This window comes from Bombyx mori, chromosome 1 (genome assembly GCF_030269925.1).
Source record: "Bombyx mori chromosome 1, ASM3026992v2".
In the NCBI taxonomy this organism is placed as follows: domain Eukaryota; kingdom Metazoa; phylum Arthropoda; class Insecta; order Lepidoptera; family Bombycidae; genus Bombyx; species Bombyx mori.
Window position 1 is genome coordinate 5,739,617 of NC_085107.1, and position 263,825 is coordinate 6,003,441.

The following is a 263,825-nucleotide window of genomic DNA, read 5'->3' on the forward strand; positions in this document are numbered from 1 at the left end:
AAAGGCTTGCTTCGAACTATCTTGTGAGACGATGAGTTTAGATGGGATAAAAAATGACCCAGAAGTGGCTTAGCGGGGAAATTAATGTAATTCTAAGTCATTCACTCCATTTCATGACAAAAAGAGCATGACCCATTTACGAAGCCTTCAATAGTCTCTTACACTATATGATGTAATGGAAAAGCTTGTAAGGCCATACCAACAATGAAGCATTTTCTATCTTTAAATGCGCGATTGTATCAGAGTCTATTAACTGCTATCAGTGAGCTTTTTATTTTTTGAACTAGTCTATGGGCCAATATGTGCTGGCGACCAGCAGATTCTTAGTAAAAACGTGTCAATGTCATTCTGCAACGATTAGGGAAGATACGTGAATACGGTAGTAGTACCCTAGCCAGTTTTTTGCTGAAGATGATATATAGTGGGAAAGAGAGAGCCCTACTATCTCTATACCGATCTGATGTTACTTAAAGAGAAGGCATACATTTTGTAATAATTTTTTTTCAGTTTAAGCATTTAATAAATAATAAAATAAGTTTTCAAAAAGTTCAAGTATCCAATAGGTTCAATTAAATTGAAAACAGTAATCACGTCAGTGAGAGCTTTGGGAAAATTAAACATAATTGCATTGGGTTTTTAAAAAAATGCATTGAACTGTTTACAAATGCCCACCACGTTGTTGAGAGTTAATTAATTTAATTTTATCCAACTATTGCTCTGATGTCTTATGTCATATAATTTCAGTCCATTTAAAATTTCACATAACAGACACGCCTTCCGTCCTTTTTACAAAAAAATATCTATGGGCTCTGTTTTCTTTGCCTTTCTACAGAACAAATCAAACAAACAACAATCTGTTTTGTCAACTGTCATTTTTGATGAGTAATTTTGAGCAAGCAGTAACTGCAGTCCTATGATCAGCTCTAAACTTATCTGTAGTAAATGAGTAGCATATTCTGCGTTTGATTGTTTTCTATCATAGCTCTGTAGTGTATGGGAAGAAGAATACAAACCATTATTTTAATTAACATAAAACTATACATACTCACCATCTCTTTCAATTTATAGTGGGTAGGTACATGATTAATAACACTATATTTTCACGTTTACTTTCATTGTATATCGATTATTTATTGTTTATTTCGTAGTGAAAATGGAGGCGTCTTATCAAGGAGGTGTGTCATACGATGAGAATGGAGATAACTTTCAACGACTTTCTCAAACTATCGCCAGTAATATTAAGAAAATATCCCAAAATGGTAAGTGTTATTTTGAATGCTGAAATGTGAGATTAACGTATGTGAATCTAAGCCTAATATTAGAGAGATACAAAATTACTAGGAAAAATCAAATCAATTAGAAATTTTACTGATTAGAATCGTTCTTACTAAAGTTTTTCTAACATGTGTTTCAATATTTAATGTTTTAAGTTCTAAGTTAGACTACAAAACCCATAGATAGCACTGAGAATGCTGCCACCTTCAGGCTCCTGGAGTCTCAAGTGTTTTGAATAATGTTGGCTGTCTCACCATTCACTCTGGAACTTGAGACTACTTTGAGGCTAAAAGAGACAGGATCTTTCTATCATGCTTTTTTTCTAAAATGTTGAATTCGCTCATCGCCAAGTGATCTCCTTGCTATCATTATATGCCCCACTCTTACTTTATTATACCAATTTTATTTGAGCTGTCAATATTCATCTGAAATAATAATAATAATAAGGATTAACTTTGTACAACTGACGACCGCCAGTCTGGCGTAGGATCTTTCTATCATGCTTTTTTTCTAAAATGTTGAATTCGCTCATCGCCAAGTGATCTCCTTGCTATCATTATATGCCCCACTCTTACTTTATTATACCAATTTTATTTGAGCTGTCAATATTCATCTGTAATAATAATAATAATAAGGATTAACTTTGTACAACTGACGACCGCCAGTCTGGCGTCCCGAGGGGGAGGGTGATGGGAGAGATGTGCTCCGCACTAAACGCTTCACTTTCCCCCCTTTGCCTTGTCATGAGTTCTGTCTCATGCGAGGTTTGGACATTGGTTGTTGAGCGACAGGAGGTTTTAGTCAGTTCGACTCTGACATACCCTGCTCAGTATCCCCAGAAAATGGTGGAAGTCTGGTGATTTCCTGCTGACCAAAAAAAAAAAATGTTTTGTTTAGATTTATTGACTAAATGGTGTCTTAAAATTATTTAACTTGAATAATGCATATACAGTCAAAACCGTTTACTGCGACATCGTTTAATACGACATGCCAGTTATAATAACCAAGAACAAAGGTCCCGGCTGAATGCCATATGACCGCCTTATTAAAAATATTGCTTTCTACGACATTGCTTATAACGACATACCTCATAAAACGACCACATTTAACTAATATTTCGGAGAATTAGATCTGTTAGAACGACCGACTAAGCTGTATTGTAAACAATTTGAATAGGTATCCACATTTGTCTTCAATGGCTATTAAAATCAGGAAAGAAAACAATAGGATTTAGTTTAGTGTAGGGTCTTTTCTAATTCTTAGAAACAAAACACGTGCATGCAGTAGAGTCAAAGCCCGCTTCTTCATATCGCTTCAGTTAGTTTGTTACTTATCTATACACAAGACGCACCAAAACTTTGTGGAGTTATTCGTGAAACTTTCAAAATGTCGCAAAGAAAAAGAAAACAAATTAATATTGAAGAAAAATCGCGTATTATGTAAATATATTTTTCCAATAATTCCCTATCGATTTGTTTGTACTTTCACGATACACATTATATACATCACCGGTTGTTACGACTATCGGTTTTTACGACTTAATATGAGCAGTCCCTTCGATGTCGTTATAACAGATTTTGACTGTAGTTGCTATTTGTAAGTAAACAAATATAAATATTAAGAAAAAAGTTTTATGAAGTTAGATAAAATATATTAAAATTAGGATAATGTTTGTCCTTAAACATATGCAAAGAAAAAATCAGTCTACATCAAAAGTAAAGTATGCTTTATTGTACACCAATATCTGAACTTTTACTACATACATAATTGTTATGTATGTAGCTATATGTAATAATAAAAATAAAATAACACATGCACATGTGTACCAATCATATAAAATAAATAAAGATACAAAACGTTAAACAAAAGAACAGTGGTGAAATCACAAAGAGAGGCCTCTTGAAAATAGCCAATATGTGAGCAAGAATTTTTGAATGAAAGGAATTTACTGAGGTGTACTTATCAAATAAAAAAGAAAAACAGAATAGTATTTTAGTATTTACAAAATTCATCATTAAAAATGCATTTTGATAGTTATGTTTATACCAAAGCATTTGAAGTCTTATGTTAGAGCACAGCATATGCCAGTTTGATTTGAACAATTCTTTATGCATTTTTTTTTCTACCTATGCTGATAGCCTTGAGAGGCTATTTCAGCTTCACCCTAACGTTTGTAGGTGAGCTCGCGGGGCTCAACCGGAGAGTTGCTAACACTGACCCTAGCAAGAGCAGTGCTTCGCAGAATCTACCACCGGATCGGAAACGCGACCCACTGAGAAGATCCAGCGAGAAACTCAGTGGGCTGTGTCTATGGGTTTTTTGCATTTTGTCATTCAGTTATTTATGAAGAATCTTAAATAATTAATAACTAACATAAGTACTTTTAATAAATTTCAATATATAAAATAATAAAGCCTTTTGTTCAGACAACAGATTTACAATTATCTTTCTTATACTACTGCACTTTTATGTATTTAACACAATTAAAATTATTCACATATTTGGTGCTTCTTTACTTTCTGTAAATCCATAGGCTGTTGGCAAAGGCCTCCTCCAACCTACTTTATACTGATCTCTTTTGATCTTGTGTAATTGTTTTAAAAATTTTGCAATTGTTTTCTTATGTGGTTGGAGGATTGTGCTCCTTTTCTCCTGCAAGGACTTGTGGCTTGCAGGAAATTGTGTTATTTCTTTTGTTTGGTTTTCATAATTTGGTTGGATTATCCGTTTGGCGGCTGTTATTGGTTTTTATGTGTGAGGATATGAGTGGGAGGGTTTGATCGGATTCTCATCAAATCGAAGGCGTTTGTCCTGTGTGTTGTGGTAGCAAAGGCTTTCTCTTTTATGTAACTTCCTAAGCTACCAATATATAGATTCATTTTAAGCTCTGTATATTTAGTTTACTTCCATAAATAAATTAAGGTCTCTTTTAAAGTACTCTTTAACAGTTTGAAATAGTTCTAACATGGATTTTTCGAAATTGTTAATATGAATTATGGCAATGACTTTGGGAAATTACTCTTTTAATACTCATGTACATAATATAATATATAATATAATATAACTACTTTAGTTGTAGACGTAGTAGTAAAGAACTAGAAACAATATTACAGTGGTCTCCACAAATAAACAAAACCCATAAAAACTTGCTAGAATGTGCTATTTTGCAATGTGAAATTTAATTAACAATAAATTGGCTTTAGAATAACATTACAAATTAAATTTTATTTATATTTTAATCCTAAGAAGTATATCGTATTTCACAATTCTTAATTTAGTAGTATATATAATATACGTATACATACATTAGAAAATGAAATAAATTGATTGTATAAGGAAAAAGCAAATGAGAAAAATAGCTAAAACTTTTCACTTACTACCTATATAATTACTGTTGTACATTTTCCTTGTACATAAATCATGTTTTTATGTAGTTGAACTTCATTAGTGCTTATCAGGACTGTTAATATGATGGCTCTGTTAATTGAAATGATTATAATAATGATAAGAAACATTAAAATTTAAAATTAAAATTTGCTAAGCTTTAAGTTTTTCAGTAATTTTCAAAACTAAAAATGTTCCCTGAAATCTGAACTATTATTTTATATAATACTAGCGACCCGCCCTCGCTTCGCTTCGGAAACATTAAAACACACATGAAACCTAAAAAAAAAAAAAAAATTAAAAAAGTAGCCTATGTTCATCAGGGACAATGTCGGCTTCTAATGGAAAAATAATTTTTCAAATCGGTCCAGTAGTTTCGGAGCCTATTCGAAACAAACAAACAAACCAATCTTTCCTCTTTATAATATTAGTATAGATTATATTTCTACTATCTAGTAAACAAAGGCAATCGTTTAAATACATTATCCATAAAATACATTATTCATAGGTAGATGAGCCCAGAAATCCAAAGGAATGCCACCATTCACAATAGGGCATAGTGTGGATCTCTCAATTATATTGTATAAAAGTTAACCCTTCAAACAGGATTAAATTGTGGCAGAAATAGGAACTCATTATAATGTATCATTAGTAATTAACCCTTTTTTTTCTGATTTTCATTTATACCTAGATTGTATTTCTTCATGGTTGTACATGCTCTTTTTTATTTAAGTTGGTGAATGAACTTACAAAGCTGTTACTGAAACCTATTGAGCAATATGAATGCTGTCATCCACTTTGAATCATTAGGTTCACATCTCAATTGTATTGCACAATGGCTGTTCAACCTTTCCATACTGTAACACATAAGTTTAACTGGCAGAAATAAGCAAGAGGGTAGCACCTACCCATGCAAGCTCACAATATTCCTTCAATATTTAATTTAGATATACCTCAAGTCTCGAGTGAAGTGTGTGGGATAATAATATGGTAATCATTAAATATTAGGTGGGTTTTGAGTTTCTTTATCTCTCTATACAATAAAAATAATCATAGAAATCATTCAATAATATCTGATCTATATTGGAATTTACCAAAGGATCTGATGATACTATCCAATGGTAAAAGTACTTGGGGTATTGTTACATAAGTTTCAAAGTAAGCAGTATTATCGAAATACCCTTGCACCTAAACTGTAAACTTATCAATTATATTGATGGATCATAATTAAAAATGAAAGTATCACTGGTTAATACAGTAGGATGCAACCATTAAGTTGTAACATTATACCACCTACTACATTTTTAATTAACAATTAGGAGATGTTAATCAATATTTTGTTGTACTCATCCCAGAACCATAATTCTTTTCAGTATCCTCAATGTCAAAGATGGTCAATCAGTTACAAACACCTCAAGACTCCCAAGAGCTTAGGGCTCAGTTGTAAGTTTTACTTTCATACTCTGCATTTTATTTCTTTTGTGTTTAATTTAATTAAAAACATTGGCATATTAATTTGCCTTGTTTATTTCACATTAAGCAGTATCATCAGCTTAGAAATTATAACTGCAATATACTTGATAGAGATTTAGCATATTGTTTTCTAAACATATCTTAACTTAAGAATAACTTTTTCATGACAGACGCCAAATACAAAATTACACTCAGAAGCTGGCAAAGGACACTTCCTCTTTGTTAATGGAGTTGATGAGAATGCCTAAAGATAACGCTGCCAACAAACTTACCAGAGAACGACTCAGTGATGAGTATATTGCCACTCTTAATAGTTTCCAGGTGTGTGCTTAATTTATTAAATATCGTTATTGTGACATTAATATATTGTTAACTAACCCGCCCTCACTTCGCTTCGGAAACATTAAATTTTATTATTGATAGCCGAGTCCCGCGATGTTACCCGCGGTTATTGTCGTATCGCGGGTGACACCGCGGGGCGAAGCTAGTTATACATATAAACATTCCTCTTCAATCACTCTGTTTATTTGTTTATTATTATCTAAAAAACCGCATCAAAATCCGTCGCGTAGCTTTAAAGATTTAAGCATACATAGGGATATAGAAAGTTAAATAGCGCATAATAGTATACAAAAAAATTGTATATTAAAAAAGAAAACAAAGTATAACTCATGTTAAGTAGGTAATAGGGAGTAAAATAGTAATAGCTTGGAAGACTAGTTCATTCAAGTATTTCTTAAGAAAATGAGAAGATAAAATTATAAGCATTAGGTAATTGGCCAGTTCTGTCTATAAGTAATCTTAGCGATGAGTGATGCAGAATTTCGTATTTTTCAGAAATTCAGAAGTTTTAATGTTTACGCAAACGTTAGGAGTAAAATTAAAAAATTAAATTAATATTAATATTCAATAATTTACAAACATTATGTATCGCCAAATAATAATATATTATCTATCTATCTATTACAAATGATAATATATAAAACGGCTAGACGCGTCTCTAAAATAGTGCACAGTCAAGAGTTTGTTATTCATTGAATTTTATGGTTAAAAAAATTCTTTTACTATTTATTTTAATCTAATCGTCTAAAACATAATATAAATTTGTTTTGAATTTATTTGTCCTGCAGTATTTTTTTCATTAGCATAACTGTATAGCAACCCTTTATTAAGTCCAAACATATTATAATATGGGAATGTGTACTTGCTGGTATTTGTAACATTCTATTATATGTACAATCTTTATTTTTTAGACTAGAAAATATATTTTTTATTTATTTTTTCAGGCAACACAACGACTCGTTGCGCAAAAGACAAAAGAAGATGTGAAAAAAGCAAAGGCTCAGTCTATAAATATTGGGGATCCTTTCGCTATGGGGAGTAAGTATAAACTTTTTCTCACATTACTAAAAAGTACTAAAAGTACTAAAGTAAAAAAAGTATGTACTAAAAAGTAAAAGTCATATATCTATTACAAAATAGAAAAGAGATTACAATACAACGTGAACTGTTCCATCAGACAGAGGTAGTAGTAGAACTGGCGATCCCTAGCACGACATGAAAGAATAAGTCACGTTTGAGAAATTAAATTTCACCATTCCTTTTTTTTGTATTGCTCGCAATTTAATACAATTCAAAATAACTAAGGCTCGGGGTCAACTTTCTAGAGGGAACGAACACGAAATATAAATCTAACAAAAACGAGTGTGTGTATGCGTGTGTGTGTGTGTAAACAAGTATGTTTGTGCAATAGTTCAGTAATTAATAATCTTATGCTTCGACTCCTGGGATCTTTTGCAAATAGTCTGTAGTCTATTATTCGTCTACAAATCAAGTCCACGTGTGACCTGAAATAGCGTTTGGATTAGACCAGCAGTACATCAGGCTATTAGAAAATTTTAGTTTTCTCTTCGGAAATGGTCTCCTAAAAATTTGAATTAATAACGAATTAAATTTACTGGTGGTAGGACATCTTTTACTGGTGGTAGGACCTCTTGTGTGTCCGCGCGGGTAGGCACCACCACCCTGCCTATTTCTGCCGTGAAGCAGTAATGCGTTTCGGCTTGAAGTGTGGGGCAGCCGTTGTAACTATACTTGAGACCTTAGAACTTATATCTCGCGGTGGGTGGCGCATTTACGTTGTAGATGTCTATGGGCTCCAGTAACCTTAACACCAGGTGGGCTGTGAGCTCGTCCACCCATCTAAGCAATAAAAAAAAATCATAGAATTTCAACATACGGAAAATTTGACCTATTTACATAATTATGATGTTGTTTGTGTAGACAGTAACAAAGATTTGGTAGAGATGACCGAGACAGATGTCCGTAAGCAGGAGCAAATGAATATGCAAGCTGAACGTTCTCTCGTCGAATTGGAGGAACGCGAAAGAGATATTCGGCAACTTGAGGTATATATATTTCATAATTTAACTAAACTCCAAAAGAAATATCATAATCATATCTATTAAATTTTATTATTCGCCCAGTATCGATCATGATAAAAAGAGGTTTTTTTTTAAATAAAACAAAAAATTAATTTAATGAATTTGAATTCTAAAATGAATGCCTGTAATGTCTTATATTAATGTCAAATGGAGAATAGATTAATATTGTTTGTCTTTAATACATACTACTTATTTATAGTGTAGGTACCCTTGGCGAAATCTGTGGTTATAGAAGTAAAGTTCATTGACAATAGAACCATCATAATGTTAAAACTTATAATTTAAATTAGCTTTTCCCAAAATGGGCGATAACGCCGCTTTGTGGGCGTTGCAGGCCTAAAGGGGGGCGGTAAGAGACCCAGAAAAAAATGGGGGCGTTGTGTAGAGGCTTGGGAGGCGATTTGTAATTTCATCTAGGAAGACTCTTAGACACCGGCTGAGCTCTCGCTATAGTGGTTTTGAAGTAGTTGAAAAAATGGGGGCGCTAAAAATAATTTATTCTCAAAGTGGGCAGTAGACAAAATAAGTTTGGTAACCCCTGATTTAAATTAATAATTATAGTCGAATTTCGACTACTGGGCGGCCACTAGTTAAAGTAATTGTATTTAAGGAATATCAAATCTGACCGTTTGTTTTAGAGTGACATACTAACCGTTAACGACATCTTCAAAGAGCTGAGTACAATGATACACGCTCAAGGCGAAGTTGTGGACTCCATCGAGTCTAGTGTTGAATACACGGCACAGAACGTCGAGAGCGCCACACAGCAACTCCGGGAGGCTGGGAATTACAAAGTAAATATTATATTAATACTTTATTTTAACAGTAACCTACATTACACAAAAAGAAAAACATACATCAGACATATGTATTATAATACTAGCTGACTCGGCAGACTTCGTAGTGCCTCAACCGATAAATAAAAGACCTAAACTTTTGTATAAAATAAATTGTTTTTTTTTTTTAATTTAATTCCGAGCATTTTCATATTTATCTACCTTTTAAAACTTCTCTGGACTTCCACAAATTTCTCTAGTTTTAGCGAGACTAACGAACAGCTATTGATTTTTATATATATATAGACTAGCGGACCCGACAGACGTTGTCCTGAAACAATCATTTAAGTCGGTCCAGCCATTTAGTTGTAATATAGATAAATAGTCTAGATACCGACTGCAGCGCCATCTACCGGGCTGATTTGTGAATCTAAACCATCCAGGGCGCCACCCAAGCGCATACAAAAAAATTATTCAAATCGGTCCAGCCGTTTAGGAGGAGGAGTTCAGTGACAAACACACGCATAGAAGAAATATAGTCTTTTCGCATTAAAAGTACAATTTCCAAAAATATTCGAAATTGAGTTAATATGCGGAATCATTTGGTATGACCAGTATTTTTCTCATAAATACTGTCCAAAGAGCGTATTTTAGTTTTTTTTTTTTTTTTACTTTACCTATGTTTTGACTACTATTAACAAAATTAATACATAATTTTATCTTACTTTAAAAGACACATAGTGTAGCTGGTAAAAAATAAAATAAAAAAATGTTGCAAAGATGATTAATATTAAAAATATCACATGTTATAGACCTTTAAAACACTCTCCTGTAAAATTAGTAAGTTTTGATATTATACAGCTTTAATGCGAGAATACTATATATCAATAAAGATAAAAATATTAATTATTGAAAACTTGTGGTACGTTTTTGTTGTTTACGTGTATTAACTTTTTTTTCCAGAACAAACTGAGGAAGAAGAAAGTCTACTTGGCGATAATATTGATCATTGTGGTGTCAATAATCTTGATCGTTTTGTTCCACAACTAAACACAGCTTCGAGATGATATCGTTGCTTTTGAAAAACGTAAATGTCTTTTAAAATAAATAAATATACGTGGATTAAAATAAATAATGACATGTTTTGTACTATTTTCTAATATACAGTTGTAATGTGAATTGTGATACACAATAGAAAATACAGAATTATTCGCAATCCATCATGTAGAAGGATTGACACTAAGTAAGAACACAAAACAATTCCGTAGGTTTAGTTTATAATTTGTTTTCGATGTGTCGTATATGTAATACCTTTTTTTTTTAATGACCAATAATGTGTAGACTATATTAAAAAAATTCGGACTGTTCCTTTAACGTTTGCTACAACAAAAATGAATTTGCAAAAAATACTACGTACAAAAAACTTATGTTCGTTAATATACACAAGGGATTATTAATTGCTTTTTATTATAATAAATAAATAGCAAAACTGGTAGCAGCGTTTTGAAGACATCTCGATATAGAAAGTATAATATCATGTAAAATAGATATTTACGTCATTTGAAAGCAGCTTCGATTTTTGTACATTATTTAGCCACCAGCGTTCTGCTGTTATTGTATATATACGATCATTTAGTCATAAACTTTATTAATATATTATTATCACTTACGTAACATGCATAGCATATTCATTACGTGGCTGCAGTTAAACTCAGGTCTTTTCTAAGGTGCGTAATGACCGTGACCAAAAGGGGGGGGGGGACTATACGCGAAACTTTGTAGATGAGGATGATGATCATGATCTAACGACTGGACCTTGTTTACGATATGCTTTATACGTATACGGAGAAAAGTTTCAATAGCATCAAAACGGCAAACATGACCATTTAACAAATAACCATATAATGTCCATATTTTAATGCCATTTTCCGTTATGAGGTTTTCACTAGTCGTAGAATGGAACACTTTCCACCTACTAAGCAGACAGACGTGATCACGAGAGTTATAAAGTTTTCCGAATAGATTGTAACTTGGTATGTTTACTCAGAATTGAGGGTTTTAAGAAAATCCAATTTCTTTCGTTATTGTAGATCACTAGCTTGTTGGTTTTTTTTCCTACGTATTCTGGTAACTTCGAGGGGTTATACTATAGATTCTACGAAATTAGTAGGTGAGCTCACGGAGCTCTAACCTGACGACGTTGCTAACACTAACCCCTTACAAGAGCAGTGCTTCACAGAATCTACCACCGGATCGAAATCGCGATCCACTAAGAAGATTCGACGAGAAACTCAGTGGGCTGGTGTTCTATTCTACATTGAGAAATACATGTTGTTTTTGACAACGCCATTTGGCTCATCGTATCCCCCCTGGATACACACCCCTGGAAAGACCTCAGTTTAGCTGTAAGACTGAAGTTAATATTAGTTCTAAGCAGTTTACTCTTAAGGTGCTTCTGCAAAGATTGGATTGTGTTAGGATCGGTCCCGTTTTCAAAATATCCTAAGCGAATAGAAAATAACAGGAGGATATATATAACGCTTCAAAATAAATATAATATCAGTGTGATTCATAAAACAAAAACAAAAAATGACTTTGATTTGAAGAATTTAAAGTACAAGTTTTGTTTTTAGAATTTATATTATTCTTAAATTGGCTGGGTTATAATAATATAATATCTATTGTTTATGGAACGAGGTTAAGCCGAGCCAGTGGCCGACGATTTATCATCGTAATTATATTATTATTATTTGAATAAAATGTTAAATAAATAATATATGATTGATCTAAATAAAGACGTGGAAGCATCTCAAGATGATTGATTGATTATAATTTAAAATTAATTGAGAAATTGTAAAATTAATAATGAATTGTTCATCACGTAATAATATCTTTGCTGTGGTGCATTAAAAATATTTAAACTAGTGAATTGTTTATATTGTTTTGCCATTAAAATGGTTTTCAAGCGTCGCATTTGTCGTCAGCTACCTAAACATGAATATTTAAAATAATTTTTTCTGTATATTTTGTTCGGACATGGATATTATATAAATATACCTAAAAAAAATTAAGCTACCTAGTAATTTGTAAGTCATGAGAATAAAATAAGATTTAATCATAGTAAAACAGATTGGTGGCGATTTCATGATCACAAACACCCGATGGACACTTGTAAAGTTGACAACAATAAAACATAGGTAGGTACAGAGAATAAAGGTTAGGGCTGCTATTGCGAAGACATTAAAATATGTATGTACGTCTTCACTGAAGGATATTCACGAAAGAGCATCATATTACGAAGCGAGGTCATTAAACTATTTTAATATAATTTATTGAATTCTTGATTTACGTATTGAATTTCCGGATATATAAATTTATATACATACACCATTGCATACCAATTTTGTGTCCGGTGACAGACCCCGCAGCGTGTCCTATCCGCCTTTGATTAGAGTCCTCCATCGGCTGCATAAGTGAGACGTTTGCTTACAAGATGTAACAAGAGAGAGTGAGAAAGAAAGAGAGACAACATCAAAGAGAAGTTCCATACATTTGACAATATTTACTCGAGTCAGATTTTTAAGAAATGTTTCTAATATGTATATCGCTACGGGTAAATTCGTTTGGCTATTAACAATATTAGTCATGGCTGATCCACTTTCTTGATCTTATCCCTGCACTTAACCAAATCTTGAATGTACATCGTAATAGTTTCCTTTCAAGTTCCTACATCATTATGACTTTATATTTCCTATTTTCTCTCTTCGGTTTGAAAAATCATATTTTACGAAACGTTAGCAATGATGTTCTTTATAAATTGTACGATTATCATACGAAGATTATCATTATCATACGAAGTATTCATATTATGTAATAAATTGGTTTTTTTTTTTTAGTTATAGTTTATATATTTAGTTATATGTATATTGAATGTTATTTAAACATTTTATTCATGCAGACAAAAAAAACTTATATTGCGGTATGAAAATCGTTATATTAATATAATTATAATATAAAAAAGGTTTTTGACTATTTGTGTGTTCTGTTTCGTTTTGATGGTTGTTGTGTTGATTATAGATATGTGTCGTTCGCGAACGAACGAGTCAAACGACCCGGGTCTCAAATTCCGCGCGAACGATAGGGTAACTTTAAAAAATATGAGTCGTTCACTAAATCGACTCGTTTAACACAAAACCTACGAATCAGAAGAAAAGAACCATACGAGTACGACGGTCATTCGGGTCATTTCGGGTTGCCGCGTCTCGCCCCGCGCCCGTCTCGCTTAGTCGTTCGTTTGACTGAACGGGTCGTACGAACCGGATCATTTTGTCAACAGGTCAGTACTGATCTGAATCTCTAAAATTGAACGATCGACACATATCTAGTTGATTATGAAGACGAAATAATTGTTGTACTCTAAATCAATTAACTATTGGGACCGGAAATTGATAACTTAATAATGACTATACACTATTCAAGACCGTTTGCTTCTAAAATTGTAGACAGAGTAAGAGTAAAGTCGAGCTTCTGATATTGTGCAAATATGCCTTGATTCTTGAAAATTCGGATATTATATCAGTGATATTACAAAGCCACTATTTACAAATGGTTGATTTCCTTAACTATATCTTCGATAGTTCTGTTGGATCGGTTGCGAAATGTAATTACGGAAATTGTCACTTCGTCTGGCTTCGCAATTTATTTCGTCAATGTTCAGTTGGAACAATTGGAATAACAGACTGCTGAGATTTGAAAATATGCATCTCGACTTGGTATTCATTATTTGAATTTCAATCAAATTAAACTAAATGAACACTATACTATGTTAAATATAGCTTGATAGGCGGTATCGTTGGCAGTTTGCTGTATTTCTAAACTTAGGTTAGGTTCTGTTCGAATTTTGGAAAAAATATGAAAATTATATTTTTTCATTAATCTGTATTTAAATTAAATCTTTAAAATTATTTTATAAAAGTTGTATTTACTGAATAAGAAACCAAAATTTTCTCATTTTTTGTAATGGCCACTCAAACTTTACCACATGATTAAAGTTCCTTCCTGTGACATCATCTAGGGCCAAAGTGACGACCTCACGAAATTATGTGTTCCATGCCGTATCGTATTAAAAGCATCTCAAGCATATAATATACTCTAAATAACGATAACCAACAAATGACAACATTCGTGTGATTGATATTATAAATTTAATAGAATTAATAGGTTAAGTTTAATGTTATAAATCATAAATTTTACACAAAAACATACCTAGATCCGATGATCGCTTAAATTTGATTAACATTATTTATAATTTTGACTTTGTTTTTTTGTAATTGTGTTTGTATATTGAAGTTCTACATATATACAAGTTATCGTGGGACCTATTTTCTATATAATCGTTACTATTTTTTTATTAATAAGCGTTATCCAAAATAAGAAAAAAACATACATGTACACTTGTTTGATATATGAGTCTACTATTATCAAAGCCGGCAATGTGACTTTTGGACAATGATTGGTAAATCAGAAAAACGAATTATTGACTTTGTATTCCATTGGCAGTCACAAAACTCTTCTGAACGACATCTTAGATAAATAACAGGTTAAGTTAATACTTTATTTAATGCAGGTTTTGAACCGTATTCTTTGAAGGAGACGATTATATTCAAATCAATCTGTATCGCCATATCAATAACATTTGATAATAGACGACTCATATAACAGTGAAATGTTCAACGTTTAGTTAAGTTTTTTATTGTTTCTTATTGAACTAAGTCGAGCTTTCCTTCGATGTTCATTTGGCTTCCTCGTTTTGTTCATTTTTGTTCTGAACATTAACCAAATATTTTTTTCTTGAAGTACCCTTTGGCATCACGTAGTTCTTTTGTTCAACGAAACGCTTATAAATAATAAAGGTTTGAATTATGGAAATTAAAAGTATTAATGAATCCAGTGCCAGGAAGCTGTTGGATCGTGACCCTTGTATTGATGTCGTCCATTATTATCATTAACTACGAAAGTTCACTTCGACCACGGAATTCTACAGTGAGCTTAGTGCGAGTTTTTTAACGTTCTCGATAGCGTAAAAGTTAGCTCATATTTGTATGGAATGGGATCGTTTGTCTACGTTCGCCGCTAGGGGCGCTGTTCCAACTGCACACAAAATTGGGTTAACTTTTACGCTATCGTGAACGTTAAAAAACTCGCACTAAGCGCACTGTTCAAACCGGGCCTTCTTTTCTAGCTGATCTTTGACCCGATCGCTACCAAACTTCACAGGGTCACCGATTGGGTTGTGAAGATTTACTGAAATTTTCATATAAATTCGGTCCGGTCTTTTTAGAGTTATATACGGAACGTACATACATCGATTTTTATACATATCGACGCTTGAAAGGCAAACGTGACTAAGTGACAATAACTGGTTTGTACATAAATGATAGGCAATAACCATATTCAATGCGCAAAAAATATATATTTCTAGGTCTATTAAAATCATTTCAATCCTACAGCTAGATTCGTTGAAATAAATTTTGTTTTCAGGTATTTCAACTTTAAATTGGTCTACTGTAAAGCTCACGCATTGTCGCTTAGTCACGTTTGCCTTTCAAGCGTCGATATAGAGATGTGATGGCGAAGTATCTATATTCCGGGTCTTTATTCGTTGGCATTATGTTTGAAGCTTTCAATTCAAATAAAAAATAAAATTAGATTCTGGAAATTCTTAGAAAAACTTAATTTGATGCTGTATTCATTTTTTTACATAATATCGTTTGTGTATTTTTCTTGTGATGTCAACATATATTCCTAGTTAAATAAACTGGATTCATTGTTATTAAACACGTAAGTAGATGTTTATTTAAACGTTAGGGTTATAATTCATCATCCATTATAGGTTAATGTTCGTTACATAGGTAACAATGTTTAACGTTTTGCATTTTAAGGTGGATATACACGCACAGCCTGAAGCAGCGGCAGTCGACTGCATTGTTGTTGTGTTTGCTGATTCAGTCTGAGTGCTCAAGCTGCCCGTGTATGTCCGCCCTTAGCTAGCGATTGAAATAGTACACCTACAACACCCAGTATTATTATGCGTTACGGGTATAAACACACACACTAACACATGTATGTATAGTATTTACTTCCGTTTACAGGTTCAAATTTTAATGTTCGACAAAATAAATCGACAGATGAAAGGCTGTTTGATTTAAGCGACATTTTAGCAACTTTACAGGAGAGCCATTTAAAGTTAAAAAATTGGAATAAATAAATAAATAATAATCATAACAAAAAAAAACGTCTTCAGCTATTTGAATGCAGTAAACTTAATTGAAGTTCAATTAAAAACATGGAATTGTTGATACTAATCTATACTAATATATAAATCTACAGTGGTTTTTACGGATGTTCCGTTATAACTACTGAACCATGCATCCGATTGACATGAAACTTGGTATCCACGTAGAAAATACATGCACTTAATGGATAGGCTAATATTTATATGAGTGTTGGACTCTCTAATAATAATGACAATAAATAATAATGTTAATTTTAAATGTCAAGCGAAGCCGGCGAGTACGGATAGTATCAAATAAAACGGACCTTTAATTGTAAAGATAAAAGAATTGTCGCTTAAACCAAATAGCCTTTCACCTCTCGAAATGTTTATGATTTGTGATTAGTCGGAAAACGAATACGGTTTTAAGAAAAGAAATAGTAAACGCGGCATATTTCTAAGTAGTGTTTGTGATCGTTCGCTTGAGCCAATCATATATACTGTGTTACTGTAATTTGTTTAAGTAATAAAGAAATAATAAAGTAACAATCCAAATATTATTAGCTGGTTTGTCTACTATCATTTGAGCAACATTGATTGCTGAAACTCTCGGTGATCTCGTCGGGACCATCAATTTCATGCTAAGTATTCCCAATGTTTTCCTTTTCAAGTATCTGTGTGCTTAGTGCGAGATTTTTAACGTTCTCGATAGCGACAAAGTTAACTCAACTTTGTATGCAGTTGGAACAGCGCCCCTAGCGGCAAACGTAGGCAAACGATCCCATTTCATACAAATATGAGCTAACTTTTACGCTATCGAGAACGTTAAAAAACTCGCAGTAAGCACACTGTATGTGAAATGCAATTCCATTTTATTATAGAATTGCATCATTTAATGTATTGTGTCAGAAATTTATACGGAGAATTTTGTAAATTAAGTTTACAGTTTCATTTTAGTTCATTTTGATTTCAAGGAATGGAAATATGTTGTAAAATAAAAACCAAAATACAAAACCTGGAAAAAATAGAACTGGTTAGGTGTTCGATTTTCCAAAAATTTAAATTCAGATTATAACGAAAAAAAAATTGTGTTTAGTACTAAACGTATTATTTATTTATTTCTTAAAATGTAGTTTTGTATTTTTTTTTTATTATTCTATGTACTAATTACGTTAAGCCATTTTTTTCTTTCTTAATTCGGTAAATTAATCTGATGGAGATAAAAAAACGACCGTAAAAAAATGAAAAGCTTACAAAATTGTTGATTATAACGATGTATTTTACAAGTTCGCCATTTTGTACTTGAAATTCAATGTTAATTATAATGTGTATTAAGGACTTAATTATGTAAACATTCGATCGGTGTCTGTAGAATCGATATATAATAAACAATTACAGGCTATAGTGTTTATTTATTTTCAGTTATGTATATTATGTAACCACATATTTGATCATCTACGTTGACTATGACATCTAAATTATAGACTCTGTAGAGTAATTGTGCTGATTGTTTGTAGGTGAGTATCGAAAATTGTTTTTATGATCTATTTATAATTAAGTGCTTCTTTAAACAGCAAATTGAAGCCTTTATGTATTGGAATAGTACTATTTTTTGTTCATATTTGGAGATTGACATTTTAAAAGGAATATTGTTGTGCCCGATTGTAGGTGTGTGTACCTACAGCCACTTGTAGCGTTTTCACTCACTCATTGATTTAGTCTAAATCTATCTAGTAAAAAGCCCGCGAAACCAACGTAAAATTACACTCATCTAATTCTAAAATGTTTAATAGTTCTAATTCTCTATCTCTAATCTAACATTTCTAATCTAATTCTAAAATGTTGTTACATACTTAGTCTGGCCATAAATACTGTTACAATTAAAAATAAACAAAACATTACATTTGAATTTGGAATCTGTCATTTTTATATGATTGCTCATTGAGTTTTCTCATTGTCGCGCCAATACATTGTACAATATTTTGCGATGTTAAAATGGAGTGGGGTAATAAAGAGAACCGAATCGCTGTGATTGCATTACACAAAGTAGGTATGGAGCCAAATGCAATTTTTAAACCTCTCCATAAATCGTCGTGGCCTAAAAGATAAGACGTCCGGTGCATTCGTGTTGAGCGACGCACCGGTGTTCTAATCTCAGGTGGGTACCAATTTTTCTAATGAAATATGTACTCAACAAATGTTCACGATTAACTTCCACGGTGAAGGAATAACTTCGTGTAATAAAAATCAAACCCGCAAAATTATAATTTGCGTAATTACTGGTGGTAGGACCTCTTGAGAGTCCGTGCGGGTAGGTACCACCGCACTGCCTATTTCTGCCGTGAAGCAGTAATGCGTTTCGGTTTGAAGGTTGGGGCAGCCGTTGTAACTATACTGACTACTGAGACCTCAGAACTTTGTATCTCAAGGTGGGTGGCGCATTTACGTTGTAGATGTCTGTGGGCTCCAGTAACCACTTAACACCAGGTGGGCTGTGAGCTCGTCCATCCAGCTAAGCAATAAAAAAAAAAGTTGAGTTCTATTTTTATTATTATCACTAACACTTTTATCGGTCGTAGTAATGAAGATTTTTAAATATCCGACAGATGAGTGATCGTCTTTTTACATTTATTTACGTTTTAAATAAACCATATATGCTTCTGATTTCTATCAGCTGCGGGTTGCTTCCACTCGCGATTAAATTATTTTTTCCATACACACCCATTTAATTGTCTATTAAAATTTATGGAGCGTATTTAACAGGAGAAAGGGAAAATAAATTAGATACCATTTTAATACACACCAATATAATGTTGAGAGAACAGGTTAAATGTTAGAATATAGTACTAATATGAATAAACATTGAATACTAAATATATGCAAAAGTTATGAAGCAAAAATAACTACTAAGATCAATTAGATTTCAATCAAATCTATTCTACATTATCACTTTAGTTTTTAATCCCAATGAAAATATCAATGGTACATGTAATCCGTTTCCTGAATATAATCCCACATCCATATCTTAATGCCTAATATTATTATGAGTTCAATATGAAACTAATCTACAAGGTTATTAAGCTTAATGAATTTAAGTCGAAGTAGAATTAATGGAGACTTGCACCGCAAAACTGGAACTTTTATGTATTGGCTGGATTCGCCTAAGATGTAGGTCGGTGACTGGTACGATGGTTCCAGTGCGTCTCCGCCAGAGCCTCGTTCGCTAATCGGCAGGGTGCACCGCGTGCAGGAGAGGTTGGCTTTGGCTCAAAAGGTCTAGGTAGAGCCACTTACACCCCAAACTAAAGGAACTTAATCTATAATAAAATAAAACCTAACTAGGCAGACGATTTTAACAAAGGTACATCGAATCATAACCTAAAATCAGACAATTAAACAAAATGTAAGTATTTGAAAATAGAAAGAGATACAATAAACAACAAGGTGCAGAGGAGGGGGGGTGTACAGATATTTCTCATCCGATTGAATCCGGTCTGAATCCACAGGGAACCCCGTGGGGCTCCACCTCCCAACCTGGCTCTAACGATATTCATCTAAGAGCACTACGAGTCACACAACTCGCAATCCGGGTAGGACTATTATGTCAGTAGTAAATACAAAACGATATGCGTAATTCCAAATACATAAACGGTATCGAGAGAGAGTTCCGAATTAATACATATAAAGATATATATAAATACTACAATTCTAAATTATACACTAAAGTTATTACAAAAACATTGTAGCCCAACTGGAGTCGAAAAATCCACCGAATGGTCTTGATTTCCCCCCTTTAGGATCATTAGTCACCTTTTACGACACCCATAGATAGCTAAAGGTCGGTACTATTCGTCAATACCGGTAACCGCACGGACATCAATTTTAAATTACTGCATAAAGTATCTAATCATGAATAGCTGTTAGTTTTGCATTGTTTTATCTGCGGACGAATGAACCATCGGTAAAAACAGTCAACGTCAGCTACATTTTAATGTAGATACACTCGTTGGGAATTTTTATTTTCATTTTTATTGAAATAGGAGCACTAAGAGTGTCTGCTTTGTCATTGAAAGGAACTTCAGGTCCCGTTATAAACCCCGATCATGTCTGAAAATAAGGACATATTGTGGATTAATTGAATTTAAAAGACGGTTTAAAACTTGGAGATATAGGTAGGTAGTTAGGTATCGACTCACTTAAATATATGGTTGTATATTTATTCAAAATAGCGTGGGTAGTAAATAATTGAACTTAATTTCTTCAATCATGTATGAGTCTACAAAAATAATAAAGATGGCTTATTTTGAAGCTAAATGTCTGAATATTATCTATTTTTATGTGATTATTTTCGCCTACTATTAATTGAGACTTGGTTTTATTATTGTCTCGGTAGTCGGTTTCACATTGTGATCTATAGAGGTACCGGTATGCACTTAACACCAAGAGAGCCGAGAGCTCGTCTTCTAATGCAGCACTAGGTAAGATGTATTTAATGTGTACATCGTAGTACAAGTGTATTTAAAAGCTTAAAATTATACTTACTAATATGATCACATCTTCTTTGATTTTAACGATCAGAATTTTTGAGATTCGCAACTTGAACCCGTGGTGAGGCTTCCACAGTCTGGTTGACTAGAATAAAAAAATATTCTTATTAGTAGGTATTTACGAACTTAATATGACACTAATTGATTTTGTAAAAATTGTGTCTTCATCAGTTTTTAAGAAGATTTGTAATGGCTAATAGCAAAAACATGAAAGATTAAAAACAAAGATACTGTACCTAACGTTATAAAGTTTGAGATACCAGTGATAGAAGTGGTGCGGGTGACGGGTCTTATAAATACTAGGTACACCCAGGAGGGTTAGGGGACGAATGGCTTCTAGAACATTCCAGTCGCGCATGCGTGTCTGTCGTCCCGGTAAGTCTAGAACCTTTTCAGACCTAATCGATATAGGGTTCAATTTGAGCGCCAGACGGTGGAGGCGCACACCCCCTTTCCCAGCCCCCTTGTCCAGTGCCCAGATACAACTACTTTTAGATGTACCTTTGTTGTTTAACGCAAACAACGCAACGCAACAAATAAAAACAATCCTTACTATGTTATTATAAAATTTACAAAGTCCTTTAAAAGTTAATTAGTTAATTTTATATGGTTGATGTATTATGTCCTAAAATATATCCTGTATTCGTATCAGGAACTATGCCAGTATTCAAATTACGCAAGCAGATACCAATTTTTGGAAGGAAAAACCCATCGCCTACCTGATGTTAAGTAGTTCTTATAGACATCGCCGATCGCTGTGGATGCCAATATTTGTATTGCTATCTTGTGTTTTGATATTGATCACCTGGTTTTAAGTAATGTAGCAGTAGAACGCAGATTGGCGGTGTCCCTGGCATTGCTGAAGGCTACGAGCAATGATAACTGCTTACCATTAGGTACCATATAATTTGTCTGCTACTAAGAAAAGTTACCAGAGTCCATAGATGTCACAACGTGAATTCCACTTCCCCATTGGAATGTGAGTTTGAATTCTCAGTTATATTGTGTAGCGACTTCTCTACCTTGGACACTGAATCAAATTATTTCTTCATGGTCAAAATAGACAGGATCACAATCTGGTACACGTGTGAACTTAGACTATAAGTATTGAAGATAGAAACTTTCTAGAGTTAGTAGTTAAGAATATAGGTGAGGATACGTCTACAACGCATGGGTGATAAGCCAGTAGTATAACAGATCACAGCCTAACTAACTGATCATATACTAATAGACGTATCTTTTGTTTCATACTCGTATCAAGCAACCCGACTGCAGGCAGGTACCTATTTTTCAAAGGAAATACGCACATTTTTTTGGTCAGGAGGAAATCGCCGAATAATGTGTTATAATATAAGTCAAAGCTGCAAAATTTATAAATTTGCGTAATACCTACTGGTGGCCAATTTAAAATTCGCACTGGTATATAAGTGCCACAATCCTGTCTATTTCTGTAACTTCCGCATATTATATTATTTTTAAGTTCTTTTTACTATTAAATTGTAATTCAGAATAAGTAACATGAACTAAGTTTCAGCAGTGGTGGTGGGGTGCCAGCTTAATTAATTTCTACTGCCAAAAAAAATTAACTGTTTTGGATTATGAAAGACATTATAAAACACAATTGAGACGTTGACCATGTAGGACCGTTTTAAACAGTTCGAGGCCTTAGTCCCTTTTCAGATAATCAAGGACTTGTAGAACTGTGATCTACGACAATCGACTTTATGGCTAACAATTTTCTCACGTAGCAGTCGATGATAGTAGATCATAGCTTGATAATCTGGCAGGAACTAGGGAGCCACACCTAAGGGTCATAAGGTGGTGGGCTCGTGCCCAGAGCAGCTACCTTCACATAAGTCACAAGCAAATTAGTCTTGGGACTCACAGTTGAGCAGTAACAGTTCTTGAGATGGAGACATAAACTTTTATCTAGTTTAACGATTTTACAGAAAAAGTCACAATGGTTTTGGTCAAAAGCAACACGACAGAATTTTGTTAATACGCGTCGCTTTGAACTTATAATCACCTAGTAGCCGTGTCTTTCAAAGTTTTGCTGCGCACATATTTATGTCTATATTAAAATATGATTACCACGTAGTCCACCGCGATGAGTCCGACGATGGCGCAACTTGACTGCGATTTCAGTCATGGACCTCATATCTTTGGGTACCTACAGTAAATAAACGAACCAACCAAAATGCCGTGTAATAAATATTGATAACCAATGATATATCATTTTGAAAGATATCAAAAGACTCACGATTAATTAGTAATGAATTACTATTCTATCAAAACCTTAATTTAAGTTGTAGGAATAAGTTAATTTGTGCCTTAAAGTACTAAATAATAAAACAAAATATGGTTGCGACACCTCAGTTTAATCATTCTACTAGTAAAACCCACAATGAGATACGATAATTAGTAAATATGAATGGAATATAATATTAGTTTGATTAAATATATTATGTAATTCTAATATAACAAAATGTGCGTGTGATTGTTTAAAAATGTCTTATTACTATAGATTATGATGTTATAATGCTTAATTCCACATTAAAAGCCGTCTCGAACTACTTATTACTTGTTAATTGAAATGCTTAATTACGAGAATTACTTGACTAAAGTTGCTCTATTATTAATAAGAATATGAGATTAATAGACATAGACATAAAATGTAATACATCATTGAAGTATTATTGATCGCTCGCATGACCTGGACAGACCTAACCGATCCATCAAAAATAAATAATAAACTAGAGACGCGATGGTGCAATCGGCTTGTTGTTATTGTTGGAGCACGAGTGACACGCGGAACTGAGTCTCCGCCGCGTCTCCGCCAGAGCCTCGTTCGCTAGTCGGCAGGGTGCACCGCGGGCAGGAGAGGTTGACTTTGGCTCAAGAGGTCCAGGATGAGCCACTTACACCCCTAACTAATTGAAGTTTACATACAACCTATCAATACATGTACATAGGCAGCATTGTAACAACTACTCGAGCGGGATCAAATTGATCCTTGACGTTTTTATTTTTATTTAAATAACAAAATTTTATTTTCTTCTTTCAAAATATCTTTTTGTTCAGGATCCAGACCGGGCCGAAACATGAATTCGGTAACGTATTGAATCATATTTCTTGATCGATAATCTATATTGGCCACTGTGATCAGAAGCAGTCTTAGTATCATCCGGGTAGACATTGGTCCTGTAATTTCAGAGTAAGATAGTATTAAAATATTAATCGATCCACGAAAACTCGTAACTGACTAAATAAATAAGTTAAGAAAAAGGAGAAAAAGGCACTGAACTGTTTAGTTTTTGTCAACTTATAAAGTATTTATTTACTAAACTATGTACTCGGGTCTAGATTCTGTTCGTTATTTAGTTTATTTGTTTTATATTATGTACGGAGTAGAAATATGGATATTTCTTGTTCATTATCATTATCATATCTGCTAACAGCAATGATAGTTTCAGGAACAGTTCCCTTACACTCATTATATTTAATTGAATATTTAAGACAATTGCAAAAAAGTAATATAAACTCATTATGAAAGAAATAAGTAAACAATTTACTAACGTATTATATTTTGTTGAGGTCCATACTGTACGCCATATTGTGTGTTCGAAAGGTTGTCTGCAATCATTGTAGCTTCAGAGGATGGGCATCGTCAGGCAGCACAGCAGTTATTGTTTTCTGTAAAATAATCAGCGTAAAGTTAATTTTCAATTGTTCTTAATTTAATTATTTAATGGCTTAAGAAGCACTAGGTACCTTCCATAAGAGCGGTCCGATTGAAACTAAAGGGGCATATCAGTGGACCGTTCTTAGTATGGCGACGGATCAATAGCCACACCCTGGAGGATTCACAAAAGTCGTTTGACACATGCGCATTCCGAATTTTCAACATGTAACAACTTTTCGAGAGTTCTGTTTTGAAATTTTTCAAACAAACAATAGCGTTATGCCTAACTATCTAAATAAATGCTACAGCAAATCGATAAAAGAGTTTCAGTTATCAGACTTTCACAAATCAAAGAAATCAAAATAAAAAAACAAATACGGCTTGATCATGTCTTTTTATGGAACATCTAGTTACTAGCACAAATTAGAAGAGAACTTATCAATAAAACAAATTCACCTGTTTTAGTTTTAATAGAATACCTGCTGGTCTTGAATAATTCAGAATTTGGAAAGCTCAATTTTTTTTCTAAGCGCTGTTTTCTGATTAACTCAGAACAACGCCATCTAGGGACATTTTCCATAAAATTCTTCAAATTGAAAAATACTGGCCACTTTTGAAATATTTTGGTAGAAGCCTATTTAATTTTCTTCTTATCCTTTTTATTTTATGAATATGGTAATCGGATTAATATGATGCTACCAGTGTAATGTTAATAAATATATTATATTTAGTTAAATAAAATACATGTCTACATATTATGATATATAAAAAATTAAATTTATACCTATCGGAATAAGGTGTTGTTGATTTATTTGGGATTATAATCAAATGGGATAAAATTAAACGAATATATATAACATGAGATGAAATGAAATAGTCTCAGTAAAATAGTGGAAATTTCCTTAGACTTCAGTGAGCTTTTAGGAAGAACCTGAGAAATCACATAGCGACTTACTTTAATTTTCTCACATTTGTCCTCTTTCATATATACTAAACGGTTACGGCACCGATGACACTATTCAATGAAAGAGGAAATTTCAACGACACTAGGCATACCTACTCCAAGCTGTATCTACTCAACAGAATAGCTGAGTGATATCAAGGTTATTATTACCCAGACAGGTCTCTTCTGACCACCAAACAACAAGACCAATTGTTGCGAATTCCAGTTAAAAGGCTCCAGTAAGAGCATCAGTTGCTTGTAAGTAACCAAACCGCGGGAAGAAGACTGCACGAAGATAACTTTCATGCTCGTAGACCGCTTGCTTGAGCTCCAGTGAGAAAATTGTGTTATTGAGATTATGGGCGAATATTACAGTGAGCTTGTGAATATTTGCTCTGGGAAGAAAACACTAATCTGTAGTCCTGTTTACTGATGAGCTCCAATTTAGGGTCCATTTTTTTTATTGCCTAGATGAGTGGACGATCCACAGCCCACCTGATGTTAAGTGGTTACTGGAGCCCATAGACATCTACAACGTAATCATGCTTTACGAAGAGCATATTGAGGTCTTAGTCGCGAGAGTCACCTGAAATGCCCTCAGGAAGTCCATTCATAGCACGGTGGGACAAATACAGCTTTGGTGCGAAATCGGGCTTGTCGTAACACAGTTAGAGTCAGAAAGACCACGACTTCTGAAAGATATCGTAACTAGATGCCTAGTACCCCCCTCCATCTAACTAATCTATCCCATTCTACTTCATAGACTTATTGTTTTTCTTCATAATGACAGCTTGCACGTTGTTAAACGCGTTGGTCGATCACCAAACTAGCTCTGACGGACTCGAACTGTATACAGAAGCTGGCAGAATTGCCGGCGCCTGTCTCCTATACTGGATATCGGATCAATGGATTAGTACAAGTCGATTGTCTTCTGTCCATATCTATCAGCCATCGTTGACATAACGGTTGGAATTGACAGTCCGGTTCTGTCAGATTACTCAGATTATAGAAATCCCTTGTACTCTGCTTTACAGACCTAATTTTTTTTCTATTCTTTCAGCCCCCAGACGTCCACTGCTGGACAAAGGCCTACCTCAAACCTCGCCACATATAATATAATATAATTTTAATGTGAATATTTGAGCTTTGAACGTCCTTTCTTGTAGATATTTTTAAGGCCGGCACCAAATTGTAAGTTCCCGTCGCTTTGATCTTAAGATTTGTTTTACAATATTAGGACTGCGGTTTTTTTTTTTTTATTTTTTTTTTTTTTATTGCTTTGGTGGTTGAAAAGACTGAAATCCACTTTAAGCTAAGGAGTCAGTAATAAAACACAACATTACTACTACGACACCTCAGTTTACTTGTTTTAAGATTAAATACACACAAAGATATTGAATAAAATTTATAAGATGAATTAATTTAATTGATTGGAATATAATACTAGAACGATTAAATATGTCATTATATTGTAACTAAATGTACGTGTGACACTGTAATTGAAAACGGTTTACAACTAGAGATTATGGAATAATTCACACCAATAGCAGTATTACGCTAATTTTACCAAAGTACATATTAAATTCTTAATCCTGAGACCTACATGACTAACGTAGCTGCTCCAATATATTATAATTAAATAAGAGATTATAAGACTTAAAACTACGAAGTATCATTGAAGTATTATTCGTCGTTCGCATGACCTGGACAGACCTAACCGATACATAAAAAATAACTAATAAACTAGAGACGTGATCGCGCACTCGGCTTGCTGTTATTGTTGGAGCCCGAGTGACGCGCGGAGCTGAGTCCGCCGCGTCTCCGCCAGAGCCTCGTTCGCTAGTCGGCAGGGTGCGCCGCGGGCAGGAGAGGTTGACTTTGGCTCAGGAGGTCTAGGAAGAGCCACTTACACCCCTAACTAAACGAAGTTCATATAAAAATCTACAAGTAAGTATGCATTATTTTGAAACATTGAGTTGGTCATAAAACTATGCCACTAGTACCGCAAATTATTTAGGACGGATATTTTGGCAACGATTCCTACGGTGACAAATAAAAAGCCAGCACCGGTTCACTTGTAGTAGAACGTCTAGTGAGCCCGTACGGGTAGGATGTGTTCAGATTCGAAGGTCGGGACAGCCTCAGACATCATGTCTCAGGGTGGATAGCGGAAGACGAGAGGGCTCCTGTACCCGTTTAGTACTAGAAGGGTACTAGAAGGGTATGCAATGAAAAATCTGGTGTTAGAGTGACCAAAGGATGAAACGTATTTTTTTAAACCGATAGTTGACAGCTAAAAATCTACGGAATGGAATGTTGGTAGACGTAGATAAGCAAAAGATTCGATCTAAAGTGAAAAACGTCATTCAAAACCGGTGTGTTGCTACAACGGCCTAAATGCACGTACTAATTAACATTAGGGAATCGTTGCTTTTGGTAATTCATGTTTTTCTTGATTTCGGCCACCGGTCCTGCAGATTGGACAAGGATTTGAATCTGGGATAATTTTTTTTCATTTCAAATCACAATTTATCATGACACCCATCTGCCGGTCATGAAACCTGTGAAAAAAAACTTAATAAAAATAATGCCATTGTATACTTAATACTCGCGTATATAGTTAGTTATACAATGACGTGTATTCATTGTAGACAGTATCTTACCTATACGTAACTGGACATTAGAACGGACCTCACAAAATCTGCAACAGAAAAATTGGACAATTGATAGCTGAAAAATCGTTGAATATTCTTTAATAAATATTTAAGTGTAATTAATTTAGAGACACTCCCGTGCCGCCGTGAAACAGTAATGCGCTTCGGCTTGAAGGGCGGGGCAGCCGTTGTACTGTAAAAATTGAGACCTTCGAACTATTATCTCAAGGCAGCATTTACGTTGTAGATGTCTATGGACTCCGATAATCACTTTAAACTGTTTTTTTTCCATGGTGCTCGGTTTCAATAAAATCTGAAGAGTGGAATTTGGAATGAGAGAAAACAACCGGCCTATTCTGATTTTAGATCTAATACAGTAATTTCTTTGACAAAACAAAACAAAAGGAACATTAAATGTAAATAAATTTAAAACTTAAAAAAAATATAAATCTCATGGTCGAACTTCAATTATTGGGCGAAAACTAGTTATTAAAAATACACTCACTTCTTTTGTATACATCCATCGTAGGAGCTGAAAACATTGTCTGCAATACTTTTGTCTTCAGAATGCAAGAATGTCGACTAAGCGTCGATAAAACTCGGTCGGTAGGCGAGACTCGTAATTTTCTGCTACTTCTTTGCTTGTAATTTTATTACTGTAATTACAATATATAAAAAAAAAATAGTATTAGCTTATTGCCTTGTTTATAAATAAAATACTGCACCTTTTCTAAGAGCTATAAAATTGAAACTGAAGTACGTGTCGGTGAGCGCCATGGATCAATAATAAACTTGCCACACCCTAGAAAATTTATAAAAAGTCATTGACGCATGCGCACAAGTAACTTTGACTTTGTAAGCAAAATAAATGTATATAATTGAGAGATTATATATTTTAATTCATTTTTAATAAGTATGTAGCAATATTATTTTTTATTAAACAAAATATCCAGCTTCAATCTCAAACCTAGGTACTTATAATTCAAAAAATGGTAACACTGTTTATATAAAACGACTAGCGCGCCACCTATTGTAGTACCAACTATGACTGCTCAAGGTTTTCGCTCAATCGAAGAAAAATTCTGGAATGTATATAACACTTTAAAAAAATAGATTATGTGGAAATATTGCATGTATGTAGAGTGGGTATAAACCTATTAGTTTTAAGCAGCATTTAAATCCGCATTGTTGGACTGTGAATACAAGTACCCCGGCAACCCCAATGAGAAGTCAAAATTTTCAACCAATTTTAAGTAAAAAACAAACAACGGATGATGATGGGTATTATTTAGGATACCCAGTCTCGATCTATTTAAGACATAGTTTAGACATTTTTTAGCTATCAGACGAGAAAAGATAGGATTTTTATCGTCGTTCATAAATAAAGGCAATATTAGATATCGCTGATAATGTTTTAATAAGAGTGTTCAATAAAAAGTGATAATGTGTATGACGCAATGTTATTTTATTTTTCGACGTATATCCACTTTGTATATATTTTTTCTAAATCTAAAAATCCCTCTAAAAAAAATCTTCCTGATTCCTTAAAAAACGTGTACCGCGGCGACTACTGCGTCATCTGCAAATTTCAGGCCCCTGAGATGTTCCTTTTACTGCGGAAATAGTAGCTAGGGGCGTAATCTTGGTAAAACAAAACAACTTTAATGAGTTTGCCACCCCGTTGCTTTAGTAGTATTTCCTCATGCAACTTTCTTATTTGTCCTACATACAAAGTCCCCATAATAGTGGCTTCATGACAAAGTTATTCTATCATTGCCACCCTTTGTCTGTCCTGGGAAAAACTGCCCATGATTTTACTTATTCGAATCCTTATATTTATATACCTAATATAAGGCCTTATATTTCTTCGGAGTTGGAGATGACAGTCTCTTCCAAGTCATGGGGTGATTTTTCGTATCTGGGTCATAATGGCGACGACATTTTTGTCCTTAGTTATGAATCTAGCAAATCAGTCAATTTAAGAACACGTTCCGACACGACGCTAACATCATCATCATCATCAAGAGCCCACAGTCGTCCACTGCCGGACACAGGCCTCTCCCAATCCACCCTACTGAGCCCGGTCTATGGCTCTCCTCATTCATTTTTTGCCGGCCACCGTTCGGAGGTCATCGCACCACTCAGCCAGGGGGAGTCCCACGTTACGTCTTCCGCTGCGTGGTCTCCACTCGAGAACCCGTCTGCTCCAGCGATGGGCAGTGCCCCTTTAGCTTGCTGACTCTTTGAGCTATGTTGATTGATGACTTTAGTTCTCTGTCGAACAACCACATGCCGGATTTTATCCTTCAGAGAAACTCCGAGCATGGCTCTTTGCATGGCTCGCATTATCCCTATTTACTAAATACCCCTCGTAGGTAGATGTTTAGGTGCACTTCCTTCTGGAGTGTCTTCGTTAAAGCAGATGATACTAAGCCTCACATCCATTTTCTTTGAAATTGGAGACAACCGACCAAAATAGCTTGGAACGTCGAAATTGTTCCGGGAGGAAATTTTGCAGAATTGAGCGTTCCCATTTCCATATGAACTAGGTGCATAGCCGGCGAGTACTGTTCAAAATCGAGTTTAGTTTTATAAAGCCTAAACGCTATCTCTTGGTGGGTGTTTAACATGTATTTATTTAACGCATGTATAAGTACTTAATTAAACTTTTTTATTTCAGTATCTGGTTTCAAACTCTAGTTTCGGATCAGATGATCAGATTGTCACGTGATCTATTTTATTATTTATGTTAATGAGTAATGAATAAAGCCTTGACAAAATTAAAGTTGTATTAAAAAAAGCGTCAAAGTCGCCTTGTTCATCTCCTTCGATCTTCACGCAGGACTGACAAATCTCTAATCTTGAAAATATAACGTAGGCGTTCATATACAGATACATAAAACAAACAAAAAAAGCTATTTCTGAGTTTTAGTATAGTGATTGGTTAATTAATTATTTTTAAATTTACCACGCTATTCTATTTATTTGCAAAGTCAAGTGACCTAAGATGGCATCACCGTAGATAACTCCTGAATCTATAAAGTTCAAATAAAATTGGTTATTTTATATTATACTTTCATTTATTTTAGTAAATACATAAAAGCTGTGATAGCGACTTGGCTATGTTCGTGCCATTGCTGATTTGTGGTCAGCATCAGCGACTACACAACATCCATCATTATGCTATCCTCTTACTTTCTTCAAAGTTAATAAAATCATTAATTTATTGAGAAAAATATTATGAATATATTGAATATATTTCAGACCACGTATTCCTCACCAAAGGGTAAAATTAGAGTAGATACGAGTGCAATCGCTCAATACTTGCAACGGGCAATGACCTAAAGCGTGTCTGGATTCTGCGCACTAACTTTTTACTATTTACGAAGTATTCTAGATATAACGTATATCTCATAGATGGGTTTAACTCTAGGCTACCCAGCTTCAGGGAACATGACGCCATTTTGTGTTTTCATACAAAATGGCGTCTGCCGCCGATGTCATCGATTATTATCTATTCCAGACTTTTCTAGAATTTTAGTTTGGTTACATGTTCTTAATTACCCATTCACGATAGTTAAAATAGGAATATTGTACTTTATATTATTTTATTGTTAATTTTTACCCACTCTTTCACTTGGGTAAATGTAGAAAAAATTCATACCTTTTTTTTCTGGATAAAGAATTTTCTTTTCTGGTCTACTAAAACGCGTATGCTAAATTTCATAATAATCCATGACTACCATTAAAACGTGAAAGCGTAACAAACAAACAAAGTTATTTTCGCCATACAGTATTGTAATAAGTCTTAGCAATGTGAGATATCTACTATAATTCTTATATTGATTATTATTTTTTATATTATGACATTATAATTGTAATTCGGTTGTTTTTCATTATTGCCAAAGAGAAAACGAAATTTCAGCTTTCGTTAATTATAACATGCACGCGTGTAACAAAAGTAACTAGATGTGCCGGTCAATTGTTTCGTGCTTTGCTAGGGTATAGTGTGGGCGGTGTAGCGAACGAGAGGAGCGAGCTTAAGGCCTACAAGTATTGTTGATCGAAGCTGACAAGATTTTAAATGTTAGAGTCAATCCAAAAACAATCTTAGCAATGAATTCGAAGGCTGAATCATATAGTTAGTATAACAGCCGCATTGTGAATAAAGAACTATTTATTTATTTAAGTTTTCCAACAAAATAAATTATTAAACACAATACAATTATTTTTATTACTGAAATGGTTCTTAGCCCTCAATTACAGGAAAACACAGAATTATAATCTTCTTCTTTGTCTCCACCTTATCCCACTAGGTGGGTTCGGCACAGCGATTTTTTCTATTCCATTCTCCTCTATTAGCCGTCATCTCAACACAGAATTATAATGATCAGAACGTAATACGTAAATATTAATATTTTAAGTTAAGCTTTGTCAATTATTTAGTCGTGTGTTTAGAAGTTAGTTATCGTTTAGAAGTCATCATGGCCTAAAGTATAAGACGCCCGCTGCAATCGTATCAAGTGATGCATCGGTGTTCTTTTTTCCCCTCTAGCTATTCGCAGTAGTCTAAGAGGCTATTCCAGCTACGCCCGGACGGGTAGGTGAGCTCACGGGCTCAACCTGAGAGAATTTGCTAACATTAGCCCTAGCAAGAGCAGTGCTTCGCGGAATCTACTACCGGATCGGAATCGCGATCCACTGAGAAGATCAGGCGAGAAACTCAGTGGGCTGTGTTAGCTGTGGTCTGGGTTAGTTCGCTCGTCGAACTATTCGTCGTAATCGACGAGTTCGACGAGGACAGTGACTAGTGCTTGAGAGGCCTAAAAGCACCGAGAGTGAATCCAGGGGATTCGGTGCCGCTTTGTCTTTGTCGCGTTCAGACGCTTAAAGAAGCGCCAGAACGCTACTTCGATACTTACGTATCGGTACTTGATTTAGGTCGTCGTGAAGATCTACATTCACATAACACGGTGTTCCGACGGCTATCCGCAGAAACGGGATAGGATGACCTGGAGACAGTTAATTTGTGTACGTATACAAGTTTTGTAGAGTGCCACCTTGTTATGAAGGGACAATTTACTTCGCTTGCAGATCATGGGGTAGAGTTGACCGAGTAGGAACGCGACTCGGTGGCGTATTGACTTAATGTGGGGCCAGAATGACATCTCCCTGTCGAGGGTGTCGAGATCCGCCTAAGCACTTAGTCTTCGAAGCCCACGGTAACGGCTGGCCAAAGATTTTTATGGAGTTACCGCACCTAATTGGTGACGAGACACTAGCAGTAGTATCGAAAGGGCAATTGGTGTTCGAACCCCGCATGCAGGTACCAATTTTTCTGATGAAATTCGTTCTTGTTAATTTTTCACGATTGAAGGAATAACATCGTGTAATAAAAATGAAACCCGCAAAAATATAATTTGTGTAATTACTGGTGACATCGTGTGACTTGTGAGTCCGCACGGGTAGGTTACCCACACGGGTAAGCTTCGGTTTGAAAGGGTGGGCACCCGTTTTACTGTAAAAACGGAGACCTAAGAACTCATGTCTCGAGGTGGGTTGCGGCATTTACGTCGTAGATGTCTATTAGCTCCGGTAACCACTTAACACCAGATGGGCCGTGAGGTTGTCCACCCACATGACCCAAAATTTCAGTAATGTCAAGTTCGGAGCCTACGGAGGTATATAATTCTACATAAAATTTAGTTTAAACCTTGAAATCAGATAAGACTACCATACCTCACTTTCTTATCCGAGATGGAGACATGAGTCACGGCCACCGCATTATCCATAAACAATATAAAGCAACTGCCGCACAAACCTTGGGACTACACTTGAGGCTATTCCTTCAAAATGGGAGACACGAGGATTATGCGGCAGCATCAGTCAAGTTGTTTCTACCACCAGCATTCACAAAGTTCCTATGAGCGAAAACTGTCATTGTAAGCTGACAGAATTTAGACATTCTAGATTTTACCTTCGTGTAAGTTTTTATTCCCGTAACGAGCGCTAGGAAAGTTTTAAACTTATTTAATTATCATATTTCTGTGTTCGTATCTTCGAGAGAGATTGGAATTCTAATGTTAGTAATGTGGTTTTTGCGCATGGTTTCTGCCCTTATCATTTTGTAAGAGACCCGTGTATTGATCCGTTGTAACGCGTAAGCTACCAACTTACTTTTAGGGATTCACGTCAGAACAGTGTAGATCCCCCTCGTTTTAAGTTGCCACCGTGGTATACGTACTGATTGTGAGTATTTTTTTTTATTTTTTTTATTCTAAGCTTACATAAAAATATATATTTTGTGAAAGCTTTATCTGTGCGATACGGAATGCATTTTTTGCTTATTAAGCTATTGAATTATATTGAATTATGATAACGGGTATGCATATACTCACTCGCTGGCGATTTTTATTGTTAATAATTTTTAACACGGAAGCGCATCGTAGCGTATGCGTAGCGTGCCATGGATTTTTTAATTAATGCTATAGGTGCTATAACTAATACGTGTGCGAATATAAAACGTGCGAAGCTCAAACCAAGCCCTAGCCAGACGAAAATATCGATCGAAAGGAAGGAACGTCCTGCGATTGCAAATTTGCGAAGTGCATTAAGTTTTCCTAGCTAAGCGTTTTCAGCTTTATCATATAATATTAAGAGCTGTTTTCGCTCGTCAACCTTAGTCTGACAAACATGAAAAGATTTAAATTTGCAGATGTAATAAACATTTTGTTTTTTCGTAATATAAGCGCTATTATTGTGGTGTCCATATCATTTAGCGCTGAAAGTAAGACATGAGTATCGATAATAAGTAAGCTATGAATTTACTTTCAAGAATTTATACCAGAACTCTATTAGTAATCGAAACTTTGGCTTGGTAATTATTATGTATGAATAATTTCTCACTGCATTCGGGTCCGCATCTTGCGATTTTTTTATATATTTATTACAACCTCGAAAAGACCTCCTTAGACAGTACCACGCTTATAATTAATAATAATTATTAATAACAACTATTCTAGACATATATCATGGCGCGGCATATTAAATAAATTCATCAATTTTTACATAAAATGTTGTGACTATGCGCAAAATCCAAGTAGACCCAGACTAAAATATCGAGCGGCTGCTCGCCACCCCTTTGCAACCGCCGCCATCACGCCATCGCTTGGTGAACAAATATTTTAGATGTAGTGTAGTATTTATCTATATTATTATGTACATTGTATATGGCGTATTAATAATATAAATACATTTTGAAGAAAAAAACTTGTACATATCATTGCATGTAAATAAATTTATTTAGTGCAATTTGCAAATTATCTCGTTTATTTTTACACTTAATTGAAATAGTTCAGATATCGGTTAAAAAGTAATAGCATAGTGATTTATAATTTACCTAACTAAATATGCTAAGCCCTTTCTATAAGTTATATTTTATTATGTTGTTTGAAACTGAAGTAATCTTTTAAATGATATATGCGAAATTTTTGTACGGAATCAACTTCTTTCCATTACATTTGGCATAGTAGACTATTTTATACTACACAATATAATATGCGTATAATATAATATGTGATACATGTGAAACGAATGACGCACAATTTAATATTTCCTAAGCGCATCGGCCGTTAATGCGATTTCCAGTAATTTCTCTGAACTTTTACACTAAATAAAAGAATATTCATAAATTGCGAACAAGTTCTGCATAGCGCTTGTGTTTCTTAAAATTACTTGTAAATTATTCACGTCTGATTATTTAAAAGATACAAGCAAATTTAAATTCGGTTTTGATTCAGTGACTATGTGATAGATCATTCGAAATCCAGTAGGTATATAAATAATAATTATTATTAGTTAGTGAATATTGTATATAAGTATATTGTAAGGCCATGCAAGCAATCCCTGACGGACCCGTTTCGCTTGTTTTACAGATCAACAGCTGCATCAAACAGGAATAATAATGTAATAATAATAGGAATTGTCAGTAAATGCAGATACAAAAGCAATATACTGGTCATGTCCCTTATATTTCCGAAGGGATTTTAAGTAGAGGTATGTTTTTTCTTTATATTATTTTTTCCATAGTCGTGGGAATGAGCTCATGGCCTGCCTGATGTGTTATGGTTAGCGGCACCTATAGACGTGACAATATGATTGCCGTACCTATCTTGAGGTCTAATGAATATGAGATCCAAGTAGAAAATGTAAACATTGTCCGTAGTACCATGCAATAAACTATTACGGCGCAAATGAATTCTCAAAAATTATATCCTCACAAAAACTTCATAAAAATGTACGTTTCTATGAGTTTACGACCGACACACAATATATTGGTCGTCTAAATCGAGGAAATAATATTAGGTACATTTTACGATAAAGCCTGTCACTTCAGCTGTAAATTAGATTTTTTACATTTAGTCTATAACTAATATGTGGCTCCTCGCTTCCCGGCTATTTATTTAATATTATCTGAATGCAAAATTAATTGTACGTACAAAGGATGTTTAATTGTGGCGCAAGAAATATTTAAACGTAATAGAACTGATGATAAATGGGATCGTGACCCTCAGAAGAAAATATTGCTGTCTTATATTTATTGAAGGAAATGCTGTGAATTTTTGTATTTGGCTATTATAAATTGTGATTTTTTCAATCACGAAAATTGCGATCACAAAATGGCGTCTAATACTCGAAACCCGTCCCACGTACAAGTATTGATTATGTCTGGAACGCTCCAGAACCCCCTAAGTTTACAACTACGCATGCGTCTACAGAACTTTCTGGAAAATTTCCGTTCCCCTTGCCCTAGGGGGTGAGTATAGTTTATAAGCGTCGTCTGCGGGACCGCTTCTTTCACTGCTAGCTCAGCTGTCATTCTGTAAGATTTAGTTATTTTAATTTCGATTTTAATTTAAGTAGACAATTTTATTTTTCATCTTTTTCATCGGTTAGAACATGAATTCGAAGGTAAATTTCAAATTTCAACTTTCTCGTCATCTATGAAAATGAAAGACTTATGAAAATGTATTTTATAATTACTAATGCATTTTTTTCTTTTACAGAGATCCAGCCTGCAAAACCGACACTTATCTCCTTTTGAAAATAAGATGGTCTGTCCGAGTCGACGACATTTCAAATGTAAGTAGGTATCATGTTTTTATTTGAGGGCTAATTATTTTCGTTGAAAAAAACCCAATGCATTTGGATAAAACAAAATAATGGCGTTACATTATAATACAACATGGCCATTTTTTACAGATGGACATTGTTTTAACAATGAACTGAAACACGGCTGCTTGCACAGATCAACTGTAGAATGTTAAAAAATGAGGTGTATTTACGACTAGATCTTTCTTTCTTGACTGAGAGCAGAAAATATCCAGACGGCTGAGTTATTTGATAATAACCCTCTTCACCATGATTAGAATTTAGAAGTCAAGAGTCATGTTTGAATACTCAGGGTTTTAAACGGTAACATGGCCGTGCGGTCTCCGGCTGAATAGAATAGAACCGACCCTCTACTGTCTAAGGGTGTCGTAAAAGGCGACTAATGACTTTGCGGGGGAAACCAACATCGCATCGGTGGATTCGTACGACTCGGATTGGGGTATAATGTTTTCATAATGATTTTTAAACTATCATTTTGTATTTTCATTTACTGTTAAATTAAAAGTTCTATCGTCGTGTTAGCTTTATGTGGGATTACTCGCTTACTTTGAAGTTGATTTTATCATTATAATCCTATCCGGACTGCGAGTGCAATCTCGCATGTCTGCGATGAACCCGAATCTACATTTGTGCCCAAGGCGAGGACGGAGTCCGGTCGGGTGACTCTAATAAAAATAGTTAGTTCATGCCACTGTATGTAGGTCGAGCCTCTCGGGGTTCCCTCAAGACTCTTCCGGACTTGAAAGCTATCTGTATCCCCCTACTAGGCGTCTACAGCCTAGGTCACATTCCTTCGACTCTCCTGGTTATAGAGGATTGAGACAGGAGTGTGATAGCTACCAATGTGCAACATTTATCACATTGCATATTCGTTGTGTATTTAGTTCGTCTGCTGTTCACGGGCGCAGTGTGCTTTCTGGCTCATGTGCTCGTAACAGCCACGTCATTATTGAAAGTTAAAACGATAAACACAATGTTAAAATATGAATGAGGAATGTTGCACCTCACGAAGTAGGTACGCATGAACGTCGCCAGCACGGCATCTCATAGATGACAATGTTATGTACGTTGACTATATTTTCTCTAAATCAGGCCGGTATACCTTCTTGACGTTTATTATCATTTTCGAATATGTTCTTTTTACATTTTCATCTATGAGGGATTTTTATTCAGTATGCTAGACAGTCGGCGGTGTGTACCTGCTACGTGACTTCGTTAATGTTTGCAAGGGATTTAATGGTGTTGATGTTACATAATTATGAGAGTACAATGTTAAGTTTAACGTTGCTATGTACCTCGTTAGTTATTGTATGTACTGTGATTTAAGATCTTTCTCCGATTTTTGTCTTTATTGTATATTTAGATTCGTTTCGTTTTGTAAGTTTTTACTGATTTGCAATTTTCGTTAGTTAATGTTCGTATTTTAAGTTCTTTTAGTTCGGGGTGTAAGTGGCTCTACCTAGACCTTTTGAGTCAAAGCCAACCTCTCCTGCACGCGGCGCACCCTGCCGACCAACGAACGAGGCTCTGGCGGAGGCGTGGTCGCACAAGAACCGACAACTCAGGTTCCATTGACCGCAAGCAACAAACATCATCGAGCGCGCGACCACGCAACTTTTTTTTTTCTTTTCGATACGCATTTGGCAAGTGTTTTTGTAACAGTTTTGTACACTTCCTTAATGCGTATTTTTAATAATAATAATATATCGTAGATTTATGTGTAAGATTAATAATAATATTGCTGTCATTTTATGTACTCGCCCATAAATATTAAAGTGGGGTTTTAAAATGATGCACTTTGCAAATATTATAGGTTCTCAAGGCCGATTTAGATGTAAGTTTTCAATATCTTTGTCATTTTTAATATAATCTAAGAATCCATTATTATAATGTGGATACCTAGCTATCTGTAGGCCGATTTACATTAAGATTTTGATATTTGTGTCATTAATAATTATTATGATTAGTATGTATCCATGTTTCTGAAATGGAGTTTAGTATTTGGAACAATACTTATGGGTAAATGTGAACGGCTTTTGGTATACAACTCGTTCTTTACTTCTTCATATTTATATTATAACTACATATCTAATCAATTTGTCTGAACAATTTACTTAATCTCACGTATTTACTGATTTCTTTAAAAACGTATTTGTGTATCTTAATCGTAGAATTAAATTGGTGTGTAGTGAAAACCGATGTTTTATTGAATACCCTCGAAGTTTTGAAAAATCGTCATTAAATTTTATTTATAAAAGAAAAATAACTAAATAATCGAAGTTGTGCTTCTTCTGTTTACGTTTATCCATATAAACATTGTCAGCTTACTTCTTATTAAGGCGAGTCAGACCTTCCTTTGGCGTTTGGCCATTGTGCTTCGATACCATTCGATCCTTCGATACTTCATAAAAATCCTAGCAGCCTCATGTTGAATGCGTTGAGGCATGGTTTGGCACCCTCTGGCGGCGTGCTATGCCCAGAAAGAGATTAATAGTAGAGTAGTACGATGTGTGGCGACAGAGTGATAACTCACATCATCACTATTAGTCAAAACGTATCCTCTTCTAGCAATAGTGGCCTAGACTATACCAGAATTTTTTTTTATTGCTTAGGTCGGTGGACGAGCTCACAGCCCACCTGCTCTTAAGTGGTTACTGGAGCCCATAGACATCTACAACGTAAATGCGCCACCCACCTTGAGATATAAGTTCTAAGGTCTCAAGTATAGTTACAACGGCTGCTCCCACCCTTCAAACCGAAACGCTATACTGCGTCACGGCAGAAATAGGCAGGGTGGTGGTACCTACCCCGCGCGGACTCACAAGAGGTCCTACCACCAGTAAAAACAAAGTCTCTTTATTGCTTTTCTAGGTCGACAAATGGAGCAGCAGACTACTTTACAGATATGTACGAGAAAGGTCTTGTCATAACGCTCGGAAAAAAAAAAGAGACAAAAACAGTATCTCGCAATGCTCGATGGCAAAATAGAATTGTTGGAGATGGTCCTATCCTCTCAAACAACTCTTCAGAACCTCCCTATGGAACATCCGATACAAAATACAGAGAGTAGTCCTTCCTTAGTCCCAGCTGTCCCAGAAGATCCGTGAGAACAGGATCATCGACATTTCGAACGTTCTTTTTCTGTATAGAGTCAAATGGAACTAGTTAGTAGCTTTACTTTCCTATTGACACGTATACTGAACGCTGTTTGAAATATCAATGATTGGAATTTTTGATCGTGAAATTGTCAAGAAACCCAATACTCTTGGACAGTTACAGGGATACTCCACGGAATCACGGTGTTGTGACAGAGGAGTCCTTCTTCCCAGTGACCGCACAAGTCTTCAAAAGTTTGAATAGAACTAAATTGGTACGCGGGGAATTTATGACGATCTAGATGTTATTATATGAAGGCAGCGTTAGAACGCTTCTTATGGCTAGATAGTTCCCTTATTGTAATCATATTTGACTACAACCTAGACTCTGCATACGCAGCAGCTAACTACCATTCTTCACTTAAATATATCCTGAGGGATCCACCCGAACTACTCTCGGTGCAATTGGATGCTACTAGTTTTAGCGCAAGCAGCAAAACCAAGTTACGCGTACACATAAAATTCCTTGATGAATTCCATCTAACACGTAGCCCATAATATCAGCGTGATCTCATTGAATCTTCTTAGTCGATCGCAATTCCGATCCGATGACAGTAGCATTCACTAAGTATTGGCAGTTCCTAAAAATTTTTACTTACAAGCACAAATTGTGAAGTCGAGGGCTACCCACTGAGTTTCTCGCCCGATTTTCTTAGTGGGTCGCGTTTCCGATCCGGTGGTAGCTTCTGCGAAGCACTGCTCTTGCTAGGGCCACACAACAAGCAAGGCTAGCAACACTTCCGGTTTGGGCCTCGTGAGCTCACCTACCTGTCAAGGCGAAGCTAAAATAGCCACTCAAAACTATCAGCATAGGTAAGTAAAAAAAAAGTGTAGTCAGGAAGGCCTCCGGGCCACAAGCGAATCCTCTGACTAGGTAACAATAAAGCACGTCTGTTTGTTAAGTCACAGAGCTAACGACAACGCTGTTATATACCGTAGTAAACAACAGTATGTTGTGAGGCCACGTTGAATCACCACTGTAGCAATAACCTTTGAGGAAAACAAATTTGGGACCTGTTCCAAGACACTTTAGATACAGATTTAGGTGGTAGGGTGTATTTTAGCTAAGAGCAGGTAGGTTCAACCATTCTGCATTGGGCATGTGTTCAGGCTTGAAGGGTGGGGCAACTGTAATGTAATTGCAATATAATTGGAGCTTCGACCTCATGATATATTCATGGTGGCATTCAGGTTATGGTGTCTATGTTCTACGGCAATTAATCTATAACAATGTCGGGTAATCCGGGAACTTCAACATACCCCATTATAAAAAAAATAGGATGTTTTTTTATAGGATTTTATGACCTGGTAACTAAGACCTTTAAGTCATGTCTTATTTTAATTTATATTCTTATTTTTATGAAAAATTATAATATGGAGTGAAATGAAATGAAATGAAGATGATTAATTTGAGATCAATTCGGATGAAATTAAATAAAATGAGATGAGATGCTATGGGTTGAAATATAATCTCAGTAAAATGGTGGTTATTTACTGAAAATTTTCAGTGGACTTTTTGGAGCATCCCGAGAAGCTACGTCCAGTGGCTTTGTTTCATTTTTCCCACATATGTGCATTTTCACAGATATTAAACAGTGAATAAACCACCGTTATTCACATTTAAACCTGAAGAAACACTAAATAGACAAAATAAAATAAATCACATAACTTCACTTCTCGCGTTCCCGCCAAAAAATCCAACTACGATAGTTGCAAGCTCTACGGTGTTGCCAATAAATGAAAAAAAACCAACGTATATCGTGACTTTTAGATTTTCATTTTAACTGGTTGTATAAACCGAAATAAAATTACTTTAAAATTATGTTCAATAATCAGTAGCAACTGTCATGGAAATTAACAAAACTTGTAAGAGCAAGTATATTTGTTAACAAAATACAATGTTTGATTGAACTATTACTATTATAATCTACAACTTATTTTAGATAGGTGATTCAAGGTATATCTAGTTAATATTTATATTACATTCCATGTGAAAAAATCATATTAATATGACGAATGAAACCAAAAATTCTCTTTTTTTTATTTCTTAGATGGGTGGACGAGCTCAGAGCCCACCTGGTGTTAAGTGGTTACTGGAGCCCATAGACATTTACAAGTTCTAAGGTCTCAGTATGGTTACAACGGCTCCCCCACCCTTCAAACCGAAACGCCATTAGTGCTTCACGACAGAAATAGGCAGGGTGGTGGTACCTATCCGCGCGGACTCATAAGAGGTCCTACTACCTGCGAAAAATATACTCTAGCTCTGGCATACTTTGATGGATCGTAATGCACTTGCGTCAAATGAATTTGTTGAAAGCTAGGGTGTGGCGAGTAAGCATGGGTACGTCGAGTAGCAAGAGTAAAACCGCTCTTTTATAAGGTACATTTTTTAGCTATTCAATAATTCATTAAGCATAATCTGTTTCTTAAAATTGTATTAATGTTATGCATTTTACAGGAAACAAAAAAAAACAGCTACCAATTGTTGCTGTTCCTAGAGATGTCTACATTCAGACTCAAATATTATAGAAGATTGAAATCCAAGATAAAAGTGAGTTATTTTTGTTATTTGGACAGTTACTAAAAAACGAATAAATTCAGTACTTAGCGACAAAAATATTTTTTTTAAATGTTTTAAATTTTCTACTATTATGTTAAAAACTTCATTGTTTTTGTTCAAAAAATTTTGATACATTTTCAGGTACTTTATGCTCTTCAAGAATCACTTGGGAGCGGCGTGTAGATAAAGTATTCAAGCTGAAATTAGATGACAAGAAAGAAGAATTGCGAATAATTAAATATAATTAATTATTAAAAATTTAATATTTAATTATATTTAATCTATATTTAATTAAAATAATAACGATTCAGGGAAACAAGAAACATTCTGTAGATCGTGCGAAACCTAAATTCATTAGTAGGTACATGATTTAGATTCATTAGAACATGATACTAAATTCATTAGAACATTGTTTAGTATAATATCATGTATTATAATTTTTGTAATATCTTTTTTAATGTCACCTGTAATACGTGCATACAAATAGAATGTAAGTAGCAATCTGTATAGAACTTCATTTGGTTTATGTTAAGATTAGGTTTGATTAGACGTTAGAATGATTTATTGTTAAGTGATGCACGTTTAATTACGTCTATAGTTTTATGAAAAATTGTTTTTAGTTAGGGGTGTAAGTGGCTCTTCCTGGACCTCCTGAGCCAAAGTCAACCTCTCCTGCCCGCGGCGCACCCTGCCGACTAGCGAACGAGGCTCTGGCGGAGACGCGGCGGACTCAGCTCCGCGTGTCACTCGTGCTCCAACAATAACAACAAGCCGAGTGCACCATCACGTCTCTAGTTTATTAGTTATTTTTTATGTATTGGTTAGGTCTGTCCAGGTCATGCGAACGACGAATAATACTTCAATGATACTTCTTAGTTTTAAGTCTTATAATCTCTTATTTAATTATATTATATTGGAGCAGCTACGTTAGTCATGTAGGTCTCAGGATTAAGAATATATGTACTTTGGTGAAATTAGCGTAATACTGTTATTGGTGTGAATTATTCCATAATCTCTAGTTGTAAACCGTTTTCAATTACAGTGTCACATGCACATTTAGTTACAATATAATTACGTATTTAATCGTTCTAGTATTATATTCCAATCAATTAAATTAATTCATCTTATAAATTTTATTCAATATTTTTGTGTGTATTTAATCTTAGAACAAGTAAACTGAGGTGTCGTAGTAGTAATGTTGTGTTTTATTACTGAATCCTTAGCTTAAAGTGGACGGATAAGCTGCAAGACTCGGTTTTTGCACTTGTTCCCGCTGGTTACATGGTATCGCTAGAATCCTCGTGGAAATTTGTGGGATTGTTCGAATTCTTTCAGCGGGACTACAATTTTCGCACATGTCATTTTCTTCTCTTCTTTTGCCAGTGTGGTCCTCGTTCAAGATTCCACTTGAGTTTCATAGAAATTGTTAAAATATATTTATCACAGAATTCAGAATACAGCCGTCACATGGGCTTTGAAGACATTGGCAAAGTACCCAAGATGACGAAAATTCTAGCCTGGGTTCGCTGGCTACATAAATGAGTTCTCGCTTGAACCTTCTTCCTTTAACCACCACAATAGGTGGAGGAAAGGTCGATGTTCTTCTTTTCGGCGCGTTCTATAATTCCAATTCTGCGCATGTTCATTTTCAAGTTGTACTCCGTATTATCGCCCTTTCAAGGCTTCCTTTAAATACACTACAAAATATTGATTAATCTCTAAGATCTTTATAAAACATATCTACCTAGTCAGGTCATAAATTCTGTCACATGTTTAATGTAAAATAATTGAAACAAGTTTATTCATTATGTAACCATTCATATACCAAAATGAACTTAACAAAACATAGATTCTTATGACACTAAAGTTTATTCAAAATGACCTCCGTGATTTTGAATACAGGCCTTCAATCTGCGCGGCCAGTCGTCTATCGCAGCACGAACGAGGTCCATGTCAATATCGGCGGCTGCCTTAATCAAGGATGTCTTGAGTGACTCCAAATTGGGATGAGACTTTGAGCACGCCTTTTCCTCCAAGTGTTGCCATATCTTGTAATCTAACGGGTTCAAATCTGGACTGGAGGAGGGCCAGTCTTCGTGCCGGGTGAAGTCAATTTCACGCGCCGCCAGCCAGTCTTGTGTGCTCTTCGCTCTATGAGCTGACGCCGAATCTTGTTGGAATACCCAGTGCCTGTTATTGAACATGGTATGAGAAACAGGTTCCACAAGGTTCGTCAGGACTGTATTTTGATACACAACTGCATTCGTTTATACACCTTTCTCACAAAAATGTACCTCTGTTAAGCCCCAATAAGAAACTCCCAACCATACCATGAGCGAGGATGGAAAATGACCTCGTTGGACATGCGGAATACGGTTGCTCGCTTCTTCACTACTGAGTGCGTACACCTTATCATTTTGTTTGTTGTAGCTCTCTTCTACCGTAAAAATTTTTTCATCCGAAAAAAGAATTTCCCGATGTCCTGTTTTTCTTCGATATGCCTGAAGCCCTAAGTCTTCATTTAACACCCTTTTCACAGTGGTTCTACTTAACCCCATCTGAAGGGCCAACAGTTTCTGCTTACGTTTGGGATTTCTTTGAATTCGCGCTTTCACAGCTTTTATTACTGCTGGAGTCCTAACAGACCGAGGGCGACCACTTCTTGACCTTTCATCTACACTAGAGTCTTCATTGTATCGTTTGATGGTACGATAAACGAATCTTTTGGTTATATTCAAAATTTTCATTATGTTAAAAATTTGAATTGGCGTGTAACCGCAACGATGCGACGCAATAACTGCAACACGGTCTTCTTTAAGCGTCCACTCCATAATTGAAAATGAGTAAAATTCTAAAAGTATACATTTTTATTTTCATGAACAATTCGAAATTCGAATTCAATAAACTTTTTTGTGGCCAGCATTCTAAAAGAAAAGTTTTTACTGTGTGAAAATACTTATGACCTGACTAGGTATATGTATATTCATATGCAAGTAGTAAGAAGCGGTTATTTCAATATTACAAACAGACACTCCAATTTTATTTGTATGTATAGATAATTAGTTACGTTACAAAAAATGCCTAGCGCAACATTTTAATATTTTAGGGTCCCTGATTTAATTTTTATGTATGCATCCAGCTTCTGGCACTTGATTTACACCTTTATTGATTATGTCTGAGAAGATTCTAGACTAAAAGGGGGTAGGGGAGGTGGACGGTGTTACTCTGACGGAAACGCGCATGTGCAGTTCGAACATTCTGGAATCTACCTCCTAGGGGTTTCCAGTGTTTATAAGCATTTTCACCCGCACCACTTCCCTCATTGGGATGTTAACTTTTCTAAGGTTACGTAGGTTATTTTTATGTTCCGTTGCAAATTAATTACAAATACATATATATTATTATAAAATATAGTTATCCCAAAATCATAATAAACTAATATTACAGACTTTGTTTGTTTCAGCCAGCAATTCACATTCATAATTCATTATGGGCACAGAGGAATTGTTATCATGATAAACGAAAAAGTTGAGTGTAATTTTAGATCATTTGGAGTTTTATTTTAAACGATAAACCATGATAGTCATTAGCATTAAATTTGATCAACGATGAATTATCTCATGCTATGATTTGAAGTCGATCGTACGAACAAAACAAACCACTATAAAATTAATTATAAAGAGAGTTTCAAAAAATACATCTATCTATACAAGACGTCCACGCAAATCACTCTACAGCCTGGACTATTACCTCCACTGGAGAGCAAAGTAAGTTCTATGTAATTACTCGTAGATTTAATTCCTGGTCGGAAAGCGTACTGCCCGACTACCTACATGGATAGGTACGGCCTATCTACCTATTTCTGCTGCAAAGCGGTCTTGCGTCGAAACATACTTCGGAAAGTTCTTCCGCTTTAAAACTGTAACTTTACGGGTGAAAGGGTCTTTTATTAAACAATTAATACTGCGACATCATAATCTATCTTCTCGAGTATAATTCACTTTATGATATTTATTAGCTCCGGTAACCACAAAAAACTCGGCGGCTATAGGTAGGCACTGAATGGAATAAAAAAAAGGTTATTTATTTTCTAATTTCAGAAAACATCATGGCCACGAGAAATACATCAAGTTCTTTCAATAGCTTAATGGGAAAACGTAAATACGTTTGTAAAATAAATACATTTTTCATCATAATATTAAACATAATTGAAATAACCAATAAAGGAATCTGACGAGTTAATGACGTTGAACCAAGAATGACAGCAACAGACACGAAGAATGACGTACAATTTCAATTTAATACCCGAAATAATCAGTGTAAATCTAAACTTACAGAAAGTATATAGCAAAAGATATATAACGATTGCTACTTCATATACTCGTACAATGTGACAACCAAACATTCTAGATCGATCTAGAACGGTCGAATTCACACAGACTTTCTTCTGTGCTATGAACAATGGAAACACGAGTGCGAGACAAAAAAAAAAAAACTAAGTTACTAACACCGACAGGAATCCGGATACCGTGATACTAGTAAGAATTACAAAATTAGCGAAGTGATTAATAATAAAACAGCCCATGGATTGTATATTTAAAGCTATCTTCTACTAGGATTCGTATTGACAGTCGTGCAATTGTCGTCAACGATATTCTACAAATAAACTAGCGGACCTGACAGAAGTTGTCCTGTACACACGCCTTAAATATACGAGTAATATATGAGTCGTCTATTATCAAAGGTGGCAATCTGTGCATTTGGACAAAAAAATGCTATTGATATGTCAATACAGATTGATTTGAATATAATCGTCTCCTTCAAAGAATACGGTGCAAAACCTGCATTAAATAAAGGTTAATACTTAACCTGTTATTTATCTAAGATGTCGTTCAGAAGAGTTTTGTGACTACCAATGGAATACAAAGTCAATAATTCGTTTTTCTGATTTACCAATAATTGTCCAAAAGTCACATTGCCGGCTTTGATAATAGTCGACTCATATATAGGACCTCTTGTGAGTCCGCACGGGTAGGTATTTTATTCGAGCCGCCGGCGCCGTTGTAGCTATAACTGGGACCTTAGAACTTATATCTGAAGGTGGGTGGCGCATTTACGTTGTAGATGTCTATGGGCTCCAGTAACCACTTAACACCAGGTGGGCTGTGAGCTCGTCCACCCGTCTAAGCAATAAAAAAAAGAATAATAATAATATAGTTGACCGAGTTGTGAATCTAAACCATTCTAGAATCTACACCAACACACACACAAAAATTCATTAAAATCGGTCCATGCGTTTATGAGGAGTTCAGTAACATACACACGAACAGAAGAATCTTAAATATAATATTAAGATACGATTATTTAATGATTTTCAGAAGGAACCAGTCTTTCGGTAGATTAATGCGATTCGAATTACTCTCTAGTACCTTCTTAATAGTCTTACTAATCTAATCTAGTTGTTTCGTATATTTTAATTGTATTAATGGAGTATGACATTATTTCCACGAAGATTATTTATTTTATAAGAATTTTCTGCAAATTGGATTCTTATTCCAGTTACATTAGTGCCTATAATCTCGAATGCCATGTTAATTTAGTTATGGTTATGTAAATCTGTTATGCTTAAAATGTTACAAATGTTACAATTGTTTTGTTTATTACTGTATAACACCTATTATTTATTCCAGCTCTTTCTGTTTTATAATGCTGATATATTTTATATTGGCCATCAACGTTGTAATGTGTAATTTCTATATCACAAATTAGCCGTCGTTCATATTTAATAGCTTTCTTAATTATGTATGTGTATATTACGGTCACTCATAGACGTCAGCAATGCCAGGGCCATAGCCAAGTCGCTGCTTACCGACTTATTTTAAACAGTTAAAAAACCACTGTCATTACATATTTAAACCTGAAGAAACACTAATTAGACAAAATAAAACAAATCACACAACTACATAACACTTCTCGGGATCCCGCCCAAAAATCAGACGGGATCGATTTTTTAAAGGGAATTTATGACCTGGTAATTAAGACCTTTAAGTCATGTCTTATTTTAATTTATGTTGTTTTTTTTGTGAAAAATGATGAAATGAAATGAAATGAAGATGATTAATTTGAGACATGAACTGGGATGAAATCAAATGAAATGAGATGAGATGATATGGGATGAAATATAATCTCAGTCAAATGGTGGTGATTTACTGAAATTTTTTCAATGGATTTTTTGGAGGATCCCGAGAAGTAATGTCCAGCGGCTTTGTTTCATTTTCCCACATTTGTGCACTTTCACAGATACTAAACTGTTAATAAATCACTGTTATGACACATTTAAACCTGAAGAAACAATAAATAGACAAAATAAAGACAAATCACACAACTTCACTTCTGGCGTTCCCGCCAAAAAGTCAGACGTGGTCGATATTTTTTTTAATTTTAAGACCTGGCAACATAGACCTTTAGTCAAGACCTTAGGTCGAATATCGACAAGATTGCGTAGTTCCAACACTGAACATTGGCAGCATCTGGATTGCGACTATTCGCGACCATGTTACAAACTGCTTACAGACAATATTGTCTATGCTTTTTTGTTTTTGTCTTATTAGAATTAACTTTTTTTTGGCATTTAATCTCGTAACGACATAATATAAAAGTAATTTTATCGATTAAGGTGTATTCAGGATTTCATAATAATATTGTTGTACTTGCTTTTTGAAAAGAATATCTAGAGTACCTACGTAGTTTAAGATTGATATGTGTAGATAGATAGCATTTGATAGGTTCTTCTTAGCTGTTAGAACCTTTAAAGTTAATCTACCTATATCTATATCTATATAATAAATAATTAAAGTTAATCAAACTTATATTTCCTTCATATAGCTATATACTTAATTTATTTATTGAAATATTTACAAATTATATATTTTGTAACTAATTATTCTATTAAATGTATGTGTGATTGTTGTTTTATTGGCACTTCATGAATTTATCCTTGATCTGGAACAAGATATTTCATATAGGTATACTGAGCTAACATATACTATATATATATATATACTGTTCCATTAAAAAATCATTTGGAATGGGAACCTTTCGTTCTCATACAATTATGTTTTTTATATTTTTGCGTTCATCTATATTATTTTAAAATAGAGTCGAAGGGAAGCGTATTGCTGTGATAGCTTACTTATAGCTCAAAACCCTCCATCCGCTATGTATAGAAATATTGACCCAGGTTTATCAAAATACGAATATTGAGATTGATTGACTTAATATCATGCTTGCATAAAAGATGGTCTTTTCACCAAGTCACAGTATCAGGTATAAAGCTCGATCTACACAAGCATAACTGGAAAATAAAGTTTTAGGCTTCATAAGAACTAGCTACCGTTTGTTTAGTCTTTAAAATGATCCGCTTGATTGTTTATTTTTATTACCTTTATTAGTTCTATTATTAGTTTGGTCAGATCTAAACCCCATGTATATAATATATACCCCTATGGGGATAGTGCCATAAGATTGATGTTGTCAAAATTTCCTTGGAGAAAGTGCACACTTCAAACGTTAAATTGATCATAAATATTCGTCGTTCTTAACCAAAATATTGTATTTAAAATATTTAAGATTCTTTTGAATGAACTTCTGACTAAACATTTATTTTAAAATGTACAAACTAATTCATACTACACTAACAAATGCTCTCCATAATAGAAGAAAAAAAACCCACGAAAATTACCTTGTAACTATAGTTGCGGAAAATGTATATAACCCTCAGACATAGCCCACTGAGTTTCTCGCCGGATCTTCTCAATAGGTTGCGTTTCCGATCCGGTGGTAGACTCTGCGAAGCACGGCTCTTGCTAGGGTTCGTGTCAGCAACGTCATCAGGTTTGAGCCCCGTGAACTCACCTACTAGTTTAGGTTACGCTGAAATAGCCTCTCCAGGCTCTCAGCTACAAAAACCTACTTCAATATGTCAGCTTTCGATTGCTATTCTATTTTTTATATTTATAAAAGTGACTTCAAAATGTGACACCACAAGGTTAAGATTATTTAGGTAGGTAAATAAAATACAAAATATATACGACACCTCAGTTTTTATTTTATTTACTACGAGACACAAAAACTAGAAAGAATCCTTAATATTAAATTGTTGTAAATGACTTGTGAAGTTTATTCCATTACATAACATTAGTTCCACTAAATATGTAACTTATTCTATTACGAGTATAACGTAATGTGCGTGTGATGCAGGGATTAAGTACATCTTAAAAATTACGAGTAGATTATGACATAGTTCACATCAAGAGCCGTATCAAGATGTCTACTTTAATAATATACTATAATCTCAAAATTGAGAAAAAACCTACACTAACATTGATACACAATGCTTATTTTAGTATCTAATAAATATGAGATTATATATGACTTAAAACTAGTAAGTATAATTGAAGTATTATTCGTCGTTCGTATGATCTGGATATAAACTTAACCTATAAAAAATAACTAATAAACTAGAGACGCGATGGTGCACTCGGCTTGTTGTTATTGTTGAGCACGAGTGACACGCGGAGCTGAGTCCGCCGCGTCTCCGCCAGAGCCTCGTTCGCTAGTCGGCAGGGTGCGCCGCGGGCAGGAGAGGTTGACTTTGGCTCAAGAGGTCCAGGAAGAGCCACTTACACCCCTAACTAAAAACAATTTTTCATAAAACTATAGACGTACCTAATTAAGCGTGCGTCATTTAACAACAATACATTCTAACATCTAATCAAACCTAATCTTAACATAAACCAAATGAAGTTCTATACATATTGCTACTTACATTCTATTTGTATGCACGTATTATAGGTGACATTAAAAATATATATTACAAAAATTACAATACATGTTATTATACTAAATGAAAAAGTACTTGTACTAATAAATTTTGTTTCGTACCTAAAGTAGTTCCCTAACTACTTGAAGATTACATAAAAATCTACACGTAAGTAACATGCATCAATTGCAAACCGCAATTAATAAAAAGTATTTTATTATTATAATATAACGTTAACCATTGATAATATTAACATTAATCAACTCTATTTCTATATTAGCTAGCTTATACATTACTTCCTTAATTTTTCCATGTTGCTCTGCACCAAAGTAACTGAAAATAAAATTAAAAGTACATGTTTAATTATACGAGTGTGAAGAGTTTACTTCTCGATATTTATCTTAGTGTGGAGATTTAATGAACGTTAAATACCTTGTCGTACTTTTCGATCTGGATGGAAAGCTTGGTTGCTTCTGTGGCCCCATAAAAGCTTGTAAAGTGCCCTAAAAACAAAACAGAAAACATTGAGAAGCAGCGTTTTATATAATGAAATAATATTTCAATTTAGCACTCCTCTGAGATAGCCCTACGACTTTTGATTAATATACAATTGATGGACTCGATATGTTTTTGTGAAAAGTCTATAGTGGTGGTGGGGCGCCTTGTGATTCCGCACACGGGCTGGTACGCGTTTCAATTTGAAGGGTTGGGTTGCTGTTGTACTATAAAACTGAGAATTAGAACACCTATCTCCAGGTGAATGGCGGCATTTACGTTGTTGATGCCTATAGACTCCGGTAAGCACCTAACATGAGATAGGCCGTGAGCTCGTCCACCTACATAAGCAACAAAAAAAAAATGTAGGTAGTCAATTGATGATATATAATAACTTATTAAAAGATAAAATATACTCACTTTCCTGTGATCTTTTTATTCATAGCTAGAACCATCTTTGCAGAACGAATGGCTTCAGGATGTGAACTCCTTTGGGGAGCACGGCAACCGGCGAATTAATTTCTTGTTTTCTGTAAAATATAAATAATGGTTAATACAGTTCTGAGAAACGTTATAGTATTTTTTAAATCTTAACAAAATCTGCACCTTATCGTAGAAGCGAATCGTCTGGAAATGAGCAAACGCTTGGGCGAATGAAACGCATGGCGTCGAATCAATACTAAACGCGCCACACCCTGGACCGTACTTAGGCAAAAAAATCATTTCGCGCATGCGCATTACACATCACAGCGTGTGTACTATGTCATGAGCTATTTGACTCCTTTTTCCCTAATTATCCTAGTAGCTTAGGGGGGTTATACCAGCATCACCGAACGGGTAGGTGAGCACACGGGGCTCAGCGTGGTGAAATTGCTGACCCTAGCAAGCGCAATGCTTCACAGAATTTCACAAAAACATATTTGATGATTTTTCCGGCCAGAAAGGCGGTATCTGTACACAGACCCGAAAATTTTTCGCTGGATTACCGGATGGATCAACGGAAACAGTCACTTCTTTTTCCGATATATTTTTTTTCGTGGGGTAGTTTGCGAAAAAGTTGTGTCACTGTTCATTTTGCTAGAATGTTCTTCTCGGGCTCACCTGTTGTGGGGTCTTCTGCGTGAGTCTTGGTTAAGGTGATAATGGTTTTAAGTCCGTTAGTGTTATGTCCAATTCACACACAGCATTACATTATAATAATAGTTTTATTTTAATGATCAGAAGGTGAAGAGCAACAAATAGAAGCACACGTAGATAGTTAAAGGCAAAAATTAAAAGAAAGTCTAGGCACAGAGTAAGCTTTAAGCTACTTACATTAAATATTAAAAATGAACTTGAGCGATCCAGACAGGCGTAGGTATGTGCGTCAATGTGATATGAGCTTCGCAGTCAGAGGTCTGTGGACGACTGGCCCGGGAACCTGCGGCAGCGCACCTCGCTCTGTTCACACTTGCAAAGCAACCATGTGTGTAAAGCGCTCTATACACGTTCCATCTTGCTGTACGTCCCGCCAAGGCCATGCACGATATACGATGCAAAAGTACCATGAATAGGCTTGACGTAACGTAACGATTAATAATAATTATCGACAAATTATTATTAATTGTTTGCTGGATTTGCACGACCAATTTTGCATCCAGCGAGTGCCCCCACCACCGCGTACGTCATGCAGATAGACAGTGAATAACGCGGACGTACGTCAGAGCGATCCTGCGTCGTGCGTGATTAATCGTGAATAGACTTGCTGTACAGCAGATTTAACACTTTCAAGATTTACTGAATGATATAAGTTCCACTTATTCTCTCCACGCTTGATGCGCGCACGATAGTCTGTATGCTGCATCCAGCACTGCGGCCTTGAGCTGACGTACAGCCGTGATGGATTGTGAATAAAGCGCTTAACGCGGACGTACGTTAGAGCGGTCCTGCGTCATGTGTGCTTGATCGTGTATAGACTTGCTGTACAGCAGATTTAACACTTTCAAGATTTACTGAATGATATAAGTTCCACACATGTTTGTGGAATGTCTCAAGCGCAAACTATGAATAAACAAAAAAGAATAAACGCATTAGATTTTTAGGCTCATTTTAGGGAAAGCTGCAACGATTGATAGCGTGCGTAAAAAATGATATTATTTATTTGAGTATACTCTGTATGTTTATGATAAAAAAAAATCATCCAAAGCCTTGTTATTTTTTTCTTCTTCTGCTGCTGCTGACAATATCAGAAATCCAATTTTTTGGCGTTTTGATAAAACAACTGGCATTTTCAATAAATTAGAACAAGTCCTCTCATTTAAAAAAGGTATTGAGAAAAATACTAGGACCAGTTCGGAAAGAAGACGGTTCTTGGCACGTCCGAAAAAATAAGGATGTGGAGAGGCTTTTTGATGAGCCAAATATTCTGGGGGAGATGAAGGCACGGAGGCTCGGATGGCTCGGACATGTAGTACGTATGGAGCAGGATCGGGCTGTGAAACGGGTGTACACGGGTGTACCGGAGGGACGCCGCCCCGTAGGGAGGCCCAAGTACCGCTGGTGTGACGCTGTAGAAGGAAATTTACGGGAGCTCCAAGTGTCGGACTGGCAAGGTGTTGCGCAGCGCCGGGATGAATGGCAAAGTTTATTGTCGGAGGCCAAGACCCACTTCGGGGTCATAGCGCCAGCTCAGTAGTAGTAGTAGTAGTAAGTCCTCTCATTTAATTCGTTCGATTTATTCTCTCCTCGCTTGATGCGCGCACGATAGTCTGTAAGCTACATCCAGCACCGCGTCCATGAGCTGACGGACAGCCGTGATAGATCGTGAATAAAGCGCTTAAGTCACCACACCAATACAAGCATATACCTTTAAATATACAATATTAAATCGTATATGTAGTACGTATTTATCATTAAATTAAATTAATGAATGCCTACTATGTATATTAAAGTTGAAGTAACATTTCGTGGATATTCTTCCGTTTTTATTCCGAAACTAGCTGGGCCCGCGACTAAGTCCGCGTGGAATAGCGACTTTGGGTAGCAGTTTTAGGACATCTTTTGGTTTATAAATACCGTCATTCGGGTAATTAGAAAAATCTAATTTAAAGTATTGCTTTTCTATACACGACGTTAGACGTATAGCCATCGGGGATCAAAGCATACAGGTTGCTAGGATTGCTAGCACGTGACAAAGCTACATAGCCGTGTGACACCCACTACTTTTAGCAGCTGACCTTGGGCTTTATTTATTATCATCACGAAACATAGGCTCACGGGAAACGCGATCGGCAGTGAGTCGTGCTTCCCGTTCTTCTAGTGTTTCCTGAGACCGGGCATTTGCTGTCCGAGCCCTCTGAGAGCTCAGACGGATTTTCCTATCAGTAAAGGTCTCAGACTCAAGCGATAGTGCATGAGCCTCGCGATTGGCAGTAAGACGTGCTTCTCGTTCTTCAAGTGTCTCCTGAGACCGGGCATTTGCTGTCCGAACCCTCTGAGAGCTCAGACGGATTTTCCTATCACTAAAGGTCTCAAACTCAAGCGATAGTGCATGAGCCTCGCGATCGGCAGTGAGACGTGTTTCTCGTTCTTCAAGTGTCTTCTGAGACCGGGCATTTGCTATCCAAGCCCTCTGAGGAGCTCAGGCGGGATTCCTTATCGGTGGAAGACTCAGACTCACGCGATACTGCATTTGGCTCGCGATCGGCAGTGTGACGTGCTTCTCATTCTGCAAGTGTCTCCTGAGACCGGGCATTTGCTATCCAAAACCTCTGAGGAGCTCAGGCGGGATTCCCTGTCAGTGAAAGTCTCAGATTCACGCGATAGTGGATAAGATTCACGATCGATGGACAAACGTGCGTCACGCTGTTCCCTGTTCACCCTAATTCGGGTGGCCATTATTTGAGAACGATGTGAACTCAATCGAGATTCTCGCTGAGCCGAAGTTTCTGTAATTAGTAACACGAAACCTCGCCTGACGTTCCTGTGATGTAGTGAGTCTTGCCTCATGATTTTCTTCAGATTCCTGTGATCGAACTAATCTCATCCTTTTAGCATTCCTGCTTCACTGGGAGAGGTTGGATCTTTTTCGAGGCATTCTTATAATAAGTAGTACCTACTAACACAACGTTGTTTGGTAAACACGTACTTATCATAAAACTAATTTATAAATACTTACAGATTATTATACAGTATAACTTAATTACAGTTTAAAAACTACTAATGACGTGTCTACCTAATCTTTTAACTATAGGAAACAACCGTGCCTATGGGTAAATTTACTCATCGAGCCCTTCGTCGCAAGCGACGGGTTCGGCAAGGAAGCAGCGGCACTTTTTTTTTTTCCTACCTATGCTGATAGCCTTGAGAGGCTATTTCAGCTTCGCCCTAACGTTTGTAGGTGAGCTCGCGGGGCTCAGACCGGAGAGTTGCTAACACTGACCCTAGCAAGAGCAGCGCTTCGCAGAATCTACCACCGGATCGGAAACGCGACCCACTGAGAAGATCCGGCGAGAAACTCAGTGGGCTGTGTCTGTGGGTTAATTCACTCGGCGAGCCCTTCGTCGCAAGCGACGGGTTCGACGAGGACGGTGACCGGTGCTTGTGGTGCCTAAAAGCACCGTTAATGGATCAGGAGGATCCGTAATGACGTGCTTTGGGCGACATCGACGGTTTACCATTCGGTCTACTGGGTCGGGTATGTAGTTTCCAGCGGCTACGATGAGAGGGTTCTCATGTCGTGCCGCCTTCTCAAAATGGCGCAGCGATGCCGACTGTAGATACTTACTAACTGAGTCGAGCTCCAAGTCATCGTGGAGATAACAGCGGCGCGGCTCTCAGCGCTCTTTATATACCCGCGCGGCCGCACAGGTGTAAACCATCTACAAACGCCCAGCTACGTGATTCTTTAAATAGGCATAACATTTTCATTTCTGAACCGATTGACACGAAACAAACACTAAATGTTAAGTAAAGCTTACCACAATAAATGAGTGAAAACCACATCTAAATCGGATAAGCTGTTTCTGAGATTAGCGTGCACAAACGCACAGACAAACAGACAAAAATTCTAGAAATCATTATTTTGGGTTCTATTGCGTTCATAAAGCCCCCAATAACAGTTTTCCTGAGATATCTTCCATGTACAGACAGCGACCAGTTACGATTTTATTATATGTATTGATGAAGATATTGATGATGATGATGATAATGACGATGTCTGACCATTTTGTTTATTAAGCTTCATCACCGTGTTTTGCTTTACTAATACAATGTATTTATTTACATATATCTGAAAGGAGCTGAAATATGTGTACACATAAACGGATTAGAAAATAAACAAGAAAATGCTTTAGTATTCCAGAGATTCCTATCCAGAGAGAAAATAGGTATGTAGGTACTGTGTAAATTTTAATATTTAAGGTAAATACCGGTAAGTTTATTCTTAGTCTCTTTGGTCCACAAAATATGTATAAAATTCGCGTTTCTTGAAATTGAACAGCTATGAATTAAATACTAATGCATCCGAGTAATATCAAATTTGGGTGCTGAAGTTGGAGTGGTATCTTCAGAGTCTGGTGGTAAAATTAAATCATCGATTAGGTCTACGAAGGTTCTAGACTTGTGACGGCGGAGACGGGCATGCGCGTTTCGAATATTCTGGAAGCCGCCAATCCCTTTAACCCCCCCCCCCGTGTATCTGTCATTTATAAGATCCATCACTCGCACCACTTCTTTCACTGGCACTCCAACTTAGCTGAGATCAAGTAGGTATTGCATGCAAAATTTATTTCTATATTATTTGTTGTGACATGTTGCGATTATTTTCTACAAATGAAATACTACTAATTACTCTCAATTGTTTTTCAGTATCCTAACACTGGACGGCCGCAACTTATTTTCAACAGGGAACACTTAAGTACGGACTATGATTTGAAACATATCAGGTGAAAGAAGTAAGTGTGATTGGTTTTAAACTTGTACTGTTTATTTCAAAAGTACTTTAACACATAGGTACATTATGTGGACTGTATTGTTATGTTGGGTGGGGCAGCCGTTGTAACTATACTGAGACCTTAGAACTTATATCTCAAGGTGGGTGGCGCATTTACGTTGTGGATGTCTATGGGCTCCAGTAACCCCTTAACACCAGGTGGGCTGTGAGCTCGTCCATCCATTTAAGCAATAAAAAAATAAATAAAGAAACTAAAGATTGACTAGTAATATTACACACAGTTTCAGATAATGTTGGATATTCCACGACTTTCGGACTTCTAAGTTCAGAAAGGTAGGAAAAAATTATTCACTGGACAGACTGTCGACACCAGAGGAAACGTGAGCGAACACAGTGGATTTTAATATTATTGTTTTTTTTAAAAAGCGTAACTAACCTAATATTCTTTTATTACAGAGTAAATTATTTTGTACTTCAAGATAGAAAACATGAGTTTCGTTGTATTATTTAATCCGAAAATTTGATGAAGCTCCCGTTGGTTTACTGTCATAACAAAATAAGTTCTCATCCAACAAATGAATGTATGGAACTCAATTAGTATCGACGTTGACCAGAGAATATTGACGGAATACTTGAATCATAAATGATTAACAGACATTCAACCTTGACGGCAAGATGTTCACAGTGAATGTTGTTTTGTCGTTCCTTCCTAAGACACTAGCACGAAAACGCAAAACAGGTGGGGAATACTTAATTTTATAGTTATTTAAAATTGTGTATGTTAATCAATTAATTAATCCAGTATTAAAGAATAAGACCGATTTTTAACTGTATATTAGCCTTATAAAAGATGACGAATTCAGATCCTTCCGGACTTGTGAAATATCGCTCTGTGAATGAGAAATGTTAGTTTGTGTATGTACTTTTTTGTTTATTTCTTTCTATTTACCAACCATTTGGTTCCTAATAATCTTAATGAATAAATAAACAAAATATGTTTCAAATTAACATAATATTATAATCGTTAACCGCACTGTTAATCTATTGTGTGATTTACATATCTCTTTTAGATTAAGTTCCTTTATTTAGGGGTGTAAGTGGCTCTACCACGACCTTCTGAGCCAAAGCCAACCTCTCCTGCCCGCGGCGCACCCTGCCAATCAACGAACGAGGCTCTGGCGGAGACGTGGTCGCAAAAGAACCAAAAACACAGCCCTCAGGTTCGATCGACCGCAACCTTACCAGTACGCGATGACGTCTCTTTGTTAATGTTACATTCGATTCACGTATACTTTAAATAATTCATTCGGCTATTTAACTTTCATTAATTCTCAACGTGTCAGCCTGTTTTTAATGATTCTTACTATGTAACCACGATTTACTAAATTTATTTTCACATGTAATAAATATTGGTCTATGGTTGAGCTATTGTAGTTTGACGACTTGTAACTTAATGTTAGATTGTAGGTTTTAAGTGTATGAATATTTAATCTCTCAATGTCATAGCTGTGCTTTTTAATGTAATCTAATATATGGCTATTAGAATAATTATGAAACAGACACACGCACACACACACAATCGAATATTAGAAAAACGTATTTAACGACATTAGTATTAATTAAATTCTCTAACTTAATATTTCATTAAATACATTATTATCGCTCATGAGTGTATCTTAATCTTTATATTAAATTGATGTGTAGTAGAAAAGTTACTGTTTTATTGAACAGTTAGTTCCCTTGCCCTTACAACGTTCTTGTGATTCTTGGTCGGAAAGTATCGCATTAAAAGGCCGTATCCAAACCAAAACCTTATCAGGGTCTCTTGGAACTGTATGTATATAACGTGGAGTGCGTCCAGTATTTTTGTTGCTAAGCGCTCCTGTTTGAAATCTACGATAGTCATAAAATTTGCTTAATCGATACTACAAGACTTTGTTGGCATCGAATTTTCGACGTGGGCAACAGTGCTCAAGTGGATTTGTTTCGGTGTTTATAATGGCCCAAAGGTGATCATCTCGTCTGGGCCAACTAAAAAAACCTGAAAATGTCTTGTGATGCAGAGTTAACCTTTTTTTTATTGCTTAGATGGGTGGACGAGCTCACAGCCCACCTGGTGTTAAGTGGTTACTGGAGCCCATAGACGTCTACAACGTAAATGCCGCCACCTACCTTGAGATATAAGTTCTAAGGTCTCAGTATAGTTACAACGGCTGCCTCACCCTTCAAACCGAAACGCATTACTGCTTCACGGCAGAAATAGGCGGGGTGGTGGTACCTACCCGTGTGGACTCACAAGAGGTCCTACTACCAGTAACTGTTTCGATGTTTATGATGGCCCAAAGGTGATCATCTCGTCTGGGTCAACCAAAAAATCCTGCAAAAGACAAGGCCTAAAAGTGGGCCAACTTTTTTAGTTTATTTTTGTTCAATTCAGTATTTATATATTGTAATAATAATTATTACTTAAAACCATGAATTATTTAATATTTTTAGACATTAATGATTCCATTATACTTCGTACCACGAGTCCTGTCCCGCGGCCGAAAATGGAATTAATTATTTTGGTCAGCCATGTTGTTTGTTGTTGTTCTCGAATATATTAAGTGTATAATCTATGGTTGTTGCCATAGATTATACACTTAATATATTCGTGTTACTGTCAAATGCTGTTACTGTGTTCGGTTGTTGTCAAGATTTTTATTTATTTCCCTGATGGATCTGTAAATTTGGCCCCCCATTTGTTAATTATCGGATTTTTTTATTTTTAGTTATTTGTGCGTCGTTTGTTCGTCTTTTATTTATTTATAATTAATTAAACAAATGATCACCGTTAAGTGGGCCCCCTTACTAGATATATTATATTGTTGTTGTTGTTTTTAAATTCGCCAATAAGCAGGCAAAGAGCGTAGCCTATACAGCCTAGTCTGTCGTAGTTATATTTTTTCTTTTTCAATAAAAAGCTGGTGTATCTCTTTTTATTGCTTTTTGGGAGTTTTGACGTCAACTCGATGAATAGCATATTGAGTGAGCGTGAATTTCCGCAGACCGTTTATCTTGAAAAAAAAAACAGTCACTGCTATGTTAGCCACAGTTTTATTCCAATGCCTCAATAATCGTGAACAACGATTATTGACGTTTAATACATAAAACAACACCCAATTTATATATTATACATTACATTAAAAAAACATTAAAATAAAACTTCAAGTGACGCTTCACTCGGGTTGCTGCCAAAACTCTCTAATCATATATAATAAGAATAGAGTAATTAATGGTAGACCATTGATATTTTTACTAATGGAATCAACAATATCTAAAAATATTAAATAATTCATGGTTTTAAGTAATAATTATTATTACAAAATATAAATAATGAATTGAACAAAAAAATAATTCTTAGAAGGACTCGCGCCCTCCCAAAGGTCTTACTACCACTTAGCTCGTACTCTCAAATCGGATACGGTAGTAACTATGCCCCCCCTCGTAGGCCCCTCAGGCCGACTCGCGGCGTTCGATGATGACGAAAAAGCAGAGCTGCTGGCCGATACATTGCAAACCCAGTGCACGCCCAGCACTCAATCCGTGGACCCTGTTCATGTAGAATTAGTAGAAAGTGAGGTAGAACGCAGAGCCTCCTTGCCACCCTCGGATGCGTTACCACCCGTCACCCCGATGGAAGTTAAAGAATTGATCAAAGACCTACGTCCTCGCAAGGCTCCCGTTTCCGACGGTATATCCAACCGCGTTATTAAGCTTCTACCCGTCCAACTCATCGTGATGTTGGCATCTATTTTCAATGCCGCTATGGCGAACTGTATCTTTCCAGCGGTGTGGAAAGAAGCGGACGTTATCGGCATACATAAACCCGGTAAACCAAAAAATCATCCGACGAGCTACCGCCCGATTAGCCTCCTCATGTCTCTAGGCAAACTGTATGAGCGTTTGCTTTACAAACGCCTCAGAGACTTCGTCTCATCGAAGGGCGTTCTCATCGATGAACAATTCGGATTTCGTACAAATCACTCATGCGTTCAACAGGTGCACCGCCTCACGGAGCACATTCTTGTGGGGCTTAATCGACCAAAACCGTTATACACGGGAGCTCTCTTCTTCGACGTCGCAAAAGCGTTCGACAAAGTCTGGCACAACGGTTTGATTTTCAAACTATTCAACATGGGCGTGCCGGATAGTCTTGTGCTCATCATACGGGATTTCTTGTCGAACCGCTCTTTTCGATATCGAGTCGAGGGAACCCGCTCCTCCCCGCGACCCCTCACAGCTGGAGTCCCGCAAGGCTCTGTTCTCTCACCCCCCCTGTTTAGCTTATTCGTCAACGATATTCCCCGGTCGCCGCCGACCCAGTTAGCTTTATTCGCCGACGACACGACTGTTTACTATTCCAGTAGAAACAAGTCCCTAATCGCGAAGAAGCTTCAGAGCGCAGCCCTAGCCCTAGGACAGTGGTTCCAAAAATGGCGCATAGACATCAACCCAGCGAAAAGTACTGCGGTGCTATTTCAGAGGGGAAGCTCCACACGGATTTCCTCCCGGATTAGGAGGAGGAATCTCACACCCCCAATTACTCTCTTTAGACAACCCATACCCTGGGCCAGGAAGGTCAAGTACCTGGGCGTTACCCTGGATGCATCGATGACATTCCGCCCGCATATAAAATCAGTCCGTGACCGTGCCGCGTTTATTCTCGGTAGACTCTACCTCATGATCTGTAAGCGAAGTAAAATGTCCCTTCGGAACAAGGTGACACTTTACAAAACTTGCATAAGGCCCGTTATGACTTACGCGAGTGTGGTGTTCGCTCACGCGGCCCGCACACACATAGACACCCTCCAATCTCTACAATCCCGCTTTTGCAGGTTAGCCGTCGGAGCTCCGTGGTTCGTGAGGAACGTTGACCTACACGACGACCTGGGCCTCGAATCTATTCAGAAATACATGAAATCAGCGTCGGAACGGTACTTCGATAATGCATCATGATAATCGCCTTATCGTTGCCGCCGCTGACTACTCCCCGAATCCTGATCACGCAGGAGCCAGTCACCGTCGATGCCCTAGACACGTCTTTACGGATCCATCAGATCCTATAACCTTTACATTAGACGCCTTCAGCTCTAACACTAGGAGCAGGCTTAGGGACCTCGGTAACCGTACTCGTCGAACTCGACAAAGAGTTCGCCGTGCAACCTAACCCATGAATCAGCTCGCTGAGTTTCTCGCCGGATCTTCTCAGCGGGTCGCGATTCCGATCCGGTAGTAGATTCATTCGCGAAGCAGCTGCTCTTGAGCTGTTAGGTCTCCTTCAGAGGCGCTCGGGTAGCTGTTAGCAAATCCCACCCCTCCTGGCTGAGCCTTTGCTCGCCCACCTGTCCTGGTGAAACTGGAAAGGCCTCCGGGCCACCAGTAAATATTCAATCATAAAAAAATAAAAAAAACTTGTCACCTTGTCACACTAGAGAGGTCGCGAACTCGTTGGAACTGGATGGACCAGAGGAAAAACAGTGGTCGTTGTTCCAATTGTGTATAACATCACAAATTCACAGGGTTATGTTTTCGTTGTATTCCTCAAGGAAAAGGAATTATTAGCGTAAATTAAATTATTTTTTTTAGGATTTAAGGATTACTGGTGTCCCAGAGGTCTATCCAATTTCACCAGGACAGCAAAATTAATTAATCGTACAGCCAAAACTATGCACTCTATAAGTTGCGGTCAAAAAAAAATATTTTAAATAAAACAACATTTATGACTACTACACACCAATTTTATTTCAAGATTAAGATAGGACACAAGACACACATATAAAAAATGTAAGTAAATGGAATATAATACTAAGTTGATTAAACACGTAATCGTACTTCGAGAGCAAATATCTCAATGAGAAATACGTCCGATTACATTGCATAAACTGTTTAGCTTATGTAAATGACGGAAAGTCATTTGAATGCTAACGCTGAGTTATGTGCTAATTGAAAGTGCTTTACCACTGAGGTCTTTTTGAAATACTGCGAATGGTATAGGGTTTTTGACGTATCGAGTATTAAGTCCTATACATTCAACCTTAATCTAACTTACAGCTACGAGTTATCGAATGAGTCGCCTCATCAAAATCCACGTTTATCATGGAATCGCACCCACAATAACGAAACGGTTTAAAAGTACTGTGCTTAAATCAATTATAATAATCATAATTGATAACGATTCGCGTATCGCCGGTGTTCTTTGGAGAAACGTTGACACCAGAGACCTGAGACAATAACCTAGATTAATTAATGTATCGCTGCCGTATTTTGGAGATACATTTACACATATAATGACGATTAGAATAAAATCTACACCTAAAGCCTTAGACAGTAACCCATATTACTGGAAGTGCTTTACTAGTCTAATATAGAAATGAAATGGGGTAAGTATGACTGCGAAGTCTTACATTAGTAAATACGACACTGAATGTTAGAGACGTAGTCGTTATTCAAAGTGTCGTCGTTGGAAATTTATGGTCGGAGCCAGAGTCGTCTACGATGTAGGCGACGGTGGTTCCGTGACGACCACGCCTCGCCAGAGCCTCGTTTGTTGGTCGGCAGGGTGCGCCGCGTGCAGGAGAGGTTGGCTTTGGCTCAGAAGGTCTAGGTAGAACCACTTACACCCCGAACTAAAAGAACTTAAAATACGAACTTGAAATTATCATACATAACTTGGAAAGTCCAAAGTAAACGTTATAATTTGAAAATTATATCGAATCAAAATTAATATTAAACCATCCCTTAAATTACAAACGCAATTAGATGAATACGTATTCGAGAATAAAACAAAATACAATAAACAACGAAGGAAATAGTATGTAACATCAAACGTAACATGCATCCATTTGTAACATCAACACCATTAAAATTATGCAAACATTAACAAAATCACGTCAAGAGTACACATCGCGGCCTCTCGGATAGTTCAAATACTCCTTACAGATGAAAACGAAATCAAACAGTGAGACTAAATTATATAACGGGGTCAAAATGTAACTGAACGATTAGGAATAGGGTTTTCATAGAAAACAATGAGTTAAAGTTAGTAAAACACAACTAACATTTTCGTCTATAAGGTATCGAATCTATCACATCCACGGGTACTCACTTCGTGACGAGTAACAGTAACATTCCACATTACGGTCGTCAATGTGCAGGATGTTGTTTATCTCTGCACAAGACAAGTGTAAATATAAGCCCGCGAATTCAGAGATCATTCAGAGCGCCCTTGAATAGCAAACAGATAGCACACAAACCGTATCGTTGTGGAACATTTCATAACGCATTCTACCACACTTCTGTCTCAATCCTCTGCCAGTCAAAAGGAGAGTCAAAGAAATGTGGCCCAGGCTCATATACGCCTAGTAAAAGGGAGATACAGATAGCTTTCAAGTCCAGAAGAGTCGCGAGGGAGCCCCGCGGGGCTCGTCCTACGTACAGTGGCATGAACTAACTATTTGCGTTAGAATCACCCAACTGGACCCTGTCCTCGCCTTGAGCGTAAATGTAGATTCGGCTTCATCGCAGACATGCGAGTGAGCGCTCGCAATTCGGACAGGGTTATAATGGTTAAAACATAAGAAATTAAACACTTAATTCGAAACAATATAATATCGAGATAGGGCTTCTAATAGAATTATAAGTACTTAATAATACAAACTGAAGATTTAAAAATCAACACGGAAACATTATACCCCAATCCGCGTCGCACGAATTCACCGATTCGATGTTGGTTTCCCCCTTAAAGTCATTAGTCGCCTTTTACGACACCCTTAGACAGTGTAGGGTCGGTTCTATTCTTATCCGAAACCGCACGGAGATCCTAGATGTTGTATCGGATCTGGTTTTTCCTTTAGTCGCCTTTTACGACACCCAAGGAATGAGACGGGGCTGGTCTATTCTGTAAGCCGGATACAGCACGGCCTATAATTTATCGGTATCAACGTGTTAGGTAATCGTCGTCAATAGCGTAGTTCAATGACTAGTAATGCGACTATCCTAACCTGTTCAAATCCACATCAACTGGTGAAATCTTTAATGCACGACGCATGTTTAGAAATTGTATGTAGATAATGGTTAACGTTGTGGTAACTGAAAAATGCCGCTATTACCACGGCGGTAGTTCCCCACATACCCAGCATGCTAACGGGTGGCCATTCGAGAGTAACATAACATTCGATCTCACCTTAGGTCTTAAAATCGTGACTGGCAAGGTTGACAAGATCTGAATCCTGTATCGATACCGCAATCCGCGTTACGCGAATTGGTGGATGAGATGTTGTTTTCCACTTAGTCATTAGTCGCCTTTTACGACACCCTGACAACAATAAAGGGTCGGTTCTATTCTCATCCGAAACCGCACGGAGATCCTAGATGTTGATATCGGATCTGGTTTGTTATCCTTAGTCGCCTTTTACGACACCCACGGAACGAAATGGGTCTGTTCTATTCTTTAAAGCCGGAGACAGCACGGCTCCTAACACTTTGCCTATAGAAATTATGAGCGTTATGTAAGGTAAGTTATCCACGATATATGAAATAAACGAGAATTCATAAAAACTACCGTACTAATGGAAGCGATAACAGATAACTTTTTAAGTATGCTATTTGTTCACGGTAAGGATTACTTCGAAAAAAAATTTTTGAACGAGGCCGTTTGAATCTATTATAATAGTATACTGTTGTACAAGACATCCAGTAAGCGAGTGTCTGTGCTACATCCGAATATTAGTTGGGATCTAGTATGTTTAGTAAATGATAAATTTCTTGAAATAGTAATTGAAGATTTCTGTAGATTTGTTCTATTCGCTGACAGACAGAACACAGACAGACATGTACTGCAGGGTTTAATTTCAAACAGTCTGTGTACGATGTTCAACTACACTCATATTTTGAGTGAATAAAATTATGGTAAAGTATAAATAAATAGGATTTTTGTCAGGTAGATGTAAACGTTTGTAACGGGAAGTGAAGTAAGGCCAAGAGAAAACTCTTCTTCAAGCTTCTTTCCATCCTTCCAAGCTCCTTTCAATCTTTCCGTTGTTAATCTGGAACAAAGTATTTGGTTTCAATAAATCAGTTATTTTTATTGCTCTCTTAGTCCGACGAGGTCGTTGATTCGTTACAGAGCGTTGAAATCGATTTTTTGCCTTTTTAGACAGACGAGCATATGGTCCATTTGATGGTAAGTAGTCACTGTCGTTCATGCACATCAACAATGCCAAGGCCCCAGCCAAGCCCCTGCCTACTAAAATTGTTAAATATCTATTCACAAGTTCTTGTATATACTTACACGTTTATTTAATTAATCAATTTTGTTCCAACAGTGAGTACTCGTGATCATTCATTTCTTTTGATTAATATTGTTGCTGATCTTGATTATTTATATAAATATTTCAGGTATTCACTTATACCCATAATCTTGAAATAGCTAATATCTCTTTTGAAGCCACGCTGGAATTTAAAGTGATGAGTGGAGCGAAGTGCAGTCATGTTGAATGTCCTCAAATTCAGTTACCTGTGACACAATAAAACATCACTATAAGTTTAAAATTCCAATAATTGACTTGAAATAAATGCATTTACTACACTTCTTTATTTCTAAAATCAGTGTTCAAAGGGATAACCCTCTTATAATCTACTCCTTGCTACACCCTATCCCTCAGCACACCCCACCCCTCGCTACAAGGGTGAGGTCTACTGCGATCGATCAATACTTCGGGCGAGGCATCTGGATTCTGCGCAATATGTAGGTTTCAGGAAACTAGGCGCCATTTTGTAGATGCTGCATCAGAGAACTAGACGCCATTTTGTGGATTGCGCAGAATGTCTGGATTTAAAAAAGTAGACGCCATTTTGTAGCATATGCTTCAGATAACTAGACGCCATTTTGTTGATTCTGCGCAATCCGTATGCCTCAGAGAACCGGACGCCATTTTGTGGATTCTGCATCCGAGAACGAGACGCCATTTTGTAGATTCTGCGCAATCCGAAGTTCACATAGAATCAGACGCCATTTTGTAGATTCTGCGCAATCCTAAGTCGACAGAGAACCAGACGTCATTTTGTAGATTCTGCGCAATCCGAAGTCGACAGAGAACCAGACGCCATTTTGTAGAATATGCTTCAGATAACTAGACGCCATTTTGTTAATTTTGCGCAATCCGTATGTCACAGAGAACCAGACGCCATTTTGTGGATTTTGCATCAGAGAACGAGACGCTATTTCATTCTGCATCAGAGAACTAAACGCCATTTTGTTATTTCAGCAGAATGTGTAGGTTTCAGAGAATTAGAAGCTATTATAATATTAACAACGGGCAATACCCAGAAAGTATTGATAGTTCGAAAAATAGAGATTTTGAAATAAGCTAGGAATCTCGTACCTCTTTTCGAACACAATAGTACGGATAAATTTGAATGTTGAATAACCACTGCTTAACATGAACGTCTCCCATGCGGTACACCTACAAAATCACATTTGCAGTGGGAGGTCCCTTTAATGCAGTAGAGTATCGAGCAGGGAAAGTTGACGGGACATTCTGAGTAGCATTTTATCTGCACCCTTGATTTCGATCACGACCACACTGTCAAGAGTATCACGGCTAAGAAGAAGACGAACCAAAAAAACATAACATTTATAAACTGAACGAAATATGCAATTACAAAAAATTAATAATCTAGACAATAAAAGGGAAAAACTACTTACAGTAACGATGACGACGTGCGTATTTGATGTTAATATTAATTATATTATGGAATAATCTTAAACAATCTGAAAAATTTTTCACTTTATGAGACTATATGTTAACACGTCTGCACAGCTTCAGAGCTCGAGTGAGAATAATGGACCAGAGAAGCCCTCGTCACTTTATAAAGCACGGTGCGCAGTGTGAGTTCGCGTCTCCGCACTGCGGCATTTGTATTGATTAAACTGCGTCTGGCAGAGAGCGATGCGAGGGGGACTTGGCTGGATCTTGATACTATGCAAAAATGAACTCTATTTTACAATTATTTTGTGATATTTATTTTGTCCGTTATGCATTGAATAGATTCAAAGCTTTATGAATATGAAATGTAATTAATATGAAGTACGGAATCATGCATAAACCTAACATATTTGTATTACGCGAGCAATTCTCTTGTATTTGTATTAATTTCTTGTATTTCGGAAATTGGACTCAAGATATGGTACCAAACTTGTGTTGTAAAGATTGCTTTTTAAAAAATTTACAATAGGGCATCTTCCTCTTGAAAATTTATTATTATATACTAACATCTTTTTTTTTTTGAAATTCGTAATTTTCTATAACCAAAATCGGAATTGCATAACAGCTGGAGGGCCGTGAACGCCTACATTGGCCAATAAAAATATATAAAGAATGTATTACTGTATTAAAAAAAAATGATATCATAATTTTACATGTCATACACAGGGTTTTAAGTCTAAATATTAGATACATAGATATTAATATATATAACATTTTAAATTTAAAGATGCTTCAATTTAGGTCATGAATCGATAGATCCGAGCGAAGCTCCGTCTCCCAGGTACTGTGTGTTTAGTGCGAGTTTTTTAACGTTCTCGATAGCGTAAAAGTTAACTCAAATTGGAAACAGGAAATTGCAGTTGGTACAGCGCCTCTAGCGGCAAACGTAAACAAACTTTATTCGTAACGTTACTTATAGTAATATAAAAGTCATTATTTTGTGTTTGATTGAAAAATAAAAAATATAAATAGAATCAAATTATTTAATACCAAAATAAATATTTCCGTTCATTCCAATAGATAAAGGAATAATTCGTATTTTTTTCTATATTATCTATGCATTGTATTAAACAGATAACGTAAAGACAAAGTATATCTTTCTAGTACCGGTAAAATGGGGCGATTAGGGACAAATTCCAACTTTATGACCAATTTTAAGGTAGTTGTTGATGTATATAATGCTATATCAGGATCAAAATGATTGAGTCTTGGGGGCATCTTTGTTGTCCAATTTAAAGCTATGCAACTAGCATTCCAGTTTAAGCAAAAAAAGCAAAAAGAGGTGTAATCCCTATTTACCCGGAAATTGCGGTTAATTGGGACGAAATGCGAAATTTGCTAGGGTGGGCACTACTTGGTTTTAATTTATTTAGTTTCACCAACAAAGTGATCATCAATAAAAAACATTGAAAAACTGACACTCTGAACAAATATTAAATATTTTATTATGTATTACTTAGACATTTTTGTCCACCTTGAGATTTAATTGTTCTTATTACATGTCTGTGCAAAATTGACTTACTTATATTAAATTGCTTAACTATTTCAACTAAAGACTTATTCCCAATTAGGCAATTTCCCAATTGCTGTTTTTAATATTAAGGGATAATATCTCGTATAAGGCATTGCACTCTTTGATACGTACACGCGAGGCATATCTAAAAATAGAAAACAATACGTAACTGATAATATAAATATTTACCAAACAATAAAATAACACATTGATAATTTTGAATAAAAGTTCTAGACAAAAACATCATGAATAAACCAGATTTTTACCAACAAATTTAAAGAATATTTTTATAACTACATAGACAACCCTAGAAACCTGTACCTATTTATACTTAGGTCGTTTCCATTTCACGTATTCTCATACCAATTGACCCCTTTTTCGTTGTTATTTGTACCTAAGACGTCCCCAATATCCCCAAAAACAACAGATGTTACATGTATTTTTATTTTATCAAATACATTAAAACCAATAACAACTGAGACTTACCTTTAATATACATGATGGTTCAAACACTAAATAACGTTTATAAATCACAGTCGTCTTCTATTATTATCAAATAAATAAAAGAGAGCAAAGTTTCTAGCACTAAAATAATTACCACCACAGAAAGTTAATTTGAAACGCGATTTTTTATAAGTTAGCAGCTATTATCATGCATATTCAGAGTTGTTTTGTAAACTTTCAACATTCTACTATTAAACTACTAAAAATGGAAGATTTTGCAACGAATTTATAACTAAAATTGAATGTCGAAAGATTTTCCCGGTTTTTTCCCGATTCGCCTCTCAATCCCTAATCGCCCCATTTTACGGTACCGAACGAACTTGGAATGAGTTCGTACACTATTAAGTTGTATTATCTATGCCGTACACTATGACCCGGCTATCCGAGACTTTTTGGCGCGAACGCGAGGAGAGAAGTTGTGTGATTTGTTTTATTTTGTCTATTCAGTGTTTCTTCAGGTTTAAATGTGTAATTAAGGTTTAAAGACTTGTAAATTATTCCAAAATCGATTTCGGGATCTAGCTCCGTAACACTGCATTTAGTACACTCACCAAATTTAAAATCGATATTGCAGTTGAAAATAAGTTAAAATCGACTATCAACTTTTTACTTATAATCATAAATCCATCTATTAAAAACACGATAATAAATTGTTCAGTTTGACTGCTATGACTGGTGGTAGGACCTCTTGTGAGTCCGCACGGGTAGGTACCACCGCCCCGCCTATTTCTGCCGTGAAGCAATGCGTTTCGGTTTGAAGGGTGGGGCAGCCGTTGTAACTATACTGAGATCTTAGAACTTATATCTCAAGGTGTGTGGCGCATTTACGCTGTAGATGTCTATGGGCTCCAGTAACCACTTAACACCAGGTGGGCTGTGAGCTCGTCCACACATCTAAGCAATAAAAAAAAAAAAAAAAAAATGAATAGTGGTAAAGTGATAATAAGCGTACGTAGTTTTTTGTTTTCTAAAGCTCTCTGGAACTCTCCATTAGCCAGTTAACACACAGAGATCCACCAAAAAGACATGGTCTAAACTCTTATTTTTCTTACTCTTATTCCATCACGTAGGTTCGGCACAGCATGTCCTCTTTTTCCATAAGCAGATAGTACAGACATGACATATGACAATATCATGCCTGTGAATACACCCATCTCTCGAATATCCTCTTTTAGATAGAACGTTCAAGTATGTTTTCTTTTTGTCAAATGCTCCAAAATTATTCGATTTAAAAAAATACAGAAATGTAGTTAGAGCATTTGGCATGAAATGTGAATGAAAAGATATAATTTTAATACACCAAAAATTTGTTGTTTAACATGTTCATGCAAACAATGTCATTCTCTTTTACGTTCAGTGTTATTTCCTCGGCATCGTTCTTTTCATTCAATTATGATTTAGGGTAACGCAAGCTTACTGTTCTTGAAAAACCGTCATTAATGTTACTCCTACAAGAATCCAAAATTTAGGGTATTATAGTATTTTTAGGTTTAAGATTTTTTTGTTGCTTAGGTGGGGATGAGCTTTTGGTCCACCTGATGCTAAGTGGTTACCGGAGCCCATAGACATCTTCAACGAAAATGCTGCCACCTACCTTGAGATATAAGTTCTAAGGTCTCAATTTTTACAGTACAACGGCTGTCCCACCCTTAAACCGATATGCATTACTGCTTCAAGGCAGGGGCAATTTATAATTTTTGCTGGTTTGATTTTTATTACACGATTTTATTCCTTCACCGTGGAAGTCAATCGTGAACATTCGTTAAGTACGTATTTCATTAGAAAAATTGATACCCGCATGCGGGATTCGAACACCGGTGCCTCGAAAGATACAAATGCACTGGACGTAAATTAATTAATTAATGAATTCCTTTAAGCCACGACGACTTTATATTGTTAATCCATAAAGTGGTTTCAGAACTACTAGTCTTTATAGGGATAGACAGGACAGATATAATCCGAAACGGTTTTAATTTATTTTACGGCTGTTGTAGACGGAGGAACCTACTACTTATCCAAAGGCGAGTGAAAACAACCACCCTTGGATATCCCTGGACACAATAGTATTTCCAAGTAAGTGTATAACTCTTCTAAATCAATAGACATGCTTATCTCAATTAAAGTTTTCAAAATAGATTTTGTCTGTATTTATCTGTATTTTATTGTAATGTAGAAGTCAATTCTAGTATCGGACATGTCCCCATATGGAGGGAATGATTGCCACAATGACCACGCTTGGGATGCTGATTGGTGATCGCAAAGACCTGTTTTAATATTCGGAGAACGCCGCCGCCTATTCTTTGGAGAGTCCCTTAGTCGAAGTAACTCTTATGGGAGCAGATGGGCACGTGTTATTGGTTCTCAAGACTAACACCACACAAGGATTGCGAGGTTGAAGTGGCAGTGGTCAGGGCATATTGATCGTTTCACAGATGCTACTGGGGCCTACAAGTTCTCTATTGGCGACCGCGTACTGGAAAACGTAGCACAAGCCTGCCGCACAGCCCGCTGAGTTTCTCGTCGGATCTTTTCAGCAGGTCGCGATTCCGATCCGGTAGTAGATACATCCGCGAAGCAGCTGCTCTCGAGTTGTTAGGTCTCCTTCGGAGGCGCTCGGGCAGATGTTAGCTAATCCCACCCGCCTCCTGGCTGAGCCTTTGCTCGCCCACCTGTCCTGGTGAAACTGGAAAGGCCCCAGGGCCACGAGTAATCCTTCAATCATGAAAAAAGGCCTACCCCCTCCCACAATTTGGGTTCATGACCTGCCGAATGTTGCAGGAATCTCCTGAATGCAGGCAGCGCACGACCGGTCGTGGCGGCAAGCTTTGGAGAGTCTAAGCAGCTTGAGGCCAGCAGTGGACATCTGTTGGCTGAAATATAGATATAACAATTTTTTGTTATAACCTCATTCAGAAGGTTCACGCAGAACAATTAATACCAGGAAATTTTTGGGGATAACCGTAAAGGATTACCAGTTTCTATAATAAAACCCATCAACCACTACACATCATTTTTATTAGTATTAGATTAAAACACACGCGCACATCGAATTCAATTCAAGATAACTTGAATAGATTTGAGAATGTTTCACTGAATATATTAATTCCTAATTCTATGAAATACTACTTCAATACCAAGATTAAATACGTTCGATTAAATTTATAAGCGGTAATATTCATGAATACTTAGCAACTATTGAGTATTTGAAACGCACACTTTTCTAATATATCTGTGCCTATAATTGAAATCCTTAATACACCTTGATCGATTAAATTACTTTTGCATGTCGTTACGAGATTAAATGCAGAAGAAAATGTTAATTTTAAATAGAGGGAAACAAACAAAAAACATAGACAATATTGTGTGTAAACAGTTTGTAACATGGTCGCGATCCAGATGTTGCCAATGTTGGAATTACATAATCTTGTCGGCTTATATCTGTCTAGCATCTGTGCTCGTACCAACACGCGACCACGTCTCCGCCAGAGCCTCGTTCGTTGATCGGCAGGGTGCGCCGCGAGCAGGAGAGGTTGACTTTGACTCAGAAGATCTAGGTAGAGCCACTTACACCCCTAACTAAAGGAGCTTAAAATACAAACACGAAGTAACATTTGTAATGTAGAAAGTCCAAATCAAACGACAACGCTTGAGAAAAAAAAAATTAAGTCGGATACAGACCGAAGGAAAGAGCGTTGTAAATTTAAAATAGTATGAATAATATCAAGAAGAACACAGTAACATCAAAGCTAACGTAATGTTTTCATTTGTAACATCAACACCATTAAAATTACGTAAACATTAACAATGTCACGCCGTGAGTACATTTCGCGTTCTCCTTGAATTGTACGAATAGTGATTCAGATACTCGTAGAGGCTAAAACGAAATCAAACTTCACTAAAATTATATAACGCGCGCGTCATATAACTAAACAACTAAAATCGGAAATTTGCAAGGAAAATAATTTTGTTAAACTATTTGAAACCGACAACAATATTCTTTCACAAATAATACATAGTAACAATCTACATACATTGACCTCATACTAAACACGGGCAGATTTTCGTTCTTGGTACAACATCTGAGATTTGTTACATTGTGAATGGTTCTCGGAGAATGCTTCTTCATAGTGCCCGTGAAAAAAATACCAATGTGCGTCATTCCATTGCGTCTGCAACCACGTCTACAATTCAATCGTCTCAAGGCTAAGATACAAAGAATTATGACCTAGGCTCTTGTACGTCCAGTGAGACATACAATAATTATAGTTTTCAAGTCATTAACTGTATATTGTGCTTAGGTTGTGGATTTTAGGATCGAATCTGGCTTAAATTCCTCAGTCGCTTTTTACGACGCCCGCGGAATGAGTTGGGGCTGTTTTATTCTTTGTAGCCGGACACAGCGCAGCACTCAATTATTTGCATTATTTCCATCCAGTTTTCCACTCAGTTTCGTCCAAAGACGTCCAGGTACACGCTCCTTTACATATTACTGTTAAGAAAGCGCGTCCAATGGTATCTTATTTGCTTTACCATTACTGCACCCATGAAAGTAATTCAATTTTAAGCCAAAACTGGCACAGCACTATAAAGTTTCAATTTCATAATACTAGAAAACAGTAAGGGTAAATAAAAAAATCGTAGTTCGCTTCAGTGTTTTGTTGGCATTTTCTATTCAGTTGCTCTCCCAATGCTCAAGAGGATAATCAGCCGGCATTGTATTCACATTATGCGACACCTGAAAATTACAAAAAACTTATATTAATTTTGTGTGTTTGTTATCATCTCACCAACGCTACTTTCTAATTTAAGTGCGGCAGGTTCATCGTAACTGTTATTGACTTTAACTCTGAAAATTAACTTAAATTAGTCCTGTTATTGACTATTAGCTTTCCATCTCCTTTCAAAACGAATACCTAAAAAACACATAAAAAACAACTAAATAACTGAAGGGAAAATATATAAAATAATTTATAAAAATTACCTTTGTGATTTTTCTTTCACGGTTCATCACGATTCATCTGTGAATCTGAAACATTGGTTCAGTTTAATAAAATATGACAGGAAAAGAACCTAGGTATTTAAACTTACAATTTGTCATTCGGTTCGTAGTGCTTATGAGCTACGGTAATCATTTTAAGCCCGATGGGCCGTGAGCATCGTCTGCTTATTCCGTAGGATAAAATAAATAGTAGGTACTCTTTTTAAAATTATTACTTACTTTACGACATTGGTTTGTGCGCTTTTAAATACATTTAATGAGGTCATCATCTTCAAGACACGAGGCTGTAACAAGAGTTTAACAAAATCAATTCCATTTTTAAAACATTTCTATTTCGAATCTAAGTATGTGCACTCAAAACGAACATAGGTACCTTGTTTAACAAAGACTGAGAGTTTCATAAAGGCAGACTAATATATAAATAGAGTTTGTATCGTTTTGCAACTTCAAACTAATCAATGACTGCGAGAAGTAATGGTGACGTCGTCGGATGCTGCGCATGACTGAAAATATTCTAGAACTAGACTCTCGTGGCAATCTGGAAGCCATTTTGTTATGCACGGTACTGTTTACAGAGAACGCATGCGCGAACTCGATGCGAGTGCATAGTATGTGTATGTATTTTTTGCACTGCAGACATATTATTATTATCCGTATTTTGTAAGAACCGTAATCTGTAAGAAGTTTTAAGTATTTAGTCACGATGGTTTTTTTTTATTGCTTTCAATCTCAATCAGTTATTTGAGTTACAGCCGTAAAAGTCAGAACGCAACGAATTGTATGCTTGTGACGATTCACGAAGTAAAATGATTGCGAAGGATTGTAAATGCATTAATGTATTTTCCCTATAGACTCCAAAAGGGCCGGACAGATTTCGATGAAATATTCAAGGTGATTGTGTTTGGTAACGATCGGATCAAAGTCAAGCAATCAATATAGCAATAAAGATCCAACAATCAAAAGCATCTAAAGCGGGCCTGGTTTGGTTACTCCTGATATAATCATTGGATCAATAATTACGACGCACCGGCGTACCAAGTCTCGATATTTCGCAGAAACCTAGTTTAACTAGACCTCTAAATAGGAACTTATACTTGAACAAATATATTTATTAAAACACTGAAGTTAAATTATATATTTTTTTAAATAACGTAACTAATAATTGCAATAATGCACCAAATAACGGTGGCAACAATGACGGGTTTTGTAAAACAATACGGCAACCAAAACAAAAATAGAATTCCAAAATGGAACGTTTACCTTAAAGTAAAACAATACGGCAACCAAAACAAAAATAGAATTCCAAAATGGAACGTTTACCTTAAAGTAAAACAATACGGCAACCAAAACAAAAATAGAATTCCAAAATGGAACGCTTACCTTAAATCTTCATATTATATTCAGGCTGCAGTGGCGTCACGCTCTGCGTCCAGGATCGAAAAGGCTGAAACCATGATGCGCTTCTACTCATTTTAGATAAAATCAATATCAGAGGTGCGCGTCCCGAGCTGCGCATAGCAAACACTGTGGTGTATGAAGATTTACTTATCTGTATAACTCTTGATACCAGAACCATATGGTCGCGTCTGTTTTTTGTAAAAACCGCTTTTGTCCAAATCGGATGTCATGTTTCCTCAAGACTACAATAAATTAGCATTTAATCCACATTTAATTATTTAAAGTATATGATTTCTTTACATGTTACTAAATGTGGTCGCTAGATGTCCCTTATACGAATTCCATTTTAAGGAATTTAATTCGAAGCGCGCCAATCATAAATATCCGTTTTTTTAGAATCATTCTTGTTTTTTTATTGCAGTTGACCAATCTCATACGAATTCTTTAGTGGCCTTTTACTAATTCGACATTAACTTAGGAAATATCCCTGTCTGTTAACTGCACTCTAGTACTATTCTAAAATTTTTAAAGCTCAACTACTGAAATTATGTTATTATTATTATTATATTATAACACTAAATCAAAATCTTTGTTACTCAACCTAATCATTGGTAGCCCGAGGGACTATTCCAACTGCGCACAGTTTGGTAGGCTCAACCTGGGAGGACTCGCTAATACTATTCCTAGCAAGGGCAATGCTTCGTTGAATCTATCACTGCATCGGAATCGCGACACTCAGAGAAGATCCGGCAAGAAACTCAGTGGGTTGTGTCTATGGGCTAAGTTGCACCCCGAACGCTTAGTCGTATTCGACGAGAATAGTGGCCGGTGTTTGGTGTGTCTAAAAACACCGAGTGTATCGAGATGAACTCATAGGATGTTTTTAGGGCGACAGCGGCTTTGCGATGCCCCGCCGTCTTAGCCGGGCTTATACATATAACCATTAATTAGGCGGCCACGATATGGCCTATCGTTTTTTGTTAGATGGTTCGATAGATTATGGTGTTGCGCCGCTTTTTCGAATAAGCGTTCTGACGCTGTCTTCAGGTACTTATGTAATGTCAAGATCTCGACGTCAAGATCATCGTGAAGATCTACATTCTTCAAAGACCACGGCGCTCCAACGGGTAAAACATCTATATATATAAAATCCAGAATATTAGATAATATAGTAACAAAAGCTTGCATAATGTTATGAAAGCCATTCCGATATGGTGGTGCTAGATACAGCGAAACACTGCTCTGGCTTGGGCGGATCTTAGGAAAGTCTCTTCGGCTGAGACCCGTGAGCTCGTCTACCTGTTCAGTGAAGTTAGTATAACCAGGTATGAAGGCACGAATATCTAATGGAATAAAACACTGATAGATTAAATCATAATTTTATTTGATTATCAGATCAGATTTTGAAACGCAATCAGGTCACAAACGGATTTCGAGTAGATCTTCTAAAAACTTCTAATTCTACTAAGCATTATCCTTGCCCGTCACACATACCGAGATAAACATAAAACTACTACATCATTCGTATGTGTGATGGTTGTTAAATCTACATACATCAAATCGTATTACACTAAAGTGAAGTCAATCACTCTTACAACACACTTGGATATATACGACGATACAAAGAAAAGCAGACACGTAATTAATGTTGGTTCATCGACCGGAAATCGATGCCGTATCAATCTCGCTAACATGGGCACACTCTAATAGTACACGGGCGACGAACATACTCGCCACAATAACAGCAAATAGTCTACATGATCAATAATAATAATAACATGTCAAAATAACAAACGGCAAGTTTACTTACGAAATAAAAATGTACAATTCACAAACTAGATTCAACTGAATTCGAATAAGTAAAAAAAAAAACAAATTGTATATAATATGTAAAAATGAATTAACATGTATTAAAAATATCAGATCGTTCGTACGCAACGTAACTTAGTTTAGTTTTTAAAATTTTTTAATGTAACTGAAATAATAAAAGAAACGATAAATCATCGTTATCTTTCAATAAACATACATACAGTCTAAAATAAAGTGAATACCTTAAAAAGATTTTGAAAATCCATTCTTGGTCACAGCGTAGCACCCAGCAACTTCATTTAGTCTGTACGCATGCCACTACTGCACTTGAATATTCTGCACATTGTTCTTGTATAAAAACAATGTACGTATTTATTAAATAATTTGAATCGTGCATAAGTACTCTGTGGACGCGTACAGACCGCGCAGCTCATGTATCACTTATCCCTAATGTTAATTTCCTTACAGATGGGTAAATTAGTAGCTACATCAGTGTGCTTAGTGCGATTTTTTTAACGTTATCGATAGCGTAAAAGTTAACTCGAATTTGCATGGAGTTGGAACGTTTGCTTACGTTTGCCGCTAGGGGCGCTGTTCTAACAAATTTTAGTTAACTTTTACGCTATCGAGAACGTTAAAAAACTCGCACTAAGCACACGGATTTCATCACGGCTTTTACCACATACAATCTGAATTGTACTTAAGAGAATACTATTTTAAGTCATATTTACCTCTGTAAGAAATTTAGCTTGCCACAACTCAACTGGCTCGCGATTCTCATACCTAATACGTAACCACAACCCTAAAAGGCATGTTTTACACAACGGTTTGCTCTTTTCGTGAACTACGTATACAGTGAATTATTTTTCTATAAACGCAATCGTGTAAAACATGCACTATCCCCTCTCATTCGTTAATATAATAGTGCAATTTAGACATAGCTTAAAGCTATTAGAGTCTTGTTTCTGCAGTCACGACATCACGGGTAAACGACCAGTAGCTTTCACAGAAAACAGTTCGTTAATTACTTCTGTGACGTAATAATTTTGAATCCGATGATTTTAGAGGGTTGATGTATGAGGTTCTGAATAATACTGCACTTATTACATTAACACATCTCTTGAAGATATGTACATAAATCTTCAAACTGATACTTGATGTGTATTCGCAATCGTCTCAACTATGGGGGCTTCGATTCGCGATGTTTTAACGCGGATTTCTTAACATTCAAATTGCTATGAAAAAACGTTTTAAGTCAATCGTTAATATTCTTTACTTCTTTACGACATTCACACTGGGTCTGCTTTTTATCTAATTATCAATGAGGAAACGTTAATTCTGAACATTCGTAAAGAAACATGACAGTATTATAATATCAAAAACAAAAATCACCATACATATTAAAATATTCCAATACGAAATAATAATACTGAAAATAATCTCATAAAACAATTATTGATAGAACAGATCTTAAAACAATGGACTTGTAATTAAACTAAACTGCTATAATTAAATGGAGAATTCCAGATGCCATTTATTTGTGTCTTCATTTCAAATTTACCAACAATACTTCAGTTTTAAACGTTTGCCTAACGAACGTTCTTCGTAAGTACATTTACTGGAATTCTCAATCCAGGTATAGCCCATATGAAAGCGAAGCCTTAGCAAGTAGAAGTGAGGGTGTAAGATGCGCGAGCCCCCCGCGAGCCCAAGTCCCTGCGAGGATTCCTAACAGACGACCGCCTCCGAGATAGGGTTCTCGGTGATGCGAATCACAGAGGAGTGGCGGCACGGACGACGCCGCTCTGCGTCCGACAGCCGACGGAATGCAACGATCTTAGTCGGCGAGAGAGGCGCCACTACAAGATAACAATGTACATTAAAATTAACGAACTTACACTGCGACTTACCATGCTTCATTCAACATAAACGTTTAGGCTCCTAGGTTGGAGTCGGCTTCAATTCAAATTATGAGACGATGTTGGTGTGTTCGACCCGTTTGAGAATCTTCCGGCAATTTAATTAATTAAATTTTATTAATCAATTTAATTAATTAAATTAATTTAAGGAAATTTAAAAAATTTTTTTTTTAATTAATTTAAGTACCAAGTTAAGGGAATTCGAACGAAATTTCACAATAATATTGATACATTATGTGTTAATCTTAGTTTAAAATAAGGCACTTAAATATATCTCCGAATAAAAGATCATTATTTTAATGAATTACGCTCACGTGGTTGAACTTTTATTGTAACAATTTTTAATTTACTTTGAACCCATATAACGTTTGGTCAAGAATTTAAATAGCTCTATACATTTGCAATGAGCTTATTCATAAAATTATGTAATTAAAGTTATGCTTAAGCTTGAATGCTTTTTTTTTGTTTCAGTTACGCCCGGCTCAGTACAGGTACAAAAAGCAAAAAGATAAGAAGAACACTCTGAAGCAATTCCATACCAGCGTATTTGTGGAAATGAGAATTCTTAATTAGAACAGAATCCTACAAGAATAAATGTTCAAATTTGTAATTTGTTGTAACAGTAATTGTAGATCTAATATATACGACTATTGCGAGTAACACAAACGATGGGTATCTGTTTAATAAATTAATTTAAAATTATAGTCGAAAGAAAAATAAAATAACACGAATCCGCATTAAAGTCATTTTAGTAAAAAAGAGGTGCCTTATTCCTTTTAGGTAAATAGAGTGGCAATTATTCGTCCTTAATATATTTCGATAATAAAATCGAAGTTTTAACGGCACTGGAATGATGACAATGAGAACAAGTCGCTTCGTTTCTCATTTCTTCAGTTTCCGTCAGCCATACACGTAAGTAATTTAAACTATTTATTTGGTTTCATATCGAGTTAATAACTTTTATTATATTATTTCCAACATTTCAAATACTTGGCACTTTTCGTGGGCACGAGCAACTAAGATGTGTATCGTTGGTCGAAAATTTAATATTTGTAGCTGTAAATTTGTAAGTGTAGTCTAATAATAAAAATCACATTATAGAATAAAAAATAATAAACAAGAGAATAAGCCGCTTATTAAATATTAAGCACGTTTTTATTTTTTAAATATCATTAACAATCGATACCTTTTTTTTTTAAATTAACACAGTAACTCGATTATTGACGAAACAAATATTAACATCACCCAGTGTGTGTACGGACCAAAATCGTTAATAAAATATATTGCGTATGTGATTTTTAGTATTTGTATGTGATGTTACACCTCGCGTTCATTGATTCTATGTTAAAAGAACTGACGCTTACGGTGACGATGTTACACGATTAAACTCTGTTGTCTCTGTCAAACAATTTATAATAAAAAAATGTTTAAAAAAACAAAATACTAGTCTAAATACTCGTACTGGGTGTTAGGAGACCCGCTTCCAAAAACGAAGACAGACGATAGTACTAATGACACCTTTCATGATGGGAGGGGAAAAAACCGATCGTGATTTAAAAAAAAAATCTTATTTTTAAAACATTTAATTAGCATGATTTACGCTCCATCGTGTTAGTATAGCTAAATGAAACGATAGTTTCATAAAAAAATACATTACAAAAAAAAACCAGCAATGAAGCACAAAATCAAAAACAGCTGATGCTCGGATCAACGAACGCACGGGTGCGGCGCGGCGCGGCGTGGCGTAGACTCGCGCGATCAGACAAATACTTATTTACACAAAAACAACTCCATCATCAAAAGTATCATTAGTACTCGGAAGCAGTCTCCTAACACCCAGTATAATCAAAATGAAAGCGATATACTATCTAAGAGGCATCACATAACATAAAATCATTCAATAGCACAGTATAAAAGTACAAAATACTTAAAAAAAAATACTTACTTCGACGTATCAGTTGACATTGGCTATTCTACGCGACGATCGAAGGTGGTGGAGTAATACTACTACTGCGGGGTGAGTTAACTTTTTGCAGTGCTAAAACAGCTATAAGATGGAATGAAACAAAACAACTAAATGAAACATTCTAGATACTAGTAAACACAATGAGGAAGCGACTTCACTACCTAGTATTCGTGTACCTGGTATGTGAACCATATTAATTAGAAGTGCTATAAAAACGTTTTTTTTTTACTTATGAAACCAAAATAACAATAGATAAAACATAGCTTATTTTTATGTCCGCACTGGGATATTTTTATTTTTCCTGTATGATAAATTACACCAGTAACATATCCGTTTTTTTTTTCGTTCAATGGCACAGGTCTACATTTTTAGGAAACGTTACGATGGGGTTTTTTCAACATTGCTCGAAAACTATCAATCCAAACGTTGATAACGATAGTAATATTAAAGTTACAACCTTAATACGTATTCTGAGGTATCATATTATATCACAACCTTAAACAAGCGTCCCGATATTATGACACAAAGCGACAGCGTCACTAAAAATTATTTATGGGTGCTAATACAACATGATTTAAAGAAGAAAAATAAATTTTAATAGTTATTCCCAAATTAATTAACGGAAAATTCTGTGGGATACTCATTTTCAAAGATGTCTCATGCCATGCTCATTGCCGTTAATTTATGCCTGATTATTGGTAATTGACACGCTCAACAAAACTGTTTCAGCTGTCTTTTATCAAAACTTGACATGAGATTGACTCGCTCCTCAAGGCTGCTGGCCGCATCATGCTATGTTGTTTTATAGCATTCGGTAAACCCAGAAAAAATTAAAATGAAAGCCGAAGTCGCCCCTCGTCATGTTAACTCTTTACTTAAAACGTGCATATAAAGCAGCTCTACAGACTAGAGATGGCATTCGTTTTTGTTTTGTTATTTTACCAAATATGAAAACACTGAAAAGATTACGAATTTTCGTTAACCGAATATAAAGTCAGCAGCAGCGTATCTTGATAAAATTAAAAGGATACCTTTATTTTTACATTAACTTTAATTCAAAATTTAAAATACTTCATATAGAACGTTTAACTTGCTTCGATTCTAAACATATTTGCCATCTCTACTTCAAACATATCGCCTTTGCTAGTGGTGTCGAAACATATGAATAAAAAAACGTTAAAATCAGCTTTGTTTTTTTAAAAACTGAAAATACTGTATCATATTTATACTCTATGTTTAGCAAACGATTTTGTCAATACACTATCTACATAAAACACGTCATTCAAATTTAATTTCGATCAAAGCGATCTTTTTTCTAATACATACCGCATGCCAAAGTTGTGCAACACTATCTCATTTGGGCGCTCAGTAAGCAAGTTAAATCAGAGATACGCGTTTTGAAATAAATCTTAAAGCTCGTTCCAATTAAGCTAGAAAACGAACGAAGCAGATACACCAAATTACTATAGTCAGTAATCTGATATTTCCATTCAAATAAATACAAAACAAGATAAAGTTATTCACATTATTAATGGAAAAAAGTACTTCTGTTAAGAGCACACGACACACTCGTCAATCATAATTTTTTGAAAAGAAACTTCTTTAGGCACTTTGAGGGTAAAATTTAATTTGCGACAGATTCGTTACGGCTAAAGAGAACAGATACAATTTAGTAAGAGCGAGAATGAGAAAATAGACAGAGCGTCTCGCGAACCGTGGAGAGGGGGAAAGGATAAAGCAAGCTAGGTCGTTTTTCTTATACACAGCATTTCCTATTATTACAAGAGAAATTTTATTTAAAGATGAAACGTGAAGAAAACCATAAAACTATACACCGCAAAAGAAGTTTCACTTCTTTCACGTCCATCAAGTTGCACACGCACATTTTTTTTTAAGATTTTTCATATTTCATTAATTATGTTAACTAGAATGTAACCAAGAAGAAAATGTTACGTTTTTTTTACTATAAAGTTTATATATCTCCACACATTATTGAAGTATGAACTCGTATATTAATTTTTATAATTTCCTAGCAAAGCGTGTCGTAAGCTCTTTTGAAAATGTATTTTTACTCAACATATTATGACACATATAATTACAAGTGGATGCATGTAACATAAACATTAATTGAAGATTTAAGTATAGGTAATTTTCGTTCTGTTAAAAAAGCGTTAGATTTAAAAGATAAGAATAAATTAAAAAACCTCAAACCTCGAGAAAAAAGCATCAAAAAGTTTGAAGTTAAAAATGTTTTTCGTTTTTATATTAATCTCATATTTAAATATACATCGTAATTAATAATACTTAATCTGTTGAGGTAAAGTAGTGGTAATATATTTTTTGTGATTGAAGCTTGTAAATTACAAATTCTTACCATAGCCCTCGCCCTGTAAGAAGAGGCGGAATGCCTCCGAAATCTTGCTTGGCTGCTCTTCAAGCACCATTGCGCAGTCGGAGATCTGTTTGCGAATATTATTACTTTTACTAGTGGTCCCTCTGTAGTTGAAATTCGACTATAATTAATTGAAATTATGCATAGCTTTGAACATTATTAAGGTTCTATTGTCAAATACTATCTATCATACTTCTTTAATCACAGATTTCGCCAAAACTACAATATAGACAAATATTAAAGATATTATATACAATATTAATCTATTTCAATTTGACCACAGACTTTAATGCAATGACAAAAGTTTGACAGTAAGCAAAGGGTATATTATATGTGTGCGTAATGTTGTTTTTATTGAATTAATGTATTATTAATACATAATAAATAAAATAAATAAAATATTAGCATTCTGCACTCCTTCTTTATATTCTCTATAAGTGTAGGAAATTTCATACTCCTCCAATTGCAATTTGTGTAAAAAGGGGTACAAAGTTTTTGCTTTACATATTAATTACTTTTATACCGATCATGAATGTTTTAGACGCATTTACTATTTCGAGGGGTGAAAAACTATTTGGTTTAAGCCGAATTTTTTCCAAGGGGAAAGCCATATTTCTAGTTTAAATTTTATAAAAAATATCATAACCAAAAAACTTCTTCAACAATTTGAATGGAGTACACTTAATTGAAGTTCCAGTACCAAATAAAACGGACCTTTAATTATTAAAATGCCAAATAGCCAAATCACTCATCGCGTTAATTTTTAAAGCTTTATGGTATTATTGCGCCATCTGATGGTCCTTATACGAACATGTAACTGGAGTGTTGTAGGGCTCTCGCCCAGACAACATTTCGCTAGATTTCAATTGATTATCAGCTCACTCAACAGATGGCGGACTCTGCAGTAGATTATAAATGCTATTTCGGTTTTAAGCTTTCAATTCTTCGAAATATTCGGAGAGCCCGCAAGAGGTAATTCTAAACCTAGATATTATTTAACCCTGGTTGCCAATTTAAATTTAAATATAAAATTAAAACGAAACAATTATTTCAGAGAATTTAACGTCGTAATTAAATATTAAAGATTTAGATATTACGACACGATCGAAAACTATACTTTTCGTGCAATTTATTGTATAGCCCTTTTTTTTATTGCTTTGATGGAAGGTCGAGCTCACAGCCCACCTGGTGTTAAGTGGTTACTGGAGCCCATAGACATCTACAACGTAAATGCGCCACACACCTTGAGATTGAGAAATAGGCAGGGTGGTGGTACCTTCCCGTGCGAACTTACAATAGGTCCTACCAATAGTAAAAAGCATACATATAAACTTACTTATACGGATATAGACGATGTCAATAAAAAATAAAAAACAGCTATTTGTTATCAGTAATGTGTTTTTTAACGGTGGTAGGACTTCTTTTGAGTTCGCGAGGGTAGGTAACCACCACCCTGCCTATTTCTGCCGTGAAGCAGTAATGCGTTTCGGTTCGAAGGGTGAGGCAGTCGTTGTAACTATACCTGAGACCTTAGAACTTATATCTCAAGGTGGGTGGCGCATTTACGTCGTAGATATCTATGGGCTCCAGTAACCACTTAACATCAGGTGGGCTGTGAGCTCGTCCGCCCATCTAAGCAATCAATAAACAAAAATCAGTAATCACCTTCATCCAAGTCGAATTGTTCGGGTTGAGACGTCCGTTGAAGGTCACCGTGTCGTCTACGTGAGGTGACAGAGCACCCGTGATGTTCAACACCGGCACCTTGATGGTGTCGGCGTTACGGCATATACCCAGGTCGGAGCGCCGCACGTACGCCTCAATGAACATCGACAGGTTGCTGGGGTTCACGTTACGTGTGAAATAGTTCTTGTACATCTGGGTCAGATCGTGGTTGCGGTCTTCGGGGAACTGTGGAAGATAATAATAACAATTTTGATTTCATTTATTTCAAAAAGTTAAAAAAAAAATTTTTTTGTTGCCTTTGTAGGCAGACGAGCTTACGACCCACCTGATGGTAAGTGGTTACCGTCGCCCATGGACTTCAGCAATGCCAGGAGCAGAGCCAAGCCGCTGCCTACCGCTTAATACTCTCCACAAGCCTCGTTTGAAATTTAAACGATAATTCGCAGTTGGGTACTTTCGCAATGGAATAAATCGAACGCAATTCATTCTTAGAATACGCTGTAAAAACCGAACTCATATCTCAAGGTGGATGGCGGTATTTACGTTGTGGATATCTATAGGCTATAACCACATAACACCGGGTGGTCCGTGAGTTCTTCCACCCATCTAAGCAATAAAACTGAGTATTACACCAGCGTACTGCTATTGCCTGCTGTTATTTTCTTATAATATTTTAAGTTCGCACAAGTAGAACTCCTGTTTATTTCAGCGGAGAAGCAGCAATGCGTTCCAGTTTGAATGATAGAACAGCCGTCATACAGTACGTTTGAGACTATGACCTCATGTCTCAAGATGGGAGGCGGTGATCACGTTGTTGTCTATGGGCGCCGTCGACCACTATGCACCAGATATCTACGTTACTACTACGATAAAACATATCTGTATATTGTATATGTACATAATATGTAGACCATCGAATTATTGATTTCCTCATTTCCGTATGTCTTTCTTAATTTATCAGGAACGTGTTGTATTTATTTTCAAAATAGTTTAATATAGATTCAAAATTTGCATGATATACGGATGCTAAATCATGTTAAATTTGTATTAATCACTATTACTCGTAGAAGTTCAAAGAAGACGGACCGGGTACAAAACAATTGCCAATTCTTTATAAGCCTTGTGCGAAGGGGCAGTGAATTGATTTTGCCTCGATATCGGCATACCGTGTTTATTCGTTTTCATGCGTATAAAGCAAACATTTCCTCGTATAAATACGTCGTAAAGAACCGGTCATGGTCGCGTTGTTCGCTCCACGTGGGACCTTGAAATTTCGCACTGAACAGTCGCACAGCAATGGGTAGTAAAATCCGCAGAGCTTCGGAAATATGAACGTACAATTAGGTTTTTGTGTCGTAAAATCGGAACAGAACCAAAGGGCGTATCGAATATTTTACTGCCCGACATACATACGTAACTTATTGGAATATTTCAACCGGGGCATAAGGCTACCTACCGGCGATACAATAAGGCTGCTGTACTTTTTCTTAACGTTTGTGGAGGATCTGATTATTTAAATTTAAAGAAAACAGCCAAGCCAATGCAGATGCCAATCAGCGATGTTTGTTGAGTACCTCTATTTCAAACCGATAATTTTAAAAACAATATTCATGGACATTTAAACCAGTATACTTTTAAATGATGATTATGCTGAATTGACTTATATTATTATAGTATTCGATCCAAAATCAGCCAAAACCAATTTACAGCGGTAAAAAATCAATTTCCTGCTGTGTTCATGTTTTTAGGTCATACAGTATCGGAAACATTCCAAGAACTATAGGAACTTGGAAATTGAGGAAGCCATAGGTATGTATATTATAGGTTCGATTAATTATTAAAATTTAATGGGGATAGATGCGCAATGCTAATTAAAGTAATGTTCACTGATGTGTAAGTATTTTTGTATATTATTAGAAAATTCTAAAATAAATATGTTCTTACATTGAAAATACCAATGAGACCAAATCAAACGACTCATCAATACCCACCGATTGTTAGATATACCTGCATTTATTTATTTATTTTTGTGTTCTCGTTAATGTACTCGTTCATCGAATCAATATAGCCTTATTATAACTTTAATTAGTAATATGCAGTCAGGCGTCAAGGAGATTAGAGGAGTATTAAATCTGATATGTATTTAAAACATCGACCTCCTTACATTAAATCGTGTATCTTAAGAAACCATTTGTCAATTTGAGTTTATTATGGTAATGTTTAAAGTATAGTTGCATACGGAGTTCAAGAAGTAAAATGGAAAATCGTATTTTCCAACAATCCTAAGTGAGTCGACTATTATCAAAGCCGGCAATGTGACTTTTGGACAATTATTGGTAAATCAGAAAAACGAATTATTGACTTTGTATTCCATTGGCAGTCACAAAACTCTTCTGATCGACATCTTAGATAAATAACAGGTTAAGTATTAACCTTCATTTAATGCAGGTTTTGAACCGTATTCTTTGAAGGAGACGATTATATTCAAATCAATCTGTATTGACATATCAATAACATTTTTTTGTCCAAATGCACAGATTGCCACCTTTGATAATAGACGACTCAAGTGTCGAATGTAAGCTTAGCTGTCGTTTCAAGTACATACATTCAAAATTTAAATAAGATTCAATGTTCTTCTTACTTTCTTCGTTTATCGTAATTGTAGCGACTGGACTAATTTGAAATATCATTTCAGTATAATAATAAGCTATAATATAGAACAGTTCGTGAATAACAGTTTTATTTTATTTGATAAAACAATTATTTAAGATGGGATATTATTATAAAAAATACATATTCAATTATCTATATATTGTAAGACTGAAATATATTATTAGTAAAGATCTTCAAAGTATAGAAATAACTCCAAACCAAACTTCCGCGGTCAAGACTAAAAGTGATCATACAAAATGTTGCTGAGTATTATTTAAACACTAAGCTTGAATTTTACGAAATTTTATAAGGTTTCAACCAAAACTTATTTAATTTCTTCTTCTTACTGTTCTAAAAACAAAATACCCTATACGTTTTGTTATAATACGTTATAGTTGTTATAGTTACGAATCTTGGTGAGCCTAGTAAAATTCTAGAAACTCAACACTTTCATTAAGACTGCAAAATAGACTAATATACATTTTTTCGGTTCATTGAGTATATATAATATATCATATCAAACCAGCCTTTTCTGTGAGTTTCAGTGTAACTATGTGGGAAAAAATGTATTTAGGACAGTGTGTTTATTGTTTTAGGTGAAATTAAATTAGAATGAAATTAATACTGTTAGTTTTTACAAAAATATTTTAAATTACGTGTTCCGAAACGAAAATTCGCTTAGCATTGACACTATTATGTAAAACTGAAATAAACAAAGAACGTCAAAAATATGCATTACCTGTACAATATTAACAAATCACTAGTAGAATTATTTTATTATGATTCTGTTGCAAGTATTGTGATTTTGTTAAAACATGATCTAACTGAAAAAATTAAATGATTGATGGCACTTCTATGTTTATTATCGCCTATGTCGACTAGGTACTTACACGTCCGAAATGATGCCACAAAAGGTAGTCCAGCACGCCCTGGGTCATGCCACGGGAACGAAGGGACCGAGTGTTCATCTTCTGGTAAGCCCACTCGATCCATCCGGCCTGGTTCGATGTGCAGTTGATCAATGTCAGCGCATCTACCTGGAATCCATGAACATTTAATTTGTATCATCGTAAATTTTTACTGGTGGTAGGACCTCTTGTGAGTCCGCGCGGATAGGTACCACCACCCTGTCTATTTCTGCCGTGAAGCAGTAATGCGTTTCTGTTTGAAGGGCGAGGCAGCCGCTTTAAATATACTGAGACCTTAGAGTTGATATCTTAAGGTGGGTGGCGCATTAACGTCGTAGATGTCTATGAGCTCCAGTAAAATAAAGTGAGCTCGTCCACCCATATAAGCAATAAAAAAAAGCATACGCATACTAAATCTTTCGAGTACTCAAAAAGCAGTTTTCTTTACTATATTGAATTATTTTGAAGTTGAATTTCATTTAAATTATGCCAGATTGCGTCATCAGACCAAAAACTGCAATTAATTTTAGTTGTAGCTTTGTTTTTTTCTCTCTCTCTCTCTCTCTCTCTCATATCGTCACTATACTTAAGATAAGTCAAATTATATTAACAATAACCGATATATTAGGATTATGACAAGATAATAATACATCTATTAAATAAATTATAGGTTGGTAAATTGAGTTTTGAAACACTACAAACTACACAGAATAGAATAAGACTCCGGATACGATTAATAAACAAACAAACAAACCTAATAATAATAATAATAATTAAAATAAGGCTTTATAATACTTAGCTGAAGTCGACAATTTTGCTCGATGCTAAAATGTAATCGCACGAAACGCATCGCGTGGATCCCAGCTATTAATCTTACAAACCAAACTCAGCCTTGCTATTTCATTATAATTTCAGACATATACGTCCACTTCATCCATTATGATTGGCATACAATGCAAATGAGGGATCGAAAATAAGTAGGTAAAACTAGGTAGGTGGGTAGGTAGAAATTTAAAATTACAAATATACATTTCTATTTTAGTTATAAAGTATATTTATGAGGATGAAGGTAGGCCTTTATATTAGAATTAAAAATAGCAGCACCAATAACATTCCGAGTGACGATAAACCAAATAAGATATATTTAACTATATAGCTTGTAACAGTTTTTTTATTTTTCGATAATTTTTTTTTTATGGCTTAGATGGATGGACCAGCTCACAGCTCACCTGGTGTTAAGTGGTTACTGGAGCCCATAGACATCTACAACGTAAATGCGCCACCCACCTCGAGATACAAGTTCTAAGGTCTCAGTGTAGTTACAACGGCTACCCCACCCTTCGAACCGAAACGCATTACTGCTTCACGGCGGAAATAGGTGGGGTGGTGGTACCTACCCGTGCGGACACTCCCAAGAGGTCCTACCACCAGTGATTAATAATTAAATAATTAATTTTTCGACTGCAGACTAATAACAATAACGAGAATAAAAAAATCTTTTTTTTTTTTACCATATTCTTATTAGATAATAATAATAATAATTTAAGTAAAGCTACTAACTATTGTAACTATACTTGAGACCTTAGAACTTATATCTCAAGGTGGGTGGCACATTTACGTTGTGGATGTCTATGGGCTCCAGTAACCACTTAACACCAGGTGGGCTGTGAGCTCGTCCACCCACCTAAGCAATAAAAAATTTTTTAGTAAATCCGATGGTGACTCGTTCATTGATTAATTCAGTACCAGCCCCATTTACCTTCTTAGGGTGGATAAGAGCGAATCTAGCAAGCACGTTCGCTCCAGCGCCCACGCCGAATCCTATAAAGGTCTTGATGCCGAAGTGGCCCATGACGTAGTTCAGTTGATTCGCCAACTCGTCCATCGATGGATACATATAGCTGAAATGAATTAAATTCTGACTTATGTTCTATAATACATAGATCACGTTTAACGGTTTAGCGGTAGGCAGCGGCTTGGCTCCTGGCCCTGGCATTGCTGAAGTCCATGGGCGACGGTAGCCACTCACCATCAAGTGGACCGTATGCTCGTATGCCTACAAGGGCAATAAAAAAAATTACTGATCCGATAAATGCGACAGATAAAAAACGGGCTTTAGGTTAGTTCATCGCTTCACTGATCCTTGTGATTAGTGAGTAATATATATACTGGATCCGGGAACGGCTCTCGCTCTTTTTTTAGGAAAATATGAATTCGATTTCTGAGTCGTTCTTGTCTCGCACCTTTGTACCAGAAAGGTACACGTAACACAGAAAAAAGGACCTATTTTCGAGCCGACTGATGTAGAAAGTAATTCTTGTTATACGAATTTCAAATAGATTATATTAATGTCAAATTAAAATATTGTTAGCGCATGTATATAGAGCGTAGAGTGGACTTAAGACCTTACTGAAGCCAATAGAGACCAGATGTACTTAGATTGGATTATCACCCATGTGAAATTCTCAGACTAGCTATCCACTTAACCAATTAAATTGAGGTTGATTTTGAAGAATTCACTTGAAACTTACATTTTGCAGCACACTTTTGTTGGTGATTACATATTTAAAAATCATTATAATTCGACCAATAATTAATATTTGAAAAGTTTATGACTACGAACTGACAGCTCTGCGAAGTAACTGGTGGTAGGAGCTCTTGCATTTCGGTTTGAATGGTGGAGCAGCCGTTGTAACTTAGATCTCATATCTCAAAGTGGGTGGTGGCATTTACGTTGTAGATGTCTATGGGCTCCAGTAACCACTTAACATCAGGTGGGCTGTCAGCTCGTCCACCCATTAAAGCAATAATACAAAAAATAACACAGTATAACTTGACATATTTTGTATAACGCATGATGATTTTTTTGACTTAAATATACATATAACTCAAGGGCACGCGTATATCAAAAGAAACTATTATTGTAGCATTTCCTAAAAAAAAATTAGTGAACTTTTTTTTGTACAAATGATATGATTCTGCATGACACTATTTAACGAAAGTGATAAAAAACATATCAGATTATGTTTTACTAAAAACCAAGCCCGTAGCCGCTGCAAACATGCCGTTATGCCTTGATTTAATTCTCAGAGAAATTTCTTCTAAATTACAATATTATGTAACTCGTCGAACCAAAATTTACACTCAATGGCATCGGCCCGATTGGTTGAATATCAGAGTTCCATAGACATTACAATGTGAGTGCTGCCACCCACCACGAGATATTGGCTTGAAGTCTGAATCGTATTACGTAATGGTAGTCACACTCTAAACGGGAACGCACGAACAATTCGCGGCAGAACTCCCGACGTGCCATTACCAAAGGTAAATGCCGGTCGGGGATGGCAGTATCCTGGTATATCCTTAGAAAACTTTGCCGACCACTAGATTCCTTTAGACATTTTTAACGATACCCACGGGAAAAGATTTGTAGACGCTATTTTAGGCCACCACAAAACATATCCAACCCTACTATACAATCAAAACTTCGACCAAATATCTTCAGTTGAGTGGCGGTAATCGCGTACGACTGCTAATGCTAATAAAAAAAAATTGAACAGCTGTTTCTATAATAAAGGAGATTAACTATCGAACCGTACTTTAATTACGTTATCTCGTGTTCAGCTACGCGAAACATTATTTATTGAATAACGTAAAACAAAATCCTGCTCGTTTCGTCGAATGAATCCGTATATGAGTCGACTATTATCAAAGCCGGCAATGTGACTTTTGGACAATTATTGGTAAATCAGAAAAACGAATTATTGACTCTGTATTCCATTGGCAGTCACAAAACTCTTCTGAACGACATCTTAGATAAATAACAGGTTAAGTATTAACCTTTATTTAATGCAGGTTTTGAACCGTATTCTTTGAAGGAGACGATTATATTCAAATCAATCTGTATTGACATATCAATAACATTTTTTTGTCCAAATGCACAGATTGCCACCTTTGATAATAGACGACTCATATAGAGGGACGGAAAATTTTCCCATAATATGGCCAACCAAAATTCCAGTGAGTTATTCCAAAAGCCCGTGGGGTATAATATCGTGTGACCAGACGACGACGTTACCAGCCAACGCGCCGTCGTGTACTTGTAGTACAAGTCAGTAAAGTCTATATCGAGCGGCGGACTGTTACATAACACTGCGGTACGAGACCCGCCGCCGATACTATCCACTCTTATAAATAAAAAAGAAGGTTCGCGACTCGAGGATCAATGACCTTCTCACCTGATATTCAATATTCCAAGAACGTTCCACATTTCTTTGTACTGATTAACGAAAAAAAAAACATTTTGTTTCCATTACAGTCTGAACAAGATAGGCACTGCGAGTATACAATAAAATAACTGATTAGGAAGACGGGAAATACTTAAAACGAACAAGTATTAAAACAAGTAATTGCGTTGATTATTAAAAGATAGAAACGAACAATTACTGTTTAAAATATTAAGATAAGATGAATTAAAAACTACATTATATCAATTAACATTATATCAATTAACATTATATTCTAGCTTCGGTGGAACATTTGAAATAAGATTATATCTTCTTGATCTTAGTATCGAATGGATATGAAAGAAAAAGCCACAATTAGCTCCCTATTACTCCCAAATATTATAACGCCGCATCTATTTTCTAATCTGTGGATTTACTATCTATGTATTTTTCTGTGTATTTTTTTTTCTAATAGTCTCAGACAGACAATCAGGCAACCCTCGCGATAAAGAGATTAGATTACCGCTGCCCATGGACATCTCATCGCAACTCTGCGTTACAAACTATTACTAGGCTGTCTGTTCCAAATACTCTACTTAAGCCATATACTTTTTTTGTTTTCTACGAACTTTCTGTTACCTCGTGTCAGGTTTGATGCAGTGTTGTTTGACATGCGCGTTTTGGGCGCCAAAATGTCGCGACGTTGCCCTATTATTGCAGTTTATTCACCTTCCCTCAAAACGGGAAAACGGAGTTAATTGTATTATCGTGATCCAGCTCGACTTGTGGATCGATTCGTGTTTCTATAACAATGTTAACAACTTTCGTACTGTCTGTTACCTGAGTGAATATTAATATTATTGTACATTGTTAGGCTTCACACTAATTATATTACAAAAAAAAAAAACATGATGTTTTCGTTTAAATTAACATATTATATATAAATGAGAAGGATGAAAACCATTATCTACACTAATATTATAAAGAGGAAAGATTTGTTTGTTTGTATTGAATAGGCTCCGAAACTATTTAAAAAATTTAAAAAACTCTTTCACTGCTTGGAAGCTGCACTATTCCCGAGTGACATAGGCTATATAACATATAACATATATATATACATATAACCTTTTTTGAAAAAAAAAAAAAACTAGGGATCTTTACTAAAACTCCAATAATATAACCCGAGGTGTAAAAAAATTACCTAAAATATTCTTTACATCGCGTGCCCTGCGAAAACTATGGATGATAGAATAAAATAATGTACTACGGACTTTGTAGAACACATTATTATTTACAAAAAGTGTCGCGACAGCATATGTCTAACTATTATAGTTATGAAGCAATAAGTGTCCTTTTGTTTAAAAAATAAAACAACGTCAAATATCGTTGAGATTTTTGTTAAAGACACGAGCGGAGCCGGAGCGGTTCGCTAGTGTACTATATAAAGGCTTTTTTTCATTCCATATTCGAATGAAAAATCTCAGTTATTCAGTGGGTACCGGAGCCTATCAACATCATAATGTAAGTGCCGACACCTACCTTGGAATATGAAGTCTAGGTCTTAATTCTTTAGTATAAGGGTTGCTCCACCCTTCAAACCCGAACTCATTACTGCTTCGCGTTAGAAATAGGCAGGATGGTGGGATGTAGACGTGTGGGTTCACAAACACCCTACTATCAGTAAAACCTTTGCCATGCGGAATTTTCAGAAGTGAAAAATTTTAATCATATCCCTGCATATGGCGCAATATTCACGTTTTTGAATTTGATATTATAAATAAAAAACAACAATATTATTCGTTCGTGGTCACGGAAAGTAAACATTATTCGAGCAGCCATAAGATGTAAAAAAAAAGTTCAGTCGTAAAATGTAAAAAATGTAAAAAAAAATCACAACGTAAAATGTAAAAAAAATTACAACAGTAAGTGATCGATTTGATTGTTTTGGATATCTGTTGATTTGAAAGCCAATGGATACGAACGTATATGGTCTTATACCATCTGGCATATCGCAATCCAGATGAGTTTACTCGTATCGAATTCCTACCTTTTATCTAATGTCTTTTTATTATAATCAAATTATTAGTTTAAAAAAATACGACATAACCAGTACATAGAGCGTGATTGCTTTTAATTTTTTAAAGCCACACATTATTAATAAAAGTTATCGGTTCAGTGAAATTTTCAGTAGATAACTGCGAAATTACAAAGAATTCAAATTAAAATCCCCAATGGGCTGTTCTGACAGGAATTTTCAATAGACTTCAACTGTGAAGTATTCGTTCTTAGATAGGCTATATGCAATGCTTATGCAGTGATTTTATTACACGCGAGAAAATTAGACTTAACATTCTCAACGATTCGATAAAGAGTGCAATATAAGTCAATACCAACAAATGACACATATTATTTTGATCAGCCAGCCCCTTTCGAATTTCAGGTCTACACCGGTTCACACCGGTTAAGCCGGACTTATTGATTTCAAAACGACGGTTGTTTTTTCCGCTTTGCGATATAAAAAAGGAAGGCTCCGTTCCGTTGGTACTACTGCATTGGTATATTGGTAGTGGTTTCCCCCTCAGACACGGCCCACTGAGTTTCTCGCCGGATCTTCTCAGTGGGTCGCGTTTCCGATCCGGTGGTAGATTCTGCGAAGCACGGCTCTTGCTAGGGTTCGTGTTAGCAAAGACGTCAGGTTTGAGCTCCGAGAGCTCACCTACTAGTTAAGGTTACGCTGAAATAGCCTCTCAAGGCTCTCAGCTTAGGTAGGAAAAAAAAGTGATTTCCTAAAGTGATTTGATTGAGTGATGTTGATTGTGTAGTTGTAGTAAATGACGAGATAGGTTCTGGCATCCACATCATGGTGTTCATGAGCTCCGGCAAGCATTAAACATCAAGTGAACCATAAGCTCTTGTGTCCACTGAATCAAATAAAAATGCATGAGAAATTCCAGACCAAAAATCATGCCTAACATATAATTTGAAAGTTGAATATTAAAAATCTTGTTATACCTGCCGTCGGCATCGTACAAATTCAAAGAGAAAATGAACAACAAACATTCAGAAAACAAACAGAAACAGTTTTTACTTTTTGCAAATTAGTTAAACGTCATTCTCTTTTAATTTCCTTGGCTGTACTCACAGTAAATGTTTTAACTGAGTACAAAGGCTTTAACGACATTCTATTATTTTTATACTTCAATTATATGCATAATGAATACATATATACATAAATAACGATATATGGTTTTGTTTGACGGCAAACCGCCTTATTCGGTTGCTTGGAGACGCGGTATACACAACATTGCATGGATCGAGCCGCAATATACTTGGTAAATTAACTCCATATTTCTGACAGCTTTATGCATAAAATATGCATAGGTTTCAAACTACATTATTAGGGCTCTTTCAGAAAGCGCCAACCCGAGACCGTCGTCACTTTGTCTTCACTTGGTTTTCCATTATCGGTTCTGTACGGTTAAGTTTGTACGTGTGTTGTACGGTTGACGTGTTTGTAAGTGAATATTGTTTTCAGTTTATTTTAAGTTAGTGGCACATTGTAGTTTCAGGACCAGACTCTTTATATTCTGTATACGATATGCCTATTGAAAATGAACCGGTAGCGGCGGCAAGACAATGCCTTCACGGCCAGTATACACGAACCCTTAATGACCTGCCGATGAAAAATCAAATTTATTATTAATGTTATGTAAGACAGATGTCATTATAAATTCTTATAATCTATACTAATATACCTAGGCGGCACTGAAAATTTCGGGAATTAACGAAGTGACACAACAGTACTATTTAAAAATGTATTTATTGCTTTTCGAAGTATTCTCCGCGAAATTTGACACATTTTTCCATACGATGGAACCAATCATTGAAGCAACCATTCCATTCGGAAGTTGGGGTCTCCAAAATGGCCGTTTTGTAGGCGTCCACAGCTTCTTCAGGTGATGAAAAGTTCTGTCCACGCAATTTATTCTTTATTTTAGGGAAAGTATAGAAATCATTAGGGCTTAGGTCGGGGCTGTACGGCGGATGGTCTAATAATTCTATGTTTTCTTGCTCTAAAAACTCTTTTGTTCTGTGCGCGGTGTGAGAACTCGCATTGTCGTGATGGAGGATGATGCGGCGGTTGTAGTTCTCTTTACGGAGTTCAGAAACGACCTGTGGCAAACAAATGCTAGCATACCATTCTGCATTAACCGTTCTTTGTCCCTCAAGAGGAATAGTCGTAACATGGCCGGTTTTGGAGACAAACGTGGCCGTCATTTTTTTTGCAACACTCCGTGAACGAAGAATTTTTGTTGGCTTTATCTCATTTTCGAACACCCAAACTCGTGACTGGTTTTTTGTTTCGGGTTCGTACGCGTATATCCAGGATTCGTCACCTGATACAATGTTGTATACAGCATTTGAGGATCCTGCGTGGAATCTTTCGAGAGTTCTGACGCACCAAGTAACGCGAGCCGCTTTTTGCTCTTCACAGAGCGAATGCGGTATCCATCGGGAAAACGACTTTTTTACACCTAATTGTTCATGCAAGATTATTTGTATTTGACTCATGCCAATGTCTAAAGTTGCCTGAATTTCGCGGTATGTCACATGTCGATCTTCCTCAATCAGCTTACGCACAGCATCAACGTTTTCTTGGGTGACTGCAGTTTTTGGACGACCTTTACTGATGATCCCCATCACTGAGCTTGACACGTCCACGTTGAAACTCAGCAAACCAGCAATAAATTGTGGTTTTGGATGGAGCTTCATCACCAAATGCAGAAATCATCCGGTCAACACACTGTTTTTGTGTTAAACCACTTCGAAAGTCATAATAAATCATCGCTCTTGAATTTTCTCGAGTCAATTCCATTTTCTCAACGACTAAACAAGTTTGACAAAACCTCATGACAAGACCGAGAATCTTTTTTTAAATAAATAAATGGTATTCGATTTTTAAAACCAAGGAGTTTTCAATTAAAAAGATTTTAATATGACAGGAACAGTGGAAATATTCTATTCCCGATACTTTTAGTGCAGCCCTCGTATAAATCTACAGTGGTTTTTACGGATGTTCTGTTATAACTACTGAACCATGAATCCGATTGACTTGTAACTTGGTATCCATGTAGAAAATACAAGTACTTAATATGGGCTAATATATAGGCTAGGCTAATATTGATATGAGTGTTGGACTCCCTAATAATAATGACAATAAATAATAATCGTAATTTTAAAGCGGGCGAGTACGGCTAGTAAAGTATAAAAGTATGAGTTATTTTTACGAGTATAGTTTAATCCTTACTTTGGCGTTAGTTATCGTATCGTATCACATAGTTAGCGTTCGTATAGCTAAAAGCAATCGTCTATCTCCGGATAATTATTAAAAATACAGTATAAAGCTTATCACAGATATCTTGCAACTTACAATAACATGAATATTACTATGTTTCAACTCTACAAAAATAAAAACGTGCGGCACTCGGGGACTGCTGCGGTAATGCTATTGCATAGCATTTTTTATCAACTTATGCAATTATAATTAGAAAATAATAACTTAATATTAAAACAATAATAAAATAAGACCACGCTATATTTATAAACATTAACAAAAGCAAAACTGTCCCCTTCACACTCATAAGCTAGACCGTGCGAGAGAGAGATGGGCAGACTTTTCATAATGCGCATGCAGTGTGACGTCACGCAGCGCGCTTATTCACAAACACCACACAAGCGCAACGTGTGAATGCGTTGAACGTGAGCTACATACATGGTAGGCGGAATGGGGGTGTTAGGCTTTATTTTCGTTACAAAATTTTGTGATTCGGTCGCCGCCCTCAAAGCCCGCGATAAAAGCTATGCAATAGCTTAAAAACACATGTTAAATTCATGGCTTCTATAATATAAGTAATTCAAATATATAATTAACACATACACCGCACAACTAACCATTATAGACACATCTAACGTTTATATTTTTATAGGTTCAAGAATTTTAAAGAACGAACTACTTAATTGGAAACATTTGAAATAGAAACCAATAAATGTACTCAACAATTATTTTAAATCTCTGGGCGTATTATTTGCCAGTGCCAGACTGTTAACATGCGAATACTTTTACCAACAATAGCATAATAATAAATTATTTGTTGCCTTCGTTTTAAAAAGCTACGTTGTTTCAAACAAAGCACTATTTACCAGTCGTCTGCGACAGACACTGAAGTGACCGCTTTTGAAAACGAAATATTAAATCGCATTGTATTTAATTATTTGAACAAGAGATGTTTTCAGTTCTCGAATTTACGTTCAAATATAATTTAAATGCAATCAAAACTGAACGGGTGGGTCTCTTTGTTGATGACAAAAACTGAATGTTTATTTGATCTCAACTGGATATCCAGTGGGCTCAGAGAACAATAGGAAAAACTATTTGATGAAAAGTCTCGTGATAAAATAAATTATTCATTTCAAGACTATGAATTCAAAAACAATAATAAAGGGATGTCACTACGTTTAAGTTTGTAACATTTATTATTTAAGTTGTTGATGTAAGTGATGTTAAGTTTTCTTTACGATGCTAACTCCATATCAGCTTTATGTGTTTTTGGAAAAGTAAAATAATGTGGTATTGGTCTAGAATAGAACCACCCGAACCCTTCGCGTGGGTGTCGTAAAAAATACTAAGTGAATCACCATATAATGGGCAGCTGCCACCTCACCAGCTTAATGCGATCGCCAATTAGTATTTACTGGTGGTAGGGTGTATTGTGAGCTCCCACGTGGGGTACCGGTGTGGGGAAGCAATCATACATTACGACTGGAACAGCTGTTATTTAATATTACAGAGATTTAGACCTCAAAGTGAAAGATGCCTTAATGTGGAGGCGGCACTTATGTGATGTTTATGGGCATCGGCAATCACTTAACGTCAGCGCAGCCGTGAGCTCATTCACGTATCTGTGAAAACAAATAATAGAAATGCAGTAGTAGCAGTTAAAAATAATGGAGCATCGAACTGTGAATCCTTTGTTTTATTATATAACGACCGTCTGGTGTAGTGGTAAGTGACACGGTCACTACACAAGGGGGTCGCGGGTTCGAATCCCGCAAAGGGAAGATATTTGTATGATAAATATAAATGTCTTTTCCAGGGTTATGAATGTATATTAAATATATGTATGTGTATAATAAAAATCTTACATTTATTTCCGTTATCTGGTACCTGTAACACAAGTTCTTTACGAACTTATCACGGGACTAGTTAACGTGGCGTGATTGTTAGTAAATATTTATATTTATATTTATATTGTAGAGTTCAGCCCTGGATTTGAGGATAATACTAAAAACCCTGTCCACACCGCAAATGAAGATTAAGTGCACAAAATGTTATATAAAAACCGGACATAATGTCAGAAGAAACTATAAGAATTAGATGTTTATCGATCGCGCTCACCGGTAGACCTCCAATATGCGAGGAGCGCAAAGTAATTGTGGTGTTATCCCTAAGGAAATATCTCTTAAGTATACCATTCTCATTTCATCAAATTATTCAGTAAAGGAATCAGCGTCCTTTCAAAATCGATACTTCTACTTGCCTTATTTCTATTTTCCGTATTATTTAATTTATTAACAACGTTATGGTTGATTGGAGCATTAACTGGTCTTAGATTAGATGAGTACACATGGTTAGTACCCCAACTATCCTGCCTATGCACGCTGTGAAGCAATCGTATTTTATAGAGCATGTTAACCGTTGTGCCTTACAAAAAAACTTCAAGCTCATGTCTCAAGGTGGATGGTGACATTCACGTTGTGATGTTTGTACATATATGGGCTCTAATGATCGCTTGATGCCACGCGTCCGCTCATCTAGAGCGATAAAAACGTTCACGAGTAAAACTAATTTTAATATATTGCACAAATTTTAAACGGTAAAATAGTTTATCCGGCTTATATCTGCTTTTCCGGGAGCTGGGTCGGTACCGTCCTGTTAATACCGTTAGGATTAGCCCGGAGGTACACAAGTGAATGATTGATTTAGTCGCGTCGGATAATAATCAGCTTTAATGCTTTACGAGTATAAATCTCTGCATATTATAAACTAGCTTTTGCCCGCAACTTCGTTCGCGCAGAAATAGTTCACAAATAACGCTTTTTTTAAAAAAAAATTGGTTAGCATAAAAACGTTATAGTGAGCCAACCTAACATATAGACACAGGCTGTCGCGGACTTTTTTTTAGATCTTTTAAAGGGGAACAATTCTGTCATACATTATTTTAGCAAAACTTTAATCGTTTCTGCAGCGCACGCAGCGGAAGCTCTCAAAAGGTAAAAAAAAAACGATTTTGAAACATAATTTATTGGTGCTCCGCTTGTATTGGTCTTAGCGTGATGTTATATAGCCTATATATAGCCTTCCTCGATAAATGGGCTATCTAACTGAAAGAATTGTTCAAATCGGACCAGTAGTTCCTGAGATTAGCGCGTTCAAACAAACGAACTCCTCAGCTTTATAATATTAATAAGTATAGATTCATAGAGTTCCAAATGAAACGTAATGACTTTCAAAACAGTTGGCTAGTATTTATTTCCGGGGCATTTTTTACTTTACAAACGATCTAACATACGAACCTGATTATAATTATCATCCTAAGCAGTAGTTTTTTTTTTTTTAAAACAGTATAGTGATAAATTCAGTTTAATTTAACTCGATAAATTTTAATTTAATTATATAGTATAAGCATGGTGAAAAGTAAATTCAATCAAATTTATTTCAACTCAGATTCATATAGAAGCATAAACAATATCTGCTTTCGCAAACATCAGAGTTAGGATAGCTTTATTGATTTACTGTACAGAGAAAGCAAAGTTTCCGCATTGTCAAACATGTCTGCAGAACGTGGTCAACAGATATCAAAGTACAGTGTTTGTTTTAAGAAAAAACAAATGCTGAATATATCGGGTTTTATTGAAAGAACGACAGGCACTGATAATATCATACTTCAAAGGTATACCTTTGCTTAAATGGTATATGTTATTTTGTCTTTATATAATATACGGCATCATCTTTATCGTGTTCAGTTTCTTCAGACATGTGTCCTTTCTTGTCAATCTAATTTGAAATCGAGCGAATTGAATCTCCTACGAGTATAAATTTTGATAAATTATCAAGTAAAAGGGCGTATAAGCTCTCGATACTATCGTGTTGTTCATCAAAGCAACAACACTTATAAGAATATAACTCCCCAGGACCCGACCGTAACTAATGGCTACTCATTACCAGACTAAGAATCGTAGCGCCCGTAAGGAAGAGGATTCACCATTTTCGTCGAAACCTGTAGATTTTGAAAGCGACGAAAAACGATTGATTGTTAGTTGTGAATGTGTATTCACGTCGTTCAGAACTAACATCGCCATTGATTCCATTTATGAAGATAGTCGGTGTTTTCAAATATATTTTTAAGCTCAATACACTCAAGCTACAATCGTATTTAACAGGTTTTTTGGAGTTTACTCCTTAAGAATCGATTTACATATATAGGCCCGGAGTATGAAAATTATGGGGACCAAAATCGTACTAGAGAGTATAGCATGTCACACGAAATGCGTTATGCGCCTGATTGGCTCCTGATTGGCCAATCAGGAGCCAACGCGCGGCCGCGTTATCGCAGGTGACGCCGGGCTGCTGCGCCGGCAGTCCGCCACAAAGCCTCGTACTGATCGCGCGTTTCTCTCATTATTGTATTTTCATATATTTGTTAGTCGTTTGTTTTGTGTCTCGTTAATTTGTTAATAATCTGTAGTGTATCGTGTTGTCGTAATATAGAACTATTTCTCGTATTGTTTCGTTTAATTTACCGACATCGTTTTGCTTGTGGCCGGACGCCGTTCGGGTTCGATTCCTGAACGTATCAACTGTTAGTGGGTTGATACCCGAATATAACCCGCTACAAATCATTTATTAATAAAGCTTATTAAATATAAACAATTCCTTCTATCAGTGAATGGACAACTTATATATTAATTGTAAAAGTGAATTATATAGACTTACTTAATTACCGCATCCACGTGTTCCGCAACTCCCGGATCATTCTCACTAGAATACGTAACTTCCATATTTTACTGTATTCAACTGACACAAATTTATATTTATATCCAGTAAACTCCAGTCGTGCGTCGGAGCGGACACACACACTTTTTTTTTAAACTAGGACAATAAAACAAAATCCGTGCACGCAAAGAGTACCAATAAAAGCCAATATGGATACCAATATGGATTTTTCAATATACCGGATTTATGACTGAAACATTTTAGCGTTATTATTATGCACGATATTTCTATAGCCATATTCTGAGTTATCATGTACTAATAAAATACAGTTTACATGTGCTTTAAGCATTCAATTTTACGGTCATTAATCTCTTTGCATCATAAATATTGAGGCAATATTTTTTCACTCCGCAGACTACATTCAATTAAACCATGAACAAATTTCATGAATATAAAATTTTATGCATAAATTAACATAGTTTATTGAGACGGTAGAGAACCATAGTTAGTTGAAGTAAACTGAAACCCCTCATAATATTACGTTTTAGGTATTCAGAGCGGAAACTATGATATGGCTCTACGAGTTTCGCTTCTTAATACTTGCTTCTGTTTGCTCGCTAACATAGTGGAGGTATCTGAACAACGCCGCAGGGCTGTCAACTGTTATTATAATAATTAGAACAATAAACTTCTGCTAGGCTTTGTTTTAGTTTCGGAAGGGACGGCACCTCTGTAATCTGTCTACGAGACTATGAACAATGTACATGAGTGTGCGGAATGTGACCCGGCTTAGAGCTTTACATCATGCTACGTAAATTCGTGTCTTTAACTATGAAAGGTTACATTCATTATGTGAACGACTTGAACACACGCAGAGATACTAATTACAAATGCGATATTTCAGCTAAGTTTCCGCTCTGAAACATTGTGTTGAATAGTTTGCATAGCCTTAACGTCCAAAAGTATTTGATTACTAAGATCTTAATGAAAATGGTCTTACTTCTTGTTTAGGGGTAGGTTTGATAAAAACATATTTACATCTTAGTGATTTTATAAAAGTTGAAAAATGCAAATGAAGCAAGTGTTTTACTTCAAAATATCTGCCCTCAAATCTTTCTTAGTGCATAATCTAAACCAATAAATAAAAAAAATAAAAAAACAAAAAAAAATATTATTTAGACGGGTGGACGAACTCACTGCCCACCTGGTGTTATGTGGTTACTGGAGCCCATAGACATCTACAGCGCATATGCATCACCCACCTTGAGATATGAGTTCTAAGGTCTCAAGTATAGTTACAACGGCTGCCCCACCCTTCAAACCGAAACGCATTACTGCTTCACGGCAGAAATAGGCAGGGTGGTGGTACCTACCCGCGCGGACTCACAAGAGGTCCTACCACCAGTGAAGTATCAAATATTTTATAGAGACACATCGAAACGCCTGCATGGCACCGCAAACTCTCAACTTGCGTTTGAACATGTGACGCACCTGCACAATATTTTGTGAGCCCCTATAACCATACCCTATTCTAATAATTTCAGAACATTACGTTATTTCAATATTTTAATGGGCTAAGGTTATAATGATAATGATAATAATAATGATATATGTATGTACATACTTATATATACATACTGTACATAGAAAATAAGGACACAGACAAAGATAAAACAAACCTGTTCATCATACGAATGTTTGCCCGATCTGGGAATCGAACCCTCGACCCTCGACGCAACACTCAGGGGCGCTAACTATTGCACCACCGATTCAGTCAGTAGGTTCGATGGTATTTATATACGTAAGCGGTAAGACCGAGCTCTCAAATAGCGTTTCAATTAATAGAACAATATTGAGTGCCCGTATTAGGTTTCTTCATTGTACGAGTCACGAGTACCTACCTACGTAGCCTTACGAAGATATATTTTACGGTTTCCGCGGCTAAGTTATCTACGTTGCAACCATAAAAATGTTAGAAAATGTTTCCATTGCAACCAGCGTGCGCCCTCAGTTACCCTGGGGTGTAGCAACAACTTTATATTAAATATTCCTCACGTTGCTGCTATAAATTTTACACTCATTTTATTTTTAAAGAAAAAATATGTTTGTGGTAAACCCTGAAACATTTTACTCAATTTTATTATTGGTTTGTCTTGTAACTTACTAAAGGTAAAAACGGCAAAAATATAGAGTAAATACTACACTAGAGTAGTGGTAACTCTAATTATGATGATATACTTCAGTAAAGGATTCGCCGTACTTCTATGTGGACGAATGAAACAGGTATTGAATTCGTTACGAAAATAGGCGTTGCCTTAATTATCCGAAAGTTTCGTTACTGCAAAGTGACTGACCCCTGAGTTAAAGGGGTGTGAAACCACTGCAAATACTTTCCGATGACTGTTGAATCTACGAAGAAGTTAGATCGATTAGATTTGGTGTGAAATCTGTGCTGAGAGGAATGGGTAATTTATTTGAATTCTGTGAGGAATTATCGCCTCTTATGTACTTTTAGACCCCGCGGCCGATCACCTAGCCGCTGGTGTGATTAAATAACCACCCTAACTGGGCTGCCAGTCGCAACCGCCCTACGAGAAGCTGAGGACTGGACGAGGTGGAAACAGCTCACTAGACAAGCCACGATCAAGTTACAGGGACACGACCTTCAGTAATGAAGAAAGCGACGAAGAAGAATGTACTTTTAGGCATTAAATAATTAGGTAAATCCTCAACAGTGTTAAGTAATACTTTCTCTATGTGGGATTATCGAAGATTTCATAGTCTTTAATGATAACGCCAAGCCTCAGCCCCCCAGAGACTTCTAGTTTACTTTTATGAAGTCAACATAATTATTCTTTATGAAGCCCTTAGTGCACTAGGGAAATACGAGTACACTAAGCTATTTATTTAGAATTGAATTTATGGATTAGCTTTATTAATTTGGACTTATAGCAAGTTTTGGGGATTGGATAAATCGATATAGATATCTTCGTGTCTAAAATTAGGCAAAAGTTAAGGCGCAAACTTTAAAGTAACGAAGATAAAAGGAAATCCATTCGAGAAAAATATGGCCTAATTTAGATGTCTTTGTGAAAAGCTAATTCCTCCCCCGTGGTGTTCTGAATACTAAATTAACAGTACAATATCGACAGTGTCGACGCGAATTGATGGGAATCTTAAAAATTATTATACATAGTTAGATTGAGAATTCACTTTAATCGGTTTTTATGCTAATTATACATTGCTCTTTTGTACAAATATACGTTCTATGACATTATGTATCGTAATATTTAAAATAAATAATAGTTTCAAAAAACTAACAAAATACGCTTTTATAGAAAATCTAACTCCGTTACAAACATACATACGTCTGAAGCTAATAAAAGCGTATTAACTAAAGGAATGTTTCGCTTTATTGGGGAATAAGAAAGGAAAATGTACTTATACTACAATAATATTTGTATAATAATTCGTCTTTTATACATTTGATGTTCGTTATATTAATTCTTAATCTAAATTAATCTAAATAAAAATCTATCATCTAAATCTAATTTCCTAGAAAAAATATTATTAATAAATCTATCGTTTTAAACTAATTTAAAATGACAATTTCAGCGCGGCAATTGAACTAAGCTAATACTGACTATAATTATAGATCAAAACAACTGTGATAGTTTCTTGTATGTATGTATTATTTTATGTGGCGAAATATTCAGAGCAAGCTTATATAAACACGTACATATAAAAGAATCGAACCAAAACTTGTGAATTCATGAGTATCAATTATCAGAACCTTTTAGATAGGTTGGAGGTAGGTTTACGTAGATCGGTACATTGAAAGGGCACGTGCCTGATGACAAATCATTTTCGAAATCATTCAATCTCCATCTTCACCGACTATAATTCATTTCGATGGGCTACATTCATTACAATCCAGATTTAACATCCTTTTTAATACGCCTTTATTAGCTTCAGACGTATATATGTTTGTAACGGAATCTTTGAACATGATTTTGACCCCCTTCGAAACGTCGAATTAACTCGAAATTTGGTATACTTATTAAGAAGCGATGACAATTTAATATTAAAAAAAATTGAAAAAAAAACGAAAATTTGAAAAAATTTATATTCAACTAAAAAATTAAAAATAAATAACAGTTTAAAAAACGCTTTTTTACAATAAAATCATTTTTTCTTACACTATTTTTAATTTAAATTTATTTTGTATTCCATTTATTCCGAATTTATGGTAATTTTTAAAAAAGATTGTTCATACATATCGATTTCTTTTTCCTTCTATTAAATAAAAAAATACTGTATGAAATTATATGCGTGCCGTGTCAGAAAAGTTTTGATTCTTTCCGGATGATGTATGACCACCGAATCCGCTTTAAAATTGTCGTATAATTTAATGACCAGTACACCTCTTGCAAGCTGCAAGACCTAAGTCATAAAATACGCGACACGGTTGTAGGTGCTACATTCATAAAACATTTTAGCTTTCCGACGGACTACTGCAAACTCTTGCTTTGATAGTCTTTTTAGTACGCATGCAATCGATATCGGATCGGTCAGATCTTTTTCAGTCACAAACAGGGTTAGTTTCGTTATACCTCTCAATAGCCCACTACACAAATATTTGATTAATAACAAGTTGATAACTTTAAAAATTGCAACTGGCTCCATACTTCACTGATGGCAGGACCTCTTGTGAGTCCGCGCGGGTAGGTACCACCACCCTGCCTATTTCTGCCGTGAAGCAATAATGCATTTCGGTTTGAAGGGTGGGGCAGCCGTTGTTACTATACTTGAGACCTTAGAACTTATATCTCAAGGAGGGTGGCGCATTTACATCGTAGATGTCTATGGGCTCCAGTAATCGCTTCACATCAGGTGGGCTGTGAGCTCGTCCACCCATCTAAGCAATAAAAAATTAAAAATACTTTCTTTGTGTATACATGCTATCACGGTAACCCAGTTTTCTTTAACACTTACGTTTCCATAACAAAAATTGGTACGATAATTAGAAAACACAATGAATGAGAATAACACAATCCAAATATAAATGTTCGTGTTTTTTTTTTGTTTGGTAATGATATTTATGACCTGACTAAGGTAATGTATGTATATGAAGTCGTCAATGTTATTAAAAAAAAGTAAAAGTGAAGTAAGCTGTTCCGATCTATCATCTCCAGTTTTGTGCGCTGATGTTGCTTGATCAACATTACTATTAAAAAATAACATTGATTAATTATGATTTGAAGCTACTAGCAGTTACTTCAATGAAATTGAGACTACGTCGAGCTCATACTTCAAGGTCCCCTCCTGGCTGAGCCTTTGCTCGCCCACCTGTCCTGGTGGAAATAGAGAGTCCTCCATGCCACCAGTAATCCCTCATTCATAAAAAGGTGTGCAGGCTAATAATCAACATCGCTATGGACGCCGGCAATAACTGGGTCATAAGTTGGTCTGCCCATAATTAGGCATAATACACAACTATTTTTTAGAAGCAGAAAAAGTTTTTTGTTTTGTTTTAAAACCTGTCGTTTTTCCATGATTGCTATAATTTTGGAAATTTTAAAATTATTGTTGTTTCCACAATTGTCAGTCAACCCACCTATTCTGTTTCAGACTGCGGCGCACGAGTGAATTTTATTCGATACACAGTTGTATACTTCAAACATTTACAACAATTAAAACAAACAAAAAACAGCAAAGGTTAACATTTGCAATTCTATTAGAATTCATTACAACAGTAAAATTTCTATCCAAATAATTTATTTTCGCTACACCAGTCCAAGGCATATAGATTAGTAATATTATTAAATTAGTAAAATCGTGCGTTAAAGTTAGGTAACACTTATACCTTAGGTAAGGTGGCATTATTCAAATGGTATTACTTGGACGTGGCAGGAGGCGCGTGCCGTTCAAAAAAATCAATACAACCCGCACGCCCCGACTCGCTCGCTCGCAAGGACACCGGATAAACGGTTAACTAGCTGAATGTAACAAAAACTTACGTCACAGAACAAGTTGGACAAGTGCTTCCATTGTTGGGTTCGAAACTATTTCCCCGAGTCAGGTCAAAACTGTTTTACTTTATGTTGAACCAAAAACGCCTACGAAAACTATTTTTTAGTTTGCTCTCGGAGCTGCTGTACATTCTAAAATACTATTGTTTTATTTGCGTTCTCTTAAACACACTGAAAGTCAGTCACGGTCAAAAAATAAACGGAACACTCGCCTGCAGTTTGAGGTCTATGTAATATTTAAAAAAAAAATTGGAATATAATTCAAAATATTCTCCATTCTGTATGAATCGAAAAGTTTATAAGAATTGTAGTAAATATTTAACAGTGGTATGTTATAGGCCGAAAGCGAATTAAAACAAATAAATAGAAATCTTATTTATAAGCCTACTTTCGATTTCGCGACTTGTTAATATAGTTGACAGTTTAGACAGGCGTAATAATCTATATATTAATACGTGAAGCAAAACTTTGTATCCCTTTTTACGAAAATTGCGCGGACTGAGGAGTATGAAATTTTCCACACTTATAGAGAATATAGAGAAGGAGTGCGCAATGCTAATATTTTTTAAAAACAATGCTTAAAAGATAAATTAAATCAATTAAAGAAAACATTACACACACTACCATGTATTTGACGCACACACGCATGATACTATTTATTTATTGTCAAATTTTTGTTCTTGACGTCTGTGGTCAAATTGTCTTTATTAATATTTTTTTATAGTGTAGTCTTGGTGAAATTTGTTATTATAGAAGTATAAAATACAATCATAATAGTGTACAAAATTACAATTCCAATTAATTATAGTCGAATTTCGACTACTGCGGGACCTCTAGTATTTCTAAATTTACAAAGATATCATTTTTATAAACAACAGGAAAATGTCCTTCAAAGCGAGCGGATCTCGTTGCACGGAACGATGTCACAGAGAAAATAATGCTGAGGAAAGCTAATGTTACAAGAAAATTACTACGGACTACAACGTTATCTTCTCTAACAAAGATACGGTATAATTTATATTTTTCCCCCTACCTATTCGCTGGTAGCCTATTAGAGCCTGGTAGAGAAAATTCCAACTACGTCGGGACGGGTAGGTGAGCTCACGGCCTGAGAAAATTTGCTAACACTAACCCTAACAAGAGCCGTGCTTCGCAGAATCTACCACCGGATCGGATTCGCGACACACTGAGAAGATCCGGCGAGAAACTCAGTGGACTATACAATTACTAATTAAATTTCTTTGCATTCTTTAAATTTTTAATCATTCGATTTTTCGGCGTAACGAACACGATTAATAGCTGTAAGAAACGCACACTTCATTGATACATGAGAAATATTATATAAAAACAAACAAAACACAAACTCATTACGAAATCTACTGCAGTGTTAACAAAAACTGTATTATTTACGTTATGTTATATTGGGTCGTATACCTGCCTACAAGGACCAAAAAGTTAAAGTTTAACTTCGAGTGGGGTGTGAGGACACTCGCATATTTAGACAGTTAAAAACTAAAAAAAACGTATCATCAACAACTGTAACCGTGTGCATTCGTTGCTTAACCGATGGGCTAATCCCCTTTAAGTGCTAACGCGTTCATCAATTGAGTTCACTCGGATTCAAGCAAACACAAACTAAGGCGCGTTACGTGATCTAAAATGTAGTAATATGTATGCTGAAGCCACCTTAAGCGCCGATCCCGCAAGTTCTCAGACAGCTAGTGCAAGTGAACTTAAAAAGTTTTAACATTGTATAAACCAGGTACTCTTTGTTTCTCGAGTTCCCAACTAGGTACGTGATTAGTTAAGTTAACGGTTATGTTTAAAACAAACTTATCGAGCATTAATTAACATTCAGATAGCCTGTTGTTCTTGGGAAAGTTGTTAGATGGTCGGTTTCAAAAGTTTTAAAATAACACTATATAATTAAAAGGTAATATTTTTTTAACTATTCTAACTTTTTCAAAGTGTTTTTATAAGTTATTTTGGAAGGAGCTTTAATTCAGCTAACTAAAAAAAATATTTTTTACTTTATCCATCTCTTGCTCTAATAACACCATAAAATTTGAGAAAATATATACATCCCAACATTGAATAACCGCAAAGAATTGAGCATAATTTATTAGGCACACTGATTTAAATACAGGTACCAATGTGCTTTATGTAAAATTATTATTACGTACTACTGCCCCATGAACATAAGTCAACGGAGCATCAATCGCGTTTGAGTGGCAACAGCTTGGCAGGAGAAGACCTGATCACCCGGTACATACTTGGCGACGCACCATGGAGAGTGAGATGAGGACTGCCAACGTGACCTGGAGTAATGTCAAGGAGCAAGCGCAAGACAGGGTCAAATGGAGACAGCTTGTGAGGACCCTATGTACCAACGGGATACTCTAAGACTACAACAACAACTGCCCCATGGAATATTGTATCCAGCAATCTATGTAGGTTACAATTTACTGTAAAACGCATTTTAGTATTAAATTAATAAAAATCAGTATTTATCAAAATGCTTTCGGTCTGAGAGGTTTTACCATACGGGTCACATAGGTAGATAAAAGATAGTCTTTTAAATTATTTAAAATTTGTCCATGACATCATTTCAACATAATCTATATATTAATAGGTGAAGCAAAAACTTTGTATCCCTTTTTACGAAAATTGCGCGGACGGAGGAGTATGAAATTTTCTAATATTTTTTTTAAATAATGCATAAAAGATACATTAAATCAATAAAGAAAACATTACACATACTACATACCATGTATTTGACGCACACACGCATGCATACTATTTATTGTCAAACTTTTGTTCTTGACGTCTGTTGTAAAATTGAGAATAGATTAAATATTGTTTGTCTTTGTTAATATTTTTTATAGTGTAGTTTTGGTGAAATTTGTGATTATAGAAGTATAAAATACAATCATAATAGTGTACAAACTTACAATTCCAATTAATTATAGTCGAATTTCGACTACTGCGGGACCTCTAGTACTATTTAAATAGCGAAATACTCTGAACAAGATATTTGACAAAAAAGATAAATAATATTTTGGCAGTAAAAGGATGATCGTAATACTCGTATCTGTCAATAAAAATCTCGAAACAATTGAAGTCACATCAATAGACATTTTTCATCAGAAAAGATGTCGCTAATACATAAAATAAATTCAGAAATAATTTTTACAAAGAAATCAGATATGGATATCCTATTCAGTTTGTATACTAAATAAGTCTTATTCGTGAACATCAAATTGACTGGCTAGCTGACAACGATAAATTACTATCACGTGCATATGAAATATTCATGTAATGTACGTATAACAAATCTGATGTTTATTCAAAAAGTAACATTACTAGCGTGTAACACCGTATTGATTACAAATTGAAATTGACGATTAATTTACTTTTTCAATAAAATGAACTGTATAAAAAACATTATTTGAAACAATTTCTAAGCATGGACTATTTGTTAAATATGCATAATATTATTGCATTGTGAGTTCTTTTTTTGCTCTAATAGTGTTATTCTTTGCTAATCGAAGTTCCCCATTCTATTAGAATTAGTCCCTGTATCTTGTCCCCATCATTTAGAGATAATATGACTCCCTTAAATACGTTCATCAAGATTACCAAAACATACTAGTTGAAGTGGGTACAATGAATATAAATAAATAAAACATTATTTGGTGATAGCATATAGGTACGCTTAGACTTCAACGGTAAAATCATTGTAATAACTGAGCCTTATGCATATATCATCATATCATATATATATATATATATATATATATATATATATATATATATATATATATATATATATATATATATATATATATATATATGTATATATATTTTTAGGAAAAGCTTAACTTTTATTTTATTTCGGTAAATGACGATGATACGTTGAAGCGTCCAGTAGGTAAATTGGTGGTAGGACCACTTGTGAGTCCGCGCGGTTAGGTACCACCGCCCGCCTATTTGAGCCGTGAAACAGTAATGCGTTTCGGTTTGAAGGGTGGGACAGCCTTTGTATGTATAGTTGAGACCTTAGAACTTATATCTCAAGGTGGGCGGCGCATTTGTTGTAGATGTCTATGGGCTCCAGTAACCTCTTAACACCAAGTGGGCCGTGAGCTCGTCCACACATATAAGCAATAAAAAAAAATTGTTAAGATTAATAAGCGACCCAAAAGAAAACAGAAGAGTGTTTTTACGTATTATGTTACACTTAAGAATCCGGTTAGCGAATTGGCCTCTGTTGTTGAAAGCATCCGTCCTGACAATAGAGTAGACACCAGCAAGCCAGTAACTGTAAATGGCCTAGATTCTCGACCGGTTTAAAGTTATTGCGTTCCGCACTGTTCATTACAAACTTCCAGTAGGAAGCAAGGGTTGAAGCAATATTAAACTTCGTAAAAGACAAATGAAGATAGATCGTCACAGAAAATCTAAAATTCGAAGGTTTAAGCAATTCAGTTTTTAATACAGATTTGTTCGTGATCTAAAAAAATAAGCTTTTAATGTTCTCAAGCGAAACTCTTAGCAGTATTCGGTTGGACTATTTCAAGATTCATAAAGAAAAACTTTATAAGCCACTGTTACAAAAGTAAGACGGATTACATATAACAAAGACCCTGTTTGCTTCGAAGCTACGGGGTATTATAAAAGTCTCCTTAATACCGAGTACCGCTTTAATACCGAGTAAATTTAACTTGTTTAAGGGCTGGCCGCAACAATGACGGCAGCAATGATATTGAATATCCCGACATATCAAAGTAATCAAGAAATATTTATGCAATAGGAAAATTTTGCTGTAAAATTATATTATGCTGCAAATTATATGTTTTGTATAAGTTAACAGGAGTTTTCAGAGACAAAACCTTTGCAGTTAAACCATGTCGGTTCGGCATGAATCAATCATCGATTCCATTAAGACAAGCACACTTGGTTACAAATATAAAAGTTATACATTCCCAATATGTGGATAGAGGTATCAACAAATTGCGCCATTCGAAAGCCTTTGGTGGTCGGTTTTGAGATTTCTACCACGGTATATGATGATGCCAATTTGGGAGTTTAAACCATGGATAAAATTTTTGGTCTAAACAAAAAAAAATATCCAATATTGTTTAAAAAATGGTAGGCACAATACTATGTTTTTATTTCGACTCTGAACGATACCAAAACTCGTATTTTATATTCCTTATCTTCCTCCATGTTTTTTTAATTTAATATCTAAGGATTTGACATAGTCGTGGTATTTCATTTCCATAATATTTTTTTTAAGTTAGATTGATGAACATTCAAACGGATAGTATCGATTTGCTTCGGCAAAATCATGTTAACTAACATCATTTAGTGTCAGTTACTTATTATCGTAAAAATATATTAATAAAAATGTACATATTATATAAAATGCATACTATAATGTTATGTGATAGTTTGGTTCACAATAAACAATACTTTATCTAATTTGTTTTAGAAACTCAAACATACACATACATTCACAAAACTGGCACAAATTGTTACATCGTGTCGGCTAGCCACGTTCTTAATTTGATAGTTTATCTTGTTACCAACAGAGTAGTAGGAAAATTTCTAAATTCGTGTAATGACTGGTCTGCCGCGTAGGCGTGATGCAATTCGGTTTGAAGGGCAGGGCAGCCAATATTACTATTAAGACTTCGTCGTCCTATCTCAAGGTTATCTAGAGAACGAAGAATTCATGTTATTGTTTTTAGGAACGAGTAACCAGTATTAATACGAAATCTGTTGTTGTAAATAAGATTAAAAATAATGTTGTGTTTAATGAAATGCTATACATTATTGCTTTAAGTCATTAGAAAAAAAGGTTATTCTTTTTGATTTTACTAGTAATAAAGCAGCATGCGGAAAGATTTGTATGGTACTACAAAATGATCTCACAAGGAAACTTAGAGATTCGGTGATGCAATTAGAGCTAAGGCCTTATATGGATCAGTTCTTAGCGAAAAAACATCGTCAAAGGTGAACCGTAAAGGAGGTTGCATGAAGTGGTTGTTGAGGCTCACGGACCGTTTCGTGTTCCAGCTCTACGCTCTAGAAATAGCTAAATGAAGCTTGTCCGGGCTCACAAGCGTTTAATAAGAAACAAGGGGCAATATACATAAGTTCAGTCACATTTTGAGCTTTTATTCACTTTTTTTATTGCTTAGGTGGGTGGACGAGCTCACGGCCCACCTGATATTAAGTTGTTACGGAGCCCATAGACATCTAAAACGTACGTGCCGCCACCCACCTTGAGATATAAGTTCTAAGGTTTTAGTACAGTTACCACGGCTGCTCCACCCTTCGAACCGAAACGCATTACTGCTTCACGGCAGAAATACGCAGGGTGGTGATAGCTACCCGTGCGGAGTCACAAGGTGTTCTACCACCAATAAAAAATAGATAATATGTTTTTCGGCACCTCCTTGAACTGGTTTTTTTTTATTGCTTAGAGGGGTGGACGAGCTCACAGCCCACCTGGTGTTAAGTGGTTACTGGAGCCCATAGACATCCACAACGTAAATGCGCCACCCTCCTTGAGATATAAGTTGTAAGGTCTCAAATATAGTTACAACGGCTGCCCCACCCTTCAAACCGAAATGCATTACTGTTTTTGTTCTTCTGAACTTCTTTCTTTTGAACTTCACAAATTCAAAGTGACACCTACGAATAAATCCACGTTTAAAAAGACAAATAGCTTAAGGAAATTACAGGATTTACAGACAACTTAATATTCAGTATGAATAGTCGATGTAATACTAATCAAGATCGGGTACAAATATATCCAATATAATGTATAGCACACCAGAATTTTATTGGAACGCAAATTTTATAAAATAATTTTAATCTTGTTTGAATGAAGCGTCTAGTTGATCTCCATATTCGGAAGAAGACAGCCCGTAATCAAGATCGAAAAATAATGACCAAGAACATAGTTTGTTGCCATTTTTCATTCTTTCAGTTCACACCCTATGCACATTTATTTTGTTACTAGCGGTCCGCTCCGGCTCCGCTCGGGTCTTTAACAAAAATTTCAACGACAATTGACGTTGTTTTATTTTTAAAATAAAAGAACACTTATTGCGGTATAACTATAATAGTAAATAATGTGTTCTACAAAGTCGTAGTACATTATTTTATTCTATCATAAATAGTTTTCGCAGGACACGCGATGTAAAGAATATTTTAGGTATTTTTTTTACACCTTGGGTTACATTATTAGTAAGTATTCTTAATTTTTTTCAAAAAAGATTAGAGCCTATATCACTCAGGAATAGTGTAGCTTCCAAACAGTGAAAGAATTTTTCAAATCCGTTCAGTAGTTTCGGAGCCTATTCAATACAAACAAACAAACAAATCTTACCTCTTTATAATATTATAAGTAGTATAGATTCATTTAGTATCTCCAATCTAATTTAACTAACCATTAAATTACATCGTCATAATAACAATATATTATGTATATTTCACCGCTAACAATAACATTATAGGTGAATAGACGATAGAAAAAATAGACGCTCTGGAGATATGGTACTGGAGATGAATGCTTGGAAATTCGTGGATCGAGTTTCGTACAAACATCTCGGTACTTCAAGAACTCGGCATCAAGCAACGTCTGTTTGCTATAGTACAGTCTCGAATGGTGGATTTCTTCCGACACGGCCTGTCCTTAGAACGCCTTGTTCTACAGGGAAGGGTAGATAGTACAAGATAGCGCGGGAGGTCGCCAATGCGGTGGACTGACCAAATTAAAACTACAGTGGGAGGTCCCCTCAATGCTTGCAGTAGAATGGTCTCGAGCAGAGATGGCGGGACATCGTGAGACACATTAAGTTTGCCCCCTCCAACACTAAATGACGATCACGACCACTCTGTCAAGAGTGACACGATAGAGAAGAAGAATACGCATTATCGACACGTCTCTGATGTTGAGAAAGACAAGTCGACTGAACTGGATGATTGAAAATTTCCCAAATCGAATGTTCGAGAACAGGTCATTTGGAATTGAAATCTAAAAAACACTACAATTTTGTAACAAATCTTAAGTGGATTAAATGCACTCTCCATTACTCAGTCATCGAACGAACTAGTTACCAAAATACACCAAATTAACTTACCTTGAACATTGTACTCAATATGTTTTAAGAAAAACATCACAGAAAAATACAAGCTTACATTGAGCATTCTTCTGAAAATGTTTTGAGAACTACATCATAAAATAATTGTAAGAACTTAAAGATCAGGTTACAAGTCAGAATTTAAAGCTGTCTTAATTAAGACTGTCTTCAACGCAACACAAAAAGGCCGAGTAAAACTACAATTTTATTATAGTTTGTTTTTTTGCGAAAGAATACTAAAGTAATTTATTGGAGTCACCGCTACCCCGCTTCACTGTCAAGAGATAAGAATACAATAAAGACGATCATTTGTAAGAAGTCCGGATCAGACTAGAGCTCAATTATCTTCAACTAATCGCATCGAAGTGTAATCCCTTTTTCATCTTCAACTTTTAACTTTTCTTTATTTAAAATCGAATTTTAGATTATATTGAGAACAATTCGTCTATTTATCTATACACGTTTCTAGTGATCATCCTGTAGAGATAATACTAAATCTGTATAGTTTAATTAGTCAAAATTAGTTGTTACTTATATTTAAATAACATTTATAAGGTCATATTTACAACATACTAGTGAAGCCCTCACGCTTCACTATATCAATTGTTAGGTGTGTGAAACACACCCATTCTTTAAAAAGACTCACACTTCAATTAAAACTCAATAGTACATACTTTGAGAAAACCTTCGCTGAACTGATAATGACTACCAATTTTCAACACATTGACAATGTACTTCTATTTATTTTTTATTGCTTAGGTGTGTGGACGAGCTTACGTCCCATCTGGTGTTAAGTGGTTACGGGAGCCCATAGACATCTATGACGTAAATGCCGCTACGTATCTCGAGACATAAGTTCTAAGGTCTCAGTTTTTACAGTACAATGGCTGGCCCATCCTCCAAACCGAAACGCATGACTGCTTCACGTCAAAAATAGGCAGGGCGGTGGTACCTCACAAGACGGCCTACCTATCGATTTAAGGTACACAACGATTACATTACAATATATCAATACCCGATTATAAAAGGACCAGACTAGTAAAACGAAAAAAAAAAACCTTCAGCTGTGATTTATGTCATCGTCTAAAATGAAAAGCTTTTGTTTGTTCGTGTAAGTCGGACGCCTTAACTGTGACGTGTTTGAGGTAGCTTCGCGATGTGTGCGGTTTCAACGAGTGTGTAAAACGGCATGACGATACACTTAAATACGTCGGACTACAAGCGAGGTAACGTTAAGTACATTTTTTGAAGATAGAAAAGGAGAACAAAGTTATACTTGGACTAGAGTCTTAAGAAATACTATTTTGTATTTTTTTTTTATTGCCTTTGTAGGCAGACGGGCATACGGCCCACCTGATGGTGAAGAGAAGAAGGTGAAGATGGTATCGTGAAGAGGTGGTTTAAGCTAGAAAAGCTCGTGACGTAACACTTCTAACGGCATACGAAGTAGGTTTCTTTAATTCAATTAAAATAAAATTAAATAAAGGCAATAACCAATTATTTTGGGTCTGCTGTTTAACAGAAGATTGCAAAGTTCTCGAAAAACGACTAAACGTTTTTGATTAAATTAAATTGAATTAAATCTTAAATTGTTTATCTTGCTTTTCCTAGATTTTCCCATTTACCATTAGAAATTAAAATGTCACAAACTTTTTAATTTAATAAAATGACCGATGCATAAACACTATCTTTTAGAACTTCTCTGTTATGGGAGCCATGCAGGAGGAAATCGTCGGACTTCCGCCCTTCTCTGGGGATGGCGGGCGGGGTATATCAGAGTCGAACTGACTAAAACCTCCTGTCGCTCAACAACCAACGTATAGCCATGCAGTATAGCATTATTCTAATAATAAAAAAAAAAATATTTTTTGAACGAGCATTTTCTAAACATTACGTACATTAAATGGCGACTTAATACACATACTTGCCGCATTGCTCTTTCATAATTAAAGTAGCCGTCGACTGAAACGAGTACAATATACGGACAAGCTATAGTTATTTCGGTACTATAAGTCTAAAAACCGATGCGAATACTTAAACGATTTGAATGTTCAATATATTATGTTTTCAGACAAAGCAATAAAGCGCTTGATACGAAACTCAGCAATTTTCCATTAATATGATTTCTGGAGGAGGAAATTTCAGTATCCCGATTGATCACAAGGAGAGAATTTGCAAACCTTGCAACTACAAAGCTTACGGTTATCATATTTCGCAGACCCCCGATGTTTGTAGTTAATATAGTGATTAGTTTTACAATACCAAGGCGTTCAATGTTTGCAATCAAATTTTCATTTACGTGACAAGACTATTTTGAAATTTGCTTTAGATATGTGAGAATCTGAGAAACCTTTTAGAAACTGATAGATTAGATTTAGTGAGAATTAATATAAAAGAGAGAAAGAAATTAATTTAAATTAAGAGCATTTAATCTTTTGAGTATTCATCGTGTGCATTATTGCTGAACACCATTATCGTAGTAAAATAAATTTTAATTTAAACGCGTAAGTCACTTACTGTATTTTATAGTGGTAAGTTTTATGGCATCGTCTTTAGTTACTTTGAAACTTTATTCTAGAACGCTTCATTATTCTACCCTCTTTATTACATTCTCCGTGACATTAAATCGTAACACGGAACTAGCGGAAGTGCATATTATGAAGAACAATTTATCGCTTAATTACGTCCAACAAAGCCGCCCTTCCCGCCATGTGGTACGGAAGACATAATATTCTATTGTGCAATGAATAAGAATAAACATTTTATAATATTATTCAAAGGTTACGGAAATATCGTTTTACGAATCCGTTTTGTTATTTGATACAAATGTTTATGATTTTTCTATAAATGTCTAAGTATTTATAATACATAAGCCGTCACAATTCTTGCTGATTTCTATTTTACTTTTTGAAGTGAAACTTCCTTATCGGCGTTGGAAAAAAATTTACCGTCACATTTTTCGGTTACGCGTCACTTTTTTCCGTTACGCGCCATCTGTTTTGTATTCATGTCTATGATAATAAAATCCTTTTGTTTAAACTTTATCTAATTTAACTTTTTTGTATTCATGTCTATGATAATAAAATCCTTTTGTTTAAACTTTATCTAATTTAACTTTATTTAACCAATTTCTAGAAAGTTGCATGTAGATCATTTTTCGAAAAATAAGGCCATAAACAAGTTTCACTTCTTACGTGTGTACACTAGTACACGCACACATTTTTTTATTTATTTTAACAACACGATTAGTGGTCTTGAAGGTAATAGCGAACTGCAAATTTATTCTAAGTAGAGTGCATATTTGTATCTTCCTTTTATTAAAACAGTCTTAGTACATACTAATTTCGTAATATAGTATAATGTAATATATTGACATAGAAGGTACTTACACCGGTATCTAATTAAATTTGATAATTTACGTGAAAGAACGGCGCAAAAGAATAAGTAAAACTGATTCTGTTGGTCTAAGTCCGGAATCATTGCTGACATTGCTGTTTATATAGAAGGTTTACATTATTCGTAGATGATATTTTTTATTTTGCTCCATTAAAAATATTTACCTTTCAATTAATATTTTTAAATGAATATTTTAAAATGTTATATGTATTATATTACACTTTTTGTCGTATTTTTTTAATAACCTTATTTTTTAAAGTAACAATGTATTATCTCCCGTATACATTGAAATAATTCTATTCAATTTGATTGATATTTAAAATCTATATTGATGATAAATTATCCTAGTTTTCGGGTGAGCAAAAAAAATTAATAGCAGCGGTTGACCGCTATATTCCCGGTAAAATCCCGCAATGTGGAAGACAATTTGATTACAAACATATAATCCGAATCTGAAGTTTTTTTCATATAATTTTATTAAATGTGCTCCAATACGCTACAGACAAGATATTACCTCGCTCTCATAATAGTATTTATAACGTGATTTAAGAATTATTTCCACTTCACTAAATTTCGATATGAACACCACTATTTAAGTTATAACAACATACGTAAAAAAATACGTGGAAACAAAAAGCTTTGAAGCTATTTCAAAAAAGATATTTTTACAATTTCCAACGAATTCCATTCTTAAATCTCTTAATTGGACGTTATGTTTGATATTCGATAAAATTTCAGCTTTATAGGTCAAGCGTTTCGCCCTAACCGTTAATGAATCAGTCGACCAGAACACGTAATTTTAATATTATGTAGATTAAACATACACAAACATTGTTAGTGTGGGCAGTTAACGTGCCAATATGAATATATCCAGATATATATTCATATTGGCACCACCCGCCACCGGAGTAGAGTTCATCCATACTACCTGGAGCCACTGCGGTCATCCACAGTGCGTTTCCAGAGGTCTTTTTTGCCACGTACCATCCGGCTATGGAATGAGCTCCCCTCCACGGTGTTTCCCGAGCGCTATGACATGTCCTTCTTCAAACGAGGCTTGTGAAGAGTATTAAGCAGTAGGCAGCGGCTTGGCTCTGCTCCTGGCATTGCTGAAGTCCATGGGCGACGGTAACCACTTACCATCAGGTGGGCCGTACGCTCGTCTGCCTACAAAGGCAATAAAAAAAAAAGAAGATATACCTAGTCAGGTCATAAATTCTGTCACATGTTTAATGTAAAATAATTGAAACAAGTTTATTCATTATGTAACCATTCATATACCAAAATGAACTTAACAAAACATAGATTCTTATGACACTAAAGTTTATTCAAAATGACCTCCGTGATTTTGAATACAGGCCTTCAATCTGCGCGGCCAGTCGTCTATCGCAGCACGAACGAGGTCCATGTCAATATCGGCGGCTGCCTTAATCAAGGATGTCTTGAGTGACTCCAAATTGGGATGAGGCTTTGAGCACGCCTTTTCCTCCAAGTGTTGCCATATCTTGTAATCTAACGGATTCAAATCTGGACTGGAGGAGGGCCAGTCTTCGTGCCGGATGAAGTCGATTTCACGCGCCGCCAGCCAGTCTTGTGTGCTCTTCGCTCTATGAGCTGGCGCCGAATCTTGTTGGAATACCCAGTGCCTGTTATTGAACTTGGTATGAGAAACAGGTTCCACAAGGTTCGTCAGGACTGTATTTTGATACACAACTGCATTCGTTTTTACACCTTTCTCACAAAAATATACCTCTGTTAAGCCCCAATAAGAAACTCCCAACCATACCATGAGCGAGGATGGAAAATGACCTCGTTGGACTCGCGGAATACGGTTGCTCGCTTCTTCACTACTGTGTGCGTACACCTTATCATTTTGTTTGTTGTAGCTCTCTTCTACGGTAAAAATTTTTTCATCCGAAAAAAGAATTTCCCGATATTTTTATCCCGCGTACCGCTTCAACAAAGCGCAGCATCTCTTCAGTCTCAGGTCCATTAGACGAGCATTCAAACGATGTCCTGTTTTTCTTCGATATGCCCGAAGCCCTAAGTCTTCATTTAACACCCTTTTAACCGTGGTTCTGCTTAACCCCATCTGAAGGGCCAACAGTTTCTGCTTACGTTTGGGATTTCTTTGAATTCGCGCCTTCACAGCTTTTATCACTGCTGGAGTCCTAACAGACCGAGGGCGACTACTTCTTGACCTGTCATCTACACTAGAGTCTTCATTGTATCGTTTGATGGTACGATAAACGAATCTTTTGGTTATATTCAAATTTTTCAGTATGTTAAAAATTTGAAATGGCGCGTAACCGCAACGATGCAACGCAATAACTGCAACACGGTCTTCTTTAAGCGTCCACTCCATATTTAAAAATGAGTAAAATTCTAAAAGTATACATTTTTATTTTCATGAACAATTCGAAATTCGAATTCAATAAACTTTTTTGTGGCCAGAATTCTAAAAGAAAAGTTTTTACTGTGTGACAATACTTATGACCTGACTAGTTATATTTACTTTTAGATTCCTTGTTAATAACATCACATTCGCATCAGACAAACGTAAGCTATGTACACTTCTTCACTTTGCATTATTGGATTGGTCCCGTTCAATACGAGACTCGATATGTTTGCGGAGTAAACTTGCAACTTATCACTAGAACATGTAAAAGGTAGATCTGAAACTATGTAGTATATCATTTATTTATTCTGCTGTTACTGTTATGATTCTATTCGTTTCTTAAGTAATTAATTTTCAATTGTTTGAAATTGGATTGTTTGCGTAACGTACAATAGAATATGAAAATGAATTTCAATTCATGTTCGCTTCGTTCTAACGAACGTTGAACTGTAACAAACTGTATTGTTTTTAATTGTAACTTTCAATCATTAAATTTAATGTAATCTCGACGGTGGAGGCGTCAGATCAATAAACATATCGTATGCGATTTCCGATTCCGAAACGTCTATGAAGTCGTCGTGGCTTAAAGGATAAGACGTCCGGTGCATTCGTATCTAGCGATGCAACGGTGTTCGAATCTCGCAGGCGGGTACCAATTTTTCTAATGAAATACGTATTTAACAATTGTTCACGATTGACTTCCGCGGTGAAGGAATAACATCGTGTAATAAAAATCAAACCCGCAAAATTATAATTTGCGTAATTACTGGTGGTAGGACCTCTTGTGAGTCCGCACGGGTAGGTACCACCGCCCCGCTTATTTCTGCCGTGAAGCAGTAATGGCGGGGCAGCCGTTGTAACTATACTGAGACCTTAGAACTTATATCTCGAGGTGTGTGGCGCATTTACGTTGTAGATGTCTATGGGTTCCAGTAACCACTTAACACCAGGTGGGCTGTGAGCTCGTCCACATATCTAGGCAATAAAAATAAAAAAATCTACCAATGACAACAATATGAAAGGGATCGCAAGTTTTATAGCACAAAAGTATTTTGTGTCTGATCAAATTGCACGTGGATGGCAAAGAATATCAAAATAAAACAAACAGATGTGCGCAAATCATATACCTTTAAACGAGAAATTCTTGTATATTAATACATATATATGTATATAATCTGAATCTCGGAAACGGCTCCAACGATTTTCATAAAATTTAGTATACAGGGGAATTCGGGGACGATAAATCGATATACGATTTGTGTTCAGAAAATGTTGTTTTATTCGTGTTTTCAATAATCAACTCTTCCCGACATCTATTGGCGAATAATAATACTATTTTTCTTAATTGAGGGCAACTAACCGCTTTAAAGACACAACAAGATGGCGTTATCAAAAAAAAAACCGAACGAAGCTCGGTCATCATCTAGTAGTAATAATGCACTTATGTACTCCGGAGAAAAACGGTATCTTGTATCATGATGTTGATTAAGTCTAACTTTAAGAAAATTACCTTTACGAATACACAAACAACACAAGTTGAAATGAAATATTATCAAAAAAATAAAATTTATATTCAATAATCTTCTTCATAATATTTTAAACTAACGTTACTAATTTAACTCTCAACTAATCAAGAACGAAATATAACCCATTATTGATTTACTAGAAAAAGAAAATAAAAAAAAATTACTAAATTTCCAATAACATAACATAATAATATTAATATGGGACACCATAGTGACTTTGTTGTATATTTTTTTATAACATCGTGGAGTTTTGAGAAGTAGGAGGTATTTAAGACCGAAGTATAATTCCAGCGGATATTCATTCCAAGTTCTATAAATCCATCAAATAATCAGATCACTATGTCTATATATTAAACCCCTAAAAATCATCTCTGTAGATAGTAGTTTCAACAAAAGTTATTTGTTGGATTATGGTTTGCAGCGATACATATTAGGCCAACCTAGTTATAGTCAACTAACATCAATTAGCTATGCAATTAGCAATGATCTTTTTTTTTTTTTCCACAGGAGAAAATCGCCGGATCCCCACCCGCGCGGCAGGTGGGGTATGTGGGAGTTGAACCCACTAAAAACTCCTGCCGCTCACAACCGGCGCCCTACCTCGGACCGGGCCGGAGCCCAGTTGGGGCTATTGAAACGGCGGGACAGGGTTGACGCAGAGCACATTACATCCATCCCACCGTCCCACGGACGCCGGACCGGTGGCCGCCAGCGACACGACCACCGGTTCCCTCGTTCAGCGGGCCGAGAGCCCGCTTTGATGGCGCCGCGTTACACCTTCCCCCAGAGCGGTCGGGGGAACGCGGTCTACCATCACCCGGCTTCCTATTGCGGGTGAGCGTGCCAAGCACGCCACCCCACGTCTGGGTCTCTCCCCGCACAAAACGGGTGGGACCCCTAGCTCTTAGGGGGCCAGGTCACGGATACGACCCCGGTCCCGACCCCCTGCTCGGCGGCGGCGGGTTTCTGCGTAGTGAGGAGAGCTTTCCCTCACTCGCCCCGCCGCCTCCTTCTGCGAGATGGTGTACTCGCAGAAGTCGAGCATAGCCTTCCATGACTCATCGCTGCCAAGCATCGACGCCACGACGCCAGGCAACGACAAGTCAGGTCCTATCTTTGCGACCAGGACACGGCGCTGCATCTCCCACGCGGGGCAGACAGCGAGCGTATGCTCCGCCGTGTCCAGGTCGTGTCCACAATGGTGACACCTCGTCGTCGGCTCAGCCCCTATCCGGCGCAGGTACTTCCCGAAGCATCCGTGCCCGGTCAGCACCTGCACCAGACGAAAGGTGAGACGTCCTTCGCCACGATTCACCCAGTCATCAAAGACCGGGTAAACCGCCTCGACGGTCCGTAGCCCCCACGTGGGGTTGGCCAATCGCCTCGACCACGACTCGAGCAGGGACCGCCGAGAATGGGCCTTCCGCGCCCGCAGCTCACTTTCGGGGAGACGCGCCACGCCCCGAGCACGAAGCTCGCTGCGCCACCGATAGTCGGCAGCGAGCGACTCCGCCTCCAGTTCCCATGGCGGCGTCCCCGCCAAAACACACGCCGCCTCGAAGGAGACGGAATTAGCAATGATCTAGTCATATTTCAAGATTTTGTTGTAAATTTCAGCATACTGACTAAAGGCATTATTTGTGAATACATCTTCAAATCATCTAATTTGATAGATTGTTTTCACTAAAACATAAACAACCAAACAGTATAAAATACAAATATTGTGTTATTTGTAAAGAAGATGGGTGTAATAATATGGTACAAATGGGTACAATCGTCCCGTCCAGAATCATTGAGCACGGAGCCTTCCGTATAATAATTAGAGCAGTTGCTGTTATAAACAGTGTATTTTATATAATCATTAGTGTCGACAAAAGAAGAGAAATTCAATTTAATTATACGAGAAACTAAAATATTTTTCCAAGGCAAACAATTTCCCTGAGTGAAAAGCTTTTAAATCCAAACGTCCGGTGTTGAAGATCTCTCGGAAATGCAGCAAGTAATGAGTTCTCGTTCGCAAAGCTAATCTTTACTCAAAACGTGCTTGAAAATCTAAGCGTCACTCTAGAGTGCAAAGTAATTTAGATTTTAACTGACTAGGACGAACCAAATTAAATTTTCGTAAAACTATCTACAGTTTTGTTGTGTTCGAGGGCTAAAGTATTTCTGATAGTGAGTGGTCACCGATGCTCATGGTCATTCGCAATGTCAGGTCTATAGACAAACCGCCTGCAACGAGGAATCTCTTCAACCTTTGTTTGAAAAAGAATACGTCACACAATTGGAGATGTACCGTATTGGAAAATCTATTGAGGTAAGTGACAAAAATAATCTATGAAACCGAACAATGGATGAACGAAGTGGTTATAGGAGTAAAATTTACTCTGATAGTGGGTAGTAATAATAATTATTATTATTATTCAAATCACTACCCTATGGATAAATCGGAACAAATAAAGTCTCTCCGTAAACCCAAAGGTTTCAGATAACCTGTATGTTGTATGATATATTATGTTTTTATTATTTGTATTTTAATAATATAAGATGGTTTAGATTAAACACAAGAATAACTTACGTTATTACAACCCAAGGAATAGATTTTAAACCATCACACTAAAGAAATAAAAAATATCTGTTTGTTTTTGTTTAAATATTTTTTTTAAACACATTTAACTGCACACATATAACTGTCATGTAACTTAGAAATACAGTTGAAAGATAGAGTAGAAAAACTTTTTACTTAAGTATTGCTACAATTTTAATTCAAATAAAAAAAATATGTTAATATGGAATAATGGTCAGTAATTGTCATATAAGCCTCATTATTAACACGGCGTGTATCATAAGTAGGTTTCTTACCTTGGAGCCTTAACCAATCCTAGCTTGATTTATAATTAGCATAACTTTAAAAAAATGTTAAAAATCTTATTCTTCTATTTTTTTATATATTTTTTATATTCTTATAGTTTTGTTTGTATATAATAAATAGACTGTCTAAATTTGTTTTAATGACAAGCAAATGAAACTTGTATAACGGAAGATGACTTGAGACCTATTATTACAATAGTATTTTCTTCGGTTTCCTACGATTAGACGACTAACTGTCATAAGTACCCTTCTTTTCTTACGTATGCTGATAGCTTTGAGAGGCTATTTTAGCTTCACTCTAACGTGTGTAGGTGAGCTCACGGGGCTCAAACCAGAGTGTTGCTAACACTGACCCTAGCAAGAGCAGCGCTTCGCAGAATCTACCATCGGATCGGAAACGCGACCCACTGAGAAGATCCGGCGAGAAACTCAGTGGGCTTACTAATCGTCCGTCACCACGAAAACTGTAAAGCATTTGAAACGTCGTAAATAATGCAATCATGATAAAAAAACGCGAGTATAATCCTTAAAAGTTTTGACTGTATTATTGTCATATTATTTGCAATGTCAAACATTCTCATCGGGTTGCGAACCGTCACACACGTTACATAAAAAGTTCTTAATTTTTTTTTGTCCCTCGGGTGTCCAAACTTTCCAGAACAATTTGTTATTTATTAACAAACGAAAAACGACAGCTGAGACTTTCGACAAAATTAGCCCGGCGCGGAATCCGAAACCGTCGAAACAATTCCGTTCACTTATTCAAGACTTTTTACGCATCTCATTACGCTATGAGTTCAACTTTGACCTCTGTATTATGCCTGTGCCAGGGAAAATCAGCTAAGAAAATATTGCTCAAGTTTGATCCAGTTAGAGGTATAACGTACGCTTGGAGCTAATAAAGTAAAAACAGGATTTCGTGTTCTTCTTGTTCAATATGAATATTTGAATTAAAAGTCTAACATTTTGGAAATTACTTTAGCAATGTGATTAAATTTTGTTATGCATAGGCTTATACTGAGATTACATGGCATAGCCGCAACTATCAATGTTTTGCTACAATTTCTTATGATTTTTTTATTGCTTTGAAAGGTGGACGAGCTCACAGCCCACCTGGTGTTAAGTGGTTACTGGAGCCTATAGACATCTACGACGTAAATGCGCCACCCACCACAACGGTTACGTAATCAGATACGATTTATACCCGACAGCAAAGGAGGGTATATAACCTTTTTTTCCCAATTCGCTGGTTGCCTAAGTGGCTATTCTAACAAGGCGCGGATAGATAGGTGAACTGACGGGCTCAACCTTAGAGAATATGTTAACACTAGCTCCAGAAAGAGCACTGCTTCGCAGAATCTACCACAGGATCGATATCGCTATCCCCTGAGATCCGGCGAGAAATTCAGTGTTCTGTGTCAGTTTTGGTCATGGTTTTGGGCAACGACGGCTTTGCGTTGCCCCTGGCCTGGGTCGGATATGTAATTAGCGGCGGCCACAATAAGCGGATTATCGTGTCGCACCTCCTTCTCGAAGTAGCGTTCTGACGCTACCATAAGATAATTACGTATCAGTTTAAAATTTAAATCGTCGTGAAGATCTAAATTCTTCACATACCACGGGGCTTCGAAGGCTATCTTATTAAAACGATTTCGGATGACTTAGACAGAGTTTATGTGCATGCGGGCCGCTTGAGCGAACACTAGACTTGCATAGATTATGACGGAACGTATACAAGTTTTATAGAGTGCCTCCTTGTTACGAAGGGATAATTTACATCGCTGTAGATCATCGGGTAGAGTCGACCGAGTAGGAATGTGTAGGAATGCGATAAGATGTGCTTCGTTAGGCGGTGCACTTGCTGAATACAGGAGAGTTTCACGCGGAACCCGAAGTGTTCGTTGATCAGTATGCCTTTTGAGGTGAAAAACCCACGAGGGTTTTACGTAAGAGCCTTTCGCATAATTTTCTCAACGTTGAGAGTAGGTTGATCAGGCGGTAGATCGCGGATTCCCTTTTAGGTTTTTCAAGTTTGCTTATGCCGAATGAATTGATTGCTGTACGCTCAAATACCCACCCTCATGTTTCTGGGGAAAAAGTAATAACGTGAGATCACATAAGCTGTAAACTATCTTATTTTAACAATATCGCACAAAGTTTGGTAACACAAACTTTGGTAGTTTTAATTTTAAATAACTTTCCATGTTCAGTCAAGTGGTATGAACATATGATGCGTAGAGAGAAGATGCATGTGACTAGATGTATGGAAATGGTAGTGCAAGTTAGAGGGAGAAGAGGTCGACCGAAGCAGACATGGATGGAGTGTATGAATGACAAAGGGAGATATGAGGGAGAGAGAGAGAGAGAGAGGAGTGAATGTTGAGATGACGGCTGATAGAGAAGAGAATGGAAGAGAAAAATTAGCTGTGCCGACTCCACTTAGTGGGATAAGGTGGAGAAGAAGGAGAAAGAAGAAGTTCCATGTTCAGTCAATGTCAGTTTAAGTTTAGAACTGAAAAGCGATACATATAATTTGAAAATCAACAAGGCTAGTGATCATCACTTGATTACTATCCTAAAATAACCTATTTGATTACGCCTCACATCGCATCCCCTTGGGTTTGTCGTTGCGTTTCCGACTACACAATTGCAAACAAGACAGACATATGTACTGTCATGCGCCTGTCACTCACGTACACGCTAGTCCAACGGATTAAACCAAAACCGCCTGCGTTATGACTGGCCTGTCTGAATCCCGAGTGGTTTTGACTGAAACTAAACGGGAATGGTTGTCATTTTACTGCACTAGCTTTTGATTGGAATTTAGGGTTCATATTTTATACTAACAGCAAATGTATAATGTGAAACATCGATGTGCTTACTTTGAAATATTCAATATTTTAATGTAGAAAAAAAAACAACTAACAAACAAATTTCTACAATTGACAAAACTCACGAACAGTGAATTAGTATTTTATCGTTAGGATTATCAAATTGATGTTGAAGCGTATTTCCAAATACCATAAGCCAATTTTTATTTTATTTCTCGATCAATATTGATGTGAAAAACGTGCGTTGCTACCGTCCTGATAGAGGACAAACCTTTTATTTTCATTGTAGATTTTCACAAATTAACATCGTGATGTTGTAGTTCCTGAGGATCGAATTCTAAATTGATTACGCAATTGTTTGCCTGAAAACGCCTGCATAGTACAACAAACACAAGCCTATCTTCACTGAAGGCGTGGTAAGGTCAAATGAAATTTGCCGAAAAATCACTATTGACATCGGATTGGAAACCAGCGAAGTCATCTTGATCGGGGCTATGTTTGCCGTCTCTAACTAAATATGATAGGATATTTTTTTGTTAATATTTTATTGTAAATTTTAAATTAAAATTTTAAAACAAAATACATAGTTATATTACACGAATAAATTTATGTTAAACTTGAGAAATACATTAAAAATGATGCCGTACAAAAAAACCTAACACGAACCTTATTCTTGAAAAAATCTAACTACTCACTCTTCCGGCAAGCTCGGGGCGCCTTCCTCTTGGCCTGGAGCGTTGACATGGTACACGCAAAAGTTTTCGAGCAGAGCCCTCATATCGACGTATCCGAAGAACGGTTGAAATGACGCGTCTGTGAAATAAATAGATATTCTAATAAATTCAAATAAAACACACGTTGTCCTACTTATATCTTATCTTATACCTTTAAACGAGCAATTCTTGGCTCCAACGATTTTTATAAAATTTAGTATACAGGGGATTTCGGGGGCGATAAATCGATCTAGCTACAATTTATTTTCAGAAAATGTTGTTTTAATCGTGTTTTCAAAAATCGACTTTATCGATAATCAACCTTATGACTCTTCCCGACATCTATTGGCGAATAACAATACTATTTTTTTTATAATTGGGAGCGACTAACTGCTTTAAAGACACAATAACACTAAAGCTATTTCAACAGAAGGTGTTGTTAAACCACTCGAAAAATACAACTTATAAAAAAAAAACGAGCAAAGCTCGATCATCGTCTGGTGTAATTAAATCGAGTTTTGCCTGCGACACTGTTTCTATGTCCTTTAAGTTATTAGTTAAATCACGTAAATTTGTATGATAAAGAATAACAGTTGAAGCTTAACTCAATATTTACGAATGAAACCACATCCAAATTGGCCATTGCGGAGATTGACGAGCATAAATAATGAATTATTTCGGATAAATACCATCTATCAGTCAGGTGTTGCTCGACAATACGGTTATGGTCGATCACGAAATGGCATAGTAATAATATATACTGTTTTGTGTCAATTGTAAATATATAAAAATATTTTTTTGAAAAATATAAACTAGTTAAGTACTTTTATAAAATATTAAATTAAAATATTCTGTGTGCATTAAAATACAATTTTACCTTTGTAGATTAGTTTGTATGATAAAAAATTAGCGGAATTCATATGTGAAATCGTCAACCCAAACCCTAGACTAAAATTCTCATAAACAATTGTCTCATTATCGAGGTTAATATAAATAAATCATGATGGACTATTGCAAGACACGTTCGCTATTATTCTGCATAATATGCTGTTATGGTTACGATCATAATGCGGAAAACGTTACGTAGGCAGACCTTCAAACGGCAAAAATAAACATTTTATTTCAAACAAGCACAAAAATAATTTAACAGTACGGATTTCCGGAAAAATCAGTTATAGTCGTATTGGAATATTCATTGTATACTAAAATATAACAGAAGTATTATGTAAAACTAGACAATCCTAATTTTTTTTTATTCGTCGTGTCCTAGAAATATTTATTTTTTCTATAGAGGCACGAGGTTAAAGCAATGAAGAAACGTATTAAGGATTGTATTACATGTCATTCAAATAAAATGCATTAACAATGTAAAGTAACTAAAAATTATGTTAGTCGTTCTTTGGTAAATTTGTCGCAACTTAGCGTCGTCTTAAATCATTAGCATTTAAGGATTCGTTTACATTAAGAATGAATGCACAATAATCTTACAGTTCATGATTATTTGCATATTTTATTATTATTATTATTATTTTTATTCTAGTCTGTCGCGTCACTGTCAATCTTCGAAGCGAAGAAAGAAAAAGTCTAAAAGAGGAACACTGAGAGCCGATAGATCGTCTTCGTCCTGTATTAGCCTAATTAAGGGCAGGGAACTGTAATATCCCCTTAATTGGCCGACAGTAAGTGGATGTTTCATGTCTGTTTTCCTTAGGCCTGTAACTAGCTGAATAGTTTACTGACATTTATTGCTTCCCGTTTCAACACTGTGTTCTTTACGTCGTCTTAAAAGCCGCGTCTAAAATTAGATCCGCAAATGATATATTAAATATCAATTAATCATAAAACTATGAATGACTATACTACTTATTAATGGTGAAAACAAAACGAATTTCTACATTGTCGACTTAAATTTTTATTAGATTCAGGATCAGAATTTAGGTGCCAATTTAATGAAGATCAAAATTATGTCTAAAATAACTTGATGTTGCGAGAATAGTTCACGAAATATGTAATTTCATAAAAAAACATGACGGGACATTCTGTAACATGGACGAAATGATTACGGGCTGCTTTCTTTTTTTTTACTTTTCAAACAATTGCGTTGTTGTGAGAAGATAAAAAGTAGTTTTACGAAGTGTTGAAAAGAAAACAAACCCTCAGACACCGCCCATCGAGTTTCTCGCCGGATCTTCTCAGTAGATCGCGATTCCGATCCGGTGGTAGATTCCGCGAAGCACTGCTCTTACTAGGGCTAGTGTTAGCAACGTTACCAAGTTAGAGCCCCGTGAGCTCACCTACTCGCCCGGTTACGCTGGCATAACCCCTCGAGGTTACCAGAAAAAACAGGGGAAAAAAAAACACGATACATACATCGATTTCGACATTTCTATTTAGGTATTTACAGACTGAACTATAGTTATCTCTTTCGTACTCTATTCCGTGAGATTTCAAAGTGAAAAGAACAACACAATGTTTTAAAACAAGTTCTTTAAACATGCGGCCGGCATAAAAAAAGTTAGGTATAGATTTTATATTTCGTGCACCATATTCGCATTACCGCGTTGCTCAACCCATTTTACTGATGGTAGGACCTCATGTGAGTCCGCACAGGTAGGTACCACCACCACCCCGCCTATTTCTGCCGTGAAGCAGTAATGCGTTCGGCTTGAAGGGTGGGGCAGCCGTTGTAACTATACTGAGACCTAAGAACTTATATCTCAAGGCGGGTGGCGCATTTGCGTTGTAAATGTCTAAGGGCTCCAGTAACCACTTAACACCAGGTGAGCTATGAGCTCGTCCAACCATCAAAGCAACAAAAATAAAAAAAAATTATAACTCATATCGGACGCAAACGCGTCGTAACGACTCTAAATATTTTAATTACTGGCACTTAAAACATACATTAACTTTAAATGTTTATATTTCAGATTGAAATATTAATGTACATCTATTAAAAACACTTTGACGTTGGTTAACAAATTTCGTTCTGTGTTTACAGTAAGTAACGAATTCATTAGTATTTTTAAAGTTTATGTACCAAATACTATACCGCCATTTAAGTATGACAATTTTCAGAAGTTTAAAAATTTTATTCTTTGAAAGGTTATATGTATAATATTATGTGCAGATACACAATAATAATAATAAATAAGCGCTATGACACGTCCTTCTTCAAACGAGGCTTGTGGAGAGTATTAAGCGGTAGGCAGCGGCTTGGCTCTGCCCCTGGCATTGCTGAAGTCCATGGGCGACGGTAACCACTCACCATCAGGTGGGCCGTATGCTCGTCTGCCTACAAGCGCAATAAAAAAATAAAAAACGCAAACTGGTCATGATATTCTTACAATTGATAGAAAAACAACATTATATTTGAATTTAGCCAATATTTGTTAGGTAAATATTCTAATGATATTTTAATAGAGTAAAGACAACCGAACTATTGCGATAGCATCAAAAGAAGTGTCTGGAGCCAAATGCAATTTCTGAGATTTCATCTGCTTCGAATTAGACGAATGATCGTATACCGGGCTATTGACAATAATAAATTTTCTCTGTATGTTACAGAGGGAGATTGGCTCTCCACGTACTGCGACTCTTTAAATCTATACCAATATATAAATCTACAGTGGTTTTTACGGATTTTCCGTTAAAACTACTGAACCATGCATCCGATTGACTTGAAACTTGGTATCCATGTAGAAAATACAAGTAATTAATGGATAGACTAATATTTATGTGAGTGTTGCACTCCCAAATAATAATGTTATTATAATTTTAAATTCCCAGCGAAGCGGGCAATTACGACTAGTATTCCATAAGATTGGCAGTGACCAGTTTTCCCATAAACATAAAGCTATTTCAATCGGATAACTCACCACAGCGTTTAAAGAATTGAATTAAGGTCAATAGGTTCAGTGAGCATTATATGTTAAGAGTAGTAATATTTAGGTATAAAGTCAGTAACAAATGTTCTGCGATAGAAATAATAAGGTTTTTTGAGGTAAAATAATTGGATGAAAGTCAAAGTTTAATTATGATAGGAAACATCTGTTATGAAAAGCTGCCAGAGAATACCTTTTTATGTTTTCATACTACGGAACCATAAACCGTTTAAAAGTAGTTTAGTGGTTATATTATAATATCACCTACCTACCATTATTCTAATGTATTAATTAACGAAACCTTCGAAGCAACCGAAAATAAATTCTTGATAACATAAACAAGTCATTTGGCAAACTAATTTACATTTCAGTATGTCAACCGTAAAACAGTTTCTTTGCTGACCGTTACAAACCGTCGCCATGTTTAACTTTCCAGTCCAAAGGCTGTTTTTGCAAAGGGAAAATTAGAGACCGAGAGAAACATTTCGTATTTCGAACGAGACGTTTTATTTACTTCAGAGTTTATTTTGTGTGCCATACAGCTACGAATAAATCCTTGCTTGTAGAATCGTTGGACGGTCAGTAAATATGATGAAATTGATATAATGTCAACCGCTCGTTCTCCCGGAGGATTAGATTACAACGGAACAACTCGGTCTGTTCAAACAACTGGTTCATTTTTATTTATAATAACGCTCTGAACGATTACGGTGGGTATAAAGTGTTACGTTTAAAAAAATGAATTTAAATTATATTTACGATTAGCTGACCCGGCAGACTTCGTAGTGCCTCAATCGATAAATAAAAGACCTAAACTTTCGTATAAAATAAACTTAAAACAAACAAAAGGAGTCCGTCCGACAGTTGACATATCAAAGAAAAAACAAAATCGTTATTTTCATTTAATTCCGAGCATTTTCATATTTATCTACCTTTTAAACCTTCTCTGGACTTCCACAAATAATTCAAGACCAAAATTAGCGAAATCGGTCTCGCCGTTCTCGATTTTTAGCGAGACTAACGAACAGCAATTCATTTTTATATATATATAGATTTATTTATTATAATGACGCTCTGAAAGTGGTTGGTATGAAGTATTACGTTTAAAAAAATTAATTTAAATTATATTTACGATATAATTTAGCGTTTATTAATTTAGTCGTTTCTAATACTTTCCATTAATATTGGTCACAGACGACCGAGGTGTTATCCGTTTTTTTTTTCCTACCTATGCTTATAGCCTTGAGAGGCTATTTCAGCTTCGCCCTAACGTTTGTAGGTGAGCTCACGGGGCTCAAACCGGAGAGTTGCTAACACTGACCCTAGCAAGAGCAGTGCTTCGCAGAATCTACCACCGGATCGGAAACGCGATCCACTGAGAAGATCCGGCGAGAAACTCAGTGGGCTGTGTCTGTGGGTTAATTCGCTCGTCGAGCCCTTCGTCGCAAGCGACGGGTTCGACGAGGACGATGGTGCTTGTGGTGCCTAAAAGCACCGGTAATTGATCAGGAGGATCATGACGTGCTTTGGGCGACGTCGACGGTATACTATTCGGTCTACTGGGTCGGGTATGTAGTTTTGTTATCCGTTGACGTTTGAACATTGGGTTGACTACCGTCGAATTTTCTATTTAAATATTTCTTGACATTTTCCTTTCTTTTCACACAGAAAATTGTAAAGTATTCGAAGCGTTGGAAATAATAAGTTGAAGATGATAATCGGGAGATTCAACTGTTAAAGTATGTAGTTATAATTGTCTACAACTCGATACAGACATGTTATGTTCTTAAGTAGACTAGAAACAGTGTTTTGAACAAGATTCAAACCCATTTAAAAAGACGGTGTAACTTTGCATTGTTTAAATCATATCTTTTGTATGTAGATTTCAGATTTCTCTAGTGTAAATACCTACATACTATTTAATCTTATTAATTTATATTAAGGCTCGTAATCTATAGCGATAAGCATGTGAAGCATTTTCTAAAGGAAATTGAAGTTTCTTGAGATATTATGATCTAGAATCTAGATTTATAAGAACTCATTCATGTATTCTTTAAGGTTCAGTATTTGAATAAAGAACGAATAAAAAAAAATAAATTATATAATAGTTTAAATGAGGTATTTAAGTACTTTGTGAGGTATCGTCAGGTACATGGGACGTGTCCTTCAAAGGGAGGACGTGTCCTTTCCTTTTAGTAGACAGAACTTTTCAGCAGTAGACGGCGGCTCAGCATTGTCGATGTCTATAGGCTACGATAACAACTTTAGATTAAGTTGGCCGTAGGATCGACTGCTGTGGACTATGGAATTATTAAATATTATGCACGCGTTTGAGTTTTAAAAAAACACCTATCTTATTTCACTCTTAAAATTTCAACCCGACTTTTCCTTTAGCGCACTCAAAATGTTTTTTTTATTTCAGCAACGTTGACGAGATACTCCCATTGAACTTTAAATGGGCGTTTTCGCTAATCCCCTTGAAACCAGCAGACAGATGATCTATTGTGAATTTAAAAAATATATAGTACTCTATATTATTCTATAATATCCTATCCTATAAAATATTCTATCTATTAAATATATATAAATAGGGAAGTAAACAAATATTCACAACACAACAAAGGATTTTTTTTTCTAGTGAGATATTTTCAAACTTCTTCAATTCGTTTGAGTGTTGCGCTGAAGGATCAACTCATCGTTTGCTGAAGTGCAAACTTGTAATATTCAATTTTAACACAAACTTATTTTTCAATTTCCTTCGCCTCGAGTATCGAGTCCTCTTTCTTGTGGAAAATGGAGCGCTGCAATTACGTCAAATAGACTGGAAAGTTATATGAGATATCGAACTATAATTGTGCAGATTTAAGTTATTCATAAGTTCAGAACTGTCACGAAGCTATTAATAGCTGTTGCACATTTACAGTATTAGGTACGGAACAACTTTCAATTGCATAATGGATTCTATTGTTAATAATTGTATTAACGTTGAGCGGTAAGTATTTTATGAATATAATTATTTTTTAATAATTTATTTTAGAATTATTTTAAAGCAATCGTGTTTAACTTTTTGTATAATAGTTTTCTCTTCCTATTCGGTAGCTTAAGGAGCTATTCAGCTACGACTGGGAGGGTAGGTGAGCTCACGGGCTCAACATGAGATAATTTTCTAACACTAGGCGTATCTATCACTATTTACCACCAATTCGGAATCGCGACCCACTGAGAAGAACCGGCGAGAAACTCAGTGGACTGTGTCTATAGGGTACTTTTGTGTTTATCAGTGAAGATTTTTATTTCCGTTTTTTTATTGGTTGAACGGATGACTTGCCTTATCTCATTTAAGGGCATCGTAATGCGTAGTTCATAATAAGTGTGCAGTATGTACAAATAGGTATTAAAATTAAAAATATTTGTTATCAACTGACGCGCGCTGATCGTGTGATCTGTGATAGTTACATTATTAAGCTTTTGATGTGCGTAAACGAATGATGCGATTTCACAAGCATGAAAATATACGAATTTTCTATTTGGATCGCGCTGATCAAAGGCACGAAACGAAATTGCCAATCACTGAACCAAAGTAAATCCTCATAAATACCAACGATCTTATTTTTTTACATTTTTTATGTGGACAAAGGTAATTGTAATTTTATTTTTTTGCTACCTATGCTGATAGCCTTGAGAGGCTATTTCAACTTCGCCCTAACGTGTGTAGGTGAGCTCACGGGGCTCAAACCGGAGTGTTGCTAACACTGACCCTAGCAAAGGCAGTGCTTCGCAGAATCTACCACCAGATCGGAAACGCGACCCACTGAGAAGATCCGGCGAGAAACCCAGTGGGCTGTGTCTATGGATTAATTCGCTCGTCGAGCCCTTCGTCGCAAGCGACAGGTTCGACGAGGACGGTGACCGGTAGTAATTGTTATAAGATAAATAAATACATATAACGTTTGTACAGAGGTCCTGCTTATTTCAATATATTGTTTCCACTGCTTTTTTTTTTTTTTTATAACAACTAAGAGGCAAACGAGCAAGACGGGTCACCTGATGGTAAGTGGATTCACCGCCGCCCACGGTCACCAGCGTTTACGCCAGTGCGTTGCCTACCCTTCAGATAAGAATATGCTCTTTTCTTGAATAACCCAATGTCGCAGTTGTTGGGGAAGACCGCTGATGGCAACGAATTCCAGAGATTTACTGTGCGTGGCAGAAAACTGTTTTTAAAACGCATTGTAGTGGAACGCCAACCATCCAGATGGTGCGGATGATAGTTCAATTATTAACAATCTTAATCAATCACTATGCCGTTTATTGTTTCACTGAAAATTTCAATTGATTAGAAATAATGGTCATTGTTCTATTAAATATTGACGTCGACACAAACAAGCAAGATTTCTTTAGCTATTATGTATACAATTTGTAATGAGAGCGAATAATAGTGCAGTATTCCAGAAAGTTATTCCAGAAAGTATACTGGTTGTAGGACCTCTTGTGAGTCCACACGGATAGGTACCACCACCCTGCCTATTTCTGCAGTGAAGCAGTAATGCGTTTTGGTTTGAAAGGTGGGGCAGCCGTTGTAAATAAACTTGTGACTTTAGAACTTATGTCTCAAGGTGGGTGGCGCATTTACGTTGTAGATGTCTATGGGCTCCAGTAACCACTTAACACCAGGTGGGCTGTGAGCTCGTCCACCCATCCAAGCAATAAAAACAAAAAAGTTTGGAATAAGAAAACGTTCACGAACCAACTTATAAGGTTCACGGAGTATGGAAACTTTTTACGAGAATAGGAGCGGCAACGGTTAAGCATCACTACTTTAATTTGCTGAAAGGTAATAAAGTTTTAACAACTAAACGACTGCTTCCCTTACGCTGTTATAAAAATCTATGTAGTATTTATTAGGTATAAACTTTAACTCTCACTCGATTTATTGCGCTCATATTTGAGTCGACTATTATCAAAGCCGGCAATCTGACTTTTGGACAATTATTGGTAAATCAGAAAAACGAATTATTGACTTTGTATTCCATTGGCAGTCACAAAACTCTTCGGAACGACATCTTAGATAAATAACAGGTTAACTATTAACCTTTATTTAATGCAGGTTTTGAACCGTATTCTTTGAAGGAGACGATTATATTCAAATCAATCTGTATTGACATATCAATAACATTTTTTTGTCCAAATGCACAGATTGCCACCTTTGATAATAGACGACTCATTTATGGATTGGATTCGGTGTAATCAATAGTGAGGAATATAGGCTACGACATACGTTTTTTTTTTTTGTTAACGCTCCATTTAGGCTCTCCATTTCACGAAATATCTGGTGATTAGGGCCATGACGACTTCTTATTAAAATGTATGCATTCTGCATGAATTTAAATTACAAAATCAGTCTGTGCGCTACAAAAAATATCGTCTTTAAGTTAAAGTCAATGAATGCAACGAAATTTATTACAACTTTTGTTTAATATAAAATGGCTTTCAAATTGGAGATTGTAAATAATTGAATGTTATTCATATGTTACATGTTCCATTTTAAGTAGTTGGAAAATTTATTTTGGATTATTTTATTACGGAATCTTTGGATTTCCTTTGGATTCTTTTTAAAGAATAGCCATGTGCTGTATGCAAATAATATACCAAATTATTTTGGTATGATTATTTATAATGCTATATACATAACTGTTTTAATTCAACTTATGCTTATTAACAAACGAAAATATTGCCCTTATTAGATCAAATATAAATACAGTACGTCTTGAAGTAGCGTTTGCTTCTTCTATGACGGGGGGAAAATTCTAATTTACACGCGTGGATCACGATGATGGCCTGATAGGAACCCCCTTCAAAAGACATTTTTAGAAGATGTGTAGTATCGTAGTTTTTCTTTTATTACAGCTTGAACCACAAGAATTACGACTGTATTAGTACAACAGATGGACGTATATGTGGATATCGATTACAATGCCACATTGTACTAGACTAACTTCGTAACTGGCAGTGGGAAATTACAGATCAATTTATTGGTAATTAGCTGAACCGACAACGTTTGTTTTGTTCTAAACTCAAGAAATTCGAACTCGATGATCAGTGAACATTTCCGACGACTTTTGATAATGGTAGGGCGTCTTGGGGGTCCGCACGGGTAGGTACCAACACTCGGTCTATTCCTGCCGTGTAGCAGTAATGCCTATCGGTCTGAGGGATGCAGCAGCCGTTGCACTGTAAAAATTGAGACTTGGAACTCGTGGGTCAAGGTGGATTGGCGGCCTTTACGTTCTTAGAAACTCTCGTAATTATACCAATGTCAAATCGATCCAGTCGTTCTGAAAGGACGCGCTTACTAACGTACAGCATTTCATGTTTATTAATAGAGTGATATAGAAAAACAGACATAATACGTGTCCAATTTGATGCTGTGTATAGTTAAATGGTAGCGTAAGCGTCTATAAAATATTCAAGTACAACAGTTTTCTTTGCTCGTTTTTGTCAATTACAGCGACGAACCAAAGCAGCAATGTAAAAAGAGCAAACGGATTAGTTCAGGCGAGGGATTTAAATTTCACGTAGCGGGACACATTGGCTTAGAACGAACTGTTACGTGGGCCCGAACTTTATCCAGTATGAAAATGGAACTCGGAAATATAACTCGAATTTGGAATTTGGGTTCTTGGATTTTCGTAATTCTCATTAGCTAAGTTGTCAAGTGTAAAAACAGCAATTAGCTCACTGATATTTCATTTCAAATTAACTAAAAACGTATGGTATATTCACGTGTTACGTAACTAATGACAATGACAATACTTTTTTCTTCATTATTAACTCAATACATCAGCATCACAATAGTGCAAGTTTAATCTTTTCTCTAACTAAAAAAACATGTTTTAGTGAAAATATAGGTACCATTATGCTGTAATTGTTACAAAATTCACGAAATACGCCAATTTGTTTAAAGCAATGCCTCAGCATAAGTTACAAGAAAATAAAGCTATTTTTGCTTTAATTCTTCAGACAATCTTAAAATGTACATTCAATTATAATTAATTCAATATAAACTTTATTCATCCCATATTCGTAACGCGTGTATATAATTTATATTATGACAATTGAAATTGGTACAATCTTACTCGAGGACGTTATTATATATTCTTTCTGAAATACGAAATCACATTCATTTCACTACAACTTTTCTGAAAAGAATAATTTAGCAGAACGTGAAACTTTGATATACTTCTCGCGATACAACCAGTTCCATAAATGTATTATGATATACATTTAGAGTTACAGTAGTAAAAACGTGAAAGAACATTCAGAGGGACTTCGGTTCAAAGACCATAATTATATACACTATCAGCTGAAAATAGAACAGGTATACTATATTTGGCAATACAATATTTAAGTATTAAAAAGACGGCTGTTTCATAAAGATGTTAAACAACATATCCGTAACCCCATTAAATTCATAGACTGCTAAAATGAAAAATCAGAAGATAAACAAAAATCTATTATAAAATTTATTTGTTAGAAAATCTATTCTAAAATTGAAAATAAGGCTTATTTTATTAGATAGATTGTTAGATTCAATTTTAGAATAGATTTTTGTTATAGATAAGAAAAAAACCAATTTTTAACAAAATTGGTTAGTGAGGAAACGATTTTCTGCTCTTCAAACAGCTTAACGTCAATTTGATGCAATTAAGTGCAGCGTCGCAAACAATGCGGGTGGAGAATGTGGGGAGTGACAGCTGTTTACAAAACGTAGTACCTCAACTCGACAACGTCATCAAGTAACCAGCCCGTCGGGGTTCATTAAAGCCGATGTGTGTTTTCGACAGTTAGATCAAAGCGGAAATACTCGCATCCATAGTAATTAGCAGTCTGATAGATACGATGAACCTAGCCCGTTTGAACACTTAGGACAATGTGTGGTATTCGTGATATTTGCTACATTTATTTATTTATTTTTAGACACACCAACAGCAATACACACAAAACATTCAAGTTTAAAATTAACATGTATAAAATTGAGTACTGGTATGTAAGCCAGTTACAGGTATGTACAGCAATCTCTTATAACACCCTATGGCATGTTACATCAATTTTACAAACAGCGGAAAAATAAGCTAAATTTAAATGTTAACAGTACGACAAAAAAAATTTATTGAAAATAACATGAAAACAAAAGTTAACTACTTAACATTCTCTCATCAATTATAAACAAAGGAACTTTGATACTAGGAACTTGGATACTAGGACTACTAAAGGAACTTGTTTTTGAGACCAGGACACGTGTCATGAAAAATGTCGATGCCGTCAATTAATGCACATATTTGGTTATATTCACTACTATTTATTTTTATTTTATTGCTTAGATAGGTGGACGAGCTCACAGCCCACCTGGTGTTAAATGGTTACTGGAGCCCATAGACATCTGCAACGTAAATCCGCCACCCATCTTGAGATATAAGTTCTAAGGTCTCAAGTATAGTTACAACGGCTGCCCTACCCTTCAAACCGAAACTCATTACTGCTTCACGGCAGAAATAAGCCGGGTGCTGGTACCTACCCGTGCGGACTCACAAGAGGTCCTACCACCAGTAAACATTGACAACATAAAAGTGCCCGTTACGCCTTTATTATTAATATTTCCTTAAGAGAGGGGATCAAAAGTCAGGTTGATTGAAGAATGAATAAATAACTAATGGATTTTGATTCATTTGAAACCAAAGCAATTATAGAACTGAAATAATTAAACGTTTATTGAATTTAAAGTTAAATACAAACTCCGCCACCACAAGCTAAACGTAGCGGATAAATCTTCGTTTGTACTTCAATTATTCGAATTGCATTCACTCAGTTCCGCAATCCAACACCGGTTTTTAGTCACTTCTAAATAAATGACCCTGCCTATTTCTGCCGTGAAGCAGTAATGCGTTTCGGTTCGAAGAGTGGGGATAGCCGTTGTAACTATACTGAGACCTTAGAACTTATATCTCGAGGTGGGTGGCGCATTAGTAGATGTCTATGGGCTCCAGTAACCACTTAACACCAGGTGGGCTGGAGCTCGTCCATTCGTCTAAGCAATAATAAAAAAAACTTCTAAAAAAATGATAATATTATACTATAAACTGTTTATTTTTCTACCTATAAAACAATGCTGGTATTTGGGACATGTTCGTTAATATTTTTCATGTGTCTAGTGACTAGATGAATAAGCATAATCACTGATATCGCGAGATAAAGATATTTTTTGTATTAAGCTTTCTATTATGTATTGACATATTTTATTTAAACAAACAGAAAATTATTTCAATAAATAAGGCACTTGACTGATTTTTATATGCCTATCTACATAATATGTTTAAAATGAAAGATCTCAGCAAATATAATAATAAATTTTATGATTACTGTAAATACAATTACATATTACTGTAAAATGTAATTGAAATTAAGTCATTAGTAATTATTAGTTGGAATGCGGATTTATTACTACCTGTGTTTTATGACAGCTTCAAGTATATTATTACTTACGAATCAATAAATATATGTAACGACAAAACTAAATATAATTAAAAAAAAAAAACGCTTTCTGAATAAACAGCAACCAACTATTTTCATGTACATTTCGGCATCACACTGACGTGGGGCGTAATATCAGAGCGACTAATGCTTTATTTATAATTCAATATTGGATTAGTCGCTGAAACAATAACAATAGTGCGAGACGGATCTCACGACCAAAGCACGTTTCACCCTGTTACGGCCAAAACCGTATCGAACCCTTAGATTAGATGAATCCGAACCATTAACGATCAGAAAGGTCCTAACTTCATAGAACTTGCGTAGGTTTCGATTTGTAAAGTTTTTTTTTTATTGCTTAGATGGGTGGACGATCTCACAGCCCACCTGGTGTTAAGTGGTTACTGGAGCCCATGGACATCTACAACGTAATTGCGCCACCCACCTTGAGATATAAGTTCTAAGATCTCAGTATAGTTACAACGGCTGCCCTACCCTTCAAACCGAAACGCATTACTGCTTCACGGCAGAAATAAGCAAGGCGGTGGTACCTACCCGCGCGGACTCACAAGAGGTCCTACCACCAGTAATCAAACCGAAACGCATTACTGCTTCACGGCAGAAATAGGCAAGGCGGTGGTACCTACCCGCGCGGACTCACAAGAGGTCCTACCACCTGTAACCATTTCATATATATGTTTGCTTCTGAAAAATGTTTTTTTGTACAATTAATCGACCCAGGTCCCCCCACCACCCTCGATTCCATTGTCTACGATGATTTCAGAGTAACCGAAGACAGACGAAACTCATGGATGGAGGAAGTCACGACCCTCAGACATGAGGAGCACAACTGACGGAAGGATATCGACCCAAATGTGCATATAAACATAATTTTTTAATTTTTGTTTAGTTCTCGATTTGTTTGGGTTGATATTATCTACCTATAAACCTAACTACGCTACATCTACGCTACTACGCATCTTTTTTTTTTTTTTTTTTTTTTTTTTTTTTTTTTTTTTTTTTTATGATTGAAAGTTTACTGGTGGCCCGAAGGCCTTTCCAGTTTCACCAGGACAGGTGGGCGAGCAAAGGCTCAGCCAAGAGGGGTGGGATTTGCTAACAACTGCCCGAGCGCCTCCGAAGGAGACCTAACAACTCAAGAGCAATTGTTTCGCGAATGAATCTACTACCGGATCGGAATCGCGACCCGCTGAGAAGATCCGGCGAGAAACTCAGCGGGCTGATGCATGGGTTAGGTTGCACGTCGACCTCTTTGTCGAGTTCGACGAGTACGGTTACCGGGGTCCCTAAGCCTGCCCCTAGTATTAGAGCTGAAGGCATCTAATGCAAAGGTTATTGGATCTGATGGATCCGTAAGGACGTGTCTAGGGCGTCGACGGTGACTGGCTCCTGCATGATCAGGATTCGGGGAGTAGTCAGCGGCGGCAACGATAAGGCGATTATCATGACGCATAGCCTTATCGAAGTATCGTTCCGACGCTGACTTCATGTATTTCCGAATTGATTCGAGGCCCAGGTCGTCGTGTAGGTCAACGTTCCTCACGAACCACGGAGCCCCGACAGCTAACCTGCAAAAGCGGGATTGTAGGGATTGGAGGGTGTCTATGTGTGTGCGGGCCGCGTGAGCGAACACCACACTCGCGTAAGTCATGACGGGCCTTATGCAAGTTTTGTAAAGTGTCACCTTGTTCCGAGGGGACATTTTACTCCGCTTACAGATCATGGGGTAGAGTCTACCGAGAATATACGCGGCACGGTCACGGACTGATTTTATATGCGGGCGGAATGTCATCGATGCATCCAGGGTAACGCCCAGGTACTTGACCTTCCTGGCCCAGGGTATGGGTTGTCTAAAGAGAGTAATCGGGGGTGTGAGATTCCTCCTCCTAATCCGGGAGGAAATCCGTGTGGAGCTTCCCCTCTGAAATAGCACCGCAGTACTTTTCGCTGGGTTGATGTCTATGCGCCATTTTCGGAACCACTGTCCTAGGGCTAGGGCTGCGCTCTGAAGCTTCTTCGCGATTAGGGACTTATTTCTACTAGAATAGTAAACAGTCGTGTCGTCGGCTACTACGCATCTACGCAACTACATCGTTATAAAACTGTATTCCGAAAATAAGACAGATGCAATGTAGCTCCATAAAATTGTTAAAAGTGGACCAGGTCAAATGCTACTCGGAAATTTGTTCTGAATCTCGAGATATGTATTTCTGGGTAAAGGCTGAAAGATATACTGCTTAACTATGTTGGTCGTATGGTATCTTACTCTCTTATGGTATTGCTATATTGGGTACAACCTGTTATTTCTAATGTTCATTTTATAATACACAATAAACAGAAAAATATATAGAAACAGCTCCCTAAATTCCGAATGAACTTTTACAACAATTTAATACACAACAACGCCGCTTCCGTGAGTCCATTATGTACCTTCCAATTTCAAACCGATGGAAATGACGTAACGCGATCCTCTCATTTCATCGCAACATGATTGACGGTTTATCAATTTTCGAATAGAAATAACTTTTACCGTAGCCACAACATATCTATTATCCGATCACCCGTTTGGAGCACAATATGAATCTCGTTTAATATAACAAAGTTTAATGTTTAATTAACTCAGTTTCAAGCAAGGGTTTTATTCCGATGTGGCAGTAATAGATACGAAATAGAAAACAAATACACTCGCCCGAAATACCTTTAGTACAGTGGTAAGTTCACTATCCACTAGATTTGAAAGGCGGCGAATCGTTTCACTGAACCCGATTTTCTCAAGTAAATACTCGACTTGAACATCGTAGCTCTGAACGCCATTTCTAAAATCGATTTTAAATTTATATCTCTAGATTAAAGTACTCGATGTTCATTTAATTTCAATTATCGAACACCAAACATTACGAACGTTTTGAATTTCGCGGTTATCTATAGGACTTCCGTTGAAGTCCGTATGTATGGGTTGATATCACCATCCTGCCTATTTCTGTCGGGAAACAGTGATGCGTTCCGATTTGGAGGTTGGGACAGTCGCTACATAACACGATTAAGACTTAGACCTCAAGTTGTCACATCTATAGATTCCACGAACAACTTAACAAATCGTAGGCCGTCAACTAGTCTAAACGTATTATAATAAACATATTAAAAGTACAAAAAAAAATGAATTTCGCCTCCTTAATATTAAACTTTAATGTGAAAAATATGATACGTCACTTCAATACTGAATGCGTCAGACATTACATGTATAGACTAACTCGATCCTTTAAAAAAATGGAGCAATGAAAGCTATTGCCATGACATGAAGTGTTTACAACGGTGTACATTGGCTATTTAACTGCTACTCATAAACATTACACTGAAGAATTATGAGGGCACTTTACAATTTATATCAGTTATTAGCGCTCGAAGCAGTGTTGTTTGATATGACCTACGAATAAATAGACTTATTATTTATTCGTAGGATATGACAGATCAAATTATCACTCGTGCGATCTAAGAATTCAAATTATATAAATTTCGTACTATTCACTATTGACGTATCTTTGTATTGATTGTTTTTGTATCGTGTTTTTTTACATACCTAATTTCGATTGAAAATTAAGAGTAATCGATTACGAATTCTTTGAAAAATGATCTGGATTTGTTGAGCCAAATTAACGACAAAATTAATGAAGCCATATAATACCCGAACCAGACCCGATTTTTTTTCCTTCCTAAGCTAATAGCCTTAAGAGGCTATTACAGCTTCACCCTAACATGTAGGTGAGCTCACGGGGCTCAAACCGGAAGTATTGTCAACACTGGCCCTAGCAAGAGCAGTGCTTCGCAGAATCTACCGCCGGATCGGAAACGCGACCTACTGAGAAGATCCGGCGAGAAACTCAGTGGGCTGTGTCTATGGGTTAATTCGCTCGTCGAGCCCTTCTTCGGTGCTTGTGATACCTAAAAGCATCGTTGATGGACTGGGAGGATCCGTAATGAAGTGTTTTGGGCGACGTCAACCATACCCGATCTGTTAATAATAACGGTTACTATACGCTCATTCATGACACTTAAGGTTTACTATCATCCATGAAGAACAATCCTTTTCTATTTGACAAATAGTTAAATGTATAATGTGTAAAGCCGTTTATCGGCTGTGAAAATTGCAACTCATCTTTTATTATATAATTCACGGCTGCGACATAAATCAAAGTAATGCACGCGGAGCACGGCTCAAACGGGCGGGTGCCGCTTTATATACGGCCAATAACCAGCAGCCGCATGTCGTTAACTACCACAGGGAACAATCTATGCAACTATTACATTATTAATAGCCTCATTACGTATTCATCGAACTATCATGCACAAGAGCTAGACTTGGAGTAATGCACATGTGAGATTGCTCTCGGCTTTCATGTAAATCGCAGTCGAATACATAATATTATTTAAATTGAAATTTGTTCATTTATGTCGGTTGCGCTATGGAACACAACGTTTGCATTTAATTTAACTGAGCGTAGAGAATTTTTTCTAGTATAATTCCGTTCATATCAAATGATAGTAGTATTCGTAAGAAGTAAAGTGTTTACTTGTGTTTGTATATCACTACATAGTATTTATAAAACAAAGTCGCTTTCTCTGTCCCTACATCCCTATGTATGCTTAAATCTTTAAAACTACGCAACGGATTTTGATGCGGTTTTTTTAATAGATAGAGTGATTGAGGAGGAAGGTTTATATGTATAATAACATCCATTAAATAGTGGAGAAATCAATAATGAATTACAGTTTTCGAAGCGAAGCGAGGGCGGGTCGCCAGTGTATTTTTTTTTTATGGCTTAGATGGATGGACTAGCTCACAGCCCACCTAGTGTTAAGTAGTTACTGGAGCCCATAGACATTTACAACGTAAATGTGCCACCCACCTCGAGATATAAGTTCTAAGATCTCAGTATAGTTATTATATTAATCAAGTAGTATTAACATTGGCAAGTATAAGAAAACGCGCATCATAAATGCATTTCAAGAATACGATGGGGAAGTGTTACTATTGTACGTCTTAAAACGATTATCAATCTAACTGTTTCATGTAATCCAGAGCACAATATTAATTCAAAGAAAAAGATAAAGCTCTATAATACTCGTAATGTATTAAGCGCTTGTATTTTTTGTTGTCATATAAAGCGTGAAACATTTTAACGTAGAATACAATCAAACGAAAGCTGTCAAGGATCGAAAATAAGACTACGAACATGGAACAGAATTCTAAAACGTTAAATAAAAGAAACAATATCCCTTTACGTATACTGTGATATGTTTGCCGTTTACTTCAAAACGAATAATTGATTGTGATGCTGGGAGACACTTCATTTTTTATTTGTTCGCAGATTTCGCTTTCCGTTTTGATTAAATTTCCTTCATGTATTCGTAACAGATTCGTACGTTGCGAAAAACGAAAAAATACGTAATGAATATCTTCTATATATTTAAAGACTAGCTTTTGCCCGCGACTCCGTCCGCGTGGAATAGTTACTTTGGCATAACGCTAAATTTTACCCTCCACTTCATTTGCGTAGAAAGTGAAAATATTTTGAAACATTCTTTATTGGTGCTCCACTTGTATTGGTCTTACCGTGATGTTGTATAGCCTATAGCCATCGTCAATAAATGGGCTATCTAACACTGAAATAATTTTTCAAATCGGACCAGTAGTTCCTGAGATTAGCGCGTTCAAACAAACAAACTCTTCAGCTTTATAATATCAGTATAGATTTTATTTCTCGGTTACATTTATTTTAAATCGGGCGCCTTTGGATATTGGGTAGCTACCGGTAGCTAGCTTACATACTCACTACAATAAGGGTGTAATGCCAATTTAGATATTTAAAATTCAATATCGATATACCAATACTGTTCTTCCACTTCGCAGCAGAAATTGGCTGAACGTTGGAGGCATCAAACCTCATCACGAAGGCATCGAATATCGAATGAATACTGAATAACTAAAGTGGAAAGCTGAGTCAGGAATTATTTGTGACACAAGAAGCCAGTTAGTGCCAAGTGCCTATTTCATCAGTCTTTGGGACCGATTGAGCATCAATATTAAAGTCAGAGATTAAAATTTGGGTCAATTGACAAACTTCAAGATAGGAAACTAATTTAATACTCTGCAATTAAAATGTCACATTGAAGAACGGTTTTGACGTTCAAAAAGAAACCACAGGTTCGTATTACGCAGTACTCGTAGGTCATTCATTATGACGCAAGATCGCACTAACTTGTAACTATACTTGAGACCTTAGAACTTTTATCTCAAGGTGGGTGGCGCATTTACGTCGTAGATGTCTATGGGCTCCAGTAACCACATAACACCAGGTGGGCTGTGAGATCGTCCACCTACCTAGAAATAAAAAAAAAATTATTCGGATGTGTACTACATTGCAGTCTAGTCTAAACTTAGTACTGAGTCAATTTATTCTCCAACTAAGCCGGCGATAGTCAGAGCTAATCAATATTGCAATTACTGTACCCCAGTGCGCACAGTCTAATTAAGTCTAAAATCAGACAGCAAATACGGCATTAACCGCAACAAATTGCGTCTGACATATGAACAGAATAGATATTTAATGGAAATGTTACTAGTAAGTATTCTAGATAAGCAACATCGTTGAACATCTACAGCAAATTTTGCAGCAAGATTTTTCGGATAACAAATGTAAAGAAGGGAGGAATAGACGAATAAAAAATACACAAGGAAACGTGACGAGAATCTATATTCGTATTCTATTCGTAAATTAACTACAAAAAGCGCGTCATTCGCAATTCATGAATGCGCCGACATGATTTTATATCTGAAAATTGATCTACAAGAAATTACTCTACAGGCTTGCAAAATTGTTTGACATGCAATTTAGACGAACAAACAAGATACTGAACCGATTGAATATTAAAGTTAGATTGTAAATTTGTATACTGGGAGTATATAATGATGAACTTCATTAGGCGTATCAACATGCTCTTATTACGGACACAATCGTGAACGTGTTCGCATAAAACGTGCTCCTTTATTTTAAAACCGGCACGCAACTTACAGAGGTAAGGAGGACAAATAAAGGTTTCAATTACGAAGACATAAATTCTCATTTTGCCGAATCGAGATACGTGCATTTTGTTTTAAATTACAAGTTCCGAGCAAGTCTGCTGTACCGAAACCGGTCGAAAAAAAACAATGGAAGACTATATTAAGATATTTTTTTACAATAAATTTTCCCGCTGAAACAATCGTTTTCGTATCGTAAATCTGAATTGTGCTTTAGTTTGTTACTGTGCACACTCTTGGCGAGACGTTTTCCTTGGGAAAGGAAACATTCAGTAGCATAATCTACATAATCAGCTTTGTCTGTGTCTAAATCCGATTTTAATGAACACTGTCTGTGTGATGTTGTTGAAGCCAAAATTTGGCGCAAAATATCGATTCATCAGTAAATTGGAAGCCTCGTCCCGTCGCCTTTTGATAAGCTAGGTGTAGTACCTATTAAACCGAACGTGCCTGGGAAAATTATTCGAACAGCACGACTATGTATACAGACATTGTGCGGAAACATCGCATAGACCCCGAAATCATGTTTCGGATTATATTTGTAGCTCTCACCAAATTCACTAATGGTTTGAGAACTCAATTATAGATAGTTCACGAGTTACACCGTTCAGATGATGATCTAGTGAGGATTACGAAAGTATTAGTATGAATAATTAAATATCGATCGTGCTCATTCGAAGCATTGGAGGTTGTGTATTTTTACACAGCGACTTAAGGACAGCTTCAATGTCACATACAAATATATTTAAACACATACGTGTATATGATACACAAAAGTTACAGAGGTTTCAAAACAGGGGTTTCTAATTGAGATCTTGTAATGAATTTCCAATTGGTTTCCCTGCGTTGTTTCAATTCCTTTTTCAGATCAAATGTAACAAGATAATGCGTTAGCAGCCGTAGAGTGTAGCAAATGTAGTAATGGTGAGTGATTACCGTCGCCTATGGACGTCAGCAATGCCAGGGGCAGAGCCAAGCCGCTGCCTACCGTTAAGTATTCTCCACAAGCCTCGTTTGAAGGGCATATAATGGCGGTCGAGAAACATCGTGGACGGGGGAGCTCATTCCAAAGCCGCATGGTACGTGGCAAAAAATATCGCTGGAACCGCACTGTGGATGAACGCAGTGGCTCTAGGTAGTATGGATGAACTCTACTTCGGTGGCGGGCGGTGCGATGGTAGACGCGAGATGATGGGATCATCTCAAATAATTCCTCAGAGCACTCCCCATGGAACATACGGTACAAAATACAAAGAGAGCTGAAGCCCCTCCGCAGACCCAGAGGTGTGTTGTTGGTTGTTGTTGTTGGAGAGGATGGTTTGGACATCCGTGAGAACGGGATTATCAACAATCCGAAGCCCTCTTCTGTATGGAGTCAAATGGAAGTAGCTGGTATTTGGTAGCCCCGGCCCAGATATGGGAGCAGTACTCCAAGCGAGGCCGACTTGTGCTTTATACAGCAAAAGTCTTTGTCCAGGCGTGAAGTGCCGATTCGCTCTGTTGAGGACTCCCAGCATTTTGGACGCCAACTTGGCTTTGCGCTCCAAACGACTCTGAAATTGTAAATCGCACAAAAAGTCGACCCCAAGTATCGCAATACTCATGTAGGGTTGCAGGAATTCTACTTGGAATTGTGCGAATATCTCATTTAAAATGCTGTGTTTCTTAAATGGTTCGAAGAACTCGCGTTTGTTGGTTAAAAATAGGCAAGGGGATGTTTTAAAATATGAAAGCATTGTCGTACTAGTTTTGAAAGAGCGTTTAGTTAGCTACTAAAAATGAGGAAATGATTTTAAAAAATCACACTTTTTACAAAGCCAGCTTAAATTAAAATAATTTTTTTTTAAGATCAGCGTTACTCCATGAATTATTATAATATATTTATGAGTTTCAAATATTAAATGTCACAATTTTTATAAAAGATTACACTGGGCTATTTTGTTTCAGGATTATGATTCATTATACTCTTTTAACGAAACTACGTATCGAATCCGAACCATGTTTATATTAAAAATCATTCTTGTTATGCCGGAAATGTTCTTTTTTTTTTCAATTTTCTTTCAAAATCATTTATCTTACATGTTTATCATACAAATGAGAAATACATGCCTGTTGTACTCCTTTTGAAAAATACATATTTTGCCGGCACATTCAAAGTACACATGCACATACCATTTTTTTAGGATTAAGGGCTTACTGGTTACCCGTTGGCCTTGCCAGTTTCACCAGGACAGCTGGGCGATTGCTCACCACCATCACACACGTCATATCATTGTGCAAAATGTAATAATTATATCCAGAACAATCTAAGTTTTTGCACAGAACAACAACAAAATATTTAAGTATTGGTTAATATGGTTTTCGCGTGCTAATGATGTAGAACTCGTATAAGTACGAGTACCTACGACTACGGGTATGTATAAACCTGACGATGTTTCATATTTTACTTAGAAATGAATTCATTTAGTCGGCACTTGATGTTGTAACGACTAATAAATACATAATATAAATAAATACTCGTAATATTAGATTCAAATATTGTAAAAGATATTGTAAATATATAATATTTGATTAACCTTTAATTAAATACGTACATGTAAAAATCAATTGCCAGGTCAATCAAAGAGTGTCACTTCAGAACGGTTCGATCTTTTTTTTTTTAATTGCTAACATGGGCGGACGAGCTCACAGCCCACCTGGTGTTAAGTGGTTACTGGGACCCATAGACATCTACAACGTAAATATGCCACCCACCTTGAGATATAAGTTCTAAGATTTCAGTATAGTTACAACGGCTGCCCCGCCCTTCAAACCGAAACGCATTACTGCTTCACGGCAGAAATGGGCGGGGTGGTGGTACCTACACAAGAGGTCCTACCACCATTACCTACAGATTTGGATGATTGGATGATTATTTAGCGTCATATTCGACAAGACAAGGTTTGTATTAAGTTTTTTTTTTTTAAATGCACATAACAATTATCATACAATTAGCGATTCACCGCTGAGGGTGATCAGTGTGTTTAGTGCTATTTGCTTAACGTTCTCGATAGCGTAAAAGTTAACTCATATTTGCATGAAATGAGATCGATTGCCTACGTTTGCCGCTAGGGGCGCTGTTCCAACTGCCTACAAAGCTGTGTTAACTTTTACGATATCGAGAACGTTAAATTTATCGCATTAAGCACACTGATTCCGCTATTTACTATATAGGCTGTGAAATATAGTACTTTATTGTTAACTAATACTTACAGTTGAGGCCGAGGTCATGATAGGTTATGATGGCGGGCTTGTTACGGTCTCCTTGCACAGCGACGAGGATGTCGCCGCGGTCGGTGCGCACCCGCACCTCGGTACAAGCGGCTTCTCCGCTAAACCGGCGAGCACTCGGGAACTGCAGTTGGATGTTGCGAAGTTCGATGTCGTCCATACTGCCAATAGACAACAAACTATTGAAATAGTCACTTTTTTTCCCTACCTATGCTGATAGCCTTGTGAGGCTATATCAGCGTCGCTGTAACTAGAAGGTGAGCTCACGGGGCTTAAACCTGATGACGTTGCTAACACGAACCCTAGCAACTAGCAAGAGCCGTGCTTCGCAGAATCTACCACCGGATCGGAAACGCTTCCCACTGAGAAGATCCGGCGAGAAACTCAGTGGGCTGTGTCTGAGGGTTAATTTACTCGTCGAGCCCTTCGTTGCAAGCGACGGGTTCGACGAGAACGATGACCGGGAAATAGTCACACTATCTCTATAAAGTATGGGAACGTCGGTTATCACCTACGATTAAACCAGGTATGTCAACGGTGCATGCTTTTGAGGCCGCACACAAAGAATCATTCAGGTATACTCAATGATTTACTGAGGATTCAACATTTCTGATTCCATTATTTTATTTGAACCGATTATACCGATCTCTAACAAAACGTTATACTTTTCAACGTGCGATGTTGTTCAACTTAGGCTATGTTTTCCTAAATTTACTTTGTTTTACATATTTTATTTGTTTTGATCTTTCATTTAATTATTTTATTTGATAGTATTTGCAGGTAAATATGTTTTTAAGAATAAATACAAATTACAGAAGCGTTAGTGCAATAAAAAATCCTTACTAAAGGTGAAATATACAATGATTGAGACTCTAGTTCTCATACAATCATCGACACTGAAACACAATTATTAACAATTGAAATTAGACGTGCTGTTTATGTTTACTACTACTATTTATATTAAGTAACTGAATGTCATAACAGATGTTATAGAATAACGGCAGAAAGGCGTTTTTAGGAAAATCAATTACAAAAATAAAGGTTTTGTCAATTTTTAAAAATTAATAGCAATAGGAAGTCTTATTTTTTCGGTATTTTCAAATGTTAATCACTTAGGAAACCCCATTAAAATTGGTAACTATAATATATAGTTACTAGATGGTGACCGAACGTTGCTCGGTTTTTTTTTGATAACGCCATCTTGTTGTGTCTTTAAAGCAGTTAGTTACCTTCAATTAAGAAAAATAGTATTATTATTCGCCAATAGATGTCGGGAAGACTTGATTATTGAAAACGCGAATAAAACAACATTGTCAGAAAAAAAATCGTAGCTAGATCGATTTATCACCCCCCAAATCTTCTATATACTAAATTTTATGAAAATCGTTGGAGCAGTTTCCGAGATTCAGATTATATATACATATATATATACAAGAATTGCTCGTTTAAAGGTATAAGATTTAGGTATTAGATTTTTTTCTTTTGTCATTGTAGAGTAAAATAAGTTTGCTTTCCCAAACCCTTTGATTAAAATAAAACAGAATAGAACCAATGGAAAAATCTAGCTATTTAAGTTTCCCCTAATCAAATCGTTAAGTTTTCGTAAATGAATACATGGCGCTGAAATAATATAAAGAGCTTCACGAGTCACAGTTCTCGCCCACTGCAAACGAAGACAAAGACGAACGCTCTTGAATTTCTAGAAATGTATTTAAATGCATAGTTAAAGTCACTGCTGTGTTATATTCCATTTAAAGTTGAAACATTTTGAATTGCAATTTTTATTATATTCACATTCGAGACAAAAGCTTCCATTCAATGGTAACGGTGATTATTTGAAACGAACGACTCAAAATGCCTTTCTGGAAACCATCATAGCTTATTACAATTTGAGAATTCTCCTACTGGTGGCAGGACCTCTTGTGAGTCCGCGCGGGTGGGTACCACCACCCTGCCTATTTTTGCCGTGAAGCAGTAATGCGTTTCGGTTTGAAGGGTGGAGCAGCCGTTGTAATTATACTTGAGACCTTAGAACTTATATCTCAAGGTGGGTGGCGCATTTACGTTGTGGATGTCTATGGGCTCCAGTAACCATTAATTAAAATTATTAACGAGTGAACATTTTTATTTTTGCAATACTTATTTATAGGCTATTTATTTATTAAAATTGTTCAAAACATTCAATCCGTCGTAAAATCTCCATCTAGTTCCTCGAAAATTAATCTGCACGTTTCAAAGCCAGAACTTCCGTCCGTCAACTACATAATGGCTGTTGAATCGTAAATGATTGAAAAATTCTAGGCCTTTTCTAGTGCTCTGAATATTTAATACATTTCGGAATGTTTACTCTCAAAACCGAAGTATTTATATTTGAATTATTATTTATGTTTTGAATATTTAGTTCAATTTTGTGCACAAAACAGAAAATATTATTTGTAACATTAATGGAATTTATATATATTTCGATATTGACAACAGTGTTACTTTTTGATGACACTTAAAATCTGCTGAGACTATTATTTAAGTTAAAAGTTCATCATTCACCTCACGCAACTGTAATTTGGCTTCTTAATCTAGACTATTCTAGACTTTCCATTCAGTATTTTAAAAAAAACTAGAAACACGTACACAGATACAGTAATCAAAACGACTACAGAAGCACCTGGCATGACACTGAAAATCTGCTGAGAGTTCCGTATTTAAGTTAAAAGTTCATCATTCACCTCACGCAACTGTAATTTGGCTTCTTAATCTAGACTATTCTAGACTTTCCATTCAGTATTTTAAAAAAACTAGAAACACGTACACAGATACAGTAATCAAAACGACTACAGAAGCACCTGGCAACAATAATTACTTTTTCAAAACACCTTTAGAGCTAATATTAGTAAAAACAGCTAGAAGCGCTTTACGCCAACCATTTTTTTTTTTTAATGAAAGGATTGCACTAATAACGCCCCACTTTCCCATTGTTTGCAGCAGGCGTTCTTTTCAAAGAAATGTTCCGCGAACGCATAAAGTAAGCCTACGAGAACTGAATAGAATAGGCCTAAATAACCCACAATAATTACAAAACTTTCTTTAAGTACGCTAATAACGGAATTCTACACAATTATTCTAGATTTTTATTGTTTTTTTTTTCTTCCAGATATATCTATGAGCAATATTCATTATTCCATACCCAAAACCTTAAGTTCATGTTAATTAATAAAACACGTTTCGAAGCCAATTAAGCGCGGAACAGGGGGGCTGTGGAAATGAATATAATAAAGCTTTTGTTTGCCGAGTAACTTGGACTGTAAAGAAACCGCCTGAATACTCAAGAGATATTACATAAATTAGATTTATGTACGTTGAACGTTTACATTCATTTTACTATGCAATTTATCTTATTATATTACATTACAATTACATTATATGAATACCTAACTCTGCGAATCAAATTATCTAAGTATTTCTTTTAATTGGATTAGGAGCGAAATGAGGCCGCGATGTCCCCCGGCGTACCTTTATACATTGCGTCAACTAATGGGTCGAAGGCAATACGTTCCACTAGTTCGTATGAGAATACTTCATTACCAACAGAACTCAATTGGTTGGTGGGTGTAAAACAAGTGATTCATATTAGAACTTATTAGTGATTCAGGTTAAACCATAGAACTTGTTTGGTAGCAGAAAAATAAATCAATGTAAAAAAAAATGATTTCTTGTCTTTTAACCGCAAAATTAAACATAGCCATATTTTCAAGCAGTGTATACGGTATTATTGAAAACAGTCCAGCAGACATCCCTGCGAATATCGGTTATCGATGAACACCGAGAACCAAGGAGTGTGTTTTTGAGAGTTTGACGCAATGCCGATATTTTTTCACAAATTTATAAGTAGTTTTAAACAAAACGAGAATGCCTCAAAGGAATATGAAGAATGGAAAGTAAACGGTATTAAAAATATGTTGAAATAGGAGCCGGTCGATTCCGTTTCTCCAGATGCCCTCCCCACACGCGGGGTACAATCGACCCAGCGTCTTGGCAGGCCGCCAACAGTGGAGACCTACTACAACGTCACTTTCAATTTGGGAACAAGTGTACCAAGTACGAGTTGAACCATTCGCCTCTATACTTTACTTCTTATTGTGCACATCAACTAATATTATCAGCTGCGTCTCAAGCATTTGCATTTACATTAAAACCACACTTCGTGAAGATTAGCAACTTATTTTGAGCTCACTCACTAAGCTTTTATTTTTGAGGCGCTTCGGTAATTAAATCTCAGTATAAGAACAAATCACCAAATATTGGACTTTTTCAGAAAAAAAGTCTAATGATCATTACTAGATTTAATTAAATTTACTTTTACGGTTTAATCTCGCTTTTTTTCTTCGTTACATTAATTTCGACCTTTCGAACAATTTCATTTTAGTGGTAACGGACGAATCTACAACGCGCGACTACTAAGAACCTATGTTAGTTTTATAAATTAAAAATTTAAATTTCTTTTTAAATTATAAGTTCTAATTATTTTAGAATTAATAGTTGTTGAACGATATCGCTTTATAACTAACGTTACATACATCCGTTTCATTATTGTATTCTTAGGATTCTAACGTTTTCATGTTATTTTCGTTTTTGGCATTACAATAAAATTAACTTAATATGCAGTAATAAAAATTTGGTTACTTAACGGTGCAAGCCGTAAAAATATCAATTACTAGCACAAATTTCCAGGATTCTTGATAATAAGTCAAATTCCTTTTCTGAAATCTTATGCTAATTGTTACGAATCAATTTAATCTAAATACAAATAAATGAAAAATAATTTGCGTTTTCTTTTGTTCGTCAAGATTCGTCATATCCGGTACTCTGGTAGCCACGGCCTAGAAACACAGCCCACTAAAAGCCACCCTCTGTTTCATGGGAAAGGCGTCTTTGACATTAAATTATGTATGTTGGTTATACATGACGAGTATGACTTGAGAAAATCCGAAGTGCCACAGAAATACATACACAAATGAAACATTCATATTGCGCATTCTTGGTCCAAAACAAAGTAATAAATAAATGCGAATGGTTGACAGACATATTTTAAGAAATAAAAGTAGGAAATTTTTTTTAATCTGCTTACATTTCTTTGGAGACAATGTTTGTGAAGATATTTAAGTTATTAACTTATTATTCTGCTTAATAATCTTGCTTTAAAATAGGGAAAAGGTTCTTTTTTCAACGTTGCTTCACTAACTTTAAGTACATATCTTAACTGTGTGACGTCATTCGTGGGCAATATAAGCGATAATCTAACCAGCAAAGGCGATGCATTCTCCAGGCTGATTTCGGCAACGGCAACCTGCTTCCTCTAATGGGTAGCTACTGATGTGTGACACTCTAACTGAACCATAGAATTGACCATAGATAGACCAACCAAATGATAACACAATAATTAGACTTCATGTCTCAGGGCTGGTATTAACAAGCTATGACTGAAATGTACCTCCTTAATATTCCACAAGTTTAGTAATTGTATTATGGTTGTAACTTACTTAGTAACCGTCAACTTTTATTTTAGATGGTTTTGTTATTGGTGTACTTTTATAGTTTGTTATCCTTGACAATAAAAATTAAAAATTAAAGTTCAGAGGGCCTTTCAACTTGCAGTTTGTTACAATTTCATAATTCGTTTTTAATGGGGAGCTTGTTGAATATAATCATCTTTTATTAAAACGAGTTATTATTAAAACTATAAATGAAACTATTCAATATGGCTTGTAATAAGAATCTCAAGTGAACATTACAATATTTTTCAAACGTTAAATAGGAGCTTTTCTATTTGTTTGTTCGTTCTTGTAAAATAAATGAAGTAAATGGCTGGAAATGTATTCATATTTTATAAGGAGTTTGGAAAGAACAACTTTAATTAGATTATGTGTAACGTACCTTGCGAGGCTTTGTATAGTAAATATTTGATTCAGTGGGTAGCTTGTTCAATAGATTTGAGATTTTGCAATAAGCAGCGGCTTGACTCTACCCCTGGCTTTGCTAATGTCCATGAGCGAAGGTAGCCACTCACCATTAGGTGGGTCGTAAACTCGTCTGCCTACAAGGGCAATAAAAAGATAATAAATGTATCTGAAGTGCATCTTATCTTTATCCGGACTATATCTGTCAAAAGGTAACTTAGCATATAAAACCTGTTGCTCATCTTTGATGCCTAGGCAAATTACCTGTTCAAAGGGGCCTCGAAAGTGAAACATGATGAAGTACACTTGCATGCATGTCGTTCAACTCAAGTCTCTACAATAAATGGTAATATATATTCCTACATCGGGTTGAAATGATATTAGGGTTAACGTTTCATAGTCTCCCTTTGTGCGGATGAGTCTTTTGACATGAAATTAATAGCTTCGTGATCTTTGAGATCAAAGGATACTACTGATAGTCGGGTTATACCAGCATTTCAATCGACATCTAAGTTAGTCCAGCTACTTGGTTCTCAGTCTCGCCGTGCTCGAGGCGTGGTCTCGCCGCCTGGCGGATCCGGCCTACGGGCGACGGACCCTCGAGGCGATTCGGCCGGTCCTCTCGGACTGGGTGAATCGCGACCGAGGACGTCTCACCTTCCGAGCCACGCAGGTGCTCACTGGACACGGCTGATTCGATCGCTACCTGCACCTCGTCGCCCGGAGGGAGCCGACGCCGAAGTACCACCACTGCAGTAGCTATAACAAGGACATGGCGGAGCACTTCTTCCTTCGAGCGTCGTGCCGCCGCCGCCGAGCCTGGAGTCGGAGGTGGGCGTTCGTTCAGCTCCGGCCCCAGTGATTTAGCAGTTTCCTCCCGGTAACCGGTCACGGTGCGACCTGAGGGGGTTGAGGCTGCGCCACACGCTACCGTCACTCTAGCGCGCTAGCACCAGGACGGGACGACGCGTAGGCGGCTGCGGTCCACATTGTCGTCGTCGCTGTCGTCGCCGAACATACTGTGGAAGAGCAACCCGGTCGGCTGTGTATCGCGTTCCGACCCAGCAGGCTGGTTCTAACCCAGCGGGGTATCCCGGAACACCAGCGGCATATCCCGGGCGGCCTGGTAGGGCCGCCGTACGACGGAGTACGGCATCGTTGGTCGTCGACTATCGCCTCGACGACCCGTCGGTCAGGCGTCCTCGGGGTGACGCCGCGAGTGCAGGGGAGTATTTTAGTGCGGTAGGGCCCTAAAACTCCTTGGGCCCGCGGTCTGCTCCCAACATTAGCGAGGTCCCCGCGCTCGAAGGAGGTTCGGCCACCAGCCCGAAAAAAAACCAACTTAGATCATATTAAACTCTTGGTTTAGTATATGTTGGCATGTTATAGTTGGAAAATATAATATTATAAGACTCTATTATATATTCTGTTTTGCGATTTTGAACCTAAGAACGTCTCATTTAACTTTACGATTAAGCGGTAGTTGTCAATATACATTTACGAAGGAAAGACGTGTTTAATAATAATACATACTTTAAATAATCTATTCAATTCGAGACGGATAATAAAATTAATAGAATATAGATATTGTAGAACATAACAATAATGAAAATTTTGTGCCGTCCATGAAACTAAAAATAAAAATTGTAAAGTACATATTTATGACATATAAGATATACTATATAAGATATAACTTGTCTGTCTCTTAGAGATATAAAACGTTAATTTCTTTATGTCTGGCAATTCTGGCTACGCTTAGCTTAGGGGAATATTTTATCCAACTCTGTTGGGGTAGCCGTAAGATTGAAGCATGGCAAACATTTTTGAAATAATTATACAATTTTAAGATACTGCAATATAATATTTTCTCCGTAACCATTATGATTATTCAATAATAGGTCTTTATTTATGAAGTTGTTACAATACTGACCGAAATGAATTTTCATTTAAAAAATATGGAATTCTATTTTTAAATTCAGCCATTTGTTTATTAATGAGTGTTTTGTTTTCGACTACATTTTTATCTTTTTCATCGATATTAACGCGATAAAAGTACGTGTTTATATTTAGTTATGGAATACGAATCCGTCGCGGTAGCATTACCGCACAAACGGGCTCACGACATTAATGACGTGTACTGAGTGAGCATTACAAACGAACGCACGATTCGTTATTGGTTTGATCCATAGACGTGGTTTGATCGATTTCGATATGTCAATTCTGATCTAAAAAATTAATAACCGAATTCTAAAGTCAAAAACATTGAATGAAAGTCGACAGTGGAAGTTGACGATACTCAATCTACCGCTGACACCTTTCAACACCAAGAATAACAAAATATTGGTCTATTTGCGTCAAATTGGCGAAGTAAAAACACTGCATAAGTGGGTGCCGCAAAAACGGAACGATCGCAATCCCGACGAACGCGTAAAGGTATGCCTTGCGTTGCTTAAAAACACAGAAACGAAGGGATTATGAATCGCAGTGTATTAAAAAAAATTTTTTTTTTTTAATCTCAATATGTTACCCCTATCCTCCTATCTATTTGCTGGTATCCTAAGAGGCTAATCCAGGTTCTCATGGACGGAAGTTAGTGATAACTGAGTTGCAACGTGAGTTGCTTAAGCCCTAGTTCAGCATTTAGGCAATGCCATAAACGTAAACTTAGCTTATAGCTTTTACCTTATAAACGATAAACTAAAAATTTATCCAACTAATTTTTAAGCGCTAGTTTGATGGTAATTAATAGGAGTTCATAACTCTAAAAAACATTTAGCAAGAAGGTGGAAGGAAATGTAAGCACTCGATTAAACCTAGGCAGTATGAATGAGTAGAAATTATATAATTTAAAAAATTTCCAATACACGATTACTGTCAATCAACAGTTCTCTGAGAAATGCTGACGAGTGCTATTGTAAATTTAAATATAAAGGTACATAAATCTTAAATGTTGTTTCCTAAATACATTAAAATGTTTTTAACTGAAATAGTTTTTTCTAAGCTAAGTAACACGTTTATGCTGAAAAGATAAACCATCAATTTAAGACTTTGGTATACGAATTAAAATATAAATTGATCGTAATTAAAACCTAAATTTTCCATCAAAACTTAGTGATTCAGTTGGAAAATGCTATTTAAGTTTCCGTAGCTGACAAGGCGTTAGTTTGCCTGTGAATTCCATTTAGTTCAAACTTCAGAAAGTATTTCGAACTGTCGTTCATTTGTAACGAGTGAAAGTCTACTTTTGCTGGGAACGAGACCGAGGGAGGATATTTGCAATAAAATTTGTTTCCCAATGCGAGCTACTCGGTCGTATTTCGGTAGCGTCGTTTTTTTACACACATTCTTCCATTGGACATAAACATATTCTAATCATATCCACGCTATGCTTTTTCTTACTACGAAAAAAGAAAAGAATAAACAAGAACGAGTAATATTGTTTTTTTTTTAATTGCTTAGATGGACGAGCTCACAGCCCACCTGGTGTTAAGTGGTTACTGGAGCCCATAGACATCTACAACGTAAATGCGCCACCCATCTTGAGATATAAGTTCTAAGATCTCAGCATAGTTACAACGGCTGCCCCACCCTTCAAACCGACACGCATTACTGCTTCACGGCAGAAATAGGCAGGGCGGTGGCAGGCCTACCCGCGCGGATTCACAAGAGGTCCTACCACTAGTATTTTTCATAATATTTATTATACAGCACAATATATTAAATCCTACTACAAACTGATATAAACATACTCTACAGCACTAGAGTGAATTTTATGTGAAATAAATTGTTATTTTAATATTCACCATTAAACAAGAAATGGGTAGATTTAATCGAACGTCCCACACGCATTTGCACGAGAACATAAGTAGAGATATATCCAAGAACGTTTTCAAGCCCATTACTCTGTAATAAATGTTCTGCGATAACAAGGCCCGCCCCCAAGCAACATCGCAATGTATATTTTTAAGTACCCGATTCACGCTGTCTAGCAGTGTTTTAATGACCTTTAGACTTTAATCTGAAAAAGCGAATTTCGTAAGAGGGTAGTCAGATATTACTCATATAATAAACGGGTAATAGGCGAAACCGATCACGTCTGTTGCTACAACTCATCTTCGGTTCGTAGTAGGAACCACATGTTATTTATAACGTAACACCCTAATTCCTATCACGACTTGCGAGTCTCAGGCCTGCTTTTACGGAACGACCTTGAACACACGTTACATGTAGAACAGACAGTAGTACCTATACACATGTGCAAATTTATTTTGCAAACCATTTCGAGTACAAACACATTCAAACTAGATATGTGTCGTTCGTTCAATTTTAGAGATTCAGATCAGTACTGACCTGTTGACAAAATGATCCGGTTCGTACGACCCGTTCAGTCGAACGAACGACTAAGCGAGACGGGCGCGGGGCGAGACGCGGCAACCCGAAATGACCCGAATGGCCGTCGTACTCGTATGGTTCTTTTCTTCTGATTCGTAGGTTTTGTGTTAAACGAGTCGATTTAGTGAACGACTCATATTTTTTTAAGTGACCCTATCGTTCGCGCGGAATTTGAGACCCGGGTCGTTTGACTCATTCGTTCGCGAACGACACATATCTAATTCAAACGATAAAATTGAATACATTCACCACGTTTATGGCGAGATTACACGGTCACATTGGATGAAACTAACCAATATTTGACAGTGAAAAAATGATTTAATACCAATTTGGGTATTGAAATAAGTATTAAATAAACAGCAAAACAGGAAACTGCATTTTACTTGCTATTTCAGGGATAATATATTATCTTCTATGTTCTTTTATTTCTAACATTTTTCGTTTGTTTCGTGGTAGGGGACAGCCGAATTTGTATGTTTGCGTTCCTAAATCCTTCATCCGATTTCGATATATTATCTTAGTACAGTTATATTGAGACTCCAGTGAAGGTTTCTCTCATGGCACGATCGACATAAGATAGAAGACGCGCGAGCAGTTTTCTGAAATCGATGTTTTGCACACAACTATCTCTACTTACAGTAAAGCGGATTACCGTAGTATTGTATAAAATAAGGAGATTAAACTATAAAAGAGTCGTGTTATATGAGCATAAATAGTATCTTTAAATTTCATTTTTTTTTCAGCTTCACTTTTTTTTTATTGCGATGGGTGGACGAGCTTACAGCCCACCTAATGTTAATGTTTACTGGAGCCAATAGACATCTACAGCGTAAATGCGCCACCCACCTTGAGATATTTAAGTTCTAAGGTCTCAGTATAGTTACAACGGCTGCCCCACCCTTCAAACCGAAACGCATCACTGCTTCACGGCAGAAGGAGGCAGGGTGGTGGTACCTACCCGCGCGGACTCACAAGTGGTCCTACCACCAGTAAAAGCTACAGAAACTCGTTACACGATGATCATTACACTGTTTCTTATAATAATATCGAATGTGTTTTATAATAAATAACACGGAGTAGCGTTTACCTGCTACGTAAGGATACTAACAAGATTAGCAGCTTAACGTTTACCATTTACAAGAGCAGCGAGTTCATTAACATACATCGATATCTAACAATAACATACTCTCTTAATAAAGTCAGCGAGACAATTTATCTAGAGCATTTAACATATTTCATTATTTTTGTGTATACGTAGGTTAAAGTAGTATTTTAATAATCAAATGACGTGTTTGTGAGTTTCCGTTTTTCGAAATTTTTCTTCAGCATCAAGCCTATAATATTTATTATTTTAAAGTGAATATTTTTAAATTAATTCATCAACACTGATGCTTTCTTTAATGTATTTTTGTAATACTCGTAAATACGTTTATTATTTTTTTGTGAATTATGAATTTTCGATGAATAATGTTGTGAAGCGTAAAACATAGTTTTATAGAGCGTCGTGAATAAAACAACCTAGTGCGTACATAATACTTTATTGCTTTACACAAAAAAATATTAGTTGATCTTTTTTTTTTTAAATGGTCATGTCTTATGTGCCTATAATGATTTAGTAACGCATAGTAACATTTTTTTTTTTTTTTTTTAGTTTCCATTTGCGTACCGCAATAAATAACAGTACCAAAGTTGGTGCAACACCATCCGTGATGCGAAAATCTCGTGGTTCGAGTGATAAACTATGTTTTTCATGGCAAATTTCAGGTGTAGTGTAAAAATTACTATATTACTTTTCCACTATAATCTAACTTTAAAAGATTATTACCCAAGTATACTATATAGTAGTAGTGTGTTATTCACATTTGTGTCTGATGAATAAGTCGATTTGTAATAAATGCTATGCTATAAAGATATTGGTGTGCCATAGATGCTGAATGAATATGCAGGAATTTCCATTAAAAATGCATTACTGTGCCTTTCTTATCTCATTGAAATGTCTAGATCACTTACCCAAGCAGAGCAGTTTCTTCGGCATTGTTCGATGGCATTTTCATGGATTTTTCTTTGTCTGGTTGAGTTATAGCCTTTTGCCTATAATCAGTGCCAAAGTATTATTTTTTTATTATTATTTATTAAACTTTATATATTGATCTATCTTATTATGATGAATTACAATTTATGTAGGTTGAACAACTGAATTCAGAATTTACACATATGCTATGCTACATTTACTATTCGGGACACAAAATATTTCAGTTCAGTTAAAATTTTTACTTGAAAAAAAAAAAGGGTTGGTAGAGATATTTTTACATAAAATTTTGTTGACATCAATTATTAAGCAAATTTAATGAGTTTAAATAAAGTCAAGCAAATGCATTCTGATGCATTTCTGTATTATTATTATATAGAGGCAATATGTATGTAACTTATTAAAAAAATGTAACAAATACTGCTATTAACTATATTTGCATATTTTTAAAGCACTGTAAAGCTAATGAAGTGTTCTAAAATTACACTAATTATTAAATACTTATAGAATATAAAAAAGATTAATAAAAATGAAACATAAATAAATAGATAAACAGAAGTGGCTTTGATTTTACTTAGCTGTGGCAAAATAAAAGTAGTACTCACTCATTTAAAACTCCAACAAATTGAGACAAGCGCTTGGCAAAAAGTGGAGTAAGCCTTTTCCTAACAGCTGCACGAAACTGTAGAATTTTCTTAATATTTTTCTTTTTTATTGGCACAGTTGTATCTCTGTATACTTCATCCAACACCACATAATAAGCACCATTCAGCAAACTTCGAGACATGCCAACTTAATACAACGCTACATAAACACATGCAGTTAGTTTAAAATTTAAAAGTAAGTTTTTGAGCAAAGCAGTGAAGTTACAAAACAATTTAAATTGTGAAAAACTAATAACATAAGTTTAAAAAATGTAATGTATTACTTACTGAAGGGCGCCCGTCGGAGCAAATATTTTTTTAAAGAGTTAGACGAATGTTTTAATTCACTGAAGATACTGTGAGCACCAGTGCACCTGCTTCTGCGGCCGACATCAAAGTAATCAGCCGGCCTCGCACTTGAGAAGCTCGTGCAAAACCGAAACTAGGCTCACTTCGCGACAAACTGGAAGCGCATGCGTATTTCAACACCTCTATTATTCAATTTAAATGCCGGGAAGTTACGAATCATCAAATGAGCGCTCGAAACTTTACATTTAAACGTTGTTTTAGTACCTGCCTGAAACAGTTTCCATCTCAAAGTATACCATTTAAAGTACTCCAGGTGTTGCTCTTGAAAATAATTTATGTTTAATTTAACTATTTAGAGCATTTTAATTTCATAAGCATGTAAGTCGCTAGAAAACGGAATTCACCAATTTCAGCATTTGCTTCGTTTTGACATCTGACAGCTGACATTAAGCAGTGTCATTTTTAGGATTACCAGCTAAACGTAGTTCTTTTACAGAGACTAATGACAAAAGAACATTAAAAACATAATTTACGAAATTAATTAACCATATTAAGCTTCAAAGAAATTAATAGCCTAAAATAGACCGCATATAAAAAGTTACTACACAATATCTGTACAAAAGCTTAAGAACGCGTACATCTGACCGCTGCTCTTGTCTGTTAAGTTACGTGTCAATTGACTTTCTTTCACTGTACCTTTGATACCCTAGCATCTTTAAAAGATAGCAACCCCTGTTTCCGCCTTTATTTACATTGGCAGAGGTATTAAATCATGCACAGAAAAAAAATCTTTTATTTCCAATGCAAATAATGAATTTATGAAATGTACTTATTTAAGCTACAAAATAATATCTATTCACACCTGGCTGAGATGAGGTTGCCACGAAATGTGGAGCACAACCTGAAATGTATTTCCGTACAATTCCGTAAAACAAGTTATTAAGTTTTTTTCCGGAAAAATAAATTAATATAATTTTAATTACAAATATTAGCGATCATATTTTGAATTGTATTGGAAATGAAACGTATATAAACATTTAAATTTTGACTACTTTGCGAATGTACTAATCATGCAGCAGAATCTCATGCTTTATATTATAATATTATATAATCTCCGTTTGTATTGAAATAAAGTTGATTTCAGTGAAAGGAATGAAATGAAATGAAATGAGTTGAATAAATTAATTTCTCAGGAAAATAGTGGGAATTTACTTAAGTTCCAATCCACTTGGCAAATAGCAAAGTGGAATAAACATTAAGAATGGCTAAAAGACTACATTCCAGATCATTTCATTATTGTAAAAAAATGGCCATTGTAATGGAAAATTTGAATGGGTCATTGTATCGTGTGTAGTTTTCAAATCGGTACACAATTAAAAAAAGCAGTAAACCTTAAACTTAGTTGAGTGAGCTAGTACAGACAACATTTAAATACATTTTATTCTTTGTTACTATTTTCCTATTTTCGTAGTACAATTTTGTAAGAGCTCCGCGCTCATGTGCCTCTATCTAGCTTCTATAATACAAAGTATTTCCGAACGTAGAAGCAACTTAAACATTTCTATGAATTTTTGTTATTGGCGCCTAGATGGCGCTGATATTCAAAATTTGAAAATGTCAAAATCAATTATTGTAACTCACAGTGGGTATGTACATAACTTGTTACTATTTTTACTTACACAGCAGAAATCGAAGTAAGATTATTATTTTATACTAATGGCTTTATGGCTTAGGTGATTAACAGATACAATAATTATTTTATTTGGTCAAAATACAGTTATTAGTTGCTGCGCCTTGCGTGGAACCTAAGTTCAAATGTTAATAAGTCTCAACAAAACATGGATAGTCATTTTTGTTTTAAAAATATATTACAATTAATGTAATATCTCTGATTTATTCTTTACAAATGCTTTAATAAGTTTGGAGGTTAACGAAAAAGAGAAGATCAAATCAAATCAAAAAGAAATTATTCAACATAAATGAAAGTACATACTTGTTGAACGTCAAAAGAACTACCGCCAATTCACAAAGACTAGCCTCCGTCCTGATAACTGGCAAGAAACTCAGCGGGCATGTCTTTTTTTTTAAATATTACATTTTTTTTAATATTTTTTTTATATTCATTTTTACAATGAGTATTATAACGTAACAATTATTGCAATATTGAAATGCCCGGAGCGAGCAACTCATTCCCACTTTGTGCAATCTTCTAGATAATCATTGACTTGATAGTAAGCTTTACGGCACAGATGTTCTTTAATAGTTTTCTTAAACCTATATATATGTAGGTTCTGAACATCTTGTGGGATTTTGTTGTACAGGCGCAGATCTTTCACCGAGCGGGTAGACCGAAGGCCCAAATGTTGTTGTTCGGAATTTGTATTTAAGCAAGCTTATTTTGAAAATGCTGTTAGAGAGAATCAGGCATCTGTTAAATATATAATACCTATTATATGAGGGTTAACGCTATATCCTCCTACTACTAATGGGCTAGCCCTGTGACCCCGAAGTGGATCTTGACCTCGGACAATAGACGCCGCTATTCGTCACGCCGCTGCGCAATACCTTGCCAGTCCGGCACTTTTTCTTTATGAAAGATGGATTACTAGTGGCCCAGAAGCCTTTCCAGTTTTACCTGGAAAGGTGGGCGAGTACGGGCTCAGCCAGGAAGGGTGGGGTTTGCTAACACCTGTCCAAGCGCCTCCAAAGGATACCTACCTAAGAACTGGTGGTAGGACCTCTTGTGAGTCCGCGCGGGTGGGTACCACCACCCTGCCTATTTTTGCCGTGAAGCAGTAATGCGTTTCGGTTTGAAGGGTGGGGCAGCCGTTGTAACTATACTTGATACCTTAGAACTTATATCTCAAGGTGGGTGGCGCATTTAAGTTGTGGATGTCTATGGGCTCCAGTAACCACTTAACACCAGGTCGTCTGTGAGCTCGTCCTAAGCAATAAAAAAAACTCAAAACCGACTGCTTTGCGAATGAATCTACTACCGGATCGGAATCGCGACCCGCTGAGAAGATGCGGCGAGAAACTCAGCGGGCTGATGCATGGGTTAGGTTGTCCCGGTTGTTACCGGGGTCCGTAAGCCTGCTCCTAGCGTTAGAGCTGAAAGCGTCTAATGCAAGGGTTATTGGATCTGATGGATCCGTAAGGACGTGTATAGGGCGTCGACGGTGACTGACTCCTCCGTGATCAGAATTGAAGGAGTAGTCAGCAGCGGCAACGATAAGGCGATTATCATAACGCATAGCTTTATCGAAGTATCGCTCCGACGCGACGCTTACTTCATATGTTTTCGGAACGATTCGGGGTCCAAGTCGTCGTGTAAGTCGACGTTCCTCACGAACCACGGAGCTCCGACAGCCAACAAAAATTCATAGGCGTAATAAATAGGTAGTGAGTTGTGAGAATGTAAATTGGATCAACAGTCTTATCAGAATGCTAATTCCCGTTTTATATCTAAAGTACATCAATGTCAATAACGCTGTTTCCTGGAAAGCACAATATTTCTCCTTATTCTATCAGGTTGAACGATTGTTTTACAAAAATATATTTAAGCGGATTCCTTCATAGTTTTATATCTATCTATAATCTATCTATCACTCAATTATTGCAAATGAATAAGATTTGTAATTTTCAATTTGATGAAATGTTTGTTGTTTTTTGCTATCCAATCAAAATTATTTACAGAGTGTATAGTAAAAGCTACCGAAAAAGAATGGTAGTGATAATAGTGATTCGTGACCTGATTGACACCACTTAAAATAAAGACGATGACAAAATTTAATAAATTAAATTTTGTTTTTTTACTTTATTTAACGCAATGGAACGCCCAGTACTGGATGCGTTCTACAGTGCAGCCACGTGAGATTAAATGACTGAAGTTATTGATCGCCCCGTATTCCACACTTTCCATTTTGGATTCACAAAATACTACTGGTGGTAGGACTTCTTGTGAGTCCGGGCGGTTAGGTACCACCACCCTGCCTCTTTCTGCCGTGAAGCAGTAATGCATTTCGGTGTGAAGGGTGGGGCAGTCGTTGTAACTATACTTGAGACCTTGGAACTTATATCTCAAGGTGGGTGGCACATTTACGTTGTAAATGTCTATAGGCTCCAGTAACTACTTAACACCAGGTGGACTGTGAGTTCTTTTTTTTCTTTTCTTTATTTTTTCCTACCTAAGTTGATATTCAGCGTAACCTTAACTAGGAGGAGAGCTCACGGGGCCCAAACCGGAGTGATGCTAACACTGACCCTAGCAAGAGCAGTGCTTCGCAGAATCTACCACCGGATCGGAAGCGCGACCCACTGAGAAGATCCGGCGAGAAACTCAGTGGGCTGTGTCTATGGGTTAATTCGCTCGTCGAGCCCTTCGTCGCAAGCGACGGGTTCGACGAGGACGGTGACCGGATTATGTATCTGTATCTACCGTATACTATGATAACATAAATTGGAGATGTAAAATAGAACCTTATTGTTACAACCAAGCATAACAAATTCACGTGGGCACTCGACATTGCAGATACATTCATTTGTCATTTGTGTTTTATAAAACCGTCTGTATTTTACTTACAAACCGTATGTAGGTATAGGTGTCCCAGCATAGCACCCTTCCGTAGTGCATTCGAAAGATCGCGGCATTATCTCACAAATTCCATTTCTATAAACCGCGACACAGTTCGCTCCGTGCCCCGTTACTGCACCGCCAATAACCGGCAGGATCTCATCAACTTCGAACCCAATATTATCCATTTTTAATTTATACTTTGATAATTCTAACTTGTGACCGTTTACGAAAGACTCCCCGTTGCGACTAAACGCATAATAATGAATAAATAGTAAGGTGTGGTATACATTGTTAATTCAGTCGTTTCGTAGACTCATGGAAAATGTAATGACCGTATCTAATAAAGTCAATTACAGTTTGCGTATCAATCGTTCGACTTGCACAATATGCCAGAAGAACCATTCACCTATATAACGTTGCCAATATAGTTAATTGTTCTCAAAAACACAATTAACTATATTTAAGTAGTGTGCAGCTAACGCTGCTGTGTAATGCTATATGTATACTACTATATACTACTATATACTACTATACTACTATATACTGTATACTACTATATAATTACTTCCCCGCACCAAAGGAAAGAGAAATATTATATCATTCTGATTGTCTCCGTGGAAGAGTTCCTATCCTATTCATATAGACTTTTTCGATTTAATTCATGTTTTGTATAATATTTAGGTTTGATATGTTTTTTTTAAGTTTATCTAATAAGTTTATAGTAAGGATAGAATTAATTCACTAAAAAAAACTGATTTTAAGCAGATATTTTGTTTTTGTAATTTGTGGTTGTAGGTTGCATTGTTGTAATGTGTACTGTTGTAATACCTCAAAATTATAGGGTATGGTGTCACATAATAATTTACCAATATAAATAAAGTACCTATGTGTATTTTTATAAAGATCACCATCTACATAATGACATTTTGAAACAGCAAATCAGCCAGATATTTATTATGTAATTTAAAACCTTCGAAATTTTGTGTATAATACTTTAATACGAGCTTATCGAGAAATAAACGCTAGTTGTGTAATAATAATGTCCGATTCTTATGTGAATTTCGCATTTGCAATTTATTATTTACTACTCCACACCGCTTCCAATTCCATAAAAGTGAGTAGTGGAACTTTCTTTTATATAACACTTGTGAAACCCGGCCGTGGTTCGTTGTGATAATTGCGAAATCGTATTTGATATACGCACATTTGAGGTCACAGGTGCGCCTCCTGTAGCAAGTTAATGATACGACACCTAGTACCGGACTTGATATGTAGCTGGAAGCAACAAACACAACGGGATGACCCAGATGACGCGGAAGAAGCAATAAATCGGTGCAATTCGCTGAACTGCTCAAATTAGAAGTCGTAGCTGATATGACAGCAAAAATCGCGAGGTTGTGGCATAAGTAAATTAAGATAAAATATGTAGTGGACATGTTACCTATCAATACCTGCATTATAAACTACACTCTAGATGGAAATCTTTAAGTCCTATTAATCACACGAAGAAATTGTAATCTGAGTTCCTGACATTAAGTTAACATCTAAGTAGACCACAGAGTGCTGCCTGTACAACTGAAACTCTTGTTGAAACTCTTGACCAATTCGTTCATTTTTTTATCAGAAAGGAAAAATGAAATTGCCCTTTTTTTTAAACATTAATTTAAATTTTTAAGGCTTTCAGTTCATCGACTAAATTATTGAGTTGATAACGTGTTCCCATCCCACGCTAGCAGTTCACCACATTCCAGCTTACTTATGTAAAAATTGCTTCTTTGCAGAAATAAGTAAGATGCGTTCCGATTTGAAAATTGGCACAGACGTAATACAAGAAAAATGAGAGACCTTGAGAGGTAGGCAGCAAGGTCGAAATGTCAATGGTTTCGATAACCACATAGCTCCATGAGTTTGTTCATAAATCGGAAACATTTAAAAAAGTTTACAGTTAATTACAACGACCTGTGTTGATGTTCATGATGTTCATGAATCATGTTGATTAACAGCAAATGAAAATGTAAAGTACAATTAATGAGATAAATTCTACATTAAATTCTGGAGCTTACGCTATTTAGGCATAAAAAGTAATGATATTTAATTGTATGATTACCTAATGATTAGGGTCTTAATGTGCGTAGCTGGAATAGCCCTTGAACTACCGACGGTAAGGAAAGAAAGAAAGTATTTTTTTTAGATCTGGGAAATATTGACGGATTATCACAAAAGACTAAATCAAATCAATAGATTAAGAAGTTTCGCAAAATAATTGTCTTCGTCCAAAAAACAATCCAAAGTTTGTACTTTTACACTTTTCAACTTACGTTCATAGATACTTACCTACTGCAGGAAAAAAAAATTAAAACACCAGCATGAAAACATGCTATTGTTACATTTGGAACCGAGATTACACGATTCAGAGGACTATTTTTTTCTGGTGGGAGGGCGGCCCGTACCTGTGCAGAGTGATTGGAGTTCGTCCTGCCGAGCGTTGGATAACAGGGTACAAGAAAAATGCTTACTGGACATAAACCACAAGCGAAAGCGTTTAAATACTTAAAGTACTTAGACCTGGTGGAAGATAAAATCAAGAAACTCTGTTTTTTAGTATAGAAGTAATAAAATTCTATGAGCTTTCTATGAACCGAATGAATCGAAGATCATACAGTGATTTAATAAATAATAAATAAATAACTATTTACTAACAATCACGCCACGTTAACTGGTCCCGTGATAAGTTCGTAAAGAACTTGTGTTACAGGTACCAGATAACGGAAATCAATGTAAGATTTTTATTATACACATACATATATTTAATATACATCCATAACCCTGGAAAAGACATTTATATTTATCATACAAATATCTTCCCTTGGCGGCATTCGAACCCGCGACCCCCTTATGTAGTGACCATGTCACTTACCACTACACCAGACGGCCGTTAAATTGAGTTCGGTTGCTGATTTAATATGGATTGTTGATTGTTTTATTTATGCTACAAGCTTAAATCTAGAAATTAAATTAAAGAGCGGACGGTTAGCGTGGTATCGACATGTGATGCGTAGATAGAAGATGTATGTGACTAGGAAATGTATGGAAATGGTAGTGCAAGGTAGAGGGGGAAAAGATCGACCGAAGAAGACATGGATGGAGTGTGTGAATGACGATATGAGAGAGAGAGAGAGAGGAGTGAGTGTTGAGATGACGGCTGATAGAAAAGAATGCAAGAGAAAAATTTGCTGTGCCGAGCCCACCTAGTGGGATAAGGTGGAGAAAAAGAAGAAGTTTAAATCTAATCCACGTTATTGAATGTCACTCTAACGCGATGGGCAGCTATCGAGAATTCATAAAAAAGGTGAAGCAATATTTAAAAAAAAATTGCACTTTATTGCACTAAATAGACACAGATAATGTTTCTTATTAAATTCAAGAATAATAGCGTGGAGGTAAGATACATAAGTTTTATTTATAGATTTATTCCACAGCTTTTGTACAGGCTTTTTAGATTGTAAATTAAAAGCAATGCCTTTTTTAATTTACAGTTATAAACCAATCCATATTAAGTACATTTATTGAAATCCCGAGATCACTTTTTACACTTTTTGAATGTCGAAAATGTTGATAAACTCGAGACTTAAGGCGACGCTTACACGCCACACCATCGAGCCCTTACACACCCGTTTGATCCATTTCATAAATTTGTTTCATAAAGTTCCTCTCCGCCTATTTACTGAATATGCTACAGTGAAATATTGTTATAACACTAGTCTTTGAATGTACCCATCATACACGGTTTTGGATAAAATTCTTTCATGAAATATTCTCGAGACGACATCAGCATAGAAGTTCTGCGTATAGATATAGAAATACATGTCATCTGGTTACATTTATTTATTTATCTTTGAAAATCTCTGAACTTGTTTTATGTTTGCACACGCTCTGACTTTTATACGCGTTTACGATATTCATGTCAATTATTTTACACGTAATTTTACATATTTATCTTACACGAAAAAAACTATTTAGTTAAAACTATACATTTTAAATATGTTAAATTTGACACGTATAAAATTATTTGGCGATGATTAAATTGTTTTTAAATGTTTTTCTTGTATATCGATACTATTGTCAAATCAAAAAATGGGAAATAAATGTATTAAAATAAATTGTTCTGATTTTTATGTTGTGATTTATGTTGTGATACGAAACTAAGCATGCAACATTTAGCCGCATAGAATTTATCCAATAGTTTGAATAACACTATGAAACGAATTTGCGACCGGTGCTTTTCGTATTATCTAAAAAAAAAAAAAAAAAAAAAAATATTTTTGGTGAGTCGATGTACATACATGTTTTTTTTTCCTACCTAAGCTGATGGCCTCTCAAGACCATTTCAGCCTTAATTAGTAGGTGAGCTCACGGGGCTCAAACCTGACGTTGTTGCTAACACTAACCCTAGCAAGACAATCTACCACCGGATCGGAAACGCGACCCACTGAGAAGATCCGGCGAGAAACTCGGTGAGCTGTGTCTGTGGGTTAATTTACTCGCCGAGCCCTTCGTCGCAAGCGACGGGTTCGATGATTACGATAACCGGTGCTCGAGGTACCTAAAAGCACCGTTAGTGGATCGGGAGGATCCAAAATGACGTTTTTTTTGGGCGACGTCGACTGTTTACTATTCGGTCCGCAGGATCGGAGATGTAGTTACTGGCGGCCACGACCAGAAGGTTGGATATGTGCATACGTGTGGTCGCGATCCTCACTAATGTCATTTTTCATTCTCGCTCACGACTCGGTCGTGCGCGGACGTGCTTTCCGATCCGTGGCCCGCTTGCGAGCCGCGTCTCTGAACTCACAGTTGTGCTCGACAGTGTAGTGACCGTGAATACATCGTGCGTACAATTCGGTAGTGCGGACGTGCCGATCCGTTGGTCGCTTGCGATCTGCGTATCGAGGTCCATTTTTGTGCGCTAAAGTTTTGTAACCGCGAACCCACCCTTACCAACTGCCTTTTTCAAGGCAACCAATCGCTACGTTCAGCTTCCTGTGGCACTCACAGGCTAGCGATTTCCTAACCCTTCCCAAAAACAACAGTCTTTTTCAAGACTAGACCCCCGCTCGCGATTCTGCCTGCTGTAGCACTATACAGCCCGAGCGGGTTCCTTTCCTTTTCCCCGCCGATTGCCGTTTTCACGGCATAGGCATTCCCCCCCCTGCTCCTTGCTGTCCTGCAGCACAGGGGGGTTACAAATCCTATCCTATCCGGGGCCTCGCCTTTCGGCGAGTTCAACAAAAGTCCCGGGGCCGCCCCCCCCGGGCAAGAAGCAAGAAGAAACATGGAAGAAAGTGCAAGTGTTTGTGACAGTGATCTTGTCGGGTTCCTCCGGGATAGGTACCCGTCAATTAGGGCCGAATATTTAGCATTTAGGGCCTCTCGTGGCAATCCCTCCCCCCCCGCGTCCGTCGCCGCGTATTTCAACCGTGCCTCGGAGGCACGCCGCGCGCCCCCCGCCGCGTTAAGTTCGAGCGCACGTTCCGACGATGCGACTCACGAAGCGCCTAGCGCTACCCCCACCCCCGCGCCCGCGTCGATTACGTCATCGCTCGTATCGTCCGTCGCGACCTCGATTGTTTCGAGTTCAGGCTCCGATACCGAATCGGAGATGGATTTCGAATCCGCGTCAAGCCCTCAGCCTGGAACTTCGGATGGGTTCCAAACCGTAACGCGCGGTAAAAAGCGTACTCGCGCCGTGGAGTCCCGGAGCTCCACGACGAAGCAGACAAAATCCGCGACCGCCTCCCGCCCGCAGGTAGTCGTGACACCGGAGTCGGACTCCGCTCGCCGCGTAACCCCGCCGCCGCGTCCCAAGCCCGCGCCCGCTCCTAAAGCAGCTGCCCCGCCCCCGCTGATTCTCCAGGAAAAAACTGCGTGGAACCGCGTTTCCCAGGCCCTTCAGGCAAATAAAATTAATTATACCCATGCGCGTAACGTCGCGCATGGGATTCAGATAAAGGTCGCAACGCCGGGCGACCATAGGGCCCTCTCAGCATACCTCCGAAAGGAGAACATAGGTTTCCACACCTATGCTCTTCAGGAGGACCGCGAGCTCCGCGTAGTGATACGCGGAGTCCCTAAAGAACTCGACATCGACTACATAAAGGAGGATCTGACCGCTCAGGCCCTCCCGATAGTTAGTGTGCACCGGATGCACAGCGGGCGGGGCAAACAGCCCTATAATATGATACTCGTGGCGTTAGAACCCACCCCGGAGGCCAAAAAGAAGATCGCATGTCTCACGACAATTTGCGGCCTATCCGGGATCTCAATCGAAGCCCCCCACAAGCGTGGCACTCCCGGGCAGTGCTACAGATGTCAGCTTTACGGCCACTCGGCTCGTAATTGCCACGCGCGCCCCCGCTGCGTAAAGTGCCTCGGCGACCACGCCACACTAGATTGCTCGCGTGTTAGGGAAACCGCGACCGAACCCCCAAGTTGTGTCCTATGCCTTAAGCAAGGGCACCCCGCGAACTACCGTGGATGTCCTAGGGCTCCGCGCAAGCGTTCAACCCTCCCAGCTCCGCGAACCGTCGGCCCAAAGACTTCGGCACCCTCAGTGCCGAAACCTGCCTTCGTGCCGGCTGCAGTTCCCACGGTTTCAGCGTGGAAAAAGCCGCTGCCGTATACGAAGGCGGGAACACAAACCGCACCCCCGCCCCCGCTCGCGACACGCCCCGCGCCTCAGCCCCTGCTCGCACCTCGCCCCGCGCCCGCGTTCCGTCCCCCGCAACCCTCTGCCGCCAACGACTTCGCGCTCGTGCGCGACTTCGTCACCGCGGTGAACTTCGACCGTCTGCGATCGTTCGCTGACGCTATCCGTAGGTCGACAACCCCCGAACAGCGGCTCGCGGCCGCGTTCGATCACATGGACGTTTATGAGTCCGTGTCGCGTACGTTATAAAATCTTTACCGGTAATCAATGGCGCAAAAAGGTAGAGAAAAACCGTATTCCCTTACGTTAGCATTCTACAATGCTAACGGACTCGCGCGGCAACGCGATCAAATTTTCGAATTCCTCCGCGATAATCTTGTAGATATTCTATTAGTGCAGGAAACCTGTCTGAAGCCCTCGCGTCGCGACCCGAAAGTCGCGAATTACGTCATGGTTAGGAATGACAGACTCACCGCCTCCAAAGGCGGGACTGCCATTTACTATAGGCGGGCCCTGCACGTTGTCCCTCTCGATACTCCCTCGCTCTCACATATCGAGGCGTCAGTGTGCCGTATCTCGCTGACGGGACACCAGCCGATCGTCATCGCATCCGTTTATCTCCCCCCGGACAAGCCCCTTCTGAGCAGTGACATCGAGTCACTGTTCGGCATGGGAGACTCCGTCATCCTGGCAGGCGATTTAAATTGCCACCACACTAGGTGGAACTGCCACAGTTCAAACATAAATGGTAGGCGTCTCGACGCGTTTATAGACGACCTTACCTTTGAAGTAGTCGGTCCCCCAACTCCAACATGTTATCCGTATAACATCGCGCTCCGTCCGAGCACTATAGACCTGGCACTGCTGAGGAACGTAACTCTGCGCTTGCGTTCCATCGAAGCAATGTCAGAGCTCGACTCGGACCACCGACCTGTCGTTATGCAGCTCGGTCGCCCCCACAACCCAGTCACTGTTACGAGGACCATGGTGGATTGGAATAAGCTGGGCACGTGCCTAGCCGACACCGCTCCGCCAATCCTCCCTTACGGCCCGGATTCGAATCTATCCCCCGAGGACACCGTCGAATCCATAAACATCATTACCGATCACATATCTTCCGTGATCATTAGATCTTCTAAAGAAGTCGATGTGGAGGACAGCTTCCACCGCATCAGACTGTCCCCCGATCTTAGGAATCTCTTAAGAGTTAGGAACGCGGCAATCCGGGCCTACGATCGTCTTCCCACGCATTCAAACCGGATTCGGATGCGTCGTCTACAACGCGAAGTCCACTCCCGCTTAAGCGACGCGCGTAACGATAATTGGCATAGTTATTTAGAACAACTCGCGCCCTCCCACCAAGCATACTGGCGACTAGCTAGGACTCTCAAATCCGAAACTACCGCTACTATGCCTCCCCTCTTACGCCCTTCAGGCCAACCACCGGCATTCGATGACGATGACAAGGCTGAGCTGCTGGCCGATGCACTGCAAGAGCAGTGCACCACCAGCACTCAACACGCGGACCCCGAACACACCGAGTTAGTCGACAGGGAGGTCGAGCGCAGAGCTTCCCTGCCGCCCTCGGACGCGTTACCCCCCATTACCACGGACGAAGTTAGAGACGCGATCCACAACCTCCAACCTAGGAAGGCACCAGGCTCCGACGGCATCCACAACCGCGCGCTAAAATTTTTGCCAGTCCAACTGATAGCAATGTTGGCTACAATTTTAAATGCCGCTATGACGCACTGCATCTTCCCCGCGGTGTGGAAAGAAGCGGACGTTATCGGTATACATAAGCCGGGCAAACCGAGAAACGAAACTTCTAGTTACCGTCCGATTAGTCTCCTCTCGACGATAGGAAAAATTTACGAACGTCTCCTTAGAAAACGCCTCTGGGATTTTGTTACCGCGAACAAAATTCTCATAGACGAACAGTTCGGATTCCGCTCAAAACACTCGTGCGTACAACAAGTGCACCGCCTCACGGAGCACATTCTGATAGGGCTAAATAGGCGTAAACAAATCCCGACCGGCGCCCTCTTCTTCGACATCGCGAAGGCGTTCGACAAAGTCTGGCACAACGGTTTAATTTACAAACTGTACAACATGGGAGTGCCAGACAGACTCGTGCTCATCATACGAGACTTCTTGTCGAACCGTTCGTTTCGATATCGAGTAGAGGGAACTCGTTCTCGTCCCCGTCAACTGACTGCCGGAGTCCCGCAAGGCTCCGCGCTCTCCCCGTTATTATTTAGTTTGTATATCAATGATATACCCCGGTCTCCGGAGACCCATCTAGCGCTCTTCGCCGATGACACGGCTATCTACTACTCGTGTAGGAAGATGTCGCTGCTTCATCGGCGACTCCAGATCGCAGTAGCCACCATGGGACAGTGGTTCCGGAAGTGGCGAATAGACATTAACCCCACGAAAAGCGCAGCGGTGCTCTTCAAAAGGGGTCGCCCTCCGAACATCACTTCGAGCATCCCACTCCGTAGTAGGCGCGCAAACACCTCCGCCGTTAGTCCCATCACTCTCTTTGGCCAGCCCATTCCGTGGGTCTCGAAGGTCAAATATCTAGGCGTCACTCTCGACAGAGGGATGACATTCCGTCCCCATATAAAAACGGTACGCGACCGCGCCGCGTTTATTCTAGGACGACTCTATCCAATGCTTTGTAGTCGAAGCAAACTGTCCCTCCGCAATAAGGTAACTCTCTACAAAACTTGCATACGCCCCGTCATGACGTATGCAAGCGTAGTGTTCGCTCACGCAGCCCGCACCCACTTGAAATCCCTTCAGGTTATTCAATCACGATTCTGCAGGATAGCCGTCGGAGCGCCTTGGTTCCTTAGGAATGTGGATCTCCACGACGACCTGGAGCTCGACTCTCTTAGTAAGTATCTACAGTCGGCATCGCTGCGCCATTTTGAGAAGGCGGCACGACATGAGAACCCTCTCATCGTAGCCGCTGGAAATTACATACCCGACCCAGTAGACCGAATGGTAAACCGTCGACGTCGCCCAAAGCACGTCATTACGGATCCTCCTGATCCATTAACGGTGCTTTTAGGCACCACAAGCACCGGTCACCGTCCTCGTCGAACCCGTCGCTTGCGACGAAGGGCTCGACGAGCGAACTAACCCATAGACACAGCCCACTGAGTTTCTCGCCGGATCTTCTCAGTGGGTCGCGTTTCCGATCCGGTGGTAGATTCTGCGAAGCACTGCTCTTGCTAGGGTCAGTGTTAGCAACTCTAACAAAAAAAAAAAAAAAAAAAAAAAAAAAAATCACTAATGAGGGAACAACGAAGAAGAATTGAAGTTGAGCTTATACATAAAGTTTTAGGAAGTACTACTACTTGCTTCAGTTTATGACACAAGACAGAAATATCATTTAATATCGAAATCTGATAGTGGAGCTCGATCAGTGTACAGGCTAGCCGTTTCTTCGAGCACTTCGTCTATATTGTTTTAGAAGAGCAGGGGCAATCGGCAACTACCCAATACTTTCAATCACTTGCATTTTAAATTGACAAAAATAAGCAAACATTGTTTTTTTCTTGCATAAAATTGTTGCGTATTCAGTGTTTTACTTTAGTTTTATTATTAACTCGTTAGACAGCATGCGGCTTACATTATAGTCACCGATGCTCATGGAAAACAGCAATGTGAGGAGCACAACTGTCGACCACTTAGAACTTTTTTCAACCTTCTTATGAAAAAATACATGACATAGCGCTGAGGTAGCATCGCGGAGGGGAGTTTATTCTAGAACAGATAGTAGGTACGTGGAAATAAAGATTTCTGCAATAGGCTTGATGAACGCAACATTATGAAATAGTGTTATATATATACATTATTTCTGCTTCGGTGGCTAGTGATGCGATGATGAACATACAGTATAAAAGTTTGTAGAATGCAAACAAAACCAGTGTCTCTGCTTGAATCCAGAGATTTAGTCAATTTTTGTATTTCGTAGGTATACGATAAACAAGAAAACTTATGTATTTTTCTTCTTTTCTTAATAATAACAGTAATAATACATTTCACTAAGTATTATAATTAGAAAAGTACGATGTACAATATGTCCAATCCGAAAGAATGGTGTATTCAAAGAATGATAATCTAAAAAAATTGCTAAAACATTAAAAGACCTTTGCTTTTAAAGTGCGGTTACGAACAAGGTACGAACATCGTGAAATATGAATGAAAACCGAAAAATTTGTACCTTTGCTATAATATAAATCTGCATCGGCAACTATCACTAGTCAGCCTATTTCTGCAAGTACTCTTGCGATCGACGTCGCCCAAAACACGTCATTACGCATCCCCCCGATCCATTAACGGTGCTTTTAGGTACCACAAGCACCGGTCACCGTCCTCGTCGAACCCGTCGCTTGCGACGAAGGGCTCGACGAGCGAATTAACCCACAGACACAGCCCACTGAATTTCTCGCCGGATCTTCTCAGTGGGTCGCGTTTCCGATCCGGTGGTAGATTCTGCGAAGCACTGCTCTTGCTAGGGCCAGTGTTAGCAACACTCCGGTTTGAACCCCGTGAGCTCACCTACACGTTAGGGCGAAGCTGAAATAGCCTCTCAAGGCTATGAGCATACGTAGGAAAAAAAAAGCGTTCCAGTTCGAAGTGCTGGACAGCCGCTATAAAATTTTATTAGGTAATATAACGACTCTAAGTCTCAATGTGGGTGACGGCATCCACGTTGTGAGATCTCTGGGCTTTGGTAATTACTACTTATCAGAAGAGAAGTGAGCGCCAAAAAAATATTTGTTTTCAATATTTATTATGAGGAAAAATTATGAACCCTCGAAAGGCATCTGTTCAGACAGTTTTGGAGTGATATTGCCGACGCCAGTCAGTCTCAAGACGAATTAGCGTTTCGTAAAAGTGCGGTTGGTACCCGGCCGTCACACGCCTCTCGCCCCATCTTCTATTTCATTCTCTATAATTATGTTTGGCCAGAATATTTGTTTCGAATTTCCTTGTTTGCGAGGGTATTCTGCAGAATTTAACGTAATAATAACGTTACTTTGCCATCTAGTCAAGTTAGGCTGTGTTAATAAATACACCAATATAAAATGTATATTTTTCTACTCGATCTTAATTAAAATGCTTATTGCATTCATACCTGTTACTTTTTATTATTATTGCTTACTGTTAACGAAAAATCATATTGTAAAATATTAGAATACTAAAATACTAAATAATTCACGCTTCATGAACTTCATTACTAAGGCACATGATCCACAGCTGAATCACTCTTTTGTGGTAATGCTATACTACTTATGGCGATTGTCACGTCGAGTAGAGTATCATATAGTTTGGAATGAAGAACAACAACCTATTTAGATCGTTTAACATCAACCATAATGATTAATAGCAGATGCATTACCACAAGTTATAACCACCTTTGCTGGAGGCTTGAAAACTTTCAGTATATTTGTTCGCGACGGACATAAAGAAACATAGTAGAATAGATATTATTCGCGACGGACATAGATAGTTTTTAAAATAGATAGAAAACATAGTAAATATATAATAGAAATGTCCGTAATAAATAGTTATGTTAAAAATAAGTTAACATAAAATAGAGAATAAATAGTTATAATAGAGAATGTCCGTGATAGACAGTATGTTAAAAATAGTTAACATACAAACGTAGATATAAGTAAATTTGTAAATGATATTTTGTAAATAAAGATTGGTCCTCGTGGTCTTTAATTTGGCGTGGGAACGCAGGAGCGAGTCACAATACGGGCAACTAATAGAGCGACTAGGCAAACAATAGGCGAGCGAGGCGGCCGAGAGAACAATAGACGCCCACCGTGCTCGGACTCATAATAGCGCTGGCCGAGTGCGCGTGGGCGACCATAAATAGGGGGCCTACCTCGCTGCGAATTGATTCTCGCTCACGACTCGGTCGTGCGCGGACGTGCTTTCCGATCCGTGGCCCGCTTGCGAGCTGCGTCTCTGAACTCACAGTTGTGCTCGACAGTGTAGTGACCGTGAATACATCGTGCTTACAATTCAGTAGTGCGGACGTGCCGATCCGTTGGTCGCTTGCGATTTGCGTCTCGGAGTCCATTTTTGTGCGCTAAAGTGTTGTAACCGCGAACCCACCCTTTACCAACTGCCTTTTTCAAGGCAAAACCAATCGCTACGATCAGGCTTCCTGTGGCACTCACAGGCTAGCGATTTCCTAACCTTTCCCAAAACAACAGTCTTTTTCAAGACTAGACCCCCGCTCGCGATTCTGCCTGCTGTAGCACTATACAGCCCGAGCGGGTTCCTTTCCTTTTCCCCGCCGATTGCCGTTTTCACGGCATAGGCATTCCCCCCCCCCTGCTCCTTGCTGTCCTGCAGCACAGGGGGGTTACAAATCCTATCCGGGGCCTCGCCTTTCGGCGAGTTCAACAAAAGTCCCGGGGCCGCCCCCCCCGGGCAAGAAGACCGAAGATGCAGAACAGTGAAAGTGTCAGTGACAGTGATTTTGTCGGGTTCCTCCGGGAAAGGTACCCGACAATTAGGGCCGAATATTTAGCCTATAGGGCCTCCCGTGGCAATCCCTCCCCCCCCGCGTCCGTCGCCGCGTATTTCAACCGTGCCTCGGAGGCACGACGCGCGCCCCCCGCCGCCGCGTTAATTTCGAGCGCACGTTCCGACGATGCGACTCACGAAGCGCCTAGCGCTACCCCCACCCCCGCGCCCGCGTCGATTACGTCATCGCTCGTTTCGTCCGTCGCGACCTCCGTAGTCTCAAGTTCAGGCTCCGATACGGAATCGGAGATGGACTTTGAATCCGCGTCCAGCCCTCAGCCCGGAACCTCGGATGGTTTCCAAACAGTGACACGTGGAAAGAAGCGTACTCGCGCCGTGGAGTCCCGGAACTCCACGACAAAACAGACGAAATCCGCGTCCGCCTCTCGACCGAAAGTAGTAGTTACACCGGAGTCGGACTCCGCGCGCCGCGTAACCCCACCGCCGCGTCCCAAGCCCGCGCCCGCTCCCAAAGTAGCTGCCCCGCCCCCGCTGATACTTCAAGAGAAGACAGCGTGGAATCGCGTGTCCCAGGCCCTTCAGGCTAATAAAATTAACTACACCCATGCGCGTAACGTCGCGCATGGGATTCAGATCAAGGTCGCAACGCCGGGCGACCATAGGGCCCTCTCAGCATACCTCCGAAAGGAGAACATAGGTTTCCACACCTATGCTCTTCAGGAGGACCGCGAGCTCCGCGTAGTAATACGCGGAGTCCCTAAGGAGCTAGAAATAGACTACATTAAGGAGGATCTGACCGCTCAGGCCCTCCCGATAGTTAGTGTGCACCGGATGCACAGCGGGCGGGGCAAACAGCCCTATAATATGATACTCGTGGCGTTAGAACCCACCCCGGAGGCCAAAAAGAAGATCGCATGTCTCACGACAATTTGCGGCCTATCCGGGATCTCGATCGAAGCCCCCCATAAGCGTGGCACTCCCGGGCAGTGCTACAGGTGCCAACTCTATGGCCACTCGGCGCGTAATTGCCACGCGCGCCCCCGCTGCGTGAAATGCCTCGGCGATCACGCTACATTAGATTGCGTTAGAGATAGGGAAACCGCGACCGAACCTCCCAGCTGTGTCCTATGCCTTAAGCAAGGGCACCCCGCGAACTACCGTGGATGTCCCAGGGCTCCGCGAAAACGTCTAACCCACCCAGCTCCGCGAACCGTCGGCCCAAAGACTTCGGCACCTTCAGTGCCGAAACCCGCCTTCGTGCCGGCTGCAGTTCCCACGGTCTCGGCGTGGAAAAAGCCGCTGCCGTATACGAAGGCGGGAACGGAAACCGCACCCCCGCCCCCGCTCGTGACACGCCCCGCGCCCCAGCCCCTGCTCGCACCTCGCCCCGCGCCCGCGTTCCGTCCCCCGCAACCCTCTGCCGTCAACGACTTCGCGCTCGTGCGTGACTTCGTCACCGCGGTCAACTTCGACCGTCTGCGATCGTTCGCAGACGCGATACGTAGGTCGGTAACCCCCGAACAGCGGCTCGCGGCCGCTTTCGATCACATGGACGTCTACGAGTCCGTGTCGCGTACGTTATAAAATCTTTACCGGTAACCAATGGCGCAAAAAGGTAGAGAAAAACCGTATTCCCTTACGTTAGCATTCTATAATGCTAACGGACTCGCGCGGCAACGCGATCAAATTTTTGAATTCCTCCGCGATAATCTTGTAGATATTCTATTAGTGCAGGAAACCTGTCTGAAGCCCTCGCGTCGCGACCCGAAAGTCGCGAATTACGTCATGGTTAGGAATGACAGACTCACCGCCTCCAAAGGCGGGACTGCCATTTACTATAGGCGGGCCCTGCACGTTGTCCCTCTCGATACTCCCTCGCTCTCACATATCGAGGCGTCAGTGTGCCGTATCTCGCTGACGGGACACCAGCCGATCGTCATCGCATCCGTTTATCTCCCCCCGGACAAGCCCCTTCTGAGCAGTGACATCGAGTCACTGTTCGGCATGGGAGACTCTGTCATCCTGGCAGGCGATTTAAATTGCCACCACACTAGGTGGAACTGCCATCGTACAAACGTTAACGGTAGGCGTCTCGACGCGTTTATAGACGACCTCACCTTTGAAATAGTCGGTCCCCCAACTCCAACATGTTATCCGTATAACATCGCGCTCCGTCCGAGCACTATAGACCTGGCATTGCTTAGGAACGTAACTCTGCGCTTGCGTTCCATCGAAGCAATGTCAGAGCTCGACTCAGACCACCGACCTGTCGTTATGCAGCTCGGTCGCCCTCACAACCCAGTCACTGTTACGAGGACCATGGTGGATTGGAATAAGCTGGGCACGTGCCTAGCCGACGCCGCTCCGCCAATCCTCCCTTACGGCCCGGATTCGAATCCATCCCCCGAGGACACCGTCGAATCCATAAACATCATTACCGATCATATCTCTTCCGCGATCATTAGATCTTCTAAAGAAGTCGATGTGGAGGACAGCTTCCACCGCATCAGACTGTCCCCCGATCTTAGGAATCTCTTAAGAGTTAGGAACGCGGCAATCCGGGCCTACGATCGTCTTCCCACGCATTCAAACCGGATTCAGATGCGTCGTCTACAACGCGAAGTCCACTCCCGCTTAAGCGACGCGCGTAACGATAATTGGCATAGTTATTTAGAACAACTCGCGCCCTCCCACCAAGCATACTGGCGACTAGCTAGGACTCTCAAATCCGAAACTACCGCTACTATGCCTCCCCTCTTACGCCCTTCAGGCCAACCACCGGCATTCGATGACGATGACAAGGCTGAGCTGCTGGCCGATGCACTGCAAGAGCAGTGCACCACCAGCACTCAACACGCGGACCCCGAACACACCGAGTTAGTCGACAGGGAGGTCGAGCGCAGAGCTTCCCTGCCGCCCTCGGACGCGTTACCCCCCATTACCGCTGACGAAGTTAGAGACGCGATCCACAACCTCCAACCTAGGAAGGCACCAGGCTCCGACGGCATCCACAACCGCGCGCTAAAATTTTTGCCAGTCCAACTGATAGCAATGTTGGCTACAATTTTAAATGCCGCTATGACGCACTGCATCTTTCCCGCGGTGTGGAAAGAAGCGGACGTTATCGGTATACATAAGCCGGGCAAACCGAGAAACGAAACTTCTAGTTACCGTCCGATTAGTCTCCTCTCGACGATAGGAAAAATTTACGAACGTCTCCTTAGAAAACGCCTCTGGGATTTTGTTACCGCGAACAAAATTCTCATAGACGAACAGTTCGGATTCCGCTCAAAACACTCGTGCGTACAACAAGTGCACCGCCTCACGGAGCACATTCTGATAGGGCTAAATAGGCGTAAACAAATCCCGACCGGCGCCCTCTTCTTCGACATCGCGAAGGCGTTCGACAAAGTCTGGCACAACGGTTTAATTTACAAACTGTACAACATGGGAGTGCCAGACAGACTCGTGCTCATCATACGAGACTTCTTGTCGAACCGTTCGTTTCGATATCGAGTAGAGGGAACTCGTTCTCGTCCCCGTCAACTGACTGCCGGAGTCCCGCAAGGCTCCGCGCTCTCCCCGTTATTATTTAGTTTGTATATCAATGATATACCCCGGTCTCCGGAGACCCACCTAGCGCTCTTCGCCGATGACACGGCTATCTACTACTCGTGTAGGAAGATGTCGCTGCTTCATCGGCGACTCCAGATCGCAGTAGCCACCATGGGACAGTGGTTCCGGAAGTGGCGAATAGACATTAACCCCACGAAAAGCGCAGCGGTGCTCTTCAAAAGGGGTCGCCCTCCGAACATCACTTCGAGCATCCCACTCCGTAGTAGGCGCGCAAACACCTCCGCCGTTAGTCCCATCACTCTCTTTGGCCAGCCCATTCCGTGGGTCTCGAAGGTCAAATATCTAGGCGTCACCCTCGACAGAGGGATGACATTCCGTCCCCATATAAAAACGGTACGCGACCGCGCCGCGTTTATTCTAGGACGACTCTATCCAATGCTTTGTAGTCGAAGCAAACTGTCCCTCCGCAATAAGGTAACTCTCTACAAAACTTGTATACGCCCCGTCATGACGTATGCAAGCGTAGTGTTCGCTCACGCAGCCCGCACCCACTTGAAATCCCTTCAGGTTATTCAATCACGATTCTGCAGGATAGCCGTCGGAGCGCCTTGGTTCCTTAGGAATGTGGATCTCCACGACGACCTGGAGCTCGACTCTTTTAGTAAGTATCTACAGTCGGCATCGCTGCGCCATTTTGAGAAGGCGGCACGACATGAGAACCCTCTCATCGTAGCCGCTGGAAATTACATACCCGACCCAGTAGACCGAATGGTAAACCGTCGACGTCGCCCAAAGCACGTCATTACGGATCCTCCTGATCCATTAACGGTGCTTTTAGGCACCACAAGCACCGGTCACCGTCCTCGTCGAACCCGTCGCTTGCGACGAAGGGCTCGACGAGCGAACTAACCCATAGACACAGCCCACTGAGTTTCTCGCCGGATCTTCTCAGTGGGTCGCGTTTCCGATCCGGTGGTAGATTCTGCGAAGCACTGCTCTTGCTAGGGTCAGTGTTAGCAACTCTCCGGTTGAGCCCCGCGAGCTCACCTACTAACGTTAGGGTGAAGCTGAAATAGCCTCTCAAGGCTATCAGCATAGGTAGGGTAAAAAAAAAAAAAAACTGCGAATTCATTCTCGCTCACGACTCGGTCGTGCGCGGACGTGCTTTCCGATCCGTGGCCCGCTTGCGAGCTGCGTCTCTGAACTCACAGTTGTGCTCGACAGTGTAGTGACCGTGAATACATCGTGCTTACAATTCAGTAGTGCGGACGTGCCGATCCGTTGGTCGCTTGCGATTTGCGTCTCGGAGTCCATTTTTGTGCGCTAAAGTGTTGTAACCGCGAACCCACCCTTTACCAACTGCCTTTTTCAAGGCAAAACCAATCGCTACGATCAGGCTTCCTGTGGCACTCACAGGCTAGCGATTTCCTAACCTTTCCCAAAACAACAGTCTTTTTCAAGACTAGACCCCCGCTCGCGATTCTGCCTGCTGTAGCACTATACAGCCCGAGCGGGTTCCTTTCCTTTTCCCCGCCGATTGCCGTTTTCACGGCATAGGCATTCCCCCCCCCCTGCTCCTTGCTGTCCTGCAGCACAGGGGGGTTACAAATCCTATCCGGGGCCTCGCCTTTCGGCGAGTTCAACAAAAGTCCCGGGGCCGCCCCCCCCGGGCAAGAAGACCGAAGATGCAGAACAGTGAAAGTGTCAGTGACAGTGATTTTGTCGGGTTCCTCCGGGAAAGGTACCCGACAATTAGGGCCGAATATTTAGCCTATAGGGCCTCCCGTGGCAATCCCTCCCCCCCCGCGTCCGTCGCCGCGTATTTCAACCGTGCCTCGGAGGCACGACGCGCGCCCCCCGCCGCCGCGTTAATTTCGAGCGCACGTTCCGACGATGCGACTCACGAAGCGCCTAGCGCTACCCCCACCCCCGCGCCCGCGTCGATTACGTCATCGCTCGTTTCGTCCGTCGCGACCTCCGTAGTCTCAAGTTCAGGCTCCGATACGGAATCGGAGATGGACTTTGAATCCGCGTCCAGCCCTCAGCCCGGAACCTCGGATGGTTTCCAAACAGTGACACGTGGAAAGAAGCGTACTCGCGCCGTGGAGTCCCGGAACTCCACGACAAAACAGACGAAATCCGCGTCCGCCTCTCGACCGAAAGTAGTAGTTACACCGGAGTCGGACTCCGCGCGCCGCGTAACCCCACCGCCGCGTCCCAAGCCCGCGCCCGCTCCCAAAGTAGCTGCCCCGCCCCCGCTGATACTTCAAGAGAAGACAGCGTGGAATCGCGTGTCCCAGGCCCTTCAGGCTAATAAAATTAACTACACCCATGCGCGTAACGTCGCGCATGGGATTCAGATCAAGGTCGCAACGCCGGGCGACCATAGGGCCCTCTCAGCATACCTCCGAAAGGAGAACATAGGTTTCCACACCTATGCTCTTCAGGAGGACCGCGAGCTCCGCGTAGTAATACGCGGAGTCCCTAAGGAGCTAGAAATAGACTACATTAAGGAGGATCTGACCGCTCAGGCCCTCCCGATAGTTAGTGTGCACCGGATGCACAGCGGGCGGGGCAAACAGCCCTATAATATGATACTCGTGGCGTTAGAACCCACCCCGGAGGCCAAAAAGAAGATCGCATGTCTCACGACAATTTGCGGCCTATCCGGGATCTCGATCGAAGCCCCCCATAAGCGTGGCACTCCCGGGCAGTGCTACAGGTGCCAACTCTATGGCCACTCGGCGCGTAATTGCCACGCGCGCCCCCGCTGCGTGAAATGCCTCGGCGATCACGCTACATTAGATTGCGTTAGAGATAGGGAAACCGCGACCGAACCTCCCAGCTGTGTCCTATGCCTTAAGCAAGGGCACCCCGCGAACTACCGTGGATGTCCCAGGGCTCCGCGAAAACGTCTAACCCACCCAGCTCCGCGAACCGTCGGCCCAAAGACTTCGGCACCTTCAGTGCCGAAACCCGCCTTCGTGCCGGCTGCAGTTCCCACGGTCTCGGCGTGGAAAAAGCCGCTGCCGTATACGAAGGCGGGAACGGAAACCGCACCCCCGCCCCCGCTCGTGACACGCCCCGCGCCCCAGCCCCTGCTCGCACCTCGCCCCGCGCCCGCGTTCCGTCCCCCGCAACCCTCTGCCGTCAACGACTTCGCGCTCGTGCGTGACTTCGTCACCGCGGTCAACTTCGACCGTCTGCGATCGTTCGCAGACGCGATACGTAGGTCGGTAACCCCCGAACAGCGGCTCGCGGCCGCTTTCGATCACATGGACGTCTACGAGTCCGTGTCGCGTACGTTATAAAATCTTTACCGGTAACCAATGGCGCAAAAAGGTAGAGAAAAACCGTATTCCCTTACGTTAGCATTCTATAATGCTAACGGACTCGCGCGGCAACGCGATCAAATTTTTGAATTCCTCCGCGATAATCTTGTAGATATTCTATTAGTGCAGGAAACCTGTCTGAAGCCCTCGCGTCGCGACCCGAAAGTCGCGAATTACGTCATGGTTAGGAATGACAGACTCACCGCCTCCAAAGGCGGGACTGCCATTTACTATAGGCGGGCCCTGCACGTTGTCCCTCTCGATACTCCCTCGCTCTCACATATCGAGGCGTCAGTGTGCCGTATCTCGCTGACGGGACACCAGCCGATCGTCATCGCATCCGTTTATCTCCCCCCGGACAAGCCCCTTCTGAGCAGTGACATCGAGTCACTGTTCGGCATGGGAGACTCTGTCATCCTGGCAGGCGATTTAAATTGCCACCACACTAGGTGGAACTGCCATCGTACAAACGTTAACGGTAGGCGTCTCGACGCGTTTATAGACGACCTCACCTTTGAAATAGTCGGTCCCCCAACTCCAACATGTTATCCGTATAACATCGCGCTCCGTCCGAGCACTATAGACCTGGCATTGCTTAGGAACGTAACTCTGCGCTTGCGTTCCATCGAAGCAATGTCAGAGCTCGACTCAGACCACCGACCTGTCGTTATGCAGCTCGGTCGCCCTCACAACCCAGTCACTGTTACGAGGACCATGGTGGATTGGAATAAGCTGGGCACGTGCCTAGCCGACGCCGCTCCGCCAATCCTCCCTTACGGCCCGGATTCGAATCCATCCCCCGAGGACACCGTCGAATCCATAAACATCATTACCGATCATATCTCTTCCGCGATCATTAGATCTTCTAAAGAAGTCGATGTGGAGGACAGCTTCCACCGCATCAGACTGTCCCCCGATCTTAGGAATCTCTTAAGAGTTAGGAACGCGGCAATCCGGGCCTACGATCGTCTTCCCACGCATTCAAACCGGATTCAGATGCGTCGTCTACAACGCGAAGTCCACTCCCGCTTAAGCGACGCGCGTAACGATAATTGGCATAGTTATTTAGAACAACTCGCGCCCTCCCACCAAGCATACTGGCGACTAGCTAGGACTCTCAAATCCGAAACTACCGCTACTATGCCTCCCCTCTTACGCCCTTCAGGCCAACCACCGGCATTCGATGACGATGACAAGGCTGAGCTGCTGGCCGATGCACTGCAAGAGCAGTGCACCACCAGCACTCAACACGCGGACCCCGAACACACCGAGTTAGTCGACAGGGAGGTCGAGCGCAGAGCTTCCCTGCCGCCCTCGGACGCGTTACCCCCCATTACCGCTGACGAAGTTAGAGACGCGATCCACAACCTCCAACCTAGGAAGGCACCAGGCTCCGACGGCATCCACAACCGCGCGCTAAAATTTTTGCCAGTCCAACTGATAGCAATGTTGGCTACAATTTTAAATGCCGCTATGACGCACTGCATCTTTCCCGCGGTGTGGAAAGAAGCGGACGTTATCGGTATACATAAGCCGGGCAAACCGAGAAACGAAACTTCTAGTTACCGTCCGATTAGTCTCCTCTCGACGATAGGAAAAATTTACGAACGTCTCCTTAGAAAACGCCTCTGGGATTTTGTTACCGCGAACAAAATTCTCATAGACGAACAGTTCGGATTCCGCTCAAAACACTCGTGCGTACAACAAGTGCACCGCCTCACGGAGCACATTCTGATAGGGCTAAATAGGCGTAAACAAATCCCGACCGGCGCCCTCTTCTTCGACATCGCGAAGGCGTTCGACAAAGTCTGGCACAACGGTTTAATTTACAAACTGTACAACATGGGAGTGCCAGACAGACTCGTGCTCATCATACGAGACTTCTTGTCGAACCGTTCGTTTCGATATCGAGTAGAGGGAACTCGTTCTCGTCCCCGTCAACTGACTGCCGGAGTCCCGCAAGGCTCCGCGCTCTCCCCGTTATTATTTAGTTTGTATATCAATGATATACCCCGGTCTCCGGAGACCCACCTAGCGCTCTTCGCCGATGACACGGCTATCTACTACTCGTGTAGGAAGATGTCGCTGCTTCATCGGCGACTCCAGATCGCAGTAGCCACCATGGGACAGTGGTTCCGGAAGTGGCGAATAGACATTAACCCCACGAAAAGCGCAGCGGTGCTCTTCAAAAGGGGTCGCCCTCCGAACATCACTTCGAGCATCCCACTCCGTAGTAGGCGCGCAAACACCTCCGCCGTTAGTCCCATCACTCTCTTTGGCCAGCCCATTCCGTGGGTCTCGAAGGTCAAATATCTAGGCGTCACCCTCGACAGAGGGATGACATTCCGTCCCCATATAAAAACGGTACGCGACCGCGCCGCGTTTATTCTAGGACGACTCTATCCAATGCTTTGTAGTCGAAGCAAACTGTCCCTCCGCAATAAGGTAACTCTCTACAAAACTTGTATACGCCCCGTCATGACGTATGCAAGCGTAGTGTTCGCTCACGCAGCCCGCACCCACTTGAAATCCCTTCAGGTTATTCAATCACGATTCTGCAGGATAGCCGTCGGAGCGCCTTGGTTCCTTAGGAATGTGGATCTCCACGACGACCTGGAGCTCGACTCTTTTAGTAAGTATCTACAGTCGGCATCGCTGCGCCATTTTGAGAAGGCGGCACGACATGAGAACCCTCTCATCGTAGCCGCTGGAAATTACATACCCGACCCAGTAGACCGAATGGTAAACCGTCGACGTCGCCCAAAGCACGTCATTACGGATCCTCCTGATCCATTAACGGTGCTTTTAGGCACCACAAGCACCGGTCACCGTCCTCGTCGAACCCGTCGCTTGCGACGAAGGGCTCGACGAGCGAACTAACCCATAGACACAGCCCACTGAGTTTCTCGCCGGATCTTCTCAGTGGGTCGCGTTTCCGATCCGGTGGTAGATTCTGCGAAGCACTGCTCTTGCTAGGGTCAGTGTTAGCAACTCTCCGGTTGAGCCCCGCGAGCTCACCTACTAACGTTAGGGTGAAGCTGAAATAGCCTCTCAAGGCTATCAGCATAGGTAGGGTAAAAAAAAAAAAAAAAAAAAAAAACTGCGAATTCGATTCTCGCTCACGACTCGGTCGTGCGCGGACGTGCTTTCCGATCCGTGGCCCGCTTGCGAGCTGCGTCTCTGAACTCACAGTTGTGCTCGACAGTGTAGTGACCGTGAATACATCGTGCTTACAATTCAGTAGTGCGGACGTGCCGATCCGTTGGTCGCTTGCGATTTGCGTCTCGGAGTCCATTTTTGTGCGCTAAAGTGTTGTAACCGCGAACCCACCCTTTACCAACTGCCTTTTTCAAGGCAAAACCAATCGCTACGATCAGGCTTCCTGTGGCACTCACAGGCTAGCGATTTCCTAACCTTTCCCAAAACAACAGTCTTTTTCAAGACTAGACCCCCGCTCGCGATTCTGCCTGCTGTAGCACTATACAGCCCGAGCGGGTTCCTTTCCTTTTCCCCGCCGATTGCCGTTTTCACGGCATAGGCATTCCCCCCCCCTGCTCCTTGCTGTCCTGCAGCACAGGGGGGTTACAAATCCTATCCGGGGCCTCGCCTTTCGGCGAGTTCAACAAAAGTCCCGGGGCCGCCCCCCCCGGGCAAGAAGACCGAAGATGCAGAACAGTGAAAGTGTCAGTGACAGTGATTTTGTCGGGTTCCTCCGGGAAAGGTACCCGACAATTAGGGCCGAATATTTAGCCTATAGGGCCTCCCGTGGCAATCCCTCCCCCCCCGCGTCCGTCGCCGCGTATTTCAACCGTGCCTCGGAGGCACGCCGCGCGCCCCCCGCCGCCGCGTTAAGTACGAGCGCACGTTCCGACGATGCGACTCACGAAGCGCCTAGCGCTACCCCCACCCCCGCGCCCGCGTCGGTTACGTCATCACGCGCTACGTCCGCCGCGACCTCGACCGTTTCAAGTTCAGGCTCCGATACCGAATCGGAGATGGATTTCGAATCCGCGTCCAGCCCTCAGCCCGGAACCTCGGATGGTTTCCAAACAGTGACACGTGGAAAGAAGCGTACTCGCGCCGTGGAGTCCCGGAACTCCACGACAAAACAGACGAAATCCGCGTCCGCCTCTCGACCGAAAGTAGTAGTTACACCGGAGTCGGACTCCGCGCGCCGCGTAACCCCACCGCCGCGTCCCAAGCCCGCGCCCGCTCCCAAAGTAGCTGCCCCGCCCCCGCTGATACTTCAAGAGAAGACAGCGTGGAATCGCGTGTCCCAGGCCCTTCAGGCAAATAAAATTAACTACACCCATGCGCGTAACGTCGCGCATGGGATTCAGATCAAGGTCGCAACGCCGGGCGACCATAGGGCCCTCTCAGCATACCTCCGAAAGGAGAACATAGGTTTCCACACCTATGCTCTTCAGGAGGACCGCGAGCTCCGCGTAGTAATACGCGGAGTCCCTAAGGAGCTAGAAATAGACTACATTAAGGAGGATCTGACCGCTCAGGCCCTCCCGATAGTTAGTGTGCACCGGATGCACAGCGGGCGGGGCAAACAGCCCTATAATATGATACTCGTGGCGTTAGAACCCACCCCGGAGGCCAAAAAGAAGATCGCATGTCTCACGACAATTTGCGGCCTATCCGGGATCTCGATCGAAGCCCCCCACAAGCGTGGCACTCCCGGGCAGTGCTACAGGTGCCAACTCTATGGCCACTCGGCGCGTAATTGCCACGCGCGCCCCCGCTGCGTGAAATGCCTCGGCGATCACGCTACGATAGATTGCGTTAGAGATAGGGAAACCGCGACCGAACCTCCCAGCTGTGTCCTATGCCTTAAGCAAGGGCACCCCGCGAACTACCGTGGATGTCCCAGGGCTCCGCGAAAACGCCCAACCCACCCAGCTCCGCGAACCGTCGGCCCAAAGACTTCGGCACCTTCAGTGCCGAAACCCGCCTTCGTGCCGGCTGCAGTTCCCACGGTCTCGGCGTGGAAAAAGCCGCTGCCGTATACGAAGGCGGGAACGGAAACCGCACCCCCGCCCCCGCTCGTGACACGCCCCGCGCCCCAGCCCCTGCTCGCACCTCGCCCCGCGCCCGCGTTCCGTCCCCCGCAACCCTCTGCCGTCAACGACTTCGCGCTCGTGCGTGACTTCGTCACTGCGGTGAACTTCGACCGTCTGCGATCGTTCGCAGACGCGATACGTAGGTCGGTAACCCCCGAACAGCGGCTCGCGGCCGCATTCGATCACATGGACGTCTACGAGTCCGTGTCGCGTACGTTATAAAAATCTTTACCGGTAACCAATGGCGCAAAAAGGTAGAGAAAAACCGTATTCCCTTACGTTAGCATTCTATAATGCTAACGGACTCGCGCGGCAACGCGATCAAATTTTTGAATTCCTCCGCGATAATCTTGTAGATATTCTATTAGTGCAGGAAACCTGTCTGAAGCCCTCGCGTCGCGACCCGAAAGTCGCGAATTACGTCATGGTTAGGAATGACAGACTCACCGCCTCCAAAGGCGGGACTGCCATTTACTATAGGCGGGCCCTGCACGTTGTCCCTCTCGATACTCCCTCGCTCTCACATATCGAGGCGTCAGTGTGCCGTATCTCGCTGACGGGACACCAGCCGATCGTCATCGCATCCGTTTATCTCCCCCCGGACAAGCCCCTCCTGAGCAGTGACATCGAGTCACTGTTCGGCATGGGAGACTCCGTCATCCTGGCAGGCGATTTAAATTGCCACCACACTAGGTGGAACTGCCATCGTACAAACGTTAACGGTAGGCGTCTCGACGCGTTTATAGACGACCTCACCTTTGAAATAGTCGGTCCCCCAACTTCAACATGTTATCCGTATAACATCGCGCTCCGTCCGAGCACTATAGACCTGGCATTGCTTAGGAACGTAACTCTGCGCTTGCGTTCCATCGAAGCAATGTCAGAGCTCGACTCAGACCACCGACCTGTCGTTATGCAGCTCGGTCGCCCTCACAACCCAGTCACTGTTACGAGGACCATGGTGGATTGGAATAAGCTGGGCACGTGCCTAGCCGACGCCGCTCCGCCAATCCTCCCTTACGGCCTGGATTCGAATCCATCCCCCGAGGACACCGTCGAATCCATAAACATCATTACCGATCACATCTCTTCCGCGATCATTAGATCTTCAAAAGAAGTCGATGTGGAGGACAGCTTCCACCGCATCAGACTGTCCCCCGATCTTAGGAATCTCTTAAGAGTTAGGAACGCGGCAATCCGGGCCTACGATCGTCTTCCCACGCCTTCAAACCGGATTCAGATGCGTCGTCTACAACGCGAAGTCCACTCCCGCTTAAGCGACGCGCGTAACGATAATTGGCATAGTTATTTAGAACAACTCGCGCCCTCCCACCAAGCATACTGGCGACTAGCTAGGACTCTCAAATCCGAAACTACCGCTACTATGCCTCCCCTCGTACGCCCTTCAGGCCAACCACCGGCATTCGATGACGATGACAAGGCTGAGCTGCTGGCCGATGCACTGCAAGAACAGTGCACCACCAGCACTCAACACGCGGACCCCGAACACACCGAGTTAGTCGACAGGGAGGTCGAGCGCAGAGCTTCCCTGCCGCCCTCGGACGCGTTACCCCCCATTACTACTGACGAAGTTAGAGACGCGATCCACAACCTCCAACCTAGGAAGGCACCCGGCTCCGACGGCATCCATAACCGCGCGCTAAAACTCTTGCCAGTCCAACTGATAGCAATGTTGGCTACAATCTTAAATGCCGCTATGACGCACTGCATCTTTCCCGCGGTGTGGAAAGAAGCGAACGTTATCGGTATACATAAGCCGGGCAAACCGACAAACGAAACTTCTAGTTACCGTCCGATTAGTCTCCTCTCGACGATAGGAAAAATTTACGAACGTCTCCTTAGAAAACGCCTCTGGGATTTTGTTACCGCGAACAAAATTCTCATAGACGAACAGTTCGGATTCCGCTCAAAACACTCGTGCGTACAACAAGTGCACCGCCTCACGGAGCACATTCTGATAGGACTAAATAGGCGTAAACAAATCCCGACCGGCGCCCTCTTCTTCGACATCGCGAAGGCGTTCGACAAAGTCTGGCACAACGGTTTAATTTACAAACTGTACAACATGGGAGTGCCAGACAGACTCGTGCTCATCATACGAGACTTCTTGTCGAACCGTTCGTTTCGATATCGAGTAGAGGGAACTCGTTCTCGTCCCCGTCAACTGACTGCCGGAGTCCCGCAAGGCTCCGCGCTCTCCCCGTTATTATTTAGTTTGTATATCAATGATATACCCCGGTCTCCGGAGACCCATCTAGCGCTCTTCGCCGATGACACGGCTATCTACTACTCGTGTAGGAAGATGTCGCTGCTTCATCGGCGACTCCAGATCGCAGTAGCCACCATGGGACAGTGGTTCCGGAAGTGGCGAATAGACATCAACCCCACGAAAAGCGCAGCGGTGCTCTTCAAAAGGGGTCGCCCTCCGAACATCACTTCGAGCATCCCACTCCGTAGTAGGCGCGCAAACACCTCCGCCGTTAGTCCCATCACTCTCTTTGGCCAGCCCATACCGTGGGTCTCGAAGGTCAAATATCTAGGCGTCACCCTCGACAGAGGGATGACATTCCGTCCCCATATAAAAACGGTACGCGACCGCGCCGCGTTTATTCTAGGACGACTCTATCCAATGCTTTGTAGTCGAAGCAAACTGTCCCTCCACAATAAGGTAACTCTCTACAAAACTTGTATACGCCCCGTCATGACGTATGCAAGCGTAGTGTTCGCTCACTCAGCCCGCACCCACTTGAAATCCCTTCAGGTTATTCAATCACGATTCTGCAGGATAGCCGTCGGAGCACCATGGTTCCTTAGGAATGTGGATCTCCACGATGACCTGGAGCTCGACTCTCTTAGTAAGTATCTACAGTCGGCATCACTGCGCCATTTTGAGAAGGCGGCACGACATGAGAACCCTCTCATCGTAGCCGCTGGAAATTACATACCCGACCCAGTAGACCGAATGGTAAACCGTCGACGTCGCCCAAAGCACGTCATTACGGATCCTCCTGATCCATTAACGGTGCTTTTAGGCACCACAAGCACCGGTCACCGTCCTCGTCGAACCCGTCGCTTGCGACGAAGGGCTCGACGAGCGAACTAACCCATAGACACAGCCCACTGAGTTTCTCGCCGGATCTTCTCAGTGGGTCGCGTTTCCGATCCGGTGGTAGATTCTGCGAAGCACTGCTCTTGCTAGGGTCAGTGTTAGCAACTCTCCGGTTGAGCCCCGCGAGCTCACCTACTAACGTTAGGGCGAAGCTGAAATAGCCTCTCAAGGCTATCAGCATAGGTAGGGAAAAAAAAAAAAAAAAAAAAAAAAACTGCGAATTCAGTTCGAGACAGCGAGCCGGCGAGTCAAGACCTCTCCAGAAGAAGAGGAGAGAGAGCCGTCGAACAAGAAGAGACTCGCTCCTACGCCCTGCGCCGGTCAAGCCACGAGGACCGTGTGAACGCCATACTGAAGCCTTCGTTATTTTCCTCGAACCAATCCCAGCACCCGTTCCGCGACAGCCACTGCGGCAATACTCGAGCCACCACGTTTCAACGAGTAAGAAGTCTAAAAATCACACGTGGTGGCCGAAACCTGAGCGGTGGCCGTCCGGAATATTGGTCCTTCGAGAGCCGGATTCATTTGAGGAAGATCGAAGAAAATTGAAGATTGAAGAAATGGTGCTCACACGGTCCGAGAAGATGAGGTCGTCACGCCTTGACCGGCCCGGCAACGAAGCTGTCTCGGGCTCAACCTCGCAAGACGCACAGCAACGAGCTGTGTCGGCCGCGCCGCGTTCGGGAGTGACGCAGGGACCGCCACCGTTGGCGGCAACCTCCTCCCAGTCAACCGCGCCGCGTTCGGGAGTGACGCAGGGACCGCCACCGATGGCGGCACCCTCCTCCCAAGTGGAAAAGTGTCCGGGAGTGCCGCGGGGCTCACAAGCGATGCCCCCCTCCCGCCAAATATTGCCTACGCAATACTCGCCGGCGTCGCCAACGGGACCGAACAGCGGGGTCTATCGTCGAGTGGTCAGACCTCCCAGCACCGCGACACCGGCAACAACTTCAGGCGACGCAGCAATGGAGAGCGTCGTATCCGCGAGCCAGAACAAGAAGGAGTCAGAGCTCACGGCCAATCAAATTGTACACGGGTCCCACACCACGGACGCCGCTGCCAAAATCTCGACGACAGAAGAAGGCTCCACACTCCGCGACGGGATGGCGCCACCAGTACGAGGATCTTCAAGAAAGTCGAGTCAACAGTCACAACGGCTGTTGCTTATGGCGCGCCTCAAGGAAGAGCATCTTCGCGCCAAAGAAGAACAAGCCCGACTCCAAGCAGAGCTCGCCGCCGCCCGCATCTCAACATTAGAAGCCGAAGCGCTCGTTGAAGAGGAGGAAGATGCGCGCACAACACTCACGGAGGACGAGAACGAGCAATCACAGCGCATCGACACATGGCTCAGTCAGCAACGATCGATCGCGCTACAGGGAGTCGAAGAAAGAGTAATGCAGTCAACACACGGATCACCAGCCACCATCGAGCAACCGCAACTGGAACTTCCCGCACCAATAGAACAGCTGAAGCTACCGGCCCCTGCCGCGGCACCGATTGCCGTACCTGTCGCACCGAAGAGCGACATCGCCGAACTAGCAGCTGCCATCGCGACGGCCGCCCGCCAAGCCAGGCCCGGACCATCGCATCGGTACTACGGGGAGCTTCCAGTGTACAGTGGATCGCACCAGGAATGGCTCTCCTTCAAGGTCGCTTACGCCGAATCAGCGGACAGCTTCAGCGCCGCAGAGAACACTGCGAGACTTCGGCGTACGTTGAGAGGAAGAGCAAGAGAAGCGGTCGAAAACTTGTTGCTGCATTACACCGAGCCCGCCGAGATCATGCGGACTCTAGAATCGCGCTTCGGACGTCCAGAAGCAATCGCCGCAACGGAGCTGGAACGACTGCGCGCGCTGCCACGCTGCACGGACACACCGAGGGACATCTGCGTATTCGCAAATAAGGTGAACAACGTCGTCGCCGCTCTGAGGGCCCTCGACCGCGTACATTACATGTACAACCCGGAGCTCACCAACATCACATCGGAGAAGCTGCCGTCCACTCTACGCCACCGCTGGTTCGAATTCTCAGCAACTCAACCGGCGGGAGAACCGGACCTCGTCAAGCTGTCGCGCTTCTTACAGCGCGAGGCGGACCTGTGCAGCCCATACGCACAGCCGGAGCCGGAGCCAGAGACGAGAGTGGAGAACACCAGCGGTCGGCGGAAGATGGTGAATACGCCTCAGAGGACGCACTCCACGCAAGCGAAGGAAGAGAGGAAATGCGCAGCATGTCAGAAGGCGGGGCACATCCCACAAGATTGTCCCGAATTCAAGAGAGCAGCCGTCAGCGAGCGCTGGGATACGGCGAAGCGCGAGAATTTGTGTTTCCGGTGCCTACGGTTCCGGTCCCGGGGACACGTATGCAAAAAGAAGTGCGGCGTCGACAGCTGTGAACGCACGCACCACGAGCTGTTGCATAAGAAGCCAGCATGGCAGAAACCGAAAGAAAAAGAAGAGGCGGTCACCTCGACGTGGGCCGCAAGAAGTGCGACAGCCTACCTAAAGATGGCGCCAATTACTGTTATCGGACCGGCGGGAGAAGCAGATACATGGGCCCTGCTGGACGACGGGTCGACGATCTCGCTGATTGACGAAGACTTCGCGAGACGAGTGGGCGCCAAAGGACCGATCGAACCCCTCTTCATCACTGCCATCGGAGATAACAAGATAGACGCAACACGCTCACGACGCGTCCCGCTGAAGCTATGCGGACGCACGGGGGAACCGCAAGAACTGAATCTACGGACAGTCAACGGCTTAAAATTAACACCACAGCGACTGAACATCGAAGTCCTCGCGTCGTGCCATCACCTCACCGACCTCCGCCATCACTTCAAAACGAGCTACGCCTCGCCGAAGATCCTGATCGGCCAAGACAACTGGCACCTGCTGGTGACGGAGGAGATGCGGACGGGACGACGCGATCAGCCAGTGGCGTCTCGTACTCCGCTCGGGTGGGTCGTGCACGGAGCACACCCGGGAGGCAAGAGACAGCGCGTCAACTTCATGGCACACGCGACGACGGCCGACGCGAACATGGACGAAGCCCTCAGGCACTACTTCGCGATCGAGGGACTCACCGTCGCCGCCAAAACGCCGAAGAATGACCCAGACGAGCGCGCGCTGAAGATCCTGCGAGAGACCACTCAACAGCGACCCGACGGCCGCTACGAGACCGCACTGCTGTGGCGTGAGGAGGGCCTGAAGATGCCCAACAATTTCGAAGCCGCGCTAAATCGCCTGACGTCCGTAGAGAAGAAACTGGAGAAGGATCCAAACATGAAAGAGCGCTACAAGCAACAAGTGAACGCGCCGGTAGCAAAAGGATACGCCGAAGTAACTCCGTCGACGGGTACGAAGAAGCGAACCCGGTACTTGCCACACTTCGGCGTAACACATCCCAAGAAGCAGGAGAAGATTCGCATCGTGCACGACGCCGCTGCGAAAACTAGAGGGAAGAAGCCCGAACGACTTCCTGTTCACCGACCCGGACCTGCTGCAGTCGCTGCCCGGAGCGATGATGCGCTTCAGGCAGCACACCGTTGCCGTCTCCGCGGACATCGCGGAGATGTTCATCCAGATAGGCGTCCGAAGCGAGGACCGCGACGCGCTCCGGTACTTGTGGAGGGAAAACCATTCACGAGAACCTATAGAATACCGGATGAGGTCCATCATCTTCGGCGCGACAAGCGCACCTGCGACCGCCATCTGCGTGAAGAACCGACTGCAGTACCCGGACGCCGCCGACCTCAAGCTCCACACGTACGTGGACACGAGCAAGTACGCCCACGACGCCGCGTTGTACTGGCGCGTGGAGATGCCCGACGGGGAGATGAGAACCTCCCTCGCCAAAGCCTGAGTCGCGCCCTTGAAACTCACCTCGATACCGCGCCTCGAGCTACAAGCTGCCGTGATGGGCAGCCGCATGGCCGCGGCTGTCACAGAGGAACACGACAGAAAACCAGACGCGAGAGTGTTCTGGACAGACAGCGCCACCGTATTGACCTGGCTGCGAACGGGGTCGAGGTCGTATCGACCGTTCGTCGCTCACCGCATTGCAGCGATAGAAGAGAACAGCACTGTGGAGGAATGGCGCTGGGTCCCCACGAAGGAAAATGTCGCCGACGACGCCACTAGAGAGCTACCCGTCGGCTTTGAAAGAAACCACCGCTGGTTCATAGGCCCGGAATACCTAAGACGGCATCCGGATGATTGGCCCGTACAACGGACTGCAAGAAGAGCAGAAGAGACGGGCGAAGAGAAGTGCGCAATGCTCGCCGTGAGCAGAGAGAGCCTCGGCGAAGCGATCCCGGACCCAAGACGCTTCTCCAAGTGGGAGAAGTACCTGCGTGCAACGGGGCGAATACTGCAATTCGTCGACCTATGCCGCAGAAGTCGCGAGCGCACTTATTACAAGAGGACCAGACGGAACCCGCGCTCGGACCCGACGTGGGAGAGAAATAGAAAGAAGACGACTTCGAAGACCCCGCTGAACACACCGCGGACGCCAGAGCAAGCAGTCATTCAATGGAAGACTTTAGACGCCGACACGCTTCGACGCGCCGAGACGCTCATTTGGCAACAGAGCCAGCGGGCAGCCTTCGAGGAAGAGATTTTGACGCTCCAGCGAGGGAAACAGATATCCCCAGCGAGCCGACTGCGAAACTTGTCCGTAACCTACGCGGACGGGATATTGAGAATAAACGGACGCATCGGCAACATAGAGGGAGCTGACGTCATCACCTCGCCTCTCGTGCTAGACGGATCCCGACGCGAAACGAGACTGATGATAGACTTCATCCATAGAAAGATGCACCACGCCGGAACCGAAGCCACGATCGCCGAGTGCCGACAGTCATACTGGGTCTTACGCCTACGCCCAGTGACACGGAGCGTAATCCACAACTGTCTTCCGTGTCGTATCCGCAAGGACACTCCACCGCGTCCAGCCACAGGCGATCACCCACCGAGCAGACTGGCACACCATCGGCGACCATTTACATACGTGGGCCTCGATTACTTCGGGCCCTATCAAGTGACCACCGGCAGAAGCACCCAGAAGCACTACGTGGCCATCTTCACATGTCTCACTACGCGTGCGGTACATTTAGAACCGGCAGCGAGCCTCAGCACGGACTCAGCAGTGATGGCACTCCGGCGCATGATCGCGCGCCGGGGAGCTCCGACGGAGATATGGAGCGACAACGGCACCAATTTACGGGGTGCCGACAAGGAGCTGCGCCAAGCTATGGACAAGGCGACTGAGCATGAAGCGAGCTTAAAACTTATCCAATGGCGCTTCATCCCACCGGGCGCGCCTTTCATGGGCGGCGCCTGGGAGAGAATGGTGCGGGCGGTAAAGGCCGCGCTCTCGGCCACGGAGCAGCCGAGGCACCCGACGCCCGAAATATTTCATACTCTGCTAGCAGAGGCAGAGTTCACAGTGAACAGCCGACCTCTCACCCACGTATCGGTGAGCGCCGACGATCCCGACCCTCTGACACCGAACCACTTCCTGCTGGGAGGCCCGGCGCGAGTCCCCGTGCCGGGCAAGTTTGACGACGCCGACCTCATAGGGCGCGCACACTGGCGCGCAGCTCAACGTCTGGCAGATGTGTTCTGGAGTCGCTGGCTCCGGGAGTACCTGCCCGACCTGCAGAACCGGCGGGAGCCCCACAGCCGCGGGCCCGCCCTGAAGATAGGCGACGTCGTGATAATAGCAGACGGAACGCTCCCACGGAACACCTGGCCACGTGGGATCATCCAGGAGGTTTACCCGGGGGCCGACGGCATCACTCGAGTGGTCGACGTACGCACCGCCGGCGGTATATTGCGACGCCCGGCAAAGAAGATCATCGTGCTGCCCACGATGACCGCCGCTCACCAAGGAGGATGCAGCGACGTGAACGACGCTGCACGGCGGGAGGATGTTCGCGACGGACATAAAGAAACATAGTAGAATAGATATTATTCGCGACGGACATAGATAGTTTTTAAAATAGATAGAAAACATAGTAAATATATAATAGAAATGTCCGTAATAAATAGTTATGTTAAAAATAAGTTAACATAAAATAGAGAATAAATAGTTATAATAGAGAATGTCCGTGATAGACAGTATGTTAAAAATAGTTAACATACAAACGTAGATATAAGTAAATTTGTAAATGATATTTTGTAAATAAAGATTGGTCCTCGTGGTCTTTAATTTGGCGTGGGAACGCAGGAGCGAGTCACAATACGGGCAACTAATAGAGCGACTAGGCAAACAATAGGCGAGCGAGGCGGCCGAGAGAACAATAGACGCCCACCGTGCTCGGACTCATAATAGCGCTGGCCGAGTGCGCGTGGGCGACCATAAATAGGGGGCCTACCTCGCTGCGAATTCAGTTCGAGACAGCGAGCCGGCGAGTCAAGACCTCTCCAGAAGAAGAGGAGAGAGCCGTCGCACAAGAAGAGACTCGCTCCTACGCCCTGCGCCGGTCAAGCCACGAGGACCGTGTGAACGCCATACTGAAGCCTTCGTTATTTTCCTCGAACCAATCCCAGCACCCGTTCCGCGACAGCCACTGCGGCAATACTCGAGCCGCCACGTTTCAACGAGAGTAAGAAGTCTAAAAATCACACGTGGTGGCCGAAACCTGAGCGGTGGCCGTCCGGAATAATATTACAAATTACAAAGACAGACGTTTGAGAGTTTGTCTTGACAGGCAGTTTACGTAGTATAGATGCCGCCTAGTGAAGCCCCTTCTTCTAGTACCACATGAAAGGCATACGGTCCCAGACAGTTTTGTGGGTGTCATTTTTATCTCTCATATATTTTACAGGGACAAAGCACCTTTCTTTATCCCGATTTGTTGTCGGATTTCTTTGGTGCATTTACCTTTATTACCGAGTGTAGTTAGGTTAACGAAATCGTTGATAATTTAAAATTGCAGTGCGTCTATTAGCTACAGTGTTTTGCGGCAGTCTATCCCTATTATTATTATTTATTTATATTTATTTAAAATCTTATTAATTACATAATATTTTTTAAAAAAGATATTAAAAATACAATTTTTAAAAAACACTATATAAAAATAGATTGCCGCTGATGGCGGTGTCTACGACACAAGCCACCAGTGGTTAGGACTCCAGAGTGAGAAACCTCCTCACAATGCGTGCAGTATCGAGGATAACTGCTTTCTGTATTAGGCCCTTAACCCAGCTGGATAACGAAAGTTTCTTAAGATGTTGATCGAAACTTTTCGCTATCAAGCCGTGTACCGATACAACTATTGGAACAATGATGGTTGAATCAACATGCCACATGGCGGTAGTCTCGTGGGCCAGGTCTAAATATTTTATTAATTTGTCCTTTTCTGCCTTCACGAGGTTCTCGTCATGAGGAATGGTGACATCAACCAACACTGCTCGACGCGTAGATCGATCTATTATCACAATATCAGGTTTATTGGCAACAATATACCTATCCGTGATAATAGATCGGTCCCAGTAGAGCGTAACATGACCATTATCAAGAACTGGTTGAGGTTGGTATTGGTAATAAGGTACAGCAGAATCAAGAAAACCATATTTCAGAGCAAGTTGTTGATGGATAATCCTAGCCACTTGGTTATGTCTATGCAAGTACTCGCCGTTAGCAAACCGAGAACAGCCAGAAACAATATGTCTAATAGACTCTCCCGGACGGTGGCATGCCCGACAAATGTCGACCGTCCCATCCTTTAGTATATATTTCCGGTAGTTGTTCGTCATGATAACTTCGTCCATAATTGCAAAGATAAAACCTTCAGTTTCCCCAAAGAGGTTACTGAATCGTAACCAGGCCACGGAAGCTAATTGGTCTACATCAGGCCCTGTGAGAGCCCGGTAGAACCTACCGTGTAACTCCTTGCTCCTCCATACAGTTATGCGATCTGAAATACTCTCTACCTTCAGCCTCTTCCAATTCCCGTTAGCTAAGGATAGCGGAGTTAGCCCCTTATCGACTGCAACGACATCCCGATACATATTCACGTTCATCTTAAGGAAATATTCCCTAAGGTTGTATATCTCTCGGTTATGTAGATCCTTGGCATTCAAAATACCACGACCCCCACATTTCCGAGGAATATACAACCTCATTACAGACGAACGTGGATGATGCATTCTGTATGCCGTTAACAATCGTCTGACTTTTCTGTCCAGTACGTCCAGCTCTGATTGCGTCCACCTTAGTATGCCAAAGGAATATGTTAACATAGGCATGACCCAACCATTAAACGCTCGGATTTTGTTTCCGCCTGATAAATGGCTTTTTAAGACCTTTATAAGACGACCAAAAAACCGATCTCTAAACGATTGTTTCATATCTGCGTCAACAATATTCAGCACTTCAAACATACCAAGGTACTTGTAAGTTTCCGATTCACAAAGAGACTTGAGGACCACACTATGGTTAAGTAGTAAATTATTATTATTATTATTAAATTCGTACCAAAATCTACACAAATTTAAAAAAAAAAATCGGTAAATTGTTGTGCCGTTTCTGTATCTAATATCAAGCTAGCCCAACAATGTTTTTTTTAACTAAATATTCTTTACGACAATAAAAATAAATAAAAAATAGTAAACAATTGAAATTAATTTAAAACTGATTGTTTTTCTTTGAAAAGCAATCTGTTGATAGTATCTGTTTGACACTTTCAATTAACATGTAAATGAAAGCTATTTCTTAAAGCAATATGGTAATCCAATAATATCGATTCTAAGATTAAATTAAGACGTCATAAATACATACGTCTCGGTTTTTGAAAGGTTCATGAAACTGTCAACTGTGTCAACTTAGAACACTACCTACATCATTTTACGTGCAGCTCAGACGGGTTTACCTTAAATATACAAATTCACTTCCAGGCATCCAAAATGGAATGGAATTATAATTAACAGTATAATCAAAGGAGATTAGCGTTTCACTTGATTGAAATTTTTATTAGTAGTATAGTTGTTGTTAAAAAATTATAATATTTACTAGTTTCCATGTTATCGAACATAGATAACCTAATAGACCGGGGTCGATAATTTTTAAAACCCAAAAAAAGAATAGTAGGACGAAACCCATTAGAAAAGGAGGGAAATACTATAAAAATGAAACGAAAAATAATTTACGGGCGATCTGAGGTCGGGAAGGGGAAGGGGGGGAGGCTTTAGGGAAAAAACGGTTTTTCTCGATTTTCGGCAAAACTAAAAGTCCTATGGAAAAAAGTCAAATGACAAAGTTGTAGGTAATAAAAAGATCTAATACTTTTGTAATTACACTTTTTTCACATAACCTCAAAATTTATGTGAAAAATTCAAAAAACCAAGTTTTTGGTTTTTTATTTATCTTTTTCAAAAAAAAATCTTTATTTTCACGAAATTTGGCGAAAAATTACCTTTTTATGTCCCGAATACGCTGTAATTTATTTGATGAGAAATATTTATTTTTTAACCTTATTTTGAATTAATATTGAAAAAGCACCCTAATTTTCAATCGAAAATTCACCCGTCAAAATATCAGCTTTTTTCAAAAAGTTGGTATGTTTTCTGTTCGTTGAAATCTCTACTTTCCGATGGTGAAAAAAAAAATGTTACTATAGTAAATCTTCACAGAAAATGCAAAAAATCGAAAATACTCGAATTCGATTTTTTTTTATAATTATATACAATTTTTTATTTTAAAATTTACACTTTAATTACTCGGAAATCATAAGATTACATGTTACATTGATAAAAAAAAATTGCAAATCAAAATATACTACTATAATTAACAAACAAATAAGTTAATAAAATTAATATTTAATAAGACATCTACAATTTTTCTTTATATAATCTTCTTTATATTATATGCGTAGATGCCTATTTATAACTATTCTTAGATAACTTATATACCTGAGTGACCTAAGAAAAATTTTAGCCCATCAAAAGGTATTTGAAATATATAAAATATACATGAAAATCAGCCAAAAGTTAGTTATTTAAAACTTTTAATTCGCAACCTAACCGTATTTTTAACTTATTTCATAAAAACAATGGATTTCAAATCACCAGCGATACAATATTGCAGCAAGAAACATTAAATATTCTCGCCGAAAATTTTAATACATACTAAAATACTATCGTGAAAATATATCTAGTACAAATAAGCACACAGATTATCTAGACATATTGGAATAGTAATCGAAATCATATAGCAGAAAAAGTTAGAAATGTGACTCAGTAGACTAAGTGCATCGACACTAAGTAATTGATTCTCAATTACAAAAGGGTCCGTTTCAGACAACATTTCAGACATACATATGCATGCATATAGATATCAGATATACATTTAGATATGCATATGTATGTGCCTAACGCACTGACTTGTTTAGTTAGTGCAGTACATACGAAACCACCAACAGAACTTAGCTATATAGTAATAAAGACATACTTTGTTTGTTTGCACCGGTAGTGTTGTGACTCATGCACACTGAAACATAGTATTATTATGTATTTAACAAAATTAGATCTGATACAAAATGAGAATTTACGATAACTGGCTCAGTCACTGTATACTATTTGAAAAGTAACATTTCAGACTAATTTCAGACTAAACATTAGACTCATACTAAAATTTCAACCAATACTGTGTGTAATTTAATATTTAGAATGACTTAATTTTAATGTTTTATTGTTATAATAAAATGTAAGCTACATATGGGAAATAGCATTTGTAATAAGTAGCCTACAACTGAATTAACTTGCAAGGTACTAAACATAGCGTTAGTACAATAATAATAAAAATATAAGTAGATTAAACTTATATTAATACCTACTCAAAATGTTTTTGTCAATCATATTTAACGTAATTAATGTGCATATTTGACACATTATAAAATAATACTTTCAACTGCATTTTCGTTAGTAAAAACTAGTATTCCATTAAGCTTGCTTGCGTCATCGTTACTTAAACCTGTTTTCCATCAACGCTAGCCATTAACGCCACTTTTCTCTTCAACATCTAGACTTTACTTTTAAAATGTTATTTACTTAGGTTTTATTTTGTTCTGGGGATCTTACATATTTGATTTTTTATCTTGTAATATTTCCATCCATGACAGCATGCTCACCAAATCACTGTCGTTGTGTTATGCACTGTTATTCATAACTTCATTTGCCAATTCTAAGCCAATCATTCCCATAGAGGCTGTAATGGAGAAGACCAATAAGATGGTTAATTGTTGAACTATAAACAAAGATAAAAAATATATGGATACATTTTTAGCTAACCTCGTGTAAAAGACATCGTTGGTAGTTCCGAATGTTCCGATTTAAGTGTGAACAAGGTTCTGTTTTAACCTGTCAACTATACACGGTACAATCCTACATGTCTACATGAATATGTGCTCTCACGTGTACGAGACTTATGATCGTTCTCCCTAGCGACACTCAACACTAGTCGACACCCAACATTTCAACATTTATTACTGATCTTCTTGATCTATGGAGATAACAAAAGTTCTCACCTCGAATAAAAAAGTTCATTAAAAGGCTATAAAAGTATGTTTGCCAATTCGTGTAATATTTTTTTTACATAAAAATATTGAAGACTAACACGCAAGTGGACAAAATTCCCCAACTACTTTAGTAGGTACTAGCACTTGTTTCTTTGAGTTTTTTTTATAATTCTAGCTATTCCATCACTTTTATATACGATTAAGCTTTTTTAAACTATAACACTCGCGTAGCTTCCAAGTTGACTTTGCATGTGCGCTAATTATACTCGTAAGTATAATTATGACTTCAGATTAATTTGAAATTAAAAATATTTATTATACTGACATAATATTTAAACCTCAATTTTGTTTTTAGAAAAACATGTTATTCTTCTTTTGATTCTGTACTCAATATTGTTATTAATAATTGTGAGCTTATTGGCAATGAGTTTTTTCATTGAAAATAACAGTACATACACCTGTTAAATGCTGTATTTTTATTACGCTGCTTGTTTAAATAAAGACTTCAAAGTTTTAGATAAATAATTTAGTATTGGTACGAAAATGACATGTTGGCAAGATTAGGGAAAAGTAGAACATCAACTGATGATAATCACGTCACTGCTCGCGTGGCAAGCGCGAACAGGCTCATATCATCCACACATTTCGGCCTTGGTTAACGTGATATTAGTATAGTTTTCTCATTCTGTTGCCTTTCCTACGAGGCGTGTGAGCGAGACGGCGTAGCGAGCGTCCGCCACATCGAGAGAGCGGCAAACTTTATTCGAATTCCAAGTTGTCGGAACTCCGGAATCTGCTCAGTTGTAGTACAGGCGCAGTTGGTAACGCACGCTTCTCTTGTAAAAAAAAACTTTTCGTAAGTTCAACAATGACGACGTTGCGCTGCGTGCTTATGCTGGTTGCCTTGGCCGGGGCCACGTTCGCGGGTCCTGAGGTCACTGAACTAAAGACAGAAGTAGTTAGCGTTCCAGAAGGATGCACCACGAAGTCCAAGCACGGCGATATGCTCACCATGCACTACACTGGCACGCTAGACGACGGACACAAGTTCGACTCGAGGTAAGTACATAATCCTAGTAGCGACCAAAATCTGTGATTGCGATTATTTATTTGTGCAACTTCTTTTTTCATCACCTTTTATTTTGCGATTTCAAATTTTAAAGTAGGTGCATGAAAATAAGTTGATGGTAGATTTTGCCGACGCTTTGCAGAAGTTAACGGTAGTTTTATTTGTATTACGTTGCCTCACAGTAGGTACATTACCGTTTTACATATCATTTTCTTACCACCATGCACTCTCACTTTCTTGACCTATTTTAATGTGTTCGAATACCTATACACACTAAATTAAAATACCACAGATAATTTGAATGAACTCATCAATACAATTATTTTATGTTAGCAATTCAGTCAATGCCCACAAAATAGGTCACTATTTCCTTAATTAATCTGTTGATGTTTTCTGAACTTCTCCGATAAAATTTCTCTTAACGAAATTTGTTATTCATTGTACCTAACAACCATGAATAGTACCAACATTGAAAAGCTTAGACATGAAGTTAATATCTACCTACATAATAAATAAGATTAGGGCATGTATCACAATTAATTTATGAAATAGGGATGCTAAATGAAGTCACGGCACATTGAGCTTTCGTTCTATTTTTCGCTTCTAGTTATACTATTATTTTGCAAAGCTTGGTGACAATAAAAACCCCACAATACCTATATTTTTAGGTAAGTGTCAAATAGATTTGACTGAAACTCTGAGTAGGAAGGCCCTCTGAGTGGGTAAATTGAGTAGGTGTAATGTTATCGTAATGTGAAATAACTGGGTGACATCCGTTCATTTTTAACTAAGCAAGCAACGCGGTTCATCTCGTGTTATTTTTGTAATAAAAAAAATACGAAATAAATGCCATTTAACAATAATTATTAAAATAAAAAAAATTATAGAATATAGGAGAATGTAGAAAGAATAGAAGAAAAAAACAGCAAACATTCTGAAAGAAAGTGCGTGGCCTTAAGTCATAAAAAATAGGCAAGATGGCGTACCTATCCCACACGTAAGACGTTTGTGTTAAGCTATATTATGTTGTTACATTTTCATCAGTGTGATTTTCCGATATCAATTTATTTTGAAGTCAGAATGAAATCAATGAACCGGCAAGCAGGGGGAATATCGCCACGGAAAAGCGGCTCATTATAACATATGGATTCAAAATAGGTCTCCAAAGTTTCTTGTATTAAATGATCGAATAAAAATTCACTTGTAATTATTATAAATCTCACCTTCAGAGGCATATTTAGTTTAAAAAAACGATAACAGTTTTAAAAGACTCCTTAGTGATGATGAAACAATTAAACTTCCACTAATGTATTACAAATATTAAATTCAAATCAATTTTAAAAAGGAAATGCCAAGTTGTGTTAAAGTATTAAATTTAATATTCATATAGATTATTGAGAAACCCTTTGATTAATTAATGGAATTCAATAATTACATGTTACGAACTTGTTCATCGACCTTCGCGTAGATTATGTTACATTTTAATTGTGATTTTAGTACATCAGCATATTTGGCAAATCAAGGTTTCAAAGTAATAGGTTGGGGAAAAAGTCTTTTCGTATTATAGTATGTATGAGCTTGTAATAAAATCTCTTTGGCTATACTATTTGTATCTGGCTGGTTTTGGTATGATTAAAAGCTTAAATTTTAAAGAAGATAATTTCAAATTCAAATTAGGAAAGTGTGTGATTTTCATTTATTTTTCATACTGTCAAGATGAGGGAATCTAATGAATAAATTCGATACATTTTAAAATTTTACTACAAAAATGGTAAAAATGCAATTGGCAAATTATAGCAATGGGATCCCATTGCTATAGAAATGTCCCTACCTATAAGATGGCAAAAAGTTATCGAACAAAATGGTACCTACATACTTTAGTTAAATGTAAATAAACTATATTAAAAAATGTTGTGAATTTTCTTAAAAAATGCGAAGAAACTTTTCCTATTAAAAATGAAATTTAACTTCATTTTAAAATTTTAAAACTGTAGTTTTTGTTCAAACGTGTGTTCAAACACTTAGCTAAAGATGTAGAACTATTTTAAGCGACCATTACATGGTCATACAAACCTACATAGTAAATGATTGAATTTATTATTAATTGTATTTATAATTTGAAATATAAGATATTAAAAAACAAGCCTTTTAATATAACCAGAAGATACAAATACTATATAAATAAGACCTTTATAATCGAAAATATGAATTGATCTAAATTATGTTTATACGAACTCATTAAATATTCATGTACAAAATAATGAAGATAAATTTTGTTTGTATTCAAACCGCTGACAAGTTCCTTTTCGAGTCTCTTTATTATTTTAACAGAAAATCGTATCTAATTTTTGTATCTAAGCATTAAAGTTCACGTTCGAAGATAAAATAATGAGGCAGCTGAATTATTGGTATATTTAGCGACAACGCGTGAATCGTAATGTCAATGTACGTGACAGGAGATAAAACAATTTGAGTTAATAACCATAATACCACGTATGTACTTGTAATATTTAAACTTTTTTTTTTACCTATTCGAGTAACCTCCAGGGGCCATATACTAGATTCAAAGAACTAGTTAAACCTAATGTGTGTAGTTTACAACTGAAATATTTGGCCGTTGAATTTTATAATCAATACAGGCTTCACATCTGTGAATCGAAATTCGTGAATCTACATTGATTTATATCAAACTTTTGTACTACGATAATATACAGATACGTACATATAATTACAAAACATATAATTGGGCAAATAATTGGTTTTAATTACACATGAAAATAACTGTGTAATTTGCTGTTATAAAGTTAAGTTGCTTTTAATATTTCAGAGAAAAAATGATAGGTTTCAATGCGAAATTTAATTTTGGTATTTATTTATCAGAAACACTCCTCCTAAAAATGTCCAAAATATTACAGAGTTAGAGTGGTGGGATAATTCTCTTTTAATTCTAAGTAAAACGCGTCCAAGTACAATACTCAAAACAGCGTGTGTAGCCGAAAACGTCACAAGTCTCAAAAACTACTCCAGATAACAATATTACTTTCAATCAAACTTCGTTATTATTTTGTTAATATTCCAACGAATAATTGAATAGTTACAGGGGGCATATGTTTTGCAGTTTTAGGACGTTTATCATCAACTTAGATGAACTTACTGTTAGATGATGAGTCATGTGACTTAAATCATAAGATAAATATGATGTATTCATGTTTAAGATTAGATATGGATGAATGTTAAATTAAACATACACCTAAAAATCGTAAATTGTACAATAATAAAACGGCATTATTTTTTATTTGGCTACAGAATCATATAAAAATGAGTCAATGATTAAGAAAATTCTAAAAGAATTTCTTTTAATTTTTATTAAACCCGTATTTGCACGCGAACTGGTGAGAGTCTGTTTTAAAAAAAAAAAACATTATAAAGCAAACGTTACACGTCTTAGCTTACGAAAATCAAAATCTTGAGGAGGTAGACGTCTGCAAGGAAATAAGGCAGAATTACTAGCTACGACACGACGACGTGTTCGGGAATTTTGCACGAAGACGACCCGTGATTAACTGACTGAACTTGCTTACTGTTTCGCACAGCGGGAGCCGAACTTTTGTTATTACCATTTATATGCGTGTGAGAGAAATTTACCGTTTAATTATACAAAGCCGTGCGCGGTTGTTTTCAAGATTTTACTTATTTTAATTATTGCCGGTGCTGTGCGGTGGCGGTTCGGTGGTTTCCATCATCGACTTACAGTATAACAAAATAAAAGTTTTAAAAAGTTCCCATCGAGATTAATTTGTTGAAAATTGTTTCGGAAAGAGAAATTTTGTCAATTTATAATTATAAGCTAGTCACGTGAGTGATGTATCCGCAAGCATGCATCCGAGCAATATTTTTCTTCTATCGAGTTACTACAGTATAACATTGAGGGGTGAAAATTTGTTTATTGAAAAAAAATTAAGCGACTTCCTGTTAGATGTAATTTCAAATTGAATATAAGCATCAAAAATTATGATTAAACTTACTGTCACCTTTTCAAAAATACCTATTGGCACCAGCCAAGTTGAAGTTCTAAGGTGAGTTACGGTACAAGCTTAGTATTACCAGTAGGTACACAAGTATGCATGTTGCCTACCCGCCACGATGCCTTCAAATTACAGTCCGCGACCCAATAAATTCCGCAGAATAAATATAATGAATGTAGCCTAGAAATCACACGTAATAAATTTTCATATCAAATACTTTGAGCTTTGATAGTGTAATATAATAAAGAAATACTAGTAAGCAGCGAGCAATTTATAATATTTAGGTAGGGGTATTGTAGCAACAAAGTTGGTAAAAAGTTTATACTTTCTCTCAGATTATCATACAATATGGAGGAGAGTGTTATAACCGGCAGCGGCTCGGAAGGTCCGTTCTGGAACTTTTTTAATTGTCTCCACGGTGTACGCTGCCTCCGTTAACTAACGCTAATAGATGCTTTTAATTTTATAACAAAACAGTTGTTGTTTCAACTTTACACGGCACAAACGCATAGACGCTTCGAACTGCTTTTGTGTGATACTGTTTCCTCTACAAGCCGTCGATGTAATTAAGTCAAATTACATGGGACGATTGTATTTCCAGTTGCTTCTTTTTTGTATTCTACATATAACATTTAATGCTTAGACAGGTGAACGAGCTCACGAACCATCCGGTGTTACGCTGTCATTGGAGCCCATAGACATCACAACGTGAATGTGGCAACGCCTTTGAGATATAAATCAATCAACATGAATTGTGTTTCAATAATACAACGACTGCCTCAAATCCTTGAAAAGTCTCACAGAAATAAATTCTGTATCGCGACAGAAACGAGCGGAATGATTATTGTATCTGCCCGTGTAGGCTCAATAGAGTCTGTATACAGTTTTGTCTACGGGCGAACTAACCCATAGATACAACCTATTGAGTTTCTTGCCGGATCTTCTCAGTGTGTCGCGATTCTGATTCGGTTGTAACTACCCTTGTTAGAGCCAGTGCTAGCGCATTCTTTCGGATTAAGCCCCCTGAGCTCACCTACCAGTCACTGCAATAGCCCTTTAGGCTACAAGCTAATAGGAAAAACAGTTATAGTTTACCTACCTTATTTACAGAATCATTTTCCTAGCATCGTTTTCCTCAAAGCTGACGGTCTTGGTCCACAGATCACTTTATCTCTCGGACCATATGAATTCATCAAGGACTATACGTATTTTCAGACGTATCCGTGATATAGACAGAGAACTATCGATCGATACGTCTTTTAAATCTATACTAATATATAAATCTACAGTGGTTTTTACGGATGTTCCGTTATAACTACTGAACCCTGCATCCGATTCACTTGAAACTTGGTATCCTTGTATAAAATACATGTACTTAATGGATAGGCTAATATTTATATGAGTGTTGGACTCCCTACACCAGTTGTAGGGGCGTTAATGATGAGAATCTTTGTGGGGGTGAGAAATAATAATGCTAATTTTAAATGCCCAGTGAAGCGGACGGGTACAGCTAGTAGATTATAAAAATATTATATTACTTATATTATACATATAGATAGTATGGTAATATTTGGTCACTGCCGAATCTAAAAATAACATTGCTTAAATACTCTTATTTATTCACCACAAATAACAAAAACACTTATAAACGGTAAGTGCACTTGCTTAATACCATGTGCTTCGTTCTCAGCGCTTGACATCGTTTCTGTGAAAGTGAACTCTACCTTATTTTCTAATACAATCTTCTGACACGACAGCTTAATTCATTAATTGAATATTCCTCTTGCGACTCGACTTCTGTACGCAATAAATAGATTTGTTCTGGACTTGAATTGTAATGGCAATAGTAACCGATAATGTACCTACATACTTCTATGTGCACCCACGTATAAAAAAGAAACACGATGTAAATGTAGCAATTAGAAAACGTTTGTAAACGATAACGTAGGTACCACTGGTTTGCTTGAAATTTCCGGGTGTGGTGTCCTAAATACATACAATATGTGAACAACTTAACCCATACTGTTACGTTATAGTCTAATATTAGTACAAACACGTGTACAATTAGAAGTAATTTCTGATTGAAGTATCAGAAGCATACTAAGAAAAGTAAACAAGGTTTTATCATATTATTATTATTTATTTATATTTATTTAAAATCTTATTAATTCCATAATATTTTTTAAAAAAGATATTCAAAATACAATTTTAAAAAAACACTATATAAAAATAGATTGCCGCTGATGGCGGTATCTACGACACAAGCCACCAGTGGTTAGGACTCCAGAGTCAGAAACCTCCTCACAATGCGTGCAATATCGAGGATAACTGCTTTCTGTATTAGGCCCTTAACCCAGCTGGATAACGAAAGTTTCTTAAGATGTTGATCGAAACTTTTCGCTATCAAGCCATGTACCGACACAACTATTGGAACAATGATGGTTGAATCAACATGCCACATGGCCGTAGTCTCGTGGGCCAGGTCTAAATATTTTATTGATTTGTCCTTTTCTGCCTTTATTACGATTATTATTATTATTACGATACAATCCAGAATTATTTTGAATATTAAGTCGTGCCAAGAATTCGAACTGTCTATTAATATACAATTTATTTATTTTTATTAATAAAACTTAACATTCCTTGTATGCATCAGTTAAATGTCGAAGTTCCCTTATAGCGCTTTGTCTCAGGTTCTGTATTGTGCATATAACGTACAAGCTAAAGTCAAATGACGCACAGAGGAAACAAAGCACGAAATACGATACAATTTCGATATTCCCCATTCACATTAATCCAGGAGCGTCCGTGCGTTCACTTGTGAAGGCTTGAATGGAATATGGCGTACCAACGTATAGCGATAAACTATATGATTTAGTTGAAATATTTTGTCTGCATTTACTCATTACCAGTCATAGCCAATTCATGATTGTAGTGTGAATGCAGCTGCGTACCTCCAGATAATTTTGAAAACAAGCCTAAAAATCTACCTACCAAAAATGCGTGTGTGAAGGCTTGCAACACGGTCTACCAATAATATCGAGTACTACCACCATACTACCGAGTCCATTCAGTAATAAACAACAAAGCTACATACCCATCCACTAAAAAAACACCCGGATGGAACGAAGTTCCTTTCGATTAATTAGTGAAGGAATAGTAATTTTTTTTTTTAAGATATAATAATAAATTACGGCATTATGAAGAAGAAAAAGACAATACTACGAACTAAATTACTATTGTTGAAACGCTATCTCGAGAAACTGTACTCATTACGCGGACCAATCGGATACGAGCAATGTCACGCGATAAGCGCCTACACGGTGATTGGTCAGAATGACGGATCTAAAAAGTGTCGTGACAACTTTTCGTAAGAATTTTTTCCGTCTAGCCCCCTTTCACAACGCGCGATAAGGAACTTCGTTCCAAAAAACATCCAAGTCTGTCTCGGTTTTTTTCAACAGTTATGCATTTACAATAACTGATTCAGTTCTGCTAAATGCTAACGCTATTATTAATTTTTTTATAATTAAAAATCACTGATAGTAAGCTTATTTAATAAATGAACTCGAAAAAAGAAAAACAGTTAAACCGGTGCAATAAAGTGAAATATAGACAGTTTTTTTTTTCTTAAGCGTTCTACGAGTATAGCATTGTAAATGTGTCTTCCTTGCATTTCATAAATGTCAGTTTCAATTGCATCAAAACTTTACCTCTTCGGTTCTAGACGGCAAAATATAACAATAGCTAACTAAACACTCAATGTTAAACTAAATTCCATAGCTATTTAAGTTTCGCCATGTTTAATAATCTAGCCAAATTCAAGAAGCTAACTGAGCTAAGAGCTAGTTTAACTACATACCCCCGCCTTGTTTACCAACCTTCAAGGGAATTTGTTGGAAGCCGTCGATCGACTTAATGACATGTCATTTAAAGTTTTGATAACGCATTTGCATGAATAGGCCGCTTATTTTAATAAGACTTGTTTAATTCAGTGTTCAACTTCAGTGTGGTGAGCTTTGATGTGCTGGTATATATATTACTGAAGATTTTTTCGTTGCAATTAAAGAAACTAAGCTACAAAATAAATTCCTTTATTGCACGTGGTACCAATTTTTTTTTTTTTTTTTTTTTATTGCTTAGACGTGTGGACGAGCTCGCAGCCCACCTGGTGTTAAGTGGTTACTGGTAGCCCATAGACATCTACAATGTAAATGCGTCACCCACCTTGAGATATAAGTTCTAAGGTCTCAGTATAGTTACAACGGCTGCCCCACCCTTCAAACCGAAACGCATTACTGCTTCACGGCAGAAATAGGCGGGGTGGTGGTACCTACCCGTGCGGACTCACAAGAGGTCCTACCACCAGTGATAAATTAATAATTTAACAGTACAAAGCTTATAGAACTTGAATCAACAAATAAATCTCCAGACACCGTGTCGAATCGATTCAATTCACACTTTTAATCGCTTTCTATTTGTGTTGTCTATAGCCACTGTCGATGGAAAATTAATAAGATACGATCGCAAGAAAATTAGTTTTAGAAATATATATATAATAATAACACCGAAAACGTTCTGTTAAATTAATAAAGCAAACACGTGACATCCAATTGAAAGCTCCATCCTCCCTCGCGAGTAAAATGAAATTCACCTCCCACCAAATTTAATTTAATTTTAAATATCAGACATAAAATGAGACGTTCTTAAACTGGACAAACTATCGAATAGTTTTAAAAGTATAAGTTTCATTATTTATAAACAAGAGTTTTTTTTACACGCTTTTTTTTACAATAAAATCATTTTTTCTTACACTATTTTTAATTCAAATTTATTTTCTGTTTTTTAGTTGTATTTTCTACAAAAGCGTATTTTGTTGGTTTTTTTAAACTATTATTTATTGTTCATTTTTTTGTTGAACTTCAATTTTTTTTTTAATATTGAATTGTCATCGGTCCTTAATAAGTATACCAAATTTCGAGTTAATCCGACGTTTTCGAGGGGATCAAAATCATGTTCAAAGATTCCGTTACAAACATACATACGTCTGAAGCTAATAAAAGCGTATTAAAAATATGCATGTGTACATATTTAAGAGGAATACTCTTAAACATTTTGTTTTCTAAGAAATTCACAAGGTACTCGGATGCAATTAATGCTACACTATCGCGGGCTGTAACATTCATTATATTCACGTGTGAATCACATTTCGGCCTTTATAATAAAACGCACGACTGCATTGTACACGTCGCTCCTTCCATTGTTGCCAGAAACAAAAGGCTACGTTCTCCCAAGGTTTTTGATAAATGCAATAATGATTCTGCAAATCACGTTAATCTGATGTAAAATATAATTTACTCTTGTCCCCATTTTTTAGCTCTTAGAATCTGAATGTGCCTTAACAGACGGGATTTCGACAGAATGACCTCACCTAATGCTCGTCTAACAAATGAGGACACTGTCTGATGTGTCCGGTTTGCGTGTATCTGCGATATTCATTATAATTTAAATATAATATTATTTTTAGATGCAAAATATAATATGTTTTGCCAATACTAACTTAAACTTTTTATCAAAAAATCGTTTGAAGTCGTCGTGGCCCAAAGGATAAGACGTCCGGTGCATTCGTATGTAGCGAAGCACCGGTGTTCGAATCCCGCAGGCGGGTACCAATTTTTCTAATAAAATACGTACACAACAAATGTTCATGATTGACTTCCACGGTGAAAGAATAACATCGTGTAAAAATCAAACCCGCAAAATTATAATTTGCGTAATTACTGGTGTTAGGACCTCTTATAAGTCCGTGCAGATGGGGTACCACCACCCTGCCTATTTCTGCCGTGAAGCAGTAATGCGTTTCGGTTTGGAGGGTGGGGCAGCCGTTGTAACTATACTGAGACCTTAGAACTTATATGTCAAGCTGGGTGGCGCATTTACGTTGTGGATGTCTATGAGCTCCAGTAACCACTTAACACTAGGTGGGCTGTGAACACGTCCCCCATCCAAGAAAAAAAAAATAAAAAAAAATCGCTTACTGTTTATTAACAATAAAATTTAATAAATTGGTAAACGGAGTTGAGCTTGGCATTAATTCGACACAGTAGTATAACGCGCTAGCCGTTAGTCGCCAACCGTGTCGAGCTGATTAGCGCTGGGGTATGAATTTGACGTGGCCTATTTTACACCCGCTTAAAGAAAAAAAATATCGTGTACCTACTTGATATATCCATCAACTTCAAGTGAAAGTTAAATACTATGAAATCTTGTATTAGGTTCGTCACGTGGGAATGCTAACGACAAATTTTCAATCGTGATTTCTGCCGTTTACAATGCTACTGATCTTCCATAGCAAATCTATTATTGTTCTGGTACCTCAAGTTTATTTTTGTACTATACTAATAGGCAGGGCGTGTTGTAGGTAATCCCGAATAGGTACGCACCGATATCATGCCTATTCTGTTCATTCCTAGTTTGAAATGTAATACTGCCGTTCTTTACTGAAACTGAACTAAGTCTTGTACCGTATTTATCTAGATAGATGTCTACGATAAATTTGTATTGTATATAGGACGGAGTTCAGAACGAATCAGTCAATTCTACAGGAACTCGGCATCAAGCAGCGACTATCCTCCATCGTTCAGGGTCGCATTCTCACTTTCTTCGGGCATGTGTCGCGGCGGGATGACGACTCAGTTGAGCGCCTTGTGGTGCAGGGCATGATAGAGGGTACAAGACCGCGCGGCAGATCACCATTACGATGGACCGACCAAATAAAGGCAACTCTAAACGGTCCCGTTAACGAGTGCACAAGAAAGGCCGCGGTACGCGAGGAATGGCGACGTCTGGTGAAGCGCACCACCACCCGAAGCGATGACCACGGCCACTCTGCCAAGAGTGCATGCGACTGAGAAGAAGAATATAGGTACAGCAAAACACTCGCCAACGTGACACTTGTGTCGTGTGAGCTTACCGATCTACTGAAATTAAATAACAAATATTGCGATTTAACGACACAGACAGAACTTTTTTATGTAGTACTATGTGTGAGGTTGAAGAGCTTTTACCTATGAATGTGCTACTATCCCAAGAACCACGAAAATGTTTTCAAAATATATTTTTGCCTTAGATAAACCGTTTTTTTTATTATTTTTTTATTATGGCCTAGTTAAAGGTCATGGATAGAAATTTAATATAGACGAAGCCGCATACCCTATATCTAGTTGTTTGATATACAGTTTCAACATGGAACTGCTTTGAAGCTGTAAGCTGTAAAGGTTGAGAGCGTTAAAACTGAAAAACCAGAAAATTGAAAGAAAACACTTGAATATTTACAAAAGTAAACCAACAATTTCCTCGTCTCGGTGAAATTTAAAACGACCTTTCCATTCTGAAATAAGCATTTTGTACTTGAGTTAATCACACGGACCGCAAGCTAGAAGTCTCAATTGAAAACGAATATGAACCGTCGCGTCGCTCAACACGTTTCGACGTTAAGCAATATTTATTCTCAAGTCTCATTTCCTAATTCGTTAGACCACAGTAACTGTATTTCAGATCGCAGTCTTCATTTCCTTTTCATGACTTGAGCTGAGATCAATATTTTATTATTGTGAATTCGAAAGTAAATCTTTCGAATATGTACCTCCCTTAGTAATTTTACTTTAACTTTAAGCCTATAAAATTTCATTAAGTTCCTACTCTAATCACAACTGTTTGAACTATTTTTCTTCAATACGATTTTAGTATATGTAATCTTCATACTTCTCTATAGCTCATATATTGTTTGTTTCACACTTATGTTTCTCTCTCTCAAATATTTTATAATAGAGTCACTGTCCGAATATTTCAACAAAATCATTTTAAAATTTAGACATTAGAAATAATACATAATTTCAAATCAACGATTAACGATAAAGAATGAATGTCCTTTTGTAACTAAACTTAATTTCAAATATATTGTCAAACTCGATGATACAGATAATAACGTTAAACGTATCTTAATTTCGTTGAAAATTAACAACATTGGATAACCATAGTGTTCATAATAACGTATTGTTACGATGCCGATAATGCATCGTTATCGGGAGCCCATTCGTCGCGGGTATGGTACCTAACGCATACGTGGTGCTTGTGTATTGCCTGCTCGGAAATTTCAGTTTAAATTTTATTCGCTTGAATAAAAAATATATGAGAAGCAAAATATTTTTCCACTTGAGTAATTTAATTAAATATAAAATGTTTGCTTGGAAACAATTTTAGGTATTTACAAATTAATGATATTTCCGTTACATTTGCTACACTTTAACTATTTTAATTGAGTGATTTCCGTATTCTTCCCAAATATTCCAATCGGTTTTTTTTTTTTCGTCGTCTATTCTTATTTTGATTTGAGCAATCCAAGCACGTCATTGCTGATATCACGATAATATGTACACCGATAACAGCATATTTTGTTAACTGACGGGTCACAACTGATAAACTTGGCATTCAGATTTAATGTAACATCAAAGTAAAAAAATAACATAAACCGACTTATGTTGCCACAGCAAAAATACAATAATGTCAGTTTTTCGATTATTATTGCACACTTACTTGAAACGCTAATTAAGTTTTTTTGTTTTTATTTATTCAATTTAACTATTGTTTGCCCAGTGGTAAAATTCGACATTAATAATTAATACCTCAAGGTTTAAATCTATTTCATGTACTACATTTTCATATTTTTTCGTCTAAATATTGGAAAAAAAGAATTATTTCCATTTTCTTATTACTCGAAATGCGTCAATGCGTACTAAGTAATAAAGAAAATGCTTTTAATTAATTACTAATTAATTCTTAATTAAAAGCGTTTTCTTTATTGTATAATTAATTATGTAATTAATTAAGAGTGGTGAAATAGATACTAAACTGTTTTATTTTTCCTTATTTATTTATATAGATCATAATAAAGGACTGCAAATATAACATATTTTCATAGTATATGATGCCTCTACCAAAAAGCATACTGGGTCGCGTTGCGAACGCTGCTGCTGCTGCGAATTCAATGGCTTTGCTTTTAAACAACATGCTTCTATACATTTACAAAACTCAAATGTATGCTTTTTGCTAGATGCCGTCCGAGTGGCGATTAACACCGAGAACCCGTTTCCCGGAACTTTTACAGGTGGGTGTGCAGTGAAAATCGTTAGAACTATTTAATACTCTTGTTGAAACAGCTCGCCATGAGTTTTAAGCCAAAAAAAAAACAACTTACAGATTTGTTTGTATTATTATTATTATTTTTCCTACCTATGCTGATAGCCTTGAGAGGCTTATTTCAGCTTCACCCTAAAGTTTGTAGGTGAGCTCACGGGGCTCAAACTGGAGAGTTGCTAACACTGACCCTAGCAAGAGCAGTGCTTCGCAGAATCTACCACCGAATCGGAAACGCGACCCACTGAGAAGATCCGGCGAGAAACTCAGTGGGCTGTGTCTATGGGTTAATTCGCTCGTCGAGCCCATCGTCGCAAGCGACGGGTTCGACGAGGACGGTGACCGGCTTTGTATTATGATAATGACAATTTGCCTTTTGCTCTAGTTGAAAATTTTAATGAAATAATGGGAAACTGCTACATAGTTTTGGGTTTCGAATTCGCTCCGCGCGTGTTATCTGTGCAATATAGATGATATCCACGACCAAATGTCCTAGTATAAGTTTAATGAGGTCTTACAAAACACGTTTTACGTCACGGCACGAGAGCAAGCCATAAATGCAATTTAAGAGGCACGTGGACAGGGGATGCGTCGTATTGTACTCGAGGGCTATCCGCGTAGTTTCGCTCTTGGGATCTGTACAGGCTCAAGTGATACAGATTGGGTCCGATTTATGCGTTTTCGCGTCATTACTGGGTCTTTCTGGATGGATCCAGTATAATTACGTATGATTTTACGCACACATTAAGTTCAGAAATCTACGTTAATAAAAATTTTTTTGTAGATTAATTACTAGATAAAATTAGCCCGAACATCATGCAATCAACGGTAAAAGAGTCTTATCACTCTTCGGTTACTCGATCAGATCTGTCTGACTTTAAAATAGTGTGAGTGCTTATTTAGAATCAGCGTTTAATCATTAATCCAGTTTTCACGTTCGACTTGAAATTCAACGATCAGTATTTCGTTAATCGATCGATTTGTGGTCTTCTCAAACTCACGAATAGAATTTATCTAAAATATGCCTAATCATTAATGAAGTCAAAAGTAAAGTGATCGGTTGGATTTTCAATTTTATTATTGTATGACTTTGTTGCGACCCAATTTGAATATCTACGTGTTTAATTGCTAAATTTTAATTGGTCGGTTATCTTCATCGCTACAGAGTGTTACTTTCTTAATTAAGGCCAACAGTGCCGTTGCACGTATCGATAACTTATTGACATCGGTTGCTCAACTCTAGCCAATAAAATAAGATTGTCGGTTGCGGGTAGAAGCGAAGGCCCAGGTGATACATTGAGGCTAAAGTTTATAGCTTGGGCGAGGTTTCCCGCCCTTTAATATTTAATATTGAAAAAAATATACAGGCTATCCATCGCGATCTCGAATCGGAACTTGTTTATTGAAGTCGGTAGCGGTGGTGCTATATTATAGAGTCTCGTAGAATCGATGCAAACGGGCATGTGAGATCCGATCAATGTTTGGCTTCACTCTTGAGTTTTAATGTTATAAAATAATATGTTTGATTCAAAGACATTTTATCAATTTAGTAATTAGTTGTTACTTACATTTTTTTTATTGCTTAGATGGGTGGACGAGCTCACAGCCCACCAGGTTTTAAGTGGTTACTGGAGCCCATAGACATCTACAACGTAAATGCGCCACCCATCTAGAGATATAAGTTCTAAGGTCTCAGTATAGTTACAACGGTTGCCCCGCCCTTCAAACCGAAACACATTATTGCTTTACGGCAGAACAAGACATAGTGGTGGTACCTACCCACGTAATAAATATGTGTACGTTAATATTTTTTTATAATAAATTGATAGGGTCACGAAACATCACGGTTCGTTTTTAAGACTCGAAAACGTAACAAACTATTTATTATACAGAAAGTTTCTTACATAGTATTACAAAACCATGTTCGAGTTTAGATTTACCAATAGGAAACCCGAAAATATGCTACGATTATTTTGCCAACCTCCGGTGATATGTGTGAGTGTGAGTGATGCCAGTCGTTTGTTTTCATTCGGTTTAGAAAAAACAAACAGAAGAATCATAAATTGTACATGAAAGCTTCGGGTAATAGTTGTGCGTTCACTTCACTTGCCACAAAACTACCCTCGCATCAGTCATAAAGTGCCTTGAAAACGTCCTGCTAGGAGGAGAAACTACACAAAACAACCAAACCAGACAAACTAGAAACATGATTTAAAAAAAAAAAACGATTTAAAAGTGACAGAGAACAGAGTTTTTAAATTAAGAGTAAAATTAATTAATTTTCATATATTCAGTTAACTAGATGATGACCGATTCTTTTTTGATAACGCCATCTTGTTGTGTCTTTAAAGCGGTTAGTTGCCCTCAATTAAGAAAAATAGTATTATTATTCGCCAATAGATGTCGGGAAGAGTTGATTATTGAAAACACGAATAAAACAACATTTTTTGAAAATAAATCGTAGCTAGATCGATTTATCGCCCCCGAAATCCCCTGTATACTAAATTTTATGAAAATCGTTGGAGCCGTTTCCGAGATTCAGATTATATATATTAATATACAAGAATTGCTCGTTTAAAGGTATATGATACTGTGATGTAATAAACAAAACAGTTTAGAGAATCAGAAAGCTTGGTCGTCGAGTGTTTTTGTTTGACAAGACGATCGGTTCCCCCGGGCCCCGTATTCGAAGTCGACGGGCGATTCCCTAAACACAGGCCACGTACTCCTTCTATTTCTTTTACATCTCTGAGAGTATAGTAACCTCACACCGGTAACTGTGCGGTCTTCGCCGCCCTCCCTGAATTATTAACATGTGCCATCGTAGAAGTTGAATCAACAAAATTAAAACTTAGCAACCTCTTTCATATTTCGCCTACTAACCTTGCCTTGAAAACGACTTGAGAGGCTTTCTCGGAAGTCATTTCAACAAAAGACATCTATAAACACGCTTTTCCATTGGGAAAAGAAACATTCTCATTATCAAGTTTTATTTTATTCTACTGAAGAAGATCTCTGAATATTCAACATCTGCTCTTGTTTAAAAAACTGTCTTTCATTTAGTATTTCTTGACTCTTTATAGTTTTCTTGAGCTATCTTGTTGGTGCTATGAAGTTTATTATGATCTATACTTTTGTGTTTCGTTTTCAATTTAATAGTTTAATCAAAACTGCGTTCTATCTATTGGTATCGACCGAATATAACAGCAAAAAGCTGTTTTCATTGATTGCCAGGTCATCTGTGTTGTGGCCGACTGTGAATCGTTCGTGGACACATGTGGCCATATCCGACCGCTTTGAATAAAACACGAAAGGAGCTGCCGGCGCCGATCTTTGCTTGTTTTATTACGGACGATTGGCTCCGAAATCCAGGCGGCTTTTCGACGTAAATCTTGGGTTTGAAAAATTTAAAAATGGCACGCCGAGGGCGTCTCCTGCAACGTGCCGGCTCGACGTTTCCGTTTATTCCGTACCTTATACGCCGTTTACGGTGTACCCTGACAGCGTTAATAATTAAGAGCACTTTTCCTCGGTGCCAAGTGGATGAGAGCAGTCGCGCTACGAAATCTACGCGGTACGCCATTCCAAAACATATTATGCGACTTATTGATAATAATAATAATAATTGCAAACCAGTACAAAATCATTAATCAATTGATTTCGTTTGGACGTTATATTTTAGAATTATAATTTGCGTAATTACTGGTGGTAGGACCTCTTGTGAGGCCGCGCGGGTGGGTACCACCGCCCTGCCTATTTCTGCCGTGAAACAGTAATGCGTTTCGGTTTGAAGGGTGGGGCAGCCGTTGTAACTATACTGAGACCTTAGAACTTATATCTTAAGGTGGGTGGCGCATTTACGTTGTAGATGTCTATGGGTTCCAGTAACCACTTAACACCAGGTGGGCTGTGAGCTCGTCGACCCAACTAAGCAATAAAAAAAAATAAAAAGAAAGAATCACCACAGTATCAATAGCAGCAAATTTAGAACCACGCAACGATATAGATTAAAAGGATTACGGACCTAGACGCTTTCAAAAATCTCTTTATCGCTTGAACAAATACAAACAATCAATACTGCTACTGAAACAATAATTATTATGAAGTTCAAGTAAGTCTCTCAAAATATTAATGTCGTAAATCCTGAGCGTAGCCTAGATGTTTTTAAAAAGGTAAATATGTCAACGTGAAGGGAACGTGAGAACCGACATTTTTTTCAAACCACACAACTCCCTACCAAGGTATCGTAAGCCTCTCTTGACAAATGCCTAAGATGAACGGTTATCTTACATACAGTTTACGTCTTGTATATTTATGCAAAAAAAATTCCAGCTCATAATAATGTCGGGCTTCAGCAGACAAGATATATGGACACAAAGTAAGGGACTTGTTACTTGGATTTACATCAGGAACGTCTTGTGAGAGAATACAATTTCCTCAACAAATTTATTTCGTCTTGTCATTATTCTAAAACGCAATAGCATTCTTTGTTATCAGCTTTGTTTATTACTAAAATATTATTCAAAAAAGTTTTTGTCTAATTTTTATTTCTATCTATTTCTCAACAATCGTAAAAAATAGTACCTATGGCCGAAAGAACCAATATGACAAAGAAAACACGAATTCAATCGTGAACTTTATATGTAGACTTTCTTTATAAATTTAGAAATAAACTTTAATATTTTTTTGCTGCTTTAAACTTTAATTATTAAAATAAAGTTTTAAGGGAAATTTGTCTTGGTTGAAGCTATTTAAAAATTAAGATTATGAAATGGTGTTTAGATCTCTATACCATCGTTATTTATATAATATTTTTTTCTGTTCGTCTAGTTAATTTTTCATTTGAGTATTACCCAAAAACTACTGAGCTAATCTCGATTATCCTCCCTTTATTTAGAAGTTTACGTTATTAGTTTTAAAGATACAAAAATAGTTTCCGTGATCATCGACATAAAAGCTGAAATATAAATTATAAAATCAAAACGCTTTTTTTCCCGTTTTTTTTTTCAAGTTTTCATTTGACGTATATTATTAAAATATTTACTTTATTGCACTAAGATTTTACTACACATTTAATGAACATGGAGATACAGGACGCGCAAGCATAGACCTTAAAACTTTGTAACCGACATGGAGTTCGTTTAAGACAAAATGTATTGACGGGAAAGGCAAACTCAATTCCCCCCTGGAATCGCTTACGATGGCTCATAATTTAATCATATAATTCACAATTTAAACATTAACTCCACCTCAGCTGCCTCGAAAATAATCCAAGACAAAAGACATTCATTCAATTCTATATATATATATAATAGATATATGCGGAAGAAACGATTTTATTTAAAAAAAAGGAGTATCTGAGATCTCTGAGCGTAGCAAGTCTTTTGGGTTGATTGATCGGGGTACCCTTCCATTAAATATTAAATAAAGTGAGCAATTTGTCTGTATCGCTTACTGATGATGAATTGATAATATTGAAAGTTACACGGGGCTCGAAGTTTATTATCACTGACTACGTGACACTCCAAATATGCAGAGACACTCGATTGAATGCTACAATCTCAAATAAGTACAATATTTTTAAAACTTATTTACTAATGTACTTACTTGAAGGCTCACAGTGTAATATGCACGGATATATTTTTGTATATTGCACAAGAAAATGAATGAAATAAATTTAATACCTTTTCCAGCATAATATGTCACAAAATTTGTTACACCCATACCATAGGCATTCCTATAATACTCTTAATAAATACGAATATCTGTAAGTACGTCGTGAATATATACGAAAGAAAATCTAAATCTGATTCTGTGTTAATTTGAAATATGGCAATACACATATATATGTCATTTTTTTAAAAATAAAAAACAAAAAAATGACAAAAATTAAACGAATTTAGTTCTTCAGGTGGGAGTCATTATGGTCGAATTATTGGGTGAACACAAGTATTCATACGATGCTTTTTTAGTACTGTAGTTAACTCACTGACCATACTAATCGCTTGAGCACTATTTTTTATATAAAAAGAAAAAAAAACATAGAGGTGATTAATCCAAAACCCACATCGTCTTTTCGCATTAAAAGTGTAAAACTTCCTAAAATATTCGAAATTAAGTTAATATACGGATCATTTGGAATCATTTGGTATCACCAGTATTTTTCTCATAAATACTGTCAAAAGAGCGTAGTTTAGTATTAGTTTTTTTTTTGTTTTTTTTACCAATGTTTTGACTACTGTTAACAAAATTAATACATTATTTTATCTTACTTTAATAGACAGTTGCAAAGATGATCAATATTAAAAATATAACATGTTAAACCTTTAAAACACTCTCCTGTAAAATTAGTAAGTTTTGAGATTATACAGTTTTAATGCGAGAAGACATGTCAAATAGATTTCTCTAAAACAGTATTATCGTTATTGTTTGTTGAACATAAATTTCAGCTACGCTACGGTACAGTACGGTAGCTTTATCTGATTTTATAGGTTATTGAAAGAGTTTCGAAGACAAAGTTTTGTTTCTGCCATGTAATACTGTTAGTGACTTTTCGGACAAAGACAATGAAATACCGTACAAAGAGGCATGCTGCGCCCGCTTCAAAGCGACATTATACACTGCTCCAAGAGATCGGCTGCTGCAAACTTTAGCGACGACGATGTGGTGCAGCGTCGCTACATATTCAACTGCACATCTCTTTACCCTGCAAATTGATTTTCGTAAACTGTCCGTTCGATGTTGGCAACTTCGTTACATGCTGCATAGGAAATTAGGTAACCTAACAACGATTGGGTCACTGTCAACACTATTAGAATACTTTTTAGTTTTATTATTGAGAGAGAGAGAGGGAGAGAGAGTATTGTTTATTGTACACCAAAAAACAAATAAACAGTACGATACATTAAATACAAAAAAGTACAATTGGCGGTCTTATCGCTAAGAGCGATCTCTTCTAGACGACCATCAGGTGGACAAGAATCATTTGGAAACGAACTACGCGCGGTGTACCAATCTAGTGAAATATATATACACATACATACATACATATATCCGTAAATATACATACAATTAATACACAATGTAATATAATAATAATTATTAAAAATTTGACTTTGTTGATAGAGGAAGATAGGGTCCATTTCATTGTGAGTGATCACTAACACCAATGGACATCACCTATCCCAGGGCTACAGTCAAGAATCTGCATAGCATTTTTCAAATGTCATGTGGTGTTCCATAAACTCACCCCAAGGTCAAACGTTGATTTTTTTTAAACTCAAGAATTGACGATATTTCTGTTTTCAAAGACGTCCAGTTTTATTTTGTTTATGTATAAACTCGTTAATCAATTCACCGCCCATATGATGTTAAAGAGTCACAGTTGCCCGTATACATCGCAATGGGGCATTGAACTTGAAACATGAGGTATAAGTCTCAATATAGTACACATAAAAGCTGTTTCAAGTTTCAACCCTTAAAATTATTCGCGGCAAAATAAGCAGGGCAGTGGAACCAACCCGAACTCACAATACCCTCTATCACCACTAATTACTACTAACTTACATAGAAGATAATTGTTGTGTTAGAGACTGCGGTCTTGCTTTGACACCATTGTCATAATGTTACAAAAACAAGACATGTATTCCGACTATAAATATTAAATTTTCCGTATTCTGCAAGCTCGTCTGCCGGCCTCAGCTGGCTCCTACACTAACCGCGACGTTAAAAATTCAGTATTACGTTATCGTCTAGCGCCTTTGTCCTGAAATTCGATCACATCTTCTCTTTAAAAACTTATACATTACAGCGATCGTGTCCGAATACTTAATCGACATATTTTATTTCGGTTCATTAATCTTTAAAATGATGTTGCTAAGGCCTTGGCTTTGGTGCTGAGTGTATTATTATACATTGGGAAAACAACTCCTTCATTCGTTCAAATGCAGCACGAAGAAACTTGGTGAAAATCAATCGACTAAGTGACCCCCGCCCGTATATTTAGGTAATTATTGTATTTACAATTGTCTTTAGTTAATTCAATGAACAAAAAACGGTTTTCTAGAATTTTTATTGAGATTTCAGATTTTGGCCATTGGTATATACAATTTTACTTTATTTAAGCTATTACTGTGTTTTAAGCCCTTCATAATTCGGACTGAGCAAACGATTAGGTATTTGTTTCATTCTCAAAAAAGTACTTGTCAATTTTTTATTTATTACTGAACAAAAAACGAATGTGTTGTGAAAGTCAGAATGACATAGCTATTTTTTTCGTGTCATATCGGTGCCGCCTACACGGATGCATGTAACGGCAGTTGTTGAATATCATCATCACGATATTTGGCCAGCAGACCATATTTGATTAAGCAGGCCAGAAGCCACAATACTTATTCACATACACTTTCTACACAACCTATTTTCTCTTATACAATTACGAGTATAATATTATTCTAGTTTATAGAAATTTATTAGGTTAAGCTTCTAATAAGTTAACCTCTGTTTTCATTGTTGGATGATTTTCTATTTGCTTTCCATCTGTTGCAAAAAAAAGAACGTATGGAGCTAAAACACCGACAGAGGTTTATTTTAATAAAATTTAATAAATTTAATATTTTACCAATATATTATTTTAAACTAACATCATAAAGTCGCATAAACTATTTAAAACTCAAAAATCTAGCGAATTGGATATTATTATAGCAATGATACTATGTTTTGATTATAGTAATTATTAAAATAATAAGGCAGTAACGGGATGGTGGCCCAGATTAGGTCGTAGAGGTGCCAGAAGATCTATAGCACGGTGGACCGATGATATATTCAGGGCGGCGTGGCGGAGGTGGATAAGAATGACAGGGGATCGAACATTATGACATGAAAAAGGGGAGACCTATGCCCAGCAGTGGATATCAAAGTGCTAAAGAGAAATAAAAAAAAAATACATTTTACTAAACGTTTGTCGATTCAAATCGAAGCCAATTTAAGATTTAATGCGTTTTAAAGTAATCTTACATTTGCGAAGATGTGACGAAGTCTCCTCTGTTATATTTTATTAAATTCGGGGTAGCGTACAGGGGTGGCAGGGGCGTGAAAAATTCAGCGCCCGCGCCCGACCGCACTTCGGTTAGTCTAGTGTGTAGGATGTGGTATATGTTCGTTTTATATGTATTTTTATGATTCGAGCTCCAAACTTCAGTTTTACTTGACATCACATTGGTCTAAGAATCAAACATTAAATAAATATGACATATCCTTCTTCAAATGAGGCGTGTGGAGAGTACTTAACGATAGGCAGCGGCTTGGCTTTGTCCCTGGAATTGCTGAAGTCCATGGGCGACGGTAAGCACTAACCATCAGGTGGGCCGTAAGCTCATCTGCATACAAGGGCATTAAAAAAAAAATTACTCATACATCTATTGTATTAATGACAATTGATTTACCATGACTACCATTATATATTATTTACTATTATGTTAAACAAACAAACAAATTAATGTGTAAATACGTGCTTTTTAAACATATCAAAAACTTTCTTGGACACTTAATAGTGGAATACATAATTATTTCCAGGAACTCAAGTTTAACATTAAAACTTTCCTAAGGATAAAGGATTGTAAGTTTGAAACTTCGTAAATACGAATTTACAACTTTCTGTCTACACGAGACAGAATTCTTAGTATTCATTAATACACTGTCGATGCAAGCGATTAAATCAAGATAATTAAATCCAAGCAGAATAAAAAGAAGAATTCAAGTAATATCTTATATATAATACATAGATCAACAAAAACGATTAGAGAATAACATTTTGAACCTTTCACGTCGACAGAGATAAGCAATACACAAAAAAGTACATAGTAAATGTAATTGCCGAGCCGGTTTATCTGGTCCCGTGACTTTCACCGCATTAGTAACACGGAAACATACGAATCCTTCGGCAGTTATACAAGCAACATCTCTTATAGAATCAAGAATTACTTTTGGCAGTTACGAAACATATTGCAAGCACATAATTATTGTTATGTATGAATTTATTATAATGCAAGTTAAAGTTAACAAGAGTGTACACGCAAACAGGTTTGTGATCTACAGAGGTGACTCAAAACTCATTAAAACGCATTTCCAGTAGATCAAATTCACATCTTCGAATTACACCAATCATGATATTTACGCCGACACCGTTCCAAAACAAGATAGCCAAAAAACATTACTGAAACTTTCAAAAAGAGTAAGAAGTCAAAAACCCAATATCTTAGAAGTACTTTTCGGTTCGCATTCGTGTTTGCCTCGTTGGAGGAACAGAAAGAACGTAGAATTATTATTTTCACTTCAGTTGATCTTCGACGAAAACTTTCACGACCGCTTTCACGATGTCCTGCAGAAATTTGTACTGTTCAAGTTTCTAGACATTGTACTCAGTTAAATTGAATATGCAAAGCATTAGAGAATTGTTTTAAACGCGATAAAATGGTTACTGCTAATCATAAATTAAAAGAAACAATTTGATGAGGTAGGTAGATTCTGTTGAAAGTTTTGAATGATGATTTACCTCCCTGCCTATTTCTGCCGTGAAGCAGTAATGCGTTTCGGTTTGAAGGGTGGGGCAGCCGATGTAACTGTTTTTTTTTTTTTTTTTTTTTTTTTTTTTTACCCTACCTATGCTGATAGCCTTGAGAGGCTATTTCAGCTTCACCCTAACGTTAGTAGGTGAGCTCGCGGGGCTCAACCGGAGAGTTGCTAACACTGACCCTAGCAAGAGCAGTGCTTCGCAGAATCTACCACCGGATCGGAAACGCGACCCACTGAGAAGATCCGGCGAGAAACTCAGTGGGCTGTGTCTATGGGTTAGTTCGCTCGTCGAGCCCTTCGTCGCAAGCGACGGGTTCGACGAGGACGGTGACCGGTGCTTGTGGTGCCTAAAAGCACCGTTAATGGATCAGGAGGATCCGTAATGACGTGCTTTGGGCGACGTCGACGGTTTACCATTCGGTCTACTGGGTCGGGTATGTAATTTCCAGCGGCTACGATGAGAGGGTTCTCATGTCGTGCCGCCTTCTCAAAATGGCGCAGCGATGCCGACTGTAGATACTTACTAAAAGAGTCGAGCTCCAGGTCGTCGTGGAGATCCACATTCCTAAGGAACCAAGGCGCTCCGACGGCTATCCTGCAGAATCGTGATTGAATAACCTGAAGGGATTTCAAGTGGGTGCGGGCTGCGTGAGCGAACACTACGCTTGCATACGTCATGACGGGGCGTATACAAGTTTTGTAGAGAGTTACCTTATTGCGGAGGGACAGTTTGCTTCGACTACAAAGCATTGGATAGAGTCGTCCTAGAATAAACGCGGCGCGGTCGCGTACCGTTTTTATATGGGGACGGAATGTCATCCCTCTGTCGAGGGTGACGCCTAGATATTTGACCTTCGAGACCCACGGAATGGGCTGGCCAAAGAGAGTGATGGGACTAACGGCGGAGGTGTTTGCGCGCCTACTACGGAGTGGGATGCTCGAAGTGATGTTCGGAGGGCGACCCCTTTTGAAGAGCACCGCTGCGCTTTTCGTGGGGTTAATGTCTATTCGCCACTTCCGGAACCACTGTCCCATGGTGGCTACTGCGATCTGGAGTCGCCGATGAAGCAGCGACATCTTCCTACACGAGTAGTAGATAGCCGTGTCATCGGCGAAGAGCGCTAGGTGGGTCTCCGGAGACCGGGGTATATCATTGATATACAAACTAAATAATAACGGGGAGAGCGCGGAGCCTTGCGGGACTCCGGCAGTCAGTTGACGGGGACGAGAACGAGTTCCCTCTACTCGATATCGAAACGAACGGTTCGACAAGAAGTCTCGTATGATGAGCACGAGTCTGTCTGGCACTCCCATGTTGTACAGTTTGTAAATTAAACCGTTGTGCCAGACTTTGTCGAACGCCTTCGCGATGTCGAAGAAGAGGGCGCCGGTCGGGATTTGTTTACGCCTATTTAGCCCTATCAGAATGTGCTCCGTGAGGCGGTGCACTTGTTGTACGCACGAGTGTTTTGAGCGGAATCCGAACTGTTCGTCTATGAGAATTTTGTTCGCGGTAACAAAATCCCAGAGGCGTTTTCTAAGGAGACGTTCGTAAATTTTTCCTATCGTCGAGAGGAGACTAATCGGACGGTAACTAGAAGTTTCGTTTCTCGGTTTGCCCGGCTTATGTATACCGATAACGTCCGCTTCTTTCCACACCGCGGGAAAGATGCAGTGCGTCATAGCGGCATTTAAAATTGTAGCCAACATTGCTATCAGTTGGACTGGCAAAAATTTTAGCGCGCGGTTGTGGATGCCGTCGGAGCCTGGTGCCTTCCTAGGTTGGAGGTTGTGGATCGCGTCTCTAACTTCGTCAGCGGTAATGGGGGGTAACGCGTCCGAGGGCGGCAGGGAAGCTCTGCGCTCGACCTCCCTGTCGACTAACTCGGTGTGTTCGGGGTCCGCGTGTTGAGTGCTGGTGGTGCACTGCTCTTGCAGTGCATCGGCCAGCAGCTCAGCCTTGTCATCGTCATCGAATGCCGGTGGTTGGCCTGAAGGGCGTAAGAGGGGAGGCATAGTAGCGGTAGTTTCGGATTTGAGAGTCCTAGCTAGTCGCCAGTATGCTTGGTGGGAGGGCGCGAGTTGTTCTAAATAACTATGCCAATTATCGTTACGCGCGTCGCTTAAGCGGGAGTGGACTTCGCGTTGTAGACGACGCATCTGAATCCGGTTTGAATGCGTGGGAAGACGATCGTAGGCCCGGATTGCCGCGTTCCTAACTCTTAAGAGATTCCTAAGATCGGGGGACAGTCTGATGCGGTGGAAGCTGTCCTCCACATCGACTTCTTTAGAAGATCTAATGATCGCGGAAGAGATATGATCGGTAATGATGTTTATGGATTCGACGGTGTCCTCGGGGGATGGATTCGAATCCGGGCCGTAAGGGAGGATTGGCGGAGCGGCGTCGGCTAGGCACGTGCCCAGCTTATTCCAATCCACCATGGTCCTCGTAACAGTGACTGGGTTGTGAGGGCGACCGAGCTGCATAACGACAGGTCGGTGGTCTGAGTCGAGCTCTGACATTGCTTCGATGGAACGCAAGCGCAGAGTTACGTTCCTAAGCAATGCCAGGTCTATAGTGCTCGGACGGAGCGCGATGTTATACGGATAACATGTTGGAGTTGGGGGACCGACTATTTCAAAGGTGAGGTCGTCTATAAACGCGTCGAGACGCCTACCGTTAACGTTTGTACGATGGCAGTTCCACCTAGTGTGGTGGCAATTTAAATCGCCTGCCAGGATGACAGAGTCTCCCATGCCGAACAGTGACTCGATGTCACTGCTCAGAAGGGGCTTGTCCGGGGGGAGATAAACGGATGCGATGACGATCGGCTGGTGTCCCGTCAGCGAGATACGGCACACTGACGCCTCGATATGTGAGAGCGAGGGAGTATCGAGAGGGACAACGTGCAGGGCCCGCCTATAGTAAATGGCAGTCCCGCCTTTGGAGGCGGTGAGTCTGTCATTCCTAACCATGACGTAATTCGCGACTTTCGGGTCGCGACGCGAGGGCTTCAGACAGGTTTCCTGCACTAATAGAATATCTACAAGATTATCGCGGAGGAATTCAAAAATTTGATCGCGTTGCCGCGCGAGTCCGTTAGCATTATAGAATGCTAACGTAAGGGAATACGGTTTTTCTCTACCTTTTTGCGCCATTGGTTACCGGTAAAGATTTTATAACGTACGCGACACGGACTCGTAGACGTCCATGTGATCGAAAGCGGCCGCGAGCCGCTGTTCGGGGGTTACCGACCTACGTATCGCGTCTGCGAACGATCGCAGACGGTCGAAGTTGACCGCGGTGACGAAGTCACGCACGAGCGCGAAGTCGTTGACGGCAGAGGGTTGCGGGGGACGGAACGCGGGCGCGGGGCGAGGTGCGAGCAGGGGCTGGGGCGCGGGGCGTGTCACGAGCGGGGGCGGGGGTGCGGTTTCCGTTCCCGCCTTCGTATACGGCAGCGGCTTTTTCCACGCCGAGACCGTGGGAACTGCAGCCGGCACGAAGGCGGGTTTCGGCACTGAAGGTGCCGAAGTCTTTGGGCCGACGGTTCGCGGAGCTGGGTGGGTTAGACGTTTTCGCGGAGCCCTGGGACATCCACGGTAGTTCGCGGGGTGCCCTTGCTTAAGGCATAGGACACAGCTGGGAGGTTCGGTCGCGGTTTCCCTATCTCTAACGCAATCTAATGTAGCGTGATCGCCGAGGCATTTCACGCAGCGGGGGCGCGCGTGGCAATTACGCGCCGAGTGGCCATAGAGTTGGCACCTGTAGCACTGCCCGGGAGTGCCACGCTTATGGGGGGCTTCGATCGAGATCCCGGATAGGCCGCAAATTGTCGTGAGACATGCGATCTTCTTTTTGGCCTCCGGGGTGGGTTCTAACGCCACGAGTATCATATTATAGGGCTGTTTGCCCCGCCCGCTGTGCATCCGGTGCACACTAACTATCGGGAGGGCCTGAGCGGTCAGATCCTCCTTAATGTAGTCTATTTCTAGCTCCTTAGGGACTCCGCGTATTACTACGCGGAGCTCGCGGTCCTCCTGAAGAGCATAGGTGTGGAAACCTATGTTCTCCTTTCGGAGGTATGCTGAGAGGGCCCTATGGTCGCCCGGCGTTGCGACCTTGATCTGAATCCCATGCGCGACGTTACGCGCATGGGTGTAGTTAATTTTATTAGCCTGAAGGGCCTGGGACACGCGATTCCACGCTGTCTTCTCTTGAAGTATCAGCGGGGGCGGGGCAGCTACTTTGGGAGCGGGCGCGGGCTTGGGACGCGGCGGTGGGGTTACGCGGCGCGCGGAGTCCGACTCCGGTGTAACTACTACTTTCGGTCGAGAGGCGGACGCGGATTTCGTCTGTTTTGTCGTGGAGTTCCGGGACTCCACGGCGCGAGTACGCTTCTTTCCACGTGTCACTGTTTGGAAACCATCCGAGGTTCCGGGCTGAGGGCTGGACGCGGATTCAAAGTCCATCTCCGATTCCGTATCGGAGCCTGAACTTGAGACTACGGAGGTCGCGACGGACGAAACGAGCGATGACGTAATCGACGCGGGCGCGGGGGTGGGGGTAGCGCTAGGCGCTTCGTGAGTCGCATCGTCGGAACGTGCGCTCGAAATTAACGCGGCGGCGGGGGGCGCGCGTCGTGCCTCCGAGGCACGGTTGAAATACGCGGCGACGGACGCGGGGGGGGAGGGATTGCCACGGGAGGCCCTATAGGCTAAATATTCGGCCCTAATTGTCGGGTACCTTTCCCGGAGGAACCCGACAAAATCACTGTCACTGACACTTTCACTGTTCTGCATCTTCGGTCTTCTTGCCCGGGGGGGGCGGCCCCGGGACTTTTGTTGAACTCGCCGAAAGGCGAGGCCCCGGATAGGATTTGTAACCCCCCTGTGCTGCAGGACAGCAAGGAGCAGGGGGGGGGGAATGCCTATGCCGTGAAAACGGCAATCGGCGGGGAAAAGGAAAGGAACCCGCTCGGGCTGTATAGTGCTACAGCAGGCAGAATCGCGAGCGGGGGTCTAGTCTTGAAAAAGACTGTTGTTTTGGGAAAGGTTAGGAAATCGCTAGCCTGTGAGTGCCACAGGAAGCCTGATCGTAGCGATTGGTTTTGCCTTGAAAAAGGCAGTTGGTAAAGGGTGGGTTCGCGGTTACAACACTTTAGCGCACAAAAATGGACTCCGAGACGCAAATCGCAAGCGACCAACGGATCGGCACGTCCGCACTACTGAATTGTAAGCACGATGTATTCACGGTCACTACACTGTCGAGCACAACTGTGAGTTCAGAGACGCAGCTCGCAAGCGGGCCACGGATCGGAAAGCACGTCCGCGCACGACCGAGTCGTGAGCGAGAATGATGTAACTGTACTTGAGACCTTAGAACTTATATCTCAAGGTGGGTGGCGCATTTACGTTGTAGATGTCTATGGGCTACAGTAACCACTTAACACCAGGTGGGCTGTGAGCTCGTCCACCCATCTCAGCAATAAATAAAAAAAAGGATGAATAGCTTAAATTTTATCGCGAATTAATAATTCCGGAATGCACTGGATGTGAGCAGCGCTGGACCGATCTTTGTTGCGAGGCTTGGGGGAGGTCTATGTTCAGCAGTGACGTCTGTGGGCTGATAAAAAACAATTCTACTGATAAATAGATACTTTTAGTTTTTATTTCGAGATATATTTTTATTTTAAATTATATTTATTGATTTTGTGATTTTATTGGCATTCAAGTGGAAACTCGTTGAAGTAGCTTCTTAACTATAATATTTAATCTAAATAATCTTTAATATTAAATGAAAGTTTTAGCTATAACTAAGATTCGTTTTATTTGGAAGATAACTCAACCAATGACGTTAGAGAATTGATTTGATTAGAGATAAACAAAAAACCTTTTAAAATCTTATTTATATAAGTTACCTCCATAATTAATAATGAACCGGATATTTTGTATTGTTACATAAAATAGGTATACGAGCTCACGGACAACCTGCTTTTAAGTGGTTACTACAGCCTATAGATATAAATACCGGCAACATGGATGCCGCCATCCACTTGACAAACGTCGCCAACGCGACTTTAGGTCAAAGTATCAATATAAATGCACAAAGTCGACGTGGCCTAAAAGCATAAGACGCGGCTGGTCCCGTGGATTCGTACCTAGCGACGCGACTATGCCGGTGTTCGAATCCCGCAAACGTGTAGCAATTTATAATACTAATGAAATACGTACATGACATTTATGCACGAATGAGTTCCACGGTGAAGGAATGACATCGTGTAATTAAAATCAAACCCACCCTATAATTATAATCTGCTTAATTACTGATGGTTGAGCGGCTTCTGTAACCGCACGTATAGATACAACCACCCCGGCTAGTTTATGCCCTAAATTTTTTCCCCTACTTATTCTCTGGTAGCCTAAGAGCCAGATACGCCCAGACGGGTAGGTAAGCTCACCGGCTCAACCTGAGAGCATTTGCTAATACCAGCCCTAACAAAAGCAGTGCTTCGCAGAATCTACCACCAGAAAAATCAAGCAGAAAAAAGCAGGATGGTGACACTGACCTATAATAGCTTACAACATTAAGGCACCAACCTGCAATCTAGTTATTGATCGGGTGATACGTAATTGTATATAAAGTCAGTCAATACACAAGTTGGTAATATGGGCGGTACGTAATATGTGTAACAATTTGTGAAGTTTTAGTGGCGTACCTACATACCTGTCTATGCATAAACTGGTAGTTTTTATTAAAATTATTGATCAATATGATGCAATCTAGAATTAAAGTAGGTATTTTCCGGTATTTTAACGGATCCTGCTTCATTGCGTGCAACTTTCGAATTCTAGTGTGTCGCTCCTTACAATAGCTGTTGTTACAAGAATACTTGATAAAACGCATACCGTCATAGTTCTCATACTTTCACAGCGCACAAAGAATGAGACAGAACGACTCGTGGGAAAGTATTATTGCAAGTCAAATGTTATCGTACACACGTTGCGTGACTTTTATAGTATAATTTAATAAACAAATGTATTCTTTTTTGTGAATGAATCAATTTTAAAATTATATGTACACGTGTAAAATTGACTTTAAGTATCATCCAGTATATAAGCATATTTAAGCATCTTTAAGTATCATAGTAATTATGAAATAAGAAACTTTCTATCTTATGTTAGTGTAGTGAATGATCACCAGATTGCCCAATGTGTATTCCCTTTTAACTATTCCCTCAATAAACAATAAAACAAAGAGAGATATTGATAATAAAAAGTAAACATATGTCATCCTGTGTGAATGCACATCAACCTACTTAACAAATAAATGAATCCACTAAAAGCAAATACTGCAATTTATCTTTTGTTTAACTTGTAATCGTATTGAGAGCTAAAACTAAATCTGAGTTCGATTTGAAATTACGCAAGTTTTAATTCTAGAAGCGTCTAACTCTAAGAAAGGTATAATTAGACGAAAGATTTTAATGTTCGTTCAATGCCTTACAAAATAATTTCTGACGCTTGCACGCTTGTAATATTCAAAAGAGCATCAAGATTCATAGATCATTTACCGTTTATGCCGCGTTTGGAGCGTATCGAGAAGTTGTTAGTGGTTCTGTTACACCACGCCTCCGGGAATTACGCATAAAACAAATTGATGTTTGATCTAAGACACCCTTGGCGATTGAACGTATGCGATATTATTAAATTTCCGCTATTTTAAATGTACGGTAATCATAACAAGAAAGAGTGGTCGGAAGTCCTAGTTTATATAAATGAAAAATATAACAGTAATAACCCAATAATAATGTATCGTCCACGCGAAATATAATTTAGAAGAGATAATAAATCTAATTAAGCAGAAAAGAGGAACATTAAATATAGAGTACCCAGTGGGTACCCACCCAAAGAAGACAACTGCCAGTTTCGATGCCTTCCCAGATCATCCGCTGATTTTACTAATACGGGTTATTGTTAAGTGGTTAATGATTTGATTTCAAGTAAGTATTATTTTTGTGTAAGATATTAATTAATGTCCGGGATTTGGGCGTCATGTTTTTGTCTCGTGTGTGTCTTCGGTAGTCATAACACAGGAGAAAATCGTTAAAATTGAATTGTCTATTAAAAACAAAAACGTGATTCCTAACATATGTAATTACTGAATAAAAGAAGATAGTTATCCATTCACGTCATGTTAGTTTATTCCCATTTTGATTTAGGTAACGGTCTCGTTAGATTCTGCATATACCTACTAGTTTGCATCTAATAAAGTACAGCCTTGTTGTGTAGATCGATTGATGTACATGGAATATCTTATAGTAATATCACGCCTCACATTCTTTGATTACAGAATAAAGAAACTGTTTATTGAAATAATCTATTCAACCTTTAAAATCACAGGCCTTTCGAATTTCAAATAATAGCTTAATGGTTTCCTAGTAAACTTTCCATTGGACCGGTCTCATCGTGGACGTTCTAATTTAGCATCTTATTCAGAGAAATATATTGATTAACAAACTTTAAAAAAAAAGAAAAAATAATTAAAACCATTCTAATTGAAGATGATTTTAAAAATCTGAATTGTAAAAATATGCTTAATATACGACTGGTAATAGCAGTATTTTGATTTTATTAAATTTGGTAGCTAGCATTTTACAATTAAAACGAATTCTGCTCACACCAAAATGTTAAAAGTTGCATTGTGTAGTGGTAGGCTAGCAACATTGCCGAAGATCCCGATATCCAAAATATGTTCCCTCGGAATTTGATTCTAAAATCGAATTACCTTAAGTCTCTTTGCATGTAACTGTCGATGTGTAGATTTTAGATGCATTCCATATATACGTTTTCGGCCCGTATTCGATTCCAGACCATACCAAAATGCATTGTAATTGTCTTGCATGAATATTTCGCTCGTTAGGAAAACATACCCTACAGCTGAACAATAGAATGTTACATCTCACGCAAAACAAACTTCAATTTTTTTAAATTACACTTCCTTTGTTTTCGTAAAACGGAACTTGGTTTTGTACGAAAACAATAGTAATAGCTGAAATCGGCATTCATCAGCAAGTTCTGCTATATGTAGTATAATCAATTAAAGGTTTCAGTGGAGATTGAGATGGGATGCTATGTCTGTTCCCCGAAAAGTCAAATTAGAGTCCGTACTGGGTAGCGTGACATTATAATATGCACATGAGACTTTTTTTTCCGTATATTGGCTGTCCTTAATAGATTAGTTTCGCTTATGCGTTGAGTAGCGGCTGAGCTACAAACCCTGGCATTGCTGAAGTCCTGAGCGACATTTTTTTTCTAACCTACGGCTGCGCTGTACCTTTGTCGGTTTTAGAAAGAAGAAACTACCTTGTTGTAAAAAGAAAAAAACAAGTCATCATCACATACATATAAATATGTATATCGACGCTTGAAAGGCAAACATGACTAAGCGACAATAACTGCTTTGAACATAAATGATTGGTTTACGAGCCAGCAGATGTTAGCAGTCTCCCAGACTGAACCCCGTGAGCACGCCTACACGTTTGGTAAAGCTAACATAACCCCCCGAGGATACTAGAAATAAAGGGCAAAAAAAAACAAATACACGAACTTTCTACAAGTGATCAAGACGCTTGTAACAGCAACGCTTTTTATAAAGCAAAGCCAAACTTTTTTTTAATTTGAATGCAAATTATTTCTTCATTTCACTTCTAGTTTGGGATTAGTGATTATGAACGGGCAATCAATTCGCATCGAATATACATACCTTAAAGTGATTAATTGTGCAATGCGAGGATACGGCTGAACTTTGAACGCGAGTGAAAGTTTCTGTGCCGCCCGTCACTGGCGTCACTACGCATAACTATGCAACCATCATTGAACACTTTCCTCGATCAAGTCACGTACTCCTCGTTGATCGAGTGGATAAACAACTTACTGGAAACATTTTTATTGGCATAGACATAGACATGTGGACTACTTCAGTCCATCGGGCCAAAGTGAATGCTACCGTTCACTTGCATAAGGGCAGAATCATTTAAACAAGTTACATTTTAGACATTATTTTAAATTTTATGTCTTTTATCTTATAAGAATTTATTATTCGAGGTTTTTGCTGTCGGAATCTTCATATTTGAAACTTTATCAGAATGAACGTCATATAAAAAAGAATAAAAAGAAAAATTTTTTTCTTCTTCCAAATAAATATATTTAGCAATCACGGACAATTAGAAATATTTTCGTTCAAGACTTCAAACTTGTAAACAAAACATAGCCTTTTTATCAAATCTTAACTCTTCTTTTGTCTTGACAGAATAAATTGAAGTAAAACCATTAAAAAATTACGACCTTATTAAAGATCAAGAGCTACGTGTTTTTTTTTCGGGTTTTTTGCATGACATGAATTCGAAATTTCATTTGTATTGTATAACAACAGCTAAAGCACATTTCAAACCGGATCATATAACTGTTCTGAGGACATGCAGGATAGTTGTATCTACCCGCATAGGCTCACAATACATCCTACAACCGATTAACTTCGGATTGTAGTGCTGTCTTTGTGTTTTATGTATCTTTTTAGCTTATGATGTGTATTGTGTGCCTAATAAATAATAATAATAATAAAATGAATATAAAATTAAATTTGCGAATACGAAAAAAAATTTCAACATGAATGATGATAAAAAACTTATACCCAATTATTTAAAGTATACAATTACAAGACAAAAGGAATTGTATTGTAGCCATAATTTAACATAGATTCGGACTCAACATAGATGCTCATTCGAACGTGATAATGACAGTACTCTTCCAAAGACAACGTAGTGCAGACGTTCCGTTACATTAAGAAAGATATTAATTATAGCCTCAATTCTGGACAGCGATCATTGTACCGTAACCAGACGAACTGATAAAAGACCATTGTTACGGGTCAAACCGTTGTTAAAACGTACAGCATTTATTTAGGTAATTTATTGTGAACTCGTCACTTCACGGTTGCTTAGTAGGATTGAAACTGGCAGGTTTGCTTGTATCTATTATGTAATAGATCCTTCAAGTTCCGTGTAAATTATTATCATGCAAAACAACAAACACATTCAGAATAATAATAACATGTTATTTGTATTTTGTATCGTAATTATGTAAGCCTAGCCACGTAATATGATGTCGATTTTTAAATTGGCGAAATATGTAGTAGCCCAGAGCGAATGGTGTATACCTGGCAAGTTAAAAAGCACTAAAAATATTTTAGTTATTAAAGCTTTTACTTAAAAAGCTTTGCTTCGAAGTAAAAGCACACAATATAGTTTTTTTTTTCAATTTATCTCTATCTTTTTTCAGTGTCGATCGCCTGCCGATGACATACCTTTATAATATGATACTAGCGACCCGCCCTCGCTTCGCTTCGGAAACTGTAATTAATTATTGATTTCTCCACTATTTAATGAATGTTATTATACAAATAAACCTTCCTCTTCAATCACTCTATCTATTTAAAAAACCGCATCAAAATCCGTTGAGTAGTTTTAAAGATTTAAGCACACATAAGGATATAGGGACAGAGAAAGCGATTTTGTTTTATAGTATGTAGTGACATTGGTTCTTTAAAAAAATAGATGTCATTTTGTCATGGTCTTTTTTTTATACATCTGCGGATAGTTCGGTTTTGAATACTCAAATATGACAACATTGGCGTGTCAACACGACTAGTATGAGACTACAATATGCTAACTCCCATCGAACGAACCGCATGCAACAAAAAAGAACTGCCATCAACCTAAACTATGAGCTGTGACAAAATGTAATGCCTTTATTCAATGGTTGTTTAGAACAAAGGCTGGTCGTTCGATGGTTCCATTTATCTGATGATACAATCATGTCGCCCAATATATGGCTCGTTGTCATAGGGCTTTGTATCTATAACACGCGTGTGTACATACAATGTGTGTGTGTCTGCATTCTCTTCGAAACCTGGACCTTTTATCAACATATTGAATCTGTATATGAAACTATACCAATATTCTATCTAATATTATCCAATATAAATAAAAGTAGGAAAGTTTGTGAAAATCCTTTGCAATAATTACCAACGCTTAAACAGTTAAGCAGACGTTTTTGTGATGACCATTGTGTGAAGCGGTGTCTCCACCCCCTAGTTGAGAGCAACGTGTGACTTTCGACCTGTCTTCAGTTATATATATATTTTTTTTTTATTGCTTATATGGGTGGACGAGCTCACAGCCCACCTGATGTTAAGTGGTTACTGGAGCCCATAGACATCTACAACGTAAATGCGCCACCCACCTTGAGATATAAGTTCTAAGGTCTCAGTATAGTTACAACGGCTACCCCACCCTTCAAACCGAAACGCATTACTGCTTCACGGCAGAAATAGGCAAGGCGGTGGTACCTACCCCTCCAGACTCACAAGAGGTCCTACCACCAGTAAAAAGTCGATTAAAGTCTCTATTGCATTAGAATAATTATAATTTATGTATGCTGGCCATTAATACTAAAATCAAATGAATTTTAATAAATAAATATGGAAATCCATTATCAATTTCAGTCATTTGCTTACTGAGAAGTGTTTTGTTCTCACTATATTTGTATCTTTTTCATCAATACGGACAGGATAAGAATACAATTAATCATGGCATATGAGTTGTAACGCGGTAGCAATGCTGCACAAACGGCTTACAACATTAATGACGAGAACGGAGAGAATTACAAACGAACGCACGACTCGTTCTAGCTATGAACTGCTTCTGACTTAAAGATTTAAAAAATGAATCTCATTATCGCTCGAAGACCTAACAACGACAAGTTAAAAGCAATTGTGAAAGCTAACGATACTCAATCTACCGCGGAGTTAACAGCGTTAGCGCTTAAACAATATTGGACCATTTGCGAGTCACATTGGCGAGGTGAAAAACTTGATAACCCACTTATCAAGTTTTTCACAAGCTGCACGATTTGAGCGATATCCGGCGCAACGAACACGTCAATAGGTAAAGATTAATAAGTAAAAATTTCTATTCTTACAGTTATGATCGCGATCAACCTTTTACGTTCCAAATTGGCGTTGGGCAAGTGATCAAGGGATGGGACCAGGGCTTGCTTGACATGTGCGTTGGTGAGTACATTTTATGTATTTCTCAGAAAACTTAATTTAGAGTTAAATATGTCAAAAGTGAGGCCGACCCCCGAATCGACACCACTGACCTAAGTCGTCATTGTCGGACGACATTGGACAGTTGTCGCACATTGGTGATACGACCTTCAGCCTATTGAACCTCATTCAAAGTGTCTTTCCATAGAACATTTTTGCCACGTGACATTTGCCTATGTAATAAACTTTCCTTTGCAATGTTTCTCGAACGCTGTGACATTATTATGCATAATCCAACAATTGCACAATATGCATAATGCCAACATCATCAGTATTTTGTACATCACAAATTAATTTTGATTGCAAATCGTTATTATTGTTATTATTGACCTTTGCTATTATGACGATCGGCCCATATTATTAGCATTGCCTAAGTTTTAATTAAAAAATCATGCACATGAAACTGAGATTCGCGTTTCATTAAATCGTCAAATAGTCCATACCCTATTTCATTGTAAATATTTAAAATTTCAGGTGAGAAACGTAAACTGACTATTCCCGCATCCTTGGGCTACGGAGAGCGCGGAGCCGGCAACGTGATTCCTCCCCACGCTACATTGCATTTCGAAGTGGAGTTGATCAACATCGGTGACTCTCCACCGGCCACAAACGTGTTCAAGGAAATCGACGCCGATAAGGACAACATGCTCTCCCGCGAAGAAGTGAGTATCGAGTTAGCGTTCCAAGCGATGGATACCGACCGCGATGGAGAGCTATCACGAGAGGAGGTCAGTCACTCTGTTGGTGGTGGGCCCGACCTACTAACAATAATGCCTGACATGCTCGACGGGTTCTTGTTGATGTACTCTATGTCGTCAGTCTGTAAAAATATAATTTTCAAAGCAAACAGCTCAATTGTGAGTCCGCGCGGGTAGATACCACCACCCTCCTTATTTCTGCCGTGAAGCAGTAATGCGTTTCGGTTGGAAGGGTTGGGCAGCTGTTGTAACTATACTGAGACCTTAGAACTCATATCTCAAGGTGGGTGGCGGCATTTACGTCGTAGATGTCTATGGGCTCCGGTAACCACTTAACAGCAGGTGAGCCGTTAGCTCGTCCACAAATCGAAGCAATAAAAAAATTGATTATTATTTGACTATGACCACGTTTCTTTTTATGGTCTACATAGTTTAATGAATAGGCCTTCGTATAATAATATGCTTGAACCTTGCTAGAAGTTATGTGTGATTATTTGTTATAAACATGTTATACCTATTATATAGAAAAGCTGCATTTCTCGTCTCGACTCTTACATAATTCTTACTTTCAATTGTATTTAATAAATGCACGTACCTACGTTCAATTGTGATTAACTAGACCAGCATAATGAAGTTACTTCCTATATTAATAATTATTGTATTATTATTATAATACTTACTATTGAATAAAGCGAGATTTATGTTATAAATCGAATTCCATATTGAGGTAAATTTTTATTTAAATTTTAATGATCTTATCTTCGATCGTATCGTATCTTCAATAGAATAATTGTACAAAGAAATCTATAATGTGGTCAGATAATAACATGTAATCTGAAGTAAACATATCATGCATTCCGTACCTTTAAAGTTGAACAAATTGATATTGGTTTAATGAAACAACATATTATATAACTCCTGTAATCAAATCAGGATTATTATTGCATATTGTAAATATAGTTTAAAAACTTCCCAAAAAGTTATTAATGTAGCTTATTAATTTCACTAGATTTTATTAAAATAGTTTAAAAACGAAATATAATTTATTTCGAAGCTATATGCAAGGCAGCAACAGAGCTGTTAACCACTCTAATAAATTTGCAGGTGAGCGACTATTTGAAGAAGCAGATGGTTCCCGCCGACGGTGGTGAAGTAAGCGAAGACATCAAGCAAATGTTGGAAAGTCACGATAAACTTGTTGAGGAAATCTTCCAGCACGAAGATAAAGACAAAAACGGCTTCATCAGCCATGAGGAATTCTCTGGACCTAAGCACGACGAACTTTAAATGAGTCTCCGAAGCCTTAGGCATTATTAGGAGCCAACATTTTACACAAAATCTGTAGCACTTCACATAAAAAAAATTCACGACTTCTTTGATTATTAATTATTATCATCTGTTTCATGCTCAATCTTTCATCTATAAACAGAATTAAACCACATCATTAGTCAGTAATTATAAACTGGAGACTTCAAGTTTTTCTTTACAATTTCTAATTATAATTAGGATTGCTAAATTCAATCAAATTACTACAGACCTCGTCTCCAGTTTCCAATCTCCAATCCTTGAATCTAATATACTTTTTTTCTATTTGTATGAGTCTTAACAGAGTTATGTTGTCTTTTGTACTTAGTTTATTTACTTAAGTTGTTGGTGGAATGTAGTTTTGTTATACTTTAGCTTAATGTATATTGTAATGTCGTATGTAATATACATATGTACATACATAGCATATAATATTTAATTTTAACGGTAGTTGATGACGTCTACATTAGAAACTGAAATTATTTACATGGTTATGGCACGGTGGCCGTATCATGTCAAAGGTGTCAGAATAGCTCAAACACAAAGTTTTTCATATGGCTCTGTAACCGAAGCATTGATTGCTTTATTTATAATACTTAACTGCTATGGGCATCTGAGGAACATTGGAATTAAGAGATTCGTTTACTTTACACCATAATAGTCCATTTGTAATGTTCGATAATTTTGTATAGAACAAGAAACAAATTGTTATTTTCCTTTATTTATCACAAAATCTGTGGTTTCTTTAAAAAATGTTATTCTTTTAACATCTTTGGCCGTATAGCAGTTTTGTAATGGAAATTATGCATATCGTCTAGTAGGTAGGCGACGTCTATTCCGCTATGTACAATAAAACCTATTTGTAACAGGAACTGTTTTATTTTACTTATAATTTAATACCGCTTGCACAATACCGACACTGCAAGAACTATTTAATTCAAACTATTTAGCCAATGTTACTACTTATTTACTTTTGTATAAATAGTAGAAAAAACTAAAATATACCTAGAACGTTTTATAACGGAGCTAAAAATCATAAAACTTCTTTGTTCAAATTTTGTAGTTATCGAATAAACAGCTTTTGCTGCGGTATACGCTTTCCGGTTTGAATGATAGACAGCCGTTATACAAACAATTGAGAATTTGACCTCATATCTTGAGTTGGGCGATGACATTTACATCTTCCGCGTCCAGATCATGGGTATTATCCTATAGTCACACGAGCACTGAGTCGCGCTTAGTCCATTGGCGGAGCTGTCAGAGCCAATCAAAATAAGTGGCGAGTACATCCAGTTTCCAGGACGGCATCTCAGTTAAAACACTTACCGCCTCTAATAATACTAAGCCATTAGTGTATCTAGCATGTATTATTTCAGGTATAAGCTGTCGTAAAATAATTACTTTCGTTTATACAATGACAAACGTAGTAATGAATTATATGTAATTTACAAAAAAAACCTGTTTTTTTTCTGATTTAACTCTGGTATGATTTTTTTGAAGATGATGACAAACTGGAATCAGCATTAGTAATACTTAGACAACACACTCTCAAAGTGACAACTTAATTAGAACCGTTGTGATTTGAAAAAATAACAAATGATAAAACGACACTAAAAAGGACTAACTAAAGAAAACCGTAACAAACAAATATCTATAGGAAACACGTGTGAATAGTATTAGTGTTTTGTTATATAAATATAAGAAAAGGCGTTTGTAACTCACAGTTATGATACCTACTACTACTACTCCGCTTTCGTATTGGATAGAAACAAAAACACCACTTTAGTTCTCAATAATTTTAATAAGATGAGTTGTAGTGCAAGCATTAGTCATTCTGGAAACAACATTGAGGTTTGTATTTCATAGAGGGTAGAGGCAAGGGGTACCATCTTGTATCGGGGACAAGTTGAAAAAGTGCCCACATGCCTAAACAGCTAATTATTGTTATTGTTAGCACACCACCGAAATAGCGCTAGTGTAGGAAGTGAAAATTATATGAATACCGCAGTTTTAAGAAGAGTGAAACGTGCTGGTTCGAATTGAAGTGTATTAGATACCTACATCGATACGGGTACCTTGGACAGCGGAGTGAACCAATCTAACTATCTTAGAACAACTGAAGATCAAAACAAGATTGTCCACACTCTGCGTTCGCCACGCACTCGAGTTTTTCGGTCATATTGCTCGGAAAAAGCCTATCAGGCTTAGAGAGACTATTCGTGAGAGGAAAGATTGAGGGAAAGGGACCGCGCGGTCACGGCCCGACAAGGTGGTTCGATCAAATCCACACCACACTAGAAATCCCATTCCACGAAGCCTTTCACCCGGCCAATGATCGGAAACGCTGGAAAAACATAATAAATAAAATTCTGCACAAACATGATGGTCACGACCCTCAGCAATGAGGGAACGACGCGAGGATGAGGAGTGGTATTTTTGGCGCTGTTTTTTAAATCTTTCCACTTGCTACTATGGCGCTACCTCAATCTCCCTTTCAGCGGAAATTTTTAAACGTAAACGGGCTAGTTTTATGACAATAGCTTGCTGCGATATTATTATAGCTGCCAAGTTGCTCATTATATATCTCAATACAGTGCAACAATGGCTGCAACATTGCTGTATAGCCCGGCGATATTGTCAATATATTTCATTATAGTTGCAAGTAATTAATGTCTAGCCGGCTACATTGCAAATGATTTATCCCGCTTGGAATTCACTGCAATATTTCCGTATATCGTCTTTGCTCTGATGTATAAGTCCATCTCTTTTCCGTCGCTCGCCTCCCCCCGCCTCGTCCTGTAGATACCGCTGCTGTCTCGTCGCACAAGCATGCACACACCTTTAACGCTGGGGAATCCAGTTACGAATACCCGGTCGAGAGGGGGAAACAGACCGGGTTATGTCGAACTTCGGCGCCTCCAGAGAAGAAGAGGGAGAGGGAGAAGACCAAAGTGATCCTCTTCTTCCAACTCCTACCGGGAGACTACGCCTTGAGAAAAGCGCGCGAGGAGCTGCGCGGCCACCACGCAGGACCCGCCCCTCAAAGCCGACTACCGACTAAACCCCATCGAGCCCCACCACTCCGACTCCATGAAACCTACGGTACCACAGTGTGCGCCGAAGGTTCGCCGTCGCCGGTCCCCGTCCGGACAATAGGACAGGAAGATCCCGCAGGACGTCGTCTCGGGAGACACACCGTGAGCCGCGCACAGGAGCCATCTTGCGCCGCCTCACCATGGGACCGAACCACGCACACAACTAACCTATTCAATTCGGTTTCTTTAAACGATGACACAAAATAATAAAAGCTGCAGCAACGGCAACATCTTCGGTATCCACCATTTTGTTCTGCGAGATCTAGCCGCAATATGCCCCGCGTGTACGAGCAAACTCCTCAGCAATCCAGTCGCCGAATCTTAAAGGGCTACACTCGGCAAAATAAAATTGCAGCAAGGGTGAAGTTGCAAATGTACTGAGCTATATTGGTCAAGAGAAATACCCAACAAGATCCAATTTGTTATAGCCCGCTTACATATAGACCGAGATGGTGCTTACATCTACCCTCTTTTTTTTCCTACCTTTTTTTTTATTGCCTTTGTAGTCAGACGGGCATACGGCCCACCTGATGGTGAGTGGTTACCGTCGCCCATGGACTTCAGCAATGCCAGGGGCAGAGCCAAGCCGCTGCCTACCGCTTAATACTCTCCACAAGCCTCGTTTGAAGGACATAAAAAGATCTCTGGAAACGCACTGTGGATGACCGCACTGGCTCCAGATAGTATGGATGAACTCTACTCCGGTGGCGGGCGGTGCGATGCTTGTATCGTCTCGAACAATTCCTCAGAGCGCTCCCCATAGAACATACGGTACAAAATACAGAGGGAACCGAAGTCCCTCCGCAGACCCAGAGGCTCCTTGAGGCTATTTCACCGTAACCTTAACTAGTAGGTGAGTTCACGGGGCTCAAACCTGACGACGTTGCTAACACGAACCGTAGCAAAAGCCGTGCTTCGCAGAATCTACCACCGGATCGGAAACGCGACCCACTGAGAACATCCGGCGAGAAACTCAGTGTGCTGTATCTGTGGGTTAATTTACTCGTCGAGCCCTTCGTCGCAAACGATGGTTCGACGAGAACGATGACCGATGCTTGAGGTACCTAAAAGCACCGTTAGTGGATCGGGAGGATCCGAAATTACGTGTTTTGAGCGACGTCGACTGCTTTCCATTCTGTCCGCAGGATCGGGAATGTTCTACCCTCCATAATATTCTGAAAACTGGGACTACGGATATTAGGGATGTAAGCCGGTACGAAGAAAACCGGAAAACCAGTTTTAGGAACCAGTCAGAATACCCCGCTGGGCCAGAACCAGCGTGGGTCGAGGATAAAACGCGTGCAGAGCAGCTTGCACGTCGTCTTCTTAGGCGCCCTCGCCGGTCCCCAGACTGACATGTGAGGGGGACCCGAAACACTTAGAGGGCCAGGGCTTGGGTGATATCTGCCTCCCTGGCCCCCGCTCGACGGCGGCGGTATTGTGCATCTCTCACGCGCCCCGCCACCTCCTTCAGTGAGATGGTGCACTCGTCGTCGCCGAGCATCGATGCCACAACACTCGGCAACGACAAGTCGTTTCCTATTTTTGCGACGAGGACACGGCGCCACCCCTCCCATGCGGGGCAGGCGAAACAACGTCTCAGTGAACAGTCACAGTTTCAATAGCCTTTTTGGAAGATCTCGAGAAGCTACGTCCAACGGCTTTGTTTCATTTTCCCGCATTTGTGCACTTTTACCGATACTAAACAGTTGATAAACGATGATTATTATTATAATGATTATAACACAGGTATTTGTACATTTAAACACGAAGAAACACTAAATTGAGAAATAAACCAATTCACACAACTTCTGGCGTTCCCGCCAAGTCCATTGTCAACATAAAAGTCAAATAAGTCAATGTCATTTAATCACTAGACGGGATGTAAAGTAAGGCCAAGATTTTAATACTGCAAGGTACATACGCTATGATAAAGATAGTCAATTTATTTCGCCATTTTTCTCCAAGTCTGTCAGTGAAATGAAATTACATAGTGTCTAAGTCTAATCTATGTACCGACAGAAAGTTTGATAAAGTTAATGTGAAAATATACTCAAGGGTGTGAACTATAAAGGAGTGCGGTATGGTTTTTAAATAATCTTATAATTAACGAATTTGATACTCGTAGTGAATTACGAATTGCAATATTGCAGTTAATATTACCGTAATTGTAAGAAAACGAATAATGATGTCGAATAAACGATTAGTAGCTACATGTGCGATAGCATTTTGCTGCAACGTGGCTATGCTCGTATTATTTGTAAAATACAACGGCGGTGTAAGGTACTTTGTTACGATTAATGAAAATCAAGAAGATATCAAGCTAATCTCGGAAGACTTTCTCAGCTTTGGGATTGACACCATTGAAATTGAGAACTACAACAGAATTAACTATTCGGACACTAGGTTGAGGGAGTTAGCAGCAGCACTATCCCCAGCGCGGCTTCGTCTTGGCGGCACCATGTCTGAACGTCTCATATTTAGTAAAGAAAATATCCCAATTTCATGCCACAATTGTAGTTATAAATCTTATCCAAAATCTTTATGCCAACTTATTGAAAAACCATGTAAACACAAACACAAGTTTTTACCCTTCTTTATAATGACTGGAAATGAATGGAACCAAATTAACGATTTTTGCAGAAAGACTAATCTAAAATTGTTATTCTCGTTGAATGCAATGCTTCGTGATAATCATGGTTGGAATGAAAAGAATGCTAGAGAACTTATTGAATTTTCAAAACACAAACAGTATGCTATTGATTGGCAGTTAGGAAACGAGCCAAACTCTTTTCAACATGTTTTTAATGAAAGTGTAACTCCTCAAATATTAGCCAAGGACTTTGAAAAGCTACGTAAACTTTTGAATCATAATGGTTACAGACATTCTCTGATTGTCGGCCCAGACACAACAAGACCACAACCACACCGTCCTGAATGCCTTAAATATATGATAGAATTTTTAGGTAATGGATCTCATTATATAAATGTAAGATCATGGCATCAGTATTATTTAAACAGTAAAACTGCCAAATTGGAGGATTTTTGGAATCCAGAAACATTTGATTTGCTCAGACAGCAAATAGAAACAATGCAAAATCAAACCAAGAAGTACAAAAATATCCCAATGTGGCTAAGTGAAACTAGTAGCTCATATGGAGGTGGTGCACCAGGATTATCAAATACTTATGCAGGTAGCCCGCTTTGGATTGATAAACTAGGTCTATCGGCAAAATACAATATATCCACCGTCATTCGACAAAGCTTTATTGGTGGATATTACAGCCTAGTGGATGAAAATCTGAAACCCTTACCAGATTGGTGGATCAGTGTCTTGTATAAAAAATTGGTTGGAAATAAAGTTTTACAGGTGCAATGCAATTGCTCAAGGTTTCAAAGACTGTATATTCATTGCACCAACAGAAAATACACTAATGACACATCAGCTGTAACACTGTATGGTGTTAATTTGGAAATGGCAAAAGCTCGATTCTTCCTTAATGGCACTGCTTTACATGGAGACGATTTAATAATTCATGAATATATCATAAGTGCACCTTCAAATAACCGAAAATCAAAAACAATATTGTTAAATGGCTGGCCACTTTATTATGAATCTAATTTACACAATTTGCGGCCTAATATTCATAGGTATGGACGCTATGTTTCACTACCTCCATATTCTATTGGATTTTGGGTAATTAAGAAAACATCAATTACTGTATGCGAATAACAATTTCCTTTAATCTAAATGGCTTATCAAATCATCATTTTGTCTCAAACCTTACAGTTAGGTGGCATTCCAAAATATACATGAGTTACATTAAACTTCCTATCTGATTCTATTTGGCCAAACAGTTTAGTAATCTCATTTTTCTATAATCTCATATAAGTCTTACAGTAATTATAGATGACTAATGATTCTAAAGATTGATTCTGATTGTTTTGTTATTAACATTATTCAATTAATAATTTCTTTGTGTTTATTAGAAGTTTTGTATTAATTTCAATTATTTTGGCTGAATAACAGCAAAAACGACTTGATTTCTGTTAATATCTATAAGATTTTTTTTATAGTCAAAGAAATAATCTTTGTCTTTAACTTGTATATTAACTTAATACAAGAAATGTTGATTGTCGTAACATTAAGTTTCATTGAGCAGTCTCTGTTCTGTTGATTAAATATCATAAATTACAGAGGATGTTAATTGTGTTGTTTGCTGGTATTGTGCGCTGGCCTTGTCTCAGACTAATAAAGACCTATTACCAATATGACACTGAATTGAGAGTAGTTAAATAATAATGTGTGCATTGATCACATCATCATGTGGAGTGATCATCATCATGTAGAATTCCAATCAAAAACTTTTTTATTTCGAAAATTACTTGTATATATTATTTTCGATATACCTAACTATACTTTTTAAGATTAAAAATAGTGGCACATGATACCAGGGACTTTGTTATTTTTGTTGTTTTTGGTTGTCATAGTATAAGATCTTACCTTGTAAGCCTCATTATGTTAGTATTAAGATAAAGTTAAAGTTAATCTTAACTTTGTTTTCACACATAGTCATGTATTGATATGTAGTATTAGAGTATAGGCATATTATGTGCTATATATAAAATACAAATTATTACTATATTTAAAATACAATGTATTACACACTTGTTGCTGCTATTTATTATAAGTACAGTTAAACAATTATTTACACTTTTTTGTGCCATAGTAATAATCTATGATGAGAAATATTAATTAATTAAGTTAGTGATAAAATGTGCCTTTTGTGTCACTGCCAACCTATAAAGCTGCAACAATTTTTTTAGATTTCAATGTATAAAATAAATCTGCTTCTTTTAGATTTACCATTAGAAATTTACTATTATATTATAAATTGCTAATTCTATATGAAATGAGAAACCATAACCTGATAAATGTCATTGATACAAAATTTTTGATCTGTCTTTTCATATTGAGTCGTAACTGTAATTAAAATGTATTATTGGATCATCATTTTAAAAGTACTCAAAATATTAAACTTCAACATGTAGTGACATTTATCAGTAGTGATATGGAGGACCAGGGTGTATTTAACAACTTTGGTATTTGTAATCTGTACCAAACATTGTTGTAAAAGTAAGGTGCCTATTTGTAAGACTGATTAGATGTACCATAGTCATTTATTTTTCCCTCTACTTGATTAAATACTTTCAATTCCATTAATATTCCAGTGATTATACTGTTTTGTTTTCCCATGTTTCTGGTAATGTAAAGACATTTATGGGAAACTTAAATAAGCATTTATCGTTTAGAAATTCTGTTAACTCATCACACCTGACATCTTTATCTTTAGTCGGTGTTTGGTGGCTACGAGAAACTCGCATGAATTTTTGGACAAAATTTAACTGTTTAAAAGTTGTCACTACCACTTTTTTGTTGATGCCGGGCTCTTTAAATGTACATACTCCTTATTAAGAATTGAAAAGCAATATTATAATACACTATGAGTTTTATAAGAGTAGAGATTAAAGAAAAACTACAAAATTTTCATTCATACTGTTTATTATTGAACATATTTGTACACTGATAACTTATAGCTGTGGTGTTACATGATGTATAATGTGCATTATTCTTGTAATAGAGTTAATAAGATCATTTGATTTGATTTCAATTTTCTCCAAGTTTATTCAGATAGATTTATTTCGTACAGAAATGTTAGGGGTTTTGGAGAAATAAGTAAAATAATTATTTAAAGTTACTGCTACTTTACGTTCTACTTATAAAATCATTTCACTTATTAGATAAATGACTCAGATTTAG

The 263,825-nt window shown here is 38.4% G+C and overlaps 4 protein-coding genes and 12 long non-coding RNA genes across 24 annotated transcripts; 8 read left to right on the forward strand and 8 right to left on the reverse strand.

Moving 5' to 3' along the window:
• The first annotated feature begins 870 nt into the window (after window positions 1-870).
• Window positions 871-19,924, forward strand: LOC101742407 (syntaxin-7). 2 transcript variants are annotated; one of them, XM_004929746.5, is made up of 8 exons: window positions 871-1,071; window positions 1,149-1,259; window positions 6,033-6,102; window positions 6,303-6,453; window positions 7,419-7,512; window positions 8,416-8,540; window positions 9,215-9,370; window positions 10,316-19,924. In XM_004929746.5, exons 2-8 carry the CDS (start codon window positions 1,154-1,156, stop codon window positions 10,400-10,402), a joined length of 789 nt encoding a protein of 262 aa, XP_004929803.1. In that variant the 5' UTR covers window positions 871-1,071; window positions 1,149-1,153; the 3' UTR covers window positions 10,403-19,924. The 2 variants fall into 2 exon arrangements, with proteins under 2 accessions (XP_004929803.1, XP_062524471.1); XM_062668487.1 differs by lacking the exon at window positions 10,316-19,924 and having other exon boundaries at window positions 9,215-9,525.
• LOC105842166 (uncharacterized) lies at window positions 19,416-21,489 on the reverse strand. Its single transcript, XR_001139907.3, has 3 exons — window positions 21,409-21,489; window positions 21,168-21,257; window positions 19,416-20,732 (listed from the first exon to the last, which is right to left on the reverse strand). It is a non-coding gene; the product is annotated as an uncharacterized LOC105842166 (long non-coding RNA).
• A 2,042-nt stretch (window positions 21,490-23,531) lies between these two features.
• On the reverse strand, window positions 23,532-25,130 carry LOC134198861 (uncharacterized). Its single transcript, XR_009973113.1, has 3 exons — window positions 24,944-25,130; window positions 24,749-24,865; window positions 23,532-24,373 (listed from the first exon to the last, which is right to left on the reverse strand). It is a non-coding gene; the product is annotated as an uncharacterized LOC134198861 (long non-coding RNA).
• A 2,006-nt stretch (window positions 25,131-27,136) lies between these two features.
• LOC110385818 (uncharacterized) lies at window positions 27,137-29,239 on the reverse strand. Its single transcript, XR_002431067.3, has 3 exons — window positions 28,957-29,239; window positions 28,461-28,498; window positions 27,137-28,358 (listed from the first exon to the last, which is right to left on the reverse strand). It is a non-coding gene; the product is annotated as an uncharacterized LOC110385818 (long non-coding RNA).
• An 8,061-nt stretch (window positions 29,240-37,300) lies between these two features.
• Window positions 37,301-39,817, forward strand: LOC105842181 (uncharacterized). Its single transcript, XR_001139923.4, has 3 exons — window positions 37,301-37,421; window positions 37,517-37,592; window positions 37,713-39,817. It is a non-coding gene; the product is annotated as an uncharacterized LOC105842181 (long non-coding RNA).
• Window positions 39,818-43,123: 3,306 nt separating this feature from the next.
• Window positions 43,124-44,536, forward strand: LOC119628877 (uncharacterized). Its single transcript, XR_009973131.1, has 2 exons — window positions 43,124-43,331; window positions 43,482-44,536. It is a non-coding gene; the product is annotated as an uncharacterized LOC119628877 (long non-coding RNA).
• Window positions 44,537-46,649: 2,113 nt separating this feature from the next.
• On the forward strand, window positions 46,650-48,985 carry LOC110385852 (uncharacterized). The gene is made up of 3 exons (XR_002431107.3): window positions 46,650-46,689; window positions 46,804-47,107; window positions 47,441-48,985. It is a non-coding gene; the product is annotated as an uncharacterized LOC110385852 (long non-coding RNA).
• A 2,440-nt stretch (window positions 48,986-51,425) lies between these two features.
• On the reverse strand, window positions 51,426-54,128 carry LOC101742554 (uncharacterized). The gene is made up of 4 exons (XR_209911.4): window positions 53,971-54,128; window positions 53,077-53,186; window positions 52,594-52,664; window positions 51,426-52,494 (listed from the first exon to the last, which is right to left on the reverse strand). It is a non-coding gene; the product is annotated as an uncharacterized LOC101742554 (long non-coding RNA).
• Window positions 54,129-58,338: 4,210 nt separating this feature from the next.
• LOC105842178 (uncharacterized) lies at window positions 58,339-60,299 on the forward strand. The gene is made up of 5 exons (XR_005245237.2): window positions 58,339-58,400; window positions 58,504-58,589; window positions 58,870-58,968; window positions 59,045-59,327; window positions 59,659-60,299. It is a non-coding gene; the product is annotated as an uncharacterized LOC105842178 (long non-coding RNA).
• Window positions 60,300-64,346: 4,047 nt separating this feature from the next.
• On the reverse strand, window positions 64,347-69,620 carry LOC105842176 (uncharacterized). Its single transcript, XR_001139917.4, has 3 exons — window positions 69,336-69,620; window positions 67,920-68,144; window positions 64,347-67,674 (listed from the first exon to the last, which is right to left on the reverse strand). It is a non-coding gene; the product is annotated as an uncharacterized LOC105842176 (long non-coding RNA).
• Window positions 69,621-71,798: 2,178 nt separating this feature from the next.
• Window positions 71,799-82,204, forward strand: LOC110385843 (uncharacterized). 3 transcript variants are annotated; one of them, XR_009973118.1, is made up of 4 exons: window positions 71,802-72,091; window positions 73,408-73,486; window positions 78,858-78,937; window positions 82,010-82,204. It is a non-coding gene; the product is annotated as an uncharacterized LOC110385843 (long non-coding RNA). The 3 variants fall into 3 exon arrangements; XR_009973117.1 differs by lacking the exons at window positions 78,858-78,937; window positions 82,010-82,204 and adding an exon at window positions 74,192-74,986 and having other exon boundaries at window positions 71,799-71,890; XR_009973119.1 differs by lacking the exon at window positions 78,858-78,937 and having other exon boundaries at window positions 71,800-71,890.
• LOC101742648 (uncharacterized) lies at window positions 74,410-78,058 on the reverse strand. The gene is made up of 4 exons (XR_001139922.4): window positions 77,793-78,058; window positions 76,632-76,696; window positions 76,395-76,439; window positions 74,410-76,148 (listed from the first exon to the last, which is right to left on the reverse strand). It is a non-coding gene; the product is annotated as an uncharacterized LOC101742648 (long non-coding RNA).
• On the reverse strand, window positions 79,176-170,887 carry LOC101742896 (protein NDRG3). 5 transcript variants are annotated; one of them, XM_062668454.1, is made up of 11 exons: window positions 170,714-170,887; window positions 170,425-170,599; window positions 170,098-170,296; window positions 169,474-169,554; window positions 157,103-157,281; window positions 133,325-133,442; window positions 92,902-93,043; window positions 91,125-91,271; window positions 87,562-87,807; window positions 85,879-85,963; window positions 79,176-81,478 (listed from the first exon to the last, which is right to left on the reverse strand). In XM_062668454.1, exons 3-11 carry the CDS (start codon window positions 170,277-170,279, stop codon window positions 81,348-81,350), a joined length of 1,311 nt encoding a protein of 436 aa, XP_062524438.1. In that variant the 5' UTR covers window positions 170,280-170,296; window positions 170,425-170,599; window positions 170,714-170,887; the 3' UTR covers window positions 79,176-81,347. The 5 variants fall into 5 exon arrangements, with proteins under 5 accessions (XP_062524438.1, XP_021206110.1, XP_012549026.1 ...); XM_062668458.1 differs by lacking the exon at window positions 79,176-81,478 and adding an exon at window positions 83,484-83,585 and having other exon boundaries at window positions 170,714-170,886; XM_062668461.1 differs by lacking the exon at window positions 79,176-81,478 and adding an exon at window positions 84,537-84,934.
• Window positions 170,888-213,019: 42,132 nt separating this feature from the next.
• LOC110385828 (uncharacterized) lies at window positions 213,020-215,472 on the reverse strand. The gene is made up of 3 exons (XR_002431078.3): window positions 215,334-215,472; window positions 214,651-214,886; window positions 213,020-214,567 (listed from the first exon to the last, which is right to left on the reverse strand). It is a non-coding gene; the product is annotated as an uncharacterized LOC110385828 (long non-coding RNA).
• A 208-nt stretch (window positions 215,473-215,680) lies between these two features.
• Window positions 215,681-255,777, forward strand: Fkbp13 (FK506-binding protein). 2 transcript variants are annotated; one of them, XM_038021743.2, is made up of 4 exons: window positions 215,681-215,936; window positions 252,782-252,870; window positions 253,381-253,634; window positions 254,709-255,777. In XM_038021743.2, exons 1-4 carry the CDS (start codon window positions 215,746-215,748, stop codon window positions 254,889-254,891), a joined length of 717 nt encoding a protein of 238 aa, XP_037877671.1. In that variant the 5' UTR covers window positions 215,681-215,745; the 3' UTR covers window positions 254,892-255,777.
• A 4,412-nt stretch (window positions 255,778-260,189) lies between these two features.
• Window positions 260,190-261,737, forward strand: Hepa (heparanase-like protein). Its single transcript, NM_001114999.1, has one exon. The coding sequence runs from the start codon at window positions 260,190-260,192 to the stop codon at window positions 261,735-261,737; it is 1,548 nt and encodes a 515-aa protein (NP_001108471.1).
• Window positions 261,738-263,825: the final 2,088 nt, after the last annotated feature.

Coding starts and splice junctions, on each gene's coding strand:
- LOC101742407 (XM_062668487.1), top strand. CDS start 1,154: ATGGAGGCGTCTTATCAAGGAGGTGTGTCATACGATGAGAATGGAGAT. Junction 6,454..7,418: donor CCACTCTTAATAGTTTCCAG/GTGTGTGCTTAA, acceptor TTATTTTTTCAG/GCAACACAACGACTCGTTGC. Junction 8,541..9,214: donor GAGATATTCGGCAACTTGAG/GTATATATATTT, acceptor CGTTTGTTTTAG/AGTGACATACTAACCGTTAA.
- LOC101742896 (XM_062668454.1), bottom strand. CDS start 170,279: ATGTCTCGAAGTTTGCTGAATGGTGCTTATTATGTGGTGTTGGATGAA. Junction 85,964..87,561: donor ACAATTCGACTTGGATGAAG/GTGATTACTGAT, acceptor ATTCGCAAACAG/ATCTCCGACTGCGCAATGGT. Junction 81,479..85,878: donor CTTACAGGGCGAGGGCTATG/GTAAGAATTTGT, acceptor GTTATCTTGTAG/TGGCGCCTCTCTCGCCGACT.
- Fkbp13 (XM_038021743.2), top strand. CDS start 215,746: ATGACGACGTTGCGCTGCGTGCTTATGCTGGTTGCCTTGGCCGGGGCC. Junction 252,871..253,380: donor CTTGCTTGACATGTGCGTTG/GTGAGTACATTT, acceptor TTAAAATTTCAG/GTGAGAAACGTAAACTGACT. Junction 253,635..254,708: donor GAGAGCTATCACGAGAGGAG/GTCAGTCACTCT, acceptor ATAAATTTGCAG/GTGAGCGACTATTTGAAGAA.
- Hepa (NM_001114999.1), top strand. CDS start 260,190: ATGATGTCGAATAAACGATTAGTAGCTACATGTGCGATAGCATTTTGC.